At 45.8% G+C, this 288,358-nt stretch overlaps 1 protein-coding gene across 2 annotated transcripts; it reads right to left on the bottom strand.

Moving 5' to 3' along the window:
• Window positions 1-129,297: 129,297 nt before the first annotated feature.
• Window positions 129,298-245,167, bottom strand: NFYC (nuclear transcription factor Y subunit gamma). Of its 2 annotated transcripts, none has more exons than XM_069756984.1 (10): window positions 244,955-245,167; window positions 171,015-171,124; window positions 167,526-167,597; window positions 151,605-151,718; window positions 150,093-150,188; window positions 142,549-142,719; window positions 140,549-140,707; window positions 139,500-139,607; window positions 130,164-130,223; window positions 129,298-130,079 (listed from the first exon to the last, which is right to left on the bottom strand). In XM_069756984.1, exons 2-10 carry the CDS (start codon window positions 171,114-171,116, stop codon window positions 129,960-129,962), a joined length of 1,002 nt encoding a protein of 333 aa, XP_069613085.1. In that variant the 5' UTR covers window positions 171,117-171,124; window positions 244,955-245,167; the 3' UTR covers window positions 129,298-129,959. The 2 variants fall into 2 exon arrangements, with proteins under 2 accessions (XP_069613085.1, XP_069613086.1); XM_069756985.1 differs by lacking the exon at window positions 244,955-245,167 and adding an exon at window positions 177,177-177,508.
• Window positions 245,168-288,358: the final 43,191 nt, after the last annotated feature.

Genomic DNA, 288,358 nt, shown 5'->3' with positions numbered 1-288,358 from the left:
ACACCCCCCAAGCTAAAAACATCAGCTCTCAGCCACCCCAGAAAAGGCATATCTATAAGATGCGCTAATTCTGGAACTTAGCCTCGCTCTTCCCACTTGCCCTGTAGCAGTGGTAAGTGGTGATCATATTTGTGGGGTTGTTGTCACATTTGTATTGTCAAGTGACATCAAGCCCACGGCTTAGCAATGGAGAGGCATCTGCAAGACACCTATCCATTATGAAACCTATAGCTTTATTGTAAATAAAGACACAGCCAGAATAAAGTCCTTTATTTGAAATAATCACACAGACTCCTTTAATGAATCTTAATTTACCATAGTTACTGAATTCCTAATCCTCGCTGCCTTCGTCTCCTTCAACAAAAATAAAATAATAAACCAACATATAATACTATCCTGTCCAACGTAGTCAGTTTAATATTGAGTATCCCACGGTGATCTCACATGTAGAACAGTTACATTAGGAGATGACCACTCTATACAGCCTCCGGCGATACATTGACTGGAGGTAATCACTCCCACAGTGTATCACTGAGTCGCCGTGAGAGTTCACCGGAGTCCAGCCCCAGTGCTCTTGCGGCACGCTGCATGAGAACTTTCCCAAGCAGCGGTGCTGTGAGAGAACTGGAGCTGATCAGCTGATGAACTCTGGTGAACTCTCACTGCAGCTCAGTGATACACTGTGGGAGCGAGCAACTCCTGTCAATGTATAGCTGGAGGCTGGGTGAGATCGACGTGGGACACTCAGCATTAAATGGAGTATGGCGGACAGGGAGCATGTGTTGGTTTATTATTTTTGATTGCTTGAAGGAGACGCGGGTGTCGGGGATTAGGTGTTCGGTGAGTATGTATTGTGTATGTTATTATGTCAATATTTTGATTTTTTTTTACAACACAGGTGCCGAATGATGATACTATGCTCCCATCATAGGCTCATGCTGTCACTGTTATATGTGACAAAACTCGCAGCCAGATGGGAGTTGTAGTCCGCCTGGGCACACACAGACAGAAACACAGACAGACACCCGCAGACAGAAACAGACAAATACACACATATTCTCTGCTCACACATATTCTTCACCTTCACATATTCTCCGCTCACACATATTCTCCACCCACACACTCCTACTTCTGACATCATTTCCCTTTGACAAATCGCAGCGTTTTAGACAGCAAATCTGCAGCAAATACGCAAACCTTTTTACACCTGCGGTTTTGCTGCGGATTTGACTGACTCAATAGAAGTCAATGGGTGCAGAAACACTGCAGATCTGCAAAAAGAATTGACATGCTGAGGAAAATAAAACTCTGTGAATCAGGACAGAATTTTCCGCAGCATGTGCGCACCAATTCTGGATTCCAATTGATTAACATTGCTTCAGCAATCCTTTGCCGATTTGGTGCAATTCCGTGCAGAAAAAACGCTGTGGATCCGCAACAAATCCGCAATGTGTGCACATAGCCTTAAGCATTACAATGTTTTTTTAGAACTTGCCAATTCCTACAGAAAATATCTTAGGGGTTTTTCACTGATTGTTAAACCTCTTACCAATCTCACACCTAAGGGGGCGGATCTTAAGCTTTGGTCACTGGATGCTATTGGTGCATTTAATAAATTTAAAGAGTGTTTCATGTCCGATTCAGTTTAAATCCAACCTGATCTCAGAAACCATTCATTGCGGAGGTGGAAGCCTCAGAATTCGGAGTAGGCCCTGTATACCTCAAGATTCCAAAACAATGAGCAACTTGCGACCGTGTGCTTTTTTCCCATTTTAAAATGAAGCAGTGAGTCAGATATCTGACTGCAACTACATTCATCCTCTTTGGTGCTTCCAGAAAAAAACAAGTGCAGTGCTTGGCAGCCATTTAGGGAAAGAATTGATCACTGATAGGAGTCATACATGATGCTCCATTCTAATGGGATAAAAGTTTCACATTCTGCCCATTGGCCATATCCTAGCACTGGGACACCCACCATTAAATAAATTATCACTTTTCCTATGGACAGGCGATTGCTTGTCTTCACCGGAGAACCCCTGTAAGTGTATCTTTGTTACTCGGTAATAGTCACAGGACAGGAAGTGGTTAAACTTCCAACTATTTAATTTCTAATGGAAATAAAGAATCTTCTCCTTATTCATTTCACAGAGAACAAGTGACCTTCATACATAACACAATCCACTATACATATATATACATTGTAGCGTTTCCCTTACTTCGGGTCTTGGGGTACACTCGCTTTGCACGGGAATAACGCATAAAGGCATGATTTTTCCACAAAAACAGTCTATTCTGGTTTATTAAATGTCATAAACCATAACACAAACAATTCATCATTTATATCAACGGAACACATTAACCACCGATAGTCTGTTCCAATGGCAGATCCGTGTCTGCCCGTAACCCCTTGTTACCTGGAGTTACCTTACAGGAGCTCCGGCTCACTACACTGACTCCTGCCAGTGCTGGTTTACAGGGAAACTGCCCCACTGGGATCACCATCCTTGTGACCAGGGCACCTCGGATAGTCCAGACCCACAGTAGGAACTGTAGCTTCCCCAACACACCAACACATAAACCGTCTCAGGCTCTGTAGATGCAGCCTTTCCATGCTCTTCCAGGAAGTCCAGTCACAGGCACTTCCAACATACAGGCTATCAGTCCATGATCTTACCAAGTGCTTACAGGACTCCAGTCCATCCCAGGACAATCCAACACTCTGACCATTCCAGGACTCACACTCTTATCAGGTGCTTGCAAGACTCCAGCCCATCCCAGGACAATCCAACACTCTCGAGTCTCGAGCATTCAGTCCATAGCCTCAGCAGTGCCTCCAGGACTCCAGCCCACTTGAGGGCAATCCAACACCCAGGCTATTGCAGGACTCACAGTCTCAGTGCTTCCAGGACTCCAGCCCATACCAGGACAATCCAACACTGACCGTTCATCAGGTCCACGGTCTCGGTGCTTCCAGGACTCCAGCCCATACCAGGACAATCCAACACTGACCGTTCATCAGGTCCACGGTCTCAGGTGCTTGTAGGACTTCTCCAATGCCAGGAGACTCCAACACCGACCCTCCAGGACCTTGCGCATGGAACAAACGGATCCATACACAGGAACCACACAGGAACATGTGACCCACACCCTGGTCACATTACATACCTGTAACCACTCCCCTGGATGGGAGTGTGGGTGTGTGTGGCTAGTGTGACCCTCCCATCTCTCATAACTAGCCCTGCCAATCTCCCATTAGAACTACACAATTACTTGGGGGACTACAGGTCTCAGAACACCAACCAAACTTCAGACTGACAGCGCAGAGTGTCTTCCTCTGCAACACACACACCGGCCATTTACACTCCTGCCGGACTTTGTCTCATCACATTTATGCCTCCAAGCGCATCTTGAAGTGCACACACAGCACCCCCTGGCTGTAACGTGGGTCACCGCACCACAACATACAGTACAGACCAAAAGTTTGGACACACTTTCTCATATAAAGATTTTTCTGTATTTTCATGACTATGAAAATTGTAATTTCACACTGAAGACATCAAAGCTATGAATTAACACATGTGGAATCATATACTTAACAAAAAAGTGTGAAACAACTGAAATTATGTCTTATATTCTAGGTTCTTCAAAGTAGCCACCTTTTGCTTTGATGACTGCTTTGCACACTCTTGGCATTCTCTTGATGAGCTTCAATAGGTAGTCACCGGGAATTGTCTTCCAACAATCTTGAAGGAGTTCCCAGAGATGCTTAGCACTTGATGGCCCTTTTGCCTTCACTCTGCGGTCCAGCTCACTCCAAACCATCTCGATTGGGTTCAGGTCTGGTGACTGTGGAGGCCATGTCATCTGGCGTAGCACCCCATAACTCTTCTTCTTGTTCAAATAGCCCTTACACAGCCTGGAGGTGTGTTTGGGATCATTGTCCTGTTGAAAAATAAATGATGGTCCAACTAAACGCAAACCGGATGGAATAGCATGCCGCTGCAAGATGCTGTGGTAGCCATGCTGGTTCAGTATGCCTTCAATTTTGAATAATCCTCAACAATGTCACCAGCAAAGCACCCCCACACCATCACACCTCCTCCTCCATGCTTCACGGTGGGAACCAGGCATGTAGATTCCATCCGTTCACCTTTTCTGCTTCGCACAAAGACACGGTGGTTGGAACCAAAGATCTCAAATTTGGACGCATCAGACCAAAGCACAGATTTCCACTGGTCTAATGTCCATTCCTTGTGCTCTTTAGCCCAAACAAGTCTCTTCTGTTTGTTGCCTGTCCTTAGCAGTGGTTTCCTAGCAGCTAATTTACCATGAAGACCTGCTGCACAAAGTCTCCTCTTAACAGTTGTTGTAGAGATGTGTCTGCTGCTAGAACTCTGTGTGGCATTGACCTGGTCTCTAATCTGAGCTGCTGTTAACCTGCGATTTCTGAGGCTGGTGACTCGGATAAACTTATCCTCAGAAGAAGAGGTGACTCTTGGTCTTTCCTGAGGCGGTCCTCATGTGAGCCAGTTTCTTTGTAGCGCTTGATGGTTTTTGCCACTGCACTTGGGGACACTTTCAAAGTTTTCCCAATTTTTCGGACTGACCTTCATTTCTTAAAGTAATGATGGCCACTCGTTTTTCTTTACTTAGCTGCTTTTTTCTTGCCATAATACACATTCTAACAATCTATTCAGTAGGACTATCAGCTGTGTATCCACCAGACTTCTGCACAACACATCTGATGGTCCCAACCCCATTTATAAGGCAATAAATCCCACTTATTAAACCTGACAGGGCACACCTGTGAAGTGAAAACCATTCCCAGTGACTACCTCGTGAAGCTCATCAAGAGAATGCCAAGAGTGTGCAAAGCAGTCATCAAAGCAAAAGGTGGCTACTTTGAAGAACCTAGAATATAAGACATAATTTCAGTTGTTTCACACTTTTTTGTTAAGTATATAATTCCACATGTGTTAATTCATAGCTTTGATGTCTTCAGTGTGAATGTACAATTTTCATATCCATGAAAATACAGAAAAATCTTTAAATGAGAAGGTGTGTCCAAACTTTTGGTCTGTACTGTATATGGTGACCGAATATTAGCACATTAGAAATACCAACACACCATGATCAGACAACATATTACCACCATCGAGAAAATGTGAAAAATTTTGTAAAAGGTCCTCTTGGAAGAGGATCTTTCACCAGTTTTAGCATGTTAGATTGACCAGATTATGGGACTGCAGAGCTGAACAAAACAAAGTTTTTATTTTTTAATTCATCATATCCGTTGCGGAACTATTAGCTGATAATATCAAGGAGCAAATTGTGGAGATCTTGTAAGGGCTTGGGAGGGTTATATATAACAATTATTTACAGTCCTAAAATTAACATTTATTATGGATTAAAATAGTGGGGTAAAACTAAACACCCCTGTATTGCCTAAATGATTGCCAGATATCACTTGGTGGCAACCCGATGTAGGCAATATAGGGACATAACATTTCACGTTTAGTTTTACTCCACTATTTTAATCTATAATAAAATTTAACTTTTAGGATTTAGTAGTGAGGGTTCTTGTAGGGTCATCCCAAATCTACTAAACTATATAATTGTCTAAGGGTCACTTCCGTCTTTCTGTCTGTCTGTCAGTCCTTCTGTCTGTCACGGATATTCATTGGTCGCAGCCTCTTTCTGTCATGGAAATCCAAGTCGCAAAACAGCCACGACCAATCAGCGACGGGCACAGTCCGGAAGAAAATGGCCGCTCCTTCCTCCCCGCAGTCAGTGCCCAGCGCCCGCATACTCCCCTCCAGTTAGCGCTCACACAGGGTTAATGGCAGCGTTGTTCGCGGTATAACGCACTCGGTTAACGCTGCTATTAACCCTGTGTGACCAACTTTTTACTATTCATGCTGCCTATGCAACAGGAATAGTAAAAATATCTAATGTTAAAAATAATTAAAAAAAATAGTTACATACTCACCCTTGGTTGGCCCCCGGATCGAAGCGACCGGTTACCGATGCTCCTCGCGACGCCCCGGTGACCGCTCCATGCATTGCGGTCTCGCGAGATGATAACGTGCAGTCTCGCGAGACCGCTATGTTGTCATCTCGTGAGACCGCAATGCACTCTTCAGACCGGAGCGCGCGAGGAGCATTGCTAACCGGCTGCTTCGATCCGGAAGGTGAGTATGTAACTATTTTTTATTTTAGTTCTTTTTTTAACAGGGATATGGTGCATACTACGTGATTGGCCAATATACTACGTGACTGGGCAGTATACTATGTGGCTGGGCAATATACTATGTGGCTGGGCAATATACTATGTGGCAGGGCAATATACTATGTGGCTGGGCAGTATACTACGTGACTACGTGTCTGTGCTGTATACTACGTGGCTCTGTGCTGTATACTACGTGATTGGGCAACATACTATGTGGCTGGGCAATATACTATGCGGCTGGGTAATATACTATGTGGCTGGGCAATATACTATGTGGCTGGGCAATATACTGTGTGGCTGGGCAATATACTATGTGGCTGGGCAGTATACTACGTGACTACGTGTCTGTGCTGTATACTACGTGGCTCTGTGCTGTATACACGTGACTGGGCAATATACTATGTGGCTGCCTGGGCAATATACTATGTGGCTGGGCAATACACTACGTGGCTGGGCAATATACTATGTGGCTGGGCAATATACTATGTGGCTGGGCAATATACTATGTGGCTAGGCAATATACTATGTGGCTGGGCAATATACTATGTGGCTGGGCAATATACTATGTGGCTGGGCAGTATACTACGTGACTACGTGTCTGTGCTATATACTACGTGGCTCTGTGCTGTATACTACGTGATTGGGCAATATACTATGTGGCTGGGCAATATACTATGTGGCTGGGTAATATACTATGTAGCTGGGCAATATACTATGTGGCTGGGCAATATACTATGTGGCTGGGCAGTATACTACATGACTACGTGTCTGTGCTGTATACTACGTGGCTCCGTGCTGTATACACGTGACTGGGCAATATACTATGTGGCTGCCTGGGCAATATACTATGTGGCTGGGCAATACACTAAGTGGCTGGGCAATGTACTATGTGGCTGGGCAATATACTATGTGGCTAGGCAATATACTACGTGGCTGGGCAATATACTATGTGACTGGGCAATATACTATGTGTCTGTGCTGTATACTACGTGGCTCTGTGCTATATACTACGTCACAGGGCAATATACTATGTGGCTAGGCAATATACTACGTGGCTGGGCAATATACTATGTGACTGGGCAATATACTACGTGGCTCTGTGCTGTATACTACGTCACTGGGCAATATACTATGTGGCAAGGCAATATACTACGTGGCTGGGCAATGTACTCTGTGGCTGGGCAATATACTACGTGGCTGGGCAATATACTATGTGGCTGGGCAATATACTACGTGGCGGGGCAATATACTACGTGGCTGGGCTATATACTAGATGGCTGGGCAATATACTACGTGGCTGGGCAATATACTACGTGGCTGGGCAATATACTACGTGGTTAGGCAATATACTACGTGGACATGCATATTCTAGAATACCCGATGCGTTAGAATCGGGCCACCATCTAGTTATAAATAATTATTGATTGATAATGTTTAAATTCTAATTTTTGCCAAGACCCAGTGGTCGCAGAGATTGTTCTCTGGAGACAGTTACATTTTCCTCTGCAAGATGTTGATCAATCATAAGCAGGAGGCATCTTTCAGGGCAAAAATTCCCCAGAGAATGACAGACGCTGCTTTGTCAATGTGAGACATGTAATGACTCACAGCCAGGGTCGGACTGGTCCACCGGAGAAACGGAGGATTCTCCGGTGGGCCCAGGCACTGACACCTGCTGGCATATTGGCCAGCAGCGGCCTAGGGCCCCCACTGCTCCAGGGGCCTCCCAGCCAATGAAGTGTCGCTAATAGCGGCACACCCAGCTGCTATGGGGCCCCTGAGTCAAGGGGGGCCCTCCTGCTACCAGAGAGCAGCAGGAGCCTGTCCCCACTGCTAAAGAGAAATGAATATTCATGCTTCCCCACACCCCCATGGGCGTGGAGAGGCGTGAATACCATTTCACTTTAATGGCGGGCAGTATTATCCACAGGCTGAGGCTAACACTGCCTGCCGCTGCTGCTGAATGGGGGGCCCCGGAGGTGGGCCCCTAAAGGGCGGCGATCCTTGATTGCAATCCTTGCAGCTTGGGACCAGAGCGGAGCTGCAGGGATCCATGCCATCCTCCTTCCTGCCCGGCACTTCCTGTCTGACTCAGCGCGCCTGGATGACGTCATCATTCAGCGCGGCTGTTTCAGAGAGAAAGTTGCCGGGATGTGCTGCGGCTGCTGGGAAGGTGCGGAGAGGTGAGTGGGTGCTGTGTGTGCCTGCGTGTGTGTGCGTTTGTGTGCCTGCCTGTGCGAGTGTGCGGCTGTGTGTGTGTCTGTGTGTGCATCTCTGCCTGCCTGCGTGTGTGTCCCATCCTCTGTGTGTGCAGCTGTGTGTGGGGGAGGCAATGATGATGATGGTGCTGAAGGCAATGATGATGGTGATGGGGGCAATGATGATGGTGGTGGGGGCAATGATGGTGCTGGAGGCAATGATGATGGTACTGGAGGCAAAGATGATGGTGCTGGAGGCAATGATGGTGGTGGTGGGGGCAATGATGGTGGTGCTGGAGGCGGTGATGGTGGTGGGGCAATGATGATGGTGCTGGAGGCAATGATGATGGTGGTGGGGCAATGATGATGGTGCTGGAGGCAATGATGATGGTGGTGGGGCAATGATGATGGTGGGGGAAGCAATGATGAAGATGGTGCTGGAGGCAATGATGATGGTGGTGGGGCAATGATGATTGTGGAGGGGCAATGATGATGGTGGTGGGGCAATGATGATGGTGGTGGGGGCAATGATGATGGTGGGGGAAGCAATGATGAAGATGGTGCTGGAGGCAATGATGATGGTGGTGGGGCAATGATGATTGTGGAGGGGCAATGATGATGGTGGTGGGGCAATGATGATGGTGCTGGAGGCAATGATGATGGTGGTGGGGCAATGATGATGATGATGGTGTGGGGGAAGCAATGATGATGATGGTGCTGGAGGCAATGATGATGGTGGTGGGGGCAATGATGATGATGATGATGGTGGTGGGGACAATGATGGTGGTGAGGGAAGCAATGATGATGGTGGTGGGGGAGGCAATGATGATGATGGTGGTGGGGAAGCAATGATGGTGGTGGAGGAGGCAATGATTATGGTCGCGTGGGGGAGGCAGTGATGATGATGGTGGTGGGGGAGGCAATGATGATGGTGGTGGGGAAGAAAGCAATGATGGTTCTGGTGTAAAGGACAAAGATGGTAGTGGTGGAAAGGACAATGGTGGTGGGGAGGAGGCAATGATGGAGGTGGTAATGAGTACAATGGTGGAGGGGGAGAACAATGATGATGTTGGAGGGGGCTACATTATGCCCTATGAGGGGGCTACCTTATAATCCTGTGGGGGCTGCATTATTCTCTGAGGGGGCTACATCATACTATATGAGGGGAGCTGCATTATGCCCTATGAGGGGCTACAGTATATTTTATGGGGGGCTGCATTATGAGGGGTTGGCATTATACTCTGAGGGGGCTACATTATATTCTGTGGAGGGGCTGCATTATATTTTATGTGGGGGCTGCATTATTCTCTCAGGTGGCTACATCATACTATATGAGGGGAGCTGCATTATGCCCTATGAGGGGGGCTACAGTATATTCTATGGGGGGCTGCCTTATGAGGGGGTTGCATTATACTCTGAGGGGCTACATTATATTCTGTGGAGGGGCTGAATTATGGCATTATGCCATATGAGAGAGCTGGTGACCAGAAAAATGCCCACAGGAAAAATGCCCACAGGAAAATTGCCCACAGGAAAACTGCCCACAGGAAAAATGCCTACAGGAAAATTGCCCACATGGAAAATTGCCCACATGGAAAATTGCCCACACGGAAAATTGCCCACACGGAAAATTGCCCACATGGAAAATTGCCCACATGGAAATTTGCCCACACAGAAAATTGCCCACACAGAAAATTGCCAATTGCAGCATCACAAAGTTTCATATCCATGATATTTGAGGTGCAAGGTGAAGAATGCACACAGGCAGAATTATAGGTTAAATGCTCTGTAGGACAGGGGGTTAGTGTATGCATGTATACATGAGATGCTCAGCAGGGCTACAGAATAAGATATAATTATAGGTGAGATGCTCTGCAGGGCAGAAGAATAATATAGAATTATAAGTGAGATGCTCTGCAGGACAGAGAATAGCAAAGAGATATAGGTTAAATGCTCTGCAGGGCAGGGGGATAGTATGCAGGTATACGTGAGATGCTCTGCAGGGCAGAAGAATAATATAGAATTATAGGTGAGCTTTGCAGGACAGAGAATAGCAAAGAGATGTAGGTTAAATGCTCTGCAGGACAGGGGGATAGTATGCAGGTATACGTGAGATGCTCTGCAGAACAGAGAATAGCATAGAATTATAGGTGAGATGCTCTGCAGCACAGAAGAATGTCGGTGAAAATTGCCCACATAAAACACTACCGACAAGTTTATTAAGGAGCTCTAATAACAACAATAACTTAAGCTTATTAAACAGTCATTGCACACCTGCAAATAATTAGCTGCCAGGTGATTGTCCTTGACTTCCATGGGCACCATTGAAATACAATACAGCACAACACAGTCAGCAAAGAAAATGCAGAATGGATTTCAACAAAGGTCTCTGGGCCCAGTTTACTTCTCCAGGTTCTACAGGTTTGGTTCACTCATCCCTAGTCCCAGAGTGCAGATTCTGTTCTTAGAAGTTGTCATTCCACTGTGCTAACAATAATTCCACTCTCAGTGTGGTGTGTGTGGGCCTGGGGACCCTTATTCCACTCTCATTGTGGTGTGTCTGGGTCTAGTGACCCTAATTCCACTCTCAGTGTGGTGTGTGTGGGCCTAGAAACCCTTATTCCACTCTCATTGTGGTGTTTCTGGGCCTAGAGACCCTTATTCCACTCTCATTGTGGTGTGTCAGGGCCTAGAGACCCTTATTCCACTCTCATTGTGATGTGTCTGGGCCTAGAGACCCTTATTCCACTCTCATTATAGTGTGTGTGGGCCTATCGACCCCTATTCCACTCTCAGTGTGGTGAGTCTGGCCCTAGAGACCCTTATTCCACTCTCAGTGTGGTGTGTCTGGGCCTAAAGACCCTTATTCCTCTCTCATTGTGGTCTGTCTGGGCCCAGAGACCCTTATTCCACTCTCATTGTGGTGTGTCTGGGCCTAGAGACCCTTATTCCACTCTCATTGTGGTATGTCTGGGCCTAGAGACCCTTATTCAACTCTCATTGTAGTGTGTCTGGGCCCAGAGACCCTTATTCCACTCTCATTGTGGTGTGTCAGGGCCTAGAAACCCTTATTCCACTCTCATTTTAATGTGTCTGGGCCTAGAGACCCTTATTCCACTCTCATTGTGGTGTGTCTGGGCCTAGAGACCCTTATTCCACTCTCATTGTGGTGTGTCTGGGCCTAGAGACCCTTACTCCACTCTCATTGTGGTGTGTCTGGGCCTAGAGACCCTTATTCCACTCTCAGTGTGGTGTGTCGGGGCCTAAAGACCCTTATTCCACTCTCATTGTGGTGTGTCTGTTGTGAATTCTGCTTTTGGGCTCCTTCCGGTGGTTGTTAATGGTAATGCAGTTGTCCCTTGCCTGCAGTCTTGGACAGGTGTATCTGCTGATTGCAATACTGACTGGGGTATTTAGGTTTGCAGGACTCATTAGTCCCTGCCAGTTGTCAATGTTTCTTGGGAAGTGTTGGATCTCTCCTGGCCTCTCCTGCTTAGCTGCCAATTCAGCAAAGATAAGTGTCTGTTTCTTTTTTTGTGTGGCACACATGCAGTGTGCTTATATTTCAGTGCTATTCATTTGTTTTTCTATTGTTCAGCTTAGACTGTGTCAGTGTTTTCTCAGTCTGGTTGGATTCTCTGGAGTTGCAGATATACGCTCCATACCTTTAGTTAGGTGGTGGAGTTTTTTGTATTTTCTGCTGTGGATATTTTGGAAGGATTTTAATACTGACCGCTTAGTATCCTGTCCTGTCCTTTCCTATTTAGCTAGAAGTGGCCTCTTTTGCTAATCCTGTTTTCTGCCTGCGTGTGTCTTTTCCTCTACTACTCACAGTCATTATTTGTGGGGGGCTGCCTATCCTTGGGGATCTGCTCTGAGGCAAGATAGTATTCCTATTTCCATCTTTAGGGGTATTTAGTTCTCCGGCTATGTCGAGGTGTCTAGGTTTTGTTAGGCACACCCCACGGCTACTTCTAGTTGCGGTGATAATAAGATCAGGGTTTGCGGTCAGTATAGTTACCTCCTACTCCAGTGTAAGTTTTCATGCTGCTCCAAGGTCACCTGATCATAACAGTGTCTGGGCCTAGAGACCCTTATTCCACTCTCACTGTGGTATGTCTGGGCCTAGAGACCCTTATTCCACTCTCAGTGTGGTGTGTCTGGACCTAGAGACCCTTATTTCACTCTCATTGTGGTGTGTCTGGGCCTAGAGACCCTCATTCCACTCTCATTGTGGTGTGTCTGGGCCTAGAGACCCTTATTCCACTCTCAGTGTGGTGTGTCTGGGCCTAGAGACCCTTATTCCACTCTCATTGTGGTGTGTCTGGGCCTAGAGACCCTTATTCCGCTTTCTTTGTGGTGTGTCTGGACCTAGAGACCCTTATTCCACTCTCATTGTGGTGTGTCTGGGCCTAGAGACCCTTATTCCACTCTCATTGTAGTGTGTCTGGGACTAGAGACACTTATTCCACTCTCACTGTGGTGTGTCTGGGCTTAGAGACCCTTATTCCACCCTCACTGTGGTGTGTCTGGGCCTAGAGACCCTTATTCCACTCTCGGTGTGGTGTGTCTGGGCCTAGAGACCCTTACTACACTCTCATTGTGGTCTGTCTAGGCCCAGAGACCCTTATTCCACCCTCATTGTAGTTAATGTGGGCCTAGAGACCCTTATTCCACTCTCATTGTGGGGTGTCTAGGCCTAGAGACCCTTATTCCACTGTCATTGTGGTGTGTCTGGGCCTAGAGACCCTTATTCCACTCTCAGTGTGGTGTGTCTGGGCCTAGAGACCCTTATTCCACTCTCATTGTGGTCTGTCTGGGCCCAGAGACCCTTATTCCACTCTCATTGTGGTGTATGTGGGCCTAGAGACCTTTATTGCACTCTCAATATGGTGTGTCTGCGCCTAGAGACCCTTATTCCACTCTCATTGTGGTGTGTCTGGGCCTAGAGACCCTTATTCCATTCTCATTGTGGTGTGTCTGGGCCCAGAGACCCTTATTCCACTCTCATTGTGGTGTGTCTGGGCCTAGAGACCCTCATTCCATTCTCAGTGTGGTGTGTCTGGGCCTAGAGACCCTTATTCCACTCTCATTGTGGTGTGTCTGGGCCTAGAGACCCTTATTCCACTCTCAGTGTGGTGTGTCTGGGCCTAGAGACCCTTTTTCCACTCTCAGTGTGGTGTGTCTGGGCCTAGAGATCCTTATTCCGCTCTCATTGTGGTCTGTCTGGGCCCAGAGACCCTTATTCCACTCTCATTGTGGTGTGTCTGGGCCTAGGGACCCTTATTCCACTCTCATTGTAGTGTGTCTGGGACTAGAGACACTTATTCCACTCTCACTGTGGTGTGTCTGGGCTTAGAGGCCCTTATTCCACTCTCACTGTGGTGTGTCTGGGCCTAGAGACCCTTATTCCACTCTCATTGTGGTGTGTCTGGGCCTAGAGACCCTTACTCCACTCTCATTGTGGTCTGTCTAGGCCCAGAGACCCTTATTCCACTCTCATTGTAGTTTATGTGGGCCTAGAGACCCTTATTCCACTCTCATTGTGGGGTGTCTAGGCCTAGAGACCCTTACTCCACTGTCATTGTGGTGTGTCTGGGCCTAGAGACCCTTATTTCACTCTCAGTGTGGTGTGTCTGGGCCTAGAGACCCTTATTCCACTCTCATTGTGGTCTGTCTGGGCCCAGAGACCCTTATTCCACTCTCATTGTGGTGTATGTGGGCCTAGAGACCTTTATTCCACTCTCATTATGGTGTGTCTGCGCCTAGAGACCCTTATTCCACTCTCATTGTGGTGTGTCTGGGCCCAGAGACCCTTATTCCACTCTCTTTGTGGTGTGTCTGGGCCTAGAGACCCTCATTCCACTCTCAGTGTGGTGTGTCTGGGCCTAGAGACCCTTATTCCACTCTCATTGTGGTGTGTCTGGGACTAGAGACCCTTATTCCACTCTCACTGTTGTGTGTGTGGGCCTAGAGACCCTTATTCCACTCTCATTGTGGTGTGTCTGGGCCTAGAGACCCTTATTCAAATCCACTCTGCATTTTCTTTCATCCTATGCCTGCCTGCACCTGCAGTAAATGTGTATGATACATAACTAGGTAGGATCTGTTCACTCTTACTCTTGGTAGTCATAAGTGGACAAGGAAGGAAGTGCAGGCACCAGATTCACTGCCACTGAAGTCAATGGGAGAGCAGAGCTGCTATGGCACTTCTGCTCCTCTGACAGATTCTGACAGATTCTCACCTTTCTGCGGTGCCTTCTGGGCTTCCAGGACCATCTATCTCAGCAGCACCCTGCTTTTGGTGGGCACCCACTGAGATGATAATGTATTAGGTCTGACCTGCAGTCCCATGTAACTCCACAGATAAAACAGTGATTCTTTTGTGGGTACTGATAGCAGTGATGGCTCCTCTGGATCATACTGCTGCTGTTTCTGCATGTGCCGCTGTGGGAGGAGTAAGGCAGAGTCAGTGAGAGATGAGAGCAGACTAGATCTATCTATTGCTGATAATGACAGACTGCTACAAACCACAGATCTTCAGCATGTTTGCAGTTTTTCACTAGATCAGCTGTAAATCACAAGTTGATCACACATCATGTGAACATCCTCACCTTTCACCTCAAATATCATAGATCTGAAACTTTGTGATGCTGCAATTGGCAATTTTCCATGTGGGCAATTTTCTGTGTGGGCAATTTTCCGTGTGGGGAATTTTCCATGTGGGGAATTTTCCATGTGGGCAATTTTCCGTGTGGGCAATTTTCTGTGTGGGCAATGTTCCTGTGGGCATTTTTCCTGTGGGCATTTTTCATGTGGGCAATTTTCCTGTTGGCATTTTTCAGGGAACCCTCACAGCCTTGCTTTTCTCACTGATCTTATTTACAGAATTACTATAAATGTGGGAGGGGAGTGGAACAGAGCTTTGTGTCATTACAAGCACCTTTTGGAGCTCTCCTCTCACAGTGCTGGCAGCTCTGCTCTGCTCTCCTCCCACATTGACAGTGCAGTGAGAGGCAAGCTGTAGTGGTATTTGTAATAACACAAATCACTGCTCTACTCTATTCCCCCACTTGAAATGACAGCAGCATCTTTCAGTAAGATCTGTGTGTCATCACAAGTCTCACACAGAAAAGGCCAGGTTTGACATTCGCTTAGAGAATGCACTTTTTTTATCCTCTGCATGACTTCGCCTGCTTGTAATAGGTCAACTTCGTTCAAGGGAAAAGTCACTACACCCAGACACAAATCTCTTAGCAAAAACAAGCATATAAACTTTACTAACTAATATCTCATCATTGGAGATGAGAAAAAGAAATACAATGTTTTATTCAGCTCCCTAACCACTATTCCATGATGTGGCCAGTTTAACTAAAAACTGGTTAAAGGTCCTCTTTATATATAATCCAGAGGCGTAGCTAGGGTTTTGGTTCAGGGGGAGCGAAACTTCTGAGTGGGTCCCTAACCAGGTAACCTTGATTACAACTCGGTGACGCACCCTAATAGTGGAGGAGAACCTCAGCAGATGACCGCGCTGTTACTGAAGATAATCTCTATTTCAAGACCAACATAGATATTACCGCCATATGGTCAGTGGTAAATACCAGCACTACAGAACATATAAGAGATTACAGCACAGTTATAGATAATGTCTTACTGCTGACATTCTTTCTGACGGATTCGTTCACTTTTCCCGTCTTTTCCAGACCGACATGACAACTTCCTCCAGCCATGACTTGTTTGCAGAGAATACAACAAAGTCACGTTTCACTTCTCACATTCCAGCCCCATCACCATCTATTCCCAACCTGCACAAACTCCTCACCCTGCTGATACCCCAATACTGAGCCGCTGCTGCCGTATGTGTCCCTATTACTGTACCTGCTGTGTAGTTCTGTGTGCCTTCTAAATTCTAAAGCACCCCTCTATAATATAGTAATGCCGGGAGCAAGTGCCCTAGAAAATAGTGCCCATATTTTGTCCCCTAGAAAGTAATAATACCCTGTGTGCCCCTTTGATAATCACAGTAGCCTGGGTTCCCCTATAACAATAACTGCCCACTTTACATTTAATAATGACCCAAGTCTCCCCTGTACAGCTCCTCTAAACACAGTATGATGCTCTCTTATACACTGTATAATGCCCCCTCACTGTATAGTACCACCCACACAGTATACTGACCCCTTAGTAGCCCCCAAACTGTTTAATGGCTCCAACACTGTATGATGGCCCCTTCACTGTAATCTTCACACTGTGTGATGGCCCCCTAGATAGCCTCCATATAGTATAATGCACCAGATCGTCCTAAATATAGTATAATGCACTCCCCATAAGCCTCCAAATAGTATAATGCACCAGATCGTCCTAAATATAGTATAATGCTCTCTCCATAGGCCTACTCTATATTGTATAATGCACCCCCATAGGCAGACTCTACAGAACAAGACAGCACCCCCATAGGCAGACTCTGTAGTACAAGACAGCACCCCATAGGCAGACCCTGTAGTATAAGGCTGCACCCCCATAGGCAGACCCTGTAGTTTAAGGCAGCACCCCATAGGCAGACCCTGTAGTATAAGGCAGCACCCCATAGGCAAACCCTGTAGTAAAAGGCAGTACCTCCATAGGCAGATCCTATAGTATAAGGCAGCACCCCCATAGGCAGATCCTGTAGTATAAGGCAGAGCCCCCATAGGCAGATCCTGTAGTATAAGGCAGCACCCCATAAGCAGATCCTGTAATATAAGGCAGCACCCCCATAGGCAGATCCTATGCTACTGATATAATCCATTGGTCTTTTCCCCTTCTATTTTTTTAAGTAAAGTAATTTTCTAACCACAGAGTTTTAAGGTAATTAAAAACTAATAAGAACATGGATACCCGACTGGCTCATTCTATTGTAAAATAGGTACTATGCACAGTGTTTTTCAATAGAAGGAGACTGCTGAACAGGTCTGTGGAGATTCTTCTCCATCATCAGCAATTTTACAGACAGATATATGCAGTCAGTGAACTAACACGTGCAGGAGGGGAAACTGTAAAAACTTACATATTAGAAATTGTTACAAAATCAGGACCGCAACACATTTGTTAAGGTAGAGACAAAGTAGAGGATCCCTTTAAGAAACATCAGACATAGTAAATGCAGTGAATCAGAAGCCATTTTAATAAATGCAAATTCATTTTTCACTCAGTTGATATTGGGATGTTGCATTTTCCAAAATATAAAATCCATATTAAATTAGGCTAAATCAGACTATACCTCCATGTGTGAACCAGACTTAGATCTGTGTCTATGGGTTTTTTATTTCATTTGGCCAACATTAGTAGATAAATAAACCTTTATGTTTGGAATTTATACTGAATTCAGACAGATCTTTATTGTTCCTCATAATTTATTGTCATCTCATTTTACCTGGTATGACACCTTTCTAATTTTATATTGTCTTTATTTGGGTCACGTTCTTGTTAGTCACTGTGTTTCTCTACCAGTCATTCTGCTCTGCCCCTTCTTTTCACCAGCCCCCACTCTTATTTTCGCTCAAACTCCCTCAGCATCTATACCAATGCTCACACTGGGTACAGCACATACTTCTTAGCAGTATTTGTAACAATAACCCTGTGTGCCTGATATTTTTACCTCTGCACATAAACTGCTGACTGTGTATTCCTTGGCTTAAACACTTTTTCACACAGATGGGGGCCATCAGCCTCTCTCTTCCCCTCTCTTATTTTTCTTTCCGCAAAATAACATAATTTTAATCATTTCTTGGCTGTGGTGCTTTGAATAAAGCCAATAATAACAATATATATATAAAATAAAATCTCCCATTCGAGCTACACAGAGGCATACATAGACATCACAGGTCTCCATAGCAAAAGTTTTTATTGCCTTACCCCCCACCCCAAAAAAAAAACGAATTCCGCGTATTAAGCAACATATCTCTTAAAGGGAACCTGTCACCTCAAATTGGCGGGATATGTAAATGACTTTTTTCCGGTCCGATGGCCAGTGTTTCGTCTTCATTTCTCCACCCCATCCGTCCCTGTTGTCTGCAATGTGTTCGAGAATTAGAGTACCGTATATACTCGAGTATAAGCCGACCCGAGTATAAGCCGACCCCCCTAATTTTGCCACAAAAAACTGGGAAAACTTATTGACTCGAGTATAAGCCTAGGGTGGAAATGCAGCATTTACCGGTGAATTTCAAAAATAAAAATAGATCATTATTTCCCCATAGCTGTGCCATATAGTGCTCTGCACCGTTCATATTTCCCCATAGGTGTGAACCATATAGTGCTCTGCACCGTTCATTGTGCCCCCTAGCTGTGCCATATACGGTGCTCTGCACCGTTCACTGTGCCCCATAGCTGTGCTGTGCCATATACGGTGCTCTGCACCGTTCACTGTGCCCCATAGCTGTGCTGTGCCATATACGGTGCTCTGCACCGTTCACTGTGCCCCATAGCTGTGCTGTGCCATATACGGTGCTCTGCACCGTTCACTGTGCCCCATAGCTGTGCTGTGCCATATACGGTGCTCTGCACCGTTCACTGTGCCCCATAGCTGTGCTGTGCCATATACGGTGCTCTGCACCGTTCACTGTGCCCCATAGCTGTGCTGTGCCATATACGGTGCTCTGCACCGTTCACTGTGCCCCATAGCTGTGCTGTGCCATATACGGTGCTCTGCACCGTTCACTGTGCCCCATAGCTGTGCTGTGCCATATACGGTGCTCTGCACCGTTCACTGTGCCCCATAGCTGTGCTGTGCCATATACGGTGCTCTGCACCGTTCACTGTGCCCCATAGCTGTGCTGTGCCATATACGGTGCTCTGCACCGTTCACTGTGCCCCATAGCTGTGCTGTGCCATATACGGTGCTCTGCACCGTTCACTGTGCCCCATAGCTGTGCTGTGCCATATACGGTGCTCTGCACCGTTCACTGTGCCCCATAGCTGTGCTGTGCCATATAGTGCTCTGCACCGTTCACTGTGCCCCATAGCTGTGCTGTGCCATATACGGTGCTCTGCACCGTTCACTGTGCCCCATAGCTGTGCTGTGCCATATACGGTGCTCTGCACCGTTCACTGTGCCCCATAGCTGTGCTGTGCCATATACGGTGCTCTGCACCGTTCATTGTGCCCCATAGCTGTGCTGTGCCATATACGGTGCTCTGCACCGTTCACTGTGCCCCATAGATGTTCCACATAAATTTGTGCCGCCGCTGCCGCAATAAAGAAAAAAAAACACATACTCACCTCCCTTGATTGCAGCTCCCGGCGTCTCGTTCCGGCGCCTCCATCTTCCCGGCGTCTCTGCTCTGACTGATCAGGCAGAGGGCGCCGCGCACACTGTATGCGTCATCGCGCCCTCTGCCTGAACAGTCAGAGAGCGGAGACGCCGGGAAGATGGAGGCGCCGGCCGGGAAGATGGATCGGCGCCCGGCGGCTGGAACGAGGACAGGTGAATATAACATACTCACCTAGTCCTGGCGATCCTCGCGCTGTCCCCTCCTGTCTTCGGTGCCGCAGCTTCTTTCTCTATCAGCGGTCACCGGCACCGCTGATTAGAGAAATGAATAAGCGGCTCCGCCCCTAAGGGAGGTGGAGCCGCTTATTCATTTCTGTAATGAGCGGTCCCACGTGACCGCTGAAGAGAGGAAGAAACTGCAGCGCCGAAGCCCGTGGGACGGCAGGGACAGCGCGAGGATCGCTGGGACTAGGTAAGTATACCTCAGCGCCCTCACCCCCTCACCCGCCGACCCCACCGCTACCGTGACTCGAGTATAAGCCGAGGGGGGCACTTTCAGTCCAAAAATTTGGGCTGAAAATCTCGGCTTATACTCGAGTATATACGGTACTTGTCCTCCATAGTTCGCACGTGCGCAATGCAATCTTCTCTCGCACACGCAGTCATTCTGTCCCACGCTGTAATCCATGTCTGGAAGATAGTTAGTTTTCAACCAGGACGGTGCCAAGATGCGACCGTCCCGTCACAGTGTCTTCAGTGTCTGTGTCTTTCTTTCAATTAAATGACTTTTTTTCTGAGTGTCTATGTTTTCTTACAATGTGACTATGGTGTTAGTAATGGGGGCATCTTATTGACGCCTCTCCATTACTAACCTCGGGGCTTGATGTCACCTAACGGTGACATCAACCCCCCAATTATTACCCCACTTGCCACCTCTAAAGGGCAAGTGGGAAGAGTGAGGCTAAGTGCCAGAATTGGTGCATCTTATAGATGGGCCTTTTCTGGGGTGGCTGAGAGTTGTTGTTTTTAGTCAGGGGGGACAGTATCCATGGCCCCTTACTAGGCTATTAATATCAGCCTGCAGCTGTCTATATAGCCTTTGCTGGTTATTAATTATAGGGGGACCCCATGTCATTTTTTGGGGGGGTCCCCCATTTTAATAGCCAGTAAAGCTAGGTATAAAGTTATTATTATTATATATTTATATAGCACCATTGAATCCATGGTGCTGTACATGTTTTGAGCTGATATTAATAGCCTGGGAAGCTCCATGGGTATTACCCTCTTCCCAGGCTATAAACATCTGCCCTCAGTCATAGGCTTTCCTTCTGCTGGTTATAAAAATTATGCGGGAGCCCACGTCATATTTTTTTCAGAAAAATAATTAATCTTTTATTAATTAAATACATGTTTAGTAATTTGCACACACACTGTACTAATTGTATTTGTCAGAGACATCTATCTATCTATCTCCCTATTCTATATGTATTTACTGTATGTACTCCATTTCTTCTATCCTGTCGGCTCCTGCTGTGATTTTACGCTGCTGAATTAATGGCTTTTCTTCTATCTATCTATCTAATATATATATATATATATATATATATATATATATATATATATATATATATATATACACATATATATGTGTGTGTACGTCACTGGCATCTATATTTATATGTATTCTATGTGTATGTATCTATTCTATGTATTCTATTCTTTCTTGTCAGTGTGATTTTATTGTACCTGCATATGAATTGCCGGCTTTTACAAGGAGATTGGTGTGTAAAAATCAGACAGCATTCGCATGGTCCGAGTGCTGTGTGATTTTTTCTTTCACCCATTGATTTCTATTGCGAGATGCGATCCAAATTCATGCTGCAACTTTTTTCCAGTCCGATCGTGATCCGATCCGAGCTGGAAAAAAAACGCAGATGAAGACACAATCATAGAATAACATTGGTCCGAATTCAATCCGATTTTTTATCGGATTGTATTCGTTCAATTTCATCGCAAGTGGGAATGATCCCTAACTTCTTTTAATTAAATTCTCTTGGTCATTACATTATATCATATGTACCAAAGTTGTTGAGTTTTGAGATTTATATTGTCAGAGAAGGAAAGGCTGGGTGGGACAAGCCGCTCTAATCTGTCATAACACACTATGCTTTTCTGGAGCCAGGATTTCCCATACTCACCAAACCACAGCATTTGTATTTTTAGGTTGTGTTCTCCGTGCAGACTGTCATTCACTAAAAGCAAACAGTGCATTTCAGTACAGCAGAAACTTGCTGAAACTCTCTTTAGTCATTAGTATTGGATTTCCTGTCCATTACTGACAAAGAAAAATACAATTTAAATGAAGCTACTTCAAAGACTTTAATATAGAATTGCATAACTGGAAATTCCTTAAAATAAAGCTACTATCAGAATCATGTACTACTAAAAGCAACTCAAGAATTACCCCACAAAAGGCAGCAGCAGAATAAAATTGTCATTTATGTCGGCCTATATGGTCTAAATGGCCAAAAAGCTGTTGTGTAGGCATGGGGCTGAAAGTCTGTGTTCAGACTTCATCTTGCCTCCCCACATCTCAACTTTTTACTTTATTTCATCTCAATAGTGAACTTTCTCTTACATGTATGTGGCCAGAGTTGCCAACCTCCTAAAAAAAAAAATTCTGAACAAGTGGATTAAAATTCACGAACAGCCTAAATTTTTATGGAAATTTGACACATCCCCTAAATACCATGTTTCATAACGACCACATCCCCTAAAGACCACACCCCCTAAAGTATACTCCCCCAAAATGAGCAGAATAGGAGCCAGGAGGAGATACTTAAAATTACATTAAAGAACAGAAGTGATACTTTGCTTGTGAATATAAAGTGTATAGTGTGAAGTCCACACTGTATACACAGCTTCATACTACAGTATATACACATGTCCACACTATAAACTATAGTATGTCGAGTACATCACGTGAGATGCGCTGAAACCCTGCTGTATACATCACTTAGGAAACACTGAGACACTATACCATGTACAAATCACATAAGAAACACTGAGATTTTGCTATCTGTATATACAATGGCATGTGAAAGGGTACCACTGGTCAAAATTAATGTTAATGCGATCAGTTAAGCAAGTTGAAGATGAAATGATTCCTAAAAAGGTCCAAAGTTAAAGATGACACATTTCCTTTGTATTTTATGTAGTGATGAGCGAGTGTGCTCGTTACTCGAGAGTTCTCAGCATGCTCGGGTGTTCTCCAAGTATATTGGCCATACTCTTAGATTATGTTTGTGTCACCGCAGCTGCATGATTTGCAGTTGCTAGACAGTCTGAATACATGTGTGGATTCCCTAACAAACAGGCAATCTGTTAGGACCAGAAATCTCGAGTAACAAGCACAGTTGCTCATCACTAATTTTATGCAAAATATATATATATATATATATATACATATATATATATATATATATATATATATATATATATATTCATCTTTTCCATTTTAAAAATGACAAAAAGGAAAATGGGCCGATGCAAAAAAAGGGAGAAAATTCTCACGGTGTCTCACATTGCAGCGCTGAACTCAGTAATAAATGTTATAAATTAAATAGTAATTAAATAGTAATAAATAAGTAAGACATTTCTTGTGGTGACCTGGTTTGAAGTCTCTGAGCTCAGCGCTGCACTGTGAGTGTCACAACTTTGTTGTCGGGTGTCCCAGGACAAGCGGTTCCTTCCCTGTCCCTACCACAATGGGCACCCTAGCTTGCCCTGTTCCCCACATTATTCCCGATTGTGAAGACGCCAGGGCCACATACCTAGCTCCTGAATCTGCCCTAAGTCTGTACCCTTCCACCAACCAGGGAAGAGGGGAGTAGTAGTGTGCCATAATACAACAACAAGACTAACAAGGTAATACGAACAGGGATAAAAGAAAATACCAATCATACAAATATACTCACACAAATAACAGAGGTAAACACTGGGGAGTGGAGGATGGGGAAAAAACAAAGTAGGAGAAGAAGGGGATTAGCACACAAGCAATATCTCACAACAGTCTTAGATAAATCCACCAAACCACTTCTCAAACAACAACAACAAACCACCATCTCCTAACCATGCAGCATGAAGCCAACTCTGGCAATGAGTGCTTGCCAGGGCCCAGAATATATAGGAGAGGGGAATGGCCAACAGTGAACAGTTGAGAGCCTAAGGCAGGAAAGCATCCAAGAGCTCTCAACTGAGCAGATTACCCCCTAAATTGCTAAAAGAAATTTGCACCATTTAATATGAAGGTGAAGTGCTTCTAATCAGTACAGGAGTAGGGGAAATCAGACGTTGCAGTCTTTGGGCTCCTCTCTGCTGCAGTAAACCACTGACAGTGAGACTTTTTCTCAGGGTGCTAGCTGTGATCTCACTGAGGTCACCACAGTTCATTGGACTAGCTGGGAATGCAGCCTCATTGACCTCAATGAAGACACCACTAGTCATTAATGCTATGCTCGCAGCAGCTCATTCTCCCATGGTTTTCAGCCTGGACGGTCGCATCTTTGCACCGTCCAGGTTGAAAACAATTTATCGCAGACATGGACTCTGGCATGGGACATAAAGTCGGACAGGTAAACAATATGGTTGTTGTTTTGGAGTTTTTTTTTTACAGGAGAACGGGGCTTCAATGAAATGGGCATTAGGTGAGTATTTTTGTTGTTTATTATGTTATTTTTTTTTTACAGGGGACGAGGACTTCAATGGAATGGGCGTTAGGTGAGTATAACTATGTTTGTTATTTTTAAGTAAAGTAAAACAGTGTGTGTTTTTATTTCAAATAAAGAACTTTTTTCTTGCTGTGTGAATTTATTGTATGAAAAAAGCATAAAAAAAGGTCTAAAAATCCTTCAAAAATTTAAGAATTAATTCAGCACAAAAGGACTGCAGAGCTTACCTGTCCAGGTTTATGTACTAGTGCACTCCCATGCAGTAAGCCCATGAGATAAAGATGGCGGCAATACAGGTGCAAAATACTGATGAGGCAGCCACCCACAGCCTACCAATTCATGGAGGGGGTGACTGCTTAGTATACAATTGCACAAAAGAGGCTTGTATATGGCGCTGGTCAAACACAGGTAATGCATAGTGTCTGGCTTACAGCCTATTAGTGATGCCCATACTATTAGCTCAGGCAGGCTGCCCAGCACTATCTAGATGCGTCCCATGAGGGCAGACACCCTAGTTTACAAAATCAAAAATTCTGGGCCTGGCTGCACCCTGAAAAATGAAGTGCAAAAAACATATATATATATATATATAAATAATATATGAGATATTAGTTGATTTTTTGGCCAAGATATGTAAGACCACAACTCGCGCCAAGAGTCCTCACATTTGCGACTGTTCCATTAGCACTTCACCACATATTGATTTTAGAAAATGGGCAACATTTATGCAGGATAAAGGTACTTTATAGCAAACCCTCAAACCTGCTTATACAGTTGCTAATTTAAATTTTAGTGTGATTGAGAAGCTTTTACTTGTCACTCAGTTATACTGCTACACTCATCGGTTTAAATATAACGTTATACTTTACACAAGAATTTCAACACATTGAAGATTAGTAATTAAAGCAACAAATCATTCAGCTAATGTTCTACTTGTAAGAACAATTAGAACAAAACAAAAGAAAAAAATATTTTGCATGTTTTTTTTTTTAATATAATTTCCTGCTGAACTTACTGGACCCAACTAAAAATGACAACCACACAAGAATCAGCCTCTGGCCCTGATTCAAGTTGTTCCTACTCAATTTTAACAAACAAGCTCTGGGAAAAGGTGACTACCATCAGTCATTAACTGTGCCACTTGATGCATACACAGTTGGGTGAGGGCTTTCTCATAACTAGTCAACAGTGTGGGATAAAAGTCAACTCCACATAACACTATTTCTGATTTTATTCATTACACTTTTGCAAATTTTACATTTTAATATGCAGTCTTTTTATACTTATTAGTATTGCTTATTAAAAGTGAATATTTAAACGAAAAGTGTGTCTTTACAGGGAAATAAAGCCCTGTACTGTGCAATCAACTTTGTGGATTTAATTTTTTGTTTAGTTTTTTAAATTGCCTGTCCAGGACTATTATTTATTTATTCTTTTTACTATGGGCCTAAAAACTAATAGGCAGGTACTTAATTACAGAGTCTGATTGAGCTGCTACACATCAACAAAACAGCTCTTTTTCTTCTGAGCAGTGGTGTCGACAGAGCATGACTGCAAACGTCATGCCAATTGACAGCCAGTTCCCCACATTAGCATGATGTCGGCACTCACGCCCCGTTAACAGACCAGAGTAGACAAGAAGCGGCTTCTCTACCTTTGTGATGTCAGCGGAAGCCACTCAATCGCCGATGGAAGGGGTCTGTGACCACTCTTTGTCGGCATACATCAGAGCCAGGAACAGGCCCCCCATTTTCTGTTCACCGAGCCCCAGAGGCAGGAAGATTCTGCCGGTGCAATAACTGAACATGCGTCCGAGACGCATGTTCAGTTAAAATCTATTGCCATGGCCAGCAAGGCAATAGTTAAAAGTTGCCAGCCAATCACAGGTTGGCAGCTGACATCATCACACACATCGCCGGCGTATGACATCATTGTCATTCGCCGGTGAGTCTATGCTTCAAATGGATGGGGGACACGATGCCACTGGACCATGGCCAGGTGAGGAGAAAGTGTTTTATTTATTATTTTTTTAATTTGAAACCGCAAGCCAGAATATGTGTTGTCAACAGTATGGAGACACATGGTGCCAGATCATGGTGCAGGATGGAGACAGATGGGGCAGGATGGAGACAGACAGGGCAGGAAAATGGGGCAAATAGAGACACATGGTGCAAGATCATGGGGCAGGATGGAGACACATGGTGCAAGATCATGGGGCAGGATGGAGACACATGGTGCCGGATCATGGGGCAGGATGAAGACACAAGGTGCAGAATCATGGGGCAGGATGGAAACAGATGGAGCAGGATCATGGGGCAGGATGGAGACACATGGGGCAGGATCATGGGACATATGGGGCAGGATCGTGGGACATATGAGGAAGAATCATGGGACAGATTAGGCAGGATCATGGGACAGATGGGGCAGAATCATGGAACAGATGGGGCAGGAACATGGGACAGATGGGGAAGGGTGGGGAGATCATATGTTGCAGGAAGGGGAGATCATATGAGGCAGGATGGGGCATCACATGGGGGCAGAATGAAGACACATGAGGGCAGGATGGGTGAACATATGGCAGGAAACAGGAATGAGACACAAGGGGGCCAGGATGAGGGATATTACCGTAGATACCAATTAAGGGATATTATTACTGCAGTGATAGATTTCATTTTTGAAGATACTGTTTTTAATGGGGGGTGCTGGTACTATGCAGGGTGACACTATGTCACTCTTTTACTTTATCTGGTGTAGTGTAGAAGTTGGAAAAAATGTAAGTAAGGTCCTCTGCAAGTGGTGTTATTTCCTGCATAGACGAGTCCTAGCTGAAAGAAGTGATGGCGGTCTGTGCTATATGAAGATGAAAAGCGAAGATGAAGGAGATCAAGAGATGTCATTGATGAGTCAGTGTATTACCTGTACACTTACACTATACACAGTATATTATAGACAGAGCTCTTATGTATAATGTCACCGATGATCCCTGTATTACCTGTACAGTGACACTATATACAGAGCTCTTGTGTATAATGTCACCAATGATCCCTGTATTACCTGTACACTGACACTGTATACCAAGTACAGAGTTTCCATGTATAATGGCAGTTATGGTAATATAAGTATTGGGTTTTTTTATGATCAGTATTGTAGAATTTGGTAACTACATTGTGGTAATATGTGGTCAGGTCATGGTGTGGTCGTATTTGTTCCTTGTATGTGGTATTATTTGATCACTATATGGTGGTAATATGTGGTCTTTTCATGGTGTGGCAGTATTTATTCCTTGTATGTGGTATTATTTAGTCACTATGTGGTGGTAATATGTAGTCTGGTCATGGTGTGTCGGTGTTTATTCCTAATATCTGGTATTATTCAGTCACTATGTGGTGATAATATGTGGTCTGGTCATGTTCAGTAAATGCTAAAACTGATCTGCCATTATGATTCTCCACGTCATGATAAGTTTGTAGATATCAAACATGCATAGGTTCTTTTTATTTAAGTGGTAAAAAAAATCCAAAATTTGTAAAAAAAAAAACAAAACATAAAATAGTGCCATTTTCAGAGACCCATAGCCTCTCTATTTTTTGGATTTTTGGCCCGGGTAGAGGCTTTTTCTGTGTGATGAGCTAATGCTTTACTGATGCCATTTTGAATACATATGATATTTTGATCGCCCATTATGGCATTTTATTGCAATGATGCGGTGACCAAAAAGAGTAATTCTTGCAATTTGATTTTTTTATGGTTACGCTGTTTACTGATCGGATTAATTATTTTTATATTTTGATAGATCGGGCATTTCTGAACATGGTGATAGTAAATATGTGTATATTAAAAAAAAAAATTTGAATGGGGCAAAAGGGGGGTAATTTGAATGTTTATATATTTTTTAATATTTTTATATACTTTTTTTTCACTTTTTACTGGCTTCAAATAGTTTCCATAGGAGCCTTGAAACTGCAATCAACTGATCACTTGGGCTACACATAGCAGTGCTGCAGCCCTGCTATGTGTAACAAAAATGCTCATCTGCTATGAGCGCTGGCCACATGGCGGCACTCGGCAATGACAACCAACCCCCGTGGTCTCCCGTTGGACATGTGACAGTGGCGCCGATGGGCCAAGCTAATGATGTGCATCCATTTTTCATGAGTTAAATACCGTTGTTAGAGATTGACAGCGGCATTTAACATGTTAACAGCTACAGGTGGATGGCGATTACACCTGCGGCTGTTAGGGGCACATGACAGCTGATCAGATCAGGTGTGGGCTCAGCACCAGAGCGTGCACTAAAGTCATAAAAGGGTTAAGGTTGTATTACATAGTCATCTAATTATTCAATTTTGTGCCTTGTAATACTATATTTTGAGGAAGAAATATTTGATAGGTTGGACTTTTATGGACTCGGCGATTCCTAATGTTTATTTTTATGCTGTCTCTCAATGGGCCACCATCATGGCAAGCATGGGGTTCTTCAGCAATCCCCATGCTGCCACTGCAAAACATCCAAGCTGATGAGCACATGAAATGACATACTCCCGGGTTTGTATTACATGCCGCTGTCAGCAATTGACATTGACATTTAAAATGGTTAACAGCAGCGGGTTGCGCTCAGCTCTACCTACTGATGTTAGAGACAGTTGAAGGCTGAATAATGCATCCTCCGGGAATGGGGAGCCTACTGCATATACCTGTCCCCCTTTGCCGCTGTACATATATGGCAGTCATTCTGACGGGGGTTATTGTATGCAAAGATTAATCAGTAATATCACATAGATTGCTGTTCTTGGCCTGTTTTCACATGATGAAGTACAAATGAGGCCAATGATCTTTTAAGTACACCAAAAGATCATTTCAACCTAAGAACATGCATTTAGTTAGTTTGTTAGGTTATCAGCAGCCTGATCACACTGCCCAAATATTGTGAGGTGATCATAACATAGTAACATAGTAACATAGTTAGTAAGGCCGAAAAAAGACATTTGTCCATCCAGTTCAGCCTATATTCCATCATAATAAACAGGGCTGCCACTAGAAATTTCGGGGCCCCATACTGGCAAAATTTTCGGGGCCCCCTTGAGACTCCGCCCAGGCTCCACCCCAGCCCCGCCTCCAGGCTCCACCCCACGATCTGTCCACAGTCCCACCGCTCTCTTGGAAAAACTCCACTTCTCACCTATCACACATTAACAGTTCCCATCACCAGATCACACATATAGCCGGCAGCTTTTGTTTTGGCCAAAAGATTTTTTATGCCGCCACCATAACACAGTAGACACTTTTGGCCGGGCCCTACTCTACTGTAACCTATTAAATATTTGTTAAAATATGCAATACAATTTAGGTATATTTATATTTATTTTTCAATTTTTTAAATGACCAATAATATCACATACAAAGAACAAATACTGCTACACCATTACCAGACCACATATTACCACCACATAGTGACTGAATACTACAATTCTGATCAGTAATAAAAAAAAAAGCACCATACTATCACCATAAGTGCCATTATACACAGGAGATCTGTACTTAGTATGCAGTGTTTGTGTACAGATAATACAGTGATCACTAACATAGTAACATAGTTAGTAAGGCCGAAAAAAGACATTTGTCCATCCAGTTCAGCCTATATTCCATCATAATAAATACCCAGATCTACGTCCTTCTACAGAACCTAATAATTGTATGATACAATATTGTTCTGCTCCAGGAAGACATCCAGGCCTCTCTTGAACCCCTCGACTGAGTTCGCCATCACCACCTCCTCAGGCAAGCAATTCCAGATTCTCACTGCCCTAACAGTAAAGAATCCTCTTCTATGTTGGTGGAAAAACCTTCTCTCCTCCAGACGCAAAGAATGCCCCCTTGTGCCCGTCACCTTCCTTGGTATAAACAGATCCTCAGCGAGATATTTGTATTGTCCCCTTATATACTTATACATGGTTATTAGATCGCCCCTCAGTCGTCTTTTTTCTAGACTAAATAATCCTAATTTCGCTAATCTATCTGGGTATTGTAGTTCTCCCATCCCCTTTATTAATTTTGTTGCCCTCCTTTGTACTCTCTCTAGTTCCATTATATCCTTCCTGAGCACCGGTGCCCAAAACTGGACACAGTACTCCATGTGCGGTCTAACTAGGGATTTGTACAGAGGCAGTATAATGCTCTCATCATGTGTATCCAGACCTCTTTTAATGCACCCCATGATCCTGTTTGCCTTGGCAGCTGCTGCCTGGCACTGGCTGCTCCAGGTAAGTTTATCATTAACTAGGATCCCCAAGTCCTTCTCCCTGTCAGATTTACCCAGTGGTTTCCCGTTCAGTGTGTAATGGTGATATTGATTCCCTCTTCCCATGTGTATAACCTTACATTTATCATTGTTAAACCTCATCTGCCACCTTTCAGCCCAAGTTTCCAACTAATCCAGATCCATCTGTAGCAGAATACTATCTTCTCTTGTATTAACTGCTTTACATAGTTTTGTATCATCTGCAAATATCGATATTTTACTGTGTAAACCTTCTACCAGATCATTAATGAATATGTTGAAGAGAACAGGTCCCAATACTGACCCCTGCGGTACCCCACTGGTCACAGCGACCCAGTTAGAGACTACACCATTTATAACCACCCTCTGCTTTCTATCACTAAGCCAGTTACTAACCCATTTACACACATTTTCCCCCAGACCAAGCATTCTCATTTTGTGTACCAACCTCTTGTGCGGCACGGTATCAAACGCTTTGGAAAAATCGAGATATACCACGTCCAATGACTCACCGTGGTCCAGTCTATAGCTTACCTCTTCATAAAAACTGATTAGATTGGTTTGACAGGAGCGATTTCTCATAAACCCATGCTGATATGGAGTTAAACAGTTATTCTCATTGAGATAATCCAGAATAACATCCCTCAGAAACCCTTCAAATATTTTACCAACAATAGAGGTTAGACTTACTGGCCTATAATTTCCAGGTTCACTTTTAGAGCCCTTTTTGAATATTGGCACCACATTTGCTATGCGCCAATCCTGCGGAACAGACCCTGTCTCTATAGAGTCCCTAAAAATAAGGAATAATGGTTTATCTATTACATTACTTAGTTCTCTTAGTACTCGTGGGTGTATGCCATCCGGACCCGGAGATTTATCTATTTTAATCTTATTTCGCACCTCTTCTTGGGTTAGATTGGTGACCTTTAATATAGGGTTTTCATTGTTTCTTGGGATTTCACCTAGCATTTCATTTTCCACCGTGAATACCGTGGAGAAGAAGGTGTTTAATATGTTAGCTTTTTCCTCGTCATCTACAACCATTCTTTCCTCACTATTTTTTAAGGGGCCTACATTTTCAGTTTTTATTCTTTTACTATTGATATAGTTGAAGAACAGTTTGGGATTAGTTTTACTCTCCTTAGCAATGTGCTTCTCTGTTTCCTTTTTGGCAGCTTTAATTAGTTTTTTAGATAAAGTATTTTTCTCCCTATAGTTTTTTAGAGCTTCAATGGTGCCATCCTGCTTTAATAGTGCAAATGCTTTCTTTTTACTGTTAATTGCCTGTCTTACTTCTTTGTTTAGCCACATTGGGTTTTTCCTATTTCTAGTCCTTTTATTCCCACAAGGTATAAACCGCTTACACTGCCTATTTAGGATGTTCTTAAACATTTCCCATTTATTATCTGTATTCTCATTTCTGAGGATATTGTCCCAGTCTACCAGATTAAGGGCATCTCTAAGCTGTTCAAACTTTGCCTTCCTAAAGTTCAATGTTTTTGTGACTCCCTGACAAGTCCCCCTAGTGAAAGACAGGTGAAACTGCACAATATTGTGGTCGCTATTTCCTAAATGCCCAACCACCTGCAGATTTGTTATTCTGTCAGGTCTATTAGATAGTATTAGGTCTAAAAGTGCTGCTCCTCTGGTTGGATTCTGCACCAATTGTGAAAGATAATTTTTCTTGGTTATTAGCAGAAACCTGTTGCCTTTATGGGTTTCACAGGTTTCTGTTTCTAGTGAAATTATACACAGGAGCTCTGTATACAGTGTATAGTGTCAGTGTATAGGTAACACACTGACTTACCAGTGATGTCTCTAGGTTGAAGTCCTTCATCTTTCATCCAGCACAGACCGCCATCATTTCATCCAGCCAGGACTCGTTTCTGCAGGAAATAACACAGTTATCTCGAGCTCTGCTTGTAGAATACATTAATTAATTTTCCCAACTTCTACATTACACCACATGAAGAAAAAGAGGCGACATAGTATCACTCTACACAGTAACAGGATCGCCCCTTCATTTAAAACAGTATCCTCAAAAAATAAAATAAATACATCACTGCAGTAATAATATCCCTAAATTAGTCCCTATGGTAATAATATTCCCCATCCTGGCCCCGTGTGTCTCATTCCTGGCGTCAGCCATATGTTCTCCCATCCTGCCCTCATGAGTATCCATTCTGCCCCATATGATCTCCCCATCCTGACCCATTTGTCTCCATCATATCAATCCTGCCCCATGATCCTGCAAGATCTGTCTCCAATTCTGCCCCCAGTGTCTCCAATTCTTCCCCATCTGTCTCCAGTCATGCCCCCATGTCTTTCATCATACCCCGTATCTCCATTCTGCCCCTGTGTCCAGCATCTCCTCTGCCCCTGTGTCCAGCATCTCCTCTGCCCCTGTGTCCAGCATCTCCTCTGCCCCTGTGTCCAGCATCTCCTCTGCCCCTGTGTCCAGCATCTCCTCTGCCCCTGTGTCCAGCATCTCCTCTGCCCCTGTGTCCAGCATCTCCTCTGCCCCTGTGTCCAGCATCTCCTCTGCCCCTGTGTGTCCAGCATCTCCTCTGCCCCTGTGTCCAGCATCTCCTCTGCCCCTGTCTGTGTCCAGCATCTCCTCTGCCCCTGTGTCCAGCATCTCCTCTGCCCCTGTGTCCAGCATCTCCTCTGCCCCTGTGTCCAGCATCTCCTCTGCCCCTGTGTCCAGCATCTCCTCTGCCCCTGTGTCCAGCATCTCCTCTGCCCCTGTCTGTGTCCAGCATCTCCTCTGCCCCTGTCTGTGTCCAGCATCTCCTCTGCCCCTGTCTGTGTCCAGCATCTCCTCTGCCCCTGTGTGTCCAGCATCTCCTCTGCCCCTGTCTGTGTCCAGCATCTCCTCTGCCCCTGTGTCCAGCATCTCCTCTGCCCCTGTGTCCAGCATCTCCTCTGCCCCTGTCTGTGTCCAGCATCTCCTCTGCCCCTGTCTGTGTCCAGCATCTCCTCTGCCCCTGTCTGTGTCCAGCATCTCCTCTGCCCCTGTGTGTCCAGCATCTCCTCTGCCCCTGTCTGTGTCCAGCATCTCCTCTGCCCCTGTCTGTGTCCAGCATCTCCTCTGCCCCTGTGTGTCCAGCATCTCCTCTGCCCCTGTCTGTGTCCAGCATCTCCTCTGCCCCTGTGTGTCCAGCATCTCCTCTGCCCCTGTGTCCAGCATCTCCTCTGCCCCTGTGTGTCCAGCATCTCCTCTGCCCCTGTCTGTGTCCAGCATCTCCTCTGCCCCTGTGTCCAGCATCTCCTCTGCCCCTGTGTCCAGCATCTCCTCTGCCCCTGTGTCCAGCATCTCCTCTGCCCCTGTGTCCAGCATCTCCTCTGCCCCTGTGTCCAGCATCTCCTCTGCCCCTGTGTCCAGCATCTCCTCTGCCCCTTTGTCCAGCATCTCCTCTGCCCCAGTGTGTCCAGCATCTCCTCTGCCCCTGTGTCCAGCATCTCCTCTGCCCCTGTCTGTGTCCAGCATCTCCTCTGCCCCTGTCTGTGTCCAGCATCTCCTCTGCCCCTGTCTGTGTCCAGCATCTCCTCTGCCCTTGTCTGTGTCCAGCATCTCCTCTGCCCCTGTCTGTGTCCCGCATCTCCTCTGCCCCTGTCTGTGTCCAGCATCTCCTCTGCCCCTGTCTGTGTCCAGCATCTCCTCTGCCCCTGTCTGTGTCCAGCATCTCCTCTGCCCCTGTGTCCAGCATCTCCTCTGCCCCTGTCTGTGTCCAGCATCTCCTCTGCCCCTGTGTCCAGCATCTCCTCTGCCCCTGTGTTCAGCATCTCCTCTGCCCCTGTGTGTCCAGCATCTCCTCTGCCCCTGTCTGTGTCCAGCATCTCCTCTGCCCCTGTGTCCAGCATCTCCTCTGCCCCTGTGTGTCCAGCATCTCCTCTGCCCCTGTGTCCAGCATCTCCTCTGCCCCTGTGTCCAGCATCTCCTCTGCCCCTGTCTGTGTCCAGCATCTCCTCTGCCCCTGTGTCCAGCATCTCCTCTGCCCCTGTCTGTGTCCAGCATCTCCTCTGCCCCTGTCTGTGTCCAGCATCTCCTCTGCCCCTGTGTGTCCAGCATCTCCTCTGCCCCTGTCTGTGTCCAGCATCTCCTCTGCCCCTGTCTGTGTCCAGCATCTCCTCTGCCCCTGTGTCCAGCATCTCCTCTGCCCCTGTGTCCAGCATCTCCTCTGCCCCTGTGTGTCCAGCATCTCCTCTGCCCCTGTGTCCAGCATCTCCTCTGCCCCTGTGTCCAGCATCTCCTCTGCCCCTGTGTCCAGCATCTCCTCTGCCCCTGTCTGTGTCCAGCATCTCCTCTGCCCCTGTCTGTGTCCAGCATCTCCTCTGCCCCTGTGTGTCCAGCATCTCCTCTGCCCCTGTGTGTCCAGCATCTCCTCTGCCCCTGTGTGTCCAGCATCTCCTCTGCCCCTGTGTGTCCAGCATCTCCTCTGCCCCTGTCTGTGTCCAGCATCTCCTCTGCCCCTGTCTGTGTCCAGCATCTCCTCTGCCCCTGTGTCCAGCATCTCCTCTGCCCCTGTGTGTCCAGCATCTCCTCTGCCCCTGTCTGTGTCCAGCATCTCCTCTGCCCCTGTCTGTGTCCAGCATCTCCTCTGCCGCTGTGTCCAGCATCTCCTCTGCCCCTGTCTGTGTCCAGCATCTCCTCTGCCCCTTTCTGTGTCCAGCATCTCCTCTGCCCCTGTCTGTGTCCAGCATCTCCTCTGCCCCTGTCTGTGTCCAGCATCTCCTCTGCCCCTGTCTGTGTCCAGCATCTCCTCTGCCCCTGTGTGTCCAGCATCTCCTCTGCCCCTGTCTGTGTCCAGCATCTCCTCTGCCCCTGTGTCCAGCATCTCCTCTGCCCCTGTCTGTGTCTGTCCAGCATCTCCTCTGCCCCTGTGTGTCCAGCATCTCCTCTGCCCCTGTCTGTGTCCAGCATCTCCTCTGCCCCTGTCTGTGTCCAGCATCTCCTCTGCCCCTGTCTGTGTCCAGCATCTCCTCTGCCCCGGGCCCCCTCCCCTGGATCACCGCTACCAAAAAAAAAAAAAAAACTTCTTACCTTGCCATGCTTCCGCGGCGGGCGAAGCTCCTCCACGCAGGTGAAGGACGCACTCGCCGGCGGCTGACGATGACGTCAGACGCCGGCGAGGTGCGACTGCGCACTGCCGCCGTTCAAGTCAGCTGCCAGCCTCCGACTGGCTGGCGGCGACTGTTAACTATTGACGTGCGGGCACGGGACCGCACGTCAATAGTGAGCCGCAGCGCCTCCAGGGGGGGCCCGGTGAGCAGATGAGACGGGGCCCGATGCGGGCCCCCTCTGCCCACTGGGCCCCATACGCCAGTCATGGCTGTCATGCCCTGATGGCGGCCCTGATAATAAATCCCCAGATCTACGTCCTTCTACAGAACCTAATAATTGTATGATACAATATTGTTCTGCTCCAGGAAGACATCCAGGCCTCTCTTGAACCCCTCGACTGAGTTCGCCATCACCACCTCCTCAGGCAAGCAATTCCAGATTCTCACTGCCCTAACAGTAAAGAATCCTCTTCTATGTTGGTGGAAAAACCTTCTCTCCTCCAGACGCAAAGAATGCCCCCTTGTGCCCGTCACCTTCCTTGGTATAAACAGATCCTCAGCGAGATATTTGTATTGTCCCCTTATATACTTATACATGGTTATTAGATCGCCCCTCAGTCGTCTTTTTTCTAGACTAAATAATCCTAATTTTGCTAATCTATCTGGGTATTGTAGTTCTCCCATCCCCTTTATTAATTTTGTTGCCCTCCTTTGTACTCTCTCTAGTTCCATTATATCCTTCCTGAGCACCGGTGCCCAAAACTGGACACAGTACTCCATGTGCGGTCTAACTAGGGATTTGTACAGAGGCAGTATAATGCTCTCATCATGTGTATCCAGACCTCTTTTAATGCACCCCATGATCCTGTTTGCCTTGGCAGCTGCTGCCTGGCACTGGCTGCTCCATGTAAGTTTATCATTAACTAGGATCCCCAAGTCCTTCTCCCTGTCAGATTTACCCAGTGGTTTCCCATTCAGTGTGTAATGGTGATATTGATTCCTTCTTCCCATGTGTATAACCTTACATTTATCATTGTTAAACCTCATCTGCCACCTTTCAGCCCAAGTTTCCAACTTATCCAGATCCATCTGTAGCAGAATACTATCTTCTCTTGTATTAACTGCTTTACATAGTTTTGTATCATCTGCAAATATCGATATTTTACTGTGTAAACCTTCTACCAGATCATTAATGAATATGTTGAAGAGAACAGGTCCCAATACCGACCCCTGCGGTACCCCACTGGTCACAGCGACCCAGTTAGAGACTATACCATTTATAACCACCCTCTGCTTTCTATCACTAAGCCAGTTACTAACCCATTTACACACATTTTCCCCCAGACCAAGCATTCTCATTTTGTGTACCAACCTCTTGTGCGGCACGGTATCAAACGCTTTGGAAAAATCGAGATATACCACGTCCAATGACTCACCGTGGTCCAGCCTATAGCTTACCTCTTCATAAAAACTGATTAGATTGGTTTGACAGGAGCGATTTCTCATAAACCCATGCTGATATGGAGTTAAACAGTTATTCTCATTGAGATAATCCAGAATAACATCCCTCAGAAACCCTTCAAATATTTTACCAACAATAGAGGTTAGACTTACTGGCCTATAATTTCCAGGTTCACTTTTAGAGCCCTTTTTGAATATTGGCACCACATTTGCTATGCGCCAGTCCTGCGGAACAGACCCTGTCGCTATAGAGTCCCTAAAAATAAGAAATAATGGTTTATCTATTACATTACTTAGTTCTCTTAGTACTCGTGGGTGTATGCCATCCGGACCCGGAGATTTATCTATTTTAATCTTATTTAGCCGGTTTCGCACCTCTTCTTGGGTTAGATTGGTGACCCTTAATATAGGGTTTTCATTGTTTCTTGGGATTTTACCTAGCATTTCATTTTCCACCGTGAATACCGTGGAGAAGAAGGTGTTTAATATGTTAGCTTTTTCCTCGTCATCTACAACCATTCTTTCCTCACTATTTTTTAAGGGGCCTACATTTTCAGTTTTTATTCTTTTACTATTGATATAGTTGAAGAACAGTTTGGGATTAGTTTTACTCTCCTTAGCAATGTGCTTCTCTGTTTCCTTTTTGGCAGCTTTAATTAGTTTTTTAGATAAAGTATTTTTCTCTCTATAGTTTTTTAGAGCTTCAATGGTGCCATCCTGCTTTAGTAGTGCAAATGCTTTCTTTTTACTGTTAATTGCCTGTCTTACTTCTTTGTTTAGCCACATTGGGTTTTTCCTATTTCTAGTCCTTTTATTCCCACAAGGTATAAACCGCTTACACTGCCTATTTAGGATGTTCTTAAACATTTCCCATTTATTATCTGTATTCTTATTTCTGAGGATATTGTCCCAGTCTACCAGATTAAGGGCATCTCTAAGCTGGTCAAACTTGCCTTCCTAAAGTTCATTCATTTGTGGGAATGTTCATTCATGATAATTGTGTAGTGTTAATGCACCTTTAAAAAGGGCGTTGTACCCATAAAATATTCTCCTTATAGCATAACAATACATGTGAAAAGGAGTTAACTTGTTACTCTTTTTTGAGAGACACAGTAACCTTATTGGTTCTAAAATTGAGTGCAGATCAATTCATTAAGAAATCTTGTATCTCCTATAAAATAAGCTGTTATTAGTAGTCCATTAAAACATAGTCAAAGCAGGACAGTGGAACATGTTGACACGTTTCGATGTTGACACGTTTTCGAACATGTTGACACGTCGAAACGCGTGAACATGATCTATTGTCCTGCTGTGACAATTTTTTAATGGACTACTAATAAAACAGTATAATTTTATCAGATATACCAGTTTTATTTTGCCTTTTTTTGTTTCACATTTTGCCTATTGGGCTGAAGGGCTTCCTGGATCTCTGTGTTTATATAGGCGATGATGAAGACAACCAAGTGGTCAGTTAATTTCTTTTTTCTGATCATTAAAAAAAAAAATTTCTTTATCAGTCTGGAGCATCTATTTTATATTCTTGCAAAAAGAATAAAATGTGTTTTTTTGTTGTATTTTTACTTACATATAATACATCTAAAGCTAAATTACTTTCCCAGTTGTCAGACCTTGAATAAAGTGCACATATTTGGTATTGTTGTAGAGAGGAAAATTAGTTAAGTACATTGACTGTTCCTACTACATTATACATTAAGCCTTTTATCCCAGAAATGTCCCACAAATAAAAAGATATTTGTTCTGATTTGCTACCTTAACAAAACCCTACTTGAGTTGTGCAACCAGAAGTTAATAAGAAAGAGATACAACTCAAGAAGTAACCAAATAACATAAACAACAGATGGGCACATCCTAGTAAGCACATCCAAAGGGGTCTTTCTTGGCAGTTTACATGACATTATTACATCTTGTTTGGCATTTTATTTTTTTTATATTGTTTGGCATGCTGCATCCTGTTTGGCATTCACCTCGTGCATGTTACTTGGCTTATTAGATGTTGTTACGCTTATCACTTGGCATATTATGTCATGTTCTTTATAATACTGGCATGGCTTGTGGAGAATATTTTTATTAGGCTGTGCTGGCATGCACTGTGTCATGTGGGCACAGAGCTATGATTCTAATCATAGATCTGTATGTGATAGGCAATGAACTTGTTTGCATAGGATTTTCTACTTTTGCCCTACTGTGCATGTTAAAGAGTTCTCTACTTTACATATTTTCTATTTTCTATGAATTTCCTCTTCCAAGTATGTCACAGCATTATCCATATTAAGGTAAATTACTTGTCAGAAATTGTCTATATCCCAATATTATGTTTAATTAAGAATCAAATGCAATGTAAGAAATACAGGAGACTTAATGTTACTAAACACGTGATACTTAGTTGCCAACTATAAAACCCTATTAATGGATGGTTTGCTGTTGCCATGTGTGCTATTGTTTCTGAATGCCACACAATTTTGAATTGTAAATGGTTTCATTCCATTAATATGAAATAGATCAAAATGGTTTATTATCTTGTGTTTAACTAAGAGAACATATATTGTGCTTGTAATATAATACAGGGCTGCTTGGCCCTCCTGTTCCCTGCTTTTTCTACTTTCTATTCACTACTTCAGCAACCTACAGTAATTAGACATTGCTGGTTAAAACCATTCATATGGTATTGTGAGGCAGTGACCGGTGTTATATGTGAGTGTCCCCCAGGATGTGCAAAGAAGCATATGGAGGCCGTGGAGGTGCATTGCAGTCGCAGGCATAGCTGTGATTGCAATGCAGAATAAAAATAAGTGTACCTTTGGGCAAGCTATTTGTCCAAGGCAGACTTAGGAAAAACCTGTTATGGTCTTTTATTTTTTAAATGGACTACAGGAAGGTAGTGGAGTTGGTCCGTTTCCTCCCCGGCTCCGAGTTTTCCATGTGGACCATGGCCACAGATTCAAGCTAAAGGCCCTGCAGTAAAGGGTTTGGGTGTGTCAGTTTGGTCTTGCAGGTAGACAGAGCAGACAGCCCTGCAAAAGGCCTGGCACCCTCAGCGTGCATGTTGATATCCACTAAAGCTTTGAATTCACCCAAATATTAGAAACAGAGTAGTGATGACCGAGTATGCTCGCTACTCGAGTTTCTCCGAGCATGCTCAGGTGGTCTCCGAGTATTTCGGCGTGCTTGGAGATTTACTTTATGTTGATGCAGTTGCATAATTTGCGGCTGCTAGACAGCTTGAATACATGTGGGGATTTTCAAACAAACAAATCAAGCAAATCAAGCAGCTGCGTTGACATAAACTAAATCTCCGGGCATGCTGAAATACACGGAGACCACCCAAGCATGCTCCGAGAAACTCGAGTAACGAGGATACTCGCTCATCACTAAAACAGAGGGAATGGTAACAATAACAATCAGTGCCTAAAAAACAATTTAACATGTCTAGTGCCTGCCCACAAGCATGTGCAACATTTTGAGGAAGCTATTTTTCTTATAGAACTCCAGGTCTAGCCGAGGTCTAATGTTTCCCACTTAAATGAAGCAATGGTCACATATACAGTATGTGCTATTCCTAGTGAGCGCTAGAAGTCCCAACATTCAGCCAATACCTTTAATTTTAATGATATGTATTGAGCATTATCAATCTTTCTCTACTTTTGCTTCACTAGCCTGAATATGGTGATACCGGGAGCTTACAATTGGTCAGAGTCAATGCAAACATATTTAAAATTACAGCAGCATATTTAAAATGAACATTAAAATAAAAGTAGGTTATGTTGCCAGAATAGAAATTGGAGTACATATAAAAGGTAATATATTATCACTCTAAACTTTTTCCTCAGCGCTACCGTGCCTAAAAACCTATGTTTGTACTATACCAAAATAGGGATTGTATCAGATGGTAGAGCTGGTTTTGCAACATTTGGCCAAAAAATGCCAGTTTTGCCCACAAGACCAACATTCTACTTTGCTACAGTCTCTCTTCCTTGACTGATTCCCCCTCTCCCTCGCCCTCTTCCCTTTCTCTGCTGCATTGTGGCCAAATTAACTTTTTCTTTGCCATAGTTTCTAGTTCAGCACCCTGGGCAATTTCCTTCAGGTCAACCCATTGCATATTGCGCCACTCCGGGTGACCAGTGCGTACTGTGGTCTGTACTGTAGGCTTAAGGCCATTCATGAAACATTGCAGCAATAATCTGCAATCCTTATCATCATTATGCTCATATCCAACCATGTTTGTTCTAACACAGAGGCATATTCTGAGACTGACTGAGTTTTATCCTGCACTACAGTCTGCAGCAGATCTTGTTTCTTATCCTGTTCTGCCTGAACCCAGTGTAACATCCTCTGTATATATTCTTGCCTTGAATCTGCTGTGTTTTTAACAGCTGGTTGCTGCCCTGGCATCACTTGGGTAACCACCATGAGTACCACCTTTCTGTAAAATGACCGATATGCCTCCTGGACTCCCTGGAGGCGCGTTCTGAATGATTGGGGGGTTTTCAGGGATCGGGAAGTTGGGTATCGAGGGCAATGAGCTCACTTGGGGACCAGGATTTGTATGTCTCTATGGGCCACACCTGAGGATGATGATATTCTGGCTGGTTATTTCCATCCTCCCACTTGGGTACAGATATGGCTTGTGGTCCTCATGGGGAAAAGAGGTACCTTGTGTATAATCCCTGGGAATAGGGACCTACAGGACAAGCAATAGATAGCCCCAGGGGAATTTTGTTGGCCACAAGACCTGCATGTCTATCCCTTTGATCCTGCATAAGGTAGGGTGGCCAAATGGTGGGCAGGCTTCACATCTAGTACAGGGATTTCAGGGTTTTTAACCCCTTAACCCCCGGAGCTTTTTTCGGTTTTGCGTTTTCGTTTCTCGCTCCCCTTCTTCCCAGAACCATAACTTTTTTCCCATCAATATGGCTTGTTTTTTGCGGGACAAGTTGCACTTTTGAACGACACCATTGGTTTTACCATGTCGTGTACTAGAAAACGAGAAAAAAATTCCAAGTGCGATGAAATTGCAAAAAAATTGCAATCCAACACTTTTGTTTGCCATTTTTACTAGGTTCACTAAATGCTAAAATAGACCTGCCACTATGATTCTTCAGGTCAATATGACTTCATAGACACCAAACATGTCTAGGTTCTTTTTTATCTAAGTGTGAAGAAAAATTTCAAACTATATTAATTAAAACAAATTGTGCGATTTTCCGATACCCGTAGCATCTCCATTTTTCGTGATCTCAGCTTGGGTGAGAGCTTATTTTTTGTGCGCCGAGCTGATGTTTTTAATGACACCATTTTGGTGCAGATACAATCTTTTGATCGCCCGTTATTGCATTTTAATGCAATGTCGTGGCGACCAAAAAAAATATTTCTGGCGTTTAGCAATCAGGTTTATCCTTTTTCCTTTATTGATATATCGGGCGATTCTGAACGCGGCGATACCAAATATGTGTATGTTTGATTTTATTTTTATTGTTTTATTTTGAATGGGGCGAAAGGGGGGTGATTTGAACTTTTATATATATATATATATTACATTTTTTAAAACTTTTTTTTACTTTTGGCATGCTTCAATAGTCTCCACAGGAGACTAGAAGCTGCCACCACCCGATCGGCTCTGCTACATAGAGGCGATATTCAGGTCGCCTCCATATAGCAGATTTACTCACTTGCTATGAGCGCTGACCACTATGTGGCGCTCACAACAAGCTGGTACTGACAACCATAGAGGTCTCCAGGAGACCTCAGGTTGTCATGCCAACTTACTGATGACCCGCGATCATGTGACGGGGGTCACCGGTGTGTGTATTTCCGGCACGATTGCCAGAAGTGCGATTTAAAAGCCGTTGTCAGAGTTTGACAGTGGCATTTAACTGATTAATAGCTGCGGGTGGATCACGATTCCACCCACAGCTATTGCTGGCACATGTCATCTGTTCAAAACAGCTGACATGTCCCCGAAAAGATGTGGGCTCACCGCCAAAGCCCACATCAAAGGGAGGGACTCCAACATCGGCGTACTATTACACCCAATGTCGGAAAGGGGTTAATAGTATCATAGATTTGATACATAGTACTGTGCCTGTTTTTTTCTGCTTTATGGTCACTCATTGAGAGACGCTTAGCTACTTCTAACCATATTCTTGCCTGATCAAGCTTGTTCTTATCTTTCAACCATCCTTCCCAGTTATGGATACATTTCTTCCATTCTCCCTCTTTCAGATTCTCCCACTTGCCCGTACCAAATTTCTTTAGTATCATTTCACATCCATCTACTCCTTCCTTTCCTTTCAGTTTCTCCACTATCTCACATGCTGGAACTAAGACAATCCCTTTCGAGTCAGTGCTTCTCTTACTGTTGCAAGTGCGCATGTCTGCAACACCTGTGCCTGAGTTAACCGTAGAACTTTTTGACACAACTTGAGTCTCTCAGACTCTAAATTTAACCATGTCCTAGTTACTACTAAGACTCACAAGACAGATTCTGAGCTAGCACTAACACCAGTTGTCCAGCCCTGTGAGCTAGGGAGATTGTTACACACAAAAAAAAGGCCAACAATCCAAAAACTATACTACCAATAGTTATTGCAGTTACTTCCGATACTGAAAACACCATGGCATGGGAGAATGGGAGAATACATTCTTTTTCTACAAAACCTTTATCCACCTCCTCTGATTCAAACAGATTACTGCTAGCACAAAAGAGGAGAGTTACCTAGATCAGAGCAAAAAGGCAGGTTTCAAAATACTCAATCAAAATGTTCCCTTCAACATCTTGCAGGGGGAAACAGCTTGGCAATTACCGTATATACTCGAGTATAAGCCGACCTGAGTATAAGGCGATCCCCTAATTTTGCCACAAAAAACTGGGAAAACTTAATGATTCGAGTATAAGCCTAGGGTGGGAAATGCAGCAGCTACCGGTAAATGTCAAAAGTACAAATAGATACCAATAAAAGTAAAATTAATTGAGACATCAGTAGGTTAAGTGTTTTTGAATATCCATATTGAATCAGGAGCCCCATATAATGCTCCATAAAGTTAATGATGGGCCCATAAGATGCTCCATATTAAAATATGCCCCATATAATCCTGCATAAAGGTTAGTAATGGCCCCATAAGATGCTCCATAGACACATTTGCCATGGGCCTTGCAGCGCTGGGGTCCTGGGTTCTAATCCCACCCAGGACAACATCTGCAAAGAGTTTGTATGTTCTCTCCGTGTTTGCGTGGATTTCCTCCGGACACTCCGGTTTCCTCCCACATTCCAAAGACATACTGATAGGGATTCTAGATTGTGAACCCCACTGGGGACAGTGATGATAATGTTTGCAAAAACTGTAAAGCGCTGTGGAATATGTTAGCGCCATATAAAAATAAAGATTATTATAATATAATGCTGCACAGATGTTGATTATGGCCCCATAAGATGCTCCATAAAGATATTTGCCCCATATAGTGCTGCTCAAACCTTGATTATGGCCCCATAGAGATGCTCCATGCAGACACTTGCCCCATATAATGCTCCACAAACATTAATTATGGCCCCATAAGATGCTCCATAAAGATATTTGCCTCATATAGTGCTGCACAAACATTATGGCCCCATAAGATGCTCCATACAGACATTTGCCTCATATTATGCTGCACAAACGTTAATTATGGCCCCATAAGATGCTCCATAAAGATATTTGCCCCATATAGTGCTGCACAAGCGTTGATTATGGGCCCATAAGATGCTCCACACAGACACTTGCCCCATATAGTACTGCACAAACGTTGATTATGGCCTCATACAGACACTTGCCCCATACAGTACTGCACAAACGTTGATTATGGCCCATTACAGACACTTGCCCCATGTAGTGCTGCACAAATGTTATGGCCCCATAAGATGCTCCATACAGACACTTGCCCAATTTGCTGTTGCTGCGATAAAAAAAAAATCACCTCTCCGTCGCTAAGGCCCCCAGCACTTTGAATATTGACCTGACTTTGTTCCAGCGCAGCTCCTTCTTCAGCGTCTTCTGCACTGACATTCAGGCAGAGAGCGCGCACTAACCACGTCATCGCGCCCTCTGACCTGAGCGTCACTGCAGAAGACTCTGAAGACAGAGCGGTGCCCGGAATGTGGGACAGGTGAATATCGCACAGTGCTCCCCTCCCCATTTTACTCACCTGCTCCTGGCGTGGTGCAGTCCCTGCATGTCTGTTCCCTGGTGCCACAGCTTCTTCCTGTACTGAGCGGTCACCGTTACCACCTATGCAGCATCAATAGTAAAAAGATATAATGTTAAAAATAATAAAAACAATAAACATTTTTGATATTTTCACCTTCCGGCGTCCCTCGCAGCCTTCCAGATGCTCGCGATGCTCCCATTCTCAGTAATGCCTTGCGAGAACGACACGATGATCTAGCGGTCTCGCGAGCATCGGGAAGGCTGCGGGGGACGCCAGAAGGTGAGAATATCAAGATTTTTTTTTTTTTTAAATTATTTTTAACATTATATCTTTTTACTATTGATGCTGCATAGGCAGCATCAATAGTAAAAAGTTGGTCACACTTGTCAAAAACTATGTTTGACAAGTGTGACCAACCTGTCAATCAGTTTTCCAAGCGATGCTACAGATCACTTGGAAAACACTACAGATCCATCAAAAAAACGGATCCAGTGCATCCGATTTTTACAATCTGCACAGGATCCGTCTTTTCAACATTTTGATGGATTGTGACTGATTGTAAAAACGGAAGTGTGAAATAGGTCTAAGACAGAAGATATTTACGTTGGGAAAAACAAAATCGTAAATTATGGATTCTGTCAAAATTCCTTTCTATCCAGTTCTAATCAGCTTACTATACTTTCAGAGACAAAGAAATGTTTAACACAGACACCTCTATATCAGAGACAACTCCCTGTATTATTGCTTTTAGGAATAACATTTATAAAGCTAATACTAAGGGTACCGTCACACTATACGATTTACCAACGATCACGACCAGCGATACAACCTGGCCGTGATCGTTGGTAAGTCGTAGTGTGGTCGCTGGAGAGCTGTCACACAGACAGCTCTCCAGCGACCAACGATGCCGAGGTCCCCGGGTAACCAGGGTAAACATCGGGTTACTAAGCGCAGGACCGCGCTTAGTAACCCGATGTTTACCCTGGTTACCAGCGTAAAAAAAAAAAAAACCAGTACATACTTACATTCCGGTGTCTGTCCCTTGCCGTCTGCTTCCCGCACTCACTGACTGCCGGCCGTAAAGTGAAAGCACAGCACAGCGGTGACGTCACCGCTGTGCTCTGCTTTCACTTTACGGCCGGCAGTCAGTGAGTGCAGGAAGCAGACGGCAAGGGACCTGACGGACACCGGAATGTAAGTATGTACTGTTTTTTTTTTTTTACATTTACGCTGGTAACCAGGGTAAACATCGGGTTACTAAGCGCGGTCCTGCGCTTAGTAACCCGATGTTTACCCTGGTTACAAGCGAACGCATCGCTAGATCGGTGTCACACACACCGATCTAGCGATGACAGCGGGAGATCCAGCGACGAAAGAATGTTCCAAACGATCTGCTACGACGTACGATTCTCAGCAGGATCCCTGATCGCTGCTGCGTGTCAGACACAGCGATATCGTATGGATATCGCTGGAACGTCACGAATCGTACCGTCGTAGCGATAAAAGTGCCACTGTGTGACGGTACCCTAAAATCCAAATTATCAAAGATATATAAGTAAATTCAATTGTCTAAATAATAATCATAGCAAAGTATAAATATTTAGCATAACACTAACAATAAAACATATAAAATCGAAGATAAAATGGTTTTTACAGGAAAAGATTTTAGGAAACACTCTTTCCTATATTATGACTTATACAGTCCTGCTCATCGTTATTGACACTCATGAAGTTTAAGTACATACAGTAATGTGGAATATCTCCTGAAAATAATCAAGTGAAAAAGGTTTTATGTATAGAACACTTGTGTTAACTACAAAACAGCGAATGATAAACAAAAATTACGGGAGGGAAAAATAGAAAAACCTAAAGCTTGCTGTGACACTGGTATAGGCATTCTTTTCATTAAATTAGTATGGAAACACATTTTGATTCGCCTGTGGTAAATCACAAATGAGAATCACCTGTGATTAATTGCTGGTGCCCATGTGACATGAATTAGCCAATGAATGAAGACTTCAGTGTTTTAAAAAGACACATAGTAGGCTCTGTTCTTTTGTCCCAATGGTGAAGATAAAGGAGCTGTCTGAGGACATCAGAACTGCTTTTATTAGCAAACACAAGACTTTCAATGGGTATAAGGCTATCACCAAAGACCTTGGCATCCCAGTTTCAACACTGCGCAATGTTATTAAGAAGTTTGACAATCATGAAACCATCAAGAACCTCCCTGGACGTCGAGGAAAGAGGAAAATTGACAAGAGATGTCACCGAAGGTTGGTGCGAATGGTGAAAATAAACACCACACCACGTCAAACATCCAAAGACCTGAAGGCCAACTTGGAACAGTCTGGGGTCATGTTTTCAACAAGTACAATATGCCGCACTGTAATCCAAGAAAAGCTTTATGGGCGAAGGCCAAGGAAGAAACCATTGCTAAAGAAAAGACACATAAAAATGACTGATCTTTGCCAGTACCTTGACAAACCACAATCCTTCTAGGAAAATATTCTGTGAACAGATGAAACAAAAATAGAGCTTTTTGGCAATGCAAAGCAACAGTGTATTTAAGGACAGTGCAATGAAGCTTATAAGGAAAAGAACATCCTACAAACCGTTAAGCATGGTGGAGGATCCATAATGCTTTGTGGTTGCTTAGCTGTGTCTGGTACTGGAGGCCTTGACTATATCACAGGAACCATTAAATCAGACAATTACCAAGAAATTTGAGAGTGAAATGTCCTACCCAGTGTAAGAATACTTTTTTTGAGTCGAAGATCGTGGGTCCTCAAGCAAGACAATGACCCAAAGCACACATCCAAAAGTAAACAGGAATGATTGAAAAGAAAAAAATGGACTGTTTTAAAATGGCCAGCAATGAGTCCTCACCTCAATCCCATTGAAAATCTTTGAGGTGAGCAGAAATCTGCCATTGGGAAAAAGAACCCAGCAAAAATTCAAAATCTTGAACAAACTGCAAAGGAAGAGTGAGAGAAAATACTAGCTGAGAAGTGCAAAAAGCTTATAGATGGCTACAAGAAACTTTTGGAGGCTTTCATCAATGCCAAAGGGTGTGCAACCAAGTATTAATTAGGTAATTAGGGACGCCTTTATTGCTGCTCATGCTGCTTATTTTGTTTCTTCTTTCAAATTGCAATATGTACGTTGAAAAACAATGTGTTATTGTTGTATTACTTTGAACTAGTGATGAGTGAGTGTGCTCTTTACTCGAGATTTCCGAGCATGCTCTGGTGTTCTCCGAGTATTTTGGGCGTGCTCATAGATTATGTTTGTGTCCCTGCTGCTGAATGATTTGTGGCTGTTAGACAAGCTGAACACATGCAGGGATTGCCTTGTAGGGAATCCCCACATGTATTCAGGCTGTCTAGCAGTCGCAAACCATGCAGCTGTGGCAACACAAACATAATCAATGAGCACGCCCAAGATACTCAGAGAACACCCGAGCATGCTCGGAAATCTCGAGTAACGAGCACACTCACTCATCACTAATCACTAGAGTTTCCTCAAAACCAACTCAGTGGATATGTCATAAAATTAATTGCATCAAACCTCATAATAGGGGAAGATGAGAAAAACCGAAGACTAAAAATAAATAATAATAACGTTTTAATGTTATTACATCAATAATAAAAATAACAATAATTACTGTACAATTAAAGTGAGGAAGAAATACGACTAAGAACATATAAAGCGAAGATGGAATTATCATTAGATAATAGGCGAAAAAAACAAACACAATTTATGCTCCAGAAAACATTAATGGTGTCAGTGGACCGTAGACTAGTATATTAGGTCTGATGCTGAACAACAATTAATTGTACAATTATATTTTTTTTATATATTTGTTTATCATTCACATCAGTAAATTCTGTATTGTGTGATACAAATAAATAAATGCAGTAAAATAGATATGAACAGCATCAAGGCCCATATGGTGATCTAAACATATGCATAGAGGTATAAAGCTGTTTTTTAGTATGAAACTGAGCTAAAAGTAGAAGCCTCTGTACCACAGATCACAGAAGAACCAATGGAAGAGCTGTACAGAAGGTTACAATAGTGTAATAGGCAGTCATACTATTATACAGTGAAAAGAATAAATGTGCAAAATTGCAAAAGGTAATCTGAAAAAGCAGTGTCACAATGCTATTATAATGCATATAAAAAGTCATCAATAGTCATAGTAGCCACACAAGACTAGACTGGTAAAGCCTATGCATTAAGTACAAGTGCTGAAAAACATTTACCCCTGGGTGATATACATACAGTATATGTAAGAGAATTGTAGATGTAGGCCTCATACACATCCTTGTAAAATTATGAAGGTGGGCATCATACACACCCTGGAAAAAATTAAGAGCAAGGGTCTCATGATGACTCTGTAAAAATTTGGAATGACCCTGTTCATATGGTGGTGGTGGAGGAGGAGGACAAGAAAAAGAAGAAACCATGAACTGTACATAATTTGGGGGGTTAGAAGGGGTGCATGGGAAATGCACCAGAATAAAAGGAACATTTAAATTGGCATTATGTTCCCCTGCTGTCATTCGGTGGGGTTACGAAGTCTGTGTCAATCCAGGCCTTCTTCATTTTGATAAGAGTCAGCCTGTCAGCATTTTCAGTTGGCAGGAGGATGCGCTTTTCTGTCATTATGCCCCCGGCGGCACTTAAAGCCCGCTCTGACAAAACGCTAATGGCAGGGCGACAGCGTAGCGGAACAGTTTATGCCACGTCTCCAGCTTGGATTCCCAATAGTTGTACGGCACAGAGAAATCATGGAAGAATCTGGTATGATCGGCTAGGTACTCCTTCACCATCTTCCAAAACTTTTCCCTCCTTGTCAGACTACCTCGCGCATCAGGGCCTGAGTGCTGGGAGGAGCTAATGAAAATCTTTGATAGGGTTCCCCTGCCTCTGTTGCACCTGGAGTGTATCTCCCTTGTCACTACTCCTTGGTTGTCCAAAGAACTATAATCTCTGCCACCAGCGTTGTCAGATGGGAATTTTTGGACTAATTTTTTGACAAGGGCATTCTGTTATTACATAATTTTACTAGCCCTCTCAGCCTGAGGAAGAAGAGATGGAAAGTTCTCCTTGGAGCGTGGGTTGATATAAGGATATAAGATCAGCCATCTGTGCCGGACTCCCAATAGACAAGACTTCCCTGTCCCCACCAGGAGGACAACTTTCCATCTCCCCCTCCTGCTCTTCAGCCCATCCATACTGAACAGATATGAGAAAGCTGGTATGGGTAGTACCCACTGTATCACAGGCAACATCTTTTGTTCCTTCTCCTCAGCCTCCTCATTATCACTCAATCCATGCTGAGAAGTTGAGATGAGGTGGGGTTGGGTAGTACCATCTTGTGTACTTTCTTCCTCCATCTCCACCTAGTCCACATGCAAAGCTTCTTCTTTAATTACGAGCAGCAAGTGTTTGAGTAGACCCAGGAGCGGGATGGTTACTCTGATTATAACATCATCACCATTTTGGTTGATTCCTCAAATTTTGCAGAACCTCACAGATGTCAGACATCTATGCCCACTTGTTAATCGTTATGTGCGGAGACTGACCAGAATACCGATGGGCATGTCATAGCTGGTATCCAACTACTGCCCTAAACTGCTCACAAAGCCTTGCCAACATGTGTAATGTGGAGATCCAGAATTTGGTCACTTTGCACACCAGTCAGTGAGCTGCCACTTGCAAGCTCTGCTGCAGCACTGCCAGACCTGCAACAGCTGTAGCTGACTTGCGGAAATTGGCACACATGAAGCACACCTTCATAAGTAGCTCAGCTAAATCTGGGCAGGTTTTCATAAAGTGCTGAACCACTAAGTTGAGCATATGGGCCAGGCATGGTACATGTGTGAGCTTGACAAGCTTCAGAGCCACTGCCAGGTTAAGGTCATTATCACACACAACCATTCCTGGTTGTAGGTTCAGCAGTGAGAGCCACAGATTTGTCTTGTCTGTTATACCTTACCACAACTCTGTGGCAGTGTGCTGTTTGTCACCTAAAGTAATTAGTTTCAGCATGGACTATTGCCGCTTCAAAGAGGCAGTGCTGCACTCCTTCCAGTCTGCAACTGATATGGACAACATGCTATTAGATGACAAATAAAGATGGAGGAGGGGAAGGTACAGGAACTGGTGTAGGAGGTGGACGAAACCCTTTAGAACTAGGGCTCGCAATCTTCAGTGTCATGGGCACATGTGCCATCCCAGGGTCCAACTCATTCCCGGCCTCTACAAGGTTCGCCCAGTGTGCCGTCAGGGAAGTATGCCTTCAGGAAAATTTAGTATCCCTGGCCACGAGACCTTCATACTATTGTTAAGTGGACCTTCCCAGTAACTGCGTTGGTCAGGTGATGTTATGTGACACGTGTTGATGTAAGATGGGGACTGCACACTAAAATAGTGGCTGCTGAGGAGAGTGTCGTGGGACTGCCATCACCAAGACGTTGTGAAAAAGCCTCAGAGTCCACAAGCCTAAAAAGCAACCATTCCCTTGTAAGTAGTCTGGAAATGTGCCTTTTTAGTGTTTGGACCTGTGGTTGGGTGGCTGGTATTTGCGTTTTCATTCTAAGGCCTGGGGTAGGTACTGCTGAACATTGCGCTGGATAAAGAAATGGACGTGATTGCTGTTGGTGGTTGCAAATGTGCAACAACAGGTGCAGAGTGGGAGGCATCCGCGCCTGCATCCTAGACAGGAGATTGGCAAGCACAGGGGAAGAGGCAGTTCAGCCCACCTAGTCAGGTGCTTTGATGACACGTTCTTGAGCATGCTGGTGGTGATCAGGCTGGGAATGGTCAGGTCCCTGCAGATCTTGGTATGGCACACGTTGCAAATCAATGTTCTTTTATTGTCTGCACTTTCTTTAAAAAAATACCAGACTGGGGAACACCTAACCCATGGCCTGTGAACTTGCCGTTTGTGGGTGCTCTGGGGGGAGAGTTGCCCACCTTCCCTCTCTGACCACCACATCACACTGACTATTCCTGCCTGTTGCAGTGCTGTGAATCTCTCCCCCTTTGTGTTACTGTCCTTGCTCTGCTTGGCACCTTCCCAGGTTGCGTCAACAGCTTCATCGTCCACCATCTTGCCAATCACTTCTTCACTCTGGACCTCCTGACTTGTTATTTAACAACATCACTTGTTGACAACTGTGTCTCTTCATCATCTACTTCTTGAGACACTAATTGCTGTTCCCTACTGTCGTCTTCTTGTGACCAAGGCTGCTCAAATATTTGGGCATGGCTATGTAGGGAGGAGAGCCAAACTTGCGGTCTCTCTTGCGTGTCTGGGCCGGAATTGTTGGCACTGTCACCAGTGTTTAAGAGGGAAGAGATTTTGACTGGAGAAGTTCAGGAAGCTTGACTAATGGGGGCAGGTCTGACATAAATAGCTGTCTGAGTGGGAAGACGGGACATTTGACGGGGAGCGAACCTGTGAGTAGTGAGACGGTTGACTCCCATTTGACGGACCCACATCAGCTAGCTGTCCCTGTATCCCCGACTAGCTATACTGCCGACACATACTACCCCCAGCCCAGAGAGGCATCCGCACTGGGTAGTGACCAGGATAGAGTGCATACCTTGGCGCCACTCACCACCGCGGAGGCACTGCTTAGTCCCATCCTTGCGGTGCCTGCTAAAGATCGGCATGTGCCTGTGGCTGTATCCACTGGACTGTGTGCTTCAGCTGCGGCCTTGTCTTCCATTTCTCCCACTGTGCTGCCAACCATCATGTCTACCCCACCGTGTGCCTTGATCAGGAGATCACGTGCCAAAGAACCTGGAGGATTCGTCGTCACCAGGAGAGAGTGCATCGTCCTTCAGCGGGACCAGATCGGAGACATCTTGCGCCGCCTGCGGCACTGCCGAGAGATCTTACATTACCCCCTGCTTGTACCATTACTGTTTATATACATAAAGAACCTGTTAACACCTGCTCTGCCTCCTGTGTGTCACTGCATCCTTCACACCTGCTAACATACTACACTTGGCATAGTCGGCAGGATGCAGTCCAACAGCCTGCAGGCGACAGACCAAGCAGTTGGGGTGGCCCCAGGACTATACTAGCCTTTCCCTGTGGTCCATGCTGAGCAATTTGCCCAAATTCATGGGGAGCAACACTATGCTGTGGAGCTGGACTGAACGCCTTAGAGGCATGATGAGAATGCACCCCATGACCCCTGCGCTGGAGGCTGAAGTGGCCATTATGGCACTGGACGGAGAAGCCAGGTATTCAGTAATGTTATGGACCCCACAAGACCGGGATACCTTTAACAAGGTGTTACAGATCTTGGAGGAGACTCACAGAGACCCCACAGATGTAGGGAAACTGAGAACATGTCTTTATAGCAGAATGCAGAGGGAAGGGGAGACCGTAACTCAATATATGAATGCATTACAAGAGCTACACACTGCAATAATTAGAAAAGATGGCATGGGAGTAGGACCCTCAGACATAATGTTACGAGACCTCCTAGTGACAGGTTTGAGAGACATGCTGACAAAACAAGCCCTGCGAGAAGAGTATGGGTGAACCCCAAATGACTTTCCCTGAAGTAGGGAGTGAGGCACGCATGCATGAACAGGTGCAGGGGGTGACAGTCCCGGTGGGAAAGGTCCAGAGCATGGGGGTGTCTGTAAATGCCATTGTTGAACCCCAATGGGTAGAAGAACTGAGGAGAGAACTGCTGACTGTGAAAGTAGAACTGGCTGACGTAAAGAAAAAAACGGAGGCTGACAGTAAAGCCCCCGTCACATACAGCGAGATCGCTAGCGAGATCGCTGCTGAGTCACAAGTTTTGTGACGCAACAGCGATCTCAGTAGCGATCTCGCTATGTGTGACACGTAGCAGCGATCAGGCCCCTGCTGTGAGATCGCTGGTCGTGTCGGAATGGCCTGGGCCATTTTTTGATCGTTGAGGTCCCGCTGGGTAGCACACATCGCTGTGTTTGACACCTTACCAACGACCTCGCTGACAGGACGTCCCATTGAATCATCATGAAATAGCATCGTTCTACAGGTCGCTACAGGTCGCTACAGTTCGCCGCATCGCTGCTGCGTCGTTGGGGAGATCGCACTGTGTGACATCTCACCAGCGACCACATAGCGACGCTTGAGCGATCCCTGACAGGTCGTATCGTTGTCGGAATCGCTCAAGCGTCGCTATGTGTGACGGGGCCTTAATTCTCCAGGGAGCAGGGAAGACCTGGAGTCCCGCTGTGATGCCAGAATGCTTAGTCAGCCGAGGCTCATCACTGTGGAGAGAGCGGACACATTGCACGGGAGTGCACTCGCCGAGGAAGAGTGACGTCTCACCGCCCGTTAAACTAGAGGGCTCAGAGCCTGGGATACGCTGCCTGGAGCCAGAACAGGTGAGGAGGAGTAGTGGACGTCCCGTAAGTTTAGTGTCAACAGGCCCCTTGATATGGGTAGAAATGGACGGATGTGCAGTGCGATGCCTGGTGGACATGGGCTTACAGGTGACAATGATGCCAGAGGCTTACTACCAGCAACACTTTCCTCGAGCAAACCGGCCTGAATGTAGCACTGATATAAAGCTGATGTCGGCCAACCAACTACCCATCCCGGTCGCAGGGGTAGTATGGATGCAAGCGTCTGTCTGTGGGAAAGATCTGGGATAGAAAGGCGTGGTGGAGTGCTGAGACAGGGAGAAGTGAATTATGGACCCGCTGTCACCTTGGGAATAAATGTGCTGAAGGAGTTTGGAAGTCTTTTCCTCAGGGACCTCACTAATGAGACCCTAAAACAGTGGGGCTCACATACACAACAGAGAAGAATTTTTCAACAACTAGCATGAGTGGCACAGGTACAGGAGTCTAACTGTGAAGGAGGAGTGTTTTGAAAAGTAATTGTCCCGGCCTCCATCAAAATTTTTCATCCAACAGGACAAACAGTACTGTTTCTGCCCGTTCGCACTTGTGTCCCCTTGGAGGGGTTTGAGGTCCAAATTGAACCAGCCTCTTTTGAATAACTACCCACAGGACTCCTAGTGGCACATAAATTAGCCATTGTGTGGGAAGGGACTGTTCCGGTGCAGTGCATTAACTTAGGGGATGAAGGATTAAGAGGTTGGAACCCGAGGATACCAGCTTGACCATGGCTCCTCCCCCACAGCCAGATTCAGCTTCACAAGAGAGCTCCACTACGTTTCCTGATCTGAGACTCTTCGAACGAGCAACAGCTGGAAAGCCCCCAATTGTTATGACCAAAATATTTTGTCTGGCAACAATCCTCACAGAAAAGAAGAAGACAGTCACATACTCCTCGAAGAGTCTCACCCATGGAATGGTAAGGAAAAAGAGTGGGGGAGTGTAAGGAGGAGAGCCAAACTTGCGGCTTCTCTTGCGTGTCTGGGCCGGAACTGTCGGGACTGTCACCAGTGTTTCAAAGGGAAGAGATTTTGGACCGGAGCAGTTCAGGACGCCTGACTGATGGGGGCGGGTCCGACATAAATAGCTGTCTGAGCGGGAAGACGGGACATTTGGTGGTGAATGAGCCTGTGAGTAGTGAGATGGTTGACTCCCTCTCAACGGACCCACGCCAGCTAGCTGTGCCTGTATTTCCAGCTAGCTATACTGCCGACACATACTACCCCCAGCCCAGAGAGACATCCACACCGGGTAGTGACCAGGATAGAGTGCATACCTTGGCTCCACTTACCACTGCGGAGGCACTGCTTAGTCCCATCCTTGCAGTACCTGCTAAGGACCGGCCTGTGCCTGTGTCCGCTGGACTATGTTCTTCAGCTGTGGTCTTGTCTACTGAACTTTCCGTTTCTCCAACTGTGCAGCTGACCATCATCTCTACCCCACCGTGTGACCGGATCATAAGATCACGTGCCAAAGAACCTGGAGGATTCGTTTTCACCAGGAGACAGTGCATCGACCTTCTGCAGGACCGGATCGGAGACATCTCGCACCGCCTTTGGTGCCGCCAAGGGATCTTACAGTCACTTTCCTCCAGTGCACAGAGACTGTAAGTTAACCTATTACTTTCTTCTGCATTTGACTTCCTCTCATCCTCAAGTTCACATCCATTACCCCCCTGCTTGTACCATTACTGTTTATATACAGTATAAAGAACCTGTTAACCCTTGCTCTGCCTCCTGTGTGTCACCTGCTAACATACTACAACTATACACAATATCCTCATGTTCCTCTTGAAACGTGCAGGGTGAGATACCAGAATCAATAAATGGAAGTTTAATTTGTCGTATACATCAATAAAATGCCCACCGGTAAAATGCCCGATGGGCCCCTGGGCTCCAGAGAGGAGGAAGGAAGAAAAAACAATTTAGGGACACGGGCTCTTTAAAACTGAAGGAGGCAGATGCGTGCACTAGCGCATGCACGCAGTCCCGACCAACCACTACGACCAGGGGCGGTGGCACCACCCGGCGAACCTTCGACCCAGGTAAGCGCTGGGGGCCCTGGGCGAACAGGGGGTGGGATACACAGCATGGGGTCCATGAATTGGGGGAATCCGGTGCCAGCGCTGGTATCGGGGCCCCCCTCTCACCTCTCCTTGTTCCGGCAGCTGAAGTGTCTTCAGTGCCCTCTGACTCTGCGACGTCTCAGGGCAGAGGGTACAATGATGTCATCACTGCGCGCTCAGCCTCTCTGTCCTGAGCATTGCAGAGTCTGGAGAAACGCTGACTATACCGGACCTGCAGTGGGAACGGGAGAGGTGAGTACTTGATTTTCTTTTTCTTTATGTATGCAGCATTACATTGGTCCCATGCTGTACTGCATGGAGAAGCAGGGGGCCCATAATGTGCTGCATGGAGGAGCAGGGGGTCCATAATGTGATTCATGGAGGAGCGGGGGGGCCACAATGTGCTGAATGGAGGAGCAGGGGGGGCCAATAATGTGCTTTATGGAGGAGCATGGGGCCCATAGTGTGCTGCATGGAGGAGAAGGGGGCCCATAATATGCTGCATGGAAAAGCAGTGGGGGCCCATAATGTGCTGCATGGAGGAGCAGGGGGGCCCATAATGTGTTGCATGGAGGAGCAGGGGGCCCATAATGTGCTACATGGAGGGGCAGGGGTGGCCCATAATGTGCTGCATGGAGGAGCAGGGGACCCATAATGTGCTGCATGGAGAAGAAGGGGACCGAAAATGTGCTGTATGGAGGAGCAGGGTGCCCATAACACTGTATGGAGGAGCAGGGAGCCCATAACACTATATGGAGGAGCAGGGGGCCCATAACACTGTATGGAGGAGCAGGGGGTCCATAAGGTGCTGCATGGAGGAGCAGGGGACCCATAATGTGCTGCATGGAGGAGCAGGGGGCCCATAATGTGCTGCATGGAGGAGAAGGGGGCCTAAAATGTGCTGTATGAAGGAGCAGGGTGCCCATAACACTGAATGGAGGAGCAGAGAGCCCATAACACTATATGGAGGAGCAGGGGACCCATAACACTGTATGGAGGAGCAGGGGGCCCATAACACTGTATGGAGGAGCCTTATATGGGGCCCATAATACTGTATGGCGGACTATGTGTTTGGCTATAATACTGTATGGTGGACTATGATGTGCCCATAATACTGTATGTAGGTCTTTGAGGTGCCCATAATATTGCAGAGAGGACTATGAGGTGCCCATAATACTGTATGGAGGATTATGTGGTGCCCATATATTGTAATATACCTGTATTTTTTATCTATGCATCAGGAATCCTGGCATGTGTTAAAGGGGCCCACTGATATGCTTTCGACCGAAGCCCACAAAAACCTGGAGGTGACCCTGGCAACAACACACATCAAGATGAATGCTGGCTGCAGCTGTAACAGGGCACTCTGTTCTGTGACAGGCCATGCGCCGAAGTCACATAGCAGTTTTGTTAAATGACTCCTGCAGCTTTTGATAAGCCGGTGGCCTTTCAATGTTACTGCTATGTGATCTCAGAGGGTGGCCTGTCACAGAGGCAGTCGGCAACCATTTTAACGACCACACCGAATATGAAGCAAAAAGAGGATACCGGGGAGCGCAAGAAGGTGAGAAGAATCCCCCTTTGTGATTGAGCAAGATAGTTGCCATAGGGGCGGACATAAGAGCCCAGGGAGGGGACATTATTAAAGTGGACAGAGGGGCCCAGGATGAGGACATTATTACTGGAATGGGCCCAGGATGGTGACCTTATTAAAGTGGACATTGGGATCTAGGATGGGGGCATTAAATAAAGGGGCCCAGGATCTGGCACCTTATTAAACAAAGGAGTAACATAATTATTGTATGGAGGTCAGGATGAGGAACATACATCATTGGTTTAAGGTGGCAAGTGGGGACATAATTACTGTAGGGGCCAGTAGGGGACATTATTACTGCTGTAATTTAATTTACTTTTGAGGTTACTGTCTTCCATGGGGGAGAACAAAAGGGGATCCTGCTACTGTGCAGGGTGGCACTATGTCTTTTTTTTCTTCATCTGACATAGCGTAGAAGTCAGGGAAAATAGTGGGGAATGTGCTCTGGAAGCAATCAGCTATAGATACTGTAACTGTGTTATTTTCTGCAGAGAAAAGTATTTGCTGGAAGAAGCGATGACGGTCTGCACTGGATGAAGATGAAAGACTTCAATTACAAACGTCAACGGTGCTGTGTACAGAGCTCCTGTGTATAATGGCACTGGTGTTCACTGTATTACCTGTACACTGACACTATATACAGAGCTCCTGTGTGTAATATCACTGATGATCACTGTATTATCTGTACACTGACACTATATACAGAGCTCCTGTGTATAATGTTACTAGTGGTAATATTATTATTATTAGTATTGTGGTTTTTATTAATGATCAGTATTGTAGTACTCTCATTATATGGTGGTAATATGTGATCTGGTCATGATTTGGTGGTATTTCTCTTGTATGTAGTAGTATTTGATCACTATGTTGTCTGGTCATGATGTGACTGCATTAATCTTCTGTATGCGGTATTATTCGGTCACTATGTGATCTGGTCATGATATGAATGTATTAACCACCTGCATGTGGTATTATTCAGTCACTATGTGGTGGTAATATGTGGTCTGGTCGTGGTCTGACAGTATTTGTCTCCTGTATGTGGCATTATTTGGTCACTCTGTGGTCTGGTCATGGTGTGGCGGTATTTGTCCCTTGTATGTGATATTATTCAGTCACTATGTGGTGTAATATGTGATCTGGTCATGGTGTGGTGGTATTTGTTCCTTTTTGTATGTGGTATTATTGGTCTTCGTATAGTGGATTGTGTTGTGTATGGAGGTCATTTGTTCTTTCTGATAACAATAAGGAGGAGATTCTTAATTTCCAATAGAGATTAAATACTTGGACATTTAACCCCTCCCTGTCCTGTGACTATTATACAATAGCAAATATGCACTTACAGTGGTTCTGCGGTGAAAACAAATAATGACCTATCCTAAGGCCGTGTTCACACATTCAATGTTTGGTCAGTAGTTTATGTAAGTATTTGTAATCCAAAACTAGGTGTGGGTGATAAATACAGAAGTGGTGACATGTTCCTATTATACTTTTCCTCTGATTGCTGCACTCCTGGTTTTGCCTTACAAATACTGATGTAAAATACTGACCAAATTGTGAACGTGGCCAATGGATAATTGATAAATGATAGATTGGAGGGGGTCCGACTAATGGGACCTGCACCGATCTGTAGAATGTGAACTCTTATCCCTATTTGTATGGAGCAGAATATACGACTTGACCACTGATCTATTCATTCCCTAAGCCCCTTGGCTCTTGGCTTTTTCTGGAAGCCCCCAAAGAGGATGAATGGAGCTGCGGTCACACATCCCATTTTCCGCTTCATTTTCAAATGGGGATAAAAGTGTCCTGTCACAGATAAAAGTTCCCCATTCTTCCGATCGGTGCGATTTCCAATGGTCGGATTCCACCGATCAATAAGTTATCACCTACCTAACTTGTGGATAGCACCCTTTAATGCAAACTACTGTAATTGTGCATTCCAGTTATGGTGGTGCACAGTAAATGTGCAGGAGCCGCCTGTGCTTTACAGTCGACGCTCCACTATATTGGGGATAACGGCTAAGTTATTTGCATATAGCTGTAGGGTGGGCCCCTAGCGTCAATTCCCCCTGTGGGCCCCAGCCACCTCAGTTCGACCCTGTCTAATATTATGAGCATTAATAATAGGCTGTAAGCCAGACGCTGTGTATCACACACACCTGTGTGAATGGCGTCCTAAGCAAGCTTCATTTGATTGTTTTTACTAGGCAGCCACTCCCTCAATGAATTGGTAGGTTTGGTATTTGGCACTGGTGATGCCCCCGCCTTTATTACGGAGGTCTGCTGTTATGAAAGGTAATTCAGTACCACAATGGACATAGAGGTCAGCGCACATACAGTGACCTGGCAATAACCCAAAAAACAAGAACGAGCTCTGAGACGTGGGAACTCTGTTGACCGCAATCCCTAATCCTCTCCAACCACACTAAAGGCAGCCGTGGATTGCGCCTAATGCTCCCTATGCAACTCGGCACGGCCTGAGAAACTAGCTAGCCTGAAGATAGAAAATAAGCCTACCTTGCCTCAGAGAAATACCCCAAAGGAAAAGGCAGCCCCCCACATATAATGACTGTGAGTTAAGATGAAAAGACAAACGTAGAGATGAAATAGATTTAGCAAAGTGAGGCCCAACTTTCTGAACAGAGCGAGGATAGGAAAGGTAACTTTGCGGTCAACACAAAACCCTACAAAAACCACGCAAAGGGGGCAAAAAGACCCTCCGTACCGAACTAAAGGCACGGAGGTACACCCTCTGCGTCCCAGAGCTTCCAGCAAGCAGAAAAAAACAAATTGACAAGCTGGACAGAAAAAAACAGCAAACAAATAGCAAAGAGGAACTTAGCTATGCAGAGCAGCAGGCCACAGGAACGATCCAGGAGGAAACAGGTCCAATACTAGAACATTGACTGGAGGCCAGGATCAAAGCACTAGGTGGAGTTAAATAGAGCAGCACCTAACGACTTCACCACTCACCTGAGGAAGGAAACTCAGAAGCCGCAGTACCACTTTCCTCCACCAACGGAAGCTCACAGAGAGAACCAGCCGAAGTACCACTTGTGACCACAGGAGGGAGCTCTGCCACAGAATTCACAACAGTACCCCCCCCCCCCTTGAGGAGGGGTCACCGAACCCTCACCAGAGCTCCCAGGACGACCAGGATGAGCCATATGAAAGGCACGAACAAGATCGGGAGCATGGACATCAGAGGCAAAGACCCAGGAATTATCTTCCTGAGCATAACCCTTCCACTTAACCAGATACTGGAGTTTCCGCCTTGAAACACGAGAATCCAAAATCTTCTCCACAATATACTCCAACTCCCCCTCCACCAAAACCGGGGCAGGAGGATCAACAGATGGAACCATAGGTGCCACGTATCTCCGCAACAATGACCTATGGAATACGTTATGTATGGAAAAAGAATCTGGAAGGGTCAGATGAAAAGACACAGGATTAAGAACCTCAGAAATCCTATACGGACCAATAAAACGAGGTTTAAACTTAGGAGAGGAAACCTTCATAGGATTATGACGAGAATATAACCAAACCAAGTCCCCAACCCGAAGTCGGGGACCCACACAGCGTCTGCGATTAGCGAAACGTTGAGCCTTCTCCTGGGACAAAGTCAAATTGTCCACTACATGAGTCCAAATCTGCTGCAACCTGTCCACCACAGTATCCACACCAGGACAGTCCGAAGACTCAACCTGCCCTGAAGAGAAACGAGGATGGAACCCAGAGTTGCAGAAAAACGGTGAAACCAAGGTAGCCGAGCTGGCCAGATTATTAAGGGCGAACTCAGCCAAAGGCATAAAGGACACCCAGTCATCCTGATCAGCAGAAACAAAGCATCTCAGATATGTTTCCAAGGTCTGATTGGTTCGTTCAGTCTGGCCATTAGTCTGAGGATGGAAAGCCGAGGAAAAAGACAAGTCAATGCCCATCCTACCACAAAAGGCTCGCCAAAACCTCGAAACAAACTGGGAACCTCTGTCAGAAACGATATTCTCTGGAATGCCATGTAAACGAACCACATGCTGGAAAAACAATGGCACCAAATCAGAGGAGGAAGGCAATTTAGACAAGGGTACCAAATGGACCATCTTAGAGAAGCGATCACAGTCTACCCAAATGACTGACATCTTTTGAGAGACGGGAAGATCTGAAATAAAATCCATAGAGATATGTGTCCAAGGCCTCTTCGGGACCGGCAAGGGCAAAAGCAACCCACTGGCACGAGAACAGCAGGGCTTAGCCCGAGCACAAATCCCACAGGACTGCACAAAAGTACGCACATCCCGCGACAGAGATGGCCACCAAAAGGATCTAGCCACTAACTCTCTGGTACCAAAGATTCCAGGATGACCAGCCAACACCGAACAATGAACCTCAGAGATAACTTTATTCGTCCACCTATCAGGGACAAACAGTTTCTCCGCTGGGCAACGATCAGGTTTATTAGCCTGAAATTTTTGCAGCACCCGCCGCAAATCAGCGGAGATGGCAGACACAATTACTCCCTCTTTGAGGATACCCGCCGGCTCAGATACACCCGGAGAGTCGGGCACAAAACTCCTAGACAGAGCATCCGCCTTCACATTTTTAGAGCCCGGAAGGTATGAAATCACAAAGTCAAAACGGGCAAAAAACAACGACCAACGAGCTTGTCTAGGATTCAACCGCTTGGTGGACTCAAGATAAGTCAAGTTCTTATGATCAGTCAAGACCACCACGCGATGCTTAGCTCCTTCAAGCCAATGACGCCACTCCTCGAATGCCCACTTCATGGCCAGCAACTCTCGATTGCCCACATCATAATTTCGCTCAGCAGGCGAAAACTTCCTGGAAAAGAAGGCGCATGGTTTCATCACCGAGCAATCAGAACTTCTCTGCGACAAAACAGCCCCTGCTCCAATCTCAGAAGCATCAACCTCGACCTGGAACGGAAGCGAAACATCTGGTTGACACAACACAGGGGCAGAAGAAAAACGACGCTTCAACTCTTGAAAAGCTTCCACCGCAGCAGAAGACCAATTGACCAAATCAGCACCTTTCTTGGTCAAATCGGTCAATGGTTTAGCAATACTTGAAAATTTGCAGATGAAGCGACGATAAAAATTAGCAAAGCCCAGGAACTTTTGCAGACTTTTCAGAGATGTCGGCTGAGTCCAATTATGGATGGCTTGGACCTTAACAGGGTCCATCTCGATAGTAGAAGGGGAAAAGATGAACCCCAAAAATGAAACCTTCTGAACACCAAAGAGACACTTTGATCCCTTCACAAACAAAGAATTAGCACGCAGGACCTGAAACACAGTTCTGACCTGCTTCACATGAGACTCCCAATCATCCGAGAAGATCAAAATGTCATCTAAGTACACAATCAGGAATTTATCCAGGTACTCTCGGAAGATGTCATGCATAAAGGACTGAAACACTGATGGAGCATTGGCAAGTCCGAATGGCATTACTAGATACTCAAAATGGCCCTCGGGCGTATTAAATGCAGTTTTCCACTCATCGCCTCGCTTAATACGCACAAGATTATACGCACCACGAAGATCTATCTTGATGAACCAACTAGCCCCCTTAATCTGAGCAAACAAATCAGATAACAATGGCAAGGGGTACTGAAATTTAACCGTGATCTTATTTAGAAGGCGGTAATCTATACAAGGTCTCAGTGAACCATCCTTCTTGGCTACAAAAAAGAACCCTGCTCCTAATGGCAACGATGACGGGCGAATATGCCCCTTCTCCAAAGACTCCTTCACATAACTCCGCATAGCGGCGTGCTCAGGCACAGATAAATTAAACAGTCGACCTTTTGGGAATTTACTACCAGGAATCAAATCAATAGCACAATCACAATCCCTATGCGGAGGTAGGGTATCGAACTTGGGCTCATCAAATAAATCCCGGTAATCAGACAAGAACTCAGGAACCTCAGAAGGGGTGGATGACGAAATAGTCAGAAATGGGACATCACCATGTACCCCCTGACAACCCCAGCTGGACACAGACATGGATTTCCAATCTAATACTGGATTATGGACTTGTAGCCATGGCAACCCCAACACGACCACATCATGCAGATTATGCAACACCAGAAAGCGAATAACCTCCTGATGTGCAGGAGCCATGCACATGGTCAGCTGGGTCCAGTACTGAGGCTTATTCTTGGCCAAAGGCGTAGCATCAATTCCTCTCAATGGAATAGGACACTGCAAGGGCTCCAAGAAAAACCCACAACGCCTTGCATACTCCAAGTCCATCAAATTCAGAGCAGCGCCTGAGTCCACAAATGCCATGACAGAATACGATGACAAAGAGCAGATCAAGGTAACAGACAGAAGAAATTTTGACTGTACCGTACCAATGGTGGCAGACCTAGCGAACCGCTTAGTGCGCTTAGGACAATCAGAGATAGCATGAGTGGAATCACCACAGTAGAAACACAGCCCATTCAGACGTCTGTGTTCTTGCCGTTCAACTCTGGTCAAAGTCCTATCGCACTGCATAGGCTCAGGTTTAAGCTCAGGTAATACCGCCAAATGGTGCACAGATTTAAGCTCGCGCAAGCGTCGACCAATCTGAATGGCCAAAGACATAGACTCATTCAGACCAGCAGGCATAGGAAATCCCACCATGACATCCTTAACCCCTTCATGACCCAGCCTATTTTGACCTTAAAGACCTTGCCGTTTTTTGCAATTCTGACCAGTGTCCCTTTATGAGGTAATAACTCAGGAACGCTTCAACGGATCCTAGCAGTTCTGAGATTGTTTTTTCGTGACATATTGGGCATCATGTTAGTGGTAAATTTAGGTCAATAAATTATGCGCTTATTTGTGATAAAAACGGAAATTTGGCGAAAATTTTGAAAATTTCGCAATTTTCACATTTTGAATTTTTATTCTGTTAAACCAGAGAGATATGTGACACAAAATAGTTAATAAATAACATTTCCCACATGTTTACTTTACATCAGCACAATTTTGGAAACAAAATTTTTTTTTGTTAGGAAGTTATAAGGGTTAAAATTTGACCAGCGATTTCTCATTTTTACAACGAAATTTACAAAACCATTTTTTTTAGGGACCACCTCACATTTGAAGTCAGTTTGAGGGGTCTATATGGCTGAAAATACCCAAAAGTGACACTATTCTAAAAACTGCACCCCTCAAGGTACTCAAAACCACATTCAAGAAGTTTATTAACCCTTCAGGTGCTTCACAGCAGCAGAAGCAACATGAAAGGAAAAAATGAACATTTAACTTTTTAGTCACAAAAATTATATTTTAGCAACAATTTTTTTATTTTTCCAATGGTAAAAGGAGAAACTGAACCACGAAAGTTGTTGTCCAATTTGTCCTGAGTACGCTGATACCTCATATGTGGGGGTAAACCACTGTTTGGGCACACAGCAGGGCTTGGAAGGGAAGGAGCGCCATTTGACTTTTTGAATCAAAAATTGGCTCCACTCTTTAGCGGACACCATGTCACGTTTGGAGAGCCCCCGTGTGCCTAAAAATTGGAGCTCCCCCACAAGTGACCCCATTTTGGAAACAAGACGCCCCAAGGAACTTATCTAGATGCATAGTGAGCACTTTGAGCCCCCAGGTGCTTCACAAATTGATCCGTAAAAATGAAAAAGTACTTTTTTTTCACAAAAAAATTCTTTTAGCCTCAATTTTTTCATTTTCACATGGGCAACAGGATAAAATGGATCCTAAAATGTGTTGGGCAATTTCGCCTGAGTACACCAATACCTCACATGTGGGGGTAAACCACTGTTTGGGCACATGGTAAGGCTCGGAAGGGAAGGAGCGCCATTTGACTTTTTGAATGAAAAATTATTTCCATCGTTAGCGGACACCATGTCGCGTTTGGATAGCTCCTGTGTGCCTAAACATTGGCGCTCCCCCACAAGTGACCCCATTTTGGAAACTAGACCCCCCAAGGAACTTATTTAGATGCCTAGTGAGCACTTTAAACCCTCAGGTGCTTCACAAATTGATCTGTAAAAATGAAAAAGTACTTTTTTTTCACAAAAAAATTCTTTTCGCCTCAATTTTTTCATTTTCACATGGGCAGTAGGATAAAATGGATCATAAAATTTGTTGGGAAATTTCTCCCGAGTACGCCGATACCTCATATGTGGGGGTAAACCACTGTTTGGGCACTCGGCAGGGCTCGGAAGGGAAGGCGCGCCATTTGACTTTTTGAATGGAAAATTAGGTCCAATTGTTAGCGGACACCATGTCGCGTTTGGAGAGCCCCTGTGTGCCTAAACATTGGAGCTCCCCCACAAGTGACCCCATTTTGGAAACTAGACCCCCCAAGGAACTTATCTAAATGCATATTGAGCACTTTAAACCCCCAGGTGCTTCACAGAAGTTTATAATGCAGAGCCATGAAAATAAAAAATAATTTTTCTTTCCTCAAAAATGATTTTTTAGCCTGGAATTTCCTATTTTGCCAAGGATAATAGGAGAAATTGGACCCCAAATATTGTTGTCCAGTTTGTCCTGAGTAGGCTGATACCCCATATGTGGGGGTAAACCACTGTTTGGGCGCACGGCAGGGCTCGGAAGGGATGGCACGCCATTTGGCTTTTTAAATGGAAAATTAGCTCCAATCATTAGCGGACACCATGTCACGTTTGGAGAGCCCCTGTGTGCCTAAACATTGGAGATCCCCCAGAAATGACCCCATTTTGGAAACTAGACCCCCAAAGGAACTAATCTAGATGTGTGGTGAGGACTTTGAACCCCCAAGTGCTTCACAGAAGTTTATAACGCAGAGCCATGAAAATTAAAAAAAAAATTATTTTCTCAAAAATGATCTTTTAGCCTGCAATTTTTTATTTTCCCAAGGGTAACAGGAGAAATTTGACCCCAAAAGTTGTTGTCCAGTTTCTCCTGAGTACGCTGATACCCCATATGTGGGGGTAAACCACTGTTTGGGCACATGCCGGGGCTCGGAAGTGAAGTAGTGACGTTTTGAAATGCAGACTTTGATGGAATGCTCTGTGGGCGTCACGTTGCGTTTGCAGAGCCTCTGATGTGGCTTAACAGTAGAAACCCCCCACAAGTGACCCCATTTTGGAAACTAGACCCCGAAAGGAACTTATCTAGATGTGTGGTGAGCACTTTGAACCCCCAAGTGCTTCATAGAAGTTTATAATGCAGAGCCGTGAAAATAATAAATACGTTTTCTTTCCTCAAAAATAATTATTTAGCCCAGAATTTTTTATTTTCCCAAGGGTTACAGGAGAAATTGGACCCCAAAAGTTGTTGCCCAGTTTCTCCTGAGTACGCTGATACCCCATGTGTGGGGGTAAACCACTGTTTGGGCACACGTCGGGGCTCAGAAGTGAAGTAGTGACTTTTGAAATGCAGACTTTGATCGAATGGTCTGCGGGCGTCACATTGCGTTTGCAGAGCCCCTGGTGTGCCTAAACAGTAGAAACCCCCCACAAGTGACCCCATTTTAGAAACTAGACCCCCCAAGGAACTTATCTAGATATGTGGTGAGCACTTTGAACCCCCAAGTGCTTCACAGACGTTTACAACGCAGAGCCGTGAAAATAAAAAATCATTTTTCTTTCCTCAAAAATTTTGTTTTAGCAAGCATTTTTTTAGATTCACAAGGGTAACAGGAGAAATTGGACCCCAGTAATTGTTGCACAGTTTATCCTGAGTATGCTGGTACCCCATATGTGGGGGTAAACCACTGTTTGGGCACACGTCAGGGCTCGGAAGTGAGGGAGCACCATTTGACTTTTTGAATACGAGATTGGCTGGAATCAATGGTGGCGCCATGTTGCGTTTGGAGACCCCTGATGTGCCTAAACAGTGGTAACCCCTCAATTCTACCTCCAACACTAACCCCCCCACACCCCTAACTCTAATCCCAACTGTAGCCATAACCCTAATCACAACCCTAATCACAACCCTAATTCCAACTCTAACCCTAAGGCTATGTGCCCACGTTGCGGATTCGTGTGAGATATTTCCGCACCATTTTTGAAAAATCCGCGGGTAAAAGGCACTGCGTTTTACCTGCGGATTTTCCGCGGATTTCCAGTGTTTTTTGTGCAGATTTCACCTGCGGATTCCTATTGAGGAACAGGTGTAAAACGCTGCGGAATCCGCACAAAGAATTGACATGCTGCGGAAAATACAACGCAGCGTTTCCGCGCGGTATTTTCCGCACCATGGGCACAGCGGATTTGGTTTTTCATATGTTTACATGGTACTGTACACCTGATGGAACACTGCTGCGAATCCGCAGCGGCCAATCCGCAGCCAAATCCGCACCGTGTGCACATGGCCTAATTCTAAAGGTATGTGCACATGCTGCGTAAAAGCAGCAGTTTCCCATGAGCTTACAGTTCAATGTAAACCTACGGGAAACAAAAATCGCTGCACACATGCTGCGGAAAAACTGCACGGAAACGCAGCGGTTTACATTCCGCAGCATGTCACTTCTTTGTGCGGATTCCGCAGCGGTTTTACAACTGCTCCAATAGAAAATCGCAATTGTAAAACCGCAGTGAAATGTGCAGAAAAAACGCGGTAAATCCGCCATAAATCCGCAGCGGTTTAGCACTGCGGATTTATCAAATCCGCAGCGGAAAAATCCGCAGAGGACCAGAATACGTGTGCACATACCGAAACCCTAACCCTAGCCCTAACCCTAACCCTACCCCTAACCCTAGCCCTAACCCTACCCCTAACCCTAACCCTACCCCTAACCCTAACCCTACCCCTAACCCTAACCCTACCCCTAACCCTAACCCTACCCCTAACCCTACCTCTAACCCTAACCCTAACCCTACCCTTAACCCTAACCCTACTCTAACATTAGTGGAAAAAAAAAATGTCTTTATTTTTTTATTGTCCCTACCTATGGGGGTGACAAAGGGGGGGGGGGTCATTTATTATTTTTGGGGCACACTAGTATTTCCAGCCATGGCCGATGATATTGCAGCATTGGATTGTAATATTTCACCCGTTATAATGGGTGAAATATTACAAATATCTCTGATTGGCAGTTTCACTTTCAACAGCCAATCAGAGCGATCGTAGCCCCCCCTGGGCTAAACTACCACTCCCCCTGTCCCTGCAGATCGGGTGAAATGGGAGTTAACCCTTTCACCCGGCCTGCAGGGACGCGATCTTTCCATGACGCCACATAGGCGTCATGGGTCGGATTGGCACCGACTTTCATGACGCCTACGTGGCGTCATGGGTCGGGAAGGGGTTAAGGGCTTCAGAGAGACCTTTTCTGAAAATAGCTGCGAGCGCACCTTCATTCCACTGAGTGAGTACGGACCACTTTCTAAATTTCTGACAATATACCTCTATTTCATCCTGACCCTGACACAGAGCAAGCAAATTCTTCTCTGCCTGATCCACAGAATTAGGCTCATCGTACAGCAATCCGAGCGCCAGGAAAAATGCATCGATATTACTTAATGCAGGATCTCCTGACGCAAGAGAAAATGCCCAGTCCTGAGGGTCGCCACGCAAAAAAGAAATAACGATCCTAACTTGTTGAACTGGATCACCAGAGGAGCGAGGTTTCAAAGCCAGAAATAGTTTACAATTATTTTTGAAACTCAGAAATTTAGTTCTATCTCCAAAAAACAAATCAGGAATAGGAATTCTCGGCTCTAACATAGAATTCTGAACCACAAAGTCTTGAATACTTTGTACTCTTGCCGTGAGCTGATCCACACATGAAGACAGACCTTTAATGTCCATTGCTACACCTGTGTCCTGAACCACCCAAATGTCTAGGGGAAAAAAAAGGCAAAACACAGTGCAAAGAAAAAAAAAATGGTCTCAGAACTTCTTTTTTCCCTCTATTGGGAATCATTAGTACTTTGGGCCTCCAGTACTGTTATGAAAGGTAATTCAGTACCACAATGGACATAGAGGTCAGCGCACATACAGTGACCTGGCAATAACCCAAAAAACAAGAACGAGCTCTGAGACGTGGGAACTCTGTTGACCGCAATCCCTAATCCTCTCCAACCACACTAAAGGCAGCCGTGGATTGCGCCTAACGCTCCCTGTGCAACTCGGCACGGCCTGAGAAACTAGCTAGCCTGAAGATAGAAAATAAGCCTACCTTGCCTCAGAGAAATACCCCAAAGGAAAAGGCAGCCCCCACATATAATGACTGTGAGTTAAGATGAAAAGACAAACGTAGAGATGAAATAGATTTAGCAAAGTGAGGCCCAACTTTCTGAACAGAGCGAGGATAGGAAAGGTAACTTTGCGGTCAACACAAAACCCTACAAAAACCACGCAAAGGGGGCAAAAAGACCCTCCGTACCGAACTAACGGCACGGAGGTACACCCTCTGCGTCCCAGAGCTTCCAGCAAGCAGAAAAAAACAAATTGACAAGCTGGACAGTAAAAAACAGCAAACAAATAGCAAAGAGGAACTTAGCTATGCAAAGCAGCAGGCCACAGGAACGATCCAGGAGGAAACAGGTCCAATACTAGAACATTGACTGGAGGCCAGGATCAAAGCACTAGGTGGAGTTAAATAGAGCAGCACCTAACGACTTCACCACATCACCTGAGGAAGGAAACTCAGAAGCCGCAGTACCACTTTCCTCCACCAACGGAAGCTCACAGAGAGAACCAGCCGAAGTACCACTTGTGACCACAGGAGGGAGCTCTGCCACAGAATTCACAACAGTCTGCTGCATCTTGCTAGTGCATATGTAATCTGACTTGGTGTTAGTAAGGCTGGTGTCTTTTTTGAATTTGTCTCCTTTGATGAGCCAGTAGCCAACATGGCTATGGCATTACTTTGTATAGCAAGCATTGCTCGTATGTTTATTGGCGGCCTAACAGACGCTCGACCACCCATGATACTCAGTCAAGTTCTCTGGTCAGATCTAGGATCCTAAGTGGTATTTGTTTGGGTGGTCTAGTGTGTTAATAGTGTTTGGTATGGCAGGTTTCCTGTCTGGACCCTTAGACACAAATAGGTGGTTGGATGACGCAAGGGAGGCATTTTCGGACGTTGAAGGCTCAGGGAGCTCGGCGACTACTCCCACTTTAAAAAATCTATTTTCGGACCTCCTTAATGCATATAAAAATAATATAAAATCCTGGTGGGAGGTACAATCCCTAGAAAACTATATTAAAAATAAAATCATACCGTTTGGATTGAGGATACATCTGGTACCAGTGCCCAGGTGTGCATCTCCAACATTATTGAAGAGGTGGGAGGAGGAATCTATCTCATCATCAGTGAGGTTCATGCAAATCTTGGTTGATGAGGAGAGAAAAACTTTTGATAAAACGGCCAAAATTTTGAAGGAACTAATTGAAAAAACTCTAAAACTAAAAACTGACCCTGACTTTGTGACTAGGGAGGAATCTCTGAAGATAGCGGTAGACAGGTTCCACCTTGAGATCAAGGATAGGAAACACAAACGATTCCTAAAAGATAGTGCTGAGTTTAAAGAGAAATGAGCCTATCCCTCATTGCAGGTAACACAAACAACAAACATTGAAGTATCATCTTCAGACATTGAATCCTCTGACATGGATTCAGCTTCAAGAGTTTTTTTACTCAGACAACATCCCAGAACTAGGTGGCATGGGAAAAGAGGTCGGAGATAGCAAACTCGCAGTACAGAAAGGGGTTATCCCTCTGCCTCCCCATCATCCTCTTTTTTAGAGGATCGAGGGACTCTCCCGTACTATCTGAGAAATCGGACCCTTCTAAGCCAACCAAGATATAGACCGTTGATGATAAATGTCATATTATGAGCCTCTCCTCATTTGATCTGACACCTATTGAAAAGAGGATTTTGTCCCTTGTTCTTAGTTTTGTTCCAACCATGAGATTTGACCCGTTTAATTGGATCAAGGATCTCAATCTGTTCACCAGAAAATTGAAAAGGAAATGTTTTTTTTTTTCAAAAAAATGATTTACAAAAATGCCAACAGCTAGGTATTTCGCATAATGGCCTTGCTGATTTGGAAATATTGGAGGATCTTGTGGAAGAGGGGTCCAGAAGATCAGGTGAGGGCCCTTTTTCTGAATTAAAGCCTACTAGCAAAAGGATGCCCCCTCCAAGTGATTATGGGAGCATTGAAATTTTTCAAAAACTGGTGACAGATGAGATAAATAAGATTAATCCATGCCTTGATTCAACCTATCCCAATTTGTCTATGATTGAGAGGAGGGCGTTAGAAACCCTCAGAAACAACCACTCGATTGTGATTAAGCCCTCCGATAAGGGCGACAATATTGTTGTGATGGACAATGAGGGATATATGGATATGTGTTCGGCTATTGTGTCTGATGGGTGTTCGCATGAGATTCTCAGACGTGATCCAACTAAGGAATTCTTACAGGAACTCTCAGGAATCCTAACATCAGCTTTACAATGAAGACTTATATCTAAAAGTGAATTTGATTTCCTTTTACCTAAGTCCCTGACTACAGCGACTTTTTATGCATTACCGAAGGTGCACAAAGGCATCACCCCACTGAGGGGACAACCTATCGTGTCTGGTGTGGGTGCCCTTGCACAGAACTGTAGTATTTAGCTGGACAAATTGTTGCGTCCATTTGTGTTGGCCCTACCCTCTTACATCAGGGACATGGGTGACCTCCTTACCAAATTAGAAGGCATCACAAAAGACTCTGATACTATCATTGCCTCAATAGATGTCGAGGCGCTTTATAGCAGCATTAGACATCAAGATGGCCTGAGAGCTGTCAACTTTTATCTGAGTGGAAGGGGGGTTCATTTGGGACCACACAATGATTTCCTGATTGAGTTGTTAAGTTTTGTTCTGCAGCGGAATTTTTTCTCTTTAATGAGAAATTCTACCACCAGCTCAGGGGCACAGCAATGGGGAGCCCCTGTGCCCCCACTTATGCTAATTTGCTCCTGGGCTGGTGGGAGGACACCTTTGTGTTTCAAGATGAGGATGAGGTCTGGGGCCCCAGGATTATTTTCTGGGGCAGATACATAGATGACATCCTCGTATTTTGGAAGGGTGATATAGAGTCCTTTACCGAGTTTATGCGGTACCTCAACAGCAACATCGAGGGTCTGACATTTACATATGAGATAGGGAAAGAGAAAATCACCTTCCTAGATGTCCTCATTTCGAGACAAAGTGATGGCCTCCTCAACACTACTATCTTTCGGAAACCCACGGCTACAAATAGCCTGTTGAGGTGGGAGAGCCACCATCCGTGTCCTCTTAAAAGAGGTATCCCCAAGGGACAATTTTTTAGATTGCGGAGAAATTGCTCCAGGATGGGGGACTTTGAAGCAAAGTCCTTGGATCTGAAACATCGCTTTAAAGATAGGGGATACCCGAGTGATGTTGTTGATTCTGCATATCATGCTGCATATAATACTAACCGTGCCTCTTTGTTGATACCAAAGAGAAATGTGGATACAGTATCTATTACGTGTCTGATTGGCACGTATGACAACCAGTCAGACAGAGTCTACCAGATATTGAAAAAGTACTGGCAGATTCTGAGATTGGATCCGGACATCTGCAAACACATATCCCCATATCCCTTGGTCACTTACAGGAGGGGGAGATCAATAAGGGACATGGTTGTACACAGTCATTACGCACCCCCGAAAAAACCTGGTACTTGGTTGGAGAACAGGTCCCTTGGGACTTTCAGATGTAGACATTGTTCGTTCTGTAAGCATGTATTACCGTCTAAAAGTTTAAGAGCTCTGTAACGGGAAGATCTTTCCAGATGAGACACTTTGCAAATTGCAGAACAGGGGGAGTGGTTTATGTGTGCACCTGTTCCTGTCCAAAAATTATGTGGGTAAGACCAAGCGGGAACTTCGTGTGCGTGTTGGAGAACATCTGGGGGATATCAGACATAACAGAGATACCCCCGTGGCACAACATGTGAACGAGGTACATTGGGGTGACCCCGGTTCCCTGAACTTTAAGGTTATCGAGGTGATCTCCCCCTCAGTTAGATTCGGAGATTGGGATAGGAGAATTGTACAACGAGAAACAAGATGGATTTATCTGATGAGGTCGGTGAGCCCTTTGGGCCTCAACGAACAGATGTCCTTTACGAGCTTCATCTAATAACCACATAGGGTCCATATATCTAGTTAACCTGTCGGGTATATTGGTACCCTAAAGGAATAGGAATGAGTTTTTAATAATATTTTTTGTATTGTTTTGTTCCCGGTTTGTTGTTTGTTCATGTTATTAGTATTATGATTCTTTATTTTGGAGCGGTTCTGTACACCATATGATATGGTTATCTAATCATTAGTGTTGAGCGATACCGTCCGATACTTGAAAGTATCGGTATCGGATAGTATCGGCCGATACCCGAAAAATATCGGATATCGCCGATACCGATATCCGATACCAATACAAGTCAATGGGACATCAAGTATTAAAATAAAAAATATTGATATGCTCACCTCTCCGGCGGCCCCTGGACATCACGCTGGTAACCGGCCGGCTTCTTTGTTTAAAATGAGCGCCTTCAGGACCTGCGAATGACGTTGCGGCTTCTGATTGGTCGCGTGCCGCCCATGTGACCGGCACGCGACCAATCAGAAGCCGCGACGTCATTCTCATTCACAAAACTCCTAATTCTAGGAATTAAGGACCTGCCCTGGAGTGCTGCTGGTGGTCCCCGGAATTATATATACTATTTACACAAGTAAGTGTCCTCCTATATGATCCTTATATCGGCCCCCTTTTTACTTCACTTGCTTTTATTATTTAGGTTGTGCGCACTTGTTATACACCATATTATATTGCATTTAAGCATATCATAATATTCCCACACTTACTTCTTCCTTTTTGCCCCCCTTTTTTACATATTATCAGCACTATTGGTTGATTTTAAAGGGCCACTTGGATATCATATGGACTCTTAACTTTTATTATTGGATCATCAGATAGCCACAGGCACTGCTATAATCATATATTGGAGTATACAATTTTACACACACACACATATATATATATATATATATATATAAGATTTTTTTATATATTTTTTTTATCTTTTATTATTGATGTTATTTTTTGTATGGTCTACTATTAATAATAAATAAAATATTTTATGACTACATTCTCTGTTGTGATTGCTCTGGTTTTTTCTATGTGGTGAGCATGACTTCCTCCAATTAATGTAGTGTTGCACTACACCACTGGCACACTGGGTGTTCTCAGGGTATATATCTATAGGGACTATTAATCATTTTATCTCTTGTATTTTATACGTGTAAACTACTTTTACCCTGTTGACATTAGTGTGTTTTACTAATTATTATATCCTGGCGCATGGCTAGTGGGCGGAGCTTGGTTCCACATGGTATGGAATACGGAAATCCGTATGGTATATAATACGGTATGGGTATGAATGGCGCTCCTGCACCCTTTCATCATCTGGCATAGTCCATATCCCCTGATGAATCCCCGGAACTCCCGCGGGGGGAAACGCTTCCAGCTTAACTGAATAAATCCATACTGACAAGCTGGACAAAAAACATAGAATGTACAGAACAATTAAGTCCACTGCATGTGGACAGAAAAGAGCAAGCAAGGACTTATCTTTGCTAAACTGGTCAGGATATCAGGGAAATCCAAGCAGAGATGTGAATCCAACCAGGAACCATTGACAAGTGGCACAAGCTGAAGGAAAGAGCCAGGCTAAATAGCCGAGCAGAATAGACAATCAGTGGAAGCAGCTGCTGACTGCTAAATCCAAGGAGCAGCCATTCCATTTAAAACCACCGGAGGGAGCCCAAGAGCAGAACTCACAAAAGTGCCATTTACAACCACCGGAGGGAGCCCAAAAGCGGAATTCACAACAAGTACCATGGTGTTCAAAAGTCCTGCATAGGCGTGAAGAAAACTATATGTTTCATACTTCTGCATCTCTACAGTGAAACTGGTGGAACATATATGTTTTTGTAATCCCTCATTGTATGCCATACTCATTTTTGAATGTCCCAAGTGTATAAATTGTTATGGTATGCGCATTTTTGATAATTTTTTTTACAGCATAACCATACCTACACCAGTACAGTGTGTAGAATGGTGAACAGGTTTCTAAGTTCATTAACTTCAAATGCAAGTTCACACAGACTTAAATTTTACTTTTTAATATTTTTTATTTAATTCAGAGTGTTAAGCAGAAGGCAGCATTTTCTTATTAAGGATGTCTTTTGCATTGACTATACCCTCCACAATATGAAGCCTTCCAACACCATTGGCTGCCATACAGCCCCAGACCATTACTTTCATCGGATGTTTCACAGAGAAGCTCAAACACTCTGGCTTGTACTCTTCATGTGGGAACCTTCTCACATAAGACTTGCCATCATTTCCTAAAATGCAAAAAGTGCTTTCATCACTAAATAGCACTTTTTCCCACTCCTCCTTCCTCCATTTTAAATATTTAAATGCCCACAGTTTTCGCCTTTGTCTTTGTATGGCTGTCATCAATGGCTTCTTTCGGGCCTTGCCCCCTCTCAGTTCTGCTTTCAAACATCTCTTCCTAACAGTTGATGTTGCTACCTCAATATTGCACTTTTCTTGCCATTCTCGCAGAAGCTGAGGAGAGGTGAGCATTTGATTGGCAAGGGATGTTCTTATCAGTACTCTATCTTCCCTTTTAGTTGACTTTTTGGGCCGACCAGATCTGCGACTGTCCTGGATAATTCCAAGCTGCTTATGTTTCTGCAAAATTCTTACGACTGTACTCTGATTACAGCCAACCTTCCTTGTGATCTGGAGGCCGGTATAACCCTCTTCATGTAGCACCACAACTCGCACACGATACTCTGCTGACAAAAATCTGAAGGCTCCCATCCTAAAACTCTACAGTATGATTCACTAGATAGACCAACGGATAAAACAAACAAACAAAGCAACAGATGTGATGCAATGTTATGCAATGTGATTGGCTGCCATATCCCGGTTATGATTGGTCACAAGAAGCTCATCTGTGATTGGCTAATTTTGGATCTGAAGCTGTACAATATTTAGTTCTGCTTTCAATTACCATATTGTTGCAATAATTTCAGGCAAAACTGCTTCAAAAGCTACAAATATTACAGGGAGAAAATGCAAAATTGCATTTTGAACAAAACCATATATAATATGTCATATTAGTGCAGCGCCCCAGAGTCCTGGTTGTTGCAGTAATGTTATTCTTACCCCAGGGGGGAGTGATGTTACGTCTGAAGGCAATGAAGGAGATCTTCTGTCCAGGTATCACAACCACAAAACACACTTCACACTCCAGTCCGCCAGGGGGAGCCATGCTCCTATCTACTAGGGCACTCCTCACACTTAGGTAAAACTGGTGGGTTGGTTAGGAAGTTAGACAGAAGCTGACTGGAGGGAGTAGGAGATAGTCAGTGAGTCCCGACCGAGTTTGGCAGAGGCTGGTTGGAATGGATTCCAGCCAGCTCCAGACTGTGGCCTGCTGAAGGCGAGGGTACACGGAGCTGCGCCTGCATCCCATGCGGCAGCATCCCACGAAAGAGACATTGAAAGGAATTGTGTTGCAGTGAGTGAGAAACGAATTCATAGCAAAAGGAGAGGAACATCAGCGGGAGACCAGCTAGAAACAGGCTGCCTCCTTCTGAAGTGCAGTACAGGTAGCCAGAACACTGAGGCAGTGAGGATCTCTATGCCGTTACTTCAGAGACTGGCAGGACAGTTGATTCCACGTTGGCTGTCCGACCATATACCCAGGAGGCAGGATGGCAACTTGTGGGGGCCGGGGTGTCTCTAGGGTCCCTATAAAAAGCCTCAGGCCACCAGTCATACGGGTTTGTCCTATCCGTCAGGGGGACAGAGAGAAAGAGACTTAACATCTACAATAGTTGTGAGGACCTTACCGAGTTGCTCAGCAGGGAGGGACTAAAATGCCCAGGCGCTAGAGGAAGGCTATTGAATTCCACCTGGATAGGGGGACTCTGGATTTGCCTTCAAACCGGCCGGACTCTGCCTACCCTGTGGTCCCTACCCTGGACTGTGGATGCTGAAGGTAAAGAGACTGCAACCTTGTGTCCTCGTTATTCACTGCGCCTTACATCATCCACTATCCACCATCTACACTCTGGGAAGCCCTGGGGACATACTTCACCTGTGGGAAGGTATACCATCTAGCTGCCATAACATCACCCCAGCGGACCCCTAACCAGTGTCGGTCACCCTGACTGAATACCACAGGTGGCGTCACGAACATTATCCCTTTAAAGACCTCTCCCCAATTTTACAACGGACGTTCCCTTAGGGCCACGAACCGGGTCAGCCATCGTGACATCCCTGACGAGAACCGAAGGGCCCGCTCTGAGTACCCCAAGCCCTTGGGGGCGCCGCAACTTTGGCATCACGAACAGGATCTACTTAAGCCTGAAAATCGGGTCATGTGCGCCTAGGAACTGTGCCAGAATCGTATTTGAACTGTCTGTGCTTAAAGACTGTGTATTGCCATTTACCGCCAAATTTCCTGCCAAAACCGCCGCCATTACAGCACCATGTGGCATGCCGGAGGAGTGGGGCATGTCATCGTGGGCGTAGCCTGGAAGAACGGCACGAAAGTGGAGCCAGCCCCTCACAGATACTACTATGTCCGGGAGATATGCCCATCAACGAAAAAAGGTCCCCCTCCTGGTCTGGGATGGTGGAGGAAGAAGGAACTGCCCTCCGGAGGAGGAGCAAGAACCGCTGGACGCCATTCAGCAGAACCAGGTTGGCAACATGGCGAGCGGAGGTCGCACGGAAGAGGGGGAGAACACCCACCGCTGTCCCAGCCATTGGGAGCAGAGCGGAACCCTACCAGGTCACATGAACCAGGAGGTCTGGGAGCGGAAGTCGACGAGCTGTGTTGGCAGCTCCAGAGTCTGTGCCAACGTGCGACCGCCATCAGTGAAGAGCAGCGATGCAATCAGTCGCTCGAACCTCAGCCTGCGGCAGAGGAGAACGGCACCGGAGACGCCACGGAGGCAGGTAATGACACCGACCCTGCCCCGGTAGCCGAGGAAACCCTGCTTGTGGCTGTAGACTCACCCTCACCACCACCACCCGGCCAAGTGTGTAACAGCTTGGACTGGGAGAGGCCCTGGGAGTCCCTGAAAACTTCCGACGTCCCGCTGCAGCCTATGAGGCAGAAAGTGGACATCCAGGGAGAGTGGGTGACCTTTAAGTGGACCCGCGTTACCACCAACCTAATCGGGTTCCCTGGAGAGGCCCAGCCAGAGGGAGAGAGCATTGAAGTCGTCTCCCAGCAGGATTACCGCCAACAGATACGTCGGCAGCAGGAGGCGTGGGCCAAGAAGAAGGAGCTTAGACGCCAGGCCGACCGTGAGAGAGACCTGCAGGCCAAAGCTCAGGCTAGGCAGATGACTGAGGAGGACTGGGGCCCACAGCGTTATGGGACCATCGTAACCTTCCACCTGCAGGAAGGCTGGGGCTTTATAAAGGAGTCCGGCCTCGATCTTGAGGTATTTGTAAATCGGCGGGATGTGGATGTGGAGGCGCACCTCATCGAGGGATACCCAGGCCGGGATCTGTACCCGGGTGACCGTGTCAGGTACATGCGGCATTGGGGAGACAAGGGGTGGTATGCCCTTCACGTCTACAAATATAAGCCGGACATCACTGTATCACCGTCCTACCGCTCTCCATCCGAACAGGTGACCCCTGCAGCGGTCACCATGTGTTCAAAGTGCACCCAGACCTCAGTAGCACAGAGAACTGTGAGTACACAAACCCCTATTCAGAGTGAGGATGCACTCTATGTAGTACCCGGTGGTAGCCGACATCCAACAGGACTACCCCCACCGGTACTACCCCCAGAGTGGCATAAATAAACCTAGAAAACCTGAAGATTGTAAATAGTTTAAAAACTTTTCCCTGTTTCTTTGCTGCTTTAACAACCCGTCTAGGGTTATTCCTTAAAGGGGTCCCCTGTTTAAAGGGATCCTATGTTTCGGTTGTACCTGTTTTTGCACTAGTTTCTACTTTTATATCAAAGAACTGCAGAATCATGAACTGTGCATGATCACAAACTGTCCCCCTGACGAAGGATTAGCGTCCGAAACGCGCATCGGGGTGCTCTGTATCTTGGAGGGACGGACCCCTATAGGTAACATTATTTATTTATTTATTCCATTTTTTGCCACCTACGGACCTATTTATTTATCTTTTTCATGATACACCGGTCTTGTACACTGCCTTTGTGTTTCCTCTTGACATATCCTGTCTTAGGGTGCACTTCTGTGCACCTGGTTATATTCATTTATACAGCGCATTTAGTTCAAGTGATACACACCTGGGTACCACCTGCCATATTGTGCACCTTTACATACTTAGGTATATTGTATAACCTGAGCTTATGTAGTCATATCTGGGTATATTGTATATTGTGCAAAAAAAATTTTTTCTCCTGGGCATATCCATACTATATAACTACCATAGTCCTTTCTAGACCATTACATCATCACATCAGGCCCTGTTATATACCTTTCCCACACTTATTTACCTCCCGTTTTTTCTACCCATTTTTTTCACCCATTTTTTATATATCATAAATACACATGGTATTTTTTTCACGTTTTAACATATGTTGGCACCATATTTGTATGCAGTGTTTATTATCATGGGGATGTGATTTTTATTTTTATATATTATTTTGGTTCGACACACTTTCTTATATGGTTACACATACCCTAATATTAGTTCTGGTCTAGACTCTGGTGGATACTTGGATAGCCTTATTGTATAATGAGACAGTGTATGTAGTACATTTGTTTCTATTGGTTGTGGTCCGTCCATTATATATTTTTATTTTATTTTTATTATTATTCTCTTTTATATATGTTTTCTCCAAGTACAGGCACATTGTTAGTGCCATTGCCAAATATATTTCAATAAAGGCATTTCTTTATATTCATTTGTCCTTATTATAATTTTTTTTTTTTATTGCAGTCTTTATTATTCTCAGGTTCTTTTTTGTTGAGCTTTAACATATATCTCGAGTGGTTATACACTCGTTTTTCTGTGTGTTGACCGCTGTCCATATGTAACATCACATCTTATACATATATTTATTTATTATTATTGTATTTTGTGGGTATTTGTGGATTAGGTCTATACACTTTGTTCAACAAACTGTCCACTGTATATAGTTTGCACCTTCTTTAAGGTGCTCTCTACTAGTTTTACAAGAAGAGCTGTTGCGAAGAGACTGTTCCTGATGACATCGTGAAAGTTTTTACTGTTTTAGGCTGGCCTCACACTAGCATGTTTTACGGACGTAAGAGAGGTGCTGAAAATACGGATTGCATACGGTACAATGCTTCTCTATGCCCCAGCTCCTATCAGCCGTATTTTACTGATCCGTATTATACGGTGTTCTACGGCCGTAGAAAAATGCAGCATGCTGCGTTTGTCACCGTATTGCGCAAAAAATACGCCAATGAAAGTCTATAGGGGCCAGAAAAATATGGATTACACACGGACCAACAGTGTGACTTGCGAGAAATACGCAGCGGTGTTCTAGCGAAAAGCCTGCAATTCAGTGCGGTGTACAGTAAAATCACACTGACAGGTTAGAATAGAATAGCTAAAGTAAATGTCTACACATAGTATAGGGGTGTATATATATATATATTTATATATATACACATACAGTGGGGCAAAAAAGTATTTAGTCAGTCAGCAATAGTGCAAGTTCCACCACTTAAAAAGATGAGAGGCGTCTGTAATTTACATCATAGGTAGGCCTCAACTATGGGAGACAAACTGAGAAAAAAAAATCCAGAAAATCACATTGTCTGTTTTTTTAACATTTTATTTGCATATTATGGTGGAAAATAAGTATTTGGTCAGAAACAAAATTTCATCTCAATACTTTGTAATATATCCTTTGTTGGCAATGACAGAGGTCAAACGTTTTCTGTAAGTCTTCACAAGGTTGCCACACACTGTTGTTGGTATGTTGGCCCATTCCTCCATGCAGATCTCCTCTAGAGCAGTGATGTTTTTGGCTTTTCGCTTGGCAACACGGACTTTCAACTCCCTCCAAAGGTTTTCTATAGGGTTGAGATCTGGAGACTGGCTAGGCCACTCCAGGACCTTGAAATGCTTCTTACGAAGCCACTCCTTCGTTGCCCTGGCGGTGTGCTTTGGATCATTGTCATGTTGAAAGACCCAGCCACGTTTCATCTTCAATGCCCTTGCTGATGGAAGGAGGTTTGCACTCAAAATCTCACGATACATGGCCCCATTCATTCTTTCATGTACCCGGATCAGTCGTCCTGGCCCCTTTGCAGAGAAACAGCCCCAAAGCATGATGTTTCCACCACCATGCTTTACAGTAGGTATGGTGTTTGATGGATGCAACTCAGTATTCTTTTTCCTCCAAACACGACAAGTTGTGTTTCTACCAAACAGTTCCAGTTTGGTTTCATCAGACCATAGGACATTCTCCCAAAACTCCTCTGGATCATCCAAATGCTCTCTAGCAAACTTCAGACGGGCCCGGACATGTACTGGCTTAAGCAGTGGGACACGTCTGGCACTGCAGGATCTGAGTCCATGGTGGCGTAGTGTGTTACTTATGGTAGGCCTTGTTACATTGGTCCCAGCTCTCTGCAGTTCATTCACTAGGTCCCCCCGCGTGGTTCTGGGATTTTTGCTCACCGTTCTTGTGATCATTCTGACCCCACGGGGTGGGATTTTGCGTGGAGCCCCAGATCGAGGGAGATTATCAGTGGTCTTGTATGTCTTCCATTTTCTAAATATTGCTCCCACTGTTGATTTCTTCACTCCAAGCTGGTTGGCTATTGCAGATTCAGTCTTCCCAGCCTGGTGCAGGGTTACAATTTTGTTTCTGGTGTCCTTTGACAGCTCTTTGGTCTTCACCATAGTGGAGTTTGGAGTCAGACTGTTTGAGGGTGTGCACAGGTGTCTTTTTATACTGATAACAAGTTTAAACAGGTGCCATTACTACAGGTAATGAGTGGAGGAAAGAGGAGCCTCTTAAAGAAGAAGTTACAGGTCTGTGAGAGCCAGAAATCTTGATTGTTTGTTTCTGACCAAATACTTATTTTCCACCATAATATGCAAAAAAAATGATAAAAAAACAGACAATGCGATTTTCTGGATTTTTTTTTCTCAGTTTGTCTCCCATAGTTGAGGTCTACCTATGATGTAAATTACAGACGCCTCTCATCTTTTTAAGTGGTGGAACTTGCACTATTGCTGACTGACTAAATACTTTTTTGCCCCACTGTATATGTATATATATTAAGATTTCATACAGCGCTAGATAGCTTAAAAGCCGGTAATTCAATTGCCGGCTTTTGAAACTCCTTTCCAAACCCGACATGATATGAGACATGGTTTACATACAGTAAACTATCTCATATCCCTTTTTTTTGCATATTCCACACTACTAATGTTAGTAGTGTGTATGTGCAAAATTTGGGCGCTCTAGCTATTAAATTAAAGGGTTAAATCACGGAAAAATTGGCATGGGCTCCCGCGCAATTTTCTCCGCCAGAGTGGTAAAGCCGGTGACTGAGGGCAGATATTAATAGCCTGGAGAGGGTCCATGGTTATTGGCCCCTTCCTGGCTAAAAACATCTGCCCCCAGCCACCTTAGAAAAGGCACATCTGGAAGATGCGCCTATTGTGGCACTTGGCCACTCTCTTCCCATTCCCGTGTAGCGGTGGGATATGGGGTAATGAAGGGTAAATGTCACCTTGCTATTGTAAGGTGACATTAAACCAGATTAATAATGGAGAGGCATCAATTATGACACCTATCCATTATTAATCCAATAGTATGAAATGGTTAAAACACACACACACACACATTATTACAAAGTCTTTTATTGAAATAAATACACAGGTTTTTGTAATATTTTATTATACTGGTAATCCACCTGAAGACCCTCGTTCTGTAAAAAAGGTAAAATAAAAAAACAACAATATCCCATACCTTCTGTCATTCTGTCATGTCCAACGATGTAAATCCATCTGAAGGGTTTAACTAATTTTACAAGCAGAAGCTCTGCTAATGCAGCTGTGCTCCTGCCTGTAAAACCCCGTGGAATGAATGGAATGTAGGTCAATGACCTGTAGTTACCTTCAGTCGCGGTGATGCGCCCTCTGCTGGATGTCCTCATATGAACTCGAGCCTGGGAAAATATTCTGAAAAGTTTTGACCAGAGTCCTGGTTGTTGCAGTAATGTTATTCTTCCACCAGGGGTAGTGATGTTACATCTGAAGGAAATGAAGGAGATCTTCTGTCCAGGTATCACAACCACAAAACACACTTCACACTCCAGTCCGCCAGGGGGAGCCATGCTCCTATCTACTAGGGCACTCCTCACACTTAGGTAAAACTGGTGGGTTGGTTAGGAAGTTAGACAGAAGCTGACTGGAGGGAGTAGAGACAGTCAGTGAGTCCCGACCGAGTTTGGCAGAGGCTAGTTGGAATGGATTCCAGCCAGCTCCAGACTGCGGCCTGCGGCAGGCGAGGGTATACGGAGCTGCGCCTGCATCCCATGCGGCAGCATCCCACGAAAGAGACATTGAAAGGAATTGTGTTGCAGTGAGTGAGAAACGAAGTCATAGCAAAAAGAGAGGAATATCAGCAGGAGACCAGCTAGAAGCAGGCTGCCTCCTTCTGAAGCGCAGTGCAGGTAGCCAGAACACCGAGGGAGTAAGGATCTCTATGCCGTTACTTCAGAGACTGGCTGGACAGTTGATTCCACGTTGGCTACCTGACCATATACCCAGGAGGCAGGGTGGCAACTTGTGGGGGCCGGGGCGTCTCTAGGGTCCCTATAAAAAGCCTCAGGCCACCAGTCATATGGGTTTGTCCTATCCGTCAGGGGGACAGAGAGAAAGAGACTTAACATCTACAATAGTTGTGAGGACCTTACCGAGTTGCTCAGCAGGGAGGGACTACAACGTTGGCTGCCCGACCATATACCCAGGTGGCAGAGTGGCAACTTGTTGGGGCCGGGGCGTCTCTAGGGTCCCTATAAAAATCCTCAGGCCACCAGTCATACGGGTTTGTCCTATCCGTCAGGGGGACAGAGAGAAAGAGACTTAACATCTACAATAGTTGTAAGGACCTTACCGAGTTGCTCAGCAGGGAGGGACTACAACGCCCAGGCGCTAGCGGAAGGCTATTGAATTCCACCTGGATAAGGGGACTCTGGATTTGCCTTCAGACCGGCCGGACTCTGCCTACCCTGTGATCCTTACCCTGGACTGTGGATGCTGAAGCCTTCAGTAAAGGTAAAGAGACTGCAACCTTGTGTCCTCGTTATTCACTGCGCCTTACATCATCCACCATCTACACTCTGGGAAGCCCTGGGGACATACTTCACCTGTGGGAAGGTATACTATCTAGCTGCCATAACATCACCCCAGCGGACCCCTAAGCAGCGTCGGTCACCCTGACCGAATACCACAGGTGGCATCACGAACATTATCCCTTTAAAGACCCCTCCACAATTTTACAACGGGCATTCCCCTAGGGCCACAGACTGGGTCAGCCACCGTGACATCCCTGACGAGAACCGAAGGGCCCGGCTCCGAGTACGCCAAGTCATTGGGGCCGCCGCATTAGCATCGAAGATATTCGACAGAAAACATTTAAAACTTAAAAAAATCAATCAATTTATCCTATGCCTATGCAGGATTTTTGAACACCACTTGTAACTAGTGTACCCGAGCACCCTATTGAGCAGTGGCGAATATGCTCACCCATCACTAATTATAATGTGTTTTCGATTTTAAGACAAGAACTGGAGAAGTTTATAATATTATGAATGCTTTGTTTAATTGAAGGCAGGAAGTTAATCATAAGATCTGCTCTAGAGCCGCAGATAAAATGAGAATAACTCACTGGGTGAGAGGTGTTCATTCATTTTTATTCAGTAAAAAATATGTTTTGTGTGCAGAGGCGTCATATTCTAAAAAAACAAAGAGAAGTGGCAATACTCATCAATAAGTGTATCAATTCTGACATTCTAGAGACTTAGGAAGATCCAATGGGGAGGTTCCTGATAATGAATATCAAAATAGAAGGGGTTCCTTATTGCTTAGTAAATGTACTGTATATGCACCCAACTCCCCCCACACACAGTTTCAAACCAAGTTACTTTCTAAACTAGCTGGTTCGGATACATCTAATCTGCTAATTGGGGGTGACGTTAATGAGGCCCATGATTCGTCCCTTGATAGATGAGGTTCAAATAGGTCCAGCATAACAACACAAAGAGCTCTTATACAGAGTTTGATAGAACATCTGGAGTTGACGGATATATGGAGATGGCAACACCCTAATGAAAGGGACTATTCCCACTATTCTCATGTCCATGAATCCCATGCAAGATTGGACTATTGGTTGGTAGGTCTGTCGGTGTTTCCGTTAGTACTTTTAACTGAGTATTCATGTATCTTCATGCCCCGGTGGTCTTTAAATCCAACTTAACAAACCCGGTACGGAAGGAGAGGAGGTGGAGGTTTCCTTCCTAATTATATTCATCTGATGATTTTAGGGCTTTCCTACAGACATCTTGGGATGTATACAAAGTGGACAATAAGGAACATTGCAGTAATCCACACCTCTTTTGGGCAGCCTCTAAGGCTGTACTGAGGGGATACATTATATCTTATGTTGGGAATAAATGGAAAAAAACTGCTAAGAGGTTACATTAGAGATACACAGACAGGTAACCCAGGCATATAAAAACTTCAAACTATCCATCTCCTCCCTAAACAGACAAAAATTTCTAGAAGCTAATGAGGCTGTTGAGATCTTAGCGCATTAAAGAGCGCTGTATAGCCTAGACTATCAGAAGCATAAATATTTTAAGTGGGAAAACAGACCAAACAAGTTACTTGCCTCCCTCACTAAACCGTATAGAAACGCAACTAGAATAAATAAAATACATAAACATGATGGTAAAATCATAACAGATAATGAGGAGATAATAGATGAGTTCAGACAATTTTTTAGTTTCCTGTATGGAGCAATGGGAGAGGAAATTGATGGAGACTCTTGTTTCTTGAGAATGAGGTGGCTCCTATTATTACTGATGATCACAGAACCTTGCTTAATATGCCCATTACTGCCAGGGAAATGTTAAAGGCCATTACTACGCTCAAGATTTCAAAGCCACTGGGTCCATATGGTTTTAGAGGCGAATATTATAAAATTCTAGGTCCTTCAATGGGTCCACATTTATGTGAGGTATTTAAGGTAATGGTGGAGAAGTGCATCCCAGACAGATTCAACGAAGCGTGTATTATTATGCTCCCAAAGCCTGGGAAAGATCCGATGCAGGTAGAGGGTTATCAACCAGTTTCGTTGCATAATTCCGACTTTAAAATCTTCACAAAAATACTGGCAACCAGGGTTCAGCAAATTATTCCTGAATTAATCTCACCACACTAGACTGGGTTTGTGCACGGGAAGGCAGTAACATATAATATCAGAACAGCGATAGGTGAAATACTTTGCAGTAGACTTAATAATTGCAAAAAGAACTTAGTGGTTAGTCTTGACGCAGACAAGGCTTTTGACCGGGTCTTGTGGAGCTACCTATATAACTTATTGGACACTCGGGGTTTGGGCAATAGTTTTGCACTGAACCCCCCCCCCCCCCGCCTCCCCCCCCAGCATTCACAAGAAGTGCTGTTATCTGATTCATTGTTCCTTAACTTTGCATATCCTTTACAATTGGACTGTTAAGGCCCCTTCACATTAAGCGACGCTGCAGCGATACTGACAACGATTCGGATCGCTGCAGCGTCGCTGTTTGGTCGCTGGAGAGCTGTCACACAGACCGCTCTCCAGCGACCAACGATGCCGGTAACCAGGGTAAACATCGGGTAACTAAGCGCAGGGCCGCGCTTAGTAACCCGATGTTTACCCTGGTTACCATGCTAAAAGTAAAAAAAAACAAACACTAGATACTTACCTACAGCTGTCTGTCCTCCAGCGCTGCGCTCTGCTTCTCTGCTCTCCTCCTGTACTGTCTGTGAGCCGGAAAGCAGAGCGGTGACGTCACCGCTCTGCTTTCCGGCTCACAGACAGTACAGGAAGAGAGCAGAGCACAGCGCTGGAGGACAGACGGCTGTAGGTAAGTATGTACTGTTTGTTTTTTTTTACTTTTAGCATGGTAACCAGGGTAAACATCGGGTTACTAAGCGCGGCCCTGCGCTTAGTTACCCGATGTTTACCCTGGTTACCAGTGAAGACATCGCTGGATCGGTGTCACACACGCCGATCCAGCGATGTCTCCAGGGAGTCCAGCGACGAAATAAAGTTCTGGACTTTGTTCAGCGACCAACGATCTCCCAGCAGGGGCCTGATCGTTGGTCGCTGTCACACAGAACGATTTCATTAACGATATCGTTGCTACGTCACAAATAGCAACGATATCGTTAACAATATCGTTATGTGTGAAGGTACCTTTATTCTCCCCATTTTAACTCTTCACCCCCCCCCTGTGAGGAGTTAGCCCACCTGTTAAATTAAAACTGTTATATTTGTTAACCATTGCACTGCCTTCTGTCTGTCACTGCATCCCGCAACGTGCTCCCATTTACAAGGAGGGAAGGGGCACATGGCCTAAAATGTGAAATATAATACACTAAGAACGTTCACTTGCATATTTAAAAAGTTTGTACTAAGTTTTGAAGTTATCTCTAATCAATATTATAAGGGATAAGTTACAGATTGTTGGAGGTCCAGAGGTGTCCCAGAAATTACTAGAATGGGGCTCTGTGAGCCCCACCTCAATGGAGCAAAGGTGCAGCCTGCATATCTACACTTGATTCACTCATAAATCTCTGGAGTCCCAGTAGTTGTATCCACAGCCATCAGTAAATTATTAATGGATATAAATTATTAATAACGGACCGCAGATATAAAGGTACTGAGTAGTTTGTCTTTTACTGACCTACATGGATATAGAAATGGTTTAGGAGGATTACTCTTGCTGACTTCTAAATATTGTGTACTGGAATCTTTAGTTAATCCAGTGAGACTGTAACAGAAAAGGTTTGAGATGCTTTGCTCTATCCTAAGAGTAGGGAATAACTTCAAAACTTTTTGTAAAGTGTTAAAGTGTTTTGGAAAATTATTCGAATTTCAGACATTTGAGGACATTTTTAATACTCAGAACAAACAACTTTTTTAATCAGAATTCTAAGCTCTCCTGAGACATGACTCATAGATTGTATCATTGGCGTGCAATTTCACAGAAGACGACACTGATGTTATAACTTCGTATATGTCACACCTTTCTTGTACTGCAACATATTCAAAAGCATTTAGTATTCTAGTAGGCTTACTATAGTCATTCATTACTCATGTTGGCCCCTTTTGCCCCTTCAACTGTTCCTACAGGTCTTTACTTTACAGGATGTTATCTTAATAGTGGCCCACTCTTCTAAAATGGAAAACAGGAGACTTGTCATATGCTTGTCTATGACAATGCTGAGGCTAAAAAACTCCTCTGACAGGAAGTGAAACAGATACCATTACTAAGTAACATAATTCTGTAACTAGAATGGTAAGAACAACATTGTTGCAAAGCAAGAATACTTCAAGAAGATAAAAGTGTGAACAGTTCATTTTTATCAATTAACAAAATGCAAAGTGAATGCACAAAAGAGAAAATTAAAACAAGCAAATGAATATTTAGTGTGACCATCCTTTGCCTTACAAACATCATCACATCAATTATTCTTGCTACTCTTGCACACAATTTTTGAAAGAACGTGAAAGGGAGTTAACCACAGATCATCTGTGAATGGAGACTTGTGCAAATCCTTCAAGCTCTTCAGCTAATGTTGGGATCAGGGCTCTGTGGGGGGTCATATCATACCTTCTCCTTGTTCTTTTAACAATTTTGATTTAAAACATTTTAATTAACTCATTTTTAATTTAAGGTTTAACAAGCATATAGAGGAAAATGATGACATAATGCTGAGGCTTCAATGTTCTGCCACCCCCTCTACAACCCGTCAAGTCCCCAAATGCTACTAACCTACAGATATGGGATTAATCTGCATTTAAATAGCATTCTAAATCTTGGTGAATACTGCACTGAAAGCTCAGCTATGCCAAGGAGGAAATAAACTTTATTGTTGCCGGCAGCTTCTGGCTTTCAGTCATAGAGGTGTAGCCATTGCGGCTTCAGTCACTGCTCAGTACATAGTGAGCAGCAGCTGTAACCATGCCCCAGTACTATCGCCAGCAGTGCACCAGTGCAACGCAGGCATGCCCCTATTTGTGAAAAATTAAAGGTGCCAGGAGGAATAAATCTCATCTCCTCCCGGTGTCTGGAATGGTACCGGAGGGTATAATTAACAACAACTGACATTTCGGAAACACATATACATACAGCTCTGGCAAAAATTAAGAGACCACCACATCAAAACCCTGTCATGGGCAGCCCAATCTCCAGACCTGAACCCCATTGAAAACCTCTCGAATGTAATCAAGAGGAAGATGGATAGTCACAAGCCATCAAACAAAGAAGAACTGCTTACATTTTTGTGCCAGAAGCAGTGTGAAAGACTGGTGGAAAGCATGCCAAGATGCATGAAAGCTGTGATTAAAAATCATGGTTATTCCACAAAATATTGATTTCTGAACATTTCCTGAGTTAAAACATTAGTATTGTTGTTTCTAAATGATTATGAATTTGTTTTCTTTGCATTATTTGAGGTCTGAAAGCACAGTTTTTTTTGCTATTTTGAGCATTTCTCCTTTTCAGAAAAAGAATACAAAATGTATTGCTTGGAAATTCGGAGACATGTTGTCAGTAGTTCATAGAATAAATGAAAATTTAGATTTTACTCAAAAATATACCTATAAAGAGAAAAATCAGACAAACTGAACATTTTTCAGTGGCATCTTAATTTTTGCCAGAGCTGTATATAGTTCCCAGGCCGGGACCTATTGTCCATCAATTAGAGCAACTCCCTAAACATAATAAAATCCTACAAAGAGCAAAGGAGCAATAGCCCTCATAAAGTAAAGTGAGATGAGACAGGTTGGTATGAGTGAAATATAAAGTATCTTTATTACACAACTCACTCACATAAATAGTGCGGGTATAACTAACCCATGATACAATACAAGACGAGCATAAAAGGGGCAAAGAACCAGACAACACGTATCATTAAAAACTCTCATAGCTAGAAAAGATTGTAATAAATTTCACAAAATGAAGTAATCACATAAGTCTATAAAGAGAAAGTTGCCAATAACCAGGGGTACATACCAATCCTTGTGGAAAAATGGCACATAAGCTAACTGGTGTGTGTCTGTATAAGCTAAGGTGTAAAGTGCTGCTCATAGTGCATTAAAGGAATAATGCTTACCCATGTGGGAGAAATGATAATGATCTGTACACGCTGTAGCGCTGACGCGCCTTTGGCGTGATGGGTTTCCTTGGAGGGTATGTATGAGTTATACATGCTCCAGTCCAGTGGGCATGGCCTCGCTCTCCATACACTTATATGAAGCAAGGCCACGTCCACTATACAGCCATGTTACCAGTCAGTTCATGGCCTCAGCTCAATACAAGTGTATGGAAGCGAGGCTGCACCCTCCTGTCCCATCTCAGAAACAGGCGAACCCTCACAGTACACATTGCGTGCGCTGGAGGGAGTCCTACGTTTGCAGTCACACAGAGTGACTGCAAACTTATCAATTTGGGTCGGACAAGTCCTTTAAAGCAACCACTCACTGCATACTGAGCTGTGGCTGATGTCACACTGACCGCACCTCTAAGACTGAAAACCAGAGGTTGCCAGGAGGATTAAGGTTAATTTCCTCCTGGCAGCCTTGCTTTCTATGTGGCAACCACACAGTTTGATTAATGGCGATTTTTTAGATGACAGGTTCACTTTAAGACTGTAATGTGAATTGAGGAGACAAATGAAACCCGTGAGTGCTGCTGTTTTTTCTTTTGAATAGTCTGTATGCTGGGCAATTTTTTAGTATACCATTGTCCATATAACCTTTTCATTGAAATCAATTGTATGGGTTTTCCAGAAGTGAGCAATTAAAATATAATAACAGAAAGGGTCTCGGTTACAGCAATTGCAATACACAGTAAATCTGAGGCTGCCTCAAGTAGGATAGTAATTACATGTCCTGTTTAGGTAGCACAAAAAGGCAACTTCACATGCAGCCAGAAAATACTATGTGATGCGTATATATGCTCATAAGAGCACGGTAGACACATCAGCTCCTTAACGATGGCTCTTACAAGGTGTTAACCCCTTACCGGCATCGGACGTACTATACCGTCCGATGCCGGCTCCCCTGCTTTGATGCAGGGCTCCGCGGTGAGCCCGCACCAAAGCCGGGACATGTCAGCGCCCGTAATAGGCGCGGGCAGAATCGCGATCTGCCCGCACCTATTAACTAGTTAAATGCCGCTGTCAAACGCAGACAGCGGCATTTAACTACCGCTTCCGGCCGGGCGGCCGGAAATGACGTCATCGCCGACCCCCGTCACATGATCGGGGGTCGGCGATGCTTGTGAATGGTAACCATAGAGGTCCTTGAGACCTCTATGGTTACTGATTGCCCGTCGCTGTGAGCGCCACCCTGTGGTCGGCGCTCACAGCACACGTGCAATTCTGCTACATAGCAGCGATCAGCAGATCGCTGCTATGTAGCAGAGCCGATCGGGTTGTGCCTGCTTCTAGCCTCTCATGGAGGCTATTGAAGCATGGCAAAAGTTCAAAAAAAAAGTTTAAAAAAATGTGAAAAAAATAAAAAAAACATAAAAGTTTAAATCACCCCCCTTTCGCCCCAATCAAAATAAATCAATAAAAAAAATATCAAATCTACGCATATTTGGTATCGCCGCGCTCAGAATCGCCCGATCTATCAAATAAAAAAAAGTATTAACCTGATCGCTAAACAGCGTAGCGGGAAAAAAACTCGAAACGCCAGAATTACGTTTTTTTGGTCGCCGCGACATTGCATTAAAATGCAATAACGGGCGATCAAAAGAACGTATCTGCACCGAAATGCTATCATTAAAAACGTCATCTCGGCACGCAAAAAATAAGCCCTCAACCGACCCCAGATGATGAAAAATGGAGACGCTACGAGTATCGGAAAATGGCGCAAATTTTTTTTTTTTTTTTTTAGCAAAGTTTGGAATTTTTTTTCACCACTTAGATAAAAAATAACCTAGTCATGTTTGGTGTCTATGAACTCGTAATGACCTGGAGAATCATAATGGTGGGTCAGGTTTAGCATTTAGTGAACCTAGGAAAAAAGCCAAACAAAAAACCAATGTGGGATTGCACTTTTTTTGCAATTTCACCGCATTTGGAATTTTTTTCCCGTTTTCTAGTACACGACATGCTAAAACCAATGATGTCGTTCAAAAGTACAACTCGTCCCGCAAAAAATAAGCCCTCACATGGCCAAATTGACGGAAAAATAAAAAAGTTATGGCTCTGGGAAGGAGGGGAGCGAAAAACGAACACGGAAAAACGAAAAATCCCCCGGTCATGAAGGGGTTAAAAGTCCTCTTACCCATTTGTATGATGCCTACATGTTGCGCCAGGGCCTCCAAAGTAATACAATTTCACTGTGAAATTATTTTCAGGAATATTTAAAATTATTGGAACATCGCATCCAACAGATAATGCCTAGTCATGTCCTAAGAATATCCATAAAAATACGTTTGCAGAAATATATTTAGACATTCTCAAGAGGATTTTTGGTTTCTTTACTAACATCTAATAACCTGCCTCAGTCAGCATTGTGTTGATGGATGTCTTAGCTGTGGAGGTGGACACCTTATGCAATTCCTGGATATCCCCAGTAATTTTCCCATTTGGTTAATTAGACAAGCGATAGCTCCTTTGGTATCTAGGGAAATACTGCAAACCTAAAACAAACTGTAAAGCAACCAGAAACATAAAATACTCATTTATAAAAAAAAAAATATTATCACACCAGACTGTACTAAAATCAATTGGCAAATTTATAGTACAATTACCTTTTTTTTTTTTTTTTTCATCTAACGCATAGCAGAAGGTCTGTGCACTGTAAAGAAGGTGTTAAGACAGTGAGTATATATGTACGTTCGCACTGCTCTCCTTCCTTAACACTAGGAGTCCCAGAAATTTCGAGATCCAAAGGTTCCAAAGGTAGAAATGTTAAAATGACCCCTCTCTCGGACTTCTCGTGTTAAAAGGTTGGTATTATGAACGGCTTTGAAGAATATCACAGGGGCACTATGTCCGTGATACCCAAAAGCACCTAGGGTAGTGGCATAATCCAAGGCCTTTTGAAGACCAAGCTGACTTCATTAGTTGTCAGTGAGATATTGCATACATTCATAATGCTCACTGAAGTGTACTGCGAAACGTACCTTCAAATAAATCATACTGTGGTACCACAGCAGTAGGAGCTTGAACAGCATTCCTTACCGAAGTCATTAGTCTCCTATAGTTTTATCTACCAGGGAACAGAAGGATGAACGAGTTAATTAGGGAGCATCCCTTCCCTTGCTTGGCTCAAACTAAATCAGAAGTTTGGGCAGAGATGGCATCTGTCTAGATCAGTTCAGTTATTGTCTCTTCCTTGAGCAAACAGCAGAGGATGTTTCTTGTACAAGCTGAAGGGATTATACATGATGCAGTAAGCTGAACTTCTATCTACTAGAAACTAGAGATGAGATGATCGCTTCACGCAACCAAGGTCCACGATCAAGGTCAATGCTCTCTGGTTGTGGACAGAAGCTGCACAAACTTCCTGAAGGTACCGTCACACTCAGCAACTTTACAACGAGAACGACAACGATCCGTGACGTTGCAGTGTCCTGGATAGCGATATCGTTGTGTTTGACACGCAGCAGCGATCCGGATCCCGCTGTGATATCGTTGGTCGGAGCTGAAAGTTCAGAACTTTTTTTGGTCGTTAGGTCGGCGTGTATCGTCGTGTTTGACATCAAAAGCAACGACGCCAGCAACGAGCATAGGGGCCGTCGCAGCGTCTCGTTCTAGCCAGGTAGGCGTTGTACATTACAAAAGGACACGCCTTTACAATACATTACATTACAAAATGAGACGCCTTTAAATTACATTGCAATGTCGCTCGTAATAGATTTTCATGTGTGGTTGCTGCCAGAACAAATAAAAACATATTTTAAAAGTGCAATTGAAAAATATCAATTTACCATGATCGCATAAACCTACCATACTATGACAGCATAATTCCAACACATATAGACTGATATTAATACAATGAAATATGACAAATAGCACAATACTGTTACCAGATAATATCACCGCCCTGTTACCGAATAATACTGAAATGCAATGACTGAAAGGATAGAGAACCGCACAGTGATAAAGTATTACATTAAATAAAAAAAGGATACGCTATTACGTTACATTTCATTAAAAAAGGAGACTGCATTACATTACATTACAAAAGGAGACGCCCTCTGTCGCGACAGCCTGGGAGGTGGTGTGTACATTACATAAAGGGGGTCTTTCAATACATTACAATTACAAAAGGAGACGCCTTTACATTACATTATTACATTACAAAAGGTGACGCCGTAACGTTATACATTCCATTACAAATGGAGTGGATGTGACGTCGTCTCCCTGTGAATGCTGATAGGCCACAGCGGGATCATCTGTAGCTGCGTTCCGAAATATAAACCGCGACTCTACTCCTTTGCAATCACTTGTGCGTACTCCGCCATCTACGAGCATCTCGTGAGTGTCTTGGTTGGAAATCCTGAACTCAGCATCGTGTTCATTCTCCATCATCTCGTTAGCGTCCTGGTTGGAAATCAAGATCTTTGCACCGTCTTCGTTCTGTAACCTCTCGTGAGCGTCTTGTTTGGAGATCCAGAACTCAGCATCGTGTTCATTCTCCATCATCTCGTGAGCGTCCTGGTTGGAAATCAAGATCTTTGCACCGTCTTCGTTCTGTAACCTCTCGTGAGCGTCTTGTTTGGAGATCCTGAACTCTGCATCGTGTTCATTCTCCATCATCTCGTGAGCGTCTTGGTTGTAAATCGAGAACTTTGCATCGTCTTCGTTCTCTAGCTTCTTGTGAGCGACCTGTTTGGAGATCTTGAACTCAGAAGCGTTCTCTATTAGCTCATCAACTGTAAGTATATCTTTGTGCTGTACTCATCTGCCATGCAGCAATACTAATTTATGTGTATTGAAAATTGATGTATACTACATCTCTGCAGTGATTTGTTAGAGCTTGCAAGTTTGTAACCAAATACGCTTTTGCGCTGTAGTATTGCCCGTTAGTGGTCATTACAAGGATTTGGTGATGTGGTGTGTTAAGATGTTCACCGACAAAGTGGCCACCGCCAAATTAAAATTAACCATCCACAAAATAGCTACCATTAGAATTTACACCTTTTGGCAGCCAGCGCAAAACACTTTGCTAAACGCATCCTAAAGTGCCTCCATCTTGTGCATCCGGTTGCCAAATGCACAAGATGGCTGCCAGAGATGTTTTATACATCATTATACCGTGTACGTAGATAAGCATTGCTGCATAGCCATAACTATACACAGAAGAAACAAACAACAACTCAAAGATATTTCATACATACCGTTGATGAGCAAGAAAAGAACCGATGAAGACGCCTGCAGTATACGAGTACAGCGTTCCGGACACAACGTTCACGGGAGAAAAGAATCGTAGCTGGCGGAGGATCGTTCCGGACAAGACGCTGGAAAGGCAGAAGAGCGTGAAGACGCAGCTCTCAAACAATATGGAATCAATCGCTATAGAGTCGCGGTTTATATTCTTAGCTAGTAAGAATATAAGGACATTTCTGCAGAAGATAGTAAAGTACACTTGAGAAAAGATTAATATCAATTATTACTTTTGAAAAGTTATTACTGAAGTTAATGTCTCTACCAATAATTATAATTATTTGTCCAATTTAAATGCATACAATGTTATCAGACTGGAAGATTATTTGTGATAGCAAACAATTTGTATATTAATTAATATTCAGGATATTTTTCAAAACCCCATTCACAAGTCGTAAGATAAATTTCATGTGGCAAAATGAGAATGTTGCAGATTTCCAAATTCACAGCATCTTTATTATATGATGGAAAAGTTTCTGATTTTTCATTCTTGCAATGTATAGGGTGTCAACTTAGCCTAAAATACCATGGTCAAAAGACATTTTCCTCAAATAGAAAAACTGACTATATGCATAGATATGGGCTTCCCTCTAGTGGATATTGGTGGAAATGCTAGCTATACTTTTGCTGAAAGTGAGACAGCAATAAAAATCAAATGCTTTTTCATGTATGTTTGACAGACAACAGATCTCAGGTAATAAAGCTCTAATAAAATGATAGACAATAAATGAAAATAAGTTGCAGTTGACAGATGGGATATTGTACCATGAGGTTTTAGAATGCTGAAATGATATGCACAAGAATATCCAGTGAATATGTGCTTACTGTATACAATTAGCACTGTCATAGTCATAGAAGCTGCTGCAAATAAGTGACGTGGGGTTACCCATATCAATCACTTTGATTTGCTGAACCCTGTACAGCGGCTTTGTCGGTGGTCTGTGATGAGAAAAGACTGACTGGCACTTCCGAGCTAGTGTGAATGGGTGCATACTAGGAGCAGCCATCGCCATACACAATAAACAATTTGTGCCAGTCAGTCTTTTGTCATTATATGCTAAGCGTCTCAGTGTTTACCCATTATCAAGAAGCAGGATTGCTATTCATATTTCATATGTTTCATATTGACATGCTTTAGCCCTACAGAGGGCAACTTTTTTGTTTATTGTATACTAGCTATTGAACCCGTTCTACGCCCGGGTGGCGAGCATTTATATTGGTATATGGTCTCCATCCTGATATGTGCTGCTCCATCCTGCGTCCCCATCCTGTCATGTGCTGCCCCCATCCTGCGCCCTCATTCTGACATGTGCTGCTCCATCCTGCGTCCCCATCCTGTCATGTGCTGCTCCATCCTGCGCCTCCATTCTGACATGTGCTGCACCCATCCTGCGCCTCCATTCTGACATGTGCTGCACCCATCCTGCGCCTCCATTCTGACGTGCTGCACCCATCCTGCGCCTCCATTCTGTCATTTGCTGCTCTCATCCTGCGCCCCCGTTCTGTCATGTGCTGCTGCCATCCTGCGCCTCCGTTCTGTCATGTGCTGCTTCCATCCTGCGCCCCCATCCTGTCATGTGCTGCTCCCATCCTGCGCCCCCGTTCTGTCATGTGCTGCTGCCATCCTGCGCCTCCGTTCTGTCATGTGCTGCTCCCATCCTGCGCCCCCGTTCTGTCATGTGCTGCTCCCATCCTGCGCCCCCGTTCTGTCATGTGCTGCCCTATTCTGTCATGTGCTGCTCCCATCCTGCGCCTCCGTTCTGTCATGTGCTGCTCCCATCCTGTGCCACCGTTCTGTCATGTGCTGGTCCTATCCTGCGCCCCCATCCTGTCATGTGCTGCTCCCATCCTGCGCCCCCGTTCTGTCATGCGCTGCTCCCATCCTGCGCCACCGTTCTTTAATTTGCTGCTCCCATCCATAGGCCCCATATGCTGCTCCATAAAGGTTTATGGCCCCCATAAGATGCTCCATAGTATATGCCCCGTACACTGCTCCATAAAGGTTGATGGCCCCCATAAGATGCTCCATAGTATATGCCCCCGTACACTGCTCCATAAAGGTTTATGGCTCCCATAAGATGCTCCATAGTGTATGCCCCGTACGCTGTTCCATAAAGGTTTATGGCCCCCATAAGATGCTCCATGGTATATGCCCCCGTACACTGCTCCATTATGGTTTATGGCCCCCATAAGATGCTCCATGGTATATGCCCCCGTACACTGCTCCATAAAGGTTTATGGGCCCCATAAGATGCTCCATGGTATATGCCCCGTACACTGCTCCATTATGGTTTATGGCCCCCATAAGATGCTCCGTTGTATATGCTCCCATACACTGCTCCATTATGGTTTATGGCCCCCATAAGATGCTCCATAGTATATGCCCCCATACACTTCTCCATTATGGTTTATGGCCCCTGTACACTGCTCCATTATGGTTTATGGCCCCCATAAGATGCTTCATACTATATGCCCCCATACACTGCTCCATTATGGTTTAGGGCCCCATAAGATGCGCCATTGTACATGCCCCCGTACACTGCTCCATTATGGTTTATGGCCCCATAAGATGCTCCATAATATATGCCCCATATGCTGCTGCAATATATAAAAAAAAAACAATACCATACTCACCTATCGTCGCTAGGCGCCGAGTGCTGGGGGGCCTGAGCAGGCGGGGACACCGGTGCGCTGTGGGGGTCAGGTGCCAGTATCGCCGCCAGCTCAGGCCCCCCAGCACTTGCTATATTCACCTGGCCCCATTCCACCGCTGCGCGCCGCCATCTTCCGGGTCCTCTGGCTGTGACTGGTCAGTCAGAGGGCGGCGCCGGCGCGCATTAAGCGCGTCATCGCGCCCTCTGAACTGAACGTCAGAGGCAGAGGACCGGGACACGGAGACGGAGCCGCACGCAGCGCTGGAACGGGGGACAGGTGAATATACTCACCTTCCTGGTGGTCCCTGCTTCTCTGTTGGAGATCGCGGTGTGCGTTCAGTGTTTACTCATACCGCGATCTCCTGGGAGCGTCACTCTGTGGGGGCCAGACTGCGCCGGCGCTTGCGCAGTCTATAAAGGCTTTGGACAGAGTGACGCTCCCAGCGTTATATTATAGATGGGGATGACTTCTATGGTGGCCAGCAATGAGTCCATACCTGAATCCCATAGAACACCTGTGGAGAGATCTAAAAATAGCAGTTTGGAGAAGGCACCCTTCAAATATCAGGGACCTGGAGCAGTTTGTCAAAGAAGAATGGTCTAAAATTCCAGCAGAGCTTTGTAAGAAACTCATTGATGGTTACCGGAAGCGGTTGGTCGCAGTTATTTTGGCTAAAGGTTGTGCAACCAAGTGTTAGGCTGAGGGTGCCAATACTTTTGTCTGGCCCATTTTTGGAGTTTTGTGTGAAATGATCAATGTTTTGCTTTTTGCTTCATTCTCTTTTGTGTTTTTTCATTTAAGACAAATTAAATGAAGATAATAATACCAAATAATTTGTGTTTGCAATCATTTTCAGGAAGAAACAGAAACAGTATTATCTGACAGAATTGCAGGGGTGTCGATACTTTTGGACATATATATATATATATATATATATATATATACACTAGATGGTGGCCCGATTCTAACGCATCGGGTATTCCAGAATATGAATGTCCACGTAGTATATTGCCCAGTCACGTAGTATATTGCCCAGCCACGTACTATATTGCCCAGCCACGTGCTATATTGCCCAGTCACGTACTATATTGCCCAGCCACGTACTATATTGCCCAGCCACGTACTATATTGCCCAGCCACAAAGTATATTGCCCAGCGACGTAGTATACAGCACAGAGCCACGTAGTATACAGCAGAGCCACGTAGTATACTGCCCAGTGACGTAGTATATTGCCCAGCCACGTATGTAACAGGTTAAAAAAGACTTAAAATAAAAAATAAACATATACTCACCTTTCAAGGGCCCCTGGCGCTTGTGTGCGGTGCACGCGGCAGGTTCCGGTCACAGGGTTGGTATGAGCGCAGGACCTGTGATGAAGTCACATCACCGTGACGTCATGGCAGGTCCTTCTTGCATAGCATCTTTGGCACCGGAACCTGCCGCTTGCACTGCTGAGGAGAGGGCGCACGTCGGAGGGTGAGAATAACTTTTTTATTATTATTATTATTATTTGTAACATTAGATATTTTTACTATTGATGCTGCATATGCAGCATCAGCGTCGGACTGGAGCACCTTGGGCCCACCAGAGAAAATCATTCTTGGGGCCCACTATGTAGCTACATAGAAATAGATACAAGACCACCAATTGTGCGGTAAAAAGCCCTAATATCAGGGTATAATATAAGGTAGTTCACGTCTTAATAATGTAGCAAGGGTTGGGGTAGCCCCCTCACAGAATATAATGTAGCCCCCCAGGGCCGTATTTAGAGTTTCTGCTGCCCTAGGCACTTTTAGCGCTGCCTCCCCTTTTGGTGAGTATGACACTATTGGCAGTGACTTTGGCAAGAATCACTGATGTGAAAGTCGCATTTTGCAGCATATTGGGCAGTTTTTCTGCATCTGCCGCGTAACGGATCACTTACAGCAACACTGCCTTCGGCCTCATTCATTCCCTATGGGATTTGCGGCACTTGCCGTGATCTGGCAAATGTGGTACCATACCTCCCAACTTTTGAAGGCAAAGACGTATAACGTTTGCGGCGCGCGTAGTGCGCCGCGGCAAATTTTAGTCCACGCCTCTGACCAGACCCATTTCACAACTAATCACACCCATATCCACGTCCCAACTGCAGCCATTTAGCACTGCTGATCACACTGTTTTATATACAATAATTATAAGCAAACAAAAATATGGCCACACAGTGCTCCATACTGTATAATGGCCACACATGATGCTCCATACTGTATAATGTCCATTGGCCACACATGATGCTCCATACTGTATAATGACCGCACATGATGCTCCATACTGTATAACAGCCACACATGATGCTCCATACTGTATAATGTCCATTGGCCACACATGATGCTCCATACTGTATAACGGCCACACATGATGCTCAATACTGTATAATGACCCCCCCTCCTGTATGCATGGCTCATCTCCCTCCTATCCCATATACATAGCTCATATTACCCCCTCCTGTATGCATGGCTCATATCTCCCCATGTATGCATGGCTCATATCCCCCCCCCTGTATGAATGGCTCATATTCCGCCCCTGTATGCATGGCTTATATTCCCCCCTGTATGCAAGGCTCATAGTCCGCCCCTGTATGCATGGCTCATAGTCCGCCCCTGTATGCATGGCTTATATCCCCCCCTGTATGGCTCATATTCACCCCTGCATGGCTCATATTCCCCCCTGCATGGCTCATATTCCCCCCTGCATGGCTCATATTCCCCCCTGTATGGCTCATATTCCCCCCTGCATGGCTCATATTCCCCCCTGTATTTATGCAAGGCTTATAGTCCGCCCCTGTATGCATGGCTCATAGTCCGCCCCTGTATGCATGGCTTATATCCCCCCCTGCATGGCTCATATTCCCCCCTGCATGGCTCATATTCCCCCCTGCATGGCTCATATTCCCCCCCTGCATGGCTCATATTCCCCCCTGCATGGCTTATATTCCCCCCTGCATGGCTTATATCCCCCCCTGTATGGCTCATATTCACTCCTGCATGGCTCATATTCACTCCTGCATGGCTCATATTCCCCCCTGCATGGCTCATATTCCCCCCTGCATGGCTTATATCCCCCCCTGTATGGCTCATATTCACTCCTGCATGGCTCATATTCCCCCCTGCATGGCTCATATTCCCCCCTGCATGGCTCATATTCCCCCCTACATGGCTCATATTCCCCCCTGTATGGCTTATATTCCCCCCTGTATGCAGGCTTTTCTCTCCGCACCCTCTCCTGCTCGGCGCGCCGGCTTATGTCCTCCTTCCTCCCCCCCCCCCGACCCCGTCCCCCGTTCCTCATACTCACCTGTCCCACTGCACAGCCGTGCCGACATCCCTCCTTCGCGCTCTGTCCCGACTCCTGGCGGCGGCGCCGGCGCAGCACCTTCTTCCTGCTTGAGCGGTCATGTGACACCCTTCATTAAGATCATGAATATGCGCATATTCATGATCTTAATGAGCGGTGTCACGTGACCGCTCGTTCAGGACGAGCTGCAGTGCAGACGCTGAGACCATCGCTGGAGCAGGCAGGGTGAGTATTCAAGGGGGGGGGGGGGGCGGCGGCGGCTGAGGGGGCCCTGGAGCGGGGGGAGGCCCTGCCAGCAGGTGTCAGTGCCAGGGCCCACCGGAGGATTCTCCGGTTCCCCGGTGGGCCAGTCCGAGCCTGTGCAGCATCAATAGTAAAAACTTGGTCACACGGGGTTAATAGCGGCGATAACGGAGTGAGTTACCCGCGGCATAACACGGTCCGTTACCGCTGGCATTAACCAGGAGGGGAGTATGGAGCGGGCGCCGGGCACTCACTGCAGGGGAGTAGAAAGGGACTAATCGGACTGTTGCCGTCGCAGATTGGTCGCGGCAGCCATGACAGGCAGCTGGCGAGACCAATCAGCAACTTGCATTTCCATGACAGACAGAGGCCGCGATATATAATCTATCTCTATCTAAATACTGATAAAAAATAGTAAAAGAGAACTGTAAATATATATATGGGTATATATAAAATGAACAAAATTAACACATAATACCCACATTCAGTGCAAAAATTGAGAAAATATATGAAAAAAACAAAACAAAAACACGTACAGTACAGACCAAAAGTTTGGACACACCTCATTTAAAGATTTTTCTGTATTTTCATGACTATGAAAATTGTACATTCACACTGAAGGCATCAAAACTATAAATTAACACATGTGGAATTAAATACTTAGCAAAAAAGTGTGAAACAACTGAAAATATGTCTTATATTATAGGTTCTTCAAAGAAGCCACTGCTTTGCACACTCTTGGCATTCTCTTGATGAGCTTCAAGAAATGGTTTTCACTTCACAGGTGTGCCCTGTCAGGTATAATAAGTGGGATTTCTTGCCTTATAAATGGGGATGGGACCATCAGTTGTGTTAAGCAGAAGTCTGGTGGATACACAGCTGATAGTCCTACTGAATACACTGTTAGAATTTGTATTATGGAAAGAAAAAAGTAGCTAAGTAAAAATACTTAAATGAGAAGGTGTGTCCAAACTTTTGGTCTGTACTGTATATACTCGTGTATAAGACGATATTTTCAGCACAATTTTTTGTGCTGAAAATGCCACCCTCGGCTTATACGGGAGTCACAGTCCAAATAGCCGGAGGGGGAGGGGGGCGGTGGAGCAGCAGGTGACAGGAGCCGGCGGCTGTGGCACAGTGACAGCTGCAGCTGCCAGCTAACAGAAGAGATCATACTCACCCTCCTCGCTCCTACATCTTTGTCCCTGCATCTCCGTTGTCCCGACGCCTCTCCTCTCCTGTGCTGAGCGGTCAAGTGGTACTGCTCATTAGGGTAATGAATATGGACGCTTCTCCACTCCCATAGGCATGGAGTGCATATTCATTACCTTAATGAGTGGTACCACTTGACCCCTCAGCACAGCAGAGCCGCCGGGGGGGCAGTGTGAGCCATGCATACAACCATGGCACGCGGGACCGGGGGAGCCATGCATACAACAGGGGGAGCCACACACATCAGGACAGGGGGAGCGACATTCCAGGACAGGACAGCGGGAGCTACGCATAGCAGGACAGGGGGAGCCACGCATAGCAGGACAGGACAGGGGGAGCCACACATACCAGGACAGGGGGAGCCACATACCAGGACAGAGGGGGCCACGTACCAGGACAGGACAGCGTGAGCCACGCATAGCAGGACAGGGGGAGCCACGCATAGCAGGACAGGGATAAGGGGGACAATGCATACTCAGCATTATACTCGAGTCAATAAGCTTACCCAGGTTTCCGCGGCAAAAGTAGGTGCTTCGGCTTATACTCGGGTCGGCTTACACTCGAGAATATATGGTAATAATAAATAGTATAAAAAAAATTTGTCCATCTGTGAAAAATTGAACAAATTTCAGTAAGTGGGTTGGTGACACGATGATAAATACATGATGAAAAAGTCCATCTAAAACAAGTGCATAACATGCAATGTAGGTGACTAATCAGTGACTTGTATATCTTTATAACAAATTTATACTCTTTCATTTGCAGGTAGAAATCACCAACTGCTAGACTAGCTCTGCGACCGTCCACCGCCCAGAGAGATTGCACCAGCCATGATGAAGAAAGGTAAAGTTGAAACTCCTGTAATAAAAAGAGAAGAATAAATACCACATAACATTAAAAATACAAAAAAGGGTTCAAAAGATAAAAATGAGACCGGTGGTTACAAAAAGGAAATATTTTCATTGAGACCATATGGGGATACAGTATTCAATGTCCATATCCATTTAGTCTCTAGGGGATACTAATGTTGCCTCCTCTAATAGTGGGATGGATCATATCAATTTCTGTAACCTTCAGCTGGGAGGCGTCACAATTGTGGAATTTTTAAAAAGCCGTGGTAAGGTCTTTAAAGGGAACCTGTCACCCCGAAAATCGCGGGTGAGGTAATCCCACCGGCATCAGGGGCTTATCTGCAGCATACTGTAATGCTGTAGATAAGCCCCTGATGTTACCTGAAAAAGGAGAAAAAGACGTTAGATTACACTCACCCAGGGGCGGTCCCGCTGCTGGTCAGGTCGGATGGGCGTCTCCGGTCCGCTGCGGCGCCTCCCATCTTCTTTCCATGACGTCCTCTTCTGATCTTCAGCCACGGCTCCGGCGCAGGCGTACTTTGCTCTGCCCTGTTGAGGGCAGACAAAGTACTGCAGTGCGCAGGCGCCGGGCCTCTGACCTTTCCGGCGCCTGCGCACTGCAGTACTATCCTCTGCCCTCAAGAGGGCAGAGAAAAGTACGCCTGCGCCGGAGCCGTGGCTGAAGATCAGAAGAGGACGTCATGGAAAGAAGATAGGAGGCGCCGGAGCGGACCGGAGACGCCCATCCGACCTGACCAGCAGCGGGACCGCCCCTGGGTGAGTATAATCTAACGTCTTTTTCTCTTTTTTCAGGTAACATCGGGGGCTTATCTACAGAATTACAGAATGCTGCAGATAAGCCCCTGATGCCGGTAGGATTACCTCACCCACGATTTTCGGGGTGACAGGTTCCCTTTAATTAATAGTCATTTTTGCACCTAGATTCCTTGTACTCCAATTTAACATATTTTGCACAACATTCTTATTATAACATCTATTTTGTTGTTCCCTATTTGGTCGTATTAAGTATATCATATGTTGTACACAGTAGTCTTATTGTTCTCTATATTTTATCATATCAGTGTGCGGGCACTCTTGCACAGTGCCGATTGTTGCCATTCACTGTTCAATAAAGGCATTTTTGTTTTTATCTATATTATTGTCCAGATACTTCCTGGTTCCATCCATGTTTTTTTTTTGGTTTTCCAAACTGGCTTTATGGCCAACAAAACCACAGCAATTAATGTGCGCCGCCTCTTTTTGAATATGCTGCTCCAAGCGGATAACATTGGGCATAGAGTGATGCGGTTATTGGATGCAGCAAAGGCTTTCTATAGCATAGAGTGGAGCTTTCTCTGGAAGGTGTTGAAGAAAATGGAGTTCGGACCCACGTTTATACCAAAGCGCCACCCCCTTCTGTACGTGCGGTGATTCCGGATGTGTTCACTGAACACATCCGGAATCGCCGCACTCTATACATAGGACTATGTTATTTACCTTGCAGAGATGGAGCGTCGTCACAAGGTAAACAGACATGCTTCGGTCTAAAAAGACACGCCGCATGTCTAGAAACACAGGGCCGCCGGATGCATGTTCGCACGCATAGTGGAGACGGGATTTCATAAAATCCCCCCCACTATGCTGCAACATGAATCCGGATGTAATCCGATCCGTGGGAACATACCCTGAATGTACACACCCCTTTGAAGTAATGTCTGCAAAAAAGAGTTCCATTTGCCTGATAGTTGCTTCTTTCAAAACTTTCAACTGAAACACGCCTATAGAGCTCAATGTAAAGTGAAAGATGTTAAAACAGAGATGTGGTATTGGACACTATTTGCTCAGAGGGAGCCTCAAAGGGGGTACTATCCAGTGTCTATGGTGACCTTTTCTTTGTCTTCATTAAGAAATTCCCTCTGTTGGTTAAAAAGAAAATGGGAGACGGAGATTGGGTTTATCACAGATGATGAGTGGGCTTTGATGCTGGAATGCATACCCAATTTTCCGCTTAGTAAGCCCAAACGACTCTCGCAGCTCTAGATCATTCACAGAAAATACAGGTCACCTGAAATGTTGTTTAAAATAGTTCTTCGAAATGATTCTGGATGCCCGATGTGCGCCCAACAGGAGGCAGGAATATTGCATGTTACGGTCATGCCCGCGTCTGCACTCATATTGGGGAGCAGTTTTGGGCCATATAGAATCAGCCTATGGGTGCATGGTGACTAGTAATCCTCTCACCTGCATACTTGGATGTGTAGATGAACTGTGTACTGTTGAGACTGGGAAACTTGCCATAGCTCGATTACTATACAGGGCAAGAAAACGGATCGCTAAAAACTGGATTTCTGCAACTCCCCCAACAGGTAGAGTTTATTAATCAAGCCGAGCCCCTCATCTCATTGGAAAACACCAAGCTGAGGCTACTTTCACACTAGCGTCGGATTCGGCCCGTCGCAATGCGTCGGGCCAAGATTCCGACGCTAGCGTTTGATGCGCCGCACAACGGAGGCAGCGGATGCATTTCTCCGGCGCATCCGCTGCCCCATTGTGAGGTGTGGGGAGGTGGGGCGGAGTTCCGGCCGCACATGCGCGGTCGGAAGAAGTGGTCCGTCGGCAGCAAAAAACGTTACATTTAACATTTTTTGCTCCCGGCGGTCCGCCAAAACACGGCGCAACCATCGCACGACGGTTGCGACGTGTGTCAATACATCGCAATGCGCCCGGAATGTTACTCTATAGGGCAAAAACGCATCCTGCAAACAACTTTGCACAGGCCCAGACCATAGGGTGGAGCTGCACTATATACAGGAGGCCTCTTGGTAATTGGTCAGGAACTGATTGGACAGGTGCACCTGATTCCTATAAGAACCAGAGAGTTCAGGCGCATTCAGGATGCGTTTTTTCCCCTAAACGACGCATTGCGACGTATTGAAAACAACGCTAGTGTGAAAGTAGCCTTACCGGTAGCCGGTTTTCCCGGAGCCCATGACAGCACACCTGAAAGAGGGATCCGCCCAGCCAGGACAGGAAACCTACTGAAATAAAAGGGCGGTACCTCTCCCTCGCTTCAGTTGGTTTTCAGAGCATGAGAGGCCCCCCTGGTTAGTTCACATGGCAAACTACCACCACATCATATTAATAATAAACAAAAAACAACCAGCTAAAAGTGCACACCAAAGGGTGAAACAGGGGGGGGGGGAAATATACAGGTGCTGACATGGGCTCCGGAAAAACCGGTTACCGGTATGTAACCTTGGTGTTTTACCTTCCCCATGACAGCACTCCTAAGAGATTTTTGGAGAAAGGAACACTTCAGGGAGGGACCACCGCTTGCAGCACCCTTCTACCAAAGGTAAGGTCAGTCAAGGAGGAAAGATTCAGTCGGTAGGGTTTAAAGAAGGTAGACGGTGAGGACCAGGGAGCGGCCTTACATATCTGATCAATCGATACCTCTGCTTTCTCAGCCCAGGAAGTAGCCACAGCTCTGGTGGAGTAAGCCCTGATGCTTTCAGGGACCGGGGCACCACACGCAGCATAGGATAAGCTAATGGCCTCCCTAATCCATTGTTACAACTCTGCTGGCATCACAGCATGGCCTCACATCTCTACACAATCTTACCCACTGCTCCAGGCCATGATGTGCTTTCTCTTTAATGCCAGCTCCATGTTCTGTGTCTCTGCTCTCTGCATGCCTCATGGCTATGTGTATAGGGGGCCGGCGCCTGAACTCTCTGGTTCTTATAGGAATCAGGTGCACCTGTCCAATCAGTTCCTGACCAATTACCAAGAGGCCTCCTGTATATAGTGCAGCTCCACCCTGTGGTCTGGGCCGGTGCAATGTGTTAGCTCAGTTAGTGTTTTGCTGCTGAGTTTGCCTGGCCTTGCTCTGAGTTACTCCCTCTGAGCTTTTCTCTGTGCTTTTGCCTTGTTCTTGTAGTCCGCCCTCCAGGAGGCAGAATATCCTGGTCCCTGTGTCTTGTTCTATTGCCTTGTCTGTACTTTGTCTTTTCTCGGTCTCCTTGTCCGTGGCTTCCTTCCCTGCTTTCTTTCCTTGTGTTTTCTGTCTGCTTACACTCCGCACTCTTGCGGCTCTGCACTCAGACCTTGCTTCGCACTCTCTGGCTTTGCTCTGTGGCTCCGCTCTTTGCGGTTCTATCTGGCTCCGCTCTTTGCGGTTCTATCTGGCTCCGCCTCCTGTGTTTCTGCACTTTGCTCCGTCTCTGCTCTTGGCTCTGCCTCCAGCGTCTCCGCTCTTGGCATTACCTCCAGCATCTCCGCTCTTGGTTCCGCCTCCAGCGTCTCCGCCTCCAGCGTCTCCGCTCTTGGCTCCGCCTCCAGCGTCTCCGCTCTTGGCTCCGCCTCCAGCATCTCCAGCGTCTCCGCCCTTGGCTCTGCCTTCTCCTTCTCTTCTCTTAGTTCCACCTTCTACTTGTTACTTGGTCCTCCTGTGTGAACAGGTCCCTACCTGTTCCTTCATTCTCCTTTCCTTCTGGCTTGTTTCCGTACCTGCATCTTCTGTGTGTACAGGTCCCTACCTGTTCCTTCATCACACTCACAATAGGACTGCACTCGGGTGTCATCAGAGTGCAGCCTGATTCATACACCACATCAACCCGTCCTGTGTATCCTGTGTTCCTGCCAGTCCTGCCGTTCCTGCCCTGCCTTCCAGTCCTGTGTTCCTGCTGTCCTAGCCAGTCCTGTTTCCTGCCGTGTCTCTGCCAGCCCTGTCTCAGCCGTGCCAGCCTACTCGTCTGTGTTCCAGCCGTGCTCTTCTGCCAGTCCTGCCTAATGCCCGCACCAATCCAGGTGTTCCTGTCTCCCAAGTGGGATCAGCAGCCACAGCCAGACACCACTCTGGAGTAGCACCTGGCAGCTGCCTGCTGCACAAGCCTGACCTCACCATCAGAGGCTCCAGTGAAAACCCAGGCAGCTGTCATAGTCACGCCCCTTCCAGAGTAGTCTGGTTTGTGGCACAGTGGGGTCACAAAACCCCCGAGCTCACGCCCACCAGTCAGGGCGTGAGCGTGACATCCATCTAGCAATAGTACTTTTGGACACCCCATATCCTTTCCTGCTACCCTGGAAAGGTACAAATAGTGACTGATCCTTCCTCCACTGACTGGTCAAGGATATGTACTGTAGCATAGACCTTCTTACATCAAGTGTATGAAACTTTTCCTCTCCTGGATTTCTAGGATTATCACAAAACAAGGGTAATACAATCTCCTGACTCCTATGGAATATTAGAACTACCTTAGGTAGATAAGCCGGATCTGGTCTTAGAACCACCCTGTCGTCATATATCTGTGTATGGAGGGCAAATACACAGGGCTTGCAAGTCACTCACCCTATGTGCAGATGTCAAAGCTACCAATAGCACTGTTTTGAGAGTGAAATTTTGCTGATAATTCTTGCAAAGGCTCAAAAGGATTTCTAGTTAGAGCTTCTAAAACCAGATTCAAATCCCAAAGGGAATTTTCTGAATTACCACAGGTCTAGACCTACTACATGATTTAATAAAATGGGACACCCACCTATTGGAGGCTAAATGACAATTACATAAGGCTTCTAAAGCTGATAGTTGTACTTTGAGCGTATTGGTTGCCGACCCTAGTTATTAGCCTGCTTGTAGAAACTCTAAAATAGCACCCACAGGAGCCTCGTCCCCCAAAGGTTGTCCCCAAAACTTTAGGAACCTCTTCCATGTCCTACCATAAATTCTTGATGTAATCGGTTTTCTACTTTTAAACAGGGTGGAGACTAGCCCTGGTGAGAATCCCTGCCGGCTTAGTAATGCCCTCTCAAATTCCAGGCAGGTCGAGAACCTCTGGTAGAATCCATGGATCGGTTACCGACGTCTGTATTAGGAGGGAGAACCACGGTCTTTTCGGCCAAAATGGAGCAATCAGAATCACCCTCGCTTGCTCCATTCTGATCTTTCTACTACCGGAATTAATGCTATTGGTGGAAACACGTAAGCGAGGCTGAATTTCCACGATATTTGAAGGGCATCTACCGCAAACAGGTTCCCTCTCAGGTCCAACGAGTAGAACCTCTCCACCTTCCTGTTGTGAAAAGTGGCAAAAAGGTCTATTACCGGTTTGCCCCAGGCCTGTACTATCTGTTGGAATACCCGGGGATTCAGCGACTCTTCTCCCTAACATAGTAACATAGTAACATAGTTAGTAAGGCCGAAAAAAGACATTTGTCCATCCAGTTCAGCCTATATTCCATCATAATAAATCCCCAGATCTACGTCCTTCTACAGAACCTAATAATTGTATGATACAATATTGTTCTGCTCCAGGAAGACATCCAGGCCTCTCTTGAACCCCTCGACTGAGTTCGCCATCACCACCTCCTCAGGCAAGCAATTCCAGATTCTCACTGCCCTAACAGTAAAGAATCCTCTTCTATGTTGGTGGAAAAACCTTCTCTCCTCCAGACGCAAAGAATGCCCCCTTGTGCCTGTCACCTTCCTTGGTATAAACAGATCCTCAGCGAGATATTTGTATTGTCCCCTTATATATTTATACATGGTTATTAGATCGCCCCTCAGTCGTCTTTTTTCTAGACTAAATAATCCTAATTTCGCTAATCTATCTGGGTATTGTAGTTCTCCCATCCCCTTTATTAATTTTGTTGCCCTCCTTTGTACTCTCTCTAGTTCCATTATATCCTTCCTGAGCACCGGTGCCCAAAACTGGACACAGTACTCCATGTGCGGTCTAACTAGGGATTTGTACAGAGGCAGTATAATGCTCTCATCATGTGTATCCAGACCTCTTTTAATGCACCCCATGATCCTGTTTGCCTTGGCAGCTGCTGCCTGGCACTGGCTGCTCCAGGTAAGTTTATCATTAACTAGGATCCCCAAGTCCTTCTCCCTGTCAGATTTACCCAGTGGTTTCCCATTCAGTGTGTAATGGTGATATTGATTCCTTCTTCCCATGTGTATAACCTTACATTTATCATTGTTAAACCTCATCTGCCACCTTTCAGCCCAAGTTTCCAACTTATCCAGATCCATCTGTAGCAGAATACTATCTTCTCTTGTATTAACTGCTTTACATAGTTTTGTATCATCTGCAAATATCGATATTTTACTGTGTAAACCTTCTACCAGATCATTAATGAATATGTTGAAGAGAACAGGTCCCAATACTGACCCCTGCGGTACCCCACTGGTCACAGCGACCCAGTTAGAGACTATACCATTAATAATCACCCTCTGCTTTCTATCACTAAGCCAGTTACTAACCCATTTACACACATTTTCCCCCAGACCAAGCATTCTCATTTTGTGTACCAACCTCTTGTGCGGCACGGTATCAAACGCTTTGGAAAAATCGAGATATACCACGTCCAATGACTCCCCGTGGTCCAGCCTATAGCTTACCTCTTCATAAAAACTGATTAAATTGGTTTGACAGGAGCGATTTCTCATAAACCCATGCTGATATGGAGTTAAACAGTTATTCTCATTGAGATAATCCAGAATAACATCCCTCAGAAACCCTTCAAATATTTTACCAACAATAGAGGTTAGACTTACTGGCCTATAATTTCCAGGTTCACTTTTAGAGCCCTTTTTGAATATTGGCACCACATTTGCTATGCGCCAATCCTGCGGAACAGACCCTGTCGCTATAGAGTCCCTAAAAATAAGAAATAATGGTTTATCTATTACATTACTTAGTTCTCTTAGTACTCGTGGGTGTATGCCATCCGGACCCGGAGATTTATCTATTTTAATCTTATTTAGCCGGTTTCGCACCTCTTCTTGGGTTAGATTGGTGACCCTTAATATAGGGTTTTCATTGTTTCTTGGGATTTCACCTAGCATTTCATTTTCCACCGTGAATACCGTGGAGAAGAAGGTGTTTAATATGTTAGCTTTTTCCTCGTCATCTACAACCATTCTTTCCTCACTATTTTTTAAGGGGCCTACATTTTCAGTTTTTATTCTTTTACTATTGATATAGTTGAAGAACAGTTTGGGATTAGTTTTACTCTCCTTAGCAATGTGATTCTCTGTTTCCTTTTTGGCAGCTTTAATTAGTTTTTTAGATAAAGTATTTTTCTCCCTATAGTTTTTTAGAGCTTCAATGGTGCCATCCTGCTTTAGTAGTGCAAATGCTTTCTTTTTACTGTTAAGTGCCTGTCTTACTTCTTTGTTTAGCCACATTGGGTTTTTCCTATTTCTAGTCCTTTTATTCCCACAAGGTATAAACCGCTTACACTGCCTATTTAGGATGTTCTTAAACATTTCCCATTTATTATCTGTATTCTTATTTCTGAGGATATTGTCCCAGTCTTCCAGATTTAGGGCATCTCTAAGCTGGTCAAACTTTGCCTTCCTAAAGTTCAGTGTTTTTGTGACTCCCTGACAAGGTCCCCTAGTGAAAGACAGGTGAAACTGTACAATATTGTGGTTGCTATTTCCTAGATGCCCGACCACCTGCAGATTTGTTATTCTGTCAGGTCTATTAGATAGTATTAGGTCTAAAAGTGCTGCTCCTCTGGTTGGATTCTGCACAAATTGTGAAAGATAATTTTACTTGGTTATTAGCAGAAACCTGTTGTCTTTATGGGTTTCACAGGTTTCTGTTTCCCAGTTAATATCCGGGTAGTTAAAGTCCCCCATAACCAGGACCTCATTATGGGTTGCAGCTTCATCTATCTGCTTTAGAAGTAGACTTTCCATGGTTTCTGTTATATTTGGGGGTTTGTAACAGACCCCAATAAGAATTTTGTTACCATTTTTCCCTCCATGAATTTCGACCCATATGGACTCGACATACTCATTTCCTTCGCTAATATCCTCCCTTAAAGTGGACTTTAGACAAGACTTTACATAGAGACAAACCCCTCCTCCTCTCCGATTTTTACGATCCTTTCTAAACAGACTGTAACCCTGTAAGTTAACTGCCCAGTCATAGCTTTCATCTAACCATGTCTCGGTTATTCCCACTATGTCAAAGTTACCTGTAGATATTTCTGCTTCTAGTTCTTCCATCTTGTTTGTCAGGCTTATGGCGTTTGCGAGCATGCAGTTTAGAGGATTTTGTTTTGTTCCAATCTCCTCGCTGTGGATTGTTTTAGAAATGTTCTTACCTCCCTTCTGAGTATGTTTTCCTGGGTCTTCTTTGTTCAAGTCTAATGTTTTTCTTCCCGTCCCCTCTTCTTCTAGTTTAACGCCCTCCTGATGAGTGTAGCGAGTCTTCTGGCGAATGTGTGTTTCCCAGGTTTGTTGAGGTGTAGTCCGTCTCTGGCGAGGAGTCCATCGTACAAGTAATTCACACCGTGGTCCAGGAATCCGAATCCTTGTTGTCTGCACCATCGTCTTAGCCAGTTGTTTGCATCAAGGATCCTGTTCCATCTCCTGGTGCCATGCCCGTCTACTGGAAGGATAGAAGAAAAAACTACCTGTGCATCCAGTTCCTTTACTTTCTTCCCCAACTCTTCAAAGTCTTTGCAGATTGTCGGTAGGTCCTTCCTTGCCGTGTCATTGGTGCCAACATGTATCAGAAGAAATGGGTGGACGTCCTTGGAGCTGAAGAGCTTTGGTATCCTATCGGTCACATCCTTGATCATCGCACCTGGAAGGCAGCATACTTCTCTTGCAGTTATGTCCGGTCTGCAGATGGCTGCTTCTGTGCCTCTCAGTAGTGAGTCTCCCACCACCACCACTCTTCGTTGCTTCTTGGCTGTACTTTTTGCTGTCACTTGTTGCTGTGTGCCCTTTTCTTTTTTGCTTGCTGGTATTGCTTCATCCTTAGGTGTGCCATCTTCATCCTCTACAAAGATTTGATATCGGTTCTTCAGTTGTGTGGTTGGTGATTTCTCCATGGTCTTCTTGCTTCTTTTGGTCACATGCTTCCACTCATCTGCTTTTGGAGGTTCTCTGACACTTTTTTCACCTTCTGTGACCAGTAGAGATGCTTCTGTTCTGTCTAGAAAGTCTTCATTCTCTTTGATGAGTTTCAAAGTTGCTATTCTTTCTTCCAGACCCCGCACCTTTTCTTCTAAATGGGCCACTAGTCTACACTTCTGACAGGTGAAATTTGATTCTTCTTCTGGTCGATCTGTGAACATGTAGCACATGCTGCAGCTCACCATGTAGGTTGTCACATCTGCCATGTTGCTCCTAGATCCTGCTGACTTGCTGTGTGTTTTCCTTCTTGTGTAATCTACTCAGCCAAGCTCTCTTGCAATAATGTCCTACAGGCAAAAATTCAAGCGCTGTAAGGCGCGCGGTTTGGTGATGCTTTCCAAGCAGCTGGTCCCGGCTGTACCCAACGATCTTCTAGCTTAGGGAGACTCTTCGCTTTTCCCAGAAGGCACCTGGAATATGCAAATTAGCCTCCTTAAGCTTGAATCCCTGGTTTGGTGATGCTTTCCAAGCAGCTGGTCCCGGCTGTACCCAACAATCTTCTAGCTTAGGGAGACTCTTCGCTTTTCCCAGAAGGCACCTGGAATATGCAAATTAGCCTCCTCAAGCTTGAATCCCTGGTTTGGTGATGCTTTCCAAGCAGCTGGTCCCGGCTGTACCCAACGATCTTCTAGCTTAGGGAGACTCTTCGCTTTTCCCAGAAGGCACCTGGAATATGCAAATTAGCCTCCTCAAGCTTGAATCCCTGGTTTGGTGATGCTTTCCAAGCAGCTGGTCCCGGCTGTACCCAACGATCTTCCAGCTTAGGGAGACTCTTCGCTTTTCCCAGAAGGCACCTGGAATATGCAAATTAGCCTCCTCAAGCTTGAATCCCTGGTTTGGTGATGCTTTCCAAGCAGCTGGTCCCGGCTGTACCCAACGATCTTCTAGCTTAGGGAGACTCTCCGCTTTTCCCAGAAGGCACCTGGAATATGCAAATTAGCCTCCTCAAGCTTGAATCCCTGGTTTGGTGATGCTTTCCAAGCAGCTGGTCCCGGCTGTACCCAACGATCTTCTAGCTTAGGGAGACTCTTCGCTTTTCCCAGAAGGCACCTGTAATATGCAAATTAGCCTCCTCAAGCTTGAATCCCTGGTTTGGTGATGCTTTCCAAGCAGCTGGTCCCGGCTGTACCCAACGATCTTCTAGCTTAGGGAGACTTCGCTTTTCCCAGAAGGCACCTGGAATATGCAAATTAGCCTCCTCAAGCTTGAATCCCTGGTTTGGTGATGCTTTCCAAGCAGCTGGTCCCGGCTGTACCCAACGATCTTCTAGCTTAGGGAGACTCTCCGCTTTTCCCAGAAGGCACCTGGAATATGCAAATTAGCCTCCTCAAGCTTGAATCCCTGGTTTGGTGATGCTTTCCAAGCAGCTGGTCCCGGCTGTACCCAACGATCTTCTAGCTTAGGGAGACTCTTCGCTTTTCCCAGAAGGCACCTGTAATATGCAAATTAGCCTCCTCAAGCTTGAATCCCTGGTTTGGTGATGCTTTCCAAGCAGCTGGTCCCGGCTGTACCCAACGATCTTCTAGCTTAGGGAGACTTCGCTTTTCCCAGAAGGCACCTGGAATATGCAAATTAGCCTCCTCAAGCTTGAATCCCTGGTTTGGTGATGCTTTCCAAGCAGCTGGTCCCGGCTGTACCCAACGATCTTCTAGCTTAGGGAGACTCTTCGCTTTTCCCAGAATTCACCTGGAATATGCAAATTAGCCTCCTCAAGCTTGAATCCCTGTTTTAGCCTTTTGCGACTTAGGTAGTCTGCTTTAGTGTTTTCGACCCCCTTTATGTGCAGAGCTGTGAGGGACAGTAGGTGTTGTTCTGCTAACTGGAGAAGGACAGATGTTGCCCCCATAAGGGAAAAGGACCTTGTTCCCCCCTGGTGGTTGATATAGGCTACCACTGCATAATTGTCGGACATAATTCTGGTATGACGACCCTGAAGGATAGGGAGGAAATGTTTTACAGCTTTCTACAGCCCATAACTCTTTTACATTGGATGTCTGATGTCTTTCTGGTTGGGACCAGGACCCCTGTATCGAGAAGGTCCCTTGATGTGCACCCCATCCCGTACCGCTTGCGTCCGTTGTGATCACGTCCTCTGTTGGAGTTAGCCATTGAACCCCTGGCGTCAAATTATCCCTTACAGACCACCAGATTAGGGAATCTCTCATGCCTACTGAAAGGTGTACTTTTCCCTCTAAATGCCCTTTTAACAATTTTTGTGTTGACAGGAATTCCCACTGTAATTGTCTCAGGTGAAATTGTGCCCATTTTACAGCGGGTATACAGGATGTTAGTGATCCTAACAGGGACATTGCCTTTCTTAGTGTCATTACAGGCTGCTGTATTGCCAATTCCACAAGATTCTCTATTTTGATTATTTTGTTCTCCAGTAGGAAACAGAGCTGGCTTGTGGAATCTAGAACCAACCCCAGGAAGGACTGAACTTTCTCTGGTGTTAATCTCGACTTGATAACATTTATTTTCCAACCCAATACTGCTAGGGTTATAGTTACCTCCTTTATTTGTGCAAGACAGTGATCTACCGATCTCCCTATTATAAGGAAGTCTAGGTACGGGACAATGACTGTCTCGAGAATGGAGAAAGGACATGACTTCTGACATTAATTTGGTGAATATTCTTGGTGTTATCAACAGACCGAACGGGAGGGCAGCATACTGGTAGTGCCTGAGTTGCCCTTGGACAAATACTGCTACTCAGAAATTTTTGATAGTCCCGATGGATTGGGACATGATAATAAGCGTCTTTTAAGTCTAAAGCTACCATGAAGCAGTTCGGGAACATATTTATCGCTGTTTTTATCGCTTTACTGACTCCATTTTGCAGGAGTAATTTATCACTGACCGATTGAGTTTCCTCAAGTTGACAATAGTCCTTAGCGAACCGTCTGGTTTCCGTGTCTAAAAGAGAGGGGAATAAAAACCTCATCCTTCCTCTTCCCTTTGAACTTCTACTAGAACCCGTTTTAGTACTAGCTCCAATACCTCTGCTTCCAAAGCTAGTTGTTCCTCTGGGAATTTTCTGTGGGGTGTCAAGACAAAAGTCTGTCGAGGTGGATGAATAAAGTCTATCTTTAGGCAGTCTTTGACGACACTCAATACCCAACGACTGGGGAAAATATTTACTCAGGCGGGGAGGGGAGGGGTTGTGTCGACCTCTATTAAAATGTTCCTCTCCGAAAATAAGGCCTTCTGATATCCTCTGGGAAGCGAAGGAAGCCCTTTTTCCTATGGCCGGCCTTCTCTAAAATGTCTTCCAGCTTCTGACCAAAGAGGAATTTGAAGTCACATGGGATGGAACAAAGTATATTTTTTGAGGGCAAGTCACCCGGGCACCCCTTTAACCATAAGGCGAGTCTAGCTGCATTAGACAATCCTGCTGCCCTAGCTGCTAGTCTTAGAGTCTGCTCAGGAATCTGCTATGAAAGCTGCCGCTTCTTGTACCATTGCCATATTGGCTAGGACCTCTTTTCTTGGCACCTTAGATTTCAATTGATCCTCTATTTGTTGCAGCCAGACTATAATGGAGCGGGCAATACATGTCCCGGCTATTGCCGGTTTTAGACCTCCTGCGGCCGCCTCCCAGGTGTGTTTTAAGAACGCATCCGCCTTCTTGTCTAATGGGTCTCTTAACATGCCCAAATCCTCTAAGGGTAGGGATGACTTTTTAGATGACTTAGCCACCGCACCATCAATTTTAGGGACTTTATCCCACACTTCTGAATCCTTTTCCTCGAAGGGATACTGTCTTATAGAAGATGAGGGGAGGCTACCAGATTTCTCAGGCTTCTTCCACTCCTTCTCTATAAGGGCTTTTAGCATTGACTGGGAATGTACGCTTCCTTTTCTCCTCCAAACATAACGTCCTCTACAGATCTAGTCGCTTTCTCATCCTTTAGGCCCATTGTAGCCCTGATTTCACCAGTTTATGTTTTCAGTTAGAAAGCATGGTCGGCCCCCAACATCACTATCTGAAGAGGAGCCAGAGGACATGGAAGAGGGAAAGGGAGACAGAGGTTCCTCCTGATATTCCTCGCCAGACTGAGAGGCATCAGAATCCGTAAGGCTCTAGGCTTTTGCTACTCCTCTTTTTAAGGACTGATTTTAAAGACCCTTTAACTTCTGCCCTAATCATGGCCCTGAGGCTAGAGGCAAAGTCAGGGGTTTAATCCTGAATAGTCTTAAATACAGTCTACGCAGAGGTTTTTCTGCCACTGGACTGCTAGCGGGATTTTACAGAGGGCACATTTTTTGTGCTTTGACTTGGTACTAGCCTTTCTCAGCGCCTGGCGAGTAAGCAGAAAATGTAGCTCATTACCACCAAGGTGACCATCACTCGCCACAAGCTGACAATCAAGGGTACCGGATTTTGAGGCTGATCAGGAGCACGGACGTCAGTCCTAGAAGCTGAGGAGACCTGCGACCTCCGGTCAGGGCGACTGCCGCTTCTTCCACTTGAGCGGCTACTCCTCTAAAGCTCTCACACTTACACAAAAAAAGTTCAATGTAACGTTTTTTTGTGCGTCCCGGCCGAAACTCTGCCCCCTCATCCCCGGACTGCAGAATGGGCAGCGGATGCGTTGAAAAACTACATCCGCTGCCCACGTCATGCAGTAATTTCAGAACGTCCGTCGGTACGTCGGCCCGACACATTGCGACGGGCCCGTACCAATGGAAATGTGAAAGTAGCCTTAGTATGCTGGTGACCAGACATAGCACCTGGTAAGGGCTCTTGCTGCTTCTGCTGCTCCATACAATCCTCCATAATGGAGAGCTCTATAGATGTGAGCACTTACTCTGTGGATCCACCACCTTTTCAAGGGTGATCCACCCTGCTCACCGCCTCTTCCGGTAATCATTTCGCTCCTCCCCCGCCTAAGCACCCCACCGGGAACCGCCAAAAGGCCCTGTAACCCGGCCGGCGTCTGTCCATGGGCGCCTCCATCTTGGATCCGGCGTGCAGCACTGACGTCACACCAATTCCCAGCGTGCCTTGAGCAACGCGCACCCGGAAGTTAGTCCTAGAGCTGATGGCGGCCGGCAGAGGGGGTGGAGAGCGGCATGGCAGCTGCAGAAGAGCCTCAGGACCCCGGACTGCACTGGACCGACACCCGCACGTGCATGAAAGCCCCACAGTAAAAAATACTGCGCTAACAAATGTCTCACTACAAAGGATTAGTAAAAACAAAAAGTTCCACTGTTTCCAAACGAGAGTGTGTAGATACCCACATTCAAGGTGAATGTTGTGACTAGCAGGTTGCAGTCAGAGAATAGGGCGTGCTAAACCTTTCTTGTGAGTGCTTAATAGTTAAAGGTTAACAGCCTGGTGCATATATAATCTATTTAGCATACCTGTATAATACTGCATCAAGATGCCCTAGGGTAGATGCCTCCGGTATGCGTAGTGCCTGTGCTGCTCTTGGAACGGAGCGTGCAAAGGGGAGGAAGTACCGTAGAGTGCAGAGCCAGAGGCGCCCCGGCCGGTAGCGTCCCTGGTTACACGAGGAAGGAAGATGGCCGATACTGCTCGGCCTAAGGGCCCCTTTCCACTTGTGAGAAAAAAAAACGGTCCGTATCTGGACCGAAAAAAGATGTAACGTATGCAATTGTCATGCGAGTGCAATGCGATTTTTAATTGCATCATCCGTTTTTACATCCGTATGCAATCCTTTTTTTTCCTCTGCAACTATTTTTATACAGTCATTTACAGGACTATTTACAGTGTTCTGTGCCACAGAATGGTAAGGTATCCGTAAAAAACGGATGGAATACGGATGGTCCGTATTCCATGCGTTTTTTCTCTCGCACCCATTGACTTGCACTGGCGAGTCTCGTCCAAGACTCGCAGCAAATCGCAGCATGCTGCGATTTTTTTTCTCAGCCCGATTTCGGCTGAGAAAAAAAATCGCATATGGAATGTCACCTATTAAATAACATTGGTCCGAGTGCAATCCGATTTTTTTATCGGATTCCACTTGTCCGTTTTCATCGCAAGTGGAAAGGGGCCCTAAAGGTGACGTCACTTATTCTACGGAGACACAGGGGAGTCAGATTCAACCAACGCGTTTCGAGGTGGAGCGCACCTCTTCTTCACCCTGACGAAGAGGTGCGCTCCACCTCGAAACGCGTTGGTTGAATCTGACTCCCCTGTGTCTCCGTAGAATAAGTGACGTTACTTTTAGGTCGAGCGGCCGAGCAGTATCGGCCATCTTCCTTCCTTCCTCGTGTAACCAGGGACGCTACTGGCCGGGGCGCCTCCGGCTCTGCACTCTACGGTACTTCCTCCCCTCTGCACGCTCCGTTCCAAGAGCGGCACAGGCACTACGCATACCGGAGGCATCTACCCTATGGACAACAGGGCATCATGATGCAGTATTATACTATGCTAAATAGATTATATATGCACCAGGCTGTTAACCTTTAACTATTAAGCACTCACAAGAAAGGTTTAGCACGCCCTATTCTCTGACTGCAACCTGCTAGTCACAACATTCACCTTGAATGTAGGTATCTACACACTCTCGTTTGGAAATAGTGGAACTTTTTGTTTTTACTAATCCTTTGTAGTGAGAAATTTGTTAGCGTGGTATTTTTTACGTTTATTACTTATGTCCAATTAATCGACAGAGGTTAGCACAGCTTCTGTCTAAATACCAGCTGCTTTTATCGTATCTTCTCTCCTCCTTTATGTACGTGCCAGTGTGGTCATTGGTTGAATATATTTCTCGATAGGATCTTGTTAGATGTGTATATGTAGATCAGTTGCTATGGAATCACTACGCGTTGTGTTTACAAATGCCAATCAGCTGTGTGACAACAAAAAGTAGGGCTTGCCGGGAAAAAAATAATATTAATTATAGCGACATTGTGTGGCAGCATGACATTGTTCAGTATATAACCAAAGTAGCACTCTGTAGCGCTATGGCATGCACATGTGAAATGTATGAAATCTGAATTGCATTAATGTTCTAGAAAATTAGAAACATTTAGAATACTTAGCATATAAATCGGCCAATTCAGGTGTACTCGGCCCATGGATGGCTACTCTTCCAAACAGAAAACAGGCATTTACCCATCTCCATATATAACAAATAAAGGTGTTTTTAATTACAGAAGGATCCTACCTTCCCATATAAATATAGGATTTAGCCCAAGAGAGGATTCACATTAGGCAGGTTCTGTATAGAAATAAGCGGCAGCACTCACCGGTCCTGTGTGGTCTGAGTCCTTTATTAGAAAAGTGCACACAACGGCATCTTCACGGCATCGGGATAAAAAGCAAGGAAGGAGGTGAGCAGGGTGTGACGACGGCCGTTTCACGCCAATAGCGCTTCCACGGGTCTAAGGTGCAGGAGAATGACGCGGGTATATAAAGGTAGGTGAGAGGAACACGCCCTCCCTCCCTCCAAACCCCCGCCCCCTTCATCCAGAGACAAGGTAACCATACATGAAACAAGTGAAATTTAAAAAGAACCGGAAACTACCCGGATTCAACACAATATCAACTCGGCTCCTAGTTAAAAACATAACAATACAAAACCCGGGATGGCCATACAGGCGCCAAGACAAAATTGTAATTACACAAATACTCTCTCCCACTGAAACGCAGTATGTCCCCTACGTAATCTCAGACGCACATGCATCAGTTTGGTCAACACAACCATCTCACATCAAAAGGAAAACATATTTCTTACAAATAAATCCGGACCTATCCCAATAAAATGCACAATAAGACCTATACATGAACCCCAGATGCATGGGACGTCATTGTCTCTCTTGTAAGTATCATGTGACTGGGCGATCTCTGGACATAGGGCCTGTAAGACATACTGTCCAGCAGTTCATATCGTGCAAGACCGATTACGTGGTCTATGTGGTGTTCTGCCCCTGTAAGATTTTACATCGGGAAAACTATCAGGCAGTTGTGTATCCGGTTTAGAGAGCATTATAGATCGATCCGGACAGGTGTAGGTGTACCCAGACTAATCGAGCATGTCAGGGATATCCATCGAGGGGACCCGGAGGTCCTTGTTTGCAGGCGTCGAAAGGGTATTTGCTCCAGCGCAGGGCGGTGATGTACACAAACTGTTGCTAAGAAAGGAGGCGCAATGGATCATGCGTACGCGTGCAGTAGGTCCAGCGGGCCTAAACGACAGGATTGATATGGCCGTCTTCCTGTAAAGATTTGTAAACGTCCCATGCATCTGGGGTTCATGTATAGGTCTTATTGTGCATTTTATTGGGATAGGTCCGGATTTATTTGTAAGAAATGTTTTCCTTTTGATGTGAGATGGTTGTGTTGACCAAACTGATGCATGTGCGTCTGAGATTACGTAGGGGACATACTGCGTTTCAGTGGGAGAGAGTATTTGTGTAATTACAATTTTGTCTTGGCGCCTGTATGGCCATCCCGGGTTTTGTATTGTTATGTTTTTAACTAGGAGCCGAGTTGATATCCGGGTAGTTTCCGGTTCTTTTTAAATTTCACTTGTTTCACGTATGGTTACCTTGTCTCTGGATGTGGGGGGAAGGGGGCGGGGATTTGGAGGGAGGGAGGGCGTGTTCCTCTCACCTACCTTTATATACCCGCGTCATTCTCCTGCACCTTAGACCCGTGGAAGCGCTATTGTCGGCGCAAAACAGCCATCGTCACACCCTGCTCACCTCCTTGTTTTTTATCCCGATGCCGTGAATATGCCATTGTGTGCACTTTTCTAATAAAGGACTCAGACCACACAGGACCGGTGAGTGTTGCCGCTTATTTCTATACATCGCCAGTGGTATTCAACTTGTTTTCACGCGAGCACCTCTACATGGTAGTCGAACTCCTGGGATTTGACCATGCACTGAACACACCGCGATTGATTTTGGAACAGCTGTGCGGCGGTTTTCGTCCTAGATTGTTATACATTAGGCAGGTTCCCAGCAACAAGAATCGCTTTATCGTGGCTGTCGGGTACACATGAATTGGCCAATTTATGCTCCAAGTATTCTCAATTTGTCTAATTTTTCTAGAGCAGTAATGCAATTCAATAATTTCATGTTTGAAAGCTATAGCACCGGCAGAGTGCTACTTTGTTATATATGGAGATGGCCAAGCTTAGTAAGCAACTGTTCACACCCGTTTTATGTTTGGATGTGCCGCTCATATTTCTTCAGTATGTATACATGCTCGGGTGGTGAAGTTTTCCCATTGAACAGTGCATTTACACTAAATCTCACTCTGCCAGAGAACGGTGCTCAATGTGAATATATCCACTACTTTAGGAAACGATCGGGGCACAAGGCTGGATATCAATCATGGTGATGAGGTCATCCCTTTAAGTAGCCTGGAGCAACAATATGCTTTGAGCGGAAAGAAAAAGCAGCATTAAAAACCTCATATTCATCTATTACTCTATCACCACTTATCTGCAGCAGCAGTACTAATAAACTGCAGAGGGTCTGTATTTGTGTATAAGATTTTAAGAACTTAAAAATAAAATAAGTGAACACCTTTACCCTCTTCCTGACCAGACAAAGATTTTCAAGCCCGACATGTCATTTTATGTGGCTCACTGGATAGCAGTGCAGCGCTGGAGTCCTGGGTTCAAATCCCACCAAGGACAACATCTACAAGAAGTTTGTATGTTCTCCCCATGTTTGCGTGGGTTTCCTCCTACCTTCCAAAGACATACTGAGAGGGAATTTAGATTGTGAGCCCCAGAGGGGACAGTAATGATAATGCATGTAAAGTACTGAGGAATTAATGGCGCTATATAAAAATGAGTAAAATAAATAAAAATGCTTCTACATATCAAAATGTGTCATTTTTTGTGACACATTGTACTTTATATTTGTGGTAAAATTAGGTTTATATGATTTGCATACATTTCTGCTGTTTTGGGTCTATAGAAAGTTCTGATATTAGAAAACACCGACAAATAACCTGTTTTTGGAAAATACATACCTCAAGTATCTATAAAAAGGATGTAGTGACCATTTTGGACACACAGGTGCTTCACAAAAGTTTATAACATGGAGACAAATTTCACATTCGTCACAAAAACTGTGCAAAAACTAAGGCTATGTGCACACGTTCAGGAATTTTCACGTTTGGCTGTTTTCCGCATAAAAAGCGCTAAAAAAAAAAAAAAGCTTACATTAAGCATCCTATTAGAATGCAATCCGCAATTTTTGTGCACGTGTTTTTTTCCCGCAAAAAAACGCAGCACGTTCATTAATTTTGTGGATTTTTCACTATATTATTGCTTTGGGAAGCTCAGGAAAAAAAAAAACTCGAAAAATCCGCAAAAAAAAAAAAAAACGCACAAAAAATGCGTGAAAAAAAGCGTGCGGATTTACTGCGTAAATACTCCGGATATCCTCAGTAAAATTCTGCACACTTTCCTGAACATGTGCACATAGCCTTAATATTTCATTTTGACAAAATGGACCACACAAGTTGTTTTTGCAATTTCTCCTTAGTATGCCGTTGTGTTCAGAAACTATTTGGGCACGTGGCATGGCTGAGAATGGAAGAGCCACCATTTGACATTTGGAGTGCAATTTTGTCTGGAATGGATTACTGATGTTCGGTTGCATTTGCAGAGCCACGGAGGTGCCCGAAAAGCAGACCACCCCTCCCCCACATGACTTCAATTTGGAAACTGTACCTGCTAAGGAATTAATCTGCTATACTGAAAAAACTAATACCCCAGAAACTACTCAGGGGCACACAGAGTTAAAAAGAAAGGGGGTCATCATTTTGGAGTCCATTTAGCAGAAATGGATTGTTGATGCCATTTCACATCACTAGCGCCAATGAGGTGCGAAAAGTGAAAAACCCTTTTGGGTGGTGAAAATTATATATGTAAAAAAAATTATATTTGGGGCAAAAACAATTTTCAAGTGACAGAGTTTTAGTTTTCACAAGGGTTACTAGGAGAAGATGGACTTTAAAATGTATTACACAATTTCTCCCCCAGATGATGCCTGAAAATACCATTTGGACACAGCGTGGGAAAGGGAACCATGCCGATTCCTGCACTCTTGAGCTACCAGCAAACATAGAAAAATATTTTCAATTGACAGATGACGGACCTGAATGGGGCTTGCTTATGGTATGAGTTTAAGATGTTTTAATGCCATTTTGGGATATATATTTTTTACTGCTTTGATGACTTGTTCACACTTATCCTGTCCGCTACGATGAGCACTTCCCTGAAATGCGCAATTTGGACAGAACCATTACAATGGAGACAGACAGATAGCCTAAGCTCCATTTGTCCTCTGTTCAGGCGGTGCCCAATGTTATAAAGATGCATAAAAGCAATCAAGTGTTTTTGTGCATGACTAAAAAGATGGTACCACATCAGTACAGAGGTAGCTGGAGTCAACAAAGATCATACAGACCCCAAAACTTCAACTGATATCATTGACTATTATGAAGCAGATGGAGTGTGTGTTTAAAATTTCGAAAAACTGGATTCAAAACAAACATAAGAGATCAGCATAGAGTACAGGATAAATGTAAACTGAGTCCTATTCCAATTTATTCGAGACAGAATGAACAAACAAAAAGCAGCTGATAATTTTTTTTATGCTAATCATTATGCAATATAAGTTTTATTTTCCTAATGTCAGTAATATTATGGCGATACCAGATTTTTTTTTTTGTACTTTGCTACTTTTACAAAAGATATTTTTTGCAAAAATTAAATATTTTGCTTTGCCATATTTTGAAAGCTATGACTTATTTTTCTGCGGAAAGAGCTCTGTAAGGGCAAGTTGAAGGTTTTTTTTCCCCCCCATACCATTTAGGACTACATAACATTTTTACAAATCCCTATTCAAATTTTTGAAAGACCGAATGAACAAAAATGGCTATTCCCACATTACGGTATTATTTTAGACCTTTCACAGCATGGTAAGTGATGACTTTTATTCTTCTGGTCAGTATAATTACAGAGATACTACATTTATAATATTTCGTTTTTGCTATACAAGCACACAACTTGGTTACAAAAAGTAGTTTGCATCAAAATTTGTAGAGCTGTAACAATTTTATTGCTTACAGAGCAAGATTTTTTTTTTTTTTTTTTTACCATGACTGTTCTATACTTTTGACTTTTTGACAGCATTTTATTATACGGTGTTTCTGATTTTTGTTTGTTTTTTAATGTAAAAGTTAAATGACAATTTTATATTTTGGGTAATTCCACAAGCATGTGATTTTATATGCCAAATGGGACTTATATTCTAGGTTCTTCAAAGTAGCCACCTTTTGCTTTGATGACTGCTTTGCACACTCTTGGCATTCTCTTGGTGAGCTTCAAGAGGTAGCCACCGGGAATGGTTTTCACTTCACAGGTGTGCCCTGTCAGGTTTATTAAGTGGGATTTCTTGCCTTATAAATGGTGGTAGGGACCATCAGTTGAGTTGTGCAGAAGTCTGGTGGATACACAGCTGATAGTCCTACTGAATAGACGGTTAAAATTTGTATTATGGCAAGAAATAAGCAGCTAAGTAAAGAAAAATGACTGGCCATCATTACTTTAAGAAATGAAGGTCAGTCAGTCCGAAAAATTTGAAAAACTTTGAAAGTGTCCCCAAGTGCAGTGGCAAAAGCCATCAAGCGCTACAAAGAAACTGGCTTACATGAGGACCACCCCAGGAAGGGAAGACCAAGAGTCACCTTTGCTCCTGAGGATAAGTTTATCCGAGTCACCAGCCTCAAAAATCGCAGGTTAACAGCAGCTCACATTAGAGACCAGGTCAATGCCACACAGAGTTCTAGCAGCAGATACATCTCTACAACCACTGTTAAGAGGAGATCTTGTGCAGCAGACCTTCATGGTAAAATAGCTGCTAGGAAACCACAGCTAAGGACAGGCAACAAGCAGAAGAGACTTGTTTGGGCTAAAGAACACAAGGAATGGACATTAGACCAGCGGAAATCTGTGCTTTGGTCTGATGAGTCCAAATTTGAGATCTTTGGTTCCAACCACCGTGTCTTTGTGCGGCGCAGAAAAGGTGAACGGATGGACTCTACATGTCTGGTTCCCACTTTGAACTATGGAGGAGGAGGAGGTGTGATGGTGTGGGGGTGCTTTGCTGGTGACACTGTTGGGGATTTATTCAAAATTGAAGGCATACTGAACCAGCATGGCTACCACAGCATCTTGCAGCGGCATGCTATTCCATCCGGTTTGCATTTAGTTGGACCATCATTTATTTTTAAACAGGACAATGACCCCAAACACACCTCCAGGCTGTGTAAGGGCTATTTGACCAAGAAGGAGAGTAATGGGGTGCTACGCCAGATGACCTGGCCTTCACAGTCACCAGACCTGAACCCAATCGAGATGGTTTGGGGAGAGTTGGGCCGCAGAGTGAAGGCAAAATGGCCAATGAGTGCTAAGCATCTCTAGGAACTCCTTCAAGATTGTTGGAAGACCATTCCCGGTGACTGCCTCTTGAAGCTCATCGAGAGAATGCCAAGAGTGTGCAAAGCAGTCATCAAAGCAAAAGGTGGCTACTTTGAAGAACCTAGAATATAAGACATAATTTCAGTTGTTTCACACTTTTTTGTTAAGTATATAATTCCACGTGTTAATTCATAGTTTTGATGCCTTGAATGTACAATTTTCATAGTCATGAAAATACAGAAACATCTTTAAATGAGAAGGTGTGTCCAAACTTTTGGTTTGTACTGTATGTTGTAAAATGTCGATTGTTGACAATGCTTATATTCGGGGAAACGTCCACATTTTTGGGATGTGTGTCTACAGTTTGGAAAAAGAAAAAAAAACTACGTAAAAAGAAACTTTATTGCTGTCTGTGCAAAGGTTTCACATGCATTCGAATCAGACTAGCACAAAACTTAAAAATAAGAAAAAATATATATATATTTATAACATTCAACCCCCTGTTCACATTTACCAATTTTAATCACAAATGAACAGGATAGGAAGCCAAAGGGTGTTAAATAAATTGCCCTTCCCTCTGTTAAATCTTTACAAAATAAAAAAAAAAAGGCAGGACTGTAGAGAGGGACAAAGAATAAACTAGGAAAGGGTACGATTCTGGTGCAGGGGCATATTCTGGTAATATATGTCGCAGTGGCAGATAACACCAGCCCTTCCACGAGGAATGCCAGGTGGACCCCAATGGCATTTTAAGATTATTGTACAGTGTGAACAAAAGACGACTGGTAAAAACACACAAGTGCATTGGGCTTGTGACGTTCTCTCTTGCAGGGTTGCTGGGTACAACTCATCCTTCTTTGGTGCATACTACAGTGACTTTCAGATCTCCATATTGTGCACATATATTCTGCAGAGGAAATGTTCCACCTTCATAAAAACAAAGCCAACTGTAGACTCCTAATGCGCAGAGGTTATAGAATGCACCAGCCTATCCGGGTGAATGTCCGTGCGCTGTCCCATTGCCCCTTTGTGCCCGGGTCATTTCATCAGTCTCCGGTGACCTGTGTGGCTTGTCCATCAGTTGCTTGGCCGCTTGACTGGATGAACAAGGGCTGTGTAATATCCTGACCAGCAGGCATGGTAACTTGCTGGATCTGATATAATTGCTAGAAAACATAAAATGGGTATCATAAGCATCCATAATTGGCCCAGGACAATTTAATAAGCTTTACGCCCATTGTGGATGTTACCTGTCCGTCAGTGAACTGGCTGAATTGCTGTTGGCCTTGCTGCACCTCTGCTTGCGCTATCTAAAATGAAAAAGCAAAGACATCACACATCTACGGCACAATCACTTCAGACAGAATCATTTCAACACACCTGGAGTTATTTATATGGTTTTTCAATGCTGTTTTGGATGAAACAAAATGTATCCTCAGAATTGACCCATTAGCCAAGGATGAGACTCTGCGGCTGACCAAAGGCCAAACATTGTGAAACAAAACCAAGTGTGGTCTCCCCAATTAAGACTTTTAAAGTTGATCTTTGCATTTTTCTTTTTTGGTACAAATTAAAATTAAATAAATACTTTCTTGTGACCAAGACATTTTGTCTGCCCCTAAGACTGTAAATAGCAGGGCTGTGGAGTCGGTGTTCATTTTGGTGGAGTCTGTATAAAATGGACCAACTCCTAAAATATATAATATCTTGGGTACAGTAGTAAAATGAAGGATATTTTTTCCTAATTTGAGAAACTTATGAGATGTCCTATAAATGTCTGTTCTGTTCCTGATCTGAGGATCTCGGCTTTTAGCTGAGATGAATCTGTGCTGCACTTTATGTACATGCTCAGTGGTGACCGGTACTGTGGAGTCCGAGTCAGGGAAATTGAGGAGTTGGAGCCGGAGGTTTGGCTTACTGACTCCATGGCCTTGGTAAATAGTAAGCCATAACTGCATAGGAAAAAAATGAAGGAAAAAAATAAAAGACACGGATCACACTCAAAAAAATGATAATCATACATTGATCTACTGTGGCCAAGCAGAAATGTACAAAACTGAACATGGAGGTTCTTAGTTTAACATTCTGATCAGACTGTATGAAGCCCACGGCCATGTCACAGGGAACCTCTCAGTGGGTCCGTAGCCTAAAAGGTGCAGCGTCATGCACCGACCACCACTAGAGACACCAGCAGGGGAGTGTCCTGGTGCCCCACAGCGCCTATGCAGAGAGGCAAAGCCCCCATGGCCCAAGCCACAAGAACAGCAGCAATGGCTGCCACATTTTCACCTCTTTTTCAATTGGTGTTGGTGCAATCTCACCTTCCACATATTCTCAGGCTTAGCTGATAAAAATAGGTGGAACCCCTCTAGTAGTCTCCTGATAATTAAAATCAACCAGGGACAAATGTGAGGAATGCTAGTCTAAGCACAAGGAAAAAAGTATTTACTGTAGGAATGTAAGGCATTAAGTGTACAAGTAGTGACCATTGTTGCAGTGGTGGTTGGCACATGGTATTGCAGCTTTAAGGCCAGGGATGCGCTGAGAGTTGGTTATTTAGCAGTGGGCTTCATACAGTGTGATCAGAATGTTAACCCCTTCATGACATTGACATATTTATGTTATAGGTTATGTCCCTGACTTTGATGCAGGCACCGAGTCCACATCTTCCCCTGCACATGACAGACAATCATGTTTTTTATTTTTGTTTTATTACAGGAAACGAGGGAGTCAATGGAATGGGCGTTAGCTGAGTATAACTGTTATTTTTAAATAAAAAATAGAAAAGGGTGTTTTGTTTTGATTTCAAATACAGGACTTTATTCTGGCTGTGCCTTTATTTACCATTAAACTATAGGATTAGTGATGGATAAGTGTCCTAGGCTTCTTTCACACTTCTGTCTTTTTCTGTCACAATGAGTCGTTTTGTGAAAAAAAACAGATCCAGCAAGTGTTGCTGCTGGATCCGTTTTTTTCTCAAACTTGTATAAGCGACGGATTGTGACAGATGGTCATCCGTTTCATCCGTCGTGCGCTGGTTCCGTCGTAAAATTGCTGTCCGTCGGGGAGGGACAACGCACAGAGGAACTTTTTTCCTGTACGTCGGGGAAAAAAAAAAAAAAAAATCACTCAGCGATGGATCCTGCGCTGCCAATCGTTGGCTATAATGGAAGCCTATGGACGCAGGATCCGTCGCTGACTGTGAAAAGCAGGAATCCAGCAACGGATGCCATCTTTTCAAACTGAGCATGCAAGGAAAATTTCCCGTCAGGGAAATTCTCTCTTTTTACTATTGATGCCGCCAATGCAGCATCATTAGTAAAAATATAGAATATTAAAAAAAAAAATCGTGATATTCTTACCTTCTGGTGTCCCACGCAGCCTTCCCAGTGCTCGCATCCCCAGTGATGCATAGCGAAATGACCCGATGACATAGCTGTCTCGCAATGCATCACTGGGAACAAACCATCGGCAATGCTGTGGGGGCTGCGCGGGACGCCGGAAGGTAAGAATATCACGATTTTATATTCTTTATTATTTTTAACATGGGCTGTGCTATGTATGCGTTTTCACAGCAAAAAAAAAACGCAGTGAAGACGCATACACAACGTGTGCACATAGGATGCACTGGAACCATAAAAAAAACAGCTCCAGTGCATCTGTTTTTTACAATCAGCACAGGATCCGTCTTTTCAACATTTTGACAGATTGTGAAACAGTAGTGTGAAAGAGGCCCTTAAGACGCCTCTGCATTACTAACCCACGGGCTTGACGTCAACAGGCAATATAAAGGTGACATCAACCTCACAAATATAAACCCCATTTGCTACCGCTACAGGGAGCAAGTGGGAAGAGCCGAGCAAAGTGCCAGAATTAGCATGTCTAATAGATGTGCCTTTTCTGGGCAGCTGCGGGCTGCTATTTTTAGGATGGTGGGAGGTCAATATCAATAGCCCCTTACCAGCCTGAGAATACCATCCCACAGCTGTCTGCTTTAGCAAGGCTGGTTGCCAAAAATGAGGGGGACACCACGCCTTTTTTAAATAATTAAAAAAAACTGCATGGAGACCCCTCTATTCTTGATAGCTGTCAGCATCAGCAAGGCAGGTTGAGGGTTGCAGCCCGCAGCTGTCAGTTTTGCCTGGCTATCAAAAATACAGGGGAACCCACACCGTTTTATTTATAGCGCAGGAGGAGGCTGATGAAAACTCCCATCATCCCCCGCCTGCTCTCACTTATTAGCAGCAGCAGGTGTAGGCTGATGGGGAGTAGTAGTCCCAACAGCTGCTGCCTGCTGTCACTGTTATCAGTAGAATATAACTCAGCATTCTCCCCTGCTCAAATTGTTCTCCCCTCTAGAAAGATGGCGCCAGCGTAGCAGCATCTATCGGATCGCCAGTAGACGCGTCATTTTGAGAAAGATTTTTCTTTTTCTGACTAAATATCAGCAAATAAACTAATTAATTGCATATTATACACGCGATCATGCTGCAGCACAGGTGCCGCCGGCCACCTGCAGAATGTGATTTTTTTCAATACATATTATATTCAGTATCTAAAATAGAAGGCAGGTCATAAGCCATCAGTATGAATATGTAAGCAAAGAATCACATTAAAGCTTCCCCCCACAGGCCCACACCAAAGCATGAGAATCTCATTATCTGAAAATAAAGATTAAACAACCACAAGACGACTTGCTTCAATAAGGTATCATTGTAATCAGTATAACAGCGTTGACCCGACAGTGTCTGTAGGTTACTGTGCACCATCCTGCTGACAGGTTCCCTTTAAATAAAATACCTATACATGTTTGATATGTGCGTACTTGTATTGACCTGGAGAATCATATTACCAGGTCAGTTTTACCATATAGTGAACATGGTAAATTAAAAAAAAAAAATTGTAAAATTGCAGCTTTTTTTTTGCAGTTTTAACACATTTAGAATGTACTTCCTGCTTTCCAAAGCATCCCATGAGAAAATGGATGGTGCCATTCAAAAGTACAACTCACTCCCCAAAAACATGCCCTCATATGGCTATGGTGATGGACAAAATAAGGGAAAAAAAATTATTCATGACCTTGAGAGCTTCTATTTTGTGCTTTCGCTTTTTTCCCCTCTTCTTATTCCAAGAGTCATAAGTTAACTTAAATGTTGGAAAAAAAAATCCAAAATTTGTCAAAAAAAAAAACAACAATTTCGATTGTGTTACCATTTTCCAAGACGCTTGACTGTTTCATTCTTTGGGATTTGGAGCTGTGCGATGGCTTTTTTTTGCGCTCTGAGCCGAAGTTTTTATTGATATAATTCTGGGGCAGATAATGATGTTTCGATCGTATCTTATTTCATTTTATTGCAATGTTGTAATAGCCTAAAACGCGTAACTCTGGAGTTTTGATTTTATCTTCTCATTATGCCGTTTACCTATTGGATTATTATATTTTTTGATAGATTGGACTTTTACAAATGCACCAATAGCAAATGTGTATTTTTTTTTGTTTTAACACTTTAATAGTCCCCTCAGGAGACCTGATGCTGCAATCTTCTGATTGCCTGAGCCATACATAGCAGTGCTTCAGAAATCATGATCTCCTATGAAAGCCGGTGTTCACAGGGGTATAGTCATGACAGGCACGGAGGTCTTTAGCAAACCCCTTGGCTGTCATGACGGGGCCGATTAATGACATGTGTCCTGCCAAAACATGTTAAATCCTGCTGTAAGTGATTGACAGCTGGATCTAACTGGTTAAGAGCCATGGGCTGTTAATGCACACGATAACTAAGTCAATCAGTCATGTGCGGGTGGGGGGGGATATGTGCTAGTGTGCGGAGCCCACATCAAAGGCAGGGACACGAAAATATAAGTCAAAGGTCGTGAAGGGGAGAATAAATGTGGAGCCTGTGTTTCCAAAGTGAAAGGTTTAGCAGAGAACATCAAGAATCTAAGGTGCAGAATGTCACTGAAAATCTACCTTGACTTTTATCTGGACTTCATTCCTTAAAACTTGGAATCTGTAGCTAACCAACAGAGTCAATGCCTTACGAAAGAATCTCCCAATGATCCACAGTAACAAGTCTCACCAAATGGAAACCTAAGTTCCAAATTAAGTCACTTTTGTATATTCTTATATTCTAAGATTTAAAAAGTATTTCAGTGGATTAACCGGCTGTAAATATTCCTGAATTGTTAAAGCAGTTGCCCAGTATAACAGGTTTTTTTTTTTTTTTTTGCAACAGGTTCAGAGTAGTATAGGAAATGCTTCGCCCAAATGTTTCCAAACACATTCAATAAAAGTCAGCCAAACCTGAAGATATCGGCCAATATGTACTGTGCCTCCCAAACGCCCCCCTGGAAAATTATGTTGAGGGATATCAGGATTGGGCGGTTTGAATTCAACCAACTGATCCTTTTATTCATCATGGAGACAAACCACTGTCAGATGATTCTGCCATCGACTCTCACATCGAGAACAAGGATGATTGGCCAAGCCGCGTGCTCCCGTGTTTGGGGGAAGTTGGGAGAAATAACTACACACAGAATCTAACGATTATGGCCAGTATTAACCCCTTCCCGACCTTTGACGCATACGCTGCGTCATGAAAGTCGGTGCCATTCCGACCCATGACGCAGCATATGCGTCATGGAAAGATCGCGTCCCTGCAGATCGGGTGAAAGGGTTAACTCCCATTTCACCCGATCTGCAGGGACAGGGGGAGAGGTAGTTTAGCCCAGGGGGGGTGGCTTCACCCCCTCGTGGCTACGATCGCTCTGATTGGCTGTTGAAAGTGAAACTGCCAATCAGAGCGATTTGTAATATTTCACCTAAAAAAAATGGTGAAATATTACAATCCAGCCATGGCCGATGCTGCAATATCATCGGCCATGGCTGGACACACTAATGTGCACCCACCCCACTCCTCCGATCGCCCCCCCAGCCGCCCGATCTGTGGTCCGCTCCCCTCGGTCCTGTGCCCCGCTCCCCCGTCCTCCTGCCCGCTCCCCCCGTGCTCCAATCAAACCCCCCCGCACTCCGATCCCCCCCCCCCCTGCTCCGATCCACCCGCCCGCACAGCGATCCCCCACTCCGTGCTCCAGCCAATCTCGTATTCAAAAAGTCAAATGGTGCTCCCTCACTTCCGAGCCCCGACGTGCACCCAAACAGTGGTTTACCCCCACATATGGGGTACCAGCATACTCAGGACAAACTGCGCAACAATTACTGGGGTCCAATTTCTCCTGTTACCCTTGTGAAAATAAAGAAATGCTTGCTAAAACATCATTTTTGAGGAAAGAAAAATGATTTTTTATTTTCACGGCTCTGCGTTGTAAACGTCTGTGAAGCACTTGGGGGTTCAAAGTGCTCACCACATATCTAGATAAGTTCCTTGGGAGGTCTAGTTTCCAAAAAGGGGTCACTTGTGGGGGGTTTCTACTGTTTAGGCACATCAGGGGCTCTGCAAACGCAACGTGACGCCCGCAGAGCATTCCATCAAAGTCTGCATTTCAAAATGTCACTACTTCACTTCCGAGCCCCGGCATGTGCCCAAACAGTGGTTTACCCCCACATATGGGGTATCAGCGTACTCAGGACAAACTGGACAACAATATTTGGGGTCCAATTTCTCCTATTATCCTTGGCAAAATAGGAAATTCCAGGCTAAAAAAATCATTTTTGAGGAAAGAAAAATTATTTTTTATTTTCATGGCTCTGCGTTATAAACTTCTGTGAAGCACCTGGGGGTTTAAAGTGCTCAATATGCATCTAGATAAGTTCCTTGGGGGGTCTAGTTTCCAAAATGGGGTCACTTGTGGGGGAGCTCCAATGCATAGCACACAGGGGCTCTCCAAACGCGACATGGTGTCCGCTAACAATTGGAGCTAATTTTCCATTCAAAAAGTCAAATGGCGCGCCTTCCCTTCCGAGCCCTGCCGTGTGCCCAAACAGTGGTTTACCCCCACATATGAGGTATCGGCGTACTCGGGAGAAATTGCCCAACAAATTTTATGATCCATTTTATCCTACTGCCCATGTGAAAATGAAAAAATTGAGGCGAAAAGAATTTTTTTGTGAAAAAAAAAAGTACTTTTTCATTTTTACAGATCAATTTGTGCAGCACCTGAGGGTTTAAAGTGTTCACTAGGCATCTAAATAAGTTCCTTGGGGGGTCTAGTTTCCAAAATGGGGTCACTTGTGGGGGAGCGCCAATTTTTAGGCACACGGGGGCTCAACAAACGTGACATGGTGTCCGCTAAAGAGTGGAGCCAATTTTTCATTCAAAAAGTCAAATGGCGCTCCTTCCCTTCCAAGCCCTGCCGTGCGCCCAAACAGTGGTTTACCCCCACATATGAGGTATCAGCGTACTCAGGACAAATTGGACAACAACTTTCGTGGTTCAGTTTCTCCTTTTACCATTGGGAAAATAAAAAAATTGTTGCTAAAAGATAATTAACTAAAAAGTTAAATGTTCATTTTTTCCTTCCATGTTGCTTCTGCTGCTGTGAAGCACCTGAAGGGTTAATAAACTTCTTGAATGTGGTTTTGAGTACCTTGAGGGGTGCAGTTTTTAGAATGGTGTCACTTTTGTGTATTTTCAGCCATATAGACCCCTCAAACTGACTTCAAATGTGAGGTGGTCCCTAAAAAAAAATGGTTTTGTAAATTTTGTTGTAAAAATGACAAATCGCTGGTCAAATTTTAACCCTTATAACTTCCTAACAAAAAAAAATTTTGTTTCCAAAATTGTGCTGATGTAAAGTAAACATGTGGGAAATGTTATTTATTAACTATTTTCTGTCACATATCTCTCTAGTTTAACAGAATAAAAATTCAAAATGTGAAAATTGCGAAATTTTCAAAATTTTCGCCAAATTTCCGTTTTTATCACAAATAAACGCAGAATTTATTGACCTAAATTTACCACTAACATGAAGCCCAATACGTCACGAAAAAAGAATCTCAGAACCGCTAGTATCCGTTGAAGCATTCCTGAGTTATTACCTCATAAAGGGACACTGGTCAGAATTGCAAAAAACGGCAAGGTCTTTAAGGTCAAAATAGGCTGGGTCATGAAGGGGTTAAGGATATCTACAGTCTACAGTCTCAACAGACAAGAATGCCTGCTCAGCTAATCACAGGGGATAATAAACCACCCCAGACAGCGACTGAGTGAATAGCAAGAAACGCCTGTTCAGCCAGTGTGAAGATGAGACCCAATAAGCAGAAACCTGTGGACACAGGACTGGGGTGACTGAACATGAATATTGCTTTTCATTTTGTTAAAGATCTCCACTCTTAGCAAACAAATCCCCATTGGACAACTCATTTAAAGCATGATTATCTGTTCATGTTTATAAAGCATATTTAAGATAAAAAAAAATAAATATTGATATCATAGACTTGGCATTCTTAAAATGTGCCAAATTTACCAAAATAGTTCATTGCATCACAAGTCCCATTTCATTGTCAAGCAAAGTGAAAAAAATACAATGTCTAAAACACTTGAGAAATATGGTGCAAGTCACAGTATCCTACTAAAGCCGATATGCTCTGAAATTTATATTCTAGAGACCCACAACATAGAAATTATGTAAAATAGCAATTAAAAACCACATCACCAACACTTCGGCAAATTGGAAGAAAAAAATAATAATAATTCAATGATGCACATGCATAAATTATGTCAATAGAATCTCCTTATCACACAAAAAATAAAAGGTGCATATAAATATATATCCTCTATACGATAACCAAATGGTAATGAAAACATGAGAAACCAAGAGAGAAATTGATAAAAGGTTAATATGATGGTAAATATGTCAAGCTTTATTAGATCAAAATATAGGTGCACATAGGGTAGGGGAAACAACCAGAAAAAAGGTGACGTAAATCAAAGTGTGTACTACGATCAACATGCATATAAAAAACCCAAACAAACCACAAAATACACCAAGTATAATGAATCCAAGGTATCACAGAATACACGTATAGTTAACAGAGGACTATTAGTGCGGATAAAAGGATTTTCAAATATCTAGAGAGATAAAGGCAGCCGCGAAAACGTGAGTCGGGGTGGGCTCATTTCTGTGACCATTGGCTTCTACCCAGGTACATATATTTAGAATATTTACATTACCTACCTTCATAGTATATTACCTAGCCACACTATATATACCAGGGGCCCACTTTCCTTCCAGGTATCCATGCACTATATCCTATACTTTGGAGGCACAAACAGTGCCAACATACTACCTCATGGTTTAAAATACTGGAAATCTTTACTATGCTACTTCATTTTATGTTGTCATCTTTACATATTTGATGACTTTTTTGCTGCAATAACAATCCTCTATTAACTATAAGCGTACCTTTGATTCATTATACCTTGGATTTGTGTATATTGTGTTTTTTTACATACCTCTTTATCAAGGTTCACACTGATTTGCGCCCCCTTTTTTCTGGTTGTTTCCCCTCCCCCTATGTGCACTTATATCTTGATCTAATAAAGCATGATATTTATAACCATTTTGGCCTTTTGTCAGTTTCCCTCTTGGTTTCTTAAGTGAGGCAAATGTAAAGTAAAAATTACCTGCTGTGCATTGGCCGTTAGGGTCTGAATCTGTCCCTGCACAACCTGTGTTCCAGACACTGGCTGAGCAAGACGTATGTACTGAAGCTGCCCGGTGTTCAGCTGCACCTACAAAATAAGAGGGAATCAGAAGCCAACAAGAAGCAGAATGTCAAAGACAATCCATATTCTAGGTTTCTATGGCCTGCACACACCTCTCTACTGCCTTATTTACAGGTCACTATTTCTTCACAACAGTCACTCCTGTTTTGTGTTTTTTGGTTTGCAAATATTAATCAAAAAATACTGGCGGTGGGAATAAGGCATAACATGATGTGGAGGAGCATAGCACAATGTGTGTATGATTTTCAGCCCGTTTCCTGACAATCCGTGCACATACTAGTAGTCGCAGGATCTCCGGTAATACATGATTCCATACAGGACATGCTAGCACTAGTAGCTGGCATCACTTACTAGCTGGGAAGAAGTAAATATGCTGGGTTTACAGGCATAAACATTGCCACTTCTGAATAATACCATCTATTAAACAGATGCCAATAGCCTATGGGCAGCAGGTGTTGACAGGATAATGCCCGCACATACATAGTGAGCGCTTCATTTACAAGTGTACTTTATTTCTGCCATTCGGTGTCTAGGTAGTCCAATATAGATTCAATATTGGATCTCTTAATATTCTGCCCTTTAAACTTACATACAGACACATTTAAAGATCAAGCTAAAAAGCATGAAAAACTATAGCATAGGCTGAGATTTTTCATCTTTCTTGCCATCCAATACTCAAACGAGGCATTGCATAAAGCATCCTGACCAAATGGGTAACTATTAATACGAAGGGCCCGAGAGAAAAAGTGTTACACCAGATATGGACAATGCCGGTCTTGATGAATTGGGGTCATAGTGATTAAACATAATAAAAAAATTCAGGTTATTTTATGATGAACATACAAGTGGACCTCGTCCATGCAAAGCATTTACTGGTTTTAATACTGAAGAACAAACCTTTTGAATCTGCAACTAACAAGATAAACTATAGGAAAAGCAGTACATACCGGAATCTGCTGGATCTCTCCAGTGTTGGTGATTATCTGCTGCATAACTTGCATGGTTTGTCCTGTTCCACTTTGACCTTGCTGGTTCTGACCTTGAGGCTGGGCCTGGACAATCTGTACTTGCTGGCCTTCTCCCACCTGCATGGTCACTGGTGCATTCTATAAAGGAAATACCCAAATGGAAGAGGAGCATTAGGCTTGGGCTACACTGCAATTTTAGCTTCAAGACAAGTCACATGGTCAAAAATTGCCACATGCAGGTGCTACATGGAAGAGGCATCAGCAGCACATAGCGATCTTTGACTGAAAGTAGACATGCAGCTCCAGCTAAACCCAACAAACCTACAAGTGAATATCTACTATATAATTGTCTAAGGGTCACTTCCGTCTGTCTGTCCTTCTGTCTGTCACGGTTATTCATTCGCTGACTGGTCTCGGCAGCTGCCTGTCATGGCTGCCGCGACCAATCAGCAACGGGCACAGTCCGGAAGAAAATGGCCGCTCCTTACTCCCCGCAGTCAGTGCCTGTCGCCCGCATACTCCCCTCCGGTCACCGCTAACACAGGGTTAAAGCCGGTGGTAACGGACCGCGTTATGCCGCGGGTAACGCACTCAGTTACAGTCGCTATTAACCCTGTGTGTCCTAAACTTTTTACTATTGGTGTTGCGTATGTGGCATCAATAGTAAAACGATCTAATGTTAAAAATAATAATAATAATAATAAAAAAAAAAAACCCTTATTCTCACCTTCTGCCGTCGCCTCCTCTCCTCGGCACTGCAAGTGGCAGGTTCCGCTTCCGAAGCTGCTATGGGAGAATGACCTTCCATGACGTCACGGTCATGTGACCACGACGTCACGGTTATGTGACCGCAACGTCATGGAAGGTCCTGCGCTCATACCAATCCTGGGACCGGACACCGCTCACAAGCGCCGGAACTACAACAGGCTCTTCGGATGGCGAGTATGTTTCTTTTTTATTTTTTAACCTGTTACATACGTGGCTCTGGGCAATACACTACGTGGCTCTGGGCAATACACCACGTGGCTCTGGGCAATACACCACGTGGCTCTGGGCAATACACCACGTGGCTCTGGGCAATACACCACCTGACTGGGCAATATACTACGTGGCTGGGCAATATACTACGTCGCTGGGCAATATACTACGTGGCTGGGCAATATACTACGTGGCTGGGCAATATACTACGTGGCTGGGCAATATACTACGTGGCTGGGCAATATACTACGTGGCTGGGCAATATACTACGTGGCTGGGCAATATACTACATGGCTGGGCAATATACTACGTGGCTGGGCAATATACTACGTGACTGGGCAATATAGCATGTGGCTGGGCAATATACTACATGGCTGGGCAATATACTACGTGACTGGGCAATATAGTATGTGACTGGGCAATATACTACGTGGGCTGTGTAATATACTACGTGGACATGCATATTCTAGAACACCCAATGCGTTAGAATCGGGCCACCATGTAGTTGTACATATAACCAGGGCTGTGGAGTCGTAGTCAGACAGCGAAAATATATAATAAATTGGGTTCAGTAGTTCAGTGCAGGATGTGCTGTTAAAGTTTTTCTAAGAATTTGGGAAAGTTCTGAAATGTCCTATAAATGTTTGTTCTGTTTCTGATCAAAGAATCTCGGATTTTAGTAGAGATGAATCTGTGCTGCACTTTATGTACATATGTCAGCAGTGACCAGTGCTGTGAAGTCAGGTTTGGCTAACCGACTCCACAGCCCTACATATAACTATAAACTAGGGAAAATTTGGAACAATAGGTCCAACAAGTGGGTAGATACAAGCAAGCATTACTTTCCTTTGCACTGTTCCTCCTCAACTAAGATCTGATAGAGTTATAATACCAATTTTTAATTCTAGTTTACAATTCATGAAATGTCCATTTCATTCAAGCCATCTGAAATAAGGGTAAGAGACGTAGCAAACATGTAGGCGTAACCATATTCATCTGACCTGTCCTTGCTGTGGCTGGGCAATAATAATCTGGCCAGGCTGGAGAGTGGTAGAAGTAGTAGTCTGCTGTCCAGCCGCTTGCCCCTGGACTTGCACAGCCGCTGGTTGTTGCGCCAATGTAAAGTAGTACTGGACAGGTTCTGCTGGGGTCACGGCTTGCCGAACCTCTTCCTAATCCATTCGATAAAAAAAATAAAATTAATAAGCTATACCACAAACGTTTCACATGTTTTAATAATTTCTCTGATGAAGCCCCTTGTCAGCGTCTCCAAGCTCCACTCCAGGTGACTAACAGGACTATATACATACATGAAAGAAATAAACTAAAGTGGTGCAGGTAGAAGTGGTGCACTCTTCACACTAGGGGCCCAATTCACCAATACCGGCATTGTTCACACCGATCTTGGTGAGGAGATGCAATGGTGTTCTATGTTCTCAATTCATGAGAAATACTAATGCACACATTCCACAGGAATGCTAGACGAGATGTGTGCACCACGCCACAAATTCTACTCCAGTCCTTCCTGGAGTGCCGGTCGCAATTCACCCGCCCAGCCCCAGCTACGCCCACTATGTTGGAGCTTGGAAAAAAAAGGCATAACAACATCAAGACTCACATCATTTTAGCGCAGCTTAAAGTTGCACCAAAATTATGACTTTTCAAAGCTACATCAGAATACTGGGGTAGAGCTCTGATGAATCGGGCCCAATGTGTTCTTCTAAATGACGCCGGAGTGTTTCAAGGAAAAGATTGAATGGAGGGCCAGGTTTCCTTTAACGTGGTCCATGTATTACCGGTAAGTGTACTCGCTTCAAGTAACAGCTCGTTTCTAGTGAACATTCTCATCTTCTCCATCTCTATCTGCTGACGGTTATTCCATGGCTGGGGGAGTAAACACCCTTCTCCCAGCCACATCATATTCACAGCTGAGAGTGTAGGATGTTTACAGACCCTGCACACGGCTTTCACTCCATGAAAACCTTAGAGCGCCCGTTCTCCAACAGAACAAGGATTTGATATATCCGTTACCTTTCCTCTCATCCGCTCAGCTGGCAGATACCTAAACATTTTTCACAAAGGTCCCCATTGTGTCTGGTTAGGTTGTTCAGAAATAAGGGGCAAGGTGGAAGAGATGCTACACACCAAAGTCTTACTGCCGGAAGAAAGTCGACTGCCAGAAGGTTGCAGAAAAGGTAGCATTATCGGCAGAGGTTTATTTTTGCCTTAGGCTTCTTTTACACTTGCCGCGATTTTGCGACCCCCAATAGATTTCAATGGGGCCGCAAAAAGGGCATGCGCAATCTTTTTCACAGCTTACTGACACGGCCCCCATTGTAAATCAATGTGGCCACAAAAACGGAAGGTTGTTTTTGTGGTGCACCGTTACTTTCGGTTTTGCGGTCCATTATTGCAGCAGACCTTGAAAATTGTGACGATACGGCACACAGTAACGGGCCGCAAAAACCCCGGTAAGTGTAAAAGAAGCCTTACACAAACTATGCTACAGTGAAGCCACAAAGAAGCTCTGTAAACACAAACCGGGGAAAAGCAATTACGGTACATTAAACAGGGATTTTTACCAAATTATTCATGTTGAACTGGACACACATTAATATATATTTGGTTTAGTTTTTTTTTTTTTAAATTTCACCTGTTGGAGATATTAGCAAAGTAGTTGGCATCTAATGGGTTGAAAAAAAAAAAAAAAAAAAAAAAAAGAGGATGGTTTCTTGTACACTTTATGCCAAAATTGTGGCGTGTGTGTGTGATTGCGTGTCATCTGCTGAACTCCGACTTAAACTTTCTTCAAGTCTGCCAAGAAGTAACAAATTTGCTTTACAAATCCCCTAACATTTTTTGAAGGCTATAAAGACTTTGATTTATCAAAAAGCGTAAGTGCCAGAAACGGAAGTAAGGCTATGTGCACACGTTCAGGTTTTTTCGCGTTTTTTCCGCGGTAAAAACGCTATAAAAACTCATTAAAAACGCATACTTTATGCATCCTGCATGTTTTGTGCACATGATGCATTTTTTTCCGCAAAAAAAAACGCATCGCGGTAAAAAAAAAAAAAAAAAAAAAAAAAAAGCAGCATGTTCATTAATTTTGCGGATTTTCTGCGTTTTTCCAGCTATTCTATGCATTTGGGAAAGAACGCACCAAAAACGCATGCGGATTTCTAGCAGAAATGTCCGGTTTTTGTCAGGAAAATTTCTGCAAGAAATCCTGACGTGCGCACATACCCTAAAACACTGACAAGTTGCAATATTTTTGTGTAACTTGAGGCTGTGCAAAAATTTAGCGACTTTTATTTTTTCCTTCACACCACTTACACCCAATGCTGCCAAAATCGGAGAAGTTGTGGGCGCGTGTTACTCCAATCATGTCCCTCTTAGTGAATTGGGCGCCGCCGACTCCAACATGTACCCTCATCACAACCATAATCTGTCTAATAACTAAAAAAAAAAAAAAAAAAAAAAAAAAAAAAAAAAAGGTGCAGCTCTGCATTTGCTATTCCAACCATCTAACGTCATCTCGTTCCCACACCAAATTAATTAAAAAAAAAAATAATGATAAATAATTTTTTCTGGCTCTTACAAGATATGAACCAGACCGCAGATTGGCAGCAGTCCCCTAGAAGTTGATCCTAGGAAACAGTTGAGGAACACAAAGCCGATTACTGGTCTGGGAGTATCGATTTTTTTCTCACCTCCTTGGACCATTGACAGGTAGTTAGGTCGAGGGTTCCCCACTTATATTTCACCCATTATCCTTGGCAAGAGGAGTGCAGCAGCCAACAGCTGTAAACATCCGACTGAAAGCTTTATTCCATAGCTTCATAGCTTCCAGTCAAGGATGTTTACAGCAGCTGAGACTGCCTGGAGAACGCGGAGCTGAAACAGTAGTAATCCAACTCGGGCGCTAAGTCTTTCGGGTCTTACTGTGCTCAAATATTATTTGGAATCCAATTCTACTTTTAGAAACCACAACATGACAAGCTAGGAGGTGCAGATACTAGGTAACAAATCTGCAACTTAATTGCTCAGTATAAGAGTCAAGAAAAATGGTCTTCAAGGACAAAATGTTTTAGTCCAAAAGCAGAAAAGCCAAGTGGTTAACAGTACATCCCCCCTCCTTCTGCAGCCGTCCTTGATTGACAGCGCTTGTCTAGGCAGGAGCTAGCAGCGTGTCTACTACAATATTACACAAGTGCTGCCAGTAACCATGCCTGCACAGAATGGGAAGCGGAAACTGTAGAAGGGGGTTTCTGCGCTTGGGCGAAAGGAGACAGAGCCTGCTCCTACAAAGCCAAATGCTGGCAATCAAGGAAGACCGAGCAGAGCTTCATGAAGAAGAATCATGATACATGATGTATGTTCATGCGTCAAAGACATCGTTGGTATATTGGGATAAAGATGGCTTTTTTTTTTCAAAATTAGCCAGCAGATCCTGCACGAAGAAACACAATGCTTTTAGGATTACATTATTACAATGTCTAAAAGATGCCGGGCTTTGTTTGATCAAGCAAAGTTCTCTTAGCCATCAAGGGGAATCTGTCTCCAGGATTTTGCCACCTAATCCTAGAGCAGTGTAATGTAGATGCAGAGACCCTGATTCCAGGGATGGCTCACTTGCTGAGCTGCTTAGTGTAGTTTTTATAAAATCACTGTTAATCAGCAGAAGGTAACATGGTAGCAGGTATACTGCTCCTCTAATGGGAGTCAATCAAATTCATGAGGTCCGTATAACTTCATCCCCAATGTGTGTAGACTGCGCATAGGCAGAAAGTTGCTATTTAGTAGTGTGAGCAGCGTTAAACAGAGGTCAGCATTCAGTTATCTGCTACACATAAAACAGTGATTTGATCAAAATGACAGAATGCAGACTAGTAAGTGACACAGCTGGAAACAGGGTCTCTGCCCCTACATTATGCTGTTCTCAGATGGGGAGCAAAATCCACATACCGTATATACTCGAGTATAAGCCGAGGTTTTCAGTCCATTTTTTGGGGGCTGAAAGTCCCCCTCTCGGCTTATACTCAAGTCATACCCAGGGGTCAGCAGGGGAGGGGGAGCGGGGGCTGTCTAATTATACTCACCTACTCCTGGCACGGTCCCTGCACGTCCCTGGCTCCCCAGCTTCTTCCTGTACTGAGCAGTCACATGGTACCGCTCATTACAGTAATGAATATGCTGCTCCACCTCCCTTAGGGGTGGAGTCGCATATTCATTACTGTAATGAGCGGCAACGGTGACCGCTCAGTACAGGAAGAAGCTACAGCGCTGGGGAAGGAGGGACTGCACCGTGCCAGGAGCAGGTGAGTATAACGGGGAGGGGAGCGCTGCGCGACATTCACCTGCTCCTCGTTCCAGCCGCCGCTCCATCTTCAGCGACTTCTGCAGTGACGCTCAGGTAAGAGGGCGCAGTGACGTGGTTAGTTTGCGCCCTCTGCCTCAACGTCAGTGCTGAAGACGCTGAAGATGGAACGGCACCGGAACGAAGTCAGGTGAATATTGAAAGTGCCGGGGGACTGAGCGACGGAGAAGTGAGTATGTGATTTTTTTTTTTTTATCGCAGCAACAGAAAATGGGGCAAGTGTCTGTAAGGTGCTCTCTTATGGGGTCATAATGTTTGTGCAGCACTATAACGGGGCAAGTGTCTGTATGGAGCATCTTGTGGGGCCATAACGTTTGTGCAGCACTATATGGGGCAAGTGTCTGTATGGAGCATCTTGTGGGGCCATAACGTTTGTGCAACATTATATGGGGCAAGTGTCTGTATGTAGCATCTTATGGGGCCATAACGTTTGTGCAGCACTATAATGGGGCAAGTGTCTGTATGGAGCATCTTATGGGGCCATAACGTTTGTGCAGCACTATAATGGGGCAAGTGTCTGTATGGAGCATCTTATGGGGCCATAACGTTTGTGCAACATTATATGGGGCAAGTGTCTGTAAGGTGCTCTCTTATGGGGTTATAACGTTTGTGCAGCATTATAATGGGGCAAGTGTCTGTATGGAGCATCTTATGGGGCCATAACGTTTGTGCAGCATTATAATGGGGCAAGTGTCTGTAGAGAGCATCTTATGGGGCCATAACGTTTGTGCAGCATTATAATGGGGCAAGTGTCTGTAGAGAGCATCTTATGGGGCCATAACGTTTGTGCAGCATTATAATGGGGCAAGTGTCTGTAGAGAGCATCTTATGGGGCCATAACGTTTGTGCAGCATTATAATGGGGCAAGTGTCTGTAGAGAGCATCTTATGGGGCCATAACGTTTGTGCAGCACTATATGGGGCAAATATCTTTATGGAGCATCTTATGGGGCCATAATTAACGTTTGTGGAGCATTATATGGGGCAAGTGTCTGTGTGGAGCATTATATGGAGCAAGTGTCTGTATGGAGCATCTTACGGGGTCATAATCAACATTTGTGCAGCATTATTTTGGGCAAATGTGTCTATGGAGCATCTTATGGGGCCATTATTAACCTTTATGCAGGATTATATGGGGCATATTTTAATATAGAACATCTTATGGGATCATCAAACTTTATGGAGCATTATATGGGGCTCCTGATTCAATATGGATACTCAAAAACACTTAACCTACTGATGTCTCAATTAATTTTACTTTTATTTGGTATCTATTTTTACTTTTGACATTTACCGGTATCTGCTGCATTTCCCACCATAAGCTTACACTCGAGTCATAAGTTTTCCCAGTTTTTTGTTGCAAAATTAGGGGGGGGGGGGGGGTGGCTTATGCTCGAGTATATACGGTAGCTCATTTTCCATAAGAAGTTTGCGGCTCTCTGAGGATCCACAAAAAGGATTAAACATGCAATCTAACAATTGTAAATCTTACTGATACATGTGAACATGATGGAAGCAAGTAATATCACATTCCTCAAGTGGATAGCTGAGGTGCTGTCTGTATAGAAAGTGGCGCCTGTACAGTCATGGCCAAAAGTTTTGAGAATGAGACAAATATTAATTTTTTTAAAGTCTACTGCTTCATTTTTTCTAATGGCAATTTGCATATACTCCTGAATGTCAGAGTGATCAGCTTAACAGCAATTACTGTACTTGCAAAGTCAATATTTGCCCAGAAAATGAACTTTAACCCCCCAAACACATTTCAACATCATTGCAGTCCTGCCTTAAAAGGAGCAGCTAACATCGTTTTAGTGATTGATCCATTAACACAGGTGTGGGTGTTGATGAGGACAGGGTTGGCGATCAATCAGTCATAAGTAAGAATGACATCACTGGACACTTTAAAAAGGAGGCTGGTGCTTGGTATCATTGTTTCTCTTCAGTTAACCATGGTTATCTCTAAAGAAACAAGTGCAGCCATCATTGCACTGCACAAAAATGGCAGAGAAGAGTAACGCAGCTACAAAGATTGCACCTCAGTCAACAATCTATCGCATCATCAAGAACTTCAAGGAGAGAGCTTCCATTGTTGTCAAAAAGGCTCCAGGGCGCCCAAGAAAGACCAGCAAGCGCCAGGACCGTATCTTAAAACTGTTTCAGCTGTGGGATCGGACTATCAGCAGTGCCGAGCTTGCTCAGGAATGGCAGCAGGCTGGTGGGAGTGCTTCTGCACGCACTGTGAGGCGGAGACTCTTTGAGCAAGGCCTGGTTTCAAGGAGGGCAGCAAAGAAGCCACTTCTCTCCAGAAAAAACATCAGGGACCGACTGATATTCTGCAAAAGGTACAGGGAGTGGACTGCTGAGGACTGGGGTAAAGTCATTTTCTCTGAAGAATCCCCTTTTTGATTGTTTGGGACATCTGGAAAACAGCTTATTCGGAGAAGAAGAGGTGAGCGCTCCCACCAGTCTTGTCTCATGCCAACTGTAAAGCATCCTGAAACCATTCATGTGTGGGGTTGCTTCTCAGCCAAGGGAATCGGCTCACTCACAGTCTTGCCTAAAACACAGCCATGAATAAAGAATGGTACCAGAATGTCCTCCAAGAGCAACTTCTCCCAACCGTCCAAGAGCAGTTTGGCGCCCAACAATGCCTTTTCCAGCATGATGGAGCACCTTGCCATAAAGCAAAGGTGATAACTAAATGGCTCATGGAACAAAACAGAGAGATTTGGAGTCCATGGCCTGGAAACTCCCCAGATCTTAAATCCATTGAGAACTTGTGGTCAATCATCAAGAGACGGGTGGACAAACAAAAACCAACAAATTCTGGCAAAATGCAAGCATTGATTATGCAAGAATGGACTGCTATCAGTCAGGATTTGGTCCAGAAGTTGATTGAGAGCATGCCAGGGAGAATTGCAGAGGTCTTGAAGAAGGGTCAACACTGCAAATATTGACTTGCTGCATTAACTCATTCTAACTGTCAATATAACCTATTGGTACTCATAATATGATTGCAATTATATTTCTGTATGTGATATAAACATCAGACAAACACTAATAAAAACCAGAGGGCAGCAGATCATGTGAAAATATAATTTTGGTGTCATTCTCAAAACTTCTGGCCATGACTGTACAGATTCAGCATTTGCAGGAAGAGACCTACCTGACGTTTTGGAGGCTTTAGCTCATCCCGGGGTACAATGTCGATAAGGAAATCAAACTGGTCAAATTTTGTTATTGCCATAGCAATGTCGTTCCTCTAAGAAAACAGACAGCAAATATATTATTCGTAGAAACGGTTCAAGGACATCGACTTTTTTTTGGATTAAACTTTTATTTAAAGGGAAACTTATGTAAATAATTAAAAAAAAAAAACGTTATAGATCTGCAGATATAGGGTTAATCTGCAGGCTAACAGCGTTCTTAAGTCCTGCACTGAAATCCCGCCTGCTAGGAGGAAATTATTTCTCTCTACAGCCTCTGGCTTTCTGTCATAGAAGTGCGACCGGCGCAGCTTCAGTCACCGCTCAGTACATAGTGAGCAGCGGCTCTAACCACCAGGTGGATTTGTAGTGATACACTGCGGAGCCGGCTGTCAGTCAGTGTCGGGGCGTGGTTACAGCTACTGCTCACTGTATACTAGAAGGTGACTGAAAGCGGCTGCACCTCCATGAATGAAAGCCAGAGTGGGCTGGGAGGAATAAATCTCATTTCCTCCTGGCAACCGGGCTTTCAATGTGGCATCAAGCAAGGCTTTAGAACACTATTAACCCCATATCTGCAGGTTGCTAGCTTTTTTTCTTTTTTTTACATGAGAGTTTCCTTTTCTTAAGCTCTAGGAGATAAGCATGCTAACAGGGTCTTATTGGGAACAGCATATTGGATTGGACTGCAAGATATGTAGAGCGTCTAGCAATACATTTACTAAACATGCACTTTGCATCAGGACTGGAGTCGGAGCTAGTTTTGGGTAGTTATTAGAAATGTATGGACTTCAGCTTTATAAAAAATAAATACAAAATCACCACCTTCCTCATGTTGCATTTACACAGACCGATAGAGGGGTAATCCGCACTCCCTAATAATTGGCCATTGTAAAACCGCCTGTCTATCAGTCAATGGAGCAAATCTATTGTTCTAATTAATTTTTAACCTAGTTTTGAAATGATCACTCAGCATCATCCTGGATACGTAATGCGGTGATAAAATGTATGCTGTATGTACATATCTACTAACAATCGTTCTGTGTGATTGGAAGTGCAGTTGGCTTAACTACATAGGCCATTAAACGACCGCAGATTGACTTACGTAGCAGTCGTTTAAAGCAGCAATGGTCGGGCAGCATAACTGCAGCCTTAGTTAATGTCTGAATGACATTGTTTTACCCACCAAAAATGAAATCAGAGCATAGAGAGATAAAGTAGTCGGAAATCACTCACTGCGGAACCCTGGTTTTAAGCATGGCTGGTCCATCTCTTGTCATGGAGGTTTATTTGTTAGCCAACATGAGATAAATCTTTATGAATAGAGTAGGTGGGATAGCCTCCCACTATAAATGTCAGCTACAGCTGACTGAGTACAATTATTTGCGCCTTTGTTGAGAAGTTCAATTGGACAATAATATCTAAGAGCTGACGGTTCCCGTGAAGGCCTAAAAGCACACCAGCATCACTACCTGCAATGTTCTCCTTTTGTTGTCTTCTGTGTGAATCCAGGCACGCAGGGTCAGCTCCGTTATAAAAATCTGGGCAGCTTTAGCAAATAGTACAGGAGCTTCAGCGCTGATCATCTAAATCATAAAAGAACATTAAAAAAAGGAGGTTACAACAGAGAAAAACTTGCCAGTCACACAGCCACTGACCACCTAAGAAAGGACAACCAGTTTTACAAAAAGTTGTCAGAGTTGGGTAGGATCAACATAACACCAAAGACTTTTTTTGCTCAACTATGAGTTGCACAATATTTAGGGCATTCCAAACAATTTTATGCCATACGTCTGGTGAAAACGGATATACAGATATTAGAATTTTGAACAAATGCACTGCCTAATCAAGTGATCCCCAACCTTTCTGACCTTGAGAACCACATTCAGCTCTCATCCCCCTCACAGTAAAGGCAACCAAAGCCCCCATTACAGGTAAAATGATAGCCAAAGCTTTTTCATATAAATCACCTTGACATAATACCAAAATCCAGGGGTTCCCACAATACCCCCATTCAGTATTCTCCAACAAACTGTCGCATTCATCTTCAAGCACCTTCTCTGACAAGTTCATGATCCAGTCTCCAGCGAACCATGCTCAAATTCTCTCTAAACCCCCAAGAATAGAGTATGTGCACCCCGAACTGCTCTTCTCTGCAGGACAAGTCACAGAATTCACCATTTTGATATGTGCTCTTCATACCGGTTTGCTAGACCTGAAACTAATGAAACAAGCATGGAGACTGCCACGAGCCACAATTCATGGGACCGCAGGCCACATGAGCTACAAGTTGAGGACCCCTGCTCTAATGATTCTTTTCTTAAAGGGGTTGTTGCGTCAAAATATATTGATGATCTAGCCCCAAGATAAGTTCTCAATATCCAATCAATTTAGGTCTCCAACAAAAAGCTGAAAGATCCAAGCTGGCTGTAAACTGGAGGGTCATTATCACCAATTCTAATTCACTATGGTAGAATACACACAGTATCCATTACAATGGCTTCACAAAAAGTATAGCCCTGTACACTTCAGAATTCATCCGGCTGCTTCTATCCTCAGTCACATCATCAATAAGCACTAGTGACCCAGTGCCACTGGAAGAAATGTATGTCTGTGCCATCACACTGCCTCCACCATGTTTTACAGAGGTTGTGGTGTGACTTGAATCATGAGCAACACGTTACAAGCCTTCTCCATCATTCTGGTACAGGTTGATTTTAGTTTCAACCGTCTAAAGAATGGTTTTCCAAGACTGGGCAGCCTTCTTTAGATTTTTTTGGCAAAGTCTAATCTGGAATTTTTAAGGCTGATTAATGGTTTGCACTATGTGGTGAACCTTCTGTATTTGCTCTCATGAAGTTTTTTCTTTATGATACTCTTGGATATTGAAGCACAAACTTCCTGGAGAGTGCTCTTCACTTGGGTGGATGTTATGAATGGCTTTTTCTTCACCATAGAAATGATTCTGCCATCATCCATCATTGTTGTCTTCTGTAGACGTCCAGCACTTTGAGTTCCCAAGCTCACTTTTTTTTTTTTGCAAAACATACAAAAAAAAAACAACTGTTGATTTGGCTACTCCTAACATTTCTGCAAGCTCTCTGAAGGATTATATTCAGACTGTATCTTCCATTGAGAGCACGTTTGACCACATAATGTGGGTTCACAACAGCTTCCAATTTCAAATGGATCAACTGGAATCAGATAGATCTTTTACCTGCAAAACTGATGGATAAATGAGGGAATAAGCCCATTAAAGAGTTCTTGAAATCTCCCTTTAGGCCTCTTTCACACATCCGTGTCTCCGGTACGTGTGGTGACAGTTTTCACACGTACCAGAGACAAAGACACACACAGACCCATTCAAATGAATGGGTCTGTGCATGTCAGTGTGTTTCCACAGGCTGTGTGTCCCCCACGTAGACATGTCTGTTTTTTAATGTCAGCACGGGCAGCAAAACATCCCGCACACGTGCACACTGAGAACACAAATTGATGTCATCCGTGTGACACGCATCGGTACCGGGGAAGAAGCGCTACAGTAAGCGCTGTTCCCTGGCGGCAGGTGCTGAAGACGGCTCTCATCATTCTACCCTGCTCTGCCGGAGATCGGCGCCAGCAGAGGAGAAGGATGAGCATTATATTAAAGTCAGAACGATGACAGCAGGTGGGGACACCTCTCCATTACTAAGCCGTGGGCTTGATGTCACCTGGCAAAACAAAGGTGACATAAACCCCACAAATATGAATCCCACTTGCCACCGCTACAGGGCAAGCGGGAAGAGCCGGGTAAAGCGCCAGAATTTGAGCATCTAATAGATGCACCTTTTCTGGGCAGCTGAAGGTGGAGGAGGGAGGCTATATCAATAGCCTCTTACCAGCCTGAGAAAGCTGTGAGCTTTAGCAAGGCCGGTTGTCAAAAATGGGAAGGGGGGGACCCCCGTTTTTTTTAAAATTTAAATAATTTTAAAAAAACAGCGTGGGGACCCCTCTATTCTTGATAACCAGCCTTGCTGGAGCTGAGGGTTGCAGCCCCCAGTGCGTTTTGCATGGTTGGTTAATTAACCCCTTCCCGACCTGTGACACAGCGTATGCGTCATGAAAGTCGGTGCCAATCCGACCCGTGTCACAGAAAGATCGCGTCCCTGCAGATCGGGTGAAAGGGTTAACTCCCATTTCACCCGATCTGCAGGGACAGGGGGAGTGGTAGTTTAGCCCAGGGGGGGTGGCTTCACCCCCCCCGTGGCTACGATCGCTCTGATTGGCTGTTGAAAGTGAAACTGCCAATCAGAGCGATTTGTAATATTTCACCTAAAAAACTGATGAAATATTACAATCCAGCCATGGCCGATGCTGCAATATCATCGGCCATGGCTGGAAATACTAATGTGCCCCCACCCCACCCCACCGATCGCCCCCCCAGCCCCCCGATCTGTGCAGCGCTCCCCTCAGTCCTGTGCTCCGCTCCCCCGTCCTCCTGTCCGCTCCCCCCGTGCTCCAGTCAACCCCCCCGCACTCCGATCACCCCCCGCACAGCGATCCCCCCCGTGCTCCGATCACCCCCCCCCTGCACAGCGATCCCCCACCCCGTGCTCCAATCCACCCGCACGCACACCGATCCTCATCCGTGCTCCGACGCCCCCCACCCCGTGCTCCGACGCCTCCCCCCCGTGCTCCGACGCCCCCCCGTGCCCTGATCTCCCCCCCCTTATACTTACCGAGCCTGCCGGTGTCCGTCTTCTTTCCTGGGCGCCGCCATCTTCCAAAATGGCGGGCGCATGTGCAGTGCGCCCGCCGAATCTGCCGGCCGGCAGATTCGTTCCAGAGTGAATTTTGATCACTGAGATATAACCTATCTCAGTGATCAAAATAAAAAAATAGTAAATAACCCCCCCCCCCTTTGTCACCCATAGGTAGGGACAATAAAAAAAATAAAGAATTTTTTTTTTTTCACTAAGGTTGGAGTTAGAACTAGGGGTAGGGTTAGGGGTAGGGTTAGGGGTATGGTTAGGGGTAGGGTTAGGGGTAGGGGTAGGGTTAGGGATGTGCACACGTATTCTGGTCCTCTGCGGATTTTTCCGCAGAGGATTTGATAAATCCGCAGTGCTAAACCGCTGTGGATTTACCGCGGTTTTTCTGCGCATTTCACTGCAGTTTTACAACTGCGATTTTCTATTGGAGCAGTTGTAAAACCGCTGCGGAATCCGCAGAAAGAAGAGACATGCTGCAGAATGTAAACTGCTGCGTTTCCGTGCTGTTTTTCTGCAGCATGTGTACAGAGATTTTTGTTTCCCATAGGTTTACATTGAATTGTAAACTCATGGGAAACTGCTGCGGATCCGCAGCGTTTTCCGCAGCGTGTGCACATACCTTTAGAATTAGACTATGTGCACACGGTGCGGATTTGGCTGCGGATTGGCCGCTGCGGATCCGCAGCAGTGTTCCATCAGGTTTACAGTACCATGTAAACATATGGAAAACCAAATCCGCTGTGCCCATGGTGCGGAAAATACCGCGCGGAAACGCTGTGTTGTATTTTCCGCAGCATGTCAATTCTTTGTGCGGATTCCGCAGCGTTTTACACCTGTTCCTCAATAGGAATCCACAGGTGAAATCCGCACAAAAAACACTGGCAATCCGCGGTAAATCCGCAGGTAAAACGCAGTGCCTTTTACCTGCGCATTTTTCAAAAATGGTGCTGAAAAATCTCATACGAATCCACAACGTTGGCACATAGCCTTAGGGTTAGGGTTGGGTTGGAATTAGGGTTGTGGTTAGGGGTGTGTTGGGGTTAGGGTTGTGATTAGGGTTACGGCTACAGTTGGGATAAGGTTTAGGGGTGTGTTGGAGTTAGAATTGAGGGGTTTCCACTGTTTAGGCACATCAGGGGGTCTCCAAACGCAACATGGCGCCACCATTGATTCCAGCCAATCTTGTATTCAAAAAGTCAAATGGTGCTCCCTCACTTCGAGCCCCGACGTGTGCCCAAACAGTGGTTTACCCCCACATATGGGGTACCAGCATACTCAGGACAAACTGCGCAACAATTACTGGGGTCCAATTTCTCCTGTTACCCTTGTGAAAATAAAAAATTGCTTGCTAAAACATAATTTTTGAGGAAAGAAAAATGATTTTTTATTTTCACGGCTCTGCGTTGTAAACGTCTGTGAAGCACTTGGGGGTTCAAAGTGCTCAGCACATATCTAGATAAGTTCCTTGGGGGGTCTAGTTTCCAAAATGGGGTCACTTGTGGGGGGTTTCTACTGTTTAGGCACACCAGGGGCTCTGCAAACGCAACGTGACGCCTGCAGAGCATTCCATCAAAGTCTGCATTTCAAAACGTCACTACTTCACTTCCGAGCCCCAGCATGTGCCTAAACAGTGGTTTACCCCCACATATGGGGTATCAGCGTACTCAGGAGAAACTGGACAACAACTTTTGGGGTCAAATTTCTCCTGTTACCCTTGGGAAAATAAAAAATTGCGGGCTAAAAAATCATTTTTGAGAAAAGAAATTTTTTATTTTATTTTCATGGCTCTGCGTTATAAACTTCTGTGAAGCACTTGAGGGTTCAAAGTGCTCACCACACATCTAGATTAGTTCCTTTGGGGGTCTAGTATCCAAAATGGGGTCATTTGTGGGGGATCTCCAATGTTTAGGCACATAGGGGCTCTCCAAACGCGACATGGTGTCCGCTAATGATTGGAGCTAATTTTCCATTTAAAAAGCCAAATGGCGTGCCTTCCCTTCTGAGCCCTGCCGTGCGCCCAAACAGTGGTTTACCCCCACATATGGGGTATCTGCGTACTCAGGACAAACTGGACAACAACATTTGTGGTCCAATTTCTCCTATTACCATTGGCAAAATAGGAAATTCCAGGCTAAAAAATCATTTTTGAGAAAAGAAAAATTATTTTTTATTTTCATGGCTCTGCATTATAAACTTCTGTGAAGCACCTGGGGGTTTAAAGTACTCAGTATGCATCTAGATAAGTTCCTTGGGGGGTCTAGTTTCCAAAATGGGGTCACTTGTGGGGGAGCTTCAATGCATAGGCACACAGGGGCTCTCCAAATGCGACATGGTGTCCGTTAACAATTGGAGCTAATTTTCCATTCAAAAAGTCAAAAGGCGCGCCTTCCCTTCCAAGCCCTGCCGTGTGCCCAAACAGTGGTTTACCCCCACATATGAGGTATTGGCGTACTCGGGAGAAATTGCTCAACAAATTTTAGGATCCATTTTATCCTATTGCCCATGTGAAAATAAAAAATTGAGGCGAAAAGAAATTTTTTGTGAAAAAAAAGTACTTTTTCATTTTACAGATCAATTTGTGAAGCACCTGGGGGTTTAAAGGGCTCACTATGCATCTAGATAAGTTCCTTGGGGCGTCTAGTTTCCAAAATAGGGTCACTTGTGGGGGAGCTCCAATTTTTAGGCACACGGGGGCTCTCCAAACGTGACATGGTGTCCGCTAAAGAGAGCAGCCAATTTTTCATTCAAAAAGTCAAATGGCGCTCCTTCCCTTCCAAGCCCTGCCGTGCGCCCAAACAGTGGTTTACCCCCACATATGAGGTATCAGCGTACTCAGGACAAATTGGACAACAACTTTCGTTGTTCAGTTTCTCCTTTTACCATTGGGAAAATAAAAAAATTGTTGCTGAAAAATCATTTTTGTGACTAAAAAGTTAAATGTTAATTTTTTCCTTCCATGTTGCTTCTGCTGCTGTGAAGCACCTGAAGGGTTAATAAACTTCTTGAATGTGGTTTTGTGCACCTTGAGGGGTGCAGTTTTTAGAATGGTGTCACTTTTGGGTATTTTCAGCCATATAGACCCCTCAAACTGACTTCAAATGTGAGGTGGTCCCTAAAAAAAATGGTTTTGTAAATTTCGTTGTAAAAATGAGAAATCGCTGGTCAAATTTTAACCCTTATAACTTCCTAGCAAAAAAAAATTTTGTTTCCAAAATTGTGCTGATGTAAAGTAGACGTGTGGGAAATGTTATTTGTTAACTATTCTGTGTCACATAACTCTCTGGTTTAACAGAATAAAATTTCAAAATGTGAAAATTGCGAAATTTTCAAAATTTTCGCCAAATTTCCGTTTTTATCACAATTAAACACAGAATTTATTGACCTAAATTTACCACTAACATGAAGCCCAATATGTCATGAAAAAACAATCTCAGAACCGCTAGGATCCATTGAAGCGTTCCTGAGTTATTACCTCATAAAGGGACACTGGTCAGAATTGCAAAAAACGGCAAGGTCTTTAAGGTCAAAATAGGCTGGGTCATGAAGGGGTTAAAGAAAATAGGGGGGAACCCATGCCGGGTTTTTCATTCATTTATTTGGTTATAACGCAGGTGGGGGCTGAGGAATACCCTGATCAGCCACTCCTGCCGTCACGGTTATTAGCACCAGCAAGTGTCGGATGATGGGAGTAATAGTCCCAAAAGCCCCCACCTGCTGTCATCGTTCTGACTTTAACAGCTCTTACTGTAGAGCGTCTTCCCCGGCAGCCGTTCGTGTAGTACTGATGCGGCACACAGTTGCCACGCGTGTGCCGCAAGCATTACACACACGAACACTAACATCTCCGGTACTGGAAATATCAGGACGTGTGAAAGAGGCCTTGAAAAGAGGCAGCTATATAGAGCAGTTATTCCTAAAACTTTACTCCAATTAGGATGTGAAGACCCTAAAATTAAAGTCAGAACTTTAAGCCCATACCGATCATATAAAACCATCTTGAATATCTTTTGGTAAACAGCAATGCAAAACTTGTGTCCAAATATTTCTGGGCGTACACATACACACTATATATTTATAGTGCGCCACACCAAAGGATCCATGTTCTGTCCCCCATTGCCTGTCTAGTAAAAGTGTAAAAAGATCAGTAAGAAAAGTCAAGGTTATCTCCTCATTTATCATAAAACCACACCTGTCACTGTTGGTGCCTTTTCAGGATAAGTGTGTGCCATGTTGGTACACGGGGTATAACGCTAGCTGGTCATTAAAGGATTTGTATCTTGCAGTCTTTCACCAGTTTTCTCCTCTGTAGGTTCTCTATTTGTCAGTTGACTGTTGCCTACCAGGTGAAGGCTAGATGTTACAATGACTCCCATACAGTAAACACTTAGGAGGATTTCTGCTCTTTTCATTATAGCTGAAGCAGCATGGAATATATTATACAGCAGCAACCAGTGTTCCCCTCCCCATAGGGTATAATAAGTGGTGTAACCAGACATCTCTCTGTGCTGGCAAACTTGCATTGGAAAATAGATTGTTGCGTTATTTCCCCTCCCCAACAACAACAGTAAGTGAAAACAAAAAATAAGTGTGCGGTAAAAATGAACGTCTGGGTCAGACCATTGACAGATTCCAAAGCAAGTATTGATTTTTATTCTATGTAAGAGGTGAGGACAAAAAAAAAAAAAAAAAACAAACAAACCGTTTTGTTTGTCTTGCGTCACCATTTTCCGAGGCTTTATTTCATTGTTACTTTTCTAACTGGATAAAAAGAGGGCTTGTTTTTTGCATTATGAGCTGAAGTTTTAGTGACACCAATCTCATGTACGTTTGATGCTTGGACTGCTTTTTTTTTTTTTTGATAGAGGTGGGGGGAGTTGGGAGTGACTAAACAGGTGAGCACTGTTGTGCGTTTTATTTAATACTAAATACTGATAAGTGTTTACCGTATTTTTCGACTATAGTAAGTACCCCAAATTTTCCAAAGGAAAGAAGAAAAAAAATGTCAAAAGGGGGTCTGCCTTACAGTCTGAATTCAGCTTACTGGGGAGGGGTTTCGGCACAGGTGGAGGAGTGGTCACAAAGATGTAATGATGTATAACCAAGAAGATCTGACAGGTTCCTCTGTCAGCAGAAGACTATTTACTGTGGGTGAAAACCAAGCTAAATATCTTATCATATTGGAGTCTTTATTCAGCAAGGTTTTATTACACTTCCAACACATCAATTACTAACAAACACCAGTTACAAGTGAAAGTGAAGTAATGAAACAACAAATAAATACCCTACACTAATAAAGTCATTAGTTTGTTTGTTTTTTGTACACAGAGTAATGGCTCATTTAATTTACTTAAGGATTTTCTTTTCAGTACTTATTGTTCACCTTTAGATACTGTTAAGGTACCTTCACACATAACGATATTGTTAACGATATCGTTGCTATTTGTGACGTAGCAACGATATCGTTAATGAAATCGTTATGTGTGACAGCGACCAACGATCAGGCCCCTGCTGGGAGATCGTTGGTCGCTGAACAAAGTCCAGAACTTTATTTCGTCGCTGGACTCCCTGGAGACATCGCTGGATCGGCGTGTGTGACACCGATCCAGCGATGTCTTCACTGGTAACCAGGGTAAACATCGGGTAACTAAGCGCAGGGCCGCGCTTAGTAACCCGATGTTTACCCTGGTTACCATGCTAAAAGTAAAAAAAAAAAAACACTACATACTTACCTACCGCCGTCTGTCCTCCAGCGCTGTGCTCTGCTCTCCTCCTGTACTGGCTGTGAGCCGGAAAGCAGAGCGGTGACGTCACCGCTCTGCTTTCCGGCTCCCAGCCAGTACAGGAGGAGAGCAGAGAAGCAGAGCGCAGCGCTGGAGGACAGACAGCGGTAGGTAAGTATCTAGTGTTTGTTTTTTTTTACTTTTAGCATGGTAACCAGGGTAAACATCGGGTTACTAAGCGCGGCCCTGCGCTTAGTAACCCGATGTTTACCCTGGTTACCGGCATCGTTGGTCGCTGGAGAGCGGTCTGTGTGACAGCTCTCCAGCGACCAAACAGCGACGCTGCAGCGATCCGGATCGTTGTCGGTATCGCTGCAGCGTCGCTAAATGTGAAGGGGCCTTTAGGGTATGTGCACACGTCAGGATTTTCCAGCAGAAATTTCCTGACAAAAACCCGGACATTTCTGCCAGAAATCTGCATGCGTTTTTTTTGTTTTTTTTTTGCGTTTTTGGTGCGTTTTCCCCCCAAATGCATAGAATAGCGGGAAAAACGCAGAAAATCCGCAAAATTAATGGACATGCTGCTTTTTTTTTACGGAAAAAAAAACGCATCATGTGCACAAAAATTGCAGAATGCATTCGAAATGATAGGATGCATATGTCTGCAGTTAGTAATGCGTTTTTATCGTGAAAAAAAGCGGGAAAAAAAAACCTGAACGTGTGCACATACCCTTACTGGTGTTTGTAAGCTGCTCCTTACACCTCATTGGGAAAAAAAATAGACAAGTCAATTTAACCTGATATAGTTTAGTCCTCACAAAATGGATTATGGGATGTATGCCATCTTTCATATACATGCTGCTTGTCTAAAGGTAGCTTAGCAAGTAGACTATGTGGGTGCATTTGGGATTATAAACCAGAGATATGAGCAGGGGGTCCTGGGTTCAAATCCCACCAAGGACAACGTCTGGAAGTAGTTTCTATGTTCTCCTTGTGTTTGTGAGGGTTTCCTCCCATATTTAAAAGACATACTGATAGGGAATTTAGATTGTGATCCCTAATGGGGGCAGCAATGATAATATCTGTAAAGCACTGAAATTAATAGCGCTACATAAAAGCAAGTAAAATAGGTTCCTTGTTTTAAGCGGGACAAACCGAGAAAAGGAGACTTACCCTTAAAGCACCACTCCAGTGTTTTTTTTGCTATTATTATTATACCGTTGGAGTGGTGCTGAATATTCAAGTCTCCTGCTCCTTATCTGATACTATCTTCTGACCCATCTGTTTTGGCAACGGCTCCAGCCGTCTCCTGAAGTTTGTGACCTGCCAACTGCTTCAGTGTTTCATGGAACGAGGTGAACATCATTAATCAATGCAAGCCTCGCAGGAACGGGCAGACATGTTACACATGCTGTGACATTGCGCTAGATTGTCTGCCTTCTGGACAGTTGTATTGAATCGGATTGAATTGGTATATAGGTGTGTAATTCCCAGAGACCCTTTGGTCTGTATATTGGGTTATGTGGAAGAAATAGCAGTGGTATCTATGGTTAAACTGGCGATTGCTAGATTGTTATTCAAAGCAAGGAAATTGATAGCTCGGTTCTGGATCAGAGAGGAGCCTCCGACTAGACGAGACTTTCTTACGCAGGCGGACCATATAATTTTATTGGAAAAAAAGTATCTATACTAAGAGAAATAAACTCGATGTATTTCAAAAGATATGGCAGCCATGGATAGAATGGAATTAGATTTGTGGGGAGGATGCATGATGTTATAGATGATGTTCATACTATACAATTGTATTTGGATTGGGGAAGGAATATCGGATGGGAAATGAGGAAGGCACTAAAGGGGGTCTCGAAGGGGGAGTTTTGTTCATAAAAATATATGATTATATGCGAATAATAATAATAATAATAATATTAATATTAATTAATAATATTAATTAATAATATTAATTAATAATAATATTCACATGCAGGAGTCTGCTATAGACTCAGTCTGCTGAAAATCATCTTTTAACTTCCATCTTTTAAATTACATCTTTTTAATTATGATTCTGAATTAGACTGAATTCTAGAATGCATTTGGCTACTCATCACTACTACAATATTATCATCATCTGCACCATCTAATCGAGCTGTTCTCCTCTTCCCACAGGTATGCACTGACTTTACCCAGCTCTCCCTGGCTCCAGAATATCTCTGTATACTGCATTGATTTTCCATGGTATGCACTGACTTTACCCAGCTCTCCCTGGCTCCAGAATATCTCTGTATGCTGCATTGATTTTCCATGGTATGCACTGACTTTACCCAGCTCTCCCTGGCTCCAGAATATCTCTGTATACTGCATTGATTTTCCATGGTATGCACTGACTTTACCCAGCTCTCCCTGGCTCCAGAATATCTCTGTATACTGCATTGATTTTCCATGGTATGCACTGACTTTACCCAGCTCTCCCTGGCTCCAGAATATCTCTGTATACTGCATTGATTTTCCATGGTATGCACTGACTTTACCCAGCTCTCCCTGGCTCCAGAATATCTCTGTATACTGCATTGATTTTCCATGGTATGCACTGACTTTACCCAGCTCTCCCTGGCTCCAGAATATCTCTGTATACTGCATTGATTTTCCATGGTATGCACTGACTTTACCCAGCTCTCCCTGGCTTCTGAATGTCTCTGTATATTGCACTGGCTTTTCTATGCTTCCCCTGGATCTGAGTGTCTTGGTGCAGCACATATAATCCTTTTAGTATGCTTTCTCACCTATGAGCTTGTTTCCATGACCTGTTTTGATGTATCTCATTGTGTGATCCTGGCATCTCTTTGAGTGGTCAGTCTTACCCCTCCCTCACTTTATGACCTTTGCTTAACTCTCTACATCTGGTCTCCCATACCCAGCCACCCCCTCATTCACACCTGATTGCCCTTAACTGGGGATATATTCACATGCAGGAGTCTGCTATAGACTCAGTCTGCTGAAAATCATCTTTTAACTTCCATCTTTTAAATTACATCTTTTTAATTATGATTCTGAATTAGACTGAATTGGACTGGAATTGACTGGAAGGTAACAGACTACTAACCACTACAATGTTTCGGTTTCTTTTCTCTTTCACCCCCATACTACTTTCCTTCTTACAATCTCCTGCAATCACTCCACCTAGTAAGGAACTAGTCATTTCTTCCTCCATACTCCCCAGCCATCTCACCTTCCCCTCAGAACTGTTCCTCCACATACAATCCTTTTTCTCCAGACACACACGGCCACATCATGTCCTATCCTGCTCCCACCTTCTAATGATCTGTCTGTTACTCCTCATTGCTGGTGACATATCCCCAAATCCCGGCCCTCCCCAATTCATCCCCACACTCGTTTCTAACCCCCTGCCACGATCCTCCGCACGTTTTCCCAACCACGACAACCTCATACCCATTCATCCAGCCCCCACTCCCCCGCTCCCCCTACTTGGAGCACTATGGAACGCACGCTCCATCTGCAACAAACTGCCATTTATCCATGACCTCTTCATCACCAACAAACTCTCCTTCCTCGGCCTCACTGAAACCTGGCTCACCCCCTCTGACTCGGCCTCTCCAGCTGCGCTCTCCTATGGCGGATTCCACCTCTCTCACACCCCTCGCCCCAGCAACAAACGCGGTGGAGGAGTTGGCTTGCTCCTGTCCGACACCTGCTCCTTTACTCCAATCCCGCTACCACCCTCCGCTACTCTTCCCTCGTTTGAGGTGCACTCTGTCCGCATCTATACCCCCTCCAACCTCCAGCTGGCTGTCATCTACCGCCCCCCAGAACTAGCCATCTCCACCTTTCTCGACCACTTCACCACCTGGCTACTTCATTTCCTCTCTGTTGACATCCCCACTATCATCATGGGTGATTTCAATGTCCCCATTGACACTTTCACCTCAGCTACCTCTAAACTTTTATCACTGACTGCCTCCTTTGGCCTCACTCAATGGTCCTCTGAGGCCACTCACAAAGATGGCCACACGCTGGACCTCATCTTCACCCGCCTCTGCTCCCTTACTAACCTCACTAACACACCCCTCCCCCTGTCTGACCACAACCTACTGACATTCTCGTCCCTCTCCTCTCCTAGTGTGCAACCCCCACTCCACAAACTCACTCACCCTCGCCGAAATCTCAAACATCTCAACTTACAATCACTCTCTGAGTCCCTTCTCCCTCTCACAGACATAGCTTCCCTTCATGACACAGATGCTGCTGCCACTTTTTATAACACCACAATAACAACAACACTCGATTCGGCCGCCCCACTCATGCATAGTAAAACTCGTACAATTAACAGGCAGCCCTGGCTGACCAGCCTGACCAAAGAATTGAGACGGGCTTCCAGGATTGCTGAGCGGAGATGGAAGCGATCCCACTCTGCCGACCACTTCACTGCATACAAGCAGTCCCTCGCCAGCTTCAAGTCTGCGCTCACTGCCGCAAAACAAACTTACTTCTCATCCCTCATATCCTCCCTGTCCCACAACCCTAAACAGCTTTTCAACACTTTCAATTCTCTACTCCGTCCCCCCGCACCTCCTCCTTCCCCCCTCATTTCTGCTGATGACTTCGCCTCTTTCTTTAAACAGAAGATCGATACGATCAGAGAAAGCTTTGGCCCACAGCGCCCACTGACCCTCTTAGCTGCTCAACCCTGCTCCTCCAAAACCAGCTTCTCCACCATGACAGAAGATCAGCTCTCCACCCTCCTGTCAAGATCACACCTCACCACCTGCACGCTTGACCCGCTCCCATCCCACCTCATCCCTAACCTTTCCACGGTCTTCATCCCAACCCTAACGCACCTCTTCAACCTCTCACTCACAACAGGTGTCTTTCCCTCATCCTTCAAGCATGCCAAGATCACACCCATCCTCAAAAAGCCCTCCCTCGACCCATCCTCTGTGTCTAGCTATCGCCCGATATCTCTTCTCCCTTATGCCTCCAAATTGCTGGAGCAACACGTCCATCTTGAACTGTCCTCCCACTTCTCCTCCTGCTCCCTCTTTGATCGGTTACAATCAGGCTTCCGTTCCCATCACTCAACTGAAACTGCCCTAACTAAAGTCACCAATGACCTACTAACTGCCAGGAGCAAGCGACACTACTCTGTCCTCCTTCTCCTGGACTTGTCTTCTGCCTTTGACACTGTAGACCACTCCCTTTTGCTACAAATCCTCTCATCCCTTGGCATCACAGACTTGGCCCTTTCCTGGATCTCGTCATATCTGACAGACCGAACATTCAGTGTCTCCCTCCCCCACACCACCTCCTCACTTCGCCCCTTGTCAGTCGGTGTTCCTCAAGGCTCTGTTCTAGGACCCCTACTCTTCTCCATCTACACTTTCGGCCTGGGACAGCTCATAGAATCCCACGGTATGCAGTACCATCTCTACGCTGACGATACGCAGATCTACCTCTCCGGACCTGACCTCTCCTCCTTGCTTACCAAAATCCCGCACTGTCTGTCTGCCATTTCAGCCTTCTTTTCTGCTCGCTTTCTACAACTGAACATGGACAAAACAGAATTCATCATCTTTCCCCCATCTCACTCTACCCCTCCACCAGACCTATCCATCAATGTCAATGGCTGCTCACTATCCCCAGTCCCACACGCCCGGTGCCTCGGGGTGATCCTCGACTCTGCCCTCTCTTTCAAGCCACATATCCAAGCCCTTGCCTCCTCCTGTCGTCTCAAACTCAAAAATATTTCCCGGATCCGTGCTTTCCTTGACCGCAACACTGCAAAAACGCTAGTGCATGCCCTTATCATCTCCCGCCTCGACTACTGCAACCTCCTACTCTCTGGACTCCCCTCTAGCACTCTGGCACCACTCCAATCCATCCTACACTCTGCTGCCCGACTAATCCACCTGTCCCCCCGCTATTCCCCAGCCTCTCCCCTGTGTCAAGCCCTTCACTGGCTTCCTATCGCCCAGAGACTCCAGTTCAAAACCCTCACACTGACATACAAAGCCATCCACAACCTGTCTCCTCCATACATCTGTGACATGGTCTCCCGGTACCTACCTACACGCGACCTCCGGTCCTCCCAAGACCTCCTTCTCTACTCCCCTCTCATCTCTTCTTCCCATAACCGCATCCAAGACTTCTCCCGTGCTTCCCCCATACTCTGGAACTCTCTACCCCAACACATCAGACTTGCGCCTACCATAGAAACCTTCAAAAAGAACCTGAAGACTCATCTCTTCCGACAAGCCTACAGCCTGCAGTGATCCTCAACCTACTGAACAGCCGCACAGCCAGCTCTTCCCTCTCCTAGTGTATCCTCACCCACCCCCTGCAGACTGTTAGCCCTCGCGGGCAGGGTCCTCCCTCCTTATGTACTCGTGTGCCTTGTTATCTGCTCATGTTTAATGTATTTGTCTATATTTGCCCCGTATTCACATGTAAAGCGCCATGGAATAAATGGCGCTATAAAAATGTATAATAATAATAATAAAATAATAATAGCTTGATGTCATATGTAATAATTGTTTTTCTTAATAAAAATGTATCCGTTTAAAAAAAAAAAAAAAAATCAATGAAAGCCTATGAGAGACTCGTTCTGGCGCTAAAACTTGCATTGAGAGGGTGTTACGTAGCTTCCGATTTCCAGCCAGTTAGAAGCTATGCACACAAGATGGTGCCACAGGGCCGGAGCGACACCGAAAAATGGTGAAGACGCCAGAGGAATAAGAGTATAAGACCGGGGGCAGTGACATCACTCCAGCGGTTTAAAAAAAAAAAAAACAACAAAAAAAACACTCTGGAGTGGTGCTGGAAATAAATATCCCACACTATTTTTAATGTCTGTAAGATGCCCTCAACTTCATATGCAATACCATTTTACAACATCTCAAACAGGTAAGCTCACCTTAACATCTTCATCAAGCTTCATGATTTTTTTAATTCGAGCCAATGGAAGCTCCTGAACACGGAAATCTTTCTGTGTGGAGCAAACATATGAAACAGATGTCAGTAAGCAATAAAACCAATAGTTAAGGTATTCCCCTCTCAATACAATCACTAGGACATTTAAAGGGAGGAGCAATTCAAAGATTATAGGCAGGATGACTAGTCTGAAGGACGAGAGACCCCGCCAAACTAGTCCTACCGCTGTAGAATATGGTAAAGAGCAAAATAATAAGTACCGTATATTTTTACAAAGCGCAATTTTAGCACTGTATAAAAAGTACCTTCTCAAATCAGAGGAATAAAGATACATAATGAAATAGCACTTGGGAGACAGTAAGGGACTTGACAGGTTCTTCTAAAAAAAAAAAAAAAAAAAAAATATATATATATATATATAAATGAATGTATAAGGAAATAGAGCGCACTCACCGATCATCCTGTGCAGGAATCTTTATTCAAACATCGTGCTGTACATCTTCACGACCGGGGGTGCTGTACAGAGAGTGCGGCAAAGCGGGACGACGGCCATTTCACGCCTGGCTGGCGCTTCAACGGGTCAGTGAAGCTTCACTCTCTGTACAGCACCCCCGGTCGTGAAGATGTACAGCACGATGTTTGAATAAAGATTCCTGCACAGGATGATCGGCGAGTGCGCTCTATTTCCTTATACATTCACTATTTCATATGGACTTTTCTCCAGCGGAGCTACGCACCCAAGATCAGATATCCTGGCTTTACACAGGTGAGCGGTTCCCACTTTGTTCTTCCTGGCAGTGGTGCTATCTGGCTGTTCCTTTTGCTATATATATAGCAACGGGCACAGCGACGATGATGTCATAATGGTTGCCATGGCGATGATGTCATAAAGGTTGCCTCGACCAAGCAGCAACGGGCACAGTCTGCCGCGAATTCTGGAATCATCATTGTCCATATATTACAGGGACATGCATATTCTAGAATACCCGATGCGTTAGAATCGGGCCACAATCTAGTATCTATATATATAATTGTCTAAGGGTTTTTCCGTCTGTCTGTCTGTCTGTCTGTCTGTCTGTCTGTCTGTCTGTCTGTCTGTCTGTCTGTCTGTCCTGGAAATCCCTGCTCTCTGATTGGTCGAGGCCTCGACCAATCAGCAACGGGCACAGCGACGATGATGTCATAAAGGACGTAGACATCCCGCATCTGATTGGTCGAGGCCGCCAGGCCTCGACCAATCAGCAACAGGCACAGCGACGATGATGTCATAATGGTTGCCATGGCGACGATGATCTCATAAAGGTTGCCTCGACCAATCAGCGACGGGCACAGTCTGCCGCAAATTCTGGAATCATCATTGTCCATATATTACAGGGACATGCATATTCTAGAATACCCGATGCGTTAGAATCGGGCCACAATCTAGTATATATATAATTGCCTAAGGGTTTTTCTGTCTGTCTGTCTGTCCTGGAAATCCCACGTCTCTGATTGGCCGAGGCCGCCAGGCCTCGACCAATCAGCGACAGGCACAGCGACGATGATGTCATAAAGGACGTAGACATCCCGCCTGGCGGCCTCGACCAATCAGCGACGGGCACAGTCTGCCGCGAATTCTGGAATCATCATTGTCCATATACTACGGGGACATGCATATTCTAGAATACCCGATGCGTTAGAATCGGGCCACAACCACAAAGATATATATATATACACACACACACACATACATATATACACTGCTGCCTGTCTTGGCTGCCGCGACCAATCAGCGACGGCCACAGTCCGATTAGCCCGCTCCATACTCCCCGCAGTCACCGCTCACACAGGGTTAATGTCAGCGGTAGCGGACCGCGTTATGCCACAGGTAACTCACTCAGTTACCACCGCTATTAACCCTGTGTGACCAAGTTTTTACCATTGATGCTGCCTATGCAGCGTCAATAGTAAAAACATCTAATGTTAAAAATAATAATAAAAAAAAATAAAAATTATTATATACTCACCTTTCGCGACTCTCCGGTGACCACTCCATGCAAGCGGTAGGTTCCGGTGCCAAGGATGGTATGGGAGAAGGACCTGCCATGACATCACAGTCATGTGACCGAACTACAAGGGGCTCTCGGAAGGTGAGTATATGTTTATTTTTTTAACCAGTGACATACGTGGCTGGGCAATATACGTCGCTATGCAATATACTACGTGGACATGCATATTCTAGAATACCCGAGGCGTTAGAATTGGAGATTATATATATATATATATATATATATATATATATATATATATATATATATATATATATATATATATATATATATATATATATATATATATATATATATATATATATCCTAGATTGTGGCCCGATTTTAACGCATCGGGTATTCTAGAATATGCATATACCCGTAGTATATGGACAATGATGATTCCAGAATTCGCGGCAGACTGTGTCCGTCGCTGATTGATCGAGGCAACCTTATGACATCATCGTCGCCATGGCAACCATTATGACATCATCATCGCTGTGCCCGTCGCTGATTGGTCGATGCCGCCAGGCCTCGTATATATATGTAGAGATTATATATATATATATATATATATATATATATATATATATATATATATATATATATATATATATATATATATATATATATATATATATATATATACACATACATACATATATACATACATATACACACACACATATACACACACACACATATCTATACACATATACATACTAGGTCCACTTTTGTCATAGCAAAGATCTCCGTACAATCTGCTCGTCCCCTTGAGTTGATTGACAGCACTTTCTTTGGTACACCACCCTGAACGGAATGTTCAGCTCTGCGCACACCGACACTGCTGGACCAAAGAGCACATGCACAATGCTTTAAAAACCACTGCCTGCAGAGCCTGATCACTGAAAACAGGATCGCCCAGTAACAGGCAGAAAATGGAGACAGGAGGGAGAGATGACAGCGTGCTATAACACTGTGTGTGCTCGGCTCCTACAGTGTCAAGGTGCACAGGGCTGAGCATTCAGTTCAGGTGGTGTGCCAAAGACAAGTGCCATCACTCAACACAAGTAGGAGTGGAGGATTGTAACGGAGAGGGCAGAGTGGCGCCCTGAGCTTCAGCCACACTACGGGGGCACCAATGCCTCTTCGTTTACATATACATCAGTAAAATGTGTAATAGAGATAGGATTTTTAGAGGGGGGCTAAGTCCCCTACTTGAATGTATACACTTTTGGAGGGTTAACAGGGGTAGCATTCCCTTTAAACTGCTACATGCCGAACTTCAGCTAGGTACAATGTAGATTTGCATTACAGCTTAACTCGTGTCCTTTAGCAGTTTCCATTTTATGTATAAAAGATAAGATCATCGTTCTCAAATTTCATGACCATTCCTATGAGCGCTACCTAGTAAACAGGCAACTTTTATCCCCCCCAACCCTTACCACTGTCAGATTTCGGATATCCTCCATCACCCTTGGCCAGAACGACTGCAAGCTCTGTTGTGCATCGCTGTTTCCTGCACCGAATCCCCCATCAGTAGACATTTTCAGATCTAAAAAGACAAAATGAAGCATTTGGGTCAGGTAACAGAATACAAACAGTAACATGATACAGAGAAGTGCATTGCCAATGAGTAGATTTCATATTCTGCAGCATCATGAAGATCCACAATGCCCTGCAGAAAGCGGAGACAATGGGCTCATTGAGACCGGAGCTCCACCTGAGAAGTGTGGAATGGCCGCAGATTGCATGTGCGCTTCTACCATATTGTATCAGGAGTCACAGCCGGATGCAGGTAAAGGCCAGTGCTCTCTATGGAAGAAGGATCACTACCCACCCCATCACTGCACCCATTTCAGCAATAGTCCCATGGAAGATTCTATTATACACAGGTCGGAATCATTAGGGGCAATGAACTGAATCCTGTATAAGATAACACAGTGGTAGAATGATAAAATGAAGGAGTAACAGTGCTGGCGGCTGTCTGCAAGCAGATACAACAAAGTGGCCAGGCTCTAAAAATATCCCGCGTCTTCTCTTTCAAGTATTAACAATCCCTTTAAACAGCTCATGACATATACAAGTGCACTTCTGTTCTGAATTATTGGCAGCATGGAGCTAAAATTGGCTTTGCACTAGTAAGTTTTGGATTCTGCAATCATAAGATGGTAGGTAACAAATAAAAGGAGCGAACGGTGAGCAGTGCCCACAGCCATTACACAAGCTACACCGCGCACCACTAGAAAGCGAGGAAGATCGCCCTCTACAGGAGGCGACGGGAACGGCAGAATGCAAACGGAGCAAAGTTCTACTAGCGGCAAGAATGCAATGTGGCAGCACCCCAACTGTGGGGAAAAGGCTGTATGCACAAATCCATATTACTATTGGAGACAAACGGAATATTATTAGATGTCATCCTAGTCCCTTCGGGTTATTTTCCCCTCTTTGAAGCAGGAAGTCTACAGTGTATCGGTTAAATCAAGATGAAACTCCGAATTACAAAGTGTGCCTTCAGTTTTACACGGATCTCCATAGACTTTAATGGTCAAGTCTGTTCCACAAAATGGATGGGAATGGGAGATGCTCAGACTTTTTAGAACTGATGTACATTTACTAGTGATGAGGGAATGTGCTCAGATAAGGTGTTCTCCAAGCATGCTCAGGTGCTGACCAAGTGACCACGGCATGCTCGAATACACACCAAAGTCCCCTAACAAACAGGCAATCCCTGCATGCGTTGTGGCTGTCGAACAGACATGAGACATGCAGGCACGGGGGACTCCAACATATTTTTCAAGTACGCAGAAATACAGCGCACGAGCATGCTCAGATAACACCTTATCCCGCCACAACTGCTCATAACTAATATTTACCTAAATTGACTGACAAGTCATGGAAAGAATAGACAAGATTTATTTTTCATACCATATTGTATGATTTCAAGAACTGGAAAATTGGAAACTTTAAGGCAATGGTCAGACGTTGCGTGTTTTTTTTTAAAATGCAAATTTTAACCCCTTAACTCCCGGAGGTATTTGTTTTTGCTCCCCTTTTTTCCCCAAAGTCATAACTTTTTAAATTTTGGTCAATATGACCATGTGAGGGCTTATTTTTTGCGGGACGAGATGCACTTTTAAATGACACCATTGATTTTAAACATATCTTGTACAGAAAAATGCGGTGAAATTGCAAAAAAAAAAAGAAAAGCAATCCTACAGTTTGCCTTGCTTCTTTAGTATGTTCACTAAATGCTTAACCTGACCCGCCATTATGATTCTCCAGGTCATACGAGTTCATAGACACCAAACATGTCTAGGTACTTTTTTTATCCAAGTGGTGTAAACAAAAATTCAAAACTGTTAAAATTAAAAATAATTTTTCATGATCTGGGGTTGGGTCAGAGCTTATGTTTTGCGTGCCGTGACGCTTTTAATTATACCATTTTGGTGCAGATAAGATCTTTTGATTGCCCGTTATTGCATTTTAATGCAGTGTGGTGGCGATCAAAACATGTAATTCTGGCATCTTGACTTTCTCGTTACGCCGTTTAGCGATCGGGTTAATTATTTTATTTTTATTGATAGATTGGGAAATTATTAATGCAGCGATATCAAAGGGATGCATTACAGGGATGCTTTGCGCGAAGGACCTTTGTGATGTCACGGTTGCGCAATGTCATCTCAGGTGATGTCACGGTTGCGCGATGTCATCTCAGGTGACGTCATGGTCGCGCGACGTCATCTGAGGTGACTCGCGCAATGCATCCCTGGGTTTCGGAAGCCGCCACGTGCACCGCTGGGAGGCCTCCAGCGGCCATCAGAAGGTAAGTATATCAATATATTTTTTTTTTACAGGAATATTGTACCTAGGGCCTGGAGTCTCCTCTCCTCCAATCCCTGTGTATCATCCGCACATGAAGCGCGCACTTTACGCATGGTGGGCATAGCCACATGCATAAAGTGAGGGTTTCAATGCAATCCTATGGCGGCGGAATCGCCGCGATTCTGCAGAAATAATGAACGTGCTGCAGATTTTACCGCTATGCGATTCTGCAGCGGGAAAATCCACAGCATGGGCACAGCAACTGCAGAATCCCATAGGATTGTATGGGAATGCGATTAAGCGTTTTAAGCGTTTCCACTGTGGCAAAAAACACAGCAGAAACGCATAAAAAACGCAATGTGGGCATGCAGCCTTACTGTTAAGCGATCAAATTTTGCTTGCACAAAAACAAAACAAAAACCAAAGAACCGGACACAAACTTTCCACAAGGTAAGCAAGTAAAATTCAAGAGGTAGAAACAATAGGGCTTCTCCTGGGGCAAAGCCATCCTCAACAAGACGTCATCCGGCACATTATGAGACTGGAAATTGGGAAAACATGGGACGATTTCCCCCCCATTTCTACTCTGGGATTAGTACCGCTTTACACAATCAATGTCCACAAAACTTACACAATTTTTCCCATTGCAGAGCATCAAAAAGAAAAGAAAAAAGTAGAAAGGCACAGCAGGCAACATGCGGGACACTTCACCTCTCCTTGACCGGCTAAGGATACTATTGAGCAGCTCTCTGAATGGTCGGAAAGATGCTGGGCCAGCTGTACTGGTGATGGCACTTTCACAGCAACGGTTAGAAAATCAATGCATTGCGCATGGAACGATCTTTTATAGATCATACAGTGCACATAGGCAGCCATTGTTCTTGCGAGTCCTGCATAATTGGGACAGAAATCCAATGACCTATGTACATTACACGCTCATTCATGACAATCGTGCGGTGTCCATAGATCTTTAGTCACTATACACAGTGACTGACCAAGACACCTGCAAGTCCCAAAATTAACAAGGAAACAGGGATAATGATTTTCTGTGGTGGAAGGATAGTCCGTGCTTAAGAATGGGATTTGTATCAATTTTCTGCTGTAAGGCCTGGGATGACGGCCAGCCTGGAGTTGTTACCAGTCATCAAGGTAACTAAATGGCAGGAACCCTGAGCCTAATGAGTGCTCATTGTGAAGTATTGACTTGTTTGTAATCTGTAACTATGGAGATGCATTAGTTACAGAGGTGCTGTATGCAAAAAACCTACAAGATTTCTTAGCAGGAACAATTAAAAGTGTTTTTTTTTTTTTTTTTGCAAAGGTGAGCTTATCCTTTAACCCTGCTGTTCTGTTCGGTCTGGGGAGACCTATTTTGAACTTTGGTATTTTTTGGGGTGTTCAAGATGCGGTTCTGAAACTTGTGGTTGATTGACTTAAATGAGGATGGGTCGGTCGGCCACGGGTTTCAGAGCCGCATCTTGAATATTTTAAAGAATATTGAAGTTCAAAGTCGGTCATTTTTGACCAACAGAACAGCAGGGTTAAAATGCAAGGGCGCTGCCAAAATAGGCAGTCATGGTACCAAGGTATTACTAACCTGACAACAGGGCCCCTTAAGGTGTAATCAAAATTAACTCACAGCAACAAAGCTTTGAAAGGTGCAGTAGTGTCATCTAATGGTGGGGGCTGGCAGTTTTTAATATGTCCAATTAAAAATATGTTTTTCTGGACAAGGGTGGGGTGAAAGGTAATTCAGCAATGATGGGCATAGGTAAAACCTTCACATGGCTATAACGGTACGTGCCCACGATTAGGAATTGCTGCGGTTTTTAGCTGCGTATTTATGCAGCGTCAAAACCGCAGCGCAGCGATAGAATGCATAGGATGCGGTAAATCCGCATGGTTCAGTGAACACATGCAGATTTAACTGTGTGATTAGAATACAGCGAAAATCCGCTGCGTCCAAAGCGCTACTGCTTCCTTAGCGTGGACACATAGCCTAACAGTAAGCCAAGAGACCGGAAAGCGACAATATCAGCGGAACATTTGGGAGGAGGGGTATGATTGTGTAGCATTTTCATTTTTTTTTTTAAAGCACCTCTAAGGCCTTATTAACGTACAGCACCTTAAATACTGTCCATCTTTTTCAAATAAACATCTGGCTTTGGCAAATGAGCATGAAATCCTCAGTGTGCCACGTGCCATTGCATATGTTAGTTTGCTGCAGGTAGCAAGTCAACAATCTAATAGCGGAAAGATCATCCGTCTGACCACTTTGAGGTCTGATCCCTCCACAAACAAGCAATATTCTGCTTGTTGTGCAAGACAAACACCCACTGAAAAGCCTACGTTCCATAGATTTAGGCAAACCTTAAAAAAGGAGTCCTAATGTTTGACTTATCCTTCCCTTCAGCTCTTCGGATAACATCCATCCTGTGTATCCCACACGGTCGTCTGTTTGGTAATTCAGTAGGATTTAATGCTATTTGAACCATTGTAAAAACTGGAGATCTAGCCATCTTTCCAGGAGGCCATTATTGGTGCTGCTAAACATCTCAAAGTTTGTAGTTCCCGCATACATATTTGCTAATGAAATCTTACCATTCCGTATGCGGTCATTCCAACTCCTATGTCCTCATCAACCAAAATGCTCCACATTTTACCCCTAGAAGTAGCGGTCACAACCACACCGTCGTCATCTACAGAACAGTATGCTTATTAGTAGACTTCTACGCCTTAGCATTTCTAAATGATCTGGACAAAAAGGTGTTGCATTTAGACCTTGCTTTTACCAGATTTCTATAGAAATGCGCAGATATGCATTTTAAATTACAGGTTTGCTACTTTTCGTGCACTTAGGAGCGCTACACAAAAGTTTGCCCTTGATTCTCCCAACTCTAAAGCAGCAGCATTTCAAGGTCATACTAACTGAACCGGGCCCAAAGGTGGAGAAGAGCAAGATAATTACACAAGAGACATAATTATACACTCCAAGCATCACGGTAGTGCCTGCACGCATGTGTCAGTCCCCTACCTAAGGAAAGAGCAGGATAAAATCCCCCAAGCCTGGCGAGCAGAGGATTCTCCCGCTGCCGGCGCAGGAATGTGTGCTCGCACATCATACATGCCAATGACCTTCATACCTCAGGCTACTGTACTCAAACCTCTGCTAACAGCTAGGAGGCTTGCTTGACTAGCTCAAATCTGGGTTCGCCATGTGCGACAATGTGCAGTGTCTGATGATTGGTATAGAGACAAGGTATGCAAACAGAGCGACTACCTGTACGGTACAAGGGCAAGTGGAGGGGGAAGAAGAAATACCTTTCCACAAGCAAAATAAGGGGATCCATTTCAGTGACTGCAATCTCTTCTAGCTGAGAAACAATGGAGCGGAGGCTAGAAGATAAATGTATGGGGCCAAGGGAATTCATAGTAACAGCTGTTCATAGTAGTAACTAAACAATAAGGTAACAACATGTTACTGCCTAGGTTGTGTCAAAATAATAGAGCCTTTCTATGAGCTAGAGATAGATAGATATAGATATATATATATATATATATACACACATATACATACATGTATTGTAGATTCTTATAACTGCATATCACTAAGACAAGAGAAAAGGAGGCTTGCACGCCGCCGCACAGTACAAGAGGTGCAGCAGAAGGTATGCCTGGAATGTAAGGGGCCATTTTCCTAGACAGTACAAACTTAAATCCCCCCCATAAAGAAAAATAAAAGACTCCGCTTTACTTTACCAAGATAGAAAAAGGTAACTTACCAGAGCGACCGGCAGCAGTTTAGGACATTCACCATTTCAGGAGGCCACAGCTGAGCACTTACATTTTTCCCCTTCAGCTTCACTCTCACTAGCCCTCCCCCCTCTCGGGAAAGAGGAGAAGAAAAAAAAAAACACAGAAGAAAGGACAAAGGCATGAGGACATGCAGGGAAGAGACCGTGCACTGTCCATCCCAAAGCCAAGCACGGTCTGCTCCCTTTGCAAACTCCTCGCCATTTTTCTTTGTCTTTCAGCTGACCCCTGTCTAAAGGAAAAACTCCCAAGTCTCCAATGAAAAATCCTGCAGCCTCCTTCCACTTTAACAGTCAAAGGCATTCAATCTAACTTGCTACGTGACACCAACACCCGCCTCTGCTCTGCTCCCATTGGCTCCAGCTTGTTATTGCAGGGCACTGCTCAGCCGCCATTGGCAGCCGCCAGCGTCACTCTGCTCTACTGTAACACTTCCTGTTTAAAGTTACCTTGAGACTAGCAGGGGTCAGACCAAGTGACTTTAAAGAACGGAGTACATTCATGAAAATCTGGGTGACATTCAATGCAGCATTGTTCTCCGCCACTCACCCTCAGACACTGCTGCTGCCAGCTTCCTCCACGGTACAGCCCAACAACTCAAAGACACAATGCAGGAGAATTCAGTCTTAGCATAAAATAGGCACACAAACACAACAAGTAGTTTATGGGATTCAAAGGAGAAAAATGAGAAGAAGTCATCTGTGCTTACATGGAAAGTCACATTCCTCATCTATATAGTGATGCTGTGCGTTTACAGGGGGGTCTCATGTACTTTCTCATCTCATAAAATAATAATTAAAAAAAAATACAAAGACGTTGCTCCAATTGATTAAAACGATGCACTTTCCATACGCAGCAATAGAAGTGGACCAAGAATAAAAGATGCCATTTTATCCGTTCATGTGTCTTTTCAATACAATATGGCACATTTATCAAAATTAATCGAACAGATAAAGTGGCCATGTTCCCCACAGCAACCAATGAATTCACAGCTTTCATCTCTTAAAGAACCACTCCAGCGGTTTTTTTATTTTACCACTGGTGTGGGGGTAGCAAATCTATGTACCCTGCCCCTAGTATTATACTTACCAGCCTCCATGTTCGGGCACGCGCACATTAGTGCATAAATCAATGCAAGAAAACATTGCATTACATTTTGACCACCATGATATGCAAATTGTCTGTTCAGAGAGGAAGAGGACTAGAACTCTAGTGCCACCTATTGGGAATAGCAATCCTAACAGTCAATGTCGACCCTTTAACGAGCCTTGTCACATGACTTAGGATAATAGCCAAACCAGAATCTCAATTTGCAGACACTGTTTCGGGCTACTGCCCCTCGGATTGCTACTTCCAATAGGTGGCACTAGAGTTCTAGTCCTTTTCCTCTCTGAAGAAACAATTTGCATATTTCCCAGAGGAGCATTGCGGCTTTAAGTCTCCTCACCTGGACATGCTTAACATGTCACTCTCCGCAAGGAGAAACGATACTTCTTGGATCCCGACCACCATGATACAATGCTTCAGGGCTCATCTGCAAGTTATTTCTCAGCTCGGATCGGACTGAGGAAAAAAAAAAAAAAAATAGCTCCATACTGTGATTGTCTGCAAGAATTAGACAACACTCACTAATTCAATTGAACTAAACACAGTATACCCTTATTTTATCCACACATTTTACACCTCCGAAATATATATTAAAATCAGAGTAAACCGGTAATTAGGGTGTACTGTGAAAGCACCAGTGGAGACCACTGTGGTGAAGAGACCAAGTACCGAACCACCATGGAGTAAGAAATCACCAGAAAGTCTTGAAGCTCAGGAATCTTTAGAATATGCCTTTATTTAATGAAATGGCAACAATATATAAAAAGTTTTTTTTTAAATTATCTATAAAAAAAGTCACAGGGACAGGATTACATGGTACCCATACTCAACAGAGCAACCCCCAATACTGAAGAAATCCTTATATTTGCTTTTTCGTTGTGCATATCAAAAGGTGCAAATATTATATAAAGTGCAATAAATTGTTATTTTTGATGTGATTATCTTATTGTGCACACCTTCTTGGCAATTTTTTTCACAATGCTATTGAGCCTTTTTGTGTATGTAATGCTCACGTATATAGTGTTTTAATATTTGCATTTTTTTTACACACCTTTTATGTATTTATTGCACTTTATATAATATTTGCACCTTTTGATATGCACAACGAAAAAGCAAATATAAGGATTTCTTCAGTATTGGGGGTTGCTCTGTTGAGTATGGGTACCATGTAATCCTGTCCCTGCGACTTTTTTATAGATAATTTAAAAAAATATATATATATTTTAATATATTGTTGCCATTTCATTAAATAAAGGCATATTCTAAAGATTCCTGGGCTTCAAGACTTTCTGGTGATTTCTTACTCCATGGTGGTTCGGTACTTGGACTCGCTAATTCAAGCAAATGGGTGCAAGGAAAAAAAAAAAAAAAAAACATTTTTAGGCTACGTGCTCACGTTGCAGATTCTCAGCGGTTATTTGCGGTGCAGAAACGCTGCAGATCCGCAATTGATTTACAGTACAATGTAAATCAATGAGAAAAAATAAAAGCTGTGCACACGTTGTGGAAAATCTGCTGTGGAAACGCTGCGGTTTTAAAGTAGTAGCATGTCACTTCTTTTTTGCGGATCTGCAGCGTTTTTGTACCCATTCCATTATAGAAAACCACAGGGGTAAAAAACGCAGCAAACCCGCAAGAAAACCGCAGCAAAAATGCTGCGGATCCACACGAAAACCGCGACAAATCCGCAGGTGCGTTTTCTGCCAGGAGAGGCAGAATCTGCACCAGAAATTCCTAAAGGTACCGTCACATTAAGCGACGCTGCAGCGATCTAGACAACGATGTCGATCGCTGCAGCGTCGCTGTTTGGTCGCTGGAGAGCTGTCACACAGACAGCTCTCCAGCGACCAACGATGCCGAGGTCCCCGGGTAACCAGGGTAAACACCGCTGTGCTTTGCTTTATGACCGGCCGGCGCTCACAGTCAGTGCGGGAAGCTGAAGGCGAGGGACGTGACCAGACACAGGAATGTAAGTATGTAGTGTTTGTTTTTTTTACATTTACAATGGTAACCAGGGTAAACATTGGGTTACTAAGCGCGGCCCTGCGCTTAGTAACCCGATGTTTACCCTGGTTACCAGTGAAGACATCGCTGGATCGGCGTCACACACGCCGATCCAGCGATGTCAGCGGGAGATCCAGGGACAAAAAGTTCTGGACATTCCCCAGCGACCAACGATCTCCCAGCAGGGGCCTGATCGTTGGTCGCTGTCACACAACGATTTCGGTAACGATATTGTTGCTACGTCACAAAAAGCAACGATATCGTTATGTGTGACGGTACTTTAAGGCTATTACGCAACGTGTGCACATAGCCTTAAGGTACTGTCACACTAGACGATATCGCTAGCGATCCGTGACGTTGCAGCGTCCTCGCTAGCGATATCGTCCAGTGTGACAGGCAGCAGCGATCAGGCCCCTGCTGGGAGATCGCTGGTCGGGGAAGAAAGTCCAGAACTTTATTTCGTCGCTGGACTCCCCGTAGACATCGCTGAATCGGATTGTGTGACACCGATTCAGCGATGTCTTCACTGGTAACCAGGGTAAACATCGGGTAACTAAGCGCAGGGCCGCGCTTAGTAACCCGATGTTTACCCTGGTTACCAGCGTAAAAAAACAAACAGTACATACTTACATTCAGCTGTCTGTCCCTTGCCGTCTGGTTCCTGCACTGACTGCTGGCCGTAAAGTGAAAGCAGAGCACAGCCACAGCGGTGAGTCACCGCTGTGTGACTCACCGCTGTGCTGTGCTTTCACTTTCACTTTACGGCCAGCAGTCAGTGCAGGAACCAGACGGCAAGGGACAGACAGCTGAATGTAAGTATGTACTGTTTGTTTTTTTACGCTGGTAACCAGGGTAAACATCGGGTTACTAAGCGCGGCCCTGCGCTTAGTTACCCGATGTTTACCCTGGTTACCGGGGACCTCGGGATCGTTGGTCGCTGGAGAGCTGTCTGTGTGACAGCTCTCCAGCGACCAAACAGCGAGCTGCAGCGATCCGGATCGTTGTCGGTATCGCTGCAGCGTCGCTAAGTGTGACGGTACCTTTAGAGCACACACAGCTCAAAAGGAAACCCAACATTTTATCAGCCAATTATAGTAAATTCACAGCCCAAACCCTTACAATAGGATAGAAATAGGTCAGCGAGATACATATAATCAGTGCTTTGAGTGTGTACTTATCTGTATTTAGCCCCTTCATGACCCAGCCTATTTTGACCTTAATGACCTGGCAGTTTTTTACAATTCTGACCAGTGTCCCTTTATGAGGTAATAACTCAGGAACGCTTCAACGGATCTTAGCGGTCCTGAGATTGTTTTTTCGTGACATATTGGGCTTCATGTTGGTGGTAAATTTAGGTGGATAATTTTTGCGTTTATTTGTGAAAAAAATGGAAATTTGTTGAAAATTTCAAATTTTGAATTTTTATTCTGTTAAACGAGAGAGTTATGTGACACAAAATAGTTAATAAATAACATTTCCCACATGTCTACTTTACATCAGCACAGTTTTGGAAACATTTTTTTGCTAGGAAGTTATAAGGGTTAAAATTTGACCAACGATTTCTCAATTTTACAACGAAATTTACAAAGCCAATTTTTTTAGGCACCATCTCACATTTGAAGTCAGTTTGAGGGATCTATATGGCTGAAAATACCCAAAAGTGACACCATTCTAAAAACTGCACCCCTCAAGGTACTCAAAACCACATTCAAGAAGTTTATTAACCCTTCAGGTGCTTCACAGCAGCAGAAGCAACATGGAAGGAAAAAATGAACATTTAACTTTTTAGTCACAAAAATTATCTTTTTAGCAACAATTTTTTTTATTTTCCCCAAGGGTAAAAACAGAAACTAGACCCCAATAGTCATTGTACAATTTGTCCTGAGTACGCCGATACCCCAAATGTGGGGGAGGGGGGGGGGGGAGGGGACACCACTGTTTGGGCGCACGACAGGGCTCAGAAGAGAAGGAGCGCCATTTGACTTTTTCAATGAAAAATTGGCTCCAATTGTTAGCAGACACCATGTCACGTTTGAAAAGCCCCTGTGTGCCTAAACATTGGAGTTCCCCCACAAGTGACCTCATTTTGGAAACTAGACCCCCCCAAGGAGCTTATCTAGATGCATAGTGAGCACTTTGAACCCCCAGGTGCTTCACAAATTGATCCGTAAATGAGGTACTTTCCCCCCCCCCCCACAAAAAATTTGTTTTAGCCTCAATTTTTGCATTTCCACATGGGCAACAGGATAAAATGGATCCTAAAATGTGTTGGGCAATTTCTCCTGAGTACACTGATCTCTCACATGTGGGGGTGAACCACTGTTTGGGCACACGGCAGGGCTTGGAAGGGAAGGAGCGCAATTTGACTTTTGAATGAAAAATTACGGTAGCTCCAATCGTTAGCGGACACCATGTCGCGTTTGGAGACCCCCCTGTGTGCCTAAAGATTGGAGCTCCCCCACATGTGACCCCATTTTGGAAACTAGACCTCCCATGGAACTTATCTAGATATGCGATCACCACTTTAAACCCCCAAATGCTTCACAGAAGTTTATAACGCAGAGCCGTGAAAATAAAAAATCATTTTCTTTCTTCAAAAATTATTTTTTAGCCCGCAATTTTTTTATTTTCACAAGAGTAACAGGAGAAATTGGACCCCAAAAGTTGTTGTCCAGTTTGTCCTCAGTACGCCGATACCCCATATGTGGGGGGGAAACCACTGTTTGGGCACACGTCGGGGTTCGGAAGGGAAGTAGTGACGTTTTGGAATGCAGACTTTGATAGAATGGTCTGCGGGCGTCATGTTACGTTTGCAGATCCCGAGATGTGCCTAAACAGTAGAAACCCCCCTCAAGTGACCCCATTTTGGAAACTAGACCCCCCAAGGAACTTATCTAGATGTGTGGTGAGCACTTTGAACCCCCAAGTGCTTCACAGAAGTTTACAATGCAGAGCCGTGAAAAAAAATCATTTTTCTTTCCTCAAAAATTACGTTTTAGTAAGCAATTTTTTATTTTCACAAGGGTAACAGGAGAAGTGGACCACAATATTTGTTGCCCAGTTTGTCCTGAGTACGCCCAGTTTGTCCCCCATATGTGGGGGTAAACCACTGTTTGGGCGCACGTCGGTGCTCGGAAAGGAGGGAGCACCATTTGACTTTTTGAACGCAAGATTGGCTGGAATCAATGGTGGCACCATGTCGCGTTTGGAGACCCCTGATGTGCCTAAACAGTGGAAATCCCTAACTCCAACACTAACCCCATCACACCCCTAACCCTAATCCCAACCCTAGCCATAACCCTAATCACAACCCTAACCCCAATCCCAGCCCTAACCCTAACCTCAAGCATAATCTTAACCCTATTTCCAACCCTAAGGCTATGTGCCCACGTTGCAGATTCGTGTGAGATTTTTCCGCACAATTTTTGAAATATCCGCAGGTAAAAGGCACTGCGTTTTACCTGCGGATTTCCAGTGTTTTTTTGTGCAGATTTCACCTGCAGATTCCTATTGAGGAAACGGTATAAAATGCTGCGGAATCCGCACAAAGAATTGACATGCTGCGGAAAATACAACGCAGCGTTTCCGCGCGGTATTTTCCGCACCATGGGCACAGCAGATATGGTTTTCCATAGGTTTCCATGGTACTGTAAACCTGATGGAACACTGCTACGAATCCGCAGCGGCCAATCCACTGCGGATCCGCAGCCAAATCCGCACATAGCCTAATTCTAACCCTAACCTTAATGGAAAAATAAAAGTAAATATATTTTTTTTGTTTTATTATTGTCCCTACCTATGGGGGTGATAAAAGGAGGGGGGGGGGGGGGGGGAGGGGATCATTTACCATTTTTATTTTATTTTGATCACTGTGATAAAACCTATCACAGTGATCAAAATGTACCTAGAACAAATCTGCCGGACGGCAGATTCGGCGGGCGCACTGCGCATGCGCCCACCATTTTGGAAGTTGGTGGCGCCCATGGAGAAGATGGACGGACACGGGGGGGGGTGCTCGGTAAGTATGGGGGGAGGGTAGATCGGAGCACGGGGAAGCGGACAGGACGACGGAGGGGAGCGGACAGGACGACGGAGGGTAGCGGAGCACAGGACGGAGGACTGGGGAGGAGATTGGTGGCGGTGGGGGGGCAGATCAGGGTTTCCAGCCATGGCCAATGATATTGCAGCATCGGCCATGGCTGGATTGTAATATTTCACCAGTTTTCATAGGTGAAGTATTACAAATCTCTCTGATTGGCTATTGAAAGTGAAACAGCCAATCGGAGCGATCGGAGCCGCGGGGGGGGGGGGGGGGGGTGAAGCCAACCCCCCTGGGCTGAAGTACCACTCCCCCTGTCCCTGCAGATCAGGTGAAATTGGAGTTAACCCTTTCCCCCGATCTGCAGGGACACGATCCCTCCATGACGCCACATAGGCGTCATGGGTCGGATTGGCACCGACTTTCATGACGTCTACGTGGCGTCACAGGTCGGGAAGGGGTTTTTAACTAAGTAAATTAAAAAAAAAAAAAAAAAAAAAAAAAAAAACATGGGGGGGGGGGGGGGGGGGGTCTTCCTTATTTTTAAATAACCAGCAATGACTAAGCAGACACTTACAGGCTGATATTAAATAGGCTGGGAAGGGACCATGGATATTGTCCCCTTCCCAGACTAACAACATCAGCCCTCAGCTGTCCCAGAAGTGGCACATCCATTAGATGTGCCAATTCTGTCCCTTAGCTTTGGCTCTTCCCATTTGCCCTTATGTGTTGGCAATCGGGGTAATGGTTTTGGGGTTGATGTCAGCTGTGTAATGTCCGCTGACATCAAGCACAGGGGTTAGTAATGGAGAGATGCCTGTCAGACACTCCATTACAAACAACGTAATCAAAAGAAAGAAACAAACACAAAAGTCCTTTAACCCCTTAATCCCATATGACGTACTATCCCGTCCAGGTGACCTGGGACTTAATTCCCATGGACGGGATAGTACGTCATATGCGATCGGCCGCGCTCACGGGGGGAGCGCGGCCGATCGCGGCCGGGTGTCAGCTGCCTATCGCAGCTGACATCCGGCACTATGTGCCAGGAGCGGTCACGGACCGCTCCCGGCACATTAACCCCCGGCACACCGCGATCAAAGATGATCGCGGTGTGCCGGCGGTGCAGGGAAGCATTGCGCAGGGAGGGGGCTCCCTGCGGGCTTCCCTGAGACGATCGGTACACGGTGATGTGCTCACCGTGTACCGAGCGTCTTCTCCCTGCAGTCCCCGGATCCAAAATGGCCGCCGGGCTGCATCCGGGTCCTGCAGGGAGCACTTCCGGGTCAGGATCAGGCTGCAGCTGCAGCTCTAATCCTGCCCGGCTGTATGTCAGATCACCGATCTGATAGAGTGCTGTGCACACTGTCAGATCGGTGATCTGTGATGTCCCCCCCTGGGACAAAGTGAAAAAGTAAAAAAAAAAATTTCCACACTTGTAAAAAAAAAAATAAAAAAAAAATTCCTAAATAAAGCAGAAAAAAAAAAATATTATTCCCATAAATACATTTCTTTACATAAAAAAAAAAACAAAAAAACAATAAAAGTACACATATTTAGTATCGCCGCGTCCGTAACGACCCGACCTATAAAACTGGCCCACTAGTTAACCCCTTCAGTGAACACCGTAAGAAAAAAAAAAAAAAAACGAGCCAAAAAACAACGCTTTATTATCATAACGCTGAACAAAGAGTGGAATAACACGCGATCAAAAAGACGGATATAAATAACCATGTTACCTCTGAAAACGTCATCTTGTCCCGCAAAAAACGAGCCGCCATATAGCATCATAACCAAAAAAATAAAAAAGTTATAGTCCTCTGAATAAAGCGATGCCAAAATAATTATTTTTTCTATAAAATAGCTTTTATCGTATAAAAGCGCCAAAACATAAAAAAAATGATATAAATGAGGTGTCGCTGTAATCGTACTGACCCGAAGAATAAAACTGCTTCATCAATTTTACCAAACGCGGAACGGTATAAACGCCTCCCCCAAAAGAAATTCATGAATAGCTGGTTTTTGGTCATTCTGCCTCACAAAAAAATCGGAATAAAAAGCGATCAAAAACTGTCACGTGTCCGAAAATGTAACCGATAAAAACGTCAACTCGTCCCGCAAAAAACAAGACCTCACATGACTCTGTGGACCAAAATATGGAAAAATTATAGGTCTCAAAATGTGGAGACGCAAAATCTTTTTTGCTATAAAAAGCGTCTTTTATTGTGTGACGGCTGCCAATCATAAAAATCCGCTAAAAAAATCGCTATAAAAGTAAATCAAACCCCCCTTCATCACCCCCTTAGTTAGGCTAGGTTCACATTGCGTTAATGGGTTAACGCTAACGGACAGCGTTGCACGGCGAAAATGTCACAATTAACGCCGTGCAACGGGTCCGTTAGCACAACCATTGACAGCAATGTGATTTTCAGGTGTAGCGCATCGCTAGAGCGTGCCATTTTCGGCTCGCGCTAGCAAGGTGCCATTCTTTTGTGGCGCGCCTCAGACGCTGCTTGCAGCGTCCGCGGCGCGCCCGAGGTCCGATCCCCGATCTTCGGGGACGTTAACGCGACCACTAAACACGACACCTAAAAAGACATTGTGTTAGCGCAATCCGCTAGTGCTAAACGGATTTCCCTAACGCAATGTGAACCTAGCCTTAGGGAAAAATAATAAAATTAAAAAAAATGTATTTATTTCCATTTTCCGGTTAGGGTTAGGGTTAGGGCTAGGGTTGGGGCTAGGGTTGGGGTTTGGATTACATTTACGGTTGGGATTAGGGTTGGGATTAGAATTAGGGGTGTGTCTGGGTTAGGTGTGTGGTTAGGGTTACAGTTGGGATTAGGGTTAGTGGTGCGTTTGGATTAGGGTTTCATTTATAATTGGGGGGTTTCCACTGTTTAGACACATCAGGGGCTCTCCAAACGCGACATGGCGTCCGATCTCAATTCCAGCCAATTCTGCATTGAAAAAGTAAAACAGTGCTCCTTCACTTCCGAGCTCTCCCGTGCGCCCAAACAGGGGTTTACCCCAACATATGGGGTATCAGCGTACTCAAGACAAATTGGACAACAACTTTTTGCGTCCAAGTTCTCTTGTTATCCTTGGGAAAATAAAAATTTGGGGGGCTAAAAATCATTTTTGTGGGAAAAAAAAGGATTTTTATTTTCACGGCTCTGCGTTGTAAACTGTAGTGAAACACTTGGGGGTTCAAAGTTTTCACAACACATCTAGATAAGTTCCATGGGAGGTCTAGTTTCCAATATGGGGTCACTTGTGGGTGGTTTCTACTGTTTGGGTACATCAGGGGCTCTGCAAATGCAACGTGACGCCTGCAGACCAATCCATCTAAGTCTGCATTCCAAATGGCGCTCCTTCCCTTCCGAGCTCTGCCATGAGCCCAAACAGTGGTTCCCCCCCACATATGGGGTATCAGCGTACTCAGGACAAATTGAACAACAACTTTTGGGGTCCAATTTATTCTGTTACCCTTGTAAAAATACAAAGCTGGGGGCTAAAAAATCATTTTTGTGAAAAAAAAAAGAATTTTTATTTTCACGGGTCTGCATTATAAACTTCTGTGAAGCACTTGTTGGGTCAAAGTGCTCACCACACATCTAGATAAGTTCCTTAAGGGGTCTACTTTTCAAAATGGTGTCACTTGTGAGGGGTTCCAATGTTTAGGCACATCAGGGGCTCTCCAAACGCAACATGGCGTCCCATCTCAATTCCAGTCAATTTTGCATTGAAAAGTCAAATGGCGCTCCTTTCCTTCCGAGCTCTGCCATGCGCCCAAACAGTGGTTTACCCCCACATATGGGGTATCGTCGCACTCAGGACAAATTGCACAACAACTTTTGTGGTCTAATTTCTTCTCTTACCCTTGGGAAAATAAAAAATTGGTGGCGAAAAGATTATTTTTGTGAAAAAATATGATTTTTTATTTTTACGGCTCTGCATTATAAACTTCTGTGAAGCACTTGTTGGGTCAAAGTGCTCACCACACCTCTAGATAAGTTCCTTAAGGGGTCTACTTTCCAAAATGGTGTCACTTGTGGGGATTTCAATGTTTAGGCACATCAGGGGCTCTCCAAACGCAACATGGCATCCCATCTCAATTCCAGTCAATTTTGCATTGAAAAGTAAAATGGCGCTCCTTCCCTTCCGAGCTCTGCCATACGCCCAAACAATGGTTTACACCCATATACGGGGTATCAGCGTACTCAGGACAAATTGGCCAACAATTTTTGAGGTTCAATTTCTTCTCTTACTCTTGGGAAAATAAAAAATTGGGGGCGAAAAGATCATTTTTGTGAAAAAATATGATTTTTTATTTTTACGGCTCTGCATTATAAACTTCTGTGAAGCAATTGGTGGGTCAAAGTGGTCACCACACATCTAGATAAGTTCCTTAGGGTGTCTACTTTCCAAAATGGTGTCACTTGTGGGGGGTTTCAATGTTTAGGCACATCAGTGGCTCTCCAAACGCAACATGGTGTCCCATCTCAATTCCTGTCAATTTTGCATTTAAAAGTCAAATGGCGCTCCTTCCCTTCCGAGCTCTGCCATGCGCCCAAACAGTGGTTTACCCCCACATATGGGGTATCAGCGTACTCAGTACAGATTGTACAACAATGTTTGGCATCCATTTTATCCTGTTACCCTTGGTAAAATAAAACAAATTGGAGCTGAAATAAATTTTGTGTGAAAAAAAGTTAAATATTCATTTTTATTTAAACATTCCAAAAATTCCTGTGAAACCCCTGAAGGGTTAATAAACTTCTTGAATGTGGTTTTGAGCACCTTGAGGGGTGCAGTTTTTAGAATGGTGTCACACTTGGGTATTTTCTATCATATAGACCCCTCAAAATGACATCAAATGAGATGTGGTCCCTAAAAAAAAATGGTGTTGTAAAAATGAGAAATTGCTGGTCAACTTTGAACCCTTATAACTCCCTAACAAAAAAAAATTTTGGTTCCAAAATTGTGCTGATGTAAAGGAGACATGTGGGAAATGTTACTTATTAAGTATTTTGCGTGACATATCTCTGTGATTTAAGGGCATAAAAATTTAAAGTTGGAAAATTGCGAAATTTTCAAAATTTTCGCCAAATTTCCGTTTTTTTCACAAATAAAACGCAAGTTATATCGAATAAATGTTACTACTAAAATGAAGTACAATATGTCACGAGAAAACAATGTCAGAATCGCCAAGATCCGTTGAAGCGTTTCAGAGTTATAACCTCATAAAGGGACAGTGGTCAGAATTGTAAAAATTGGCCCGGTCATTAACGTGCAAACCACCCTCGGGGCTTAAGGGGTTAAGGCTAAATGCACACGTTGCAGAATTACCGCAGAATCTAGCCTTCCAGTGCAGAAGACGATAGGAGCGGCACCGATAATTGATATCGGCAGGATTGTTCCAGTGTTTGATGGGCCAGATCGTTCGGTAGCTACTGCCTCCATTGTCCCTGGTTTCGTTGCCATATAGACAGCAGGCAGAATCACTTGTATCTGCACATGCAATGCATACAGCCAGTAGAAGATCATCCCAGGGACAGCTGTGCCAGTGGCCACGTGGGTAATCAGGATTGCCACCATTTAGCTTTCCAATGGAAAGATGGGTGTGATCAAAATAGGGAGCCTAACGAGAATCTGTCAACAGGATCAACCCTCCTGCACTGTCTATATGGGCATGTAGGTCATAGGAAGATGAATAAATTATACCTTCATATCCGTGATCTGAAGACTTATTTCAGAAACATCCACGTTATGTGCAAATGAGTGGTAAAGATCTATGGGTGGGACATAGATCTGCGTGATAAATACACATAGCTCTGCAGGGAGAGCAAAACTAACAGGACAGCAGAAGTAAATGGATATCATTACAAACTCTGTACTGTTAGGTCTGCTGCACATGATTATGACAGCAAATGGTCAGCCATTACATGTCTCACACTGGTAAAGAACGCTTTCATATAAAGATCTATGGAGGCAGATATTCATGGAGATCAGTGTCCCGCCCATAGGGCTTAACAGCTCATTTACATACAAGAAAAAAAAATGGATTTCTCTGGAATAAGATATCAAGTTATCATTTTATTCAGCTTCCCATGACTTGAATTCCCATACAGACGGCTTAGCAGGGCTGATCACCCTGACAGATTCCTTTTAAAGACCTGGTCTCACGATTTTCTGAAATAGCAGTAAAAGTGTGGTGTTTTTAAACCAATTTTGGAAAATCATGGCAAAAACAGGGCAACTGCATTGCATGCAGCTGTACAGCTTATTCTGCAAAAACAGTCTAGGGTCTTTTAGGAAATCTCTAATGTCACCAAGAATGGGAATCAGGCCTTACATGAGGCCAGCGTAGAACTGGGCATAAGAACGCTGTATTCATCACTGGATTGTGTGCAATTGCTCTGATACAATCGCTGCTCCCTTAACCCTTACAACTCCCTTACAAAAAAAAAAATTTTGGTTCCAAAATTGCACTGATGTAAAGTAGGTAGACATGTGGGAAATGTTACTTATTAAAGTTTTTTGTGTGACATATCTCTGTGATTTAAGGGCATAAAAATTCAAAGTTGAAATATTGCGAAATGCTCAAAATTTTTGCCAAATTTACGCTTTTTTCACAAACGCAGGTAATATCAAAGAAATTTTACCACCATCATGAAGTACAATATGTCACGAGAAAATGTCAGAATCACTGGGATCTGTTAACGCGTTCCAGAGTTATAACCTCATGAAGGGACAGTGGTCAGAATTGTAAAAATTGGCCTGGTCATTAACGTGCAAACCACCCTCGGGGCTTAAGGGGTTAAAAAAAAAAAAACCACTAAAAAATTGTCCACTATTTCTCAGATCTCAGACCACAGCAGGAAGGGAGGCTCTAAGCTTCTGATCGAAGGTGCTTCCAGCAATCCGACATTTATCCTCTATCCTGTACACTGGAATTAAATGACAAATATAGAAACTCTCCTTCAGGCATTTGAGTTTCACGTACATAAGCAATTTTTGCATTTCAGACAGACCTTGTACTTGTCCTTGTGGTCCATGGCCAGTGAGAAAAAAAACCAAAATAAAATAATAATGAAATACACAGACATGTCTGTTTTTGACCAGAAATCACCAATACAGGTCTTTGGGTCTGTGAAATAATCACTGACAGCCAGCAGGAATATTGACTCTGACCAAAGACTGATATTCATCATGGTGCTAGATCAGATTTTCATCAAAGACTATGGACAGAAAAACCACAACAGAATGTTTTTGATGCTTTTTTGCTCCCATTTCATATTAATCTCACTGGGGAAAAATGTTGAAAGCATTAACATTCTGTGTTAGAAAAAAAAAACGCACCCTAGATCAAAACCTCAAGGGAACAAGAAAGAAAAAAACAACCACGGAAAACACGCACTGTATGAAGATTTTTCAAATTCTCATTCAATTTGCCGTTACTGTAAAACGGTACATTAATTCCCACAACGAAAAAAGCATCAGAAGTGAAATAGGTCAACAAAGTCTAAGGATACTCAGGAGGTGCTAATCAGTATCAAGCCAGAAAGAGCCAAAGCATACCAGCGGGCCACCAGAGTCCAGGCCATAGGCTAGTCACCCAATTGCTTTGCCAGCAGCAGAGCCAGCTATGCTTCTAATACCTGCCCAGGTGGTCAGTGCAGCAACGGACAGGCTCAAGGTGCTTAACACCGGTTACACTTACACAACAGTGCCGGAGTGATCAAGCATCCGCTCTCTCTGGAACCAGTCATGAATGGAGCCATAGTATGATGACTGGCACTAGGGGGACGAACGAGAACTCGTGGGATAACACCACTCCGGAGCAATAGGAAAGGCTGCAGATGTGGAACTTCCCCAATCCTTTGTATAGGAGGGGAGAACCATCTTTCCCTCAGGTATGAGGGACATTTAAAATTTGAATTCCTAAGGTCAGTCACATTATGCCTTCAAGATTGAACAGACATTAAACAGCTTGTTGAAAAACCAACTGCGGTCTCACTTTCCATAGTAAAGATGTTGAGCTCACGCTGCTACAGCAAGACTTGGCACACAGGATGGCTCTTTCATACATGCCGGCAAAGAGCATTTCACGCCTAAGAAACCTCAAGGAGTAAAATAGAATAATCCCCAGCAGTGATCGGAGAGGTTAGAGGACAATTAAGCAGGCCATACATGGAGAGAGTCGCTCAGTCAAATGTGCATGTATAGCAGCGACATCTATTCTTTCATGGAATCTGAAATAGAATATGATCAGAGAAAAAAAAATAGAAAAACTCATGACAAAGTGACCAAACATTACTAATATGCAAACCAGACTGCGTATAATATTGTATGGGATGACATTAAAGGGGTTTTCGCACAAACAAAAGTTCATTTTAATCAATAAATTGTGGAATAATAATAAGTTCCACAATTGGATGTGTTTAAATGAAATGTTCCTGTGCTGAGATAATCTTATAAAAGGTGTCCTGCTGTGTACTGTGTAATGGCCATGTCTGACCGTACCACAACTCATGGGAAATGAACGAAGCAAAAGAGGGGATACAGACATTACAGATGCACGGAACCTGGCACGCTTGGAGAGCCACCTGCCAGTCTGGGCACTGCGTTCCAGTCTCGCTCCGATTTGTACGGCCATCTGACTGCGCCCTTACTCTGCATCTCCACAGCACATGTCAACCTGCCCCCCCCCCCCCCAACAATTATTTACTGGGGAGACTATACTAATTAAGTGCGGCCATATTAAAATCACTGTTTGCAAGAACGCTGAAGGACTTCAAGAAGATCCACTGATCTTACACATGATCCCTGCATCCACTGATCTTACACATGATCCCTGCATCCACTGATCTTACACATGGTCCCTGCATCCACTGATCTTACACATGATCCCTGCATCCAAGGTCTTTTTGGCCTCCATAAGACCATGTTCACACTAGCAGTATTTGGTCAGTATTTTACCTCAGTATGTGTAAGGCAAAACCAGGAGTGGAACAGTCAGAGGAAAAGTATAATAGAAACATATCACCACTTCTGTACTTATCACCCTCTCCTGGTTTTGGCTTACAGATACGGAGGTAAAATACTGATGGTCTGAATGTGGCCTAACAGATATCTGCCACTGGATATTACCAAATGTAACAGTGCACTGGCATCACTTAGTGCCATCTCAGTATATAGAGCAACCTCTATCGGGCAGAACGAAGCCACGGATCCCCGCAGCGCTGACATCGGAGGTAAGAGAGCTGCGGGGGGAGGACATGTGCACACTGCACCTTAAAAAATAAAGGTGCACATGTCCTTTAAGTAAAAATAAAGTGTGTATACGCTTATTTTTTTTTTATTGTAGGCTGCAATTCACTTTTGAAGTCTGCCAAATTGACCATTTTTAAAAAAAAAACATTTTTAAAACTTTTGTGACATAATTTTTTTCAGTTGCTCTGATATTAGTTACCAGTATTACAGCAACTTCACCGGAAAACTTGAGTAGCATAACTTTTGAGACAGCCCTTATAGGACGAGGACCATTACATTGTTCAAAAAGTTTGTTTCAAAATATTTTCGTTATATTTCTTCAAATACGCAGTCGATTTATATTTTTAATTTCTGTGCTTTCAGGGTCAAATATGGCTTGTGCTGCACGTGACAATCAATATCTGGGTACAACTTCAACAAAGCAGCCCAAAAAAAAACTTTGCGTGCAAAGTGTAGAAAAATTCATCTTAAAGACTACGACGAGCCAGAAAGAACATTTTGATGAATTGCTAAATTCATATTTGCAACCAATTCTTCTTTCCGACTAGTTGAGCACCCATTGTTTGTACAAATGATCGAAGGAATTAGGGTACCGTCACACTATAACATTTCGATCGCTACGACGGTACGATTCGTGACGTTCCAGCGATATCGTTACGATATCGCTGTGTCTGACACGCAGCAGCGATCAGGGATCCTGCTGAGAATCGTACGTCGTAGCAGATCGTTTAGAACTTTCTTTCATCGCTGGATCTCCCGCTGTCATCGCTAGATCGGTGTGTGTGACACCGATCTAGCGATCTAGCGATGCGATCCAGCGATGCGTTCGCTTGTAACCAGGGTAAACATTGGGTAACTAAGCGCAGGACCGCGCTTAGTTACCCGATGTTTACCCTGGTTACAAGCGTTAAACTAAAAAAAAACAAACAGCACATACTTACATTCTGGTGTCCGTCAGGTCCCTTGCCGTCTGCTTCCAGCACTGTGACTGCCGGCCGTAAAGTGAAAGCAGAGCACAGCGGCTGTGCTTTCACTTTCACTTTACGGCCGGCAGTCAGTGAGTGCGGGAAGCAGACGGCAAGGGACCTGACGGACACCAGAATGTAAGTATGTGCTGTTTGTTTTTTTTTAGTTTAACGCTTGTAACCAGGGTAAACATCGGGTAACTAAGCGCGGTCCTGCGCTTAGTTACCCGATGTTTACCCTGGTTACCCAGGGACCTCGGCATCTTGGTCGCTGGAGAGCGGTCTGTGTGACAGCTCCCCAGCGACCACACTACGATTTACCTACGATCACGGCCAGGTCATATCGCTGGTCGTGATCGTAGGTAAATCGTATAGTGTGACGGTACCCTTAGACCAGGCTACAAACCACCAAGTAGATTTGATATCTCAGGAAAACATCTTCAGGCTGTATGCGACATAGAAAGAGCGGCTTGTACAAAATATTTGAAAGACAAGGTTGTTAACATGAGCTTGGATGGTTGGAGCAACATCCACAACGACCCCATAATTTGCACTTGTGTCACAACAGAAGATGGTGAAACTTACCTTACAGACACAATCGACACATCTGGAAATTCACATACTGCTGAATATTTACTTGAAATTGCTAAGAACTCAATTCACCAATGCCAAGAACAGTTTGGATGTAAAGTAAGGAGCTTAGTTACTGATAACGCAAGCAATGTGGCAAAAATGCGAGTGGAACTGGCACATGAGGATGACACAAATGTCATTACATACGGTTGTTCTGCCCATTTGTTGCATCTTTTGGCAAAAGACCTGCATATTTCGGGTGTCAAGGAACATGTTGTAGAAATTGTTAAATATTTCCGCAATAATCATTTTGCACATGCAACCTACAAGGAAATGGGAGGACTGAAGTTGGTTCTACCACAAGATGTTAGATGGAATACCTTGGCTGACTGCTTGGAAATGTTTATTAACAACTGGTCAAAATTACTGTCCATTTGCGAAACACATCGGGATAAAATTGATGCTAATATACGAAGCAAAGTATTAAATCTTGGTGTGAAGAGAAATGCCGAGGACCTTTTGGAAAGGTTAAAGCCAATATCGATTGCGTTGGATAAAATGCAGAAAGATACTGCCACCATAGCTGATGCCACAGAAGTTTGGAAAGATTTAGAAGGTTCTCTAGATCGCTTGAACCTCTCAAACAATGTAAAGGTTGCAATACAGCACCGCAAGGACCAAGCATTAAAAGAAGAACACTATTTAGCCAATATCTTGCATCCCATCTACAGAGGGAAAAAATTATCTGAGGCGGAAATCAACTCTGCAATGGAGTGGCTCGCCAATACTAACCATGACATTGTGGCAACTGTGCTGAAATTGAAGTGTGAATCTGCACCATTTCAAAAATACATGTTTGCAGATAACGTCGTTAATGAACTAAAACCACTGGACTGGTGGAAGTCGCAATCACTTGTTCTTCCAGCAAAGATAATAAATCTAGCTACTCAGCTACTGACTGCATCGGCTTCATCCGCAGGAGTAGAGAGATTGTTTTCTTCATTTGGTTTTGTGCACACAACAGTCTGAAACCGCTTAGGAACTGCTAAAGCAGGACAACTGGTTTTCCTATTAAAAGTCCTAAATAAACAGTAGGCTTAAAGGACTGATGTATTCACTGAAGATGTTTGCTTACTTCAAACGTTAGAGATAGGCTATTGTTAAAAAGTACTTACTCTCTGTAGTTCAATTCTGAGTGTTTAATAGTGCAAATAAAAATTATTAGGTTTCATAATCAACTGTTTTAATATTTTTATTTGTGTAAAACAATTAGATTTGCAAAAAGACAAAGTTTTGCTTGTGTACAACTTGATTAAAAAATCTGATTTAAATCAAATGATTTAAATAAAAAAAATCAGATTTTTTTGATTTTTTTAAAAAAATCAAGATTTTTATCCACCCTGATCACAACCAGAGGTCTCCTCGAGACCTCTATGGTTGTTGATGGCAGATTGCTATGAACGCCACCCTGTGGTCGGCACTCCTAGCAATCCTGTAATTCTGCTGCATAGAGGTGACCTGTGCATCACGAAAAATGGAGATGCTACGGGTATTGGAAAATCGTGCATTTTTTGGAATTTTTTTTACCACTTACATAAAAAAGAACCTAGACATGTTTGGGGTTTATGAACTCGTAATGATGTGGAGAATCATAATGGCAGGTCAGGTTTACCATTTAGTGAACCTACCTAAAAAGACAAACAAGAAACAAGTGTGGGATTGCACTTTTTTTTTTGCAATTTCACCACACTTGGAATTTTTTTCCCATTTTCTGTTACATGACATGGTAAAACCAATGGTACTGCTCAAAAGTACAACCTGTCCTGCAAAAAATAAGCCCTCACATGGCCATATTGATGAAAAAAAAAAAAAGTTATGGCTCTGGAAAGAAGAAGGCCGGCGTCACACTAGCGAGTTTTACGGACGTAAGAGCGCATAAAATACGTCCGTAAAACACGCCTAACAAACGTCCCAATTATTCTCTATGCCCCTGCTCCTATCTGCCGTATTTTACTGATCAGTATTATACGGCTTTCTACGGCCGTAGAAAATCGCAGCATGCTGCGTTTGTCACCGTATTGCGCAAAAAAAACGCCAATGAAAGTCTATGGAAGCCCCAAAAATACAGATTACACACGGACCAGCAGTGTGACTTGCGAGAAATACGCAGCGGTGTTAGAGAGAAAAGCCGGCAATTCAGTGCGGCTTTTGCTATCTCCTTCCTAAACCCGACATGATATGAGACATGGTTTACATACAGTAAACCATCTCCTATCACTTTTTTTTTGCATATTCCACACTACTGTTAGTAGTGTGTATATGCAAAATTTGGCCGTTCTAGCTATTAAATTAAAGGGTTAAATGGGGGAAAAATTGGCGTGGGCTCCCGCGCAATTTTCTCCGCCAGAGTAGTAAAGCCAGTGACTGAGGGCAGATATTAATAGCCTGGGGAGGGTCCATGGTTATTGGCCCCCACCCCCTGGCTAAAAACATCTGCCCCCAGCCACCCCAGAAAAGGCACATCTGGAAGATGCGCCTATTCTGGCACTTGGCCACTCTCTTCCCATTCCCGTGAAGCGGTGGGATATGGGGTAATGAAGGGTTAATGCCACCTTGCTATTGTAAGGTGACATTAAGCCAGATTAATAATGGAGAGGCGTCAATTATGACACCTATCCATTATTAATCCAATAGTAGTAAAGGGTTAAAAAACACAAACATTATTTAAAAGTATTTTAATGAAATAAAAACAAAGGTTGTTGTAATATTTTATTCTACGCTCAATCCATCTGAAGACCCTCGCTCTGTAACAAAGAAAAGATTATAAACCAACAATATACATACCTTCCGAAGATCTGTAACGTCCCACGATGTAAATCCATCTGAAGGGGTTAAAATATTTTACAGCCAGGAGCTCTGCTAATGCAGCGGTGCTCGTGGCTGCAAAACCCCGGGGAATGAAGGTAAAGTAGGTCAATGACCTATATTTACCTTCATTCGCGGTGATGCGCCCTCTGCTGGTTGTTCCTCGAGCGTGGGAACTTTCCTAGAAAGCTCCCAGGCTCGAGCTCATATGAGGACAACCAGCAGAGGGCGCCTCACCGCAAATGAAGGTAAATATAGGTCATTGACCTACTTTACCTTCATTCCCCAGGGTTTTGCAGCCACGAGCACCGCTGCATTAGCAGAGCTCCTGGCTGTAAAATAAGTCCATATTAAAATATGCCCCAAATAATCCTGCATAAAGGTTAATAATGGCCCCATAAGATGCTCCATAGACACATTTGCCCAATATAGTGCTGCACAAACGTTATGGCCCCATAAAATGCTCCATACAGATAATTGCCCCATATAATGCTGCACATGGCCCCATAAGATGCTTCATACAGTCACTTGCACCATATAGTGCTGCACAAGCGTTATGGCCCGATAAGATCATCCATACAGTCACTTGCCCCATATGCTTTTGCTGCGATAAAAAAAAAAAAATAAAATATTCACTGCTCCTCGTTCCGGTGCGGCTCAGTCTTCAGCAGACGTTCACGCAGAGGGCGCGCACTGACCACGTCACCGCGCCCTCTGACCTGAGCGTCACAGCCAGAGGACGCTGAAGACGGAGCCGCATCGGAACGAGGAGCAGGTAAATATCGCGCAGCGCTCCCCATATATTCATATTCACGTACTCCTGGCACGGTCCCTGCAGTCCCTGCTTCTTCCAGCGCTGGATCTTCTTCCTGTATTGAGTGGTCACAGTTACCGCTCATTACATTCATGAATATGCGGCTCTTAATCCAATGAATTTGGCAGAAACCTTCCTCATTATGCCTTTATCTGCATGAACTCTGTCTGTGCTCTGTTTCAGTCACAAATCTCTTCAAAGTATGATGGTCACTCGTAAGTTTTTGTGAAATATCTAATGTTTTTCATCCTAGTGCAATGCCTTGGACAATTTTACGCTTTTCAGCAGCAGAGAATTCCTATTTATTTCCCATATTGCTTGAAACCTGTGCTTAATAATGTGGAACATCATCTTTAAGTACCGTATATACTCGAGTATAAGCCAAAAATACCATTATAAAGCAGCAAACAGTTATTTGAAACTGCTGGTGCCTCTGGAGTCCCTCGAACCTCAAGGTGTAGTTATTTGAAACTGCTGGTGCCTCTGGAGTCCCTCGAACCTCAAGGTGTAGGATCCTTCAAAAGCTTGCTGTGGTGCATAAACCTACTATTCGGGCACCCCTAAACAGTGTTCACAAGCAGAAACTGTTGCAGTGGGCCCAGACAAATGAAGACTAATTTGCAAACAGTTTTGTTTACTGAAGAGTGTCAAGCAACCCTGCATGATCCAGATGGATGGAATAGTGGATGGCTATCATGTCCCAACAAGGCTTCGACATCAGCAAGGAGGTGGAGGAGTCATGTTTTGGGCCGGAACCATGGGGAAACAGCTGAAGGTGTGAAAATGACATCTGCAAAGTATATAGGAGTTTCTGACTTTCTTCCATGGTATAAAAAGCAGAAACATGCCTTCAGGAGCAAAATCATCTTCATGCATGACAATGCACCATCTCATGCTGCAAAGAATACCTCTGAGTCATTGGCTGCTGTGGGCATAACAGGAGAAACTCATGGTGTGGCCACCATCTTCCCCTGACCTCAACCCTATAGAAATCCTTTGGAGTATCATCAAACAAAAGATCTATTAGGGTGGGAGGCAGTTCACATCAAAACAGCAGCTCTGGGGGGCTATTCTGACTTCATGCAAAGAAATACAAGTTCAATGGATGCAAGAATTGTGAAGGTAATAACAAAGAAGGAGTCCTATGTTAACATGTAACTTGGCCTGTTAGGATGTTTTGGAGTTAAATACCTTTTTTTGTTCAGTGAATGTGACCTCCTAATGTTGCAAATTCCAAAAATGAGCATTTTAAGTTCTTTAAAACATATCAAATCTTTAAAAATTCTGCGTGCCTAATAATTTGTAACAGTGCATTTTGAGTTTTTATTCATTTTGGAGATTATACTGTTATCATTGGGAGGTTTCTTCAATAAAATTCGATATATACTCTAACGGGTGATGACTTATTAGACTGACTCATTTGCACTGACCATTTAGGAAAAGCTGAGAAAAATATCATTTGCATAATAATTTGGAACATGGTTTAGAGCAGGGATGTCAAACTCAAATACACAGAGGGCCAAAATTATAAGTGGCGGGCCAACCATGATATTTATTAGCAAAAAATGTCTACAATTGAGGAAGTTTTTCCTTATCAAATATGATGAACCTTTTCATATGTAAACGAACTTAAAGAGGTTGTCCCATCAATAACGTACATTTTAATTAACCCCTTTCTGACATCGGACGTACTATCCCGTCCATGTGGGGTGGGCCCCTATGACCATGGACGGGATAGTACGTCCAGCGCGATCGGCCGGGTGTCAGCTGCCTATCGCAGCTGACATCCGGCACTATGTGCCAGGAGCGGTCACGGACCGCCCCGGCACATTAACCCCTGGCACACCGCGATCAAAGATGATCGCGATGTGCCGGCGGTGCAGGGAAGCACCGCGCAGGGAGGGGGCTCCCTGCGGGCTTCCCTGAGCCCCCCGCAGCAACGCGATGTGATCGCGTTGCTGCGAGGGTCTTACCTCCCTCCCTCCCTGCTCGAGCCCCGGATCCAAGATGGCCGCGGATCCGGGTCCTGCAGGGAGGGAGGTGGCTTCACAGAGCCTGCTCAGAGCAGGCACTGTGAAGGCTGCAGCACTGCATGTCAGATCAGTGATCTGACAGAGTGCTGTGCTGTGCTGTCTTGCAGAAACAATAGAACAATTATAGAACCAGAAACACATGGGCTACTTGCACATTGAACAAGTCTGTAGGACCCTGTTCCTACAAAACTAGGGAGTGCACCACTCCTTATGGGTCATTTGCATCAAAGCTGTTCCATCCAGCATGTCCACATGGATATTCCCTCTCTGAACCCTGCTTATACAGGTACTTAGTTAAGCAGCTTAGTATACATTTTTTTGCAAAAAAAAAAGTATCAACTAAATACCCTGTTTTTTTCCATCTTTTGACTAGCACTTGCTTATTACTGTGATTTTTTTTTTACAACAGAGTATTTTTGACCTCATTGTGCTCTTTGTGTCTTCAAGCTTCTTGGTGGTGTGTGAACAGGTTCCTACAGACCTGTCCAATGTGCAAGTAGCCCATGTGTTCCTGGTTGTACATTTTAATTAATAGCTCTTAGCATATTGGAACAAAATAACTTGTTATGCAAGAACAGTAAAAAGCACATGACCAAATGCAGAAAAGAGTAGGATGCCAACAAAAGTGTCCCCCAAACATGGTAAGAAACCCTACAGAGAATTCCCCCAGAGTACCCTCCACTTGTAAGGTATGATAACCCTAGTGAACTGCCCACCCCACCCAGTAAACTATGATGACCCCATCACAGCATGATTCAACTGTAATCCCCACACAGCTGCACAGTATAATGGACTCCACAAAGTCCTCCATACAGTATAATGGGTCCTGCATTGCCTCCCGTACAATATAATGGGCCCTGCATTGCCTCCCATACAGTAGAATGGCCACGCTAACTTCGCGGGCCAAATATACCATATTTTTTCGGACTATTAGAGCACTTTTCCCAAAAGATTTTTTGGGGAAAACGGGGGTGTTTCTTATAGTCGAAATATACTTACAAGTAGTGTGACGGCAGCAGTAGTCGGGCGATTCTGTGGCAGTCCAACGCTGCAGGGAGATTATCACACTCCCTTCCCATGCTGGTGCGGCAAGTTCGGCGGTGCCCTGTGGTGTGGGGGCTACGCCGGCATTCTCAGCAACGAGATCTCAATCTGAGCATGCGCCGCCAATAGCGGCCATTTTCCGAAGGCCACCGCATCGCAGCAACACATGTGCGGGGCCTCCAGGCTTTCACAAAATACTGGTGCTGCCCCCGCTCCACCAAACCTGCCACACCAGCCTGGGATGGGGTTTCCCGGAGGCCACCGCATCACAGCAATAGATGTGCGGGGGCTCCAGGCTTTCACAAAATGTCAGCAGAGCCACTGCATGTTTAGCACCTCCAAACCTGCAGCACCAGTCTGGGATGGGAGTAATATCGCCAGACCACTGAACACCCCCCCCCCCCCCCCTGTGATCACGCACCACTAGGAAGCTGAATTCAGACACATTTGACACGTTAATTTGTTTCTCTGTTTTCCCTTCTGAAAATTTGGGGTGCTCATTCTGCGGGGCCATAGTTTGACATGTGTGATCGAGAGAATGTACAGCCAGAGCTCCATTGACCCCCATTCCCATAGGTTGTGGTGCCAACGAACAATCCTCCACTCATCAGAAAATGGATGCGTCAAATGTTTTTGGTGGAAAAACCACTTTAATAGACACAATGTACAATCACTGAATGCTTACATTTGTACACGAGTTGATGCAGTGCTTCTGGCATCAAAGTGACATTATACATTGTGGCTGGCTATGGCGAATCACAAAAGCATGGAAGCTGCAGGCTCTATAAAATCACAAGATGCTAATTTATTCTGACAGCCTGCAAGACTGCCCTGCAGCCTGATACATAGCCAGAAGGCAACATATTCCCTCTTCTGCCCACTTCTCAGAAGGCACTACTACTGTATCTCTCATATCAGAAGCAACCATTTTACCTGCAGCCCAGAACAAGAGGAATCAGAGAGCAGTGATGGGTAAAACATTGAAGGCTTCATGAGAACGTTTCGTAATTGTGGCAGTCATTTCCAAGAAAAAAATGCCACCGTTTGAATTACAACCATTAACCCCTTCATGACCCAGCCTATTTTGACCTTAAAGACCTTGCCGTTTTTTGCAATTCTGACCAGTGTCCCTTTATGAGGTAATAACTGAGGAACGCTTCAACGGATCCTAGCGGTTCTGAGATTGTTTTTTCGTGACATATTGGGCTTCATGTTAGTGGTAAATTTAGGTCAATAAATTCTGCGTTTATTTGTGATAAAAACGGAAATTTGGCGAAAATTTTCACATTTTGAATTTTTATTCTGTTAAACCAGAGAGTTATGTGACAAAAAATAGTTAATAAATAACATTTCCCACATGTATACTTTACATCAGAACAATTTTGGAAACAAAATTTTTTTTTGCTAGGAAGTTATAAGGGTTAAAATTTGACCAGCGATTTCTCATTTTTACAACGAAATTTACAAAACCATTTTTTTTTTTAGGGACCACCTCACATTTGAAGTCAGTTTGAGGGGTCTACAGGTCCTTCTCAAAAAATTAGCATATAGTGTTAAATTTCATTATTTACCATAATGTAATGATTACAATTAAACTTTCATATATTATAGATTCATTATTCACCAACTGAAATTTGGCAGGTCTTTTATTGTTTTAATACTGATGATTTTGGCATACAACTCCTGATAACCCAAAAAACCTGTCTCAATAAATTAGCATATTTCACCCATCCAATCAAATAAAAGTGTTTTTTAATAACAAACAAAAAAACCATCAAATAATAATGTTCAGTTATGCACTCAATACTTGGTCGGGAATCCTTTGGCAGAAATGACTGCTTCAATGCGGCGTGGCATGGAGGCAATCAGCCTGTGACACTGCTGAGATGTTACGGAGGCCCAGGATGCTTCAATAGCGGCCTTAAGCTCATCCAGAGTGTTGGGTCTTGCGTCTCTCAACTTTCTCTTCACAATATCCCACAGATTCTCTATGGGGTTCAGGTCAGGAGAGTTGGCAGGCCAATTGAGCACAGTAATACCATGGTCAGTAAACCATTTACCAGTGGTTTTGGCACTGTGAGCAGGTGCCAGGTCGTGCTGAAAAATGAAATCTTCATCTCCATAAAGCATTTCAGCCGATGGAAGCATGAAGTGCTCCAAAATCTCCTGATAGCTAGCTGCATTGACCCTGCCCTTGATGAAACACAGTGGACCAACACCAGCAGCTGACATGGCACCCCACACCATCACTGACTGTGGGTACTTGACACTGGACTTCAGGCATTTTGGCATTTCCTTCTCCCCAGTCTTCCTCCAGACTCTGGCACCTTGATTTCCGAATGACATGCAAAATTTGCTTTCATCAGAAAAAAGTACCTGGGACCACTTAGCAACAGTCCAGTGCTGCTTCTCTGTAGCCCAGGTCAGGCGCCTCTGCCGCTGTTTATGGTTCAAAAGTGGCTTTACCTGGGGAATGCGGAACCTGTAGCCCATTTCCTGCACACGCCTGTGCACGGTGGCTCTGGATGTTTCCACACCAGACTCAGTCCACTGCTTCCTCAGGTTCCCCAAGGTCTGGAATCGGTCCTTCTCCACAATCTTCCTCAGGGTCCGGTCTCCTCTTCTCGTTGTACAGGGTTCAGAGAGGAAAAATCCATGTGTGCATACAGGGTAGAACAGCTTTTGTGCAGATAGCCCAAGAGGAGTGGTGGAACTCCCCAGTCTTGTAGACACAAGAGAACAATTATGGAAACAGAAACACATGGGCTGTATGCACACATGGATTTTTCCTCTCTGAACCCTGTTCACACAGGTAATATACAGATGATCAGGTTTTTAAATACATCAGATAGGGATTGCATACATTAGTTAGGACTGCTCTGATAAGGGTATACCGTGAAGTTTGGTAGAGCAGCTTAGTATACATTTTTTGCAAAAACCGTATCAACCAAATACCCTGTTTTTTTACATCTTTTACTAGCACTTGCGGATTACTGCAATTTTTTTCAAACTGAGTGTTTTTGGTTTTACTATTTTCTTTTGTGTCTTCAGGTTTCTTGGTGGTGTGTGAACATGCTCCTACAGACTTGTTCACTGTGCAAGTAGCCCATGTGTTTCTGTTTCCATAATTGTTCTCTTGTGTCTACAAGACTGGGGAGTTCCACCACGCCTCTTGGGCTATCTGCACAAAAGCTGTTCTACCCTGTATGCACACATGGATTTTTCCTCTCTGAACCCTGTTCACACAGGTAATATACAGATGATCAGGTTTTTAAATACATCAGATAGGGATTGCATACATTAGTTAGGACTGCTCTGATAAGGGTATACCGTGAAGTTTGGTAGAGCAGCTTAGTATACATTTTTTGCAAAAAACGTATCAACCAAATACCCTGTTTTTTTACATCTTTTACTAGCACTTGCGGATTACTGCAATTTTTTTCAAACTGAGTGTTTTTGGTTTTACTATTTTCTTTTGTGTCTTCAGGTTTCTTGGTGGTGTGTGAACATGCTCCTACAGACTTGTTCACTGTGCAAGTAGCCCATGTGTTTCTGTCCCCATGATTAATAGTTGGTGAGTTTTTTTTTCCTGAAATTATGTGCCCCTTTTTCTCTACACATACCTTTTTTTCACTGTGGCCCAAAAGTTCTATTTTAAAGGGAACCTGTCACCCCCAAAATCGATGGTGAGGTAATCTCACCGTCATCAGGGGCTTATCTACAGCATTCTGTAATGCTGTAGATAAGCCCCCGATGTAACCTGAAAGAGGAGAAAAAGAGGTTATATTATACTCACCCAGAGGCGGTCCGGTCAAATGGGTGTCTCAGGTCCGCTGCGGCGCCTCCTATCTTCATTCCATGATGTCCTCTTCTGGTCTTCACGCCGCGGCTCCGCTGCAGGCGTACTTTGTCTGCCCTGTTGAGGGCAGAGCAAAATACTGCAGTGTGCAGGCGCCTCTCTGACCTTTCCGGACCTGAGACACCCATCGGAGCAGGACCGCCCCTGGGCGAGTATAATCTAACCTCTTTCTCCTCTTTCAGGTAACATCGGCGGCTTATCTACAGCATTACAGAATGCTGTAGATAAGCCCCTGATGACGGTGAGCTTACCTCACCATCGATTTTGGGGGTGACAGGTTCCCTTTAACCTCACATCGGCCCACAGGGTTTGTTTCCAAAATGCATCAGGCTTGTTTAGATATTCTTTTGCGTACTTCTAAAGCTGAATTTTATATTGAGGACACTGGAGAGGTTTTCTTCTGATGACTCTTCCATGAAGACCATATTTGTGCAGGTGTCTCTGAACAGTAGAACAATGTACAACAGCGCCAGAGTCTGATAAATCTTTTTGAAGGTCTTTTGCTTTTTAGCAGGGGTTCCGATTTGCCTCTCTATCTACGAGCAGATCTCACTGAAATTTTGCTTGGTCTTCCAGAACTTATATTGACCTAGACTGTTCCTGTTAACTACCATATCTTAATTACATCTCGAACTGAGGAAAAGGCAACTTGCAAAACGCTTTGATATAAACCTTCGCCTGCTTTGTGGGCCTCCACTATTTTCAAAGTGCTTAAAAGAACCCATAGCGGCTATTTTTCGGCACAAGGATAGGAGGAGGCTGGGTTTTCATAAAGCTGGGAAATCTGTATCACCTGAACTTCCTCAACGATCATAGTGAACAAGCCATAACCCTAGCAGGCTCACGAAGGTTTGAAACATTGGTTAAACATGTTGTCCGGTCCAAATCGATAAGTCTGCAGTCTTATGAATCCCCCCCCCCCCCCCCCCCCCGTAGTTTTACAGGTTTCTGAGAAAGGACTGGAGGGCATGTTTGAGTTCTAGATACTCCCGGCCTTCTATACACTTGTATGGAGTGAGATCACACATTCTAGTCAAACAGCGTTCAGTGGATGGTCGCGCCCATAGACTAGGCACGACCTTGCGCAATACAAGTGCATAGTGAATCCATGCCCACTAAACAGGCCCTGGCCAGGAGTACGTATAACACCTACATAACCTCCGGTCCTGTGTCTGAAACCAGCAAATCCCTGCAGAGCATAATCCATGCGCTAGGGAATTCATAAGACTGCACTTACTTAAGAGTGACTGCAGACTAAAGGTACCGTCACATTAAGCGACGCTGCAGCGATCTAGACAACGATCCCGATCGCTGCAGCGTCGCTGTGTGGTCGCTGGAGAGCTGTCACACAGACAGCTCTCCAGCGACCAATGATGTGGGGCAAAGCAGGGCGGTGAAGCGCTCCGGGGTCCTCTCCTAGCTTCCTGGCTCCTTCCTCGCTGCTGCCGGGGGCCGCGCGCACACCGGAAGTGATGCGTCCGAACTTCCGGTTTCATCTCCATGTGCTGGAGCCAGCGCCAGCTGGCGTTCCAATCGCCATGACGGGCAATCAACTGCATCACCCCCCTACGGACCCTGGGAGGAGGAAGAGCACTAAATGTGCTGGCGACCTCGATGTACATATATTCCTGGTCAGGGGAAGCCTCCAGGTGAGGCCTCTGTCTATGTCCCTTCTGACTGGTGACTGACTGACCCTATGGACGGCGACAAACCCCTGCACTCTGCTTCTGCAGAGCCCAGAGTTCACCCTCCTACTGTAAGTAGAGGATGAGGTCCCTTGCTGTCCAGTTAGTGATGAAGTGACTTAGTCCACATTTCTCTCTCTTTCTAGGGAGACAAGGTCCCTGCCCCTAGGAAAGATAAAGGTGCCCAGCCGCAAGTGTGGTACATATGCTTCCAAGCTTCCCTCCGCTTATAAGAAAAAGCTCTCCCAACCATGCACGGATGAAGTGCTGCGTAGTGAACAGCCCGCTCTCCTGGACAGCATCAGAACCCTCAAACAGGAGGCTCAATCCTCTATGGCAGCCCTGTCTCAGGCCCCGACACCACAGCCCCCTCCTCCTAAGAAAAGGAAGATAGCTCCTATTGCATCTGACTCGGGCGAGATCCATACCTCGGGTTCAGAAGACATTTGGGAGAATGAGGGTTCTACTTCCAACCCAGATCTGATATTAAAAAATATCTCTTTTCTTCCGAAGATATGGAACAGCCAATTTCCATGGTGAAGCGCACCATGGGGGTGGAGGAGGAGGTAGCGAGTCATTCCGTTCACCGTCTAACAATAACCTCCCTACAGTCTCCACACCTTCGGGAATCCCTCAATGTAGATATTCTCGGTCTGCTTCAGGCTGGGGTAATCTCCCGGGTACCTCCTCAGGAAATGGTCACTACTCCCACCTATTTTTGGTGAAAAAACCCTCTAGGAAACACCAGGTTATCATAACCCTGAAACCCCTAAATCAAGTGATCAAATATCGGAGATTCGAAATGGAATCAATCAGATCAGCAATCCCGCTGATTGGGTAATGGCTACGTTAGATCTGAGGGATGCATACTATCATGTGTCAATACATCCCGACCACAGGAAGTTCCTCAGACTTGCAGTGGCCCAAAACCATCGAACCAGCCATTATCAATTCAATGTCCTTCCATTCGGAGTCTCATCAGCTCCACGGGTCTTTACCAAGATCATGTCAGAAGCAGTGATCTTCATCCGACATCAAGGGATCTGTTTCATCCCGTACCTGGACGATTTTCTTATTATTGCTTCATCCATTCTTCATCTGGATCAGGATGTGACGAAAGTCCTGGATATCCTGAAATCACTGGGGTGGATTCTGAACTTGGAGAAGTCGGACCTCCATCCATCTTTGAGGAAAAAATTCCTAGAAGTTCTTCTGGACTCGAGGAAAAAAAATGCCCTTCTTACCCAGGGACAGTCAAGATGATCTCGTCCACAGGATCTCCAGGTTCAGGGGTCAGAAGACTCCGACCTTAAAGGACTGTTAATCCTGGGTTCATTGACATCTTGCATCTAAGCAGTCTCCTGGGCCCAGGCCCACACAAGAGTCCTTCAGTCCCACATTCGGATGCATTCAAAAGGACACCAGAATGCTTTAACCAGGAGGATTCCTCTTCCCACTCACGTAAAATCCTCCCTCTCATGGTGGCTGAACTCCCAGAACCTTCAACGGGGAGTCAGCTGGGATCAAATCCCTCTGAAGGTGCTCACAACAGACGCAAGCCAGAGAGGTTGGGGCGTCATAATAGAAGGTTCCCACTTCCAAGGGTTGTGGCCCCCAAGCATCAGGTCCAGATCCTCAAATCCGATTGAACTGAAAGCGGTGGAGGAGGCGCTAAAAGCCACATCTGTCCTCATCCAAGGTCACCATGTACGTGTAATGTCCGACAACACGACTACGGTGGCCTACCTCTGACACCAGGGAGGCACGAAATACACCAGCCTAAAGTCAACCGCTGCAAGGATTTTTTTCCTGGGGGGAAAGACACCTCCTGTCCATCCCGGCAGTGCACATGAAGGGGTCAGACAATGCCCAGGCGGAATTACTAAGCAGGAAAGATTTCCATCCTGGAGAATGGTCTTTAAACCAAGAGGTGTTCCTATCCTGGGTCCGGAGGTGGGGGAAGTCCCAACGTGGATCTGTTTGCCAACAGTCAGAACACAAAGTCGAGCACTATCTTCTCCCTCAACCGGAGCACAGGGACTGGATGCCTTCTCCCATCCTTGGAAGTTTGCTCTGGCATACGCCTTTCCGCCAATTCCTATGTTACCAAGAACGTTACAAAAGATCCGGGCGGACCGAGTCACAACGATTCTGGTAGCACCGATGTGGCCAGGAAGAAGCTGGTACGGCATACTAGCAGACATATCTCTGGAAGTCTCGATACTTCTACCTCAGATAGTTGACCTTCAGCAGGGACCATTGCGACACCCAGACTGAAACTGGTGGCCTGGTTACTGAGGCCGAGATTCTGAGAGCCAGAGGTCTCTCAGATGATGTCATTCAAACCCTACAAAAAAAGTAGGAAACCATTAACTAAGGCCATCTATGGCAAAGTTTGGAAAAAAAATTCATCCTGGTGTTTCCCCAAACAAACCTGATCCATTCCATCCCAATATCGCACAAATATTAGAATTGATCCAGAAGGGTCTGGAGTTAGGGCTCTCGCCTAGCACCCTAACAGTTCAGAAGTCGGCACTGGGTTCCTTTTTTGATCAGGATTTAGCAGGCCACCATTGGGTTAGACGTTTCATGACATCTGCAACTAGGATTCGTCCTAGGCTCCATGTCCAGACCCCTCCTTTGGATTTGAACCTTGTACTAAATAGTCTGACCGGGGACCCCTTTGAGCCCTTATCAGCTTAAAAATCCTGACCCTCAAGACTGTCTTCGTAGTAGCAATCACTACCGCTAGGCGTATAGGAGAGCCACAGGCCTTGTCAGTACAGGAGCCATACCTAACCATAACCATGGATAGCATAATCCTTAAAGGGAACCTGTCACCTGAATTTGTTGGGACCAGTTTTTGGTCATATGGGTGGAGTTTTCGGGTGTTTGATTCACCCTTTCCTTACCCGCTGGCTGCATGCTGGCCGCAATATTGGATTGAAGTTCATTCTGTGTACTACGGAGGACATAGAATGGACTTCAATCCAATATTGCGGCCAGCATGCAGCCAGCCTTGCGCAGGCGTGTACTACGGAGGACATAGAATGAACTTCAGCTAGACCCTTCCTTTATGCCTAAGGTGGTCTCGGACTTCCACAGAAGTCAAGATATTGTCCTACCCTCATTCTGTCCAAATCCCTCTAATCCGAAGGAAGAAGTCTTTCACACCCTGGATGTCCACAGTGTGGTCCTCTTCTACCTCTAACAAACGTAAGGTTGGAGGATAGACCAAAACCTATTCGTCTAGTGGTCAGGACTGAATAAAGGCAAAAAAGCAGCCAAAAAAGTACAATCGCTAACTGGATCAATCAAGCCATTTGTCTTGCATATTCTTCCCGGAAGCTTGCACCCCCGACATCGCTGAAAGCTCACTCCACCCGTTCAGTCTCGACTTCCTGGGCAGAGAGAGGCAATACATCGTCTGAGCAGATATGCAGAGCTGCCACCTGGTCGTCAGTCCATACATTCACCAGGCATTACAGGCTAAATTTCAATAGGGACTTATCGTTTGGCAGACGTGTTCTGCAGGCAGTTATCCCTCCCTAAAGAAATTAGCTGTTGGTGTCACTCCAATACTGCTGTCGTGGAAGGTGACTGGAGAAAATAGAATTAGACTTACCGGTAATTCGGTTTCTAGGAACCTTCCATGACAGCACTAATTTCCCTCCATCTGATATTCTTATTGGATGATTCCTGCACTTAAAGGGCCACTGTCACCCCCTCCAGCCGTCAAACTAAAAGAGCCACCTTGTGCAGCAGTAATGCTGCATTCTAACAAGGTGGCTCTTTTAGTTTTTGGTTCATGTATTCCCAAAATAAAGCGTTTTGAAACTTATTCAAAATACCTGTCTTTATCCAGGTAGGCGGGTCCTCACCCCCCTGCTTGAACCGCTACTCTGCCATCACTCAAATCTTCAGGGGCTCAAGGCGCCGCCCCCTCCGCGCTGTTTTTGCTTCAAAACCGGCGCCTGCGCTGTGTACTACTGTGTTGTGCAGGCGCAGTAAGCTCTGGCCGTCTGATGTCCCAGCCAGGCTTGCAGACTGCGCCTGTGCGAGCAGTGCGGCCACCCACCTTGGGAATCCCTGCCCCGCAGTGTGTTATGCATTATGCACAGTGCGGGGCTGGGATTCCTGGGCATGCGCACTGCGTGTGTCAGCCACTCACCCAGGTCCCCCCCGCTGACACACGCAGTGCGCATGCCCAGGAATCCCAGCCCCGCACTGTGCATAATGCATAACACTGCGGGGCAGGCCGCACTGCCCGCACAGGCGCAGTCTGCAAGCCTGGCTGGGACGTCAGACGGCCAGAGCTTACTGCGCCTGCACAACACAGTAGTACACAGCGCAGGCGCCGGTTTTGAAGCAAAAACAGCGCGGAGGGGGCGGCGCCCTGAGCCCCTGAAGATTTGAGTGACGGCAGAGTAGCGGTTCAAGCTGGGGAGTGAGGACCCGCCTCCCTGGATAAAGGCAGGTATTTTGGATAAGTTTCAAAACGCTTTATTTTGGGAATACATGAACCAAAAACTAAAAGAGCCACCTTGTTAGAATGCAGCATTACTGCTGCACAAGGTGACTCTTAGTTTATAACAGCTGGAGAGGGTGACAGTGGCCCTTTAAGTGGTAACTATACATGCTACTGTTTCCTTAAAAAAACACTGGTGGTTGCAGGAAAGGGAGGGGTATTTAACCTCTTTGTTTCCTGTCCCCTATTAGGGCGGGGGAGACATCCTCAGATACTGCTGTTGTGGAAGGTTCCTAAAAACCAAATTACCGGTAAGTCTACCGTAATTCTATTTTCACGCAGATAACAGTTGCTGTTTTATTACAGCATATGTAGGTTAATTATGTTAATGCTCCTACCTAGGTTGGTGACACTGTGTTGGTGTGTCTTTATTTAATATTAATGAGGGTATCTGGCTGAAAAGGTTGAACAAGGAAATGACATCCCATTTTTTTTTTTTAAATAATATATCTTTATTTAGCTCTATGGGTAGGTGGACACGTAGGAAAAGTGGTGCAGAATTTTCTGCACAAAATCCGCATCTCCTGGCAGAAGCCGCAGCTGCGGATTTGCCGCAGTTTTTATGCGGATTTGCCGCGGATTTTCTGCAGTTTTTGCCACTGCAGATTTCTATCATGGAGGGGTGCAGAAACGCTGCAGATCCGCACAAAAGAAGTGACATGCACTTCTTTTAAATCTACAGGAATGCTGCACTGATTTTTCCACACCATGTGCACAACTTTGTGTTTTCCCCATTGATTAACATTGTACTGTACATCACAGTGCGGTTCTGCAGCGTTCCACTGCAGATCCGCAGCAAATCCGCATAGTGTGCACATAGCCTATGGATTTTCAAAAAAGCATGAAAATCTGCATCAAAAATGAAAAAAAAAAACGCGTGGAATTTCCACTGCATTTTCTGCCAAGAGATGCAGAAAATTCTACAAGCAAATCCATAACGTGCACACATAGCCTAAGGCTCCACACAGGCATCTGAACAGTAGTGCCAGGGTTTATGCATGGATTGGAACTACAATTAGAAACTGTAGATCAGGCTCTGCTGTCTTCACAGGTAAACTGTGGTTCCCAAGATAAGGAAATCCACTCAATGCAACCCTAGTCTATTTGTCACATAGACATTATAGAACAGGGACCCTCTCTATTTGTTGCTCTATTACAACGGTGTATGTATGTATGTATGTATGTATGTATGTATGTATGTATGTATGTGCACACACACACTAGATGGTGGCCCGATTCTAACGTATTAGGTATTCTAGACTATGTAGGTAGTATATAGCACAGGCTACGTACTATATTGCACATTGACGTAGTATATAACACAACCGACGTAGTATATAACATAGCTACGTAGTATATAAGAGAGCTACGTAGTATATAAGAGCGTACGTAGTATATAACATAGCCACGTAGTATATTGGTCAGCGACGTAGTATATTGTAGATGCACGCAGTATATTGCAGATGCACGTAGTATATTGCATAGCTACGTAGTATATTGCACAGCCACGTAGTATATAACAGAGCCACGTAGTGTACTTCACAGGTATGTAGTATATTGGTCAGCCATGTAGTATATTGTAGAGCCACGTAGTATATTGCACAGGCACATATATACTACGTGGCTGTGCAGTATACTAACACAGTCACAGTGTATTGCACAGCTACGTAGTGTATTGCACAGCTATGTAGTATATCTGCTTGCTGTCTCCTGCAATACATTCAAATGGTGCAACTTCCTACCTCTGCTAGCTGTCTCATCTGCTGCAATAGACTAATGGTATAAACTCCCTCTGCTTGCTGTCTGTCATCTGCCACTCTACCATCTAGCAACATATTTTAATGTGCCTGCTTAATGATTGGTATAATTCATTGGTTGCATTGTACCATTTACTCACTGTTTGATGTATATCCATGACTGTGGCCACTCTAGATACCATCAGGTGGAAGGTATCATAGCATGTTGCCAGCCACAATGTGTGATCATTTAACCACCCCCTGGTGTGCTGGCCCCAGCTGCCAAATTATCCCCACCCTGGTCCCACAATCCATCTCTTCTGACCCAGCAGTCTGGACTATAAATTTAGAACCATTCTTAGGGGTGCACGCAGGTGGGGGTACACACAAGCATCCCAGAAGCCAAGCGTCGTGATAGAGCAGTTATTCCATGGCAGTTAGTCAGGGCAAGAGTCAGGTAACCCACACTCTGCACTCCCCTCTATTCATGTGCTTTACTCCTATCCTCCTATGTTCAATTGCAATCCACATCCACCGCCCAATCCCCCCTCCATCACAACTCGTATACATCAGCCCCTCTATACTTCCCTCTCCCATGTACAGCTCCCATGCACTTCTCACCTTCCTGAAAAACCTCAGCCCACCTTGCCGAAACACACTGTACAAAAAAACTTCATACACTTCCAAAAACTTGCTTTTTATCTTCTTACTCCTACTGATTTCAGGAGACATCTCCCCCAACCCCGGCCCCCCATCCCCCAACCTCAAACGCTACCCTACCTCATATCAAAACCATACTAACCTTATTAATATTACTTGCACTCCCTCATCTCTCTTTCAATTGTTCCCTTTGGAATCCACATTCTGTATGTAACAAGCTTCCTTTCCTGCACAACTACTTTGTGAACAACTCTCTGAATCTGTTGGCCCTCACTGAAACTTGGATCCAGGACTGACACTGTCTCCCCTGCTGCCATTTCCCATGGTGGCTTACAATTTTCCCATTCCTCAAAACCCACAAACAGACCTGGTGGTGGAGTCGGCATACTCCTGTCCCCACAATGCACGTTTCAGGTTATACCCCCAGTTCCATCACTCTCATTCCCTTCTTTTGAGGTCCACACCATCAGGCTCTTCAGTCCCCTCTCCCTTAGACTAGCGGTCATATACCGGCCCCCAGGCTCACCAACCCACTTCCTGGACCATTTCTCTGCCAGGCTGCCGCACTTCCTGTCCTCAGAACTCCCAACCCTTATCCTGGGAGACTTCAACATCCCCATTAACAGCCCCACTTCCACATCTGCATCCCAGCTTCTATCATCAACCACTTCTCTAGGCCTCTCACAGCTCTCAACCTCTGAAAACACACAAAGACGGTAACACCCTGGACCTGGTCTTTGTCCGGCTCTGTTCAATCTCCTACCTAGATAACTCACCACTTCTCCTCTCTGACCACAACATTCTATCCTTCACACTCAATTCGTCGCCCACCCCAGCACTCTCCTACCTACCACACATTCAGAAATCTACATGCCATTAACCCTCATACACTATCAGACTCCTTACACTCATCATTGTCCCCAATCTCTTCTTTTTCCTGTCCTGATCTGGCTGTACATAACTACAATGACACTCTTAGAAGCACCCTTGACTAAGTAGCTCCCCTCACCCTCAGAACCTCCAAACACAGAGTGAAACAGCCCTGGCTCACTCTCCACATTCGATCCCATCACAGAAGAAGTCTCCAAGCTCCTCTCCTCTTCTCGTCCAACTACATGCACCACCGACCCCATTCCCTCACACCTCCTCCAGTCTCTCTCTCTCCAGTCGTCACAACTCATCTAACTACAATCTTTAATCTCTCCCTCTCCTTTGGCATTTTCCCCTCCTCCTTCAAACACTATCATTACTCCATTACTCAAAAACCCTACCTTCGACCCATCCTGCACAAACAACTACAGACCGGTCTCCAATCTCCCCTTCATCTCAAAACTCTTGGAGCGCCTGATCTACTCCCGCCTTACCCGTTACCTCTCCACTCATTCCCTCCTAGACCCTTCACAGTCCGGTTTCCGTCCCCTACATGCGACAGAAACTCATCAAGGTGACCAATTACCTTCCGACAGCAAAATGTAACGGTGACCACTCTCTGCTCATTCTTCTCGACCTTTCTGCAGCTTTCGACGCTATTGACCACCCTCTCCTACTCTCTAGGCTCCAGTCACTAGGCATTAAGGACACTGCTCTCTCCTAGTTCTCCTCCTACCTTTCTGACCACTCCTTCAGTGTTCTGTTCTCTGGCTCCACTTCATCTCCTCTTCCTCTCACTGTTGGGGTACCTTAGGGCTCAGTCCTTGGCCCCCTTCTCTGCTCCCTCTACACAGCCCCAATTGGACAGACCATCAGCAGATTTGGCTTTCAGTACCATCTTTATGCTGATGACAACTATACACGTCATCCCCTGACCTTACCCCCGCTGTACTACAGAACGCCACTGACTTTGTCTGCAGTCTCCAACATCATGTCCGCTCTCTATCTGAAACTCAACCTCTCCAAAACTGAACTTCTTCTGTTCCCGCCTTCTACTAACCTCCCTAAAATCTGACAATTCCCTCTCCGTGGGTGGCACCATAATAACACCCCCGGCAGCAGGCACGCTGTCTGGGTGTGACTCCGATCTCTCCTTCACCTCCCACAATCTCTTGCCCGCTCTTGCCGCTTACACCTAAAAAACATCTTTAGAATCCGCCCTTTTCTCACCATGGAGACAACAAAAACCCTCACTGTTGCCCTGATCCACTCCCGCCTGGACTACTGTAACACTATTAATTGCCCCCCCCCCCCCCCCTTCCCCTCACTCGACTTTCCCCTCTCCAATCCATCCTTAATACGGCAGCCAGGGTTGTCCATCTGGCTAATCGTTACTCAGATGCATCCGCTCTTCGCCAGTCATTACACTGGCTGCCCATTCATTACAGGATACAATTCAAAGTACTTGTTCTCACCCACAAAGCTCTGCACAGTGCGGCACCCCCATACATCTCCTCCCTCATTTCGGTCTACCGGCCTAACCGACCACTGCGCTCTGCAAATGACTTTCGGCTAACCTCTGCATTAATCCGTACCTCCCACTCCGGACTCCAAGACTTCTCCCGCGCTGCGCCAATCTTCTGGAATGCTCTACCCCAAGATATTGGGACCATCCACAACTTGCAGTTTTAGGCGCTCGCTCAAAATACATTTGTTCAGAGCGGCCTACCATGTTAACTACGGTAATCAAAATCATTTCATGTTTGTGTGTGTAGCCCATTCACTATCTCCATCTATCCCCCACCCCCTGAAGATGGCTGGACCATCATTGTAAATACACACCTGTACTTTGTATCTCCCCCACCTCATTGTAGATTGTAAGCTCTCAAGAGCAGGGTCGTCTTATTTTGCTTTATTGTATTGTTAACGTTGTTACCTATGACTTGTGTTTGAAACTGTTAAACTGTAAAGCACTGCGGAATATGTTGGCGCTATATAAAGATTATTATTATTATTATATTGGTCAGCGACATAGTATATTGCAGAGCCACGTAGTATATTGCAGAGCCACGTAGTATATTGCAGAGCCACGTAGTATATTGCAGAGCCACGTAGTATATTGCACAGTCAACGTATATAACAGAGCACGTAGTATATAGCACAGCCACGTAGTATATTGGTCACGTAGTATATTGCACAGTCACGTTGTATATTGACCAGCTACATAGTCTATAGCACAGAGATGTAGTATAACAGAGCCCACGCAGTATATAGCAATGTGTGCACTATGTGAGTGGTTAAAAAAGACTTAAAATAAAAAAAATAAACATATACTCACCTTCCGAAGGGCCCTTGAAGTCCTGGCGCTTGTGTGTGGTGCACGCGGCAGCTTCCGGTCCCATGGTTAGTATGAGCGCAGGACCTGTGATGACGTCGCGGTCACATGACCGTGACGTCATGGCAGGTCCCTCTCGCATAGCATTCTTGGCACCGGAACCTGCCGCTTGCACTGCTGAGGACAGCGCGCCACGTCGGAGGGTGATAATATATATATATTTTTTTTTTAAATATTTGTAACATTAGATCTTTTTACTATTGATGCTTATATATTTACTTTTCTGTAAAAATAGTTGTCCAGGCTTCAAAAGTGATGTCTTCTGGATACAATGTAACAAAATAAAGTTTTCAGGGGTGCCAGATACAAAATGACTGTGAATCATCATCATCCATCAAGTCCATCTCTTCCTCTACACGTGAAGATCAAGAAGTGTCTTTGTGGAGGAATGATCGCAGAGATAAAGTCTCACTGCAGCGCTTTGGTCGGTAGAGCTGCATTCAGCCATTGACTTGTAAGCGATCTGCCAGAACCCAGTGTGACGTCACCCGCTACGGAAGGTCCATGGAACAGAAAGGAGTTTACTGATCTTAACCGTTTCAAAGATATCGCCCTTCTTTCTCCGTGAATTGGATCTCCTCTGGACCTGGTCAGTATCTATGCCGCTCCAAGTTGGACAGACATTTCCTAGTCTTCATGTGTGGAGGAAGATATGGCATTGACAGATGATCCAGTCATTTTGTATCCGGTACCCCTGAAAGCTTAATATTTTCTAACATCGTAACCAGAAGACAATTTTGAATCAAGAAAACTTTCTACAGATAAGAGCAATTCTTGCAAGCTACCCGTCTTACAGTAATACTAGATTTACCCATACACCAGGCTGAGTAGTGACAATTGCACAAACAGTACAAGTTATGAGTACCAGGGGGTCACAGCAAAGGTCACATGCAGGTTCACATCACTGCAGAGAAGTAAACCAAGACCTGTGAGGACCACTGGAGCAGTGGCGAGAGGTTTTATTTTATGAACTTTTCTAAACACACACACAAAAAAAAAAAAAAAATATTAAAGCTACCTGATGACCCCTTCAAAAAGGATCTGCAACAAAAGTATTAGTACCAGATACTAAAAAACACCATAAGACTTGCATAGTCCATGCCATTAGATATGTTGGGGGTCATTAAGTGGATCTATATATCTTAAAAGGGAACATGTCGGCAGGATTGTGCTCAGAATACTACAGTGTCAGGTCGGCGATGTTATACTGATTAAAATGATACCTTGGTTGATTAAATCCGTCTTTTGATTGTTTAGCGTCTTTATCGCCTGTGACGTATCCATATGTCCGTGACCTTTTACTTATTGACCTGGGACGTATGGATACGTCCCTGCAATTTTACGCACACGAGATTGCCGCCGGGTGTCAGATGATTCCCACAGATGGCACTCAGTGTCAGGAGCAGTCCCACACCGCTTCCGGCACTTTAACCCTTAAGGGTATATGCATACGTTGCGGATTTGCCTGTAGAATTTTGTTCGGATTCTGCATCTCTTGGCAGAAAATGCAGGTCAAAATCTGAGTTTTTGTTGCGGATTCTATGCGGATCTCATGTGGTTTTACCCCTGCGATTTCTATTATGGAATGGGTGCAGAACGGCATGCTCCTTCTTTTAATCCGCTGCGTTTTCCGTGTAGATCTGCAGCGTTTCTGCACGGAAAAAAATGCTGCGGATCCGCAGGAAATCTGCAATGTGTGCACACAGCCCAAGTGCTGTGTTTGAACTTGATCACAGCATTTTGAGAGGAGGCAGAGGGAAGACCCACCCCCCCCCCCTCCACACAGGCTGTCCCAAATCACAAGCATATCATTAACTCAAAACTGAAAAGTAGGTATTAGTCCTACCGGTAATGTAATTTCCAGGAGTCCATCCTGACAGCACCACCAGGAGGTTGTCCTTCATATCCTTGATAGGGACAGGAAACAGAAGAGGTTAAATAACCCCTCCCGACCTCCACCCTTCAGTGTCTTTTCCAAGTACCACACCAGAATGGATTCAACGCTATTTTATTAAAATTTCCATTACAAATGTTTATATCACATCAGATAGGTGATATATACAGGAGGGAATATAAGGGGTGCTGTCAGGATGGACTCCTGGAAATTACATTACCGGTAGGACTAATTCCTACTTTCCCAGGACGTCCCTCCTGACAGCACCACCAGAAGTACCAAATAACTCCTATTAGGGCGGGATTACTGCTTGGAGGACTTTCCTCCCAAAGGCCGTCTGTTGGTTTAACAGAACGTCCAGTTTGTAATGTTTACAGAAGGTATCTATTTTGGACCAAGTTGCGGCCCTGCAAATCTGATCCATAGAAGCCCCTGCACTCTCTGCCCAAGAAGCCGAGACTGCTCTCAGCAAATGAGCCTTAAGGCCTTCCGGCGGAATTTTTCCTGCCGAGGTATATGCTGTGGAAATGGCTAGTTTTATCCACCTCGCTAAGGTGGCTTTTGATGCCTTCCTTCCTTTATTTTTCCCTGCCATCTGTACAAAGAGGTTTGAATCTAGTCTCCACGCTTGAGTTTCAGGTATTGTAGGACTGTTCTCTTAACATCAACGAATGGAGTGTACGTTCTTTTTCATTTTTATAGTCCTGACAGAAGGTGGGCAAAATTATTTCCTGGCTCCTATGAAAATCAGTTACTACTTTTGGAAGAAGGCCGGATTTAGCTTGAGAATGATACAGTCTTGTATCTTTAGAAATGGGTCTTTTATGAAAAGGGCCTGAATCTCCCCTATGCATCTGGCTGAGGTTATGGCCACCAGAAACACTGTTTTAAGTGTTACCGCTTTGAGATCTGCCTGGTCTAGGGGTTCGTAAGGATTTTCCCGTAAGTTATTTAGAACCAAATTTAGGTCCCAAGGAGGGACGGAGCTACGTATTGTAGGTCTAATCTGTTGAGTGGCTCTGATTAACCTTACCACCCAGAGGGTGTTCTGCCAGCGGGTAATCCAAGAAGGAGCTCAGAGCCGAGATTTATACTTTTAGAGTACTGGGCTTTAGACCTTTGTCAAAGCAGGCCTGAAGAAAATCTAAGATTTGAGGAATATGGAGGTCCCTGTTTAAGGGAAACTGGGCCTGCCCAACATGCGCAGAATTTTTTCCAGACTAAGATATATAGCTAAAGTGACTGGCTTTCTACTCTTTTGTAAGATAGATATGACCGATTCTGAGAGACCTCTTGATTTTAGCATTTCTTTCTCAGGATCCAGGCTGAAAGCTGTAGGAAATCAAGATTGTGATGGACAAGAGGGCCCTGCGTTAGGAGATCTCGTAGTAGTGATAGAATGATTGGATCTTCTACTACCATCTGCTTCAGTACTGGAAACGAACTTCTCCTGGGCCAATACGGCACTATTAGGATAACTGTCAGACTTTCCTGAATCTTCCGTAGAACTCTTGGGATAAAGGGCAGTAGAGGGAAGGCATAAGCCAGTTCCATATCCCAATTCTGGGCTAAGGCGTCCACTGGTGCTGGGCTGTCTCCAGGATTCAGCGAAAAGCGTCTTGTTTTTGTGTTTATCATTGAAGCGAATAAGTCTATCTCTGGGAAGCCCCAGGTGTCGGTAAGATGTAGAAAGACTTCTTGATTTAAAGGGACACTGTCACCTGAATTTGGAGGGAACAATCTTCAGCCATGGAGGTGGGGTTTTGGGGTTTTTGATTCACCCTTTCCTTACCCGCTGGCTGCATGCTGGCTGCACTATTGGATTGAAGTTCATTCTCTGTCCTCCATAGTACACGCCTGCGCAAGGCAAGATTGCCTTGTGCAGGCATGTACTACGGAGGACAGAGAATGAACTTCAATCCAATAGTGCAGCCAGCGGGTAAGGAAAAGGTGAATCAAAAACCCCAAAACCCCGCCTCCATGGCTGAAGATTGTTCCCTCCAAATTCAGGTGACAGTGTCCCTTTAAGGTCCACTCTGTGGGTTGGATCTTCTTTCTGCTGAGAAAATCTGCTATCTGATTTCTTTCGCCTCTCAGATGTACCGCTGTTAGGGATTTTACGCTGAGCTCTGCCCAAGAGAATATGATGTTTGCTAGGTCCTGAAGATGACGGTGTCTTGGACCTCCCTGATGTAGGATGAAAGAAACCGTAGTTGAGTTGTCAGAGAATATTCTGACATGAAGGTCGTTGAGCTGTTGCTGAGACCTGCTCAGCACTTCCCAAACTGCTCTGAGTTCTCTGAAGTTTGAGGAGCTGTTGCGTATCTATGAGGGCCATGTTCCCTGAAGATAACGATTTTTTATGTGGGCTCCCCAGCCGCTGAGACTTGCGTCCGTCGTTATATTTAAGCATGGAGAAACCCGCCAAGGTTTGCCCTGCTGCAGATTTGGGATGTTGACCCACCAGGACAGGGAGCGTCTTCCTTCTATGGTTAAGGATATCTTGTCTTCCAATGACGTCTGTTTTCCGTCCCATCTGGCGAGTATGTCTCGCTGTAATGGCCTTGAAGGGAACTGGCTCCACTGGACGCAAGGAATACATGAGGTCATCAGACCCAGTAGTCTCATGGCTTTCCCGATAGTGGTGTACTGCTTTTTTCTCTCTCAATATCTGAGCCTCTCGTGAGACAGCTAGTTGTTTATGAGCTGGAAGAAACTAATACTCTTTTTCTGAGTCCAGAAGGACCCCCAAGAAGGTTTTCTTCCATTCTGCTTCTAGACTTGATTTTTTTTAGATTACCCATCCTAGGGTTTCCAGAAGCAACAGTGTCTTTTAGACATTGTTCCATCTGCTGACCTGAGTCTGCTACCAACAACAAGTCGTCCAAATACGGCACTATAAGGACATTTTTTGCCTGTAGAAAGGCCATCGCCTCTGTCATGAGTTTTGTTAAGATTCTCGGAGCTGATGATAGTCCGAACAGCAGACACTGGAAATGAAGAATTTTCCCTTGGTCTTTTATAGCGAACCTGAGGTATTTTTGGTGTATGGGATGAATGGGCACATGATAATATGCGCTTTTGAGATCTATTGTGAACATTACCGAATCTTTCTTTATTAATGATATGACAGATCTGATGGTCTCCATTTTGAAGCGCTTGTAAAGGACCCACTGGTTCAGTAGTTTTAAGTTTATTTTGGTCCGGTATTCGCCTCCTGGCTTTTTTATTGAAAAGAGACTGGAATAGAGGCCCTGGAATTGTTCCGACAAGGGTACCGGCACTATGGCTTTTATCTGCTTGAGTTCTCGTATGTCTTCAAAAAGTCTTTGATGGACCTCTGAAGATTGGCTGCAGGTCAGACAATATCTTCTGGTGGGTATTTGAGTAAATTTTATTTTGTATCCCTGAGAGACTGTTTGAAGTATCCAACGGTTTTGGGTAATACCCTGCCATCCTTTCCTGAACCGTTGAAGTCTTCCTCCAATGCGCTTGACGTCATTGTTTACCTGATCCGGTTCCTTGTTCACGAAAGGAGCCTCTACCCCTGCCTCCTTTAGGGTAGCTCCACCTCCGGTTTTAGGCTGGGTTCACACTGCGTTGTGTGAACCCGTTTAACAGATTACGTTACACCGCGGCATAACGCGCTGTAACGTAGTCCGTTAACACAGCCATTACTTGTAATGGCGAACGCATTGCTAGTGCATACCCACAATGGGCGTGCACTAGCGATGTGCCGTCATTGAGTGACAGACCCGAGACACGGCCTGCAGCGTTTTTGGGTCCGTCACACCTAGCGCACTGCTAGCGCAAATGGAGCTAGCAGATGCTCCATCTGCGCTAGCGCAGTGCCAAAGTCGGCACTTGCGTTAGTGCAGTCCGTTTAACGGATTTGTTGAACGGACTGCACAATGCAAGTGTGAACCTAGCCTTACCAATATAATCCTGCCTTGGATTGAATTGGGGCTTACGAAACACTGGCATTTTCTTTTGTTTCTGTTCTGGGAAACCCTTCTTATCGGACGCTTTGTCCAGTAAATTATCCAATAACGGGCCAGAAAATGGGATTGAACACAGTTCATTTTTGGATTGAGTGTCTCCAGACCATGATCTTAACCATACCCACGTCTTGCGGCATTAGACAATGCATTGCCTCTGGCCACAAAGCGGAGTGACTCCGCCGAAGCATCTGCCATAAAATCAGTTGCCATCTTAAGCAGTGGTAAGGTTTTTAATATTTCTTCTCGAGGAGTTTTATTTTTTATTTGGGTTTCAAATTCTTCAACCCATATACACATTGACCTTGCTACTGAGGTCGCAGCTACATTGGCCTTTATAATTGCTGCAGAGGCTTCCCATTATTTTTTAAGGAGATTCTCCGCTCGCCTATCCATCAGATCTCTAAGGCCTGAGGAATCCTCGAATGGGATGGCTGTTTTTTTCGACACTCTGGCTACTGGTAAGCCAATCTTCGGAACTGTATCCCACATTTTAGTATCTTCCGGATTAAAGGGAAGTCAAAATTTAAAGTCTTTTGGGACTATAAGTTTCTTCCCCACATCCTCCCATTCCTCTAATATCATTGTAGGGTCTTCCCCATGAATAATCACATATCTCTCCGAGCCTTTAGTCCTCCGAACATTTAGTCCTGGACTGTCATTGGCTCTGTGGCTTCTTCCACTTTCATGGTATTTCGGACCGCCTGTAATAGAGTATCCGTGTCTTCAGAGGAAAATAGATCTCTCTTCCGATCACCAGAGAGTACAGAGGAAAGATTCGCCTTCCACTGAATCTAGATCAGAGTAGTCCGATACCTCTCCCTCAGAGCTCGGATCCATGCACCATCTGGGTCATTTAGGGGAGGGGACCTGGGCCGGTTCAGTAGTGGCTATAATGGCGTGCACTTCCTCTCTGATCATGGTGCGTATATTGTCCAATAAGGATAATTGCTCCTGTTTGAGCAGCTTGGCGATGCATGACTCGCATAGCTTTTTATCGTATGCGTCTGGAAGTCTCGTGGCACATAATGGGCACTTATTAGATCTTCTTTTGACGACTGTTGTGGAGCGCTTAGACGTTTCATTATCCTAAGAAATACAGAAAGGAAGGTTCTATAGCTAATGTATATAGCCTGCCTTGGAAGATGGTATCGTAGCTCACTCACGTGGTCCAAAGGAGAATCGGACTGGACGTCAGGACGGCTAGCACTCTCCATTTTACTGAGTCAGTGTGTGCTGTCAGCTGTCTGTCTTTAAATATTCAGTCTCACCCGCCTTCAAGACATCCGAATCGTCCTCCTTCCGATCAGCTGCTGCTTGTTTAGATCCTGCTGTTGCTTCTGACAGCACATGCGCTCCGAGGAACGCACCCTGGATCTTTGCTCAGAAGCAGTGCCGCCCCCCAGAAGTCGTCACCACGCTACTTCCGGTGTCATGGCGCCGTACTGGAGGGAGATGCCGACCCGGCAAGCGGCAATTTCTCAGCCACCTGTAGTTGCGCCGCACCGCCAGAACGAGCATCGGACGCCCGCCGAAAGGGCGCAGCGCAGCAGCCCAGGGTCCAGAGGGAATGTGGCTGAACACGGGAGCATCTGCTCTACCGAACGCTGAGGGACCTCTCGCGGTATCAGCGGTATTAAGGGCATATCATCTCGCCCGCTGCCCCAACCCCGCTGGAGCCCAGGTAAACCGAATCTTCGAACGTCTTTGCTACTCTCTCTGCGTCTGTCCCTGAAAGGGACAGGAAAAACACTGAAGGGTGGAGGTGGGGGGCTATTTAACCTCTTCTGTGTTTCCTGTCCCCATCAAGGATATGAAGGACAACCTCCTGGTGGTGCTGTCAGGAGGGACGTCATGGGAAATAACGATTAAACAACAACCACAACATGGATTTCATGATCCAAGGTATCATTTTAATCAGTCTAAGGCTATGTTCACACATAGCGTCGGGTCCCTGCGGGTTCTCCCGCAGCGGATTTGATAAATCTGCAGTGCGAACCCGCTGCGGTTATCCCTGCAGATTTAGCACGTTTTATCTTGCGGGTTCCGCTGCGGGATTTTACTCCTACTATTGATGCTGCATATGCAGCAATATGCAGCATCAATAGTAATGTTAAAAATAATAAAATAATGATATACTCACCCTCTGACATCCCGATCTCCTCGGCGCTGCAGGCAGCGGTCCGGTTCCAAAGATGCTGTGTGAGAAGGACCTTCGTGACGTCATGGTCATGTGACCGCGACGTCACCGCAGGTCCTGGTCGCATAGCAAACCTGAAACCGGACGGCCACGTGCAGCGCTGAGCGGTGAGTATAGCTTATTTTTTTATTTTAATTCTTTTTTTTTTTTACCCACAAATATGGTTCCCGGGGCCTGGAGGAGAGTTTCCTCTCCTCCTCCCCGGGTACCACCCGCACATTATCCGCTTACTTCCCGCATGGTGGGCACAGCCCCATACGGGAAGTAAGCGGATCAATGCATTCCTATGGGTGCAGAATCGCTGCGATTCTGCACAAAGAAGTGACATGCTGCGGGTTGTAAACCGCTGCGTTCCCGCGCGGTTTTTCCCGCAGCATGTGCACAGCGGTTTGCATAGAGTTTACAGGTTACTGTAAACACTATGGAAACTGCTGCGGACCCACAGCTGCAAAATCGCCGCGGTTCCGCGGTAAAAAACGCAAAGTGTGAACATGGCCTAACGGCGCCAACCTGACAGTGTCTGTAGGTTACTGAGCACAATCCTGCTGACCGATTCCCTTTAAGGGCATAAGAATTCAAAGTTTGAAAATTGGTAAGTGTTCCACATTTTTACTAAATTTCCCTTTTTTCACAAATAAACAAGTCATATTGAAGAAATTTTACCAGTATCATGAAGTACAATGTGTCTCAAAAAAACTCTTTCAGAATTAGTGGGATCCGTTGAAGCGTTCCAGATCTATAACCTCAAAGTGACAGTGGTCAGAATTGTAAAAATTGGCTTGGTCATTAGTGTACAAACCACCTTGGGGAATAAAGGGGTTAATCTGTATTTGCAGTTTACAGTTAATGAGATTTCCATGCTTTGGGACGGCCTATGGGTGAGCTTTATGTGGTGCTCTGCTTACATATTTATCCTTATGGGCTTATAATAAGGCACTGATCCCTCAGTGACCTGTCCCCTATTTTACATACTGCATAGAATATGGTGTGGGAAAAACAACAACATTAATCAGGCAGGTGGCGGCGCTGTAGCATGATACAACGGCCAATATGTGAACATTCATTTATGATTTAGTCATATAGTATAGTGGGGTAGGGAGGCAAATCATCTTCAAAGATCAAGTTTCGATAGATGCTACTGCGCCATTTTGCTAGAGGAAAATAAACATTTTGGCTCCATCAAATTGGCGGCGGTGCAGTAGCATCCATCAGCGATCGATCCTGCTGTGCAGGCACCGCTGGAACCATTATGATGGATCCAATTTTTTTTCTCTCCAGCAAAATAGCACCGATGCTTGAGCGGTAGCATCTATTGGATCACCATAGATGCTACTGCTCAGGCACCGCCACCATTTTAATACAGATATTTTTCTCTCTCTACAGTCTACACAATACTATATGACTAAATCATAAATGAATAAACACATTGTCCATTATATCATGCTACAGATTAAAGGGAACCGGTCACCCCGTTTTTTTAGTATGAGATAAAAATACTGTTAAATAGGGCCTGAGCTGTGCGTTACTATAGTGTATTTTGTGCACGCTGATTCCCCACCTATGCTGCCGAAATACCTTACCAAAGTCGCCGTTTTCGCCTGTCAATCAGGCTGGTCTGGTCAGATGGGCGTGGTAACATCGCTGTTTCTTCCCCCAGATCTTGCATATTTTTCTGTTGGTGGCGTAGTGGTTTGCGCATGCCCAACTGCTGAATCCACTGCGCAGGTGAAGAAAAAGAGCGCGATCGGCGCTATTCCCCTCGTTATCGGTGGGGGCGGCCATCTTCCTGAGGCCGCGCGTGCGCAGATGGAGTGCTCTGCTGCCCGGGGCTTCAGGAAAATGGCCGCCGCGATCTCCATCGGCGCACGCGCGGCATCCCACGGCCATTTTCCTGAAGCCCCGGGCAGCAGAGCACTCCATCTGCGCACGCGCGGCCTCAGGAAGATGGCCGCCCCCACCGATAACCAGGGGAATAGCGCCGATCGCGCTCTTTTTCTTCACCTGCGCAGTGGATTCAGCAGTTGGGCATGCACAAACCACTACGCCACCAACAGAAAAATATGCAAGATCTGGGGGAAGAAACAGCGATGTTACCACGCCCATCTGACCAGACCAGCCTGATTGACAGGCGAAAACGGCGACTTTGGTAAGGTATTTCGGCAGCATAGGTGGGGAATCAGGGGACAAAAAATACACTACTGTAACGCACAGCTCAGGCCCTATTTAACAGTATTTTTATCTCATACTGAAAAAACGGGGTGACAGGTTCCCTTTAAACATCAACCACAAGACGGATTTCATCACCAGGTATCATTGTAATCAGTATAACGGCGCCGACCTGACCGTGTCTGTAGGTTACTGTGCACCATCCTGCTGACAGGTTAGGCTAATTTCACACAATCAAAAAAAACAAAACAAAACTGAATTTCATCCAGAAAACGTGTAAGATTATTTTATTATCCGTATGCAACTAGTTTATGAAATAGCAGTAGTTAAAAAAGGAGAAACATAACTATGATCTCATTGTGATTACAGTGGTGGCTCGAAGTCCAAAGTCATTTTTATCCTAAATCCCTATTTAGTGCCATGTATGTTCTAATATATTTGAACTGAAAATTCCCCATCCTTCCCCAACTACACTAACTGTTTTTATTTATTTATTTTTTTATCTCCTCCACTTCCTTTTTGATAACGCTTTGTTCTCTTCCTGAAACAAAGTGACATCAGTGATGCTCATTCCAGGGGCTGGGCTAGTCCGTGCACAATGACAGTGCGCTCTCTATTGTCGACTCAAAAAAAAAAAAAAAATGGGCCAGCAACAGAGCACTGTGTCAGAATACCCGGCATGCAGAGGCCAGTGATGTCACTTACAGGGGCTGAGCTGGTCTCGGCGCACCAAGTAGTCCTAGAACACACACCAATAGTGCACTCTGGTGCCAGCTCTATACTGCTGATCTGAGCAAGCAACAGAGCGCACACTGTGATTGTGCCCAACATACATGGAATAGCCCAGCCTCTGAAATGACAGTCACTGATTCACAGGGACGCTCAGACAAAGCTTTATCAAAAATGAAGCAAAAAAAAAAAAATAGAAAAACAGTTTTTTTCAATTCAAGTACATTAGAACATAGTTTAGATTGTGGTACTAAATACAGCAGGCATTTAGGAAGAAAACGTCCCACACTGAAAAACTTGCTCTGAGCCATTGTGGAGTTAAAATGGATGCCTGCATACGTCACAGAGTGAACTATTTTGCCATCAATGTCCGATTTGTTTGTGACAAATGAAATAGTTACCAAAACATTGGCTGCAAAAGACACCAAAGCTGATCACAACAGTGAGTTTCTCCAGGTCTTGGTGGAAAAGGTTCTGCAAGACTATGAACTTTAAAAAGAGCAAGTTCTTTCTGTCGTATCTGACAATGCTTCAAATAAGATAAGTACTATTAAGCTAATGAATGAGAGTAATGATGGTGACCAGCAGCTAGAAGAACATTCTGGGTCCACAGACACAGAAATGTTTGAAATAGAGGAACACAGTATTGTAATTGAGGAGCAAACTGAAGTTGCTTCAGATGAACAGCAACATGATAGTTTAGATGATCTTGTTGAAACTGTGTCAATACGTTCTTTCATTCATCACATGCGCTGTGTTGTGCATACGCTACAGCTGGCTATAAGAGACAGTGTAGCAGCATGTCCTTCTAACAGACTGATTGGCAAGGTGAGAAAATTGGCTACTGCTGCCAGAACCCCTAAAGTTGACTCAATTTTGAAGAGACGTGCTGGAAAAGGGGCAATTATTGATCAAGCCACACGATGGGGCAGTGCTTACTTAATGATTCAGAGCTGGGTTGAACTGAAAACCTTTCTTGTAGACATGGCTAACCATCAACTGACGCTAAATGAAAGTCAGTGGAATCAGGTGACTGAGCTGGAAAAATTACTAGAGCACCCATTTACAGTGACTAAAAAATTACAAGCAGAGGACTTAACTCCAGGTATTTTCTTAAAGGAGTGGAAGAACCTGATGTTCGCCTGTCTCAAAGAGGAGGGTTAATTGCAAGTGGCATTGCTACATCAATGAAACGGAGAGAGGAGCTACTATTACAAAATAACATTCTTTTGGCAGCTGTTTATGTAGACCCAATGCATCGGATTCTTCTAGATGATCCACAGCTAACTAAAGGAAAAGAAGCTCTGTTTGAAATAGCAGTAAGGATGAAAGGGTTGCAGAACAGTCAGGAGGAACAAGAATTTGGTTGTCCTGCCACATCTTCACCCTCATCAACTGATGAAGAATTTAATTTCGAAAAATATTTGGATCACAAGGACCGTGCAAAGCGTTCCCGCATAGAAGAGTCATCCCCATCAAAGAACACAGCCAGTACATTTCAGCAGAATTTCTCATGTGCACTAAAAGAAATTGAGAAATCTGACCGTTCATCAAAAATAACAGTGCAACAAGCGATTCCTCTGTATCCTGACATTGTCAGAGATGTTGCCCGAGTGGTTACTGCTTTGCCACCAACCCAAGTTAGTGTAGAGAGGTTGTTCTCTGCTCTCAAATAATTAGATCAGATTTGAGGGCATCCATGAAGGAGGATCTGACAGAGGCAATACTTTTTCTGAGGACAAATTTATAGATTTCTTCTTATTAACTGCATAGCAGTGTTTATTGCATATTTACTTACAAGAGTTTAGAAAAGTTTATAAAAGTTATTTGCTATATTCTAATTGTATTCTAATAAATATAGTTTTTGCTCTAAGTGGTCTGGTTACTTATATGATGGTGAGAAACTGAATGAGCACGATGTTAATATTTGACAACAGTAAATTTATTGTTACGAATTGGCCATTTATGAAGGAGCCGGAGTCTGATAAAATCCAGGAGTCAGAGTTGCAACTGTGGCTTACCGACTCCACAGCCCTGATTGTGGGGACGTGTTCTTGTTTTACATGCAGGATGTTGCCTACTTATGACTGGGTAGAAGTACAGTACAACCCCAGAGGTAAAGTCTCATTGAGATCTGTGTCCGGCCCATAGATCTTAAAAGCTCACTTACATACTAAGAAAAACTTAGACTTCTGGAATAGAACATCAGACTGCAGATATCAAGATGTCATTTTATTCAAGCTTCCATGGCCTACATGCCGATATAGGTTGCTTAGGAGGGTTGATCCTACTGACAGAATCCCCTTAAGAAGTGTGTCTAAATACTTTCATCCATATAGTGTATATTCAGAAATCAATTAAAACATTAAATGTATACTTTTACTTAAGCTGTGTGTACAGAAAACTTGTGTATATTTACGTCGCAGGAAAAGGTACACTGCACCCTATGAGCATATTCCTCACCTGTAGGAACACTTAAAAGGATATTCCCATCTCCAAGATCCTATCCCAATATGTAATCGGTGTAATAATATTAGCAAATACCTCCCATTAGAAATGTAGTATAGTTCCTCTGATTCATTATGTCTCTTTCCTCATGTGTAGGCATTGCAGGACCTTAGGTATGCAAGGTTCCAACCACTAGTAACTAGCTGTCACTACATCAGTGGTCGTAACCATGGATACCTAAGGTCCTGCAATTCCTGCACACGAGGAAAGAGACATAGCGAATCAGAAAAACTATACATAACCCCATATCCCACTGTCCTGCACAGACCTCAGGGGCCCAGTCCTCGCACATGACCCCATATCCCACTGTCCTGCACAGACCTCACGGGCCCAGTCCTCACACATAACCCCATATCCCCCTGTACTGCACAGACCTCAGTCCTCACACATGACCCCCATACCCCACTGCCCTGCACAGACCTCAGGGTTCCAGTCCTCACATATGACCCCATATCCCACTGCCCTGCACAGATCTGAGGGGCCCAGTCCTCACACATGACCCCATATCCCCCTGCTCTGCACAGATCTGAGGGGCCCAGTCCTCACACATGACCCCATATCCCCCTGCCCTGCACAGATCTGAGGGGCCCAGTCCTCACACATGACCCCATATCCCCGTCCTGCACAGACCTCGGGGGCCCAGTCCTCACACATGACCCCCATATCCCCGTCCTGCACAGACCTCGGGGGCCCAGTCCTCACACATGACCCCCATATCCCCGTCCTGCACAGACCTCGGGGGCCCAGTCCTCGCACATGAGCCCCATATCCCCATGTCCTGCACAGACCTCAGGGGCCCAGTCCTCACACATGACCCCCATATCCCCCTGTCCTGCACAGACCTCGGGGGCCCAGTCCTCACACATGACCCCCATATCCCCCTGCACAGACCTCGGGGGCCCAGTCCTCACACATGATCCCCATATCCCCCTGCACAGACCTCGGGGGCCCAGTCCTCACACATGACCCCCATATCCCCCTGCACAGACCTCGGGGGCCCAGTCCTCACACATGATCCCCATATCCCCCTGCACAGACCTCGGGGGCCCAGTCCTCACACATGATCCCCATATCCCCCTGCACAGACCTCGGGGGCCCAGTCCTCACACATGACCCCCATATCCCCCTGCACAGACCTCGGGGGCCCAGTCCTCGCGCATGACCCCATATCCCCCTGTCCTGCACAGACCTCGGGGGCCCAGTCCTCACACATGACCCCCATATCCCCCTGCACAGACCTCGGGGGCCCAGTCCTCGCACATGACCCCATATCCCCCTGTCCTGCACAGACCTCGGGGGCCCAGTCCTCACACATGACCCCCATATCCCCCTGCCCTGCACAGACCTCGGGGGCCCAGTCCTCACACATGACCCCCATATCCCCCTGCACAGACCTCGGGGGCCCAGTCCTCGCACATGACCCCATATCCCCCTGTCCTGCACAGACCTCGGGGGCCCAGTCCTCACACATGACCCCCATATGCCCCTGCACAGACCTCGGGGGCCCAGTCCTCGCACATGACCCCATATCCCCCTGTCCTGCACAGACCTCAGGGGCCCAGTCCTCACACATGACCCCCATATCCCACTGCCCTGCACAGACCTCGGGGGCCCAGTCCTCACACATGACCCCCATATCCCCCTGCCCTGCACAGACCTCGGGGGCCCAGTCCTCGCACATGAGCCCATATCCCCCTGTCCTGCACAGACCTCGGGGGCCCAGTCCTCACACATGACCCCCATATCCCCCTGCCCTGCACAGACCTCGGGGGCCCAGTCCTCACACATGACCCCCATATCCCCCTGCCCTGCACAGACCTCGGGGGCCCAGTCGTCACACATGACCCCCATATCTCCCTGCCCTGCACAGACCTCGGGGCCCAGTCCTCACACATGACCCCATATCCCCCTGCACAGACCTCAGGGGCCCAGTCCTCACACATGACCCCCATATCCCCCTGCCCAGACCTCGGGGGCCCAGTCCTCACACATGACCCCCATATCCCCCTGCCCTGCACAGACCTCGGGGGCCCAGTCCTCACACATGACCCCCATATCCCCCTGCCCTGCACAGACCTCGGGGGCCCAGTCCTCACACATGACCCCCATATCCTCCTGCCCTGCACAGACCTCAGGGGCCCAGTCCTCACACATGACCCCATATCCCCCTGCACAGACCTCGGGGGCCCAGTCCTCGCACATGAGCCCATATCCCCCTGTCCTGCACAGACCTCGGGGGCCCAGTCCTCACACATGACCCCCATATCCCCCTGCCCTGCACAGACCTCGGGGGCCCAGTCCTCACACATGACCCCCATATCCCCCTGCACAGACCTCGGGGGCCCAGTCCTCGCACATAACACCATATCCCCCTGTCCTGCACAGACCTCGGGGGCCCAGTCCTCACACATGACCCCCATATCCCCCTGCACAGACCTCGGGGGCCCAGTCCTCGCACATGACCCCATATCCCCCTGTCCTGCACAGACCTCGGGGGCCCAGTCCTCACACATGAGCCCCATATCCCCGTCCTGCACAGACCTCGGGGGCCCAGTCCTCACACATGACCCCATATCCCCCCGTCCTGCACAGACCTCGGGGGCCCAGTCCTCACACATGACCCCATATCCCCCCGTCCTGCAAAGACCTCGGGGGCCCAGTCCTCACACATGACCCCATATCCCCCTGCCCTGCACAGACCTCAGGGGCCCAGTCCTCACACATGAACCCATATCCCCCCCCCATCCTGCACAGACCCCAGGGGCCCAGTCCTCACACATGACCCCATATCCCAAACCATCCCCCCCCCCCGTCCTGCACAGACCTCAGGGGCCCAGTCCTCACATGACCCCATATCCCCCTGTCCTGCACAGACCTCAGGGGCCCAGTCCTCACACATGACCCCCATATCCCCCTGCCCAGACCTCGGGTGCCCAGTCCTCGCACATAACACCATATCCCCCTGTCCTGCACAGACCTCGGGGGCCCAGTCCTCACACATGATCCCCATATCCCCCTGCACAGACCTCGGGGGCCCAGTCCTCACACATGACCCCCATATCCCCCTGCACAGACCTCGGGGGCCCAGTCCTCGCGCATGACCCCATATCCCCCTGTCCTGCACAGACCTCAGGGGCCCAGTCCTCACACATGACCCCCATATCCCCCTGCCCTGCACAGACCTCGGGGGCCCAGTCCTCACACATGACCCCCATATCCCCCTGCCCTGCACAGACCTTGGGGGCCCAGTCCTCACACATGACCCCCATATCCCCCTGCCCTGCACAGACCTTGGGGGCCCAGTCCTCGCACATGAGCCCATATCCCCCTGTCCTGCACAGACCTCGGGGGCCCAGTCCTCGCACATGACCCCATATCCCCCTGCCCTGCACAGACCTCGGGGGCCCAGTCCTCACACATGACCCCATATCCCCCTGCACAGACCTCGGGGGCCCAGTCCTCGCACATGACCCCATATCCCCCTGTCCTGCACAGACCTCGGGGGCCCAGTCCTCACACATGACCCCCATATCCCCCTGCCCTGCACAGACATCGGGGGCCCAGTCCTCACACATGACCCCCATATCCCCCTGCCCAGACCTCAGGGGCCCAGTCCTCACACATGACCCCCATATCCCCCTGCCCTGCACAGACCTCGGGGGCCCAGTCCTCACACATGACCCCCATATCCCCCTGCCCTGCACAGACCTCGGGGGCCCAGTCCTCACACATGACCCCCATATCCCCCTGCCCTGCACAGACCTCGGGGGCCCAGTCCTCACACATGACCCCCATATCCCCCTGCACAGACCTCAGGGGCCCAGTCCTCACACATTACCCCATATCCCCCTGCCCTGCACAGACCTCGGGGGCCCAGTCCTCACACATGAGCCCCATATCCCCGTCCTGCACAGACCTCGGGGGCCCAGTCCTCACACATGACCCCATATCCCCCCGTCCTGCACAGACCTCGGGGGCCCAGTCCTCACACATGACCCCATATCCCCCCGTCCTGCACAGACCTCGGGGGCCCAGTCCTCACACATGACCCCATATCCCCCTGCCCTGCACAGACCTCAGGGGCCCAGTCCTCACACATGAACCCATATCCCCCCCCCCCATCCTGCACAGACCCCAGTCCTCACACATGACCCCATATCCCAAACCATCCCCCCCCGTCCTGCACAGACCTCAGGGGCCCAGTCCTCACATGACCCCATATCCCCCTGTCCTGCACAGACCTCAGGGGCCCAGTCCTCACACATGAGCCCCATATCCCCCTGTCCTGCACAGACCTCAGGGGCCCAGTCCTCACACATGACCCCCATATCCCCCTGCCCTGCACAGACCTCAGGGGCCCAGTCCTCACACATGACCCCCATATCCCCCTGCCCTGCACAGACCTCGGGGGCCCAGTCCTCACACATGACCCCATATCCCAAACCATCCCCCCCCCCCGTCCTGCACAGACCTCAGGGGCCCAGTCCTCACATGACCCCATATCCCCCTGTCCTGCACAGACCTCAGGGGCCCAGTCCTCACATGACCCCATATCCCCCTGTCCTGCACAGACCTCAGGGGCCCAATCCTCACACATGACCCCCATATCCCCCTGCCCTGCACAGACCTCGGGGGCCCAGTCCTCACACATGACCCCATATCCCCCTGTCCTGCACAGACCTCGGGGGCCCAGTCCTCACACATGAGCCCCATATCCCCCTGTCCTGCACAGACCTCAGGGGCCCAGTCCTCACACATGACCCCCATATCCCCCTGTCCTGCACAGACCTCGGGGGCCCAGTCCTCACACATGACCCCCATATCCCCCCTGCCCTGCACAGACCTCGGGGGCCCAGTCCTCGCACATGACCCCATATCCCCCTGTCCTGCACAGACCTCAGGGGCCCAGTCCTCACACATGACCCCCATATCCCCCTGTCCTGCACAGACCTCAGGGGCCCAGTCCTCACACATGACCCCCATATCCCCCTGCCCTGCACAGACCTCGGGGGCCCAGTCCTCGCACATGATCCCATATCCCCCTGTCCTGCACAGACCTCGGGGGCCCAGTCCTCACACATGACCCCCATATCCCCCTGCACAGACCTCGGGGGCCCAGTCTTCGCACATGACCCCATAGCCCAGTCCTCGCACATGACCCCCATATCCCCCTGCCCTGCACAGACCTCGGGGGCCCAGTCCTCACACATGACCCCCATATCCCCCTGCACAGACCTCGGGGGCCCAGTCCTCGCACATGACCCCATATCCCCCTGTCCTGCACAGACCTCGGGGGCCCAGTCCTCACACATGAGCCCCATATCCCCCTGTCCTGCACAGACCTCGGGGGCCCAGTCCTCACACATGACCCCCATATCCCCCTGCACAGACCTCGGGGGCCCAGTCATCGCACATGATCCCATATCCCCCTGTCCTGCACAGACCTCAGGGGCCCAGTCCTCACACATGACCCCCATATCCCCTTGTCCTGCACAGACCTCGGGGGCCCAGTCCTCACACATGACCCCCATATCCCCCTGCACAGACCTCGGGGGCCCAGTCCTCGCACATGATCCCATATCCCCCTGTCCTGCACAGACCTCGGGGGCCCAGTCCTCACACATGACCCCCATATCCCCCTGCACAGACCTCGGGGGCCCAGTCCTCGCACATGACCCCATAGCCCCCTGTCCTGCACAGACCTCGGGGGCCCAGTCCTCACACATGACCCCCATATCCCCCTGCCCTGCACAGACCTCGGGGGCCCAGTCCTCACACATGACCCCCATATCCCCCTGCCCTGCACAGACCTCGGGGGCCCAGTCCTCGCACATGAGCCCATATCCCCCTGTCCTGCACAGACCTCGGGGGCCCAGTCCTCACACATGACCCCCATATCCCCCTGCCCTGCACAGACCTCGGGGGCCCAGTCCTCACACATGACCCCCATATCCCCCTGCCCTGCACAGACCTCGGGGGCCCAGTCGTCACACATGACCCCCATATCTCCCTGCCCTGCACAGACCTCGGGGGCCCAGTCCTCACACATGACCCCATATCCCCCTGCACAGACCTCAGGGGCCCAGTCCTCACACATGACCCCCATATCCCCCTGCCCAGACCTCGGGGGCCCAGTCCTCACACATGACCCCCATATCCCCCTGCCCTGCACAGACCTCGGGGGCCCAGTCCTCACATGACCCCCATATCCCCCTGCCCTGCACAGACCTCGGGGGCCCAGTCCTCACACATGACCCCCATATCCTCCTGCCCTGCACAGACCTCAGGGGCCCAGTCCTCACACATGACCCCATATCCCCCTGCACAGACCTCGGGGGCCCAGTCCTCGCACATGAGCCCATATCCCCCTGTCCTGCACAGACCTCGGGGGCCCAGTCCTCACACATGACCCCCATATCCCCCTGCCCTGCACAGACCTCGGGGGCCCAGTCCTCACACATGACCCCCATATCCCCCTGCACAGACCTCGGGGGCCCAGTCCTCGCACATAACACCATATCCCCCTGTCCTGCACAGACCTCGGGGGCCCAGTCCTCACACATGACCCCCATATCCCCCTGCACAGACCTCGGGGGCCCAGTCCTCGCACATGACCCCATATCCCCCTGTCCTGCACAGACCTCGGGGGCCCAGTCCTCACACATGAGCCCCATATCCCCGTCCTGCACAGACCTCGGGGGCCCAGTCCTCACACATGACCCCATATCCCCCCGTCCTGCACAGACCTCGGGGGCCCAGTCCTCACACATGACCCCATATCCCCCCGTCCTGCAAAGACCTCGGGGGCCCAGTCCTCACACATGACCCCATATCCCCCTGCCCTGCACAGACCTCAGGGGCCCAGTCCTCACACATGAACCCATATCCCCCCCCCATCCTGCACAGACCCCAGGGGCCCAGTCCTCACACATGACCCCATATCCCAAACCATCCCCCCCCCCCGTCCTGCACAGACCTCAGGGGCCCAGTCCTCACATGACCCCATATCCCCCTGTCCTGCACAGACCTCAGGGGCCCAGTCCTCACACATGACCCCCATATCCCCCTGCCCAGACCTCGGGTGCCCAGTCCTCGCACATAACACCATATCCCCCTGTCCTGCACAGACCTCGGGGGCCCAGTCCTCACACATGACCCCCATATCCCCCTGCACAGACCTCGGGGGCCCAGTCCTCACACATGACCCCCATATCCCCCTGCACAGACCTCGGGGGCCCAGTCCTCGCGCATGACCCCATATCCCCCTGTCCTGCACAGACCTCAGGGGCCCAGTCCTCACACATGACCCCCATATCCCCCTGCCCTGCACAGACCTCGGGGGCCCAGTCCTCACACATGACCCCCATATCCCCCTGCCCTGCACAGACCTTGGGGGCCCAGTCCTCACACATGACCCCCATATCCCCCTGCCCTGCACAGACCTTGGGGGCCCAGTCCTCGCACATGAGCCCATATCCCCCTGTCCTGCACAGACCTCGGGGGCCCAGTCCTCGCACATGACCCCATATCCCCCTGCCCTGCACAGACCTCGGGGGCCCAGTCCTCACACATGACCCCATATCCCCCTGCACAGACCTCGGGGGCCCAGTCCTCGCACATGACCCCATATCCCCCTGTCCTGCACAGACCTCGGGGGCCCAGTCCTCACACATGACCCCCATATCCCCCTGCCCTGCACAGACATCGGGGGCCCAGTCCTCACACATGACCCCCATATCCCCCTGCCCAGACCTCAGGGGCCCAGTCCTCACACATGACCCCCATATCCCCCTGCCCTGCACAGACCTCGGGGGCCCAGTCCTCACACATGACCCCCATATCCCCCTGCCCTGCACAGACCTCGGGGGCCCAGTCCTCACACATGACCCCCATATCCCCCTGCCCTGCACAGACCTCGGGGGCCCAGTCCTCACACATGACCCCCATATCCCCCTGCACAGACCTCAGGGGCCCAGTCCTCACACATTACCCCATATCCCCCTGCCCTGCACAGACCTCGGGGGCCCAGTCCTCACACATGAGCCCCATATCCCCGTCCTGCACAGACCTCGGGGGCCCAGTCCTCACACATGACCCCATATCCCCCCGTCCTGCACAGACCTCGGGGGCCCAGTCCTCACACATGACCCCATATCCCCCCGTCCTGCACAGACCTCGGGGGCCCAGTCCTCACACATGACCCCATATCCCCCTGCCCTGCACAGACCTCAGGGGCCCAGTCCTCACACATGAACCCATATCCCCCCCCCCCATCCTGCACAGACCCCAGTCCTCACACATGACCCCATATCCCAAACCATCCCCCCCCGTCCTGCACAGACCTCAGGGGCCCAGTCCTCACATGACCCCATATCCCCCTGTCCTGCACAGACCTCAGGGGCCCAGTCCTCACACATGAGCCCCATATCCCCCTGTCCTGCACAGACCTCAGGGGCCCAGTCCTCACACATGACCCCCATATCCCCCTGCCCTGCACAGACCTCAGGGGCCCAGTCCTCACACATGACCCCCATATCCCCCTGCCCTGCACAGACCTCGGGGGCCCAGTCCTCACACATGACCCCATATCCCAAACCATCCCCCCCCCCCGTCCTGCACAGACCTCAGGGGCCCAGTCCTCACATGACCCCATATCCCCCTGTCCTGCACAGACCTCAGGGGCCCAGTCCTCACATGACCCCATATCCCCCTGTCCTGCACAGACCTCAGGGGCCCAGTCCTCACACATGACCCCCATATCCCCCTGCCCTGCACAGACCTCGGGGGCCCAGTCCTCACACATGACCCCATATCCCCCTGTCCTGCACAGACCTCGGGGGCCCAGTCCTCACACATGAGCCCCATATCCCCCTGTCCTGCACAGACCTCAGGGGCCCAGTCCTCACACATGACCCCCATATCCCCCTGTCCTGCACAGACCTCGGGGGCCCAGTCCTCACACATGACCCCCATATCCCCCCTGCCCTGCACAGACCTCGGGGGCCCAGTCCTCGCACATGACCCCATATCCCCCTGTCCTGCACAGACCTCAGGGGCCCAGTCCTCACACATGACCCCCATATCCCCCTGTCCTGCACAGACCTCAGGGGCCCAGTCCTCACACATGACCCCCATATCCCCCTGCCCTGCACAGACCTCGGGGGCCCAGTCCTCGCACATGATCCCATATCCCCCTGTCCTGCACAGACCTCGGGGGCCCAGTCCTCACACATGACCCCCATATCCCCCTGCACAGACCTCGGGGGCCCAGTCTTCGCACATGACCCCATAGCCCAGTCCTCGCACATGACCCCCATATCCCCCTGCCCTGCACAGACCTCGGGGGCCCAGTCCTCACACATGACCCCCATATCCCCCTGCACAGACCTCGGGGGCCCAGTCCTCGCACATGACCCCATATCCCCCTGTCCTGCACAGACCTCGGGGGCCCAGTCCTCACACATGAGCCCCATATCCCCCTGTCCTGCACAGACCTCGGGGGCCCAGTCCTCACACATGACCCCCATATCCCCCTGCACAGACCTCGGGGGCCCAGTCATCGCACATGATCCCATATCCCCCTGTCCTGCACAGACCTCAGGGGCCCAGTCCTCACACATGACCCCCATATCCCCTTGTCCTGCACAGACCTCGGGGGCCCAGTCCTCACACATGACCCCCATATCCCCCTGCACAGACCTCGGGGGCCCAGTCCTCGCACATGATCCCATATCCCCCTGTCCTGCACAGACCTCGGGGGCCCAGTCCTCACACATGACCCCCATATCCCCCTGCACAGACCTCGGGGGCCCAGTCCTCGCACATGACCCCATAGCCCCCTGTCCTGCACAGACCTCGGGGGCCCAGTCCTCACACATGACCCCCATATCCCCCTGCCCTGCACAGACCTCGGGGGCCCAGTCCTCACACATGACCCCCATATCCCCCTGCCCTGCACAGACCTCGGGGGCCCAGTCCTCACACATGACCCCCATATCCCCCTGCACAAACCTCGGGGGCCCAGTCCTCGCACATGACCCCATATCCCCCTGTCCTGCACAGACCTCGGGGGCCCAGTCCTCACACATGACCCCCATATCCCCCTGCACAGACCTCGGGGGCCCAGTCCTCGCACATGACCCCATATCCCCCTGTCCTGCACAGACCTCAGGGGCTTAGTCCTCACACATGACCCCCATATCCCCCTGCACAGACCTCGGGGGCCCAGTCCTCACACATGACCCCCATATCCCCCTGCCCTGCACAGACCTCGGGGGCCCAGTCCTCACACATGACCCCCATATCCCCCTGCCCTGCACAGACCTCGGGGGCCCAGTCCTCACACATGACCCCCATATCCCCCTGCCCTGCACAGACCTCGGGGGCCCAGTCCTCACACATGACCCCCATATCCCCCTGCCCTGCATAGACCTCGGGGGCCCAGTCCTCACACATGACCCCATATCCCCCTGCACAGACCTCAGGGGCCCAGTCCTCACACATGACCCCCATATCCCCCTGCCCAGACCTCGGGGGCCCAGTCCTCACACATGACCCCCATATCCCCCTGCCCTGCACAGACCTCAGGGGCCCAGTCCTCACACATGACCCCATATCCCCCTGCCCTGCACAGACCTCAGGGGCCCAGTCCTCACACATGACCCCCATATCCCCCTGCACAGACCTCGGGGGCCCAGTCCTCGCACATGAGCCCATATCCCCCTGTCCTGCACAGACCTCGGGGGCCCAGTCCTCACACATGACCCCCATATCCCCCTGCCCTGCACAGACCTCGGGGGCCCAGTCCTCACACATGACCCCATATCCCCCTGTCCTGCACAGACCTCGGGGGCCCAGTCCTCGCACATGACCCCATATCCCCCTGTCCTGCACAGACCTCGGGGGCCCAGTCCTCACACATGACCCCCATATCCCCCTGCACAGACCTCGGGGGCCCAGTCCTCGCACATGACCCCATATCCCCCTGTCCTGCACAGACCTCAGGGGCCCAGTCCTCACACATGACCCCCATATCCCCCTGCCCTGCACAGACCTCGGGGGCCCAGTCCTCACACATGACCCCCATATCCCCCTGCCCTGCACAGACCTCGGGGGCCCAGTCCTCGCACATGACCCCATATCCCCCTGTCCTGCACAGACCTCAGGGGCCCAGTCCTCACACATGACCCCATATCACACTGCCCTGCACAGACCTCAGGGGCCCAGTCCTCACACATGACCCCCATATCCCCCTGCCCTGCACAGACCTCGGGGGCCCAGTCCTCACACATGACCCCCATATCCCCCTGCCCTGCACAGACCTCGGGGGCCCAGTCCACACACATGACCCCCATATCCCCCTGCACAGACCTCGGGGGCCCAGTCCTCACACATGACCCCCATATCCCCCTGCACAGACCTCGGGGGCCCAGTCCTCACACATGACCCCCATATCCCCCTGCCCAGACCTCGGGGGCCCAGTCCTCACACATGACCCCCATATCCCCCTGCCCTGCACAGACCTCGGGGGCCCAGTCCTCACACATGAGCCCATATCCCCCTGTCCTGCAGACCTCGGGGGCCCAGTCCTCACACATGACCCCCATATCCCCCTGCCCTGCACAGACCTTGGGGGCCCAGTCCTCACACATGACCCCCATATCCCCGTCCTGCACAGACCTCGGGGGCCCAGTCCTCACACATGACCCCCATATCCCCGTCCTGCACAGACCTCGGGGGCCCAGTCCTCACACATGAGCCCCATATCCCCCTGCCCAGACCTCGGGGGCCCAGTCCTCACACATGACCCCCATATCCCCCTGCCCTGCACAGACCTCAGGGGCCCAGTCCTCACACATGACCCCATATCCCCCTGCCCTGCACAGACCTCAGGGGCCCAGTCCTCACACATGACCCCCATATCCCCCTGCACAGACCTCGGGGGCCCAGTCCTCGCACATGAGCCCATATCCCCCTGTCCTGCACAGACCTCGGGGGCCCAGTCCTCACACATGACCCCCATATCCCCCTGCCCTGCACAGACCTCGGGGGCCCAGTCCTCACACATGACCCCATATCCCCCTGTCCTGCACAGACCTCGGGGGCCCAGTCCTCGCACATGACCCCATATCCCCCTGTCCTGCACAGACCTCGGGGGCCCAGTCCTCACACATGACCCCCATATCCCCCTGCACAGACCTCGGGGGCCCAGTCCTCGCACATGACCCCATATCCCCCTGTCCTGCACAGACCTCAGGGGCCCAGTCCTCACACATGACCCCCATATCCCCCTGCCCTGCACAGACCTCGGGGGCCCAGTCCTCACACATGACCCCCATATCCCCCTGCCCTGCACAGACCTCGGGGGCCCAGTCCTCGCACATGACCCCATATCCCCCTGTCCTGCACAGACCTCAGGGGCCCAGTCCTCACACATGACCCCATATCACACTGCCCTGCACAGACCTCAGGGGCCCAGTCCTCACACATGACCCCCATATCCCCCTGCCCTGCACAGACCTCGGGGGCCCAGTCCTCACACATGACCCCCATATCCCCCTGCCCTGCACAGACCTCGGGGGCCCAGTCCACACACATGACCCCCATATCCCCCTGCACAGACCTCGGGGGCCCAGTCCTCACACATGACCCCCATATCCCCCTGCACAGACCTCGGGGGCCCAGTCCTCACACATGACCCCATATCCCCCTGCCCAGACCTCGGGGGCCCAGTCCTCACACATGACCCCCATATCCCCCTGCCCTGCACAGACCTCGGGGGCCCAGTCCTCACACATGAGCCCATATCCCCCTGTCCTGCAGACCTCGGGGGCCCAGTCCTCACACATGACCCCCATATCCCCCTGCCCTGCACAGACCTTGGGGGCCCAGTCCTCACACATGACCCCCATATCCCCGTCCTGCACAGACCTCGGGGGCCCAGTCCTCACACATGACCCCCATATCCCCGTCCTGCACAGACCTCGGGGGCCCAGTCCTCACACATGAGCCCCATATCCCCCTGTCCTGCACAGACCTCGGGGGCCCAGTCCTCACACATGACCCCCATATCCCCCTGCCCTGCACAGACCTCGGGGGCCCAGTCCTCACACATGACCCCCATATCCCCCTGCCCTGCACAGACATCGGGGGCCCAGTCCTCACACATGACCCCATATCCCCCTGCACAGACCTCGGGGGCCCAGTCCTCACACATGAGCCCATATCCCCCTGTCCTGCACAGACCTCGGGGGCCCAGTCCTCACACATGACCCCCATATCCCCCTGCCCTGCACAGACCTCGGGGGCCCAGTCCTCACACATGACCCCCATATCCCCCTGCCCTGCACAGACATCGGGGGCCCAGTCCTCACACATGACCCCATATCCCCCTGCACAGACCTCGGGGGCCCAGTCCTCACACATGAGCCCATATCCCCCTGTCCTGCAGACCTCGGGGGCCCAGTCCTCGCACATCACTGGCTTACGATGTGAGATGAGGTGGGCCCGCAGTAATCCCCCCCCCCCCCCCATCATCCCACTCAGCCATTCCCCGCCAGTCACAATACTGGACTACAAGGGCCGCCATGTATCACACCGATCCTTCCCCCTCCTGGTTTCCGGACTAACCGACCAATCACACCGACAAGGCCGCGGCCTCCACCAATGAGCGGGGCCCGAGGCGGGGAGTGCGGCCTGTCACCGGTCCGTGCCGTAAAGTTCAGCCTCCGAGTCTGTGGCTCTCCCAGCACCGCGCCGATCCTCCCCGGGGCCCCAAACACAAAAGCCCCACTCACCGTGTAGCTGCCTCACCGCTCTGCACGTCACCCGTCGGCGGAGATCAGAGGCTCGGGGTTTGCTCTCAAAGCTGACAGGCGATGCTCGTAACAAATAGGGGCTTTCGTTAACCTTTTGGTGCGCGCTCCGGGAGATAAGGGGGAGGGGTCGGCGGGAACCGAACCAAGATGGCGGAGACAAGTGGAGGGAATTCACGCCCCTTTCCCCCCTCCCACCACAGACATCCTGCGCGTGCGCACGATACACAGGCACCGCCCACCCTCTGCTGGCCAATAAGAACCTGAGGTTCAAGGAGATTGATGGATTGGCGAGCTGTGTCTCCATGGTCACGCGGCCTAAGGTTTTTCGGACGGACCTCCACCAGATTGATCACATTTGCTTGTGTCTATGGCTATAGTGTGGTGTGTGGCGTTATCGGCCGCGGATGCCACACTGCTTGTCTTGTGCCCTGCTAGCTGCCATTCTAAGCTTCAACTCTTTAATGGCCAGGCCAATTTTTACAATTTTAACCAGTGACAGTTTATGAGGTAATAATTCTGGAACGCTTCAAGGTATCCCACTGACTAGTGACGTATTGTGCTTCCTGATAGTGGTAACAGTTCTGTGATATGACAGATGTAGATTTGAAAATAAATAGGACATTTGACGAAAATTTCACAATTTTCAAACTTTTAACCCCTTCATGTCCGGAGCTTCTTTTTTTTTTGCGTCTTCGTTATTCGCTCCCCTTCTTCCCGGAGCCATAACTTTTTTATTTTGCCGTCAATATGGCCATAACGGGAAAACAATTCCATGTGCCGTGAAATTGCAAAAAAGTGCAATCCCACACTTGTTTTTTGTTTGGCTTTTTTGCTAGGTTCAATAAATGCTAAAACTGACCTGCCATTATGCTTCTCCAGGTCATTACGAGTTCATAGACACCAAACATGTCTAGTGGTAAAAAAAAAAATTCCCAAAGTTTGCTAAAAAAAAAAAATTGTGCCGTTTTCCAATACCCGTAGCGCCTCCATTTTTCGTGATCTGGAGATGGGTGAAAGCCTTTAGTGATCAGGTTAATCCTTTTTTTATTGATAGATCTGGCGATTCTGAACTCGGCAATACCAAATATGTGTAGGTATTTTTTTTTTAATAGTTTGATTTTGAATGGGGTGATTTAAACTTTTACATTTTTAAAACATTTTTTAAAACATTTTTATTTTTGCCATGCCTCACTAGCCTCCATGGGAGGCTAGAAGCTAGCATAGCCTGATCGGCTCTGCTACATAGGAGCAATGCTCAGATCGCTCCTGTGTGTAGTAGAATTGCTACATTGCTATGAGTGCCGACCACAGGGTGGCGCTCCCAGCAATCTGGCATCAACAACCATAGAGGTCTTCAATAGACCTCTGGTTGTCATGCAGACCCATTGCTGACCCCCGATCACGTGACAGGGTTTCAGCGATGCGCACATTTCTGGCTGGATGGCTGGAAGCGCTAGTTAAATGCTGCTGTCAGCGTTTTAAAATCTTTATTGTACGCTTAATCCACCTGAAGACCCACGTTTTGTAAAAAAAATAAAATAAAGCAACAATATCCCATACCTCTCTGGCGTACAGTCATGTCCCACGCTGTAAATCCATCTGAAGGGGTTAAATAAATTTACAACCAGGAAACTGTGCAGCTGCCCCTGGCTGTAAAAACTGGGGAGTGAATGGAATGCATGGGAACGTAGCATCATAGACTTGCGGTGATGCGCCCCCTGGTGGCATAAACTCATAGGAACTCTAGCGTGGGCAAATATTCCGAAAAATTCCCACGCTAGAGTTCATATGAGTTTATGCCAGCAGGGGGCGCAGCACCACAAGTCTAGGATTCTACATTCCCCTGCATTCCATTCATTCCCCAGTTTTTACAACCAGGAACAACAGCTGCATTAGCAGTGTTCCTGGTTGTAAATTTATTTAACCCCTTCAGATGGATTTACAGCGTGGGACATAACTGTACGTTAGGGTACCGTCACACAGTGCAATTTTCATCGCTACGACGGTACGATCCGTGACGCTCCAGCGTCGTAACAATATCGCTCCAGCGTCGTAGACTGCTGTCACACTTTGCAATCTACGACGCTGGAGCGATAATTTCATGACGTATGTGCGATGTAGAAGCCGTTGGTTACTATGCGCACATCGTATACGATATATGTTACACCATGCAATCATGCCGCCACAGCGGGACACTAGACGACGAAAGAAAGTTTCAAACGATCTGCTACGACGTACGATTCTCAGCGGGGTCCCTGATCGCAGGAGCGTGTCAGACACTGCGATCTCGTAACTATATCGCTCGAACGTCACGAATCGTGCCGTCGTAGCGATCAAAATTGCACTGTGTGACGGTACCCTTAGGCTGGTTTCACATTTGCGTTTTTTTTTTTGCGGTAAAAACGCATGCATTTTTTGCGTGCGTTTTGCTGCGTTTGGACGACGCATGCGTCGTTTCTATGCATGCGTTTTGTTGCAGAAATGCAACATGTAGTAATTTTTAGCGGCGTTTTTTTGCCACAAAAAAACCCATGCGTTTTTTCGCGGCAAAAAAACGTATTGATGTCTATGGAAACGCATGCGTTTTTAAGCACATCCGTTTGCATGCGTTTTTATAGAAAAACACAAGAAAACACACTGATAAGCCAACCCCCAACCCAAACGCTAAGGGATCCTAACCCTAACACTAACCCAAACCCAAACACTAAGGGATCCTAACCCAAACACTAAGGGATCCTAACCCTAATCCTAACCCAAACGCTAAGCGATCCTAACCCAAATCCTAACCCAAACCCTAACGCTAAGGGATCCTAACCCTAATCCTAATCCAAACCCCAATCGCTAAGGGATCCTAACCCAAACGCTAAGAGATCCTAACCCAAACCCAAACGCTAAGGGATCCTAACCCAAACCCTAACCCTAAGGGATCCTAAATCTAACCCAAACGCTAAGGGATCCTAACCCTTAGGGTTAGGATCCCTTAGAGTTTGGGTTAGGGTTAGGATCCCTTAGCGTTTGGGTTAGGGTTAGGATCCCTTAGCGTTTGGGTTTGGTTTAGGATTAGGGTTAGGATCCCTTAGCGTTAGGGTTTGGGTTAGGGTTAGGATCCCTTAGCGTTTGGGTTAGGGTTAGGATCCCTTAGTGTTTGGGTTTGGGTTAGGGTTAGGATCCCTTAGCGTTTGGGTTAGGGTTAGGGTTAGGATCCCTTAGCGTTTGGGTTAGGGTTAGGATCCCTTAGTGTTTAGGTTAGAGTTAGGATTAGGGTTTGGGTTAGGATCCCTAGGGTTACTAGGGATCCTAACCCTAGCTATTTCTGTTTATAGTGGGTTTTCTTGTTGATTTTCATGATTGGCAGCTGTCACACACTTATCATGCGTTTCAAAAACGCAAACGCAGGAAAAAACGCATGTAAACGCGTCAAAACGCCGCGTTTGTATTAAAACATGCAAAAACGCTTGCGTCTAAAAAACGCAGCATTTAAACGCGTTTTTTCACCAAATGCGTTTGCATTTAAAACGCTGCGTTTTTAAACGCAAATGTGAAACCAGCCTTAGAGAGGTATGGGATATTGTTGCTTTTTTATTTTATTTTTTTACAGAACGAGGGTCTTCAGGTGGATTAAGCGTACAATAAAAATTTTAAAACCCCATGTGTATTTATTTCATTAAAATACTTTATACATAATGTGTGTGTGTGTATTATTAAACTGTATACCTCCAATGACAGCTGAGCGCTCACGCTGTCTTTTGACAGTGTGGGAACCGCGGCTCTCTGACCGGCGGGGATGATTTCACCGCCAATCAGAAGCGGTGTTTGCTGCACTGTCATGCACATTACATCACAGCAAACACTGGATGTTCGGGCCCCCCATTCAAGTGAATGGGGTTCGGGTCCGGATACTGTTCTGATATCTATGCATAACATCATAATACACACCTCAGCTGCTGCAGAACCTCATAATACTCACTTCAGCTGCTGCAGAACATTATAACACAAACCTCAGCTACTGCAGAACCACATGATGCACATCTCAGCTACTGCAGATCCTCAAAATACTTCAGCTGCTGCAGAATCACAGAATACACACCTCAGCTACTGCAGAACCTCATAATACTTCAGCTGCTGCAGAACATCATAACACATACTTCAGCTGCTACAGAAAATCATAACACACACCTCAGCTGCTGTAGTTTCTCACAATACATACCTCAGCTGCTGCAGAACATCACAATACACACCTCAACTACTGCAGAACCACATAATGCACATCTCAGCTACTGCAGAACCTCATAATACATCAGCTTCTGCCGAACATTAAAACACATACTTCAGCTGCTATACAATCTCACAATATAACCTCAGCTGCTGCAGACCATCATAATACACCTTAGCTGTTATCATTACATTAAATTGATAGAATCACTTTTATTTCCATATTGAGCCATTACATAGTGATCTGTAGACAGCAGTATGTAATGGATGACGCTGAGACTTCCAATATTATTTTACCACACGATAAGGAACCTAACAGCTGATTCCCACTGCACGGCCCCCAGGCCGCATGAATCAGAAATTGGCTCTATTATTGCAGTTGTGTATGTTTTATTCTGATGTTGCCGCATTTCTGATAAAGCATGCATTCAATATTCATCCGGCGACTATGATGACTAACTCAAGATTCTGGTCCCCAGAGAGACAGACATCTAGACATAATTGCACAACCCCTCAAAATATTATAAACTTGCACCCTGTGGAGTTCATTGGACAGCTTTTTATAATTAACCCCTTAGTGACAGAGCCAATTTGGTACTTAATGACCGAGCCAATTTTTACAATTCTGACCACTGTCACTGTATGAGGTTATAAGGCCGGCGTCACACTAGGCGTAAGTAAATATGGTCCGTTTTTTACGGCCGTAATGCGCAGTAATTGTCCCAAAACACTTCCATATTCAATGCGAGGATGCGATTTTTACGCACAAATTTATCCGTGTGTCATCCGTATGGCTTCTGTACGGCGATTTTTTCACGCAGGCTTGCAAAATGGAGATATCATGGATCCATCGGCTCAAATATTCTTAAAAACATATATACAGTCTATATATATATATATATATATATATATATATATATATACATATATATATATATATATTTCTAATTCAGCGCTAGATAGCAGAAAAGCCGGTAATTCAATTGCCGGCTTTTGCTATCTCCTTCACAAACCCGACAGGATATGAGACATGGTTTACATACAGTAAACCATCTCATATCCCTTCTTTTGTTACATATTCCTCTTTAGTAATGTAAGAAGTGTCTTGGTGTAAAATTTGGGGTCTCTAGCTATTAAATGAAAAAATTGGTGTGGGCTCCCGTGCAATTTTCTCCGCCAGAGTGGGAAAGCCAGTGACTGAGGGCAGATATTTAATAGCCTAGAGAGGAGCCATGGTTATTGCCCCCCCCCCCCCCCCCCCTGGCTAAAAACATCTGCCCCCAGCCACCCCAGAAAAGGCACATCTGTAAGATACGCCTATTCTGGCACTTAGCCTCTCTCTTCCCTCTCCCCTGTAGCGGTGGGATATGGGGTAATGAATGGTTAATATCACCTTGCTATTGTAAGGTGACATTAAGCCAGATTAATAATGGAGAGGCATCAATTATGACACCTATCCATTATTAATCCAATAGTACAAAATGGTTAATAAAACACACACATTATTACAAAGTATTTTAATGAAATAAAGACACAGGGTGTTTTAATATTTTATTATACTCTTAATCCACCTGAAGACCCTTATCACCTGGAACAAAGTTAAAAAAACAACAACAATATTCCATACCTTCCATCGTTACAGTCTTGTCCCACACTGTAAATCCATCTGAAGGGGTTAAATCATTTTACACCAAGGAGCTCTGCTAATGCAGCTGTGCTCCTGTCTGTAAAACTTGGCAAAGTTTTTTCCTTTTTTTTTTTTTTCCTTTTTCTCTTCTTTCCTTTTTTCTTCCTCTGTTTTTCTATTATAACTAGCCCATGTTGATGCTTCCACTTCTATTCTATCTAATATAATAGTGAGCGGTGTTATACTCACTTCAACTACACCCCCCTCACACTCATTCACCCCCGACGTCATTAAGCTAGGTTGTATATTTTTTATAATTTCTTTCTTCTGCGCTCCACTAGACACACAGCTGAGTACCGCTTCATTCACGCTGTGGTCCTGGTGGCGCGCGTGCGCGGTTCGTGCCTGCAGGTTCTGGCGCTCTGCGTCCTTGATTATCTAGTCGCGCCGGGTACTCCGTTCCCGTGGTGACGGATCATGTGACGTGGAGACCGGAACTTGCCGGCCTCCAAACTGCGCATGCGCCACACACATCCGGACCGCAGCGTCTAGTGAGGGTGCTATGTAAACCCCTCTGGGATCATTACCAGCCACCCCCTGACGAAGGAAAGATATCCGAAACGCGCGTCGGGCGCATGCAGGTTCGGGACCCAGTCTTACCCCACAGGTATATATGAAAGACTTATGTGCGGCCATGGTTTGTCCGCCTAGTCACTAATTAGCTATTACACAGGGAGCTCATCTGCGTTTTTTTGCCTAAATCAGTCATTTATTTGTCTGCACGTGGGTACACATCTATAGTAACCTAATAGATTATATGCTTATGTACCCACGGCTTACTTTGGCTATTCAGCATAGATATATGCAGTGAGCTTATACAAATCCCCATCTATCTCGCTGTGCTATCACTACCAACACTACTCTTTGCACTTTGACACTTTATAATCAATGAAATATAATATACTTTTCATCTACCTCATTGTGTCATTAACACCTTATGCACTTGTACACTTTATAGGAAATATGCTGCTATAATTTCACTCTTATGTATTTTTTTATCTGATTTTTTCCGGCACCATTGTTGTTTGTGAACACTCATATTAATTTTATTGGAGTTTTTTTCAAAAAATCAACCGATTTTTGTGTAGCGGTTTTTTGGGTTTTACTTATTAATTTCTATATATAGCAGATTCTATATGGTATATACAATTTGATTTTATCTTGATTTTTCTACAAAACTATTTAATTGTGCAGCACGGCGAGTATTTGGTCTTGTTATCCCTGGTGGGCTTCTAAGTTATATTTTAAAATTTCTGGACCCCATACAAATATTATTCCTGCGGTTTGTTTTTATTCATATATGTATTCATAAAAATTTTTTAAAAAAAAATAATATAGATTATTGTATGTATTGCCAAATATATGTAATAAAGGCATATTAACGAGATTATTACTGTGGTACCCTCTGTGGTGATTTCTTATCCTGTGGTGGACAGGTGGTTTGGTTCCAGAGTGGGAAAGCCAGTGACTGAGGGCAGATATTTAATAGCCTAGAGAGGGTCCATGGTTATTGCCCCCCCCCCCCCCTGGCTAAAAACATCTGCCCCCAGCCACCCCAGAAAAGGCACATCTGTAAGATACGCCTATTCTGGCACTTAGCCTCTCTCTTCCCTCTCCCCTGTAGCGGTGGGATATGGGGTAATGAATGGTTAATATCACCTTGCTATTGTAAGGTGACATTAAGCCAGATTAATAATGGAGAGGCATCAATTATGACACCTATCCATTATTAATCCAATAGTACAAAATGGTTAATAAAACACACACATTATTACAAAGTATTTTAATGAAATAAAGACACAGGGTGTTTTAATATTTCATTATACTCTTAATCCACCTGAAGACCCTTATCACCTGGAACAAAGTTAAAAAAACAACAACAATATTCCATACCTTCCATCGTTACAGTCTTGTCCCACACTGTAAATCCATCTGAAGGGGTTAAATCATTTTACACCAAGGAGCTCTGCTAATGCAGCTGTGCTCCTGTCTGTAAAACTTGGCGAAGTTTTTTCCTTTCTTTTTTTTTTTTTTTTTTTCCTTTTTCTCTTCTTTCCTTTTTTCTTCCTCTGTTTTTCTATTATAACTAGCCCATGTTGATGCTTCCACTTCTATTCTATCTAATATAATAGTGAGCGGTGTTATACTCACTTCAACTACACCCCCCTCACACTCATTCACCCCCGACGTCATTAACCCCTTCATGACCCAGCCTATTTTGACCTTAAAGACCTTGCCGTTTTTTGCAATTCTGACCAGTGTCCCTTTATGAGGTAATAACTCAGGAACGCTTCAATGGATCCTAGCGGTTCTGAGATTTTTTTTTCGTGACATATTGGGCTTCATGTTAGTGGTAAATTTAGGTCAATAAATTCTGCGTTTATTTGTGATAAAAACGGAAATTTGGCGAAAATTTTGAAAATTTCGCAATTTTCACATTTTGAATTTTTATTCTGTTAAACCAGAGAGGTATCTTACACAAAATAGTTAATAAATAACATTTCCCACACGTCTACTTTACATCAGCACAATTTTGGAAACAAAATTTTTTTTTGCTAGGAAGTTATAAGGGTTAAAATTTGACCAGCGATTTCTCATTTTTACAACGAAATTTACAAAACCATTTTTTTTAGGGACCACCTCACATTTGAAGTCAGTTTGAGGGGTCTATATGGCTGAAAATACCCAAAAGTGACACCATTCTAAAAACTGCACTCCTCAAGGTGCACAAAACCACATTCAAGAAGTTTATTAACCCTTCAGGTGCTTCACAGCAGCAGAAGCAACATGGAAGGAAAAAATGAACATTTAACTTTTTAGTCACAAAAATGATTTTTCAGCAACAATTTTTGTATTTTCCCAATGGTAAAAGGAGAAACTGAACCACGAAAGTTGTTGTCCAATTTGTCCTGAGTACGCTGATACCTCATATGTGGGGGTAAACCACTGTTTGGGCGCACGGCAGGGCTTGGAAGGGAAGGAGCGCCATTTGACTTTTTGAATGAAAAATTGGCTGCACTCTTTAGCGGACACCATGTCAAGTTTGGAGAGCCCCCGTGTGCCTAAAAATTGGAGCTCCCCCACAAGTGACCCCATTTTGGAAACTAGACGCCCCAAGGAACTTATCTAGATGCATAGTGAGCCCTTTAAACCCCCAGCTGCTTCACAAATTGATCCGTAAAAATGAAAAAGTACTATTTTTTCACAAAAAAAATTCTTTTAGCCTCAATTTTTTCATTTTCACATGGACAACAGGATAAAATGGATCCTAAAATTTGTTTGGCAATTTCTCCTGAGCACACCGATACCTCACATGTGGGGGTAAACCACTGTTTGGGCACATGGTAAGGCTCGGAAGGGAAGGAGCGCCATTTGACTTTTTGAATGAAAAATTATCTCCATCGTTAGCAGACACCATGTCGCGTTTGGAGAGACCCTGTGTGCTTAAACATTGGAGCTCCCCCACAAGTGACCCCATTTTGGAAACTGGACCCCCCAAGGAACTTATCTAGATGCCTAGTGAGCACTTTAAACGCTCAGGTGCTTCACAAATTGATCCGTAAAAATGAAAAAGTACTTTTTTTTCACAAAAAAATTCTTTTCGCCTCAATTTTTTCATTTTTACATGGGCAATAGGATAAAATGGATCCTAAAATTTGTTGAGCAATTTCTCCCGAGTACGCCGATACCTCATATGTGGGGGTAAACCACTGTTTGGGCACACGGCAGGGCTCAGAAGGGAAGGCGCGCCTTTTGACTTTTTGAATGGAAAATTAGCTCCATTTGTTAGCGGACACCATGTCGCATTTGGAGAGCCCCTGTGTGCCTATGCAATGGAGCTCCCCCACAAGTGACCCCATTTTGGAAACTAGACCCCCCAAGGAACTTATCTAGATGCATACTGAGCACTTTAAACCCCCAGGTGCTTCACAGAAGTTTATAATGCAGGGCCATGAAAATAAAAAATAATTTTTCTTTTCTCAAAAATGATTTTTTAGCCTGGAATTTCCTATTTTGCCAATGGTAATAGGAGAAATTGTTCCACAAATGTTGTTGTCCAGTTTGTCCTGAGTACGCAGATACCCCATATGTGGGGGTAAACCACTGTTTGGGCGCACGGCAGGGCTCAGAAGGGAAGGCACGCCATTTGGCTTTTTAAATGGAAAATTAGCTCCAATCATTAGCGGACACCATGTCGCGTTTGGAGAGCCCCTGTGTGCCTAAACATTAGAGATCCCCCACAAATGACCCCATTTTGGAAACTAAACCCCCAAAGGAACTAATCTAGATGTGTGATGAGCACTTTGAACCCTCAAGTGCTTCACAGAAGTTTATAACGCAGAGCAATGAAAATAAAAATAAAAAATTCTTTTCTCAAAAATGATTTTTTAGCCCGCAATTTTTTATTTTCCCAAGGGTAACAGGAGAAATTTGACCACAAAAGTTGTTGTCCAGTTTCTCCTGAGTACGCTGATACCCAATATGTGGGGGTAAACCACTGTTTAGGCACATGCTGGGGCTCGGAAGTGAAGTAGTGACGTTTTGAAATGCAGACTTTGATGGAATGCTCTGCGGGTGTCACGTTGCGTTTGCAGAGCCCCTGATGTGGCTAAACAGTAGAAACCCCCCACAAGTGACCCCATTTTGGAAACTAGACCCCGAAAGGAACTTATCTAGATGTGAGGTGAGCACTTTGAACCCCCAAGTGCTTCACAGAAGTTCATAACACAGAGCAGTGAAAATCATAAATACGTTTTCTTTCCTGAAAAATAATTTTTTAGCCCAGAATTTTTTATTTTCCCAAGGGTTACAGGAGAAATTGGACCCCAAAAGTTGTTGTCCAGTTTCTCCTGAGTATGCTGATACCCCATGTGTGGGGGTAAACCACTGTTTGGGCACACGTGGGGGCTCAGAAGGGAAGTAGTGACTTTTGAAATGCAGACTTTGATGGAATGGTCTGCGGGCGTCACGTTGCGTTTGCAGAGCCCCTGGTGTGCCTAAACAGTAGAAACCCCACACAAGTGACCTCATTTTGGAAACTAGACCCCCAAAGGAACTTATCTTGATGTGTGGTGAGCACTTTCAACCCCCAAGTGCTTTACAGAAGTTTATAACACAGAGCCGTGAAAATAATAAATACGTTTTCTTTCCTCAAAAATAATTTTTTAGCCCAGAATTTTTTATTTTACCAAGGGTTACAGGAGAAATTGAACCCCAAAAGTTGTTGTCCAGTTTCTCCTGAGTACGCTGATTCCCCATGTGTGGGGGTAAACCACTGTTTGGGCACACGTCGGGGCTCGGAAGTGAGGGAGCACCATTTGACTTTTTGAATACAAGATTGGCTGGAATCAATGGTGGCGACATGTTGCGTTTGGAGACCCCCTGATGTGCCTAAACAGTGGAAACCCCTCAATTCTAACTCCAACACTAACCCCAACACACCCCTAACTCTAATCCCAACTGTAGCCATAACCCTAATCACAACACTAACCCCAACACACCCGTAACCCCAACACACCCCTAACCACAACCCTAATTCCAACCCAACCCTAGCCCTAAGGCTATGTGCCCACGTTGCGGATTCGTATGAGATTTTTCAGCACCATTTTTGAAAAATCCACGGGTAAAAGGCACTGCGTTTTACCTGCGGATTTACCGCAGATTTCCAGTGTTTTTTGTCCGGATTTCACCTGCGGATTCCTATTGAGGAACAGGTGTAAAACGCCGCGGAATCCGCACAAAGAATTGACATGCTGCGGAAAATACAATGCAGCGTTCCCGCGCGGTATTTTCCGCACCATGGGCACAGCGGATTTGGCTTTCCATATGTTTACATGGTACTGTAAACCTGATGGAACACTGCTGCGGATCCGCAGCCAAATCCGCACCGTGTGCACATAGCCTAATTCTAAAAGTATGTGCACACGCTGCGGAAAACGCTGCGGATCCGCAGCAGTTTCCCATGAGTTTACAGTTCAATGCAAACCTATGGGAAACAAAAATCGCTGTACACATGCTGCAGAAAAACTGCACGGAAACGCAGCGGTTTACATTCCGCAGCATGTCACTTCTTTCTGCGGATTCCGCAGCGGTTTTACAACTGCTCAAATAGAAAATCGCTGTTGTAAAACCGCATTGAAATGCGCAGAAAAAACGTGGTAAATCCGCCATAATTCCGCAGCGGTTTAGCACTGCGGATTTATTAAATCCGCAGCGGAAAAATCCGCAGAGGACCAGAATACGTGTGCACATACCGAAACCCTACCCCTAACCCTACCCCTAACCCTAACCCTAGTTCTTACCCCAACCTTAGTGGAAAAAAATATATATATTTTTTTTATTGTCCCTACCTATGGGGGTGACAAAGGGGGGGGTCATTTACTTTTTTTTTTATTTTGATCACTGAGATATAACCTATCTCAGTGATCAAAACTCACTTTGGAACGAATCTGCCGGCTGGCAGATTCGGCGGGCGCACTGCACATGCGCCCGCCATTTTGGAAGATGGCGGCGCCCAGGAAAGAAGACGGACGGTCCGCGGGAGGCCAGGTAAGTATAAGGGGGGGGAGATCAGGGCACGGGGGGGGCGTCGGAGCACGGGGGGTGGGGTGGATCGGAACACGGGAAGGTGGATTGGAGCACGGAGTGGGGGATCGCTGTGCGGGCGGGTGGATCGGAGCACGGGGGGGATCGCTGTGCGGGCGGGTGGATCGGAGCACGGGGGGGATCGCTGTGCGGGGGGATCGCTGTGCGGGGGGTGGGATCGGAGCGCGGGGGGTTTGATTGGAGCACGGGGGGTGTGATTGGAGCACGGGGGGGAGCGGGCAGGAGGACGGGGGAGCGGAGCACAGGACCGAGGGGAGCGGACCACAGATCGGGGGGCTGGGGGGGCGATCGGAGGGGTGGGGTGGGTGCACATTAGTGTGTCCAGCCATGGCCGATGATATTGCAGCATCGGCCATGGCTGGATTGTAATATTTCACCATTTTTTTTAGGTGAAATATTACAAATCGCTCTGATTGGCAGTTTCACTTTCAACAGCCAATCAGAGCGATCATAGCCACGAGGGGGTGAAGCCACCCCCCTGGGCTAAACTACCACTCCCCCTGTCCCTGCAGATCGGGTGAAATGGGAGTTAACCCTTTCACCCGATCTGCAGGGACGCGATCTTTCCATGACGCATATGCTGCGTCATGGGTCGGAATGGCACCGACTTTCATGACGCAGCGTATGCGTCAAAGGTCGGGAAGGGGTTAAGCTAGGTTGTATATTTTTTATAATTTCTTTCTTCTGCGCTCCACTAGACACACAGCTGAGTACCGCTTCATTCACGCTGTGGTCCTGGTGGCGCGCGTGCGCAGTTCGTGCCTGCAGGTTCTGGCGCTCTGCGTCCTTGATTATCTAGTCGCGCCGGGTACTCCGTTCCCGTGGTGACGGATCATGTGACGTGGAGATCGGAACTTGCCGGCCTCCAAACTGCGCATGCGCCACACACATCCGGACCGCAGCGTCTAGTGAGGGTGCTATGTAAACCCCTCTGGGATCATTACCAGCCACCCCCTGACGAAGGAAAGATATCTGAAACGCGCGTCGGGCGCATGCAGGTTCGGGACCCAGTCTTACCCCACAGGTATATATGAAAGACTTATGTGCGGCCATGGTTTGTCCGCCTAGTCACTAATTAGCTATTACACAGGGAGCTCATCTGCGTTTTTTTGCCTAAATCAGTCATTTATTTGTCTGCACGTGGGTACACATCTATAGTAACCTAATAGATTATATGCTTATGTACCCACGGCTTACTTTGGCTATTCAGCATAGATATATGCAGTGAGCTTATACAAATCCCCATCTATCTCGCTGTGCTATCACTACCAACACTACTCTTTGCACTTTGACACTTTATAATCAATTAAATATAATATACTTTTCATCTACCTCATTGTGTCATTAACACCTTATGCACTTGTACACTTTATAGGAAATATGCTGCTATAATTTCACTCTTATGTATTTTTTTATCTGATTTTTTCCGGCACCATTGTTGTTTGTGAACACTCATATTAATTTTATTGGAGTTTTTTTCAAAAAATCAACCGATTTTTGTGTAGCGTTTTTTTGGGTTTTACTTATTAATTTCTATATATAGCAGATTCTATATGGTATATACAATTTGATTTTATCTTGATTTTTCTACAAAACTATTTAATTGTGCAGCACGGCGAGTATTTGGTCTTGTTATCCCTGGTGGGCTTCTAAGTTATATTTTAAAATTTCTGGACCCCATACAAATATTATTCCTGCGGTTTGTTTTTATTCATATATGTATTCATAAATTTAAAAAAAAAAAAAATAATATAGATTATTGTATGTATTGCCAAATATATGTAATAAAGGCATATTAACGAGATTATTACTGTGGTACCCTCTGGTGATTTCTTATCCTGTGGTGGACAGGTGGTTTGGTTCCAGAGTGGGAAAGCCAGTGACTGAGGGCAGATATTTAATAGCCTAGAGAGGGTCCATGGTTATTGCCCTTACCCCCCCCTGGCTAAAAACATCTGCCCCCAGCCACCCCAGAAAAGGCACATCTGTAAGATACGCCTATTCTGGCACTTAGCCTCTCTCTTCCCTCTCCCCTGTAGCGGTGGGATATGGGGTAATGAATGGTTAATATCACCTTGCTATTGTAAGGTGACATTAAGCCAGATTAATAATGGAGAGGCATCAATTATGACACCTATCCATTATTAATCCAATAGTACAAAATGGTTAATAAAACACACACATTATTACAAAGTATTTTAATGAAATAAAGACACAGGGTGTTTTAATATTTTATTATACTCTTAATCCACCTGAAGACCCTTATCACCTGGAACAAAGTTAAAAAAACAACAACAATATTCCATACCTTCCATCGTTACAGTCTTGTCCCACACTGTAAATCCATCTGAAGGGGTTAAATCATTTTACACCAAGGAGCTCTGCTAATGCAGCTGTGCTCCTGTCTGTAAAACTTGGCGAATGAATGGAATGCAGGGGAATGTACTGTAGTTACCTCAAGTCGCTGTGATGCGCCCTCTGCTGGATGAACTCATATGAACTTGAGCCTGGGAACTTTTCAGAATATTTTCCTCAAAAATGATTTTTTAGCCTGCAATTTTTTATTTTCTCAAGGGTAACAGGAGACATTGGACCCCAATATCTGTTGACCAGTTTGTCCTGAGTATGCGGATACCCCATATGTGGGGGGGGCACTGTTTGGGCACCCATCAAGGCTCGGAAGGGAAGGAGCGCCACTTGGAATGCAGACTTAGGCTGGTTTCACACGTCAGTGGCTCCGGTACGTGAGGTGACAGTTTCCTCACGTACCGGAGCCACTGACACACGTAGACACAGAAAAATCAATGCATCTGTTCAGATGTCATTGATTTTTTGCAGACCGTGTCTCCGTGTGCCAAACACGGAGACATGTCAGTGTTCGTGGGAGCGCACGTGTTACATGGACCCATTAAAGTCAATGGGTTTGCTGCAGAGAAGATATGAATAAGTGTGTTTAAAATAAAGATCTTTGTGCCCACCCCCCTGCCACCCCCTGTGCGCCCCCACCCCCCAACCCCCCCCTGCTGTTCTGAAAATACTCACCTGGCTCGCTCCCTCGCCGGCGCTGCTTCCTCTCCTGGCCGCATCTTCTCCTGTATGCGGTCACGTGTGGCCGCTCATTTACAGTAATGAATATGCGGCTCCACCTCCCATAGAGGTGGAGCCGCATATTCATGACTGTAATCGGCGGCCCCACGTGACTGCATACAGGAGAAGCTGCGGCCCGAACAGGAAGTAGTGACAGCCAACGAGGGAGCCGGGTGAGTATTTTCAGAACAGCGGGGAAGGGGGGGCGCACAGGGGGTGGGAGGGCGGGGAGAAGATAGATCTTTATTTTAAACATTATTATTCATATCTTCTCTGCAGCAAACGCTGCTGCAGGGAAGATATGAATTGCGGCTTCAGCACCAGATGCTGGTACGTGTGGTACCCAGCACGGTGCGTGTGGTACCCAGTGGGCACATGTGTGTCGCACGTGTGCCACACTGATGTGCCACAGAAACGTAGGGGCACACGGACACGGATAATTCCGGTACCGATTTTTTCCGGTACTGGAATTATCTGGACGTGTGAAACCGGCCTTAGATGGGATGGTCTGCTGGCGTCATGTTGCATTTGCAGAGCTCCTGATGTACCTAAACAGTAGAAATTCCCCACAAGTGACCCCATTTTTCAAACTAGACCCCACAAAGAGCTTATCTAGATGTGTGGTGAGCACTATGAACCCCCAACTGCTTCACAGAAGTTTATAATGTATAGCCATGAAAATAAAAAAATCATATTTTTCCCCCAAAAAAAAATGTAAACCATGTCTCATATCCTGTCGAGTTTGTGAAGGAGATAGGAAAAGCTGACAATTGAATTACCAGCTTGTCTGCTATCTAGCGCTGAATTAAATATAAATATACAGTGGGGCAAAAAAGTATTTAGTCAGTCAGCAATAGTGCAAGTTCCACCACTTAAAAAGATGAGAGGCGTCTGTAATTTACATCATAGGTAGACCTCAACTATGGGAGACAAACTGAGAAAAAAAAATCCAGAAAATCACATTGTCTGTTTTTTTAACATTTTATTTGCATATTATGGTGGAAAATAAGTATTTGGTCAGAAACAAAATTTCATCTCAATACTTTGTAATATATCCTTTGTTGGCAATGACAGAGGTCAAACGTTTTCTGTAAGTCTTCACAAGGTTGCCACACACTGTTCTTGGTATGTTGGCCCATTCCTCCATGCAGATCTCCTCTAGAGCAGTGATGTTTTTGGCTTTTCGCTTGGCAACACGGACTTTCAACTCCCTCCAGAGGTTTTCTATAGGGTTGAGATCTGGAGACTGGCTAGGCCACTCCAGGACCTTGAAATGCTTCTTACGAAGCCACTCCTTCGTTGCCCTGGCGGTGTGCTTTGGATCATTGTCATGTTGAAAGACCCAGCCACATTTCATCTTCAATGCCCTTGCTGATGGAAGGAGGTTTGCATTCAAAATCTCACGATACATGGCCCCATTCATTCTTTCATGTACCCGGATCAGTCGTCCTGGCCCCTTTGCAGAGAAACAGCCCCAAAGCATGATGTTTCCACCACCATGCTTTACAGTAGGTATGGTGTTTGATGGATGCAACTCAGTATTCTTTTTCCTCCAAACACGACAAGTTGTGTTTCTACCAAACAGTTCCAGTTTGGTTTCATCAGACCATAGGACATTCTCCCAAAACTCCTCTGGATCATCCAAATGCTCTCTAGCAAACTTCAGACGGGCCCGGACATGTACTGGCTTAAGCAGTGGGACACGTCTGGCACTGCAGGATCTGAGTCCATGGTGGCGTAGTGTGTTACTTATGGTAGGCCTTGTTACATTGGTCCCAGCTCTCTGCAGTTCATTCACTAGGTCCCCCCACGTGGTTCTGGGATTTTTGCTCACCGTTCTTGTGATCATTCTGACCCCACGGGGTGGGATTTTGCATGGAGCCCCAGATCGAGGGAGATTATCAGTGGTCTTGTATGTCTTCCATTTTCTAATTATTGCTCCCACTGTTGATTTCTTCACTCCAAGCTGGTTGGCTATTGCAGATTCAGTCTTCCCAGCCTGGTGCAGGGCTACAATTTTGTTTCTGGTGTCCTTTGACAGCTCTTTGGTCTTCACCATGGTGGAGTTTGGAGTCAGACTGTTTGAGGGTGTGCACAGGTGTCTTTTTATACTGATAACAAGTTTAAACAGGTGCCATTACTACAGGTAATGAGTGGAGGAAAGAGGAGACTCTTAAAGAAGAAGTTACAGGTCTGTGAGAGCCAGAAATCTTGATTGTTTGTTTCTGACCAAATACTTATTTTCCACCATAATATGCAAATAAAATGTTAAAAAAACAGACAATGTGATTTTCTGGATTTTTTTTTCTCAGTTTGTCTCCCATAGTTGAGGTCTACCTATGATGTAAATTACAGACGCCTCTCATCTTTTTAAGTGGTGGAACTTGCACTATTGCTGACTGACTAAATACTTTTTTGCCCCACTGTATATATATGTGTGTGTCTCACTGACATATATATATAGATACCTATACTATGTGTACACATTTATTTTAGCTATTCTATTCTAACCTGTCAGTGTGATTTTACTGTACACCGTGCTGAATTACCAGCTTTTCTATAGAACACCGCTGCGTATTTCTCGCAAGTCACACGCATGGTCCGTGTGTAATCCGTAATTTTCTCGCCCCCATAGACTTTCATTGGTGTATTTTTTGCGCAATACGCTGACAAACGCAGCATGCTGCGATTTTCTACGCCCGTAGTATACCGTATATTACAGATGTGTAATATACGGCAGATAGGAGCTGCGCCATAGAGAATCATTGGGCCGTGTGCAATGCGTATTTTCTGGACGTATTTTCTGCGCTTATACGTCCGTAAAACTCGCTAGTGTGACGCCGGCCTAACTCTGGAACGCTGTAACGGATCCCGCTGATTCAGAGACTGTTTTTTCGTGACATATTGTACTTCATGTTATTGGTAACATTTCTTCGATATTGCTTGCGATTGTTTATGAAAAAAAACGGAAATATGGTGAAAATTTTTAAAATTTTGCAATTTTCAAACTTAAATCAGAGATACTGTATGTCACACAAAATAGTTAATAAATAATATTTCCTACATGTCTACTTTACATCAGCACAATTTTGGAAACAATTTTTTTTTTGTTAGGGAGTTAAAAGTTGACCAGCAATTTCTCATTTTTACAACACCATTATTTTTAGGGACCACATCACATTTGAAGTAATTTTGAGGGGTCTATATGCTAGAAAATAACCAAGTGTGACACCATTCTAAAAACTACACCCCTCAAGGTGCTAAAAACCACATTCAAGAAGTTTAACCCTTTACGTGCTTCACAGGAACTGAAACAATGTGGAAGGAAAAAATGAACATTTAACTTTTTTTTGCAAACATTTTACTTCAGAACCATTTTTTTTTATTTTCACAAGTGTAAAAACAGAAATGTAACCATAAATTTTGCTGTGCAATTTCTCCTGAATACGCCGATACCCCATATGTGGGGGTAAACCACTGTTTGGGCGCACCGCAGAGCTTGGAAGAGAAGGAGCACTGTTTGACTTATTCAATGCAGAATTGGCTGGAATTGAGATTGGACACCATGTCACGTTTAGAGAGCCCCTGATGTGCCTAAACAGTGGAAACCCCCCACAAGTGACACCATTTTGGAAACTAGACCCCTTAACCCCTTCATGACCCAGCCTATTTTGACCTTAAAGACCTTGCCGTTTTTTGCAATTCTGACCAGTGTCCCTTTATGAGGTAATAACTCAGGAACGCTTCAACGGATCCTAGCGGTTCTGAGTTTGTTTTTTCGTGACATATTGGGCTTCATGTTAGTGTTAAATTTAGGTCAATAAATTATGCGTTTATTTGTGATAAAAACGGAAATTTGGCGAAAATTTTGAAAATTTCGCAATTTTCACATTTTGAATTTTTATTCTGTTAAACCAGAGAGTTATGTGACACAAAATAGTTAATAAATAACATTTTCCACATGTATACTTTACATCAGCACAATTTTGGAAACAAAATTTTTTTTTGCTAGGAAGTTATAAGGGTTAAAATTTGACCAGCGATTTCTCATTTTTACAACGAAATTTACAAAACCATTTTTTTTAGGGACCACCTCACATTTGAAGTCAGTTTGAGGGGTCTATATGGCTGAAAATACCCAAAAGTGACACTATTCTAAAAACTGCACCCCTCAAGGTACTCAAAACCACATTCAAGAAGTTTATTAACCCTTCAGGTGCTTCACAGCAGCAGAAGCAACATGGAAGGAAAAAATGAACATTTAACTTTTTAGTCACAAAAATTATCTTTTAGCAACAATTTTTTTATTTTCCCAATGGTAAAAGGAGAAACTGAACCACGAAAGTTGTTGTCCAATTTGTCCTGAGTACGCTGATACCTCATATGTGGGGGTAAACCACTGTTTGGGCGCACGGCAGGGCTTGGAAGGGAAGGAGCGCCATTTGACTTTTTGAATGAAAAATTGGCTCCACTCTTTAGCGGACACCATGTCACGTTTGGAGAGCCCCCGGGTGCCTAAAAATTGGAGCTCCCCCACAAGTGACCCCATTTTGGAAATTAGACGCCCCAAGGAACTTATCTAGATGCATAGTGAGCACTTTGAACCCCCAGGTGCTTCACAAATTGATCCATAAAAATGAAAAAGTACTTTTTTTTCACAAAAAAATTCTTTTAGCCTCAATTTTTTCATTTTCACATGGGCAACAGGATAAAATGGATCCTAAAATTTGTTGGGCAATTTCTCCTGAGTACACCGATACCTCACATGTGGGGGTAAACCACTGTTTGGGCACATGGTAAGGCTCGGAAGGGAAGGAGCGCCATTTGACTTTTTGAATGAAAAATTATCTCCATCGTTAGCGGACACCATGTCGCGTTTGCAGAGCCCCTGTGTGCCTAAACATTGGCGCTCCCCCACAAGTGACCCCATTTTGGAAACTGGACCCCCCAAGGAACTCATCTAGATGCCCAGTGAGCACTTTAAACCCTCAGGTGCTTCACAAATTGATCTGTAAAAATGAAAAAGTACTTTTTTTTCACACAAAAAATTCTTTTCGCCTCAATTTTTTCATTTTCACATGGGCAATAGGAAAAAATGGATAATAAAATTTGTTGGGCAATTTCTCCCGAGTACGCCGATACCTCATATGTGGGTGTAAACCACTGTTTGGGCACTCGGCAGGGCTCGGAAGGGAAGGCGCGCCATTTGACTTTTTGAATGGAAAATTAGTTCCAATCATTAGCGGACACCATGTCACGTTTGGAGAGCCCCTGTGTGCCTAAACATTGGAGATCCCCCAGAAATGACCCCATTTTGGACCAGGACCAAGACCCCGAAAGGAACTAATCTAGATGTGTGGTGAGGACTTTGAACCCCCAAGTGCTTCACAGAAGTTTATAACGCAGAGCCATGAAAATAAAAAATAAAAATTATTTTCTCAAAAATGATCTTTTAGCCTGCAATTTTTTATTTTCCCAAGGGTAACAGGAGAAATTTGACCCCAAAAGTTTTTGTCCAGTTTCTCCTGAGTACGCTGATACCCCATATGTGGGGGTAAACCACTGTTTGGGCACATGCCGGGGCTCGGAAGTGAAGTAGTGACGTTTTGAAATGCAGACTTTGATGGAATGCTCTGTGGGCGTCACGTTGCGTTTGCAGAGCCCCTGATGTGGCTTAACAGTAGAAACCCCCCACAAATGACCCCATTTTGGAAACTAGACTCCGAAAGGAACTTATCTAGATGTGTGGTGAGCACTTTGAACCCCCAAGTGCTTCACAGAAGTTTATAATGCAGAGACGTGAAAATAATAAATACGTTTTCTTTCCTCAAAAATAATTATTTAGCCCAGAATTTTTTAATTTTCCCAAGGGTAACAGGAGAAATTTGACCCCAATATTTGTTGTCCAGTTTCTCCTGAGTACGGTGATACCCCATATGTGGGGGTAAACTACTGTTTGGGCACATGCCGGGGCTCGGAATTGAAGTAGTGACGTTTTGAAATGCAGACTTTGATGGAATGCTCTGCGGGCGTCACGTTGCGTTTGCAGAGCCCCTGATGTGGCTAAACAGTAGAAACCTCCCACAAGTGACCCTATTTTGGAAACTAGACCCCGAAAGGAACTTATCTAGATTTGTGGTGAGCACTTTGAACCCCCAAGTGCTTCATAGAAGTTTATAATGCAGAGCCGTGAAAATAATAAATACGTTTTCTTTCCTCAAAAATAATTATTTAGCCCAGAATTTTTTATTTTCCCAAGGGTTACAGGAGAAATTGGACCCCAAAAGTTGTTGTCCAGTTTCTCCTGAGTACGCTGATACCCCATGTGTGGAGGTAAACCACTGTTTGGGCACATGTCGGGGCTCAGAAGGGAAGTAGTGACTTTTGAAATGCAGACTTTGATGGAATGGTCTGCGGGCGTCACGTTGCGTTTGCAGAGCCCATGGTGTGCCTAAACAGTAGAAACCCCCAACAAGTGACCCCATTTTAGAAACTAGACCCCCCAAGGAACTTATCTAGATATGTGGTGAGCACTTTGAACCCCCAAGTGCTTCACAGACGTTTACAACGCAGAGCCGTGAAAATAAAAAATCATTTTTCTTTCCTCAAAAAATGATGTTTTAGCAAGCAATTTTTTTATTTTCACAAGGGTAACAGGAGAAATTGGACCCCAGTAATTGTTGCGCAGTTTATCCTGAGTATGTTGGTACCCCATATGTGGGGGTAAACCACTGTTTGGGCACACGTCGGGGCTCGGAATTGAGGGAGCACCATTTGACTTTTTGAATACGAGATTGGCTGGAATCAATGGTGGCGCCATGTTGCGTTTGGAGACCCCTGATTTGCCTAAACAGTGGTAACCCCTCAATTCTACCTCCAACACTAACCCCAACACACCCCTAACCCTAATCCCAAATGTAGCCATAACCCTAATCACAACCCTAACCCCAACACACCCCTAACCACAACCCTAATTCCAACCCTAACCCTAAGGCTATGTGCCCACGTTGCGGATTCGTGTGAGATTTTTCAGCATCATTTTTGAAAAATCCGCGGGTAAAAGGCACTGCGTTTTACCTGCGGATTTTCCGCGGATTTCCAGTGTTTTTTGTGCGGATTTCACCTGCGGATTCCTATTGAGGATCAGGTGTAAAACGCTGCGGAATCCGCACAAAGAATTGGCATGCTGCGGAAAATACAACGCAGCGTTTCCGCGCGGTATTTTCCGCACCATGGGCACAGCGGATTTGGTTTTCCATAGGTTTACATGGTACTGTAAACCTGATGGAACACTGCTGCGAATCCGCAGCGGCTAATCCGCTGCGGATCCGCAGCCAAATCCGCACCGTGTGCACATAGCCTAATTCTAAAGGTATGTGCACATGCTGCGGATCCGCAGCAGTTTCCCATGAGTTTACAGTTCAATGTAAACCTATGGGAAACAAAAATCGCTGTACACATGCTGCGGAAAAACTGCACGGAAACGCAGCGGTTTACATTCTGCAGCATGTCACTTCTTTGTGCGGATTCTGCAGCGGTTTTACAACTGCTCCAATAGAAAATCGCAGTTGTAAAACCGCAGTGAAATGCGCAGAAAAAACGCGGTAAATCCGCCATAAATCCGCAGCGGTTTAGCACTGCGGATTTATCAAATCCGCAGCGGAAAAATCCGCAGAGGACCAGAATACGTGTGCACATACCGAAACCCTAACCCTACCCCTAACCCTAGCCCTAACCCTACCCCTAACCCTAGCCCTAACCCTAGCCCTAGCCCTAACCCTAGCCATAACCCTACCCCTAACCCTAGCCCTAACCCTAGCCCTAGCCCTACCCCTAACCCTACCCCTAACCCTACCCCTAACCCTACCCCTAACCCTACCCCTAACCCTAACCCTATTCTAACATTAGTGGGAAAAAAAAAATTCTTTATTTTTTTATTGTCCCTACCTATGGGGGTGACAAAGGGGGGGGGGGGGTCATTTATTATTTTTTTTATTTTGATCACTGAGATAGATTATATCTCAGTGATCAAAATGCACTTTGGAACGAATCTGCCGGCCGGCAGATTCGGCGGGCGCACTGCGTATGCGCCCGCCATTTTGGAAGATGGCGGCACCCAGGGAGAAGACGGACGGACCCCGGCAGGATCGGTAAGTATGATGGGGTGGGGGGAGCACAGGGGGGGGGATCGGAGCATGGGGGGGTGGATCGGAGTGCAGGGGGGGTGATTGGAGCACGGGGAGGGTGATTGGAGCATGGGGGGAGCGGAGCACAGGACGGAGGGGAGCCGGAGCAGTGTACCGGACAGATCGGAGGGCTGGGGGGGGCGATCGGTGGGGTGGGGGCACATTAGTGTTTCCAGCCATGGCCAATGATATTGCAGCATCGGCCATGGCTGGATTGTAATATTTCACCAGTTATAATAGGTGAAATATTACAAATCGCTCTGATTGGCAGTTTCACTTTCAACAGCCAATCAGAGCGATCGTAGCCACGGGGGGGTGAAGCCACCCCCCCTGGGCTAAACTACCACTCCCCCTGTCACTGCAGATCGGGTGAAATTGGAGTTAACCCTTTCACCCGATCTGCAGGGACGCGATCTTTCCATGACGCCACATAGGCGTCATGGGTCGGAATGGCACCGACTTTCATGACGCCTATGTGGCGTCAAAGGTCGGGAAGGGGTTAAGGAATTTATCTAGATGTGTGGTGAGCACTTTGAACCCCCAAATGCTTCACAGAAGTTTATAACGTAGAGCCGTGAAAATAAAAAAATCGCATTTGTTTCCACAAAAATGATCTTTTCGCCCACAAATTCTTATTTTCACAAGGATAACAGGAGAAATTAGACCACAAAAGTTGTTGTGTAATTTCTCCTGAGTACGTCGCTGCATTTTTGAGGCGTTTTTAGTGAATAAAACTAACTTTAATAAACATGTATTGTAGATAAAGCACACTTATTATCCACACCCAAAAAAGGGCCAAAAATGTGAAACTGGTGAAAAAAAACAGGCATTTTGAACACGTTTTTACTGCAAAGAGCAGGTTTTGGCTGCAGAATAATACAGCAAAGACGCTGCATGTGAACATAGCCTTTTTTGCAGCCAAAACCTTCCCTCTTGGTAGTAATAACACTGTTTATATAGCCGCTCTATTATATCCGTGTTTTTGGTACGTGTGGTGTCATTTTTCGCATGCACCTGGGACGCTTACACACGCACACCCAATATAGTCTATGGAGCTGCGCAGATGTCTTTGTTTTCATACGGACCATGTATCAGTGTAACCTACGTGTAGACATGTCCGTTTTTTCCGGCGGCACAGATGACAATACTTACCGCACATATACAGTCTATGTGACACATACTGGAATAGAATGCATAACAGAAATTACAGATGTTTAGGTGTTAAATATGTATAAAGATAGAGATAGATAGTTAGATATCAGATAATGAAGAGCGAGCATGCTCGCCACTGCTCTATACTCGATCGAGTATCGAGGTGCTCAGGCACGCTTGGTACTCGATCAAGTATCACTGGTGCTCGAATGCCATGATCGAGTCTCAGCCTCGCATGTTTGGCGCCTGTTAGACATCCAATAAACATGTGGGGTTTGCCTACCATGCGCGGTAATGTCGTAGCTGACATTACTGTGATTGGCCGGCCACATTGCATCATGGGGTCTTCTATTAAGACCCGGTGATGTGATTTTCAGCACAGTGTGTTTAGAAAGCAGTTCAGGGAGAGTTATCGGAAAGAGATTGTAGTTTAGAGCAGGGATATAGTTAGGGTTTAACAATATTGCTATTGCAGTACTCTTATTAATACATTTGTAAATCAATAATAAAATTAATAAATTTGCAAAAATTACTACATTTGTTTTTTTCAGCCAAGATGGGGTGCAGAGTGTACATTAATGAGAAAAAGAGAACTGTTTTGAATTTACCAAATGGCTGCAATGAAACAAAGCGTGAAAAATTTAAAGGGGTCTGGATACATTCCGTACCCACTGTAAGTACAGGTACATAGCTTCTGCTTCTGTCTTAGAGACAACGCACAGAGGAACGTTTTTTGTGCACGTCAGAAAATCGCGCAGCGATGGATCCTGCACTGTCCGTCATTGGCTATAATGGAAGCAGTGTGTCATTGTGTGTCAAAAGCAGGAATCCAGTGACGGGTTCCGTCTTTTCAAACTGAGCATGCGTGGAAGAATTTCCAGTCAGGGAAATTCTCTCTCGCTCTCTCTCTCTTTTTACTATTGATGCTGCCTATGCAGCATCAATAGTGAAAATATATAATGTTAAAAAAATAAAAAATCTTGATATGCTCGCTTTCCGGCGCCCCTCGCAGCCTTCCCAATGCTCGTGATGCTTCTGTTCCCAGTAATGCATTGCGAGAATGACCTGTGATGACATAGCGGTCTCACGAGACCACTACGTCATCGGGTCATTTTGCAAGGCATTACTGGAAACGGGAGCATCACGAGCATCGGGAAGGCTGCGTGGGACACCGGAAGGTGAGAATATCAAGATTTTTAATTTTTTTTAAATTATTTTTAACATTATATCTTTTTACTATTGATGCTGCATAGGCAGCATCAATAGTAAAAATTTGGTCACACTTGTCAAACACTATGTTTCACAAGTGTGACCAACCTGTCAATCAGCTTTCCAAGCGATGCTACAAATAGTTTGGAAAACACTACGGATCCGTAAAAAAAAAACGGATCCAGCGCATCCGTTTTTTACAATCTGCACAGGATGTCTTTTCAACATTTTGATGGATTGTGACTGATTGTAAAACTGCCTCATTTTGCTTTCCTCCTAATTGTGTAATTATAACCTTGTGCCCACTGAATTGTTTTGGATTTCCATAAATCAAACTGGCCTCTGCCCCCGGATCTATCAAAGCTTTAACATGTTGCCTGCTTTTATTTTTCCAGTTAAGCACCAAATCTACATGGGGGTGTCTATCTATTTGTGGGGCATGGAAAGCAGGTCAATCACTCTTATTTTTTTCCCTCGATCGATCCTCCATTTTAGATGAAGACATCTTGGTAGGAGAAAATGGTCCCTTCTGTGAAGCTTTGAATTTCTGTACCAAGGATTTGACTTCAGTATAAAGATCCTCAAACCATTCCTGTACCAAAGATTTGACTTTAGTATAAAGATCCTCAAACCCCGGAGGTGTGGGCTTTGACGGAAACAAAGAGAGAGTGGGCCCTCTCTCTCTCCGTATCCTGTCTCGCCTCTGCTGTGGAGATTCATAATCTTTTACTGTAACATTTTTATTATGTGAAACACCTGGCTTTTTATTAAGTCCTCTCTTTTGATCAAATTTCCACATCTCGTCAGTACCAATCCAGTCTATTTTATCCCTGTGGACGCCATCCTTTATTAACACCATAAACATATCTTTCCGGGTAATACGGAATCTAGGATTGTAATTACTTTTGACATTGTCATGCTGCTCTTCAGAGGGAAAATTACTCTTTTGTTTGGGACCCCAATCTCTCAGATTCCCTAACTGTGAAATTGCCTCCAATGTATTGGCAATTGTTTTCCCAGTCTGATTTACCATTAACATCAACATAATATGTGTCACGATCAGCTGCGGCTGCAGATGCGGCCCAGTCCATAGACGCCCCCAAGCCGACCAACCTCAGAAGGCGTGGGGCGTGCGTCCCCCGGGGATGAAATACGGACCCTTTAAACCGCAGAGGGGGACCCGGCCTACCCAAACTAGGGGAGGGCAGTGACCGGGGTTCTGTGGCAGCTGAGCATGTGGACAAGGAAAGAGACACGTAGGACATGATTACACCGATACTTCAGGTATAGAGAAAGTAAAGTTTACTAAAGCAAAGTCACACTGTACATAAACAAAACATGACGATGTCAGGCTCCCGATTCCACACCTCAGAAGGGTACCACCCAGTGGACCCCAGGGCACCAACAGATCACCGACGCACAGATAGGCGGGACATCAGGACCCAGGCAGGACATCAGGGTACATGAGGACAACAGGGTACAGGCAAGACATCAGGATACAAACAGGACATCTGGACTCAGGAAAGACCTCAGGACACAGGCAGGGCATCAGGACACAGGAATACCGGATAGACATCTGGGACACTGGCGTTGTAGCCCAGGTCATCGGCTGGGACACTGGCATGGCAGCCCAGGAAATCAGGTACATCAGGATATGAGACACAGGGAGGACATCAGGGAACAGACAGGATATCAGGACATCTGGACTCCAGGTCACCGGCAGACATCAGACAGGAGTCGTTCGGTTCCGGTCATCTGACACGACCTACAGACACCACCAGAGGCATCAGGCTCCAAGCTCCAGACAGTGGTCATCAGGTTCCAGACTGCGGTCGTCAGGCTCCGGGCATCAGACCTAGGAAGGAACTCAAGCGTGATGGAAACACCGCCGTACTGGACATGAGCCAGACGGGGTTAACACCGCATGGTAGTCAGAGCACAGAGTAGTAGATGCTCAACAGAAACACCGGTTTCAAGAGACTCAAAATCACTGGGAGTGAGCCTCCAGATGCAACGGGATTCCAGGAACATAATCACAGCAGACAGTTCAGACAGGTTCAGGTACAGGACAGGTAAGGATCGAGGATTCGGGCCTGGATATACCGCCTCCAGGACAGGCGCCAGAACAGGACAAAACAGGAATTAAGTCTAGGACTTTGGTACCAAAACATAGACAGGAGAGGTGCAGGAACAGAAACACACATAGCAAAGTTCAGGAGCTTTGTGAGTGTAGCTCAGGCCCCACCCATAAGGCAAGGGAGCTTTATATATGAGCTGCCCCTCAGCAATTGGCTGGGGACAGCATTTGAAGTACACACCCTAACCCTGATAAAAGCAGGGGAGGTGTGGCCGCGCACGCCCTAAGCACACACACACACACAGAAACCATTACAGCACCATCAGTGTAGGATCTGAGACTCGGGGCACCTGACTGAATCTGCATGCACTGAGCCACGTGGAAAGTCATGCACCAGCCGTAAATGACCTCACAACCCACGGACAGCTTCACAGCAGCAACCAGGGACCGCACATGAGGAAGGTATGCAGCAGGGCAAATACCTACATGCCCATGTACGACTGCGCAGTAGAGCAGGGAACTGAGAAGCCTCCATTCAGGTAAAAGCCAACAGTATCCTAGCTCAAATTAGGGGGAAAAGAGTAAAGGGTTAAAGCAAACATATGCATTGTCATGCCAAAAACCAGAAACAGACGGAATGGCATGACATTATCCCCTCTTAAAGCCCCCTCTTCTGAAGTCCCCTCCCAAAAAAATATACACAGAAACTTTTCTTGGGAAGTGCGGTAAGTCCCAGTTCACAAGCAGCAGAGTTCATTGCTCCAGAAATCCACACCGCTTACCAAGCGCAGGGTTGAGCAATCTAGTCCACCACCAGCTGGGTTCCGAACCATATCATCCGCTGGCCAAGCGAGGCTCAGAAACAGTCCTACAGTCCATACATGCTCAACTGAGTCCGAGGCTTGAGCTTCTGTCATGATCAGTTGCGGCCGCAGATGCGGCCCAGCCCATAGACGCCCCCAAGCCGACCAACCTCAGAAGGCGTGGAGCGTGCGTCCCCCGGGGATGAAATACAGACCTTTTAAACCGCAGAGGGGGACCCGGCCTACCCGAACTAGGGAAGGGCAGCGACCAGGGTTCTGTGGCAGCTGAGCATGTGGACAAGGAAAGAGACACGTAGGACATGATTACACCGATACTTCAGGTATAGAGAAAGTAAAGTTTACTGAAGCAAAGTCACACAGTACATAAACTAAACATGACGATGTCAGGCTCCTGATTCCACACCTCAGAAGGGTACCACCCAGTGGACCCCAAGGCACCAACGGATCACCGAGGCACAGATAGGCGGGACATCAGGACCCAGGCAGGACATCAGGGTACATGAGGACATCGTGGTCAGGGCCGGCGTCAGCACCCGGCACAGCGGGCAAATGCCGGGGCCCTGGGGAGAGGGGGGGGCCCACTCATGCTGTCATAGATACAGCTGGGAGAGCAGAGCAGGAGATAACATGCTCTCTCCCCCCACAAAATCACCTGGCTGCGTTCTCTTAACCCCTATGTGCCAGCTCTGACACAAGGATCTTCTCGCTCAGTCAGTGCAGCCAGGCAGGCACACATAGGGGTTAACAGAAGGCAGCCAGTGTGACATTGTTGGCGGAGAGAGCACGTTCTCTGCTCTCCCCCCTGGGTGGCTGCAGACAGTGCTGAAGTTTATCAGATTCCGGAGCTCCGTCCTACAAGTGCCTGAGTGAGTGTTATGGTATCCAGCAGTGGTTGCAGTTATGGCTCAGTCTGCTGCTCTCTGTCTCCGCTGCCTAAAAATGTGGGTGATGTCTGGAGGAGCAGCTGGTGGGGTGCAGCCTGTAGCCGCCCAGCTCACCCAGAATACATGCATGCTGCACCAAACCTGCACCAGTGGGGTAGGAAGAAGCTTAACCCCTTCCCATCTGTATGAAGGTTATTGCTGAACCTTAAAGATAACAATCCGACCCGCATAAATGGGGTTAACCAGATGCCAGGAGGAAGGGGAGCTGCTGCCATAGATAAAACTGAGCTGTGGGCTGTACATTGGGGCCCCGTGGCCCCAGGCTGGTGACTGGAGGGACTCTGCCCAGTGCTGGCATGTAGGTGATTTCTGCTCCGGAGTCTCAGCTTCTCTCCTCCACATCACACTGTGCAGGCACAGCAACATTGGTTGTCTCTGTCCAGGTCCCAGCAGCTGCCACTGCTTCCACCAAGGACATGGCATCACTTAACCCTTCCCCTGCAGCCACCGGCAACAAATCCACATTATTCCTTGATTAAATCAGGTTCCAACCCAATAGAGGAGCAGACATTTCCTGCTGCCATTAGGGTCCGGGAGGGGGTGACATTCGCTGCCCTGCTAACTCTGTAGTGGGGGGTGACAAGTGTAACATGGGGTAACGATGAAGGAGAAATGCACAGGATAATAGTGAGCGCGACAGAGGGCAGTGTATGGTATGGAGCAGTCAGGGGGTGGGCTGCAGGATCCCCCCATACTGTACATGACTGCTCGGGACAGGGAGGCGTTTAATGAGCTTCTAATGATGGGGCACTAATTGGGTCATTAGGGTTTGTGGAAAGGATTCAGCATCAGGTCCCTCATTAATGCCCGAGCCGCCTGTTACTTTGTAGCACAGATCTGTTAGGGCCGCAAAACCAAACAATGTTGTTTATGTAGAAAAGTCTTTGTTTCATAGAAAAACTCAAAACAGAAAAGCACCTCTCCTGTATATATACACTGCACAGCACCTTTCCTCCTGTATATATACACTGCAGAATCTACAATAGCTGTCACTCATGTAAGAAGTGAAATCTGGCATTGTACTATACATTTCTCTGCCGTATCTGTGCATCATAAATCGGGGTATGTGTTAAAGGGGGGGGCCCACTGAGACTCTTTCGCCCGGGGCCCTCGAAAACCTGGAGCCGGCCCTGATCGTGGTACAGGCAAGACATCAGGATACAAACAGGACATCAGGACATCTGGACTCAGGAAAGACCTCAGGACACAGGCAGGACATCAGGACACAGGAATACCGGATAGACATCTGGGACACTGGCGTGGGCAGCCCAGGTCATCGGCTGGGACACTGGCATGGCAGCCCAGGAAATCAGGTACATCAGGATATGAGACACAGGGAGGACATCAGGACATCAGGGAACAGACAGTATATCAGGACATCTGGACCCTGGGTCATCGGCAGACATCAGACAGGAGTCGTTCGGTTCCGGACATCCGACACGACCTACAGACACCACCAGGGGCATCAGGCTCCAAGCTCCAGACAGCAGTCATCAGGTTCCAGACTGCGGTCGTCAGGCTCCGGGCAAGGGACCTAGGAAGGAACTCAAGTGTGATAGTGCAAACACCACCGTACTGGACATGAGCCAGACGTGATTAACACCGCATGGTAGTCAGAGCACAGAGTAGTAGATGCTCAACAGAAACACCGGTTTCAAGAGACTCAAAATCACTGGGAGTGAGGCTCCAGATGCAAAGGGATTCCAGGAACATAATCACAGCAGACACAGTTCAGACAGGTACAGGACAGGTACAGGATCAAGGATTCGGGCCTGGATATACCACCTCCAGGACAGGCGCCAGAACAGGACAAAACAGGAATCAAGGCAAGGACTTTGGTACCAAAACATAGACAGGAGAGGTGCAGGAACAGAAACACACATAGCAAAGTTCAGGAGCTTTGTAAGTGTAGCTCAGGCCCCGCCCATACGTCAGGGGAACTTTATATATGAGCTGCCCCTCAGCAATTGGCTGGGGACAGTGCAGCGCCCCAGAGACCTGGTCGTTGCAGTAATGTCGCTCTGCCACTAAGGGGAGTGATGGTACGTCTGATGGCACTAAAGGAGTTCACCTGACCAGGTATCACCAGCACACAGTACACTTCACACTCCCACTCCGGCCACTAGGGGGAGCAAAAGGTTCTATTTATTAGGCCACTCCTCACACTGGTAAAACTAGGGGTTGTATAGGAAGTTAGTCAGAAGCTGACTGGGTTTTGTCCAGGCAACATCCCGTGGCAGGGAATGTTGCGGGGAAGATTCAGGGGGGTCCCTGTCAGGCGTGGGAACCTGGTAGGTACCTAGCGCCAAGGCAGAACGTTACGGAACCGCGCCTGCACTACCTTGCGGCGGTATCTAAAGAAAGGACACGAAGCGAAGGATATTGTGGACAGTGAGAAATGAGATCAAGCACAAAGGAGAGCCAGTAGGAGTCGTGCCCGGAGAACGGCAACATCCTACTGAGGCGCGTAGCCGGTGCCCGGAACACCGAGGAAATAACTGACTTTATGCCTTACTTCAAATACCACAGGACAGTTAATTATAGGTTGGCTGTCTACCTTACATCACCTAAGCAGACATAGGGGGCAACCGTGGAGAGGGGCGTCTCTAGGGTCTCGGAAGAGCTCTGAGCCTACCCGTCAAATGGGTGCGTCCTAGCCATAACAAACCTGGGGGATGGAGAATAGAAAGAACGAGAAAGAACTAGAAAGAACGAGAACAGAAGTTGTGAGGACTATCCCGAATGCTCAGCAGTGAAGCACTACAACACACAGGTGCTAGTGGTAGGCAACGATTTCCACCTGCAAAGGGAACTCTGGATGTGCCTTTGGACCGGCCGGTCTTAGACAGCCCTGTTAACAGTGCTCTGGATTGAGGATCCTGAAGTCACCAGTAAAGAGGTAAAGAGACTGCAACCCTGTGTCCTCGTTATTGACTGCACCTCACACCATCCTCACCTACACTACTGGGAAGCCCTGGGGATATACTTCACCTGTGGGAAGGTATACATCTAGCTTCCATCACATCACCCCAGTGGACCCCAAGCAGCGTCGGTCACCCTGACCGAATACCACTGGTGGCGTCACGAAACCTTGACAGACTTGTTTCACCTTTTATTGGACACCCCTTAGCAGGGTCACAGACTGGGTCCAGCCACCGTGACAACCCCAGAACTGAGCCAGAGAGGACCGGTAACCCGCGGCCCTGCGTCTGGGGGCGCTTCAACTTGGCGTCACGAACAGGATCTACTTAAGCCTGAGAAGCAGGTCATGTGTGCCTTGGAACTGTGATTGAATTGTGCTTGAACTGTGACTTGTTGCAAAGACTGTGCATTGCTGATTGTCGCAAAGGTTCCCGGCAAAACCGCCGCCATTATAGCGCCACGAGGAGCGCAGGAGAAGAAGAAGGGCGTGGAGTTGTGGGCGTGGAAGAACTGAGGAGCGCGAAAAGCAATGGCCGCCCAGTCTAAGTATTGCTGTATTCTGAGGGTGTGCCCGTCAGCCACTGAGGCCCGCCTTCTCATCCTCTATGGAGGGTGGGGACAGTGGGGACGGAGCTGCCCCCGAAAAAGAGCCCGGGAAGAAGATCCAGAGGAGGGGACAAAGATGGCGACGTCTGGAACCCCGCATGGAGACGCCTCGGCCCGGTGCAGGGCTGCATCACCCGTAGCAGTCCCGGAGTCACCGACGTTATAGGGATTGACCATCGCGGAGCTGCCTAGAGGGAAACCCGGCGGGCGGATGTGTTGTGAATTCTGTGGCAGAGCTCCCTCCTGTGGTCACAAGTGGTACTTCGGCTGATTCTCTCTGTGAGCTTCCGTTGGTGGAGGAGAGCGGCTTCTGAGTTTCCTTCCTCAGGTGATGTGGTGAAGTCGTTAGGTGCTGCTCTATTTAACTCCACCTAGTGCTTTGATCCTGGCCTCCAGTCAATGTTCTAGTATTGGACCTGTTTCCTCCTGGATCGTTCCTGTGGCCTGCTGCTCTGCATAGCTAAGTTCCGCTTTGCTATTTTGTTTGCTGTTTTTTCTTTCCAGCTTGTCTATTTGTTTTTTCTTGCTTGCTGGAAGCTCTTGGACGCAGAGGGTGTACCTCCGTGCCGTTAGTTCGGTACGGAGGGTCTTTTTGCCCCCTTTGCGTGGTTTTTGTAGGGTTTTGTGTTGACCGCAAAGTTACCTTTCCTATCCTCACTCTGTTCAGAAAGTCGGGCCTCACTTTGCTAAATTTATTTCATCTCTACGTTTGTCTTTTCATCTTAACTCACAGTCATTATATGTGGGGGCTGCCTTTTCCTTTGGGGTATTTCTCTGAGGCAAGGTAGGCTTATTTTCTATCTTCAGGCTAGCTAGTTTCTCAGGCTGTGCCGAGTTGCATAGGGAGCGTTAGGCGCAATCCACGGCTGCCTCTAGTGTGGTTGGAGAGGATTAGGGATTGCGGTCAGCAGAGTTCCCACGTCTCAGAGCTCGTTCTATGTTTTTGGGTTATTGTCAGGTCACTGTATGTGCTCTGACCTCTATGTCCATTGTGGTACTGAATTACCTTAACATAACAGTACTGGAGGCCCAAAGTACTAATGATTCTCAATAGAGGGAAAAAAGAAGTTCTGAGACCATTTTTTTTTCTCTGCACTGTGTTTTGCCTTTTTTTTCCCCTAGACATTTGGGTGGTTCAGGACACAGGTGTAGCGATGGACATTAAAGGTCTGTCTTCATGTGTGGATCAGCTCACGGCAAGAGTACAAAATATTCAAGACTTTGTGGTTCAGAATTCTATGTTAGAACCGAGAATTCCTATTCCTGATTTGTTTTTTGGAGATAGAACTAAATTTCTGAGTTTCAAAAATAATTGTAAACTATTTCTGGCTTTGAAACCTCGCTCCTCTGGTGACCCAGTTCAACAAGTTAGGATCATTATTTCTTTTTTACGTGGCGACCCTCAGGACTGGGCATTTTCTCTTGCGTCAGGAGATCCTGCATTAAGTAATATCGATGCGTTTTTCCTGGCGCTCGGATTGCTGTACGATGAACCTAATTCAGTGGATCAGGCAGAGAAAAATTTGCTGGCTCTGTGTCAGGGTCAGGATGAGATAGAGGTATATTGTCAGAAATTTAGAAAGTGGTCCGTACTCACTCAATGGAATGAAGGTGCGCTCGCATCTATTTTCAGAAAGGGTCTCTCTGAAGCCCTTAAGGATGTCATGGTGGGATTTCCTATGCCTGCTGGTCTGAATGAGTCTATGTCTTTGGCCATTCAGATCGGTCGACGCTTGCGTGAGCGTAAATCTGTGCACCATTTGGCGGTATTACCTGAGCTTAAACCTGAGCCTATGCAGTGCGATAGGACTTTGACCAGAGTTGAACGGCAAGAACACAGACGTCTGAATGGGCTGTGTTTCTACTGTGGTGATTCCACTCATGCTATCTCTGATTGTCCTAAGCGCACTAAGCGGTTCGCTAGGTCTGCCACCATTGGTACGGTATAGTCAAAATTTCTTCTGTCCGTTACCTTGATCTGCCCTTTGTCATCGTATTCTGTCATGGCATTTGTGGATTCAGGCGCTGCCCTGAATTTGATGGACTTGGAGTATGCTAGGCGTTGTGGGTTTTTCTTGGAGCCCTTGCAGTGTCCTATTCCATTGAGAGGAATTGATGCTACGCCTTTGGCCACGAATAAGCCTCAGTACTGGACCCAGCTGACCATGTGCATGGCTCCTGCACATCAGGAGGTTATTCGCTTTCTGGTGTTGCAAAATCTGCATGATGTGATCGTGTTGGGGTTGCCATGGCTACAAGTCCATAATCCAGTATTAGATTGGAAATCCATGTCTGTGTCCAGCTGGGGTTGTCAGGGGGTACATGGTGATGTCCCATTTCTGTCAATTTCGTCATCCACCCCTTCTGAGGTTCCAGAGTTCTTGTCTGATTACCGGGATGTATTTGATTTTGTAGCCAAGAAGGATGGTTCGCTGAGACCTTGTATAGATTACCGCCTTCTAAATAAGATCACGGTTAAATTTCAGTACCCCTTGCCGTTGTTATCTGATTTGTTTGCTCGGATTAAGGGGGCTAGTTGGTTCACCAAGATAGATCTTCGTGGTGCGTATAATCTTGTGCGTATTAAGCGAGGCGATGAATGGAAAACTGCATTTAATACGCCCGAGGGCCATTTTGAGTATCTAGTAATGCCATTCGGACTTGCCAATGCTCCATCAGTGTTTCAGTCCTTTATGCATGACATCTTCCGAGAGTACCTGGATAAATTCCTGATTGTGTACTTGGATGACATTTTGATCTTCTCGGATGATTGGGAGTCTCATGTGAAGCAGGTCAGAACGGTGTTTCAGGTCCTGCGTGCTAATTCTTTGTTTGTGAAGGGATCAAAGTGTCTCTTTGGTGTTCAGAAGGTTTCATTTTTGGGGTTCATCTTTTCCCCTTCTACTATTGAGATGGACCCTGTTAAGGTCCAAGCCATCCATGATTGTACTCAGCCAACATCTCTGAAAAGTCTGCAAAAGTTCCTGGGCTTTGCTAATTTTTATCGTCGCTTCATCTGCAATTTTTCTAGTATTGCTAAACCATTGACCGATTTGACCAAGAAGGGTGCTGATGTGGTCAATTGGTCTTCTGCTGCTGTGGAAGCTTTTCAAGAGTTGAAGCATCATTTTTCTTCTGCCCCTGTGTTGTGTCACCCAGATGTTCGCTTCCATTCCAGGTCGAGGTTGATGCTTCTGAGATTGGAGCAGGGGCTGTTTTGTCGCAGAGAAGTTCTGATTGCTCGGTGATGAAACCATGCGCCTTCTTTTCCAGGAAGTTTTCGCCTGCTGAGCGAAATTATGATGTGGGCAATCGAGAGTTGCTGGCCATGAAGTGGGCATTCGAGGAGTGGCGTCATTGGCTTGAAGGAGCTAAGCATCGCGTGGTGGTCTTGACTGATCATAAGAACTTGACTTATCTCGAGTCTGCCAAGTGGTTGAATCCTAGACAGGCTCGTTGGTCGTTGTTTTTTGCCCGTTTTGACTTTGTGATTTCGTACCTTCCGGGCTCTAAAAATGTGAAGGCGGATGCTCTGTCTAGGAGTTTTGTGCCCGACTCTCCGGGTTTATCTGAGCCGGCGGGTATCCTCAAAGAGGGAGTAATTGTGTCTGCCATCTCCCCTGATTTGCGGCGGGTGCTGCAAAAATTTCAGGCTAATAAACCTGATCGTTGCCCAGCGGAGAAACTGTTTGTCCCTGATAGGTGGACGAATAAAGTTATCTCTGAGGTTCATTGTTCGGTGTTGGCTGGTCATCCTGGAATCTTTGGTACCAGAGAGTTAGTGGCTAGATCCTTTTGGTGGCCATCTCTGTCGCGGGATGTGAGTTCTTTTGTGCAGTCCTGTGGGATTTGTGCTCGGGCTAAGCCCTGCTGTTCTCGTGCCAGTGGGTTGCTTTTGCCCTTGCCGGTCCCGAAGAGGCCTTGGACACATATCTCTATGGATTTTATTTCAGATCTTCCCGTCGTCTCAAAAGATGTCAGTCATTTGGGTGGTCTGTGATCGCTTCTCTAAGATGGTCCATTTGGTACCCTTGTCTAAATTACCTTCCTCCTCTGATTTGGTGCCATTGTTCTTCCAGCATGTGGTTCGTTTACATGGCATTCCAGAGAATATCGTTTCTAACAGAGGTTCCCAGTTTGTTTCGAGGTTTTGGCGAGCCTTTTGTGGTAGGATGGGCATTGACTTGTCTTTTTCCTCGGCTTTCCATCCTCAGACTAATGGCCAGACCGAACGAACCAATCAGACCTTGGAAACATATCTGAGATGCTTTGTTTCTGCTGATCAGGATGACTGGGTGTCCTTTTTGCCTTTGGCTGAGTTCGCCCTTAATAATCGGGCCAGCTCGGCTACCTTGGTTTCGCCGTTTTTCTGCAACTCTGGGTTCCATCCTCGTTTCTCTTCAGGGCAGGTTGAGTCTTCGGACTGTCCTGGTGTGGATACTGTGGTGGACAGGTTGCAGCAGATTTGGACTCATGTAGTGGACAATTTGACCTTGTCCCAGGAGAAGGCTCAACGTTTCGCTAATCGCAGACGCCGTGTGGGTCCCCGACTTCGTGTTGGGGATTTGGTTTGGTTATCTTCTCGTCATATTCCTATAAAGGTTTCCTCTCCTAAGTTTAAACCTCGTTTCATTGGTCCATATAGGATTTCTGAGGTTCTTAATCCTGTGTCTTTTCGGCTGACCCTTCCAGATTCTTTTTCCATACATAACGTATTCCATAGGTCATTGTTGCGGAGATACGTGGCACCTATGGTTCCATCTGTTGATCCTCCTGCCCCGGTTTTGGTGGAGGGGGAGTTGGAGTATATTGTGGAGAAGATTTTGGATTCTCGTGTTTCAAGACGGAAACTCCAGTATCTGGTTAAGTGGAAGGGTTATGCTCAGGAAGATAATTCCTGGGTCTTTGCCTCTGATGTCCATTCTCCCGATCTTGTTCGTGCCTTTCATATGGCTCATCCTGGTCGTCCTGGGGGCTCTGGTGAGGGTTCGGTGACCCCTCCTCAAGGGGGGGGTACTGTTGTGAATTCTGTGGCAGAGCTCCCTCCTGTGGTCACAAGTGGTACTTCGGCTGATTCTCTCTGTGAGCTTCCGTTGGTGGAGGAGAGTGATACTGCGGCTTCTGAGTTTCCTTCCTCAGGTGATGTGGTGAAGTCGTTAGGTGCTGCTCTATTTAACTCCACCTAGTGCTTTGATCCTGGCCTCCAGTCAATGTTCTAGTATTGGAGCTGTTTCCTCCTGGATCGTTCCTGTGGCCTGCTGCTCTGCATAGCTAAGTTCCGCTTTGCTATTTTGTTTGCTGCTTTTTCTTTCCAGCTTGTCTATTTGTTTTTTCTTGCTTGCTGGAAGCTCTGGGACGCAGAGGGTGTACCTCCGTGCCGTTAGTTCGGTACGGAGGGTCTTTTTGCCCCCTTTGGGTGGTTTTTGTAGGGTTTTGTGTTGACCGCAAAGTTACCTTTCCTATCCTCGCTCTGTTCAGAAAGTCGGGCCTCACTTTGCTAAATCTATTTCATCTCTACGTTTGTCTTTTCATCTTAACTCACAGTCATTATATGTGGGGGCTGCCTTTTCCTTTGGGGTATTTCTCTGAGGCAAGGTAGGCTTATTTTCTATCTTCAGGCTAGCTAGTTTCTCAGGCTGTGCCGAGTTGCATAGGGAGCGTTAGGCGCAATCCACGGCTACCTCTAGTGTGGTTGCAGGGGCGTAGCTAGAGCTTTTGCCGCCCGGGGCAGCTCCCGAGTTTGGCGCCCCCCCCCCCTCGGCTCAATACACACAAAGGTTACCAAAAATAGGGCAACACACATGATAGGGTCTGCAAAAAAAAAAAAACAAGTTCTGCTTACCTGACCGCACTCCTGCTCTCTCCACGCAGCTGAAGCGTGCACTCGCCGGCGACTGACAATGACGTCAGAAGCCGTCGACGTGTGCGCTGCGGCCGACTTCAGCTGCCAGCCTCCAAATGGCTGGTGGCTGTTGTTAACTATTGACGTACGGGCGCGGGCCCGCACGTCAATAGCGTTAAACAGCTGCAGCGCCGGCCGCGGTTTTAGAGGGCCCCGGGCGAAAGAGTCTCAGTGGGCCCCCCTTTAACACATAGCATGATTCATGATGCAGATACAGCAGAGAAATATAGCATAGCCACATAGCATATAACACAGCCCACGTAGCATATAGCACAGCCACGTAGTGTATAACACAGCCCACGCAGTATATAGCACAGCCCACATAGCGTATAGCACAGCCACGTAGCATATAACACAGCCACGTAGTATATAACACAGCCATGTAGTATATTGCACAGCCCACGTAGCATATTGCCCAGCCACGTAGTATATAACACAGCCACGTAGTATATTGCCCAGCCACGTAGTATATTGCCCAGCCACGTAGTATATTGCCCAGTCACATAGTATATTGCCCAGCCACGTAGTATATTGCCCAGTGATGGAGTATACAGCACAGAGCCACGTAGTATACAGACTTAAAATAAAAAATAAACATATACTCACCCTCCGATGAATTCTGGCCCTGTATCGCACGAGGCAGCTTCCAGTCCCAGGGTTGGTATGAGCGCAGGACCTGTGATGACGTTGCGGTCACATGACCGTGACGTCATGGCAGGTCCTTCTCACATACCATCCTTGGCACCGGAAGCTGCCACTTGCATGGAGCGGGCACTGGAGCGTTGCGAGGAGCGGGAAAGGCGATGGAGGGTGAGTATAGCAGGTTTTTTCTTTTTTTTATTATTTTTAACATGACATATTTTTACTATTGATGCTGCATAGGCAGCATCAATAGTAAATAGTTTGGGACACACAGGGTTAATAGCAGCGGTAACGGAGTGCGTTACACCGCGGCCCGTTACCGCTGCTATTAACCCTGTGTGAGTGGTGACTGGAGGGGATTATGGAGCGGGGGCTTATTGTGGGGAGTATAGAGCAGGCACCTGGGACTGACTGCAGCGGAGGGACTAATCGGACTGTGCCCGTCGCTGATTGGTCGCGGTAGCCATGACAGGCAGCTGCCGAGACCAATCAGCGACAACAGACAGAGGCCGCGACCAATGAATATCCATGAAAGAAAGAAAGACAGAAGGACAGACAGAAAGACGGAAGTGTGACCCTTAGACAATGATGTAATATATATATATATATATATATATATATATATATATATATATATATATATATACATATATACTTCTCACCTGTGTCTTGCCTCTCTGTTGTTTTCTGTCTCTGTTCTCACATCTTTTCTGTCTCCCGCTCTGATTTTCATATTTCCTTCTGCCTCTTCTTCCTGCTTGTCCGTGGCTCCGCCCCCGACATTTAGCCCCGCCCCTCCATGGCTCTTCACATTGTGAGAGCTGTGACGCTGCTGGAGGGGCGGGATCGGAGCTTCTGCTGCTGACTGCAGGTGCGGGGGTGAGTCACAGCGTGTGTGACTGTGTGCCCCTGCTACACTGCAGCCAGCAACTCTGCACGGCCGCGCGCACTGCCAGCGCTCTGCTCCAGTCCTCATAATGCTGGGAGGAAGGAGCAGAGAATGAGTGCGCGCAGCCGCGCTGATAGCCGCCCCCACATTGTGCCGCCCGGGGCGGCCCGCCCCCCCCGCACCCCCCTTCCTACGCCACTGTGTGGTTGGAGAGGATTAGGGATTGCGGTCAGCAGAGTTCCCACGTCTCAGAGCTCGTTCTATGTTTTTGGGTTATTGTCAGGTCACTGTATGTGCTTTGACCTCTATGTCCATTGTGGTACTGAATTACCTTATCATAACACGGATGCCTGATGGCTGGGTGGCCGCAGCCGAGGCCCGGCGGCTGGCGTGCTGCCGAGAGGCCCACGCTCGGGTGAGTTCCCGGTTGGGCCACCCGACAGAGATCCGCCTCTCCCCCGTGTCCCCTCCTTCACCCGCTCCGACCGCGGCAGAGCCCCAAACCCAGCCAGGGGATCGCGCGCCGCAGGAGCCGGACCTGAGGATCCTGCCGGTGACGGAGCATCAGCGGCGCCTAGTGGCGGCATGGAGGAAGCAGCCCCGACCTGTGGCCATGATTGACCTCACGGAGGAAGTGAAGGTCCCACCATCGCAGTGGGGGGTGGTGATCCTCTTCAACTCCAAGGAAGAGAGGGGAGTTATCCAGAAGATCGGGGAGCCCCTACAGGTCCATGTCACCTGGAGCGAGGTGGAGCCCTGTTATGGAGAGGTCGATGAAGATCGTGACCTGAAACCTGGGGATGCTGTGACCTACACCCGCTGGCAGAGGAGAACCAGTTGGATGGCCAGGGGCGTCCAGCGGTGCGCAGTCCTTCAGGTCGCAGCTGAGACTCCAGAGGGCAAGGTCCCCGCTACAGGCCACCAGACTGACCAGCCCCATCGTGTGACTGTGGGTCCCACCCGTTCTCGGCTGAGAGGGGTGGTCTGCGAGGTAAGGCCGCAACCTTCGCAGCATTAAACCTCGAAAACCTGAAACTGTATATGTGTAAGAGGGTAGTGCTGTTATGGATGGAAACACGCTGCGACTTTAATAGACAGCACCCCCTTGTCTGGTACGATGGAATGTCCTGCTTCCCCCTGCTAGACGGTGGAGATAAACTGCCCCAGGAGGAGGGGAGGAGATGAGCCTGAACTGTGCGTGTGATCAGAAGCTGCAAGAGAGAGAGAACTGTGTGTTATTTTGCTACAAGAAAGGTCCCACAGCTTGGGACGAAGGTTTACTTGTGAACTTTGCAAGACTATTCTGGGTTACAGCAGAGGTGGCTGTCCTGTGCTAGTTTGTGAAGCCACGAAGATACTGAGAAGGGGACTTACAATTTCCGGGAACATCCCTAGAATCTAGAGGCAAGGAGAAGACCACGCTTCGCAGAGCTGACAGGAATCTGTGCGCACCGCCGTTTTGGACTTCGGGGGCCCCCTGGGACTGTACTGGTGTCCCCAACATCACCGTGAGTTGTTCCTGGTTGGTGCACCTGTTAGGGCCTAGTGCAGGCTCCAGTAGTTAGAGCACGGTAGCCGTGTGGCCTGCGTAGTAAAGGCCAGGAAGGTTATATGCAGAGTAGCATCAATATACCTTTTTATTGTGTAAAGTTGCTTGTGAGACAGATACTGAGTTTCTAATTGTTTAAGCACTGTGTTATTTTACAGAGAAGAGTACTCATGTGCATTATCTTTTGTTATTGTAATCCCCTGTTTGCACCTTCCTTGTCCCTTCCATTCCCTGTCTCCCAATAAATCTGTCCTTTGTTGTTTGCACCTCATCTTGTGTACAGTAGTCTTCCTGCACCGTGGTGGTCCATCGGCCATCGCTTCAAGTGGCGCTGCGAGCAGGGTACTGTCACCAGGATGGAGGCAGCAGACAGCAATGGCGGGAATGCTAACATTAATGGGGATGCTGTGGGCATTGGTGGAACTCCTGCAAGGACACTCCCTATGGGCACCATATTTAGTGTGCTTCCAAAGTTTGACGGCAAGAATATGCCACTGTCCGACTGGGTGTCCCGGCTGCAATGCACCCTGAAGATTTATAACATCAGCCCAGACCTTGAAGCGGACATTGCTCTAACTGCCCTAGAGGGGGAAGCCCGCAGAAACGTCTGCCTACAACCAGAACTCACCCGCAGTACCCTGAAGGAGCTAGTGAAGTTCCTGGAAGAGATCTACGGCGAGACTGCTAGCGCGGGACATCTTCGCGCCAAATTTTTCTCTAGGCTGCAGCGGGAAGAAGAAGGAATTTCTCAGTCAGTATGCAACAGCACTGCAAGAAGTGTTCGAAGAGGTGCAGAGAAAGGAGGCAGATGGATTTGGCGGCATGGGCTCTAAAGACCGGATACTCCGGGAGCAATTCATTCTGGGACTACACAGCACATCCTTGAGGC

Source organism: Ranitomeya imitator, chromosome 3 (genome assembly GCF_032444005.1).
Source record: "Ranitomeya imitator isolate aRanImi1 chromosome 3, aRanImi1.pri, whole genome shotgun sequence".
Taxonomy (NCBI): Eukaryota; Metazoa; Chordata; class Amphibia; order Anura; family Dendrobatidae; genus Ranitomeya; species Ranitomeya imitator.
Note: the sequence above shows the minus strand (reverse complement) of the source record. Positions and strands in the feature narration are given on the sequence as shown.

Coding starts and splice junctions, on each gene's coding strand:
- NFYC (XM_069756984.1), bottom strand. CDS start 171,116: ATGTCTACTGATGGGGGATTCGGTGCAGGAAACAGCGATGCACAACAG. Junction 142,720..150,092: donor TAAAGCCTCCAAAACGTCAG/GTAGGTCTCTTC, acceptor CGAATGGATTAG/GAAGAGGTTCGGCAAGCCGT. Junction 130,080..130,163: donor GCCAGTTCACTGACGGACAG/GTAACATCCACA, acceptor TATGTTTTCTAG/CAATTATATCAGATCCAGCA.